This window comes from Gavia stellata, chromosome 21 (assembly GCF_030936135.1).
Source record: "Gavia stellata isolate bGavSte3 chromosome 21, bGavSte3.hap2, whole genome shotgun sequence".
Lineage (NCBI taxonomy): Eukaryota > Metazoa > Chordata > Aves > Gaviiformes > Gaviidae > Gavia > Gavia stellata.
The window spans coordinates 10,242,464-10,527,226 of NC_082614.1; the positions used below are offsets into that span (position 1 = coordinate 10,242,464).

The 284,763-nt window shown below is 38.6% G+C and overlaps 3 protein-coding genes across 6 annotated transcripts; 1 reads left to right on the forward strand and 2 right to left on the reverse strand.

Moving 5' to 3' along the window:
* Positions 1-79,155: 79,155 nt before the first annotated feature.
* Positions 79,156-239,293, reverse strand: ADGRD1 (adhesion G protein-coupled receptor D1). 2 transcript variants are annotated; one of them, XM_059827752.1, is made up of 26 exons: positions 239,210-239,293; positions 239,077-239,113; positions 234,944-235,027; positions 231,573-231,668; positions 228,509-228,631; positions 223,187-223,366; positions 221,725-221,979; positions 218,131-218,195; positions 217,187-217,342; positions 214,314-214,373; positions 212,937-213,054; positions 211,906-212,016; positions 210,073-210,148; positions 206,518-206,659; positions 151,966-152,039; positions 149,915-150,038; positions 134,325-134,428; positions 129,939-130,050; positions 122,967-123,120; positions 115,799-115,865; positions 114,712-114,778; positions 106,291-106,382; positions 84,047-84,173; positions 82,770-82,811; positions 79,947-80,039; positions 79,156-79,257 (listed from the first exon to the last, which is right to left on the reverse strand). In XM_059827752.1, the coding sequence occupies exons 1-26, from the start codon at positions 239,276-239,278 to the stop codon at positions 79,162-79,164; spliced, it is 2,724 nt and encodes a 907-aa protein (XP_059683735.1). In that variant the 5' UTR covers positions 239,279-239,293; the 3' UTR covers positions 79,156-79,161. The 2 variants fall into 2 exon arrangements, with proteins under 2 accessions (XP_059683735.1, XP_059683736.1); XM_059827753.1 differs by lacking the exon at positions 231,573-231,668.
* A 17,771-nt stretch (positions 239,294-257,064) lies between these two features.
* RAN (RAN, member RAS oncogene family) lies at positions 257,065-261,821 on the reverse strand. 2 transcript variants are annotated; one of them, XM_059827616.1, is made up of 7 exons: positions 261,707-261,821; positions 260,697-260,739; positions 259,734-259,818; positions 259,515-259,640; positions 258,398-258,585; positions 257,647-257,817; positions 257,065-257,538 (listed from the first exon to the last, which is right to left on the reverse strand). In XM_059827616.1, exons 2-7 carry the CDS (start codon positions 260,730-260,732, stop codon positions 257,494-257,496), a joined length of 651 nt encoding a protein of 216 aa, XP_059683599.1. In that variant the 5' UTR covers positions 260,733-260,739; positions 261,707-261,821; the 3' UTR covers positions 257,065-257,493. The 2 variants fall into 2 exon arrangements, with proteins under 2 accessions (XP_059683599.1, XP_059683600.1); XM_059827617.1 differs by lacking the exon at positions 261,707-261,821 and adding an exon at positions 261,636-261,653.
* Positions 261,822-265,775: 3,954 nt separating this feature from the next.
* On the forward strand, positions 265,776-284,430 carry STX2 (syntaxin 2). Of its 2 annotated transcripts, XM_059827604.1 has the most exons (11): positions 265,776-265,854; positions 272,289-272,360; positions 272,855-272,954; positions 274,454-274,528; positions 275,485-275,558; positions 275,759-275,867; positions 277,579-277,652; positions 277,763-277,900; positions 279,302-279,412; positions 280,776-280,824; positions 282,330-284,430. In XM_059827604.1, exons 1-11 carry the CDS (start codon positions 265,825-265,827, stop codon positions 282,461-282,463), a joined length of 966 nt encoding a protein of 321 aa, XP_059683587.1. In that variant the 5' UTR covers positions 265,776-265,824; the 3' UTR covers positions 282,464-284,430. The 2 variants fall into 2 exon arrangements, with proteins under 2 accessions (XP_059683587.1, XP_059683588.1); XM_059827605.1 differs by lacking the exon at positions 280,776-280,824 and having other exon boundaries at positions 282,330-282,447.
* The last annotated feature ends 333 nt before the right edge of the window (positions 284,431-284,763 follow it).

Genomic DNA, 284,763 nt, shown 5'->3' on the forward strand with positions numbered 1-284,763 from the left:
ATTTTGCATTTACAAAAAAAGTCACTAGCAGCATTGAATTGGAATTATATATATTTCAGTTTTGACTTGATCATTCTCCTTTGGCACAGTCTAATTAAAATTTAGTAGAAAAGTAATATTTCATTTAATTCATTTAAGTCTTATTGCTTCAAAACTTAATTTCAAAGGTTCTGTAGCAATAATATGACTACTTTTTGTATACTCCATGTCAGAATTATCTGTGCATTAGATAGTAATTCTAAACATGTCCAACATTTTAACCTTTCCTTTTTATTTACAAACTGGAGAGAGAAATTTCTGAGCTGTAGAAAAAGATGATACATACATCAAAGGAGCATGCTTAATTGAAAACTTTTTCAGTGTCTTTGTTGTCTGAGATGATACCTGATATGCAGCACAAGCTGTGTGTTATACATTAGGGAATGACAACTTTTGAAAAGATGCCATGAAAACAATTTCTGAAAAATATTCTGGGTGTTTCCACTTAAAATTCTTAGCCTGTTTAATATTAGATGTTCTTCCAGTTCTACTAGAAAACAATATTTCACATTGAATCTGAAGTGTATGGTTGTTGCTGTGATTTTTATATTCTGTGATTTTATTTTTACTAGTCATTTTGTTATTACATATTGCAGTAAAATTTAAGCTATATTTGCTAATATTGCTGCTTTTGTCAGGGGTGTGAAGATACAAAATTTCTAATGTCAGAACAAAACACTGGGCTAGTTGCTTAGGTAAACCAAGAAATCTGCAATCAGAATAATTGAATTTATACTGTGTCATAGAAAGCACACGCTATATGGAAATTTAAGCCCAGTACGTTCATTTATGACTTGCCAGATTTATTTAGTTATTTAATTGCAGTAGAGAAACTATTAGCAAGCCTTTCAGTAAGGGGTAATCCCAGTTCTCAACCTAAGAGAAGAAAGAAATTATTTTCCTCCTTATAGACAAAGAACCACCAGTATAGACTGGTGTTCTTGGACTCCCAAGAAGCCTGTAGTAGAAGTGGGGAAAGCATTTAACCACAATTTAATACTTGAACCACAGGGCAACCACTTCAAGAATAGGAGTACACAGTACATGTTGCTAGTGGACCAGTCTGATCTTGGCTAGCCATCTCCAGAGCACCTCCTTGGTCTAGTCCTGCCTCCACAGATGTCTAGAAGATAAATACTTCTATACAAAGTTTAGATTGGTAGCCAGAACCATCTGTGGAAGAAAACTGGATATATTAAAATATGCCGGAGTACGGTACCGTCAGATGGGTAAATGATATCTCTGAACCATAGTAAGCTCCAAGTGATTGTTCATTTAACCAGTAAAATTGCATCTACACTAGAAAGATTTCACAGCTTTAATTATGTTTTTGGATTAATTAAAGCAGTAAAGCTTTCTAATGTAGATGAGCCCTTGTTCATCTCATTACTTTGCTTCCAGCACGCAGTCTATCGGATTTGCAGTGGAATTGACGCCCTTATTTTGTCATTTTGCATACAGCTCAGTAGGGCTCTGAACGACTTCACCCAGTCTTACGTTAACTTTTGCCTTGCCATTTTCACTTCATGACTGCACACTCGTCATAAATCAGCTCACACTACAGCTCTTCTTGGAAGCACATTTTCTTAGGCTCTGTGGCTTTCAGGCATGGGGGGGTTTTATTAGCGGATTTTGTACAGTACAATCAGCATTACACTTGAAATGGTCTTATTTATCCTCTGATTATGACCCCTAAATGTCTGGTATGAAAACAGGTGCTCAGATACCTCTTCTGTTCTAACAGAATTTGCATTCTGTCCACACCAGCAATTTTACTGAGGCAATGAATATGATTCATGGTCCTATGGTGTCAGCATCCTAGGGCCAGTGGTGTCAACATATTTATAATGGCTTCTTTTTTTCAGTCTTTTTTTCCCCTCTTTTTCAAAACCTCCATATGTGGGCCAAATGGTAACAAGGATCAGGTGGGTAGGTAAAAGATGAGAGTGCAAGATAGATAGAAAAGGACAGTAATACATACTATACATATGAGGAGGTACTAGAAGAGGGAGATAAAGTGGTAATGTATTGTGTATTTGCTCACCTTCAGTGAGCTGCTCTTTTCCATGCTTGCCATCATACTTAAAGGCCCTGTCCAGTTAGGAGCATGTGAAATAACATTTTCGTTGCACCCTGTTGTATCAGCTGAGTAGCATAAAATAATTTTTCAGGTCATGGCTTGGTGCTGAAGCAGTCTCTGTGCCTCTCTGGAAAGGCTTCCAATTTCCATAAAAGATAGGCATTGGAGTAGGAATGGCAACCCCAAGAGTTCTAGGTTTATGATTAAGGTCTACAAATCATAAAACTGATTTAGAATCAGAAAATTTTAAAATGAATAATTCTTTTTCTTGGACCTTTGGGACATATATTTTGATAATTTTAAATATATTCGCTACCATCAGGAAATCTTTCATCTTTCCTTTCACCTCTTTTAAAAAGTAAAATTAATATTTTCACAAAATACTCTGGAGACTTAATGAATTACAACAGGCTTCCTCTTAAGTCACAAAACTGTGCAAAAATATTGAAGTATTAAAACAGTCCTAAAAATTTTTAACAGTAGAACTTGTACTATGAAGTAATACCAATAAAAATAAGTATTTCTGCAATTTAATGGTACAAAAAGAGCTAGTTTGAAACCTGGAATTATTGGCCTAACTATACTGTTGCTTTTGTGCTGTGTGACAATGGAGGAGTCAAACAGAACTCTGCCCTCTGGTATTGTGCTGCTGCTGCAAACCTGTGGAATTCTTCGTAATGAGTTATAAAGTTTATGCATGTGCTGGTTTATGGTATAGTTCCTAAGGCTATACTGGGTCACTGAAGTGTTTAATGTATGCATGTGTTTGTCTGATTTAATAACAATCTGCTGAGAAATAAATAAGAAAGTGAGACCCTGGATGGTTATAGACCTTCACAGGGAAGTACTGTCGGATTAACAATTTACTGTTCTTAGTTTAGTCGCAGTTGCTCATTGTGTGATTGTCACTCAGTGAAAATGCAAGGGAAAATATCATTTAAATCACGTATTGATTATTGGAAAAAACCCCACCAACAAAAACCAACAAAGCAAAACCAAACAAAAACGTCAACAAAAAACCCCACTCCCTGGTAAATATATTTGGATTTAAAAGACAATGCGTTAATTATTCATCCATCTATGCTTTACCAGACCCAGGAGAATTATAACTGATTTGCAGGATACAGCAAGTCAGGCCTTTTGCCTCCTTGGGGAGCACCACAGATTTCTCCCTGGGAAAGATGCAATTCCAGAAAGCACTCAGAGGCAAAGTTAATCCTGTAGCAGGCGAGTGAACCCATATCATATTCAGGTTTTCTTTACAAACAGTTTCTCTCAGTTAGAAACATGTGGCTGATGTTGCTGGCAGGAGTTAAAGGTATTACAATTTTGCAATTTCAGCCAGCAAAAATGAAGAGCGGCTCCAGCCAAGTCACTTCCACAAGATCTGCAAAAATGTGCAATAGCTAGTTTTTATTTTTTAATATCAGAGTCCCTGATATTGATGATACACAGGATTAAAATATGGGAGATCTTTCTGATGACAAGAAGGTGGACAGTCTTCTATCAGCATTAAATGGATTTTAGAGGCAATGAGTACTATTGTTAGGCTTGAGTTCACAAACAGAATGGGACAAAAGGTCAGTCTGTCACATATGGCTTGTTTACTGCTAAGCCGTACAAAGAACCTTGTAATAGCTGGATTTTATAATAACTGAAAAACCAATGGATAAGTGGGTCCAGAGAATTAACTTCATAATCCGAGTGTTGCATTTGAATGTTATTGAAAACAATTATAATTATTTGAAACTAAACTATATTTACATGTTTTGAGTTTTCCTTTTGGGATAGTTCTCTGTTTTTCTATCACACATCACTGGCTAGTAGATATCAGGCTGCAGTTAATAGTTTTGCATTACATGGCAATATTTCAAGTACCTGAATGCAGCAGCGGCAAAACACATCATGGGTTGTAGCTGTGGTCAAATCAATAGATTCACACAATATGAGGAGAAAATTAATGTTGTGCTGTGAATAGCTCTAGTTAGAAAAATGTCTCTTGTAAGAAGGAGCAGACTTAATAGTCTGCAGCTAAAACCACAGAAGTAAAGAACGTCGTCATACTGTAAGGAACATAAGGGAGCTTTGGTATGCTATCAAAATTCCCTGTATCCCTCTAAGGAGAAACAGGATTTACTCCATGATATTCTATTTCCTTAAGAAGAGCATAACACCTATAAATAGATAAACATCTAGGGGAGAACCATCCAAGCAATAAAATCTGTGTTGGAGTCAACCTTTTTGTAACTATCTCTCTGCCTCCTGGATGGGAGCTAAGCCTGACGGTGAAAAGCAAGAAGGGAGGCAAGATGCCTGCAGTTGAAGGCAGTGACTCTCTCTGCAGGGAGCTTGCTAAAGGCTGGTGAAGCTCTGAGTTTCTGTGGAGAGGACAACTCATGGCCAATTCCTTTAAGCACAAGTGATATTTGTGATTTATGGACTCGTTTCTCCAGGTGGATGGGATGTAGCAAGCTGCAAGACAGACAGAGGGATCAGTGAGGACAGGAGAAGCTATTTGTGCAGCAGACTGAGAGGTGACCTGCATGAAAAGCTTGGGAAGTGGCTGCTGATAGAGGGGAGACCCTTCAGGTCTTGTGCAAAGTGAACTCTTCTTCACTTGCAGATGGAGGCTCTGGGAGTGTAAGACTGCAAAACAAAAAGCCAATAGGAAGATGAACTGGACACCACTGCTTCCCTTAACAGATTCAACCCAAGAAATAGAAACACTACCTGAAATACTCGGAGCTAACAGTAACACTTAAATATCAAAACCAGCATGAACTGAAAAATGAAATGCTGTGCAGCAGTGCTTGCTGTGAGGGCACAAACCGCTACAAGTATCTTCATTTGTGGCTTGCCTTTCTTTTGCTGACATGTGTGACCATAATGTCTTTTGACATATACTTTTTTGTTTGATATCTTTAATTTAAGTTTCATGCAGTTTTTTCATCACTGGGAACAGAATTTCTTGCTGCGAACAGAAAGAAGGCTATGTTGGACTCAGGTGTCATAACAGGCTGCTCTTTCTGACAGGTCAAAATCTTGAGCATCTTTTTCTAACTGCTTTAGCAAGGACTTTGCAGGGCACCTTGCAGCTGTAGTAGGAAACATCATTTGTTTCCTCAATACTGTGATGGATGGCTATCAACAGTGGACACCTGTTAGCTAAGAAAACAGTTCTTCCTCATAACGCAATCATCAGAGCACTCCAAGGCAGGACTCTGCTGCCTTAATTTAGACATCCACGGTACAGACATCTCCAGCTGAGCTGGGCATACAGAGTACTTTTATAGTCCATGGAGAGAAATAGGGAATGATTTGTCTTATTTTACAGTAAATGTCTAAAGTGCCATATAAGTCATGCTTTAGAAATGCCTATGTCTCTCCAAGGACTATTAAGATGTTGTAGATAACTAGTTGAAGACTTCTGAATTTACCCATCTATAGGTAGGTGAGATGAGACTCTTTCCCTGACCCTCAAGTGACACAGCAAGACAAGTGCTGCCAGGCACTGGCGCTGCAGGCAGCATCTAAGCCACGTGTGCACGGCTGCTGCCTTCTCAACACTGCTCTTTCCTGCAAGGTCCTTTCCTGCGTCTTCGTTCCAACTTCCCTGCAGGTCACTACTGCTGGGCCCGCTGCCCCTCATGTAGCATGTGGCACAGCTTTTGGTCCCCCTGAGAGAGCCTGTATGTAGGGAAATCGTTTGCTATCCCTTCGGGGTCCCTGTTTACCTGCTTTAACCCAATGATTTGCACCCCATATCCACAGACCATGCATAAGGGAGCGTTCATAGGATGTGGTCCAATTTTCAGGATTTGACTGTGCTCAGTATACTTTTATCTACCAGGCTTTTAATAAATTCAGATAACTGCACAGTATTTAGCTCAAATCCAAACCTAGCAGAAAAAGACATCTTCCTTCTCATGGCCTAGCCTTAGGCTACTCTGTTTCCATCTCAGTCCCAAGGTGTTTCTCTCAAGTTTATGTATAGAGGAGACAAGTGCTGAGCTTGGTTTTCTGTTTCCTTGCACCACACAGTCATTTACACTAATGAGAACAGGATTCCAACTGCTCCACAGTCAAAATGAGGACTCAAGACAGAAATTATGGGCCAGATTAAGCTCTAATTTGCATTTAATTCTGGATGAAGTGCCCCTCCTTCTCTTTTCACTCGTACTAGCTCTGTTTCAGTGTTGCTTTAGGGTTTCCTCTGTCCTGCTTTTGTGTTGTGGATTTGTTCCTTGATTGCAATGTGATTTCAATAATATCCGTAATTGCTCAAGTTTCAGTAGCTAACTATGTTAATTGAGGAGCTGGACAGATGGCTCAAGCATCTGATATTAAGCTTACTGTGCTGAAATTATGTAGCCATCAGGGTTTGAAGTGTTACCATGGGAATGCACTTCCAAAGGCTATTGAGTGCTAGAAGCATTACACAGTGACACTCCTGCCAGGGCTATAGTGACACTAGCTTTTAAGAGATCAAAAGAGGCAAGAAAGGGTCAGCTTAAAAAATCCCTGGAGAAATACTGTGATGTGTTGGTATCCTCCAATTTGCTCTATAGTCAACCAAAGGTTCTTTGCACATGCATTCTGCTAAGAGCATCAAAGCTACGATAAGTTTTTGTTTCTGGAATAAAGTAGAACTATCATTTATAACTTTTATTGTAGATTTCAAATTGAAATAAAATCTTTCTTGTCTTCTGAATCCTCTGTTCATCTCTCTGGAAAGCCTGTTCAGTGGCCTTCAGAATAGGAGGATGGTTTGGTAGCTAAGAATTGAGATGTCATTTCAGTAAGATCCTCAATTGTTCAGGTTTCTGTAGGTAACTATGTGAACTGAGAAGTTGGACAGATGGCTCAATCGTCTTACATGAAGCTTACAGTGTTGAAATGATGTAGACATTGGCCTCAGAGCAGCATATAGGTCCTCCTACTTTCTATGATATTGGGGCAAGTCCTTTTATTTCTTCATGGCAGAATAATTGAAATTTAAGGCAATATATTTTACCTTACGGTTTGAGTAGGCTGAAGACATGTTAGCTACCATGCTGACCGAAGGAATTCCTTACTTGGTTACATTCAACAGCATATCCAGACAAGGGAGCAGAGAGTAAATGCAGGCCCGAAGCTCCTTCCACCCCATATCCCATGTAGCCCTGCCCATTATGCTGCACTGCCATAGCATCTTCCATAGGGAAAACAAAGGATTTATGCATATTGTTGAGTGGCATGTTTCAGAAGAGGAGATCACTGAAGCTTGTTCCCTGCATGCTCTGCCAGCCTTTTCCTTCTGCTTCTCATTTGAAGGACAGTTTCTGGTCAGGATGCACTGAGCTGGGTCCCCCCTAATCCCATGCTGTATAGGCGTAGTGAAGGTGGCAGCTGCGACTTTAGGAAAGGCACCTCAAGGCACTGAGGATGTCCATTATCAAGATCTGCAATTATCTATTCATACAGATATCTCAAAGGAGTTTCATCCACTCTCTTAATTCTCTGCCTTTGTTCGTTTTTTTCCCCTGTATAGGTTTTCTGTGTCTTCATGGGGCTCTGTTGAAAGTTATCCAAGATTAATGGATGTTTTCCTTTTGGTTACAGTGAGCTTTTGAGCCAGTCTGTAACTAATGTCTAAACCGCCCCCCTTCTTTCCCTTAGATAATGTTATCATGTGCGCACGTTGCCATTTAATCTTTCATACAATCCGTTCTGCAGAGGAAAAAATAATAAACATGGACCTAACACTGCAGATCAACTGGAAAACCTGCCAATGGCTTCAGTAGAAGGTTTTCTTGAGCAGAGAAATTATCTAATCTGATTCATGCCCGTCACCATGGTAACTGAGCACTGTGTAGAAAATTACCTATATCTGTAAAAGTGTTTGCACACACGCTGGATTCTTTCCTCCTTTTTTTTTTTCCTTTATTTATATGATCTAAGAAATTCAGTGGTTTTTTTCTCTTTGTGAGTGTTACCTGAAATGGAGACTAGGGCCCGTGTTTGCTTTGCTATGTAGAGTAATTCCCTAGGGTAAATATATTTACCATTTATCATCTGTTCATATACATAATGCATATGCGTAGCTGAATTGGCTAGCAGATAAAAAGGTTTTTCTTTTTTTCTTTTTAACCTTTCAGCTGAAAAGATGCATAAATATAAATCCCATCTGCAGATATTACAACCTGAGTGCTGCGTATTTCCAAACCCCTCCAGCAGCTGGGCTTTATATTCCAGGTCACATGGAATTATTTTCTGTTGCTGAATTACTATGATGTATCACAAGAGTTCCTGGGTGCGATGCCCCATGTGAAATCAGCATGGCTGGAAATTCCAGCCAGCTCATGAGAAGTGGACATGACGCAACGTAATTTCCAAATATTGGTGGGGTTTTTTTTACCAGAAACTTCGAAGTTGCTGGTTTTCTGAAACCAAATACACTGTTGAAAGGCTAGATTGCATAGTATAAAGTGTTCTCTTGATCCCTCCATTTCTGGCATTATTTTTCAACAACAAAATTCTTTTGTTGCTGTCCATGAAGGTCACTCAAAAACAGACCTGTGTCTATTTGACTGCCACACTTCAACAATTAAAACACAAGTAACAGGAAGGGAAAAAGAGAAAAAGAAGAATAGTTTGACTATTCCATTTTCTCCTAAAATGTGTTTTTATTGTAGTGCTTTATCTTGTATTTCATATTTTTCCATCACTGGGCACTTTTTTAGAATCTGTATATTTATTTTGGAATTTAGAGGGGAGCTGAGATCTCCAGAAGATCTCTCTCTAGAGTATAAACTTCACAGTAATTGTCTGGTTATAGAAAAAGCCATGGAGAGGAAAAGCTCTGTCTGCCTGCCTGGGGCCTTGCTGCATCTCTACTTAGCCAATGCAATCCGTGGTGTTGTGATTTCAAAGAAATGTTGTGACTGAGTGGCTTTAGACAAGATGACCAGCTGCGCTTGCCATTTTTTATTCTTTCTAAGTAGCAGTCCCTTTGCAGGACTTGTAGCTGGAAGGAAATGTTAAAATTGTAAAATGGATCACACTTGAGTAGAAAAGAAATATGCGCCAGCACTGCTCGAGACAGGGGCCGAAATATATGAGCTTCATTTTCACAGTGAAAAAAGTCCTTTGGTGGCTAAAGGCATTTGTGAATCAGGGTTGTAGACAAATCCTAGCCCTGCTTAAATAAGATAGTAGTGATTTCTAACTTGTGAAATATGAACTGATGGCATGATGTTGTATTGTTTTCATTGCAGTTTTGTACTGCTTATAAAGTACTGCCCCTCCTTCTGAACCATGAAAATTAGCAACAAAAATACTCCTGCTGAAATGAACTAAAAGCTCATCACTGGCTGTTCTGTTCTTAGGCCATTTAGAGCACCACATTGTTTTATTCATTTTCTTTGAGAGCTTTGTGTGTTGCTGATGGAAATTTTTGGTTTTTCAGAAGCCTCCTTCAATGCCACACATACACACAAAAGGTCTAGAAGTGCCCATCCTTCAGTTCTTATGCCTTGACTGAAGAGCAGTTTCAGTCAAAAAGTAATTATACATAAATGACAAGCATCTTTTCAACAGAACAGCTCGTTGGTAAACTTTGAAGCGCATCTGCTTATTTTGCCTAACAGGCAAAATGTGTGCTTTTTTTCCTCTGCTGTCATCGAAAAAGAACCAATATAGGACATGTGCATTCCCCTCTACCTTGTCCGTCATCATCAGAACTATCAGTGATGTTTTGACTATAGAATATTCTTAGGCAAAAAGTAGATAGCTTGTTTTTGCATGCTCCAGGTCACTCTTGCAAAAGGGCTGTCTTTCTTCGTAACGTTGTGCATTAAGTACTTGTTTCACTCAGTATCTCTTCCGACCTCCAAAATGTACTAGGTTTTATGCTTGATTTGTCCACATTTCTAGGATTGCTAATCTTTTTTTAGTTTTCTTTATCTTAAAACATAATCATTAAAAAAGGCTACAGGTGCTAATGTTAAAGTAGCAACACTTATTTTTCTCGTAAGAAGTATTTTGGTAAAGATTTTTGCCCTACTATCCACGGGTCAAGAGGGAATTGGTGAGGGAGTTGTGGCATAACCTAAAGAGAATGAGGACAAACCTGTCAAAAAAACACTTTCAAAAGCGGAAGAGAGGGCAGAGATGCTAAAGGTAGCATCATCTCAGGCTGCTGTGTCCTCATGGTACATGCATCACCTGTTTGAGATACCGGCTGTCCCAAATTATTACTGGAAGTCAACATGGTGCTGTGCCTAAACTAGTAATTGCTTCTTCTCGATTTATCACTTTAGGCACAGTGCTGAGCAAAGACAGCTAATCTGCTGTGTCACTACCAGAGCTGGCAGCTTGTCTAGTGACTTGGTGTCTCTTCACTCCACTTCATTGCTCCAAAGGCTTTTTGAGGGTCAGGGTCCGTTTTTGAAAGGAGAGTTTTGCACTTCTGACCCAAACTTAATTGAGAGTCAAAGGGACATAGGTTGTTATAGGATAGTTATCAAAGATCTTTAGGAGTTTAGACTCCACATGTCAAGTTTCTGTTAGGCTTTAAAAATGTTTACGTGTTGACTTCCTATTGATTTCAATGCCTACATTTGAAAGTCCCGTCAGATGCCATCAGTATCTCTTAGTTGCAAGGGAAAATGCCTAGATGCTTTTGAAAGTTAGATGTTTATATCAAGACATATCTGCCATACACTGCCATCTTCACCCCTGTAAAACAACAACGCTCCATTGAAATTACCAGACTTGTACATGGTTAAAATGCAGTCTGAATTTAGCTCCTTTATAAAGTAGGCCATTTTTGTCATATAGTTGTATTTAAAACATTTGAGCAGCCACACTGGGATTATTTGCCACAATAGAATGAAATAATAACAGGCAGTAGTTTTGTATTGTACGACAGCATAAGTTCTATCTAGACCCCACTGACCTTTGGTCAGAGCTCTGCATTTCTTGAAGTCTCTTTCCTAGAAAATAGGTATTGCATACATGAGAGGAGATGAGGCATAGAAATGAGTCAGGTGCTGGCTTCACCATCTCAGTGAGGTAGCTACTACCCCTGACTCATCAGATAGATGTTAAGCAGCACAGGTCAGCCATGCCAACAAAGAAAGAAGTGAGCAATAGGAAAACTGGGACTGAGAACTGGGACTCTGGAAGCTGTGTCATTGAATCACAGGGCTTTGGAAACTATTTTTGGCATAACAAAACTTGTGTCACATTTTGCTCAAGGCTGTAGGTAAAGCTAAACTGTTGTCTCAAATTCCATGGTAAAATCACACAGTGGTCTTTACTAAAGTATAGAAAGACTGTTTAATTGTCTCTGCAAGATGCCTAGTGAAAATGCTGTTCCAGGATGCAGAAAGCCAAGTTCTTTGGTTTTCTCAATATTACAGTGATGGAAATGATAAAGCAGCTGGATCATTAACTTCAACAATGTCAGCATGTTCTCACCATTGCATTTACATTAATTAGTCTACATATTATTATTTAACAGCACACTTCTCTTAGATGAATTCACTAATGTACTTTTTGGCTCCTGCTATGTAGAGTACCTCTGCTTCAAAAGTAAGCTATTAAATACTAGAAAAGGTAGGAAGATTTGTGGAAAGACACACCAATGATTTCATATTTGAATAGGAGCACATAAAAACATTGAATGATAACTTTCCTGCAGAAACCTCTTGCTGCATGCTATGCAAAAGTCTTTGTTTCTACCTCCTGTGCAGGCAGGAAAGAAAACAAAAAGCAGAATATCAAATCCAGAGGAGGAGTGGATGTTTATGGACCTGAGAAGTGAGATAAATGAATGGTTCCAGCCAGATTGTTTTAGCATAAATTAAGACACCTTTCAGAGTCCAGAAAAGGAACAGGAAAATATGCTGAGTACGGATCCTTACAGCTGCTCCCTAGGTATTAAGCACTCAGGTTATGAGTAACACTGTTCATTGCTTTCTTCTACTGCATCTCTTCACAGCCAAACTTAGTCATTGCACTTGAACTACATGTTTGGATTAAAATGCAGTATCTGTGGGGTTTTTATTTTAAATGCGTCTTCATAACCATCTGAGTTGAGAAAAGCCTCTTGGTCAGGAGTTCAAATGTGGAATATGATACTTTATGTTTTGCCTTATCTCTATGCTGTCTTTAGCTGCAGAACTCAGCCTGGTCCTGTGGGCTGGAATAGGGACATCTGACTCCATCTTGCTCTCAGTAGCTATGAACTTGGTGTTGCAAATAACTTAGAATGCAACTAGAATGGAAAAACTGAAATGTGTAATCAGCAGATAACTGAAGAATTTGGGGGCTTTCCAAGAAGTATATTGGCTTTGAGTTGTGGGGTTCCCTTTTCTTCCCCCCCCCTCCAACTTTCTTTTGAAAAGGAACAAAGTCATCCTATATTGTACATTGTGTGATGTAAATCTAACTGTAAAAAGGGGAAAATGCACTATAAATATAGAAGGAGAGCCCAAGGCAAAGAAATCAGAGAGCCCACATATCAAACTTATGGGGTAAGAAAAAGACAAACTTCTTAACGAAGTAATTGTTTGTTGATTGATGAATATTTCTGTTCGTCAAATCTCTTGGCAGGTGAGCAGCATTAGCGTGGGGACAACTAGCCTGTTCTGAAGGCTGATGCAGTTTGACCAAACATAGGATGAAATATAAAGGTTACATCTTTACATCAGCAGGGTCATCTTTTAAATATGAATCTAGAGCCTTACTCTTTTAATACCCTTTTAAAATAACTTGCTGACAAGAGGCAACTGCCTACAATGGATGAGATAGTGAAAGCCAAGCTTAAATATGAGAGCCCAGATTTAATGTATGTTACTGGCAATGAGATTAGGCAAATTTGACTAGAATTCCATTTAGGGCTGAACATGAAACCTCCTGATGTCATTTGTATGATGTCATTCAACAGGTTGGAATCGCACTTTAGATAGAAGAACTGCTAAGACCTCTTTTCTGGGTGTGTTTAGAAATCAGAGTTGCAAATAAATGATGCTTTTGAATACAAGAGGCATGTACAAATTAATCTTATTCTTTGCCAAATGGCCAAAAGTTCAGTCATGAATTAATATCCACAAAATATGGTGACTTCAGGTAATAAGAGTGAATGAAGCAAGAACTTAAGGCTTCCCCAACCCATGAAATTGAATGTTTATTCAGTAAGAATCAAATTAAAACTGTTGTATTGATTCAGTTAGTCCTGTAGAATGTAATCTTTTGATATTGATATTTTTAAACTGTAGTTATATTAGCAAATGCAGGCTGAGGACTGGGCGAATTGCATGGGTGCCAATACAATGAAAATGTTCATTGCATACCTGTGGTGCCAACCATGAATAATTCATGAACAAGACTTTATCAAGCCATTAAGTACTCCAGATATTACACACATGCCCAAAGTCTTGATGGTACTTCGGGGGAAAAAAAAAAATTATGTTGTAGCACTAGTGAGAAAACAACTGTCTAAATATTTCATTGTCTTTGATTTCATTCAAGGCTTGAGAGGTGCAGGGATGACAGTATCTTTTCTAACCCAAATAAGTCTGTTCTTGGTCTTGGATTGTTATATACTTCCCTAGGACAAAAAGTGCAGAATGTTACCCACTAGTCATGGTACCAGGTGCAAAATTAATTGACTCATTAACCTTAATCAGCTTGGTTTAACTGTGAAGGTCTCATGCTCTGAAGATGATTGTACCTTTAGCTTACAGTCATAAATAAGCATTTACCACCCACTGCTGCAGGGCAAACTTGCCTTTAGTAACACTGAAAATCTATTTAGAGGAAGCTTTTGTGGTCTATTTGAAGAAAAGAATACATGCAACCTTCTAGACACACAGGTGGTGTTAAAGAGGTAACTCCCCTGTTCCGCGATATCTGCACACTGTAAACTGGAATTTGCTTTAATTAACCTGGAGAATATTGGTTTGCCATTATTGCCCAAGTGTGACACTTATTAGCATTATCTCACTAGACTATATATAGGGAACTGTTTTTTCTAAGTAGTATTATTATTACATTATCAACAAATTTGAGAAATATTTTGAATCATTCATTCTTATCTCAGTACTGCAATATTGAGTATTCTTAAATTATAAACATTCTTTGAGAGTTCAGCTTTCAGCTTCCATTAGTAACATGTTCTGTAATGTACACCTTTTTTTAGGTTGACATATCTGTAATTTCGTTCTCCTTGGCAAGGAAAAAACACTAACATCAGAATATTCTGTAGTATATGAAATGAGAATAGATGAGATTTTCACGCAACCTTAGCTTATATGTTTTTTTGGTAAGTGACAGGGAAAGAGATTATCCAAAAATACATTTGCTCATCAGTTAAAGGTCTGACTTAAGCTTATGTAGACATATCTTAGCCAGCTTTTCCCCATCTAGGCTGGGGACTGATTAAAAACTGTGCAAGCTAACCCCTCCAAAACTTACCCACTTTCTCAAACTTGTAGCCTGCTATGAGATCTTGTGCTTGGTGTTGTGTGCACTTAAAATAATTTGTTTTGTTAGCTCTAGTTCATCTACGTAAGGAACAATTGCAGACTGATTGCTGTATAACATGGGGTTATTTACGTAATTGTGATTGCATGGGGTCTAATAAAACGTGGCAGTTGGTTGCCTGTTTTGTTTTCTGCTGTGATGCCCAGAAATGCTGTTGTAGGGATTTGTATGCATTGCTTGATTGCTACCATTCATCTTGGAACTCTTTATACTATTCCTAAGCAAAACAGACCTAAACCTGCAGCAATTAACAGGACCCATCGCAATTCCCACAAAACAGGAATGAGGTAGACGTGGCATATGCCCTCCAGTGCTCTGCCACCTTCGGAGTGCTTGGTGAGTGTAGCACAGGGACAGGAGGAAACTAAGAGAAGGAAAGACTCTGAGTTGCAGAACATCTCCTAGGTGGCTGGAAGAGGCAACTGTAGGACAGAAAGACTCTCAAGCTGAACCAATATTTGAGAGGCACAATAAACACGCAAAGATTTCTTATTTTTTCTTTTCCTTCTCTTCCTTAGGCAGTGCCTTTTTATGCTTCAGATCTTGAGATGCACAGCACGTCATCTGGTGTGTGGGAGGCAGCGACTCCGTGGTTGAGCTGCCGATTTAAGTTATATATTGTCCATAAATTGTTATTTTCTGGGGCTTATCGTTTTCATTAAAAATCACTTTGAGCTGAACATTTTTATTATTTTATCAGCTCGAAGCTGGCTGTTTATGCCTCTAAAAAAAATCCACTTTACGCTTTCTGAGTTTTTAAGCTTTTATCGAACCCTTTCAAAAGGAATCCCCTTTCAAATCTTTTAAAAGAAGAAACCACAAACAACATTTTTAAGAGTTCCTCTTTTTTTAAGTATTCTGGATCAAATCATGAGTGGTACTGTGGAAATCAACAACTTTTTAAAATTACCCAAATCCAGAGTTAGCTGAGATTTCCTATAAAACCACACATTGTGTAATGATGGCCATAAAACAGCAATTATACCCTTTCGTTCTGAGCTTTAATTATGTAATTGCAATGACTATGTTGATTGAATTCTTAGAATGTTTAATAGTGTTAAAGAAAATATTATGACATTTTAGCCCATGTTCTTCAGAAGCACTTTTAAATTACACCAGAATTCACTTGCTTCCTCTCCCCTTCCTTGTATGTTTTATTTTTCATTAGTGGGGGAGTTTCTTTTGAGAGAAGCAGAGTTAAAGTGAGAACATAGTGCACATTGGATCCAATTTCCACATCTGGATCCTCCTGCAAGTAGTAATTTCCACCTTGCTGCTTTAAAAGGAGCTTGGTACTTTGCAGCATCGTGCAGATCATGCAGAATAAGTACATTAAAACTTAATATGTAACAGAGACAAATTCCTGATAAAGAGGGGAAGTTTTAAGGCACTGAACAAAGTGTTGACATGGCCTCCCTTGGCATATCTTTGCAATTCTATTCATTTATGTTCAAGAAAGATGAGCTAAAATCAGGAAAGGAGCAAAAGAAGGTTACTAATGTAACTAGGAGAGTGGAAAGTTGATCGTACAGGAGGAAAGTAGAGGCTGTCTCATTCATTCTCGTAGAACGAAGTCTGAATAGGGTCATCATTTCTATACATAAATAAAAATGGAGGGAGAGAGAAGGATAATGCTGATACAAGAACAAATTGATATAGACAAGATATTAATACTTTCAGACTGGCCATTTAGAAGCAGGTTCCCATCCACCAGAGCACTGAGGTGCAGCAGAAGCTGTTCCATCAGAATAAGGGAAAAAAAGCCCAACTTTTCTTAAAATTGACCTCAGTACCCTGATGGAGAGGTCTCATGGCCATGGTGCTTGTGACAGAAGAGAATTTGACCTTTTGATGCAGAATTATCCCTTCTGCCTTGTGTTTTACTTTTTCCCCAAGATAGCAAAGCATTTAAGCAAGTTCTAAAGTCCTGCTGAAGTGAGGACTCTCCTGTGCTGAACTGAGGTTGCTGCCATGATTTCCTGTCTACTCCAATCCATTTAATCCCCATGCTCTCATAAACAACTTTGGGAGCCAGTGATTCTCTGAGCTTTCAAAGAGGTGGGGAGGATATGCTGAGGCTGAAGAGTCTTTGTGTAGGTCCCTGAAAAGCCTGAGACCTGAGGCTGGCATCGCTGCTCATTCCACAAAGGGACGAAGTACTTTCCCCATACCCGCAGACTTGGAAAGGATACAGTCCATGCATCTTCTGCAGGGGATTCTGCAGGTTTTGGTACTCTTTTTCTTTTTTTTTTTCTTTTTGGGGTTGGGGTGGGGAGGTGGACATGACACATCTGTCCCCATTAACCCCCCAGTGGGGACACATCTATCACCGTTGACAGTGGTGAGACTTTTGTTGGCCCCAGTGGAAAAGACAAACACTAAGCCCTCTTCAAAACCTCACTGATAAGATTCAACATCATCTAAAGTATTTGCCAGTTCATTTTTTAATTGTTCTCTTTGTGACTCCAAGTGACAGGGTAATGGGGCATTTATATCATAACACACGGCTCAGCTACTCCCTTTTTTTTAGCCATTTTAATTCTTTAGTTAAGATTCTATGTCACCTAATTCAGTCCAATTGCTTTCAATTAGATTTCAATGAAGCTTGCACTGGACTATGCAAGTCCACTTGAAGGACCCCATGGATACTGGCTTTTTCTGAGTGCTCCTACTAGGAAATAAGGTTTTCAGCCCCAATGAGTTTATTTAAACAAACTTTACTCCATTTGCTTTTTGTCTGAAAATATGATAGGTCATCTGAAATTACTTTTAGTGATACACCATGAATATCCATAGTTCGCAAATGCATTCAGTAGAGAATATATAACTAAACACTTGCTAGCACAGAATTTCATTCCTTGGAGATCAATGCATAGGTCTTGGCTGCATTAAGGGCAAATTTCATGACTAATGTAGTTACTGCATCTTCTAAATCAGGTAATATTAAAATGCTTATCTCTTTGGGACAGGAGCTGTAGCTTGCTATATTATTGGACAATGCCTATCATGCTGGGGTTGTAACTTGATTGACATTTCTAGGTGTTACTATGAGATCTGAATGTAAAATTATAATCAGAAAAGCTTGGTGGCATTTATCCCCTCATAATTTATCAAATTGCTCAATACATTTTTCTCTAGCATTTCAGCCTTTTCCATTTGGCAAATATTGAAGGTTTTTCCAGAGCTTTAATGGAGGTAAAAGTGTCACAGGGAAAAAAAAAATAATAATTGCATGCATTTCCATAGCAGTTACAAGCCAGAAAGCTTTTACTTTGTTCCAGAATAAGAACTCAGATTAACATACAGTCTAAGCTCCTTCTCAGCTTTTTAAAGTCTTCTACTCTGAGTCAATCATAGCTTCTCTAAACTGTAGTAACATGCAGTACCTTTATAAAAAGTGCTTGACTGTTGCCTGTCCTAAGCAATAAGACTTGCAACTGTTCATTAGTGTCAGAAAACATTTCACACAGATATCACTAAGAAAACTTACAGGACCAATGGTAACGGTCTTTAGCTATGCTAAAAATTATAATACCTAACTCCAAAGTAGCCTTGATGCTGTAATTGTTACTCAGGCAAAACTTTAAATAGTAAGCAAAAGCTTTTTTATTTTTTGTTCTCATAATCTATGAACAAGTTCAAAATTTGTAATGGTAACATTATACAAATCCAGTATAAGCAATATCAACACTATATAAAAATGTATCAAATTAATTTTGATACAGCACTGATTTTTTTCTTTGGAATGAGGAGGCATAGAGTAAACTGGAAGGAGGGGAAGGAAAAAAAAAGCAAGCCCATGGTAGACAAGCTCATAGTGAGTGGCTAAGCAATATCCCCATCTACCTGTCTCCGAGTTAATTACGCATCTATACAGGTATCTGTCAATTGAAGAGTCAACTAAAGCAATTTTTAAAGCAGCAGCTGAAAATGGATAAAGGCAGCAGTACTTAGTAGTACATCTGGCAGCTTTAAGAGCACTTGACCTTATGTCAAGCCAAGCTGGGAGTTCCCAAGCACAAGCTATCAAGTCTCCGGTTCACTTCAGGTGTATGCAGTTTCCCTTAGAGCAACAACTTCTCTAAAGCAAAGCAAGGAGTGGGAGAAGGACGTTCATAGAGATTGACTGATAATGCTGTCACATGGCTTGTAACACTGGGGAAAATGCACGACTTGTTAGTTCATTTAGAGGTGCGCTGTTTCTCTCATCGTGCTGATTATGCTGTTGTGCATCATGATGAATTTTGGAGACTTCTGTTTCGCCCTTTTGACAGCACATATGCAGAGACATTACATTATTCACTCTCTGTGTATGATACCTCTTGTGGTTTTAAGTGTAAAAAATACTTGTAATTAGATAACTCACAGGCATCCTAAGCTGTAAGATGCAGTTTTTACACGGACATTTTCAGCAGTTTATTGTATTGTAGCCACATGCCATCTTTATGGAAGAATAGAGTACTTCTATGCATGAGAACATTCCAAGTCCATAAAATTTCAAGCTTATTCCAGAAGATAATGCTATTATTAGTCAGTAAGGCTGGCCTGAGCAGAACACTAAATAAGGAGTCATGAAAACTGGATTCAGTCCCCAGACCTGCCCTTGGTCTTCTAGGTCATGGTTGGCAAATCAGTCAGAAGTCTCAATCCCCATTTTTAAATGGACGTTATGTATTTGACTTTGCTTTAAATTGATCTAAAATTTGCAGATGTAAAGGACTGCATTAGAAGTAGATGGCATATTATTGGCCTTGGAATTCCCATTAAAACTTGTCAGTTTTAACGAGGAGTTGCAAAATGATCTTAGTGAAATTGCTAAAGAACAGGTGCTTTAAAATAATTGAAAGCAGAAAAGAATTGTTAATTGATGACCCCTTTTGGAAACATGACCACTAGTCTTTCTATGCTGTATCTTTTCATTCTTTTAAAAAGATAAAACTCCTTTCCTTCTGCTTTTTGTGTTCAGATTCCAAGGTAATCATCAGAGTGACTCTTTACCCTGTGTTGCTAAAGCACTTAGCGTAAAGACACCCCCTACCTGGAAAAACAGTTTTGTAGAAGTCATATTCTTAGCTCAAATAAAATGAGTCATTTCATTTGTGGGGCAGGTGGGAAAGGGTTGAGGTGCATGCTGCTCTTAAGGAACACAAAGGACCATTTCCTTTCTCCAAAGAACCTGCTGTCTGAGTTGGTATTTTAAAAATCCTCAGTGTGAATTTGACCACGTTATCTAATATAGGAGTAACTACAGATAGATATCCACTCGCCTTTCTAGTCTACTGATTTCAATCTAATAGTCCCACTTATACTATGCCCTGTGCCTTTGAAAACATTATATAACACTTTCTAAAATGGTGCGAAGAATACGTAAGAGCTCAAAGACACATTCCTGCGGATTTGATTCTACCAGTAAAACATTCCTGTCATGGAGGGCAGCAGTGTTTAAAACCCCAGAAAACTCTGCCCTTGCCCAAAACAACCTGTATTGTGAACCACAGCTTGCCCCAGGACAAGGTGATAGTATCGCTATCCCTCCCGATGACTGCTGGGAGTAAAGCAATGTGCAAGCTGTAAAGTATTTCTAATGATGATGTGTTATTTGACAAGGAGTTACTGAAATTCCTTCAATATTAGCATTGGAAGCATGTTCACACCAGAGTCCTAAGTTTCTACAACCGTAAGGTAATCAGTGACATCTACCAATGCGGGGTGGGGGGGCGGACACATGACCCAGGAAATTAATGTAATAAATCAGTGATTATAACAGAGTTGACAAACCTGTTATAAAGTAAACCACATCTTGTTCTTCCAGTTCTGCTGGCTAACAAGGGGTCTGTCTCTTCATATTCCAGATTTTCTTCTACTCTTGTTTGTGTGTCTGGTTTTGTTTTCTGCTGATGGATTTATATTTTTTGGCCATGTTGGAATGACGAGACAGTGACACCTGGTGACCAGTTTTGTGTATTCATTTTTTTTGATACTCTGCCATAAAGCAGTTACCCCAAATTCTGATAATTACTGTGGAAAAAAATCTATCAATAGATCAATTATTTTCAAAGAAAGACTTCAGCAGGTCCCATAAAGTGAATATGAATATTACAATTTTAGCCTAGTCTGCTGGAGAACTAAATATGAAGCGGTTGCTTATCCTTGTAGCCATCTGTCTGCCCATTGCCACCAAGATGTTTATGGTGAGGTCCTACATTGTCCCCATGGGCAGGAACCTGTGCCATTTACATCTGCTGGGCGTTTTTCCTGGGCTGTTGGCTGACTACAGATGTATAGGGTTGTGTGTTATTTTTAGACTTGGAGGAAGCAATTGTTGAAATAAGTTGCTGACTTCTTTATATACTTCTTCAAAAAAACAAAGCAAAAAACCCGAACTCCTCAACCTAATCTGCTATCACAGTTTTGGTTTTGGTTTTTTTTTCCTAAGTGGGCTGCCAGCAGGCCTCCTGCTAATAGCCTGATGTCTCAGCATGCTAGGCTTTTTGGACCTATTAATTTCTTAAACAGAAACATCAGTGCTTCTCCCTTCAGGTTTTAAAGGGCATGTCTATACTCTGTCTCTATCAGCTGTGGCTGCTAAAGCTTATCTCCACTACATCACGCGACTGCTTTAGCTCTCAAATGTTCCTGGGGTTGTTCTGATGGTACTGGAAAGTAGGTTGAATTTATCCAGAGATTCATGAATAAGAAAGAAATCAAGAGCAATAAAGCACAGAGCTGCCTTTTTAACCAAATGAGCTTCCTGCATTGTCCTGTAAGGAGTTGAGGATAAATGGCACTGCGTTATGCCATTACCCCCTCCTTGGCACTGCTACCAGTGCTCTCCGTTAGGATAAACAAAGCTGTTGTTCTGGGAAGTGATATGATCCAATGTTTTAGTATCTTCCCCCCTGTTTCCTTGTCTGGTTGCAGCCTGCCTGGGGAGGGAGAGGGGAGGCACTGAATGCATCCCCTCTGCCTGTCCCAGGGCAAGGGCAGAGCAGAAGGCTTGTGGCTTCCTCTTCCTCAGGAAAAAGAACAAAACACCTTGTGGTTTTTTTCTCCAGATCATCACCAAAGCTGCCCTGGGGCAGTGCTGCTTCTCAGGGCAAACGTGTTTTGCTGCAGCTTCCCTCCTGAGAAGCGAGGATTTGCTTTCACAGGAAAACACTTAAAATCTTAATCTCACTTGCTGATGGTCTTTTATACTCTAGTAATGCTTTCAAAAATGAGACTTTTCTATTGAAATCCAATACTTTTCTAATTTTGAGTAGAGGAGGGGAAATACTGCTTTTCGAGAGAGACATTTTCAGAGTCAGATGAGAATTTAGGAGTACAAGTACAAGAAAAGGGAAATTAATTTCATAATCAGATTATAAACAAAGACTATGTGATTCTCCTGTGCTATTAGAGCTTGCAGAAAGAAGCAGTGTGTGCTCTGGGGAACTGACAAATGAGGTATCTTTCTCATTTTTTTTCTTTTCTTTTTTTTTTAACCAACGAAGCAAAAAAACAACCTTATCATTTGGGTGTGTACACTAACAAAATCAAGTTAAAACAAAGGTCGTGTCCTGAATCACTGGTTGATACCAGAATCCAGGGATGCCAAAGCACTACCATACAAAGTAGGTAACTCAGGTATTTAAGGAAACAGACTTTGCATCATTGTCCCTTAGCTCGCTCAATAATAGAGCCATTTTCTTTACTTTTTCATAAAAATATTTCTCAGAAAAAGCTGTTGGAACAGGGAGGAAAGGGTGGCTAGATAACTCAGTGAGACCTGTGGCATCATACTGCATGGAGAAGCTTTGATGGATGTGGCTCCATGGCCACAGTTGCGCTGAGCTCGAGTCAGTGTGTGCACGTCTGGGCTTAAACCGTACGAATCCTGCCATGAAGAGGAGCACAGCCACAGCCCTCCGGCTCCTGCTTGAGCCTCCGGAGGTTTCTGCCTACAGCAGCACGGTGGCCCTGGGGACCCACTGGGACGCTGGCAGGACAGACCCCAGACTCCTCCAGTCCAGGGCCACCTGTTTAGCACACACACGAATAAACCAACAGCTTCTTTGTCTGCTCTCAGAGCCCAGCCAGGCAGGTAGCACAGATCACAAGCTTTTCCTTCATGCTATGCCTGCCCTCCTCTGCCATGTCATCATATTGTCCAGAAATAAATTTAAATTATCATAATTACTAATCTGTGCTATTAGTATTTCCACTGAGGTGAATAAAGGACTACCAATTTTATTAAGTGTAATTTCTTTGCATATTGGTTCTTTCCATATTCCCGGCTCCTGCAGGGTTTAGTAGCTATGCAAATTATGTTTGATCCATTTTTGAAAGTAAGATTTAATTATTAATATTGTAATAAAACAATTAGAATGATTTTTGGAGTTGTTAAAGGTATTTTAAGTTGATGTCATTTTCCTAACTGTACTGCTGGGTATAAATAAAAATGGTTGTTGCAATCTCCTGACCTAATGGGAGTATCCTGGCAAGTACTATCGTTCCAAAGATTCTTTCAATCTTTCTTTTTTTGCCATCATCTGAGCAAAGATAGATTTTTCCATAATATCATTATAAAACATTCATAAACAATAATGTTTTCCTTATTGTAAGTGATATGTTTTAAATTACGTTTAAAGCATCTGAAAGTAATTTATCCCAGGGCTGCATGGTGTCACTTGAGAAAAGAAAATCAAAATTGCTTTTGAATTTGCTATGACTTCAGTACTACTTGTAATGGCAGCTGAAGTTGCTGTTTAGAAAAATTGAGTCCCTAAGCATCTTGAGGTACAATACTTGTGTCTCTGTGTGTGTATGTATGTACATGTAATTTCTTCAACCTCCTGAGTACTTTAAACCTTCACTTTCTCATTCAGGTGTCTCTGCTTCCCTTGACCTTGTGAGCATTCTAATGTTGTACTTTCCAAAAATTACTATTGCAGCTGCAATTGAACATTTTCATTTGTTTTGAGTGGTATTTTGCAGTGGCCTACACTATAAAGCCAAATTAGACACATTGCAATGCATGTTCATAGAAATTAATTATTTCTAATGATTTCTTGCCCCAATACGTATTCCTTTCTATGAATGAAATAGAAAGCTGGTTCTTTACTCTGGGAAAATGTCCATATGTTTACACAGATCTTAACTTACAATCTTATTATAGTTCTGAATTATACAAAAATGTATTTCTATTACAACTTTGCAGGTTCTGGGTTTTTTTTCTTCTTGACCCTTGTACTCTCCTGCAGCCTGTGGGTGTGGAGGCACTTGCTGACCACCTACCCAACAGAACTGAAATGAGCTGTTTGAAATTTCATCTGTTTTACTGTTCTGATCAAGGTTGCTTTGACACTGTAGGAAATTATCTGGTTTGCTTTGTGGCCATAAGGAATCTGTTGGTTGTCTGCAATAGAACAAAGAGTTTCTAACCTTAAGTCTCCACTGTGCGTAACACACGTATCTGCAACTCCAGGTAGATGTTACATTTCAGCTCATGAAGTGCTGCAAATGCTGGGCAGCTAGGGATCTCAAGTACAAAAGACAACTTCTATATCAGGAGACTGTAAAATATTATGAGTATGGATCTGTTAAAATAAAGATCCTGTCATTCATATAGTGATGATATTTTTCTGGCAATATAAGGCATTCACTCCACATTCTGATAATTACTGAAATCACCATCCAAGCCTGCACCACTTCCTCAGTGTTCATTTGTTTAAAGAAATGGGGTTTGTTGTGGGTTTTTTTTAATGTAGTGAATATTCTTCATATTACATTTACTCTAGCTTTTCTTTATTTAAGAGTACAGTTCAGTAATTAATGGGCTATTGAGCCAACCTCATCCAAACATCTCTAATGTCATCTCACATCCAAGGAATGAGAAACAGCACACCTTAGATCTATGAGGTGCCACACTAGCAAAGTCATTGGTTCTTCCTAGACAAGGTACTATCAGTAGAGAAGCAGGCACTGCCAGCTTTGAACTGTCTTTGTGAGTCAGAACCACCCTATCTCCCATTTCAGCTCTTCTCCAAGTATCAGAAGGCACAGCTGAACATGCTTTAGAGAAAAGCAGAAGGATGGCTCAGGGTCTTTTCAGTATTTTTACACTTTATCTATTTCTTTGCATTTTGTACATACAGGAAAAAGACTGTTTTTATTAGACAACTAGTCATTTATTTGTCCAGGTCAGGTTTAAGTGAATTAATATTGTTTCCGTGTCTTACAGAAGATAATGCTGTTAAAACTAAAATAAGGCACTTATCCATGGGTCATGGCCTCCTTAAGTAGCCTTGAAGGAGCTCAGGTTTCACTCATGGTCTTATTATTAAAATATGTATATTTTGGTATATTAAGATAAGAAGGCAATCTGGCCTCTATCTTAGGGCAAGTCACTTTGCTCCTCTGTACTGTAGGTGTCTCTTCATGAGGAGAGACTATTAACATCCTTTCTTAAGTGCTTTGAGATCCCTGGTTGAAAAACATTACACAACAGCTTAGAGTCCTGATTTCTTCCAGTAAGAGGTCTTGATTTTAGGAAATATTTTCTGATGTACCACTTGAATTTTTTCTGCTGATTTTCTTCTCCATTATAAATAGTTCTGTAAACTCCACAGAAAAAAATCTCATATTTTGAAGATATTTATTAATCACTGGTTATTGTTTTTATATTATTTCCTGTTATGTTATATTGTCAGAGATAAAGAACTTGGTCAAGCTTAATCACAAGTTCTTTCTCAATATAGCATTGTAAGAGATATGGATAGAAATTGCAGGGCATTTTTACAGCTGCTTAAGGAGGCATGAACTGTTTTACTGCATGGTTTGGGGACAACAAAGAATTTTGAATCTCAAAATAATTAGGCTGGTTTTTGTGAATCAAGATATTCAAATAAAGAGGAACTAAAATCTATCATAGTGTACTTTCATTTAGAAGAACAACAACTTTTATATATTGGTGGCTTTGCTGTCAAACAAGTGACAGAAGATCTCAAATGAAGAATAGTGAGGGATGGAAGGGATCATCTAGAGAAAGGTACCTGAGGATAGTTAAGAGGAAAAAAATTATTGTACAAAGATGAAAGGTGTTAATAAAACCTGCCCAGCAATCAATAACTAAAGGTGTCAGTAAGTCAGGAAGTTTAGTATCTAAGATATTATTTAATACCAGTTTGATGAAGTAGGGATACACAGTGGCAGCACTGCTACCTCCTCTGCAGAGAGTGTTTTTCTACAAAACAGTAGTTAAAAAACCCTATCTTCTTGGTTGGATAGTCTTTTATTAGATCTTGTGTTATACAAATGTGAGACCAAATCACTGAGTACGGAAAATCTTAGAAAATAAAGGCTGGAAAAGGCAGAGGAGCAATAGCAATAAACTTTGTGTCTTTCTCTCAATTATACAGAGACTTTGACAGCAGAGTGTGTGCTTCCCCACAAAGAGGGAACACAACTCACTTGGATGGCCTTTCCTTGCGGTGCTCAATCTCACTTGCAACCCAGGGGAAATGTAAAGGGAGGGACTCAGCAAAACCAAAGGGTTCATTAATGTGAATTCCCAGCAAGAGGAAATATATGTCCTTGGAAAAAAAAGCGGTGGAGGATGTGCTGCAGTGGTAACTGATGCAGAGAAACAACAAGATCAGCTCTGATTTCACGCTGGGAAAGATGCTGATCTCATGCACTTTGAGGAGGGCTGGCAAGTTCTGAAAAACTTGCTGGGATCACAGAATGAGGCCTCTGCAAAGTGTTTGGTTGTCACAGACACCATCATCCCTAATGACAGAGCAATCTTGTTTAACCTAGTTTAACCCTTCTATCATCTAACAACCTCATTCCATTCTTGTTAGCTAACACAGTCAGTGATGTGTTGCCAAGGGGTATGATTTGTTTTTTCAGAAGTTGGCAGAAAGCTGATGACATAAAAAATTAAGCCTTTAAGTGTTTCCCAGTCTACTGTATTTTTATTTCTCTCAGTTCTCAACTGTAGCAGGGGATATGGTAAGTACTTCAAAAAAGCAAATGTCCAAGCAAAGATGACAATGAACATTTAGAATAATTATGAATGGACAGATGGTGAAACCTAGTAGAAACATCTCTACACATTTGTAAACAAAGGCAGTACACTTTAATGATGTTATGGGAATGATCACCAATCCTTTTGAGAAGATTTTTCTTAGCAAAGAAAAAGGACAACCTTTTGTTGAGGCCTCAGTTCAGCGAAACAATTACAGGATATCTTAACTGCAGGGTTAATGTAGGTTTGTATGCAAATCTTAATGCCCAAATCTTTTCCATTTATAAACAAATTTTCCTATCTGACTTGAATGGTGCTTTAAACCTAGACTAACAGGGGGAGAGGCTACCACAAGTCTTAATTTCACTGGGAATAGCAGCCTGCCCAGTCTTTCATGAGGAGGCAAAATTAATCATTCAGGTGTAGGTAGTGACTTGTGTCTTCCCCCTTACGAGGAGATAACTACTTTTCCTACAACAGACTGGGAAACAACTATTGCCTGAAGCATGTTGCTTCTCTCCATGAGGCACAGCAATATCTACAAAAATGAATGAAGCAGGCAGAGAGGAAATGTTGACTTGTGTGTCATTACAATGTAGCTGCTTACCAACACACTACTGGACAGGGCAAGACCTTCATGCTGACCATGCTAACACTTCATTGAACATAATCTTGTGTTTGTATAAGGACTCTGCTGAAAATGAGGCTCTCAGATCCAAATCGGGATTCAGGCTGACTCAGGATGGATTATTTCCATTAGTCCCAATTCCAAACTGTGCAGAAATATCTCTGATGTATACCTCTGTCCCTCTAACTCAATATATTATAAGACTTTGCAGTATGAAGGTGTGAAAACATTCAAAGACTTCATGTCTTTTCTTCCCATTCTTGTTGTGAATCGAAAAAAAGTTACTCAGGTTACTCACAAAGTTGGAGGATTTGTCGTAAGGTCGTTCATCTCTTAGTAGTACAATCTCAAGATCCTGTACAAAGAAGTAGACACAAAATATTTTATGTTCTTTGAAGTCACCCATCTGACCTCCTGCTTCACAGAAATGGGATGGGTATTTGAGAAACAACATGTTGACAGTGCCAGCCCAAAGCATAAATTTTCTAAGAGATTTCTCAGGACCCCTGACTTCTGGCAGAAGCAGTCCTAGCCTAAACTACAAGCTATATTTTTTTATAAGCTTATGTAATTTCAGAATGAAGTCTTCCGTTTTTTGAATTACATAAGCCAGACTGAACTCTAAACATTTATAAGCATATTGGTGACTCTTTCCTTCTTCTCAGCTGTGTCCAACCAGGCTTATTGATAATTAATGTCATTTTTTTTAGTGCATTCAGTGTTCACCCCAAAGGCCTGAAAACAAGCATTGCAACTGGAAAGAGCTGGTAATATTGTGTGACTGGTACTGACTGGAACGGATGTCTGAGGAGACAGAGCCTGACTGCAGCCGCATAGAACCTGCTGCTTGGGCACTGCAAATGCTGCAGCATTTCCTTCTCTGTCCATCACTGCTCCCTGGGGAGAGGCTATTTTCCTTGCTGTTGTTTAAAACCGCATATTATTGCTAGCCAAATGGATGATCTGGAAATGTCAAATAGGAACTAATTTAAAAACAGAAAAACAGCAGACTGCAAAAAGTTCTGGGCTAAAAAAAAAAAAGTGGCATCAGCTAAATTTAGAAGGTAGAGGAAAACCACTTAATAGAAATGTATTTGAAAGAATATACAAAATGAGGCATAAAAACTGATATAACAGATTTTGTTTTGGCAAGAAAAGTAGAACAGAATATGGAAAGAATGATGGAAGTGGATAATAATGGTTTGAATGTTTTAAACAGGTTAGGGTTTGTAATACTTTCCACCTGAAGTGAATGCAGACTTCATGTGTTGTTATTCAAAGGCTTGGAAGTCCTTTTTCTTTAACCAGGAAAGACAGTAATAGATGTAGGTCAACCTGCCGGATAGTTGGTTGAACAACCAAAATGAATCCAGTGGGACAGTAAAATATGTTGGGTGTGGGGTTTTTTGTTTTTTGGTTTTTTTTTTACTTCCCCCTCTCTCTCTGCAGTGCTACATTGCAGTTTGGAGATGTTGATGGTTACAGTATTTCCCTCCCAATTTTACTTCCACCCAGAAAGTGCCATTCCTCTAGTTCCATTAATAGTGATTGCAACCCTTTTCTAGTACAATAAGATATAGTGATTTATGGAATTATAACAAAGATCATTTTTCATGCTCAAACTAGTAGTTATCAGCAAATTTGATGATGCGTTGGAATCTACCTAGCTATAAAAGGCTTTTTCCAGTTAAATAAGTGTTGAAGCTAAGTTGAGGCATTGCTATTGCAAAAATCACTTTATTAGACTGTTCCATAGCTATTATATTCCAGTATAAATCCACTTGACTTTGCTAGAGAAAACTGTCGTCCTCAACAATTTTAAGTCATTGATGTGGCCGTAACTTGCCCTCTAATGTCAATCCAGAAAGATAGTACTTAGTCATCTCTTAATTATCTTTTCTAAAGGGATGCTTATGAGCATGGGTGTACAATGCAGCCTGCTAATGTGGATTGCATGTCTCCATGTCCTCGTTCTGTGAAAACTATCATAATGATGTAAAATGTTGGCCAAGAGAGCTATAATAGGTGATTATATTTTGGTATCCAGGTGCTCTATCCAACTATCTATGTAATTCAGTACAGTGCAGTGTTTTTATCACTGTTCAGCATAGTTTTAACCTGACTTGCTCTTGGTGAAAGGCCAGATCCAGTGCAATCAATGTGGCAACCCTGGGAAAAATTGAAAGCTAATAAAAAGTCTAAAATAAGTAAAGAATCAATCTAGAATGAAACAAACTCAACTCCTTTTGCTTTATAAATTACATGGAATTAATTCATATTGTCAAAATGAAATGGCCTTCTCCTAGCTTTAGCATGAGTCAAAGGATGTACTGTGCAGAGTATGAAACATCTCCGCATACATTGCAGTGAGCAGGTCAGCTCCTGGCGGCAGTACCACCAAAGGACTCTCTGTGGGACAGGTAACGTATTGCTTTACTCTGGGAATCTCTTGCTGACAGTCTCCAGCTCTGTATCACTGCACCTATTCAGAAATGGACTTTGAAAAGCCGTGCAGTAGTACATTTTTTTTGTCTGTATATGCACCCCAAAAAAATTTCTTGATTGTTAATCAATAATATACAGGCTACCTCCAAGAATATGTTAATACTAATGTCAACATGATAGAAAGCACCCAATGAAACAGAATATATGCTTGTGCCATTACTGCCCTTGCATTTTTGGGCATTGCACTGTAATGTTTATGAGTATAAGCTCTGTTCTATATCCTTACAGCAACATGTGCCATCACAATTCATTATTTACTACCCACACAAATACTCTTTGCTAGAAATTATTCTTTTTTTTTCATACATAGTTAGAGATACAAAGCAAGGAAGAGATGGAGAAGTAGTCAAGCATAGTAGTCAAGCAAAATGCAGCTTTTTTGACTCCTACTTGAAGCTTTTTTTGGCAGCTTTCTTTTTTTTCTTTGTTCTTTATTTTTCTTTTTTCTTTTTTTCTTTCTTTTTTTCATTTTTTTCTTCTTTTTTCCTTTGTGGTTTTTTTTTGTCAGCAGCTCTTGCTGCATAGGTGCAATACCCTTCACTGTATTATTCCTTATTTAAGAAAACATTCTAGATACTAATCCCTGCAGAAGACAGTGCAATCCTGACACTGCTTCATGATAACTGGTGATTACTCTTAATTTCAGGAGATTTTCCAAGATACTGTCATTGTGTTGTGAGAATAAGATCAGGCCCAGGATCTCCTCTTTGTCCTTCAACCTCATTTCTTGCTATGATTTGCTCCCTTTCATTCTTAGTCCAATGTTTGAAAAAAGGTCCTGCCCAACTAGGACTACCCACAACAACCAGCATCATTATATTGTCATCTTTCTGATCCCACTCGATGTGTTATTATCTGTCTTGCAGACTGATCTCAAAATCTGGTTTTTGCATCCACTGAAATCCTGTCTATCCAACCTGCTTGTCTGCCTGTTTCTCTATCTAAGAGATTGTCGCAAATCTGATTGATTGTTATAGATAGCTCTCCTCACACTCAGTTGCCCCAACACCACTTAGCTTGAGGCCATCTGGCAGTATGAAGAGAGATTTTTGAGGCTCCTTCCTCATCCCAGTGCTGTGAAAAAGCAACAGAAAAGGGTCAGGTAAAAATATTTCATTAGGCTGAAGCAGATGAAGTCCAGTGACAAGTTAGACAATTAGTCAGCTTAGAAAATACCATCTAGGTATGGTCATGTGTTTTGGACTGTGTAAGTGCATATTGATCTGGATTAGCCCATTCTGCATGGCCCGCCAGCAGAACAGAGCCTGGGCAAATAGCGTCCTCCAACTGAACTGCATCCTCCAACTGTCCTTTGTGGACAAAAATGGATTTTGAAACCCCTCAGACTAGACCAGAGACTGAAACCAAGGCCTATCTGTGAGTCAAACAGTGACAAAAGTAACACTGCATGGATACCACAACCATCTGTGTTCAAGTAACCGCAGGTGGAAGACCAGCAAGTTCTCTACTTCCAGGCTCTCTCCCCCAAAGTCCATCATGCATGCAGTACAGGAGGTTTCCCGTCTTTGTTCACTTGTCTCCCATTCTTCCCTCCCATTTGTATATGAAGTTTTCCTTTCCTTTCCTCCCCTTTTTTATTCTCTGTCTTCCCCTGTGTGATTCAAGCGACTAAGCAGTTGATGAATTCTGTCATTGAATTGGTAGGGGAAAGGGAAAGATTCAGACCCTGTGTGTAATACCTAGAGCTAAAGAAAATATGCCATAGGATATGAGAATCCAGGTGAAAATAAGTAATATTTTTCTTTTTTTTCTGTCTATGGTGTTGCACATAATTGCTATTCTGCTGTTGCTATGGTAATGTCAGCATTTCTCTGTCTCTATATTGTCCTCTTTTCTATCACTTAGTTCTACATCCTACATGGGCCCACAGCTACCTAACAGATGAATTGCCCTTCTAGAGGAGTGGGCCTCTTTTTTTTTTCTTTTTTTTTTTTTTCATCCTGCTTTCCAGCCTTATGCAAGAGACTTACTTTAAGTCTACACAGAACTTAAAACCAGATATATCCTTAAAGGCTTTGCTGGACTGGTACCAGTGCAGTATATCTCACATGATCAAGGAGCTATAAAAGCAATGGGAGCTCTCTCACTTGTCCCATAGTATTTAAAAGACCTCTTAAATTAAGGCCAACATTGTCTCTTGAACTGCTTTAGAAAACTGGCATGAGAAAGACTGAAATTAATTCTACACTATTTTAGCAACTATAGACCTTTGTCATCTTGTGTGATCTTACATTTAGAACTTGACTGAAATTGAAAGGCTGCAAGAGAACAGAGTGGGAGATGGCTGCTGAGCATTACTCATTATTTACAGTGCATACCAGAGCATAGCGTATGATTAGGACACAGGCATTTTTCTTAGTTTGGAAGGCTTTTTCCAATAGAGTTTCACAATCCAAATGAAAGAGTCCACTAACAGTGGGCAGACAATTATAATAATAACATAACATCCCATAGTAGAAGCGTCATCATTTCTCAGGCATAATGGACACTTCATTTTCATCTTTTAGAAAATCAGAGCTATTGACTCTGCTGAAAAAAAAGAGGATATTGAGGGGCAAATTTTTAAGATAAGCAAGTTTTATGACAAACAGTGTTTGTTACTGATTAGCCAGATTAACCCTACTCTGACTGGGTTTGTCCATAGTAGTTCCATGCAGTAGCATAAAAAGAGTAATCTGGCAGTGTCGTTTATAGCCAAAAAAATGGTGCAAATGCTACATGAGGGAGAAAATGAATCCAATATTTCCTGGACAACAGAATCCATACTGGGTGAGTTTGTCCCAGTCCAAATTGTGGCATTTGAAATTATGCTGGTTTGGCTGCCATGTCAGTACAGAGTGAATGACATCCTGGTTAAACTCTCTTTGTGGGTCCTGCTCTGAATATGTTCTCCAGGATCCTTCTATCACTTAGCAGAGCATCTGTTATTTTTTCCATAGACAAAGATAACTTTGAATTAGAACTCTGACCCTCTCAGGATCAAAGTATCTGTGTTCCAAAACTGGCCTCTGCTTCTGCAGGATGTGTAGGAAAAAGCCCACAATGGACAGATGGTAAGACACTCTTCTTTCCAGTATTATCTTGTCTCAGCCTCTCATTGTCTTAACATTTGCAGCAGATTTTATATTTTCTTGGAGAAAAACAAATGCATGAAAACATGAGAAAATGCAAATATTATGATAGGATAGACTGATCTAACAAAACAAATAATGTTATTTTCTTCCAATTTTCAGATAAACATTAATCTTGTCTTATCCCATTCATCTGAAAAATTCAGCTATTGCTATTGCCAGTTGTTCAGTGACAAGCTCCAACTTGTCTAGAGTCCAGCTTCCATCAGACTGGCCACTGTAGACAGTGACTGTAATTTCTTTCCTGCTAGTTTTGGTGGGTTTTTTTAACTGCTTTCCCATGACATCCACTCAGTTTTTTAAGCTTGAGCTATATACAGCACCATACCCCTGCAGAAGTCACTGGCCATGGAAATTGCACCCAGGGCCTCAACATTTAAAGGCATGTGCTGGCCAAGTTGATACTGATGGGAGCATCTTGTCTCCTGTGTGTGGACCAGTCTTCTCAAGGAGAGCAAAACATTGTATGGTTTGAGTTTACGCTACATATAAAATATCTTTTTACGGTAGTAAGCAATTGTAACTCATCCACAAATTCATGTGGAGGTAGAAACTAGGCACACCACATACTTTATAGTTTTATAAATGTAAAAAGAATCCCAGTTAGCTGCTAAAACTGCATATAAAGCTATGGAGAAATGCTAATGCAGTTTTGGCTCTTTTCTACTTTTGTGTTATACATCGTAATGGCATTTATGTATATACTACCATTTGGGTTCCGCTCAGTACGTGGAGGATTGGACCTCAAATCAAAGCAGATGCAAATTTTACACTGGCAAAGACCAGAAACTGGTTGAAGAATCAAGTTTTTAAGTAAGTCGTTGATTCAGTTGAGCAGCTGATCTTTGGGAGGATGAGAAGGTGAGAGTTTTTAATGGTTTAACTGGGATGTCACTCTCTGAACTGACTGGTTTTTTTAACACTGATTTTTTTATTCATATTACAAGGATGATTATCAAGTCATATAGTTCTTTTAAGCTCTGACTCAAAGTCCGTAATGTAAATCTGGCTATTCTTGCATTTGCCTTTTGGTCAAATTCATAATGACATTTTAAACTTAGATCTCAAACTGTATTTCAAAGGAAGCTAGACTTTTATCCACATTTAAAGACAAAAAATTAGCAATGAAGACTGACATGAACAAATTAGTGTGGTTCATCCACACACTTGCATAAAAATCCAGCTCTGCAGATCATAGCAGAATTATTTAATTCAGCCTGCTGTGGTCCATACTACAGCAGCAACAGGAAAACATTAGTTACTCTCGACAAGTAACAGACTGTCTTAAGATCCTGCTGAGGCCCTCTTTCGCTGAATAGTCATACTCATACCAACTCTCATATCAACTGATAATGTTTTATTTTACTTCAGATCTTTCACATAGTAAAGGTGTGAATTGATTTGAATTTTTATTTTTCATTGTAATGAAAAGTAATTAACAGTACACAACAACTGGTTAAACAGAAAATATACAAATTTCAATAAGTATAATGTATTAGGGATACAAAGTAGTTTGATTTTTTAAAAATATGCCATCTTTTGGGACATTTGTACATTCTGCTAAAGTATCCTTATTTTCCCTGAATATTAGAGTGTCTAATTCAGCTGCTTTGTACTCAGTGTTGTTGGTATATTTATTTTTGCAGCGAAAGATGGGCTAACATTGAGTAATCTATTGAGTGATCTATTTTCACATCCCCGATATGAAACTTGATTTATAAAGAACTTCATGCTTAGAGAATTCATAAAGTCCATGTCAAAGTTGGAGCTAGAGCTACAGGCTCTTGTAATGTGTAAGAATTAAATAAAATTATTTGGTAAATCCAGAGAGGACAAGAAATAGAAGTGTCATTTAAAACAAGAACAACAGTAAAAAGCCCCCTTTGCCTGAAGAGGTATGTTTTTGTTGATGTTATTTTTGTTTTGAGATTATATGATTAACTAGAGTAAAATGTAGATCCCAACTCCACAGAGAATTCTGCATATGCTGAATCGTATGGGATTACAAATGTGATTAAATATAGGCCTCTGTGTGTGCTTGAAGGGACCAGGGACACTGTGTGACTGCCCTGAAGCCTCTGATTCCTTGGGAGACCAACAGAACTATTAGTCTTCTGGTGAAAGGATATGGCAAATGTGCAAAGAAATTAATTTGGAGATTTCACTTGAGAATGTGAGCTACCTATTGGGACGAGACCCTAACACACTTTACGCTAGATGATATTTTCAATAATATGATTTTTCTGAACAGGAGGAAATGGATTCTGACTCATAATTGTATAGAGCAATGTGCTCAGCTGATCAAAATTATTTTCCCCTGGATTTCAAGTAATGTGCATTCATTAAATACTGACTCCAGACGTTACATACTCCAAAATCACCAGTATTTTTTTTCCTTTGACTCTCATCTCATTCCTTCAGCCTTCACCTTTGAGAAATATTTTCTTTGGTATGTTTTCAGAGAAGGCTACTACTGATTTTTTTTTTTAATGAAACTTTATACAGTGTTAATTATACTTTATTTTAATGCAAATAAGACTTCAGTTTGTGGTGTTTCTAGTAAAATATTAACAAGTATCCATGTAAGTCAATATTACCACAGCTTTTTATTCTCATCTTCTGATGGCAGAGGGAAGAATTTTGTCTGTGGAAGCATCCCCCATTAATGATCTTCAGGCTTTCAGCTGATCCAGCTAAAGCAATGCAAACCAGATACTTTACTGGACTTCAGCTGTATTGCACACTGATTAAAATATCCATTTTTAACAATCACCATTAATACAGGTATAATGGTTCCTTGTTCTGGGGATCAGCTTTTAGTGTTTAGACTTAATGACTCAGTGAATGTAATAGAGATTTCTAGGGACCAAGCTCATACATGTTTTCACTTGTCTTATGGCAAAAAGACTTATCAGCTACAATAGCTATAATGTTATTTTCTCCTCATTGTTTCCAAAGGATTGTTGTGTGATGTTATTATTTATTATTTTGTGATGGCAAAGATTTTTTCAAAGGCTGAGGCCAGCTCTGCTAGGAACTGTATATGCGGATCACCATCCCAAAGCATTTACTGTTCTTATGTAAGAAGCAAAAAATAGCTGGGAAAAAGAAGGCTTGTTACCACCCTTCCTGTGCCACAGCAAAGTGAGATACAGAACAGTTTAATTCCTAGCACAGATCAGTATGTAGGAGAGTGGGGAACTGATCTCAGGTCCCCTGTAGTGCTAAGATATAGGCCTATCCTTCTTGTTCAATTTAATTTAGAATAAGTATCCATTTTTAACCGTGCTTCTGTATAAATCATTCAGTAATAATCCATCCTCTTGAAACCAAAGCTATAACAATCAGCTGGATATGAATAATTGCTACTAAAAGATAGGTAAAAGTGTCTCTTTCCCTATAAAAATGTCTTCCTTTCTGAATCAATTCAGCATTTTCTCTCTTCTAGAGAGGGAAGGATATTCAAGCTGTGAAAGGATGGAAGAAGAGTTTTGTTTTCATTAAAAATTCTTTTTCTAAAGATCAATAAGAAAAGCCCCATCTCTTCATTACGTTGAGCATAAGAAGAAATGGGTTCCTCCAGCAATTCACAAAACATCTGTAGCATGTTGTCAAATGGCCCGGGGCGATTACAGGGCAGGCAGATTTGGATTCATTAGTATTACTAGCTTGAATACTTCTAATAATTAGCCAAGTCCCTCTGGTGAAGAGTAGATAGTCTTTATAACTGTAAAGCCATGTCTCAATTACATAAAAGAAAGGGAGTTGCTATTCGTGTCAGGTACAATAGGTGGTTTGGAAATCTGTTTTCTCTAGATGATTAACAAACTGGATGTATCAAAGAGCTTTATACTTTCTTTTATCTCATCTTTTTGCACAAAAAGTTGATTTTAGTTATCAATGCTTTAAGTTAGTGACCCATTGAATCAAATTTATAACTGGAAGACATGGAAGCATTTACTGATTTCTCTTTTTTTAATGGAGAGGGGTTGTTGGTTTTTCTCCTTTTTGTCTCTTTTTTCCCCCCCTCTTTTCTCGTTTTTCTCTCTCTCGTTTTTCTCTCTCTCGTTTTTCTCTCTCTCGTTTTTCTCTCTCTCGTTTTTCTCTCTCTCGTTTTTCTCTCTCTCGTTTTTCTCTCTCTCGTTTTTCTCTCTCTCGTTTTTCTCTCTTTTTTTTTTCCTTATTTTTTCTCCCCCCACCCAACCCCACCCCCCCATCCCTTGCCATCCAGGAAGCAATGCATTTATTTCATCTTCTGTGTCATTTTAGGGAGGGACACGTTCATAAACCATTAAGAACACTTTGTGGAGAACTTAAATTCAATGAGAATTGGCGGTCAGAAGGCCTATTTTCAAGTTCTGTAAACACATCTTAAACTAACCACCAATAAAGCCAAGAGTCCTTAGAGAAATGGTCATAATACTGTATGCTGGGATGACAGGTCTCTGTAGGTGTGTGCTGGAGCTTTCTCTTCTTATGCAGCTTCAAGTCTCATCCCATATGGCAAAAAAAATGGTAGGCCACAAAGGACTTACGTTCATGATGAGTTTAATCCTGTTGGAATCAAGGAGAATCTTGCTAGGAACTTCAATGGGGCTGAGATTTCACCTTTGGCTTTTGGAAGAGATGTTGGCTGCTTCCCAGTTTAATGTGATTTATTCTTCACTTCTTCTTAAGCTTATCCTCTGATTAGCTTTAAATCCATGTTAGAGCTTTTGTCCTTCTTCTTCCAGAGGGCAGCAGTGACAGCTGTGGGCTGTGGCAGGGAGAGTGGAAAATAGCTGCTTGCAAAGAGGGGCAAGGGTAAGGCTCTGGTTTCCAGTCTGAACACTGGTTTCTAGACTAAACACCACCACCAGCAGCCTGGATAAGCAATGACATGCAATCACAGCATTTCATTTAAAGTCATTCAAATCAAAGTGCCATTGGAAGGGTCCAGAAACCTTTGAAAACATTTGCAATTTAAAGATGGTTTCTAAGACTTTTCTTTCATCTTTAAATGTTTCTTAAGCCACTGAGGCCAGTGAAGCATTTAAGATGTGAGCCTTTCATTGCCTGCAATGTGGACTAGTGTGATTAAAGCCATGTGTGTGCTGCAGGTGTCCCACTGAAATGGGGTCTGGGGTAGCACAGGGCCAGGGGGTGTCACAGAGGCCCTTTTCTTTGATTGAACTCTTCAGAGAATTCCTACAAGGGGCAAAAATAACTTCCATTAGGTTAAGGAAGGCAGAAGCTGAGGAAAGCTTCAACTCCAGAGACAACCTCTATGATACTAAATTGAATGGTTTCTTGTAAGTTAGTGTTGTGTGGTGTCTTGCTTAGAAGAGAGAGCAAAGTGGGGATTAGAGAAGCCAAAAAAGCCAGGCACACAAGGCTGTTTATTAATGCTCTCTGTTATTAAGTTTATTCTTGCATGTGGCACTCCTACAAAAGGTAAAGATGTACAAATACCTGACAAGGAGACTAATCAGAAGGATGAATAGGTCTGAGATGGATTATTTTGCTGTTAAAAAAAGGTATAAGAGGAATTTAGTACTTCAAAGAAATATTAAAATTGTATGTCATGGAAGTGGAGCTGAAAAGCCTAGATAGGTTAACAATATCTGTGCCGTTCATTACTGCAGACATGCGAGCTGATACGGAGTTTGGCAAGTAGAAAGCACAAGATTTTTGCTGGAACCGAGTAGCTGCTGTAAAATTCAGATCCAAGGCCTATACATTCATTTTTAAGCAGATGTGTAAGGCCATTGATTAAGGCCCTAGTAATGCACCGTGCTCTAAGATACAGGCTCATTATCTGCATCCTGTCATTGGCTCTTTGCCCTTGTGTACACGTTCAGTATCAAAACTTGAAATAAAGAAATGCTGTACTTAAATGAAGTTCTACAAAAAATCATCCATGTGCATAATAGCATTGCTAATTGTCTGTCATCTTGACAGATATAATAATTTATTGTTGATACATGTGATAGTATGGGGCCTGAATCCTGGCTTCTCCTTATTAGCTACTGACAGTTAGCTAGTCACAACCTTCACTGTTGTTATTTTTACCTATATTTATACAATATAACAAGAAAAAAAGCAGTGTAATTGGTAGCAATTTGAAAGTTTTGTTTCATGTTTGTATTTAAATGTGTGATTAACACCTGGTGGCATTGTAAATCATAGCACTGACTAACTGCTTACATGATCTATGTATCTACATTTGTCTACTGCACTAAAAATAACAAAGGAGCAATCAGTCTTTGGTATCACAGATGCTTCAAGCCTAAAACAAAATCAGAAGGACTTGTTTCTTTCCTCTCTCCAGTAAGTACTGTCACTGCCACATCCAACCACGCCCCAATGAGTTCTCTTGACATTTACTTCTGGCTGCAGAGCAATCATATCACAATTTTTTTCTCTAAATATAGTAGCTGAGAAAAATGCCTATTAGGCATTGCTGTAGGCATCATTGTTTTTTGCAGGTACACCATAAAGTCTTTTGAAAAAAGTTTCACCCTGTTCTTTTCTCAGATGGGCAAGGGTTACCTATAATTTTTAATTTTTTTCCTTCTCCCTATTGCTTAGCAGCCTTTAGCAGTTGGTTGATACATCAGTTGATACATATACACAGACCATGGTGCAATCACGAGAGTTGGAAGTTCGAATTTCCATCACATAATTTTTACTTATATTTTATACAAACCTCTAACGAGCTTCAAATGTAATTTGACACATTTGTTCTCATGGAATTTCTCGTCCCGCTGTCAACAAGCTGTGTACTGTTATTCGGAAACCCACTTCAGATGGCCATTAATTATGCCTAGTTAGTGTCAAAATAGTTAATTCCTTTTCTTCATTTTTTTTAGACTTAATAGCATGCTATCATCTGGCAGCTTAATCTTTGCTTTAATGAACAGTAGCAACACATTAAAATGATGTGAAAATTACTACATTAACTTTACAGAAAAAATATCATTAGTACAAGAAGCACATTAAATTCCTCAAGGATATCTCAAGTGCATGGATTTTGAAGTTGATTAGAAGTACATCTGCAGAAATTGTTATTTTAGAATGTTTGTTACCCTTTTTCCCCAATTTGCTATACATTACCACTGTATGTCATAGATAGATTTATCTATTCTGTACAGATATAATAGAATCTTAATGCATATAAGGATATCTCTGAGGTTATAGTTTACTATACAAATAATCACAGTTTTTAATGATTTTGGCTGGAGGTCTAGCTAGGAACTATCACAACATACCTGTATTTAAACAGATTTATGTGGAATATTAACAGTATATGTATATGTATAAATGGACAGATGCTCTTTTTTGTTGCACCGATGTCACTGCTAGCTGTTTTTCCACCAAGACTTCACTTGTCTGTTGCAAAAGCATATGTGCTGTTCTAGATGTTGAATTGCTTTGTCTATATTACTGAAAACCTTTCAGGGGCATCATACTACTCACTTCACCACCGTGAGATTTATAAAATGAATCATATTTAGCACCTGCATTGCTGGACTATTTCAGGCTACTACTGCTACACAGAGCAGTTGTACATCTGGTGTAGCTCAAAATGATGTAAAGCATCCAAACCTGTGGGTGAAATTCAAACAGTGTAATATAAGGTTGTAGGATATAGTATTTTTGGCTTTCCTTTCCTGCTGGCTCCTCACTGGCTTTAGTAGCCATTAGTTGTCAGGGGTCAGATTTGCAGAGTATTAAGCACCTGAAGGCTCAGATAGGGACTTGCTGACATTTGCCAAGTGCCAAAGCGTGTTAGCAGATGTCTGCCTCCTCATTGACATTCTGTCTACCTGACTTGCTTAGGAGCTTCTGCAAACCCAGCTAGACATGTATGTTCACCTTTAGGTGCCCAGAGGTTTGCAAATTTGGCCCTAATCCCATGAAGTGATCCACCTGATTACAGCAAGAATGTTCATTCAAAAATTGTCTTGCAAAAATTGGAAACTCATAAAAAAAAAAATCAGAAATCTTTCTCTCCCACTGTTTCTCATTTGTACATCAGCCATTCTTGATTCTGTCTAAGACAAATGAACTGTCTTTAGAGACCTTTCTGACCCATCTAATATAATTACATAAAAAGCCCATGGCAGGTTGATCTTTCTCTGTTGTCTCTTCTTACGATTTCCAACTTCTCTTCCCATTTTACTTCTTTCCTGCATAAGATCATGAAGTAACATGTTCCCAGCATCAGTTCTCATGGCTAAAACCCTGTCTTATGAGTCTTTCTCTGCCATTACCACATTTGTGCTGAACTTGTTATTCCCTTATAGATTTTTAGGCCTGAAAGGAGCCTGCTATCATGTGGCCTGAGACACTGCTAAATCAGGCTATAGGATTTAACTCTATTACTTTTTTATTGAGCCCAGTATCTTGAGTTAGATTAAGTCAGATCTTTCCTGAAGTTAGCACTCTGAATCAGAAGGCTTTAAGACATGGAGGCCCACTGCCTTTCTTGGTCACTTATCCCTCATTTCCTCTTGTCTCTCTCCGAACGTGACGGCTGGATGAAGCCACCATTCCTTCTTGTGGCATCCGACTTCTTGCAGTGTCCCATAGTTGTCTACACTGCAGCACCTTGGCTTGTGGCAAAAAAGACTTTGCCCACACTGAGCAAATGCCTCAGTCATCCCAGTTCCCACCAGAATGCCAGAGAGGAGCACTCATCACATGAGTCTACACTGGGTGGGTGCTGTCGCGTTGCAGCATCACATCAACTAGCATATTTAAAAGGGTCTGTCCCAGATAGGTGTTAGCAAATCTGTCATATCATGTACCATACTGCTTTCTGATCTAATTATAATCATAGCTTTAGAAAAGTGATTGTCTGACACATTGTTCATCCTCTCTTTTCTATAGATGGAAGCAATTTCCCTTGATATTTCACCATCTGGGAATCCTTCTCTTCTCTGAATTTAAATGTTCTGCAGCCTTAGAAGGGCAGCTGTGTTCTCTTAGTTACTGGTTATTCTCATTACGTTGATTCATTTTCTTATGGATCGGGTATCTTTTCTTATTTTCTTCAACACACAAAGTGCCCTGGAACCAGAGCCATGAGATGGAAGCCTGAGATGCTGGAAGTCTGGACCTGGATTTGGTTTTGGAATTTACTGAAATCCCCTGACTCCCTGGTGGGTTAAGTCAGGATCTTCTGGCTACACCTCCTGCAATTTGCAGAACATATACGTCACACTTGTATCTGCATCTAGTTTCAATTAGCCATTAACATTGCTTTCCCTCCCCTGGCACTGTCACGTAGCCTGTAGCATGTACAAATTAATATTCCCCAATAGTCTCTTCTTTTTACCTACACGTTTTTTGCCTAGTTAATGTGATTTCTTTAGCCTGTATTTCTCAGGTGTCCTTTCTAGTTTTGAAGATGACTTTCTCTCTGGTCTCTGGAGGAATCTGACCTACAGTGTAATGCAGTATATTGCTTCAAAGCACCCAGAATGCTATGACCCTGCATTCCATGCTTTAATCTTAATTTCTAAAACTGTGTGAAACGAAGCCTGCATATAGATATATTTTCCATTTCTTTTTTGTATTTTCACCTCTCTGCCGGTCCATGTTTTCACACACTGAGTTATTATTTTTTATTTTCAGACCCCCTTTATCTGAAAATAAAGAGGTCTGTTTTGTATCCTTTGTCTATCATTTAGCATCAATTTTTATACTGATAACACCAGCAGATTGCCAGATGTACTTTTAACTTCTCTGCTTTGGAGATAAGCTTGATATTAATCCCATCTTTTTCAGTAATCTACTGAAGTATTTACCTGTCTGGAATCATCTTCTTTATTTATTTTTGGATTCTAAATTCTACTTTTTTTTTCAACCTCCCTTCTAAATGCTTTTCATTTCAAGTTGCTGTAGATGACTCATTACTAGTCTCAGGTAGGGAATGCATTTTCCATGCCAGCCACTGAATAACAACTTTAGATGGTTTCTTTTCCATAGATGATTTTTATGACTATTATTTTTAATCTTAGCTATGTCCTCTTTCATGATGTGCTGCTGGGTACTAGCAATAGATCTGACTGTAGTTTGCACTGAAACTCTTTTCTGGCCATTTAAAGGAGCATTAAACTGGGAGTAAATTATTTGTTGCTTTTTTCGGATCCTCTTAAACTGCCAACATAGTGAGAAAGGGATTTTCTGTAAAAGACAGCTATATTCAAAATGTCTCTAAAGAAGTAATAAAGAGTTTAGTCCCAAATAGATAAAAGTGAGAAATTTGCCTGTATTTTTTGAAATAAAATATTATATGCTAGAAGACCTCATTTAGAAAGGAATTATTTGAGTAATTCTCCCATTCTCCCTAAGATTATTTTAGGAGAGGCCAGTTCCAACCCATTACAGAAAGATGATCCTTGTCCCAGGCATTTTCTCTGTCTTGCAGTCATGTAAACCACAATATGCATTAACATTTTTTGTATTTTCATCAGAGGATGGTTTTATGCTACTGCAGGTGCAAGGATGTACCTCAAAACTCCCAGAGTGTCGTGGGAATATAAATAATGCAAAACTGGGAACAGATCTTGCACGAGGGCAATCCTTTCTCTAATTTTTCCCAGATCTCAGGGCTCGTCTGCCTTTAGCATTTTTCATTGAGAGACAACTGTTCCTGAATAATTTTGTTTACAGGCTGCCTGGTAGGCTTCATGTCACTTAATTATAAATGTGTGACAATGCACGTGTTTGTATCTGAACTAGTCATCTAAGTGGTCAATGGCAAGAGAGAGGCATTCCTAGTGAGTGATTCCGCTGGCAGAGGTCCTTGTGAGGCTGAGATAACAAATGCTGGTTTCTTTCCCTTGTCTATAAGAGGAATCTCAGCCACAAATTCAGATTCTAATTTCTGCATGGCAAGTATTTAAATTCAGATATGTGCTTCCACGCCCTGATTCAGAAGTGGACTCAGCTCAAGCAGAATAAAGTGGTCATCATCCCAAACAGGAGTATTGTCATGGGCTTGTACAGGGATCCCTTTTGCAGTTTAAATTCCTACTCCATCATAATTCAAATATATTATTAGATAAATTCTTGAAAAAAAAGAGATATGAAAATGCAATACTCTGTGGCTAAACACTCTATGTTTTCTCAGCTAAGTCTACACTCTGCTTGCTAAATACTGAGCTATCGTAAGAAAGGTGTCTTGAATGTACAAGGACAGAATACATTTATCAATTTATCTTACTTGCATTTGCAATTACCTAGGCTTTTCCCCTCCTTTTTCCTATGCTGAAGATATTACATATGATGGCATTGTGACAGTCATACACCAGTAACTGCAACAACAAAATTTCAACTGTCTTCCCTGTATGAAATTTTTATGACAATGTAGTAAGATGTGTCCACAAGAGCATAAAGCTTCAAAGTAGCCAGGCTCATAATGGATAAAACTGGACTTTGGCACTTTAAAAAAAGTTTAAGATATGTTCAAAAGGCTGGAAAGAGTGGAAAGTACTATTTAAACTGATTAAACAACAGTCAAAATTAAATGCCTATAAAGCTGAATCAAAAACTGAAAAGATGAGAAATGAAACTTAAGGAAACTTCCCATCCATTTCTTTCTACTGGAACATACGAAATGCAGTTTCCTGGCTGTTTCTAATGTAAGTACATTTTAGCAATAAAACTGGGAGCCCACCAGGTTAATGTGGGCTGCAAATAATTTTGAAACCAAAATGAAACATTCCTCAAAATAAGAGAAAATTGCATGTAAGTCTTAGAATTTTCTTTCCCCAAGGCAAGAGCTAGAGGATAGCTGAAATTATATTTTAAATGTTTTTTTTTCTTTATAATGCATACCAATTACTCCTACAGTAAGTAGATCTGTTTTCCTCTGCCTGTTTTGAGAAGACATTACTTACATTATAGATAAGGGCACAATTCTATGTCCAGCAGTGCATTAGCAAAGAAACAATTCCTTGCACCTGAGGGCTCTGCCTGCCATCTGTATAGTTCAGTGTGCCAAATTCGGACATCTGTCTTGGAGACGTCCATCAGCAAAAACTCCCATTCAAAAACATCTTCAGGTTTCCTCAGGGTTTCCCCCTTAGTTTTCATGAGCAATACTTCTCACCCACGCACTCAAAGATTATTTACCACCTGCTATGTTCAGAGTCTGGGACTGCCAGAATTACCATCCTATAGCTTAAAAGCCCGGGTTTCTTTTGCTAGTGAAGTCAGGAGAATTGCAATAGATCCAAATGGAAACAACTAAGGAAAAGAAGAGGAAAACTAGTTACAGAGGTGGTTCGGAGAATGAATCTCCACAACATACATTAAAAATAAGTAGACAAAGCTGTTGTTAAAATGCAAATGACACATAACCTTTATCACTCATTCTGAATCTGCTCTCAAACCAGCTGGTAGACTTTGAAGCACTTGTTGATGAAGTGAGTTAGGATTTATGACTGCTAAAGCATCAACTTCCTTTTGTCTTTAAGTTAGTACATGATAAGAACAAAAACCAGTATGGAATAAGTAACAGTTTGCTTTCTGTTTTTAATTAAGTTTGGCAAAATAAGGTCAGGAGTATTTGAAGTTGCCTTGGGGATTTTTACAGACTTTTTCAGTCAAACTGCTGCTAATATTATAAAGAAAAACATGAGATACAGATGGAGCATCATTGTCATGACTATAATTGCTTTAGAATCAGCCTGGTACTCTCTAAAAGAAATGTGAAAAATTTCTGTTGACATGTTTGGAAAATGGATTGACCCAGTGTTTACTCAGTAAAATAATTTGATGTAATCGTGATCCGTAGCTGGTTTCTAGCATTAGCTGAAGCCAAGACTGAAGAGGAAAAAAGAAGCAAGTAAATGTTGAATGCTGGCACTGACGTGTTAAGGACATTAAATACTTATGTCAAATAATAGGTTTTGCATTTTGTCTCTCCAAATTAACTTAGACGTTGTGTATTGGTTACGTGTTTTATTTGTTCTTCTAAACTTTACAAGTCTAGGAGCTTTCTAAACTGTTTGACACAGACATGTTAGAGGCCATGCATTAAGCTATTAATCTTGCCAGGTTCCTGCAAAGAATAGGCTCAGAGGAGTGGGAATTTGTGGAGAACATTCATAAGGAAAAAGTCCAGTGAAACCCCAGCTGAGAAATACTTGCAGAGCATTAACCAGTTCTGTGCATCATCCAGTCTCCATTCTTTTCCCACAGCGTCTTCATTATGTTCAGCATCTTAGCAGTGGTCCTTTCCAGTCTAATCCAGCAAAGCATCAGCCTCAGTGAAAATTAACCATGTCCTAAATGGCTGTTCTGGTTTCAGGTGAGCTGAAATGTGCTAAAAGCTAAGCATTAGTTTAAATGCTTCATAAAATCAGAATCACCATCAGTGGTCATAAAACACTTTGGAGGCCAAGTAGATGAAAAGCACTTTTGAAAGATACACGAAAATAATTTATGATCATTATATTTGTGTTAAAGCAATGACATATGCAACTCTTTAGGGTTTAGTCCTTATGTATTTCACTAAGATTAATGTTACCAAGTTTATTTCCAGCAAGACATGACTTTTCCACCCTTAGAAACTTAGTACACATAAGAGGGCTAACAGCTGCATCTTGCCTACACCAGGCAGTGAAGCTGCAACACTGAAAGCGATGCACAGAGAATTTAGTCCACGAAGCTGAAATGCTCTGACAGAGAGCAGGTAGAGATGGATACACAAAGAGCAAAGGCTTTCTTCCCCATGTACCTCCTTACACTTTGTTTTGGGGATGGAAAACAGCTCAAGCAAAGAGTTTGCTTTGAGGTTCACTAAGTCTTATAACACAGGGTTGCATGACACTATGCTGTTTGCACACCATTTACACTGCAAAAGAGCTGTGTTAAAGGCATACAGTCCTAATCACTTTGTGCATAATGGGTTATAATATTTTGCCATTTTTAAGTATATTGATTTGATTAACTACATTTTGATGACCCTCTCTCTTTTAAAGAAATGCCATTGATACAGACTGGCATTACAGATTAATTAGGTACCACTTCTAGTTAGTCTGGCTTATTGCCAAGCATCATGATGGGAAAGAGTTTAAAATCTCTGGTTCTAAACCTTAGCAAAGAACAATTTTGCTTCTTCTCTTTTAAATCTGCACTACTATAATTATGAAAAGCAACTCATTTTTACCATCACCTACGGGCAGAAGCTATAAGCTGCCATTTCTTTTCCTGTACAGCTGTCTGGTTCAGTAAATACGTCTTTGGGGACTCATTTGCATTAGTTACCAAGAGATGATGTGCAGCAGTGAATGGTGGTTTGGGCTTTATAATGGGCTTCCTCAGCCCTCACTTTCTAATACAATTATGAGCTCTTCTGTCCTTAAGGGAGGAGCGCAGATTCAGCACTGTGCAGGAGACCTGAAGGTTAAGACTGAGTAGGCAGGAGGGACATCATCTGGCGTTCCCCATAGTATCTTGTAGCAGCCTGATGCCAGACTTTCAGCCAAGGTCCAGCAAGGTTTCCCATTTAAGACCTGACAACTGTTTTTCGGAGTTGCATTAGAGTTTGGTATTATACTCTAGGAACTTACGAGAGAGAGTAAAGTGCAACATATTAATATTTGTAGTTGTCAAAGAAGTAGAACAGGAAAGCCAAAGGGGTCTGCATTTAGATTATTTCAAAATATTTAATGTATGGCTGCATTATTTGCAAAATAAGATCAATAAAACCCCAGGACATAAGGCATTTTGCTTTTAGTGGAAAAAGAAAGAAGAGATGCTAACTTTTTCATTGAGCAGAGGAGCTTTGTCCCCAAAAGGAATGTGCTGGCAGACACGTCCCTGCGTGTAGGTGAATGTGGGGAAGGGGGAGGAGAGGCATGTTGTTTCTCAGCCAGTCTAACCACTTGTCTCAAAATTAAAGAGTTCAGAGGAACATTTTGGAATATACTAGAAGATCTGGAGAGAACACGTCCCACTGCATTTCAAAAACACATTGTGCTCATTTCTTTGGATAATGTGCACAGTTGTCATTTCAGGTGTCTTTGGTTTTCAGTAATACACCCGAGTTCATTTTATTGTAAGCTCCTATCATGAAGTGTTTCTCCTGGCTGGTCTACAAAAAGACGTGGTGGCATGAATTTGCAGTAACAAGTAAACTCATTAGCTTCTAGTAGGGGCTCTCTTACTGTGCACTTTACGTATTTTTGTGTTCAGACAGGAAGGACTGTGGAGTAACTGCTTTGCTTATTGTGTACTGATTTCCCAAGTAAAAAAAGATTACATTTTCACTGAATAACATATTTTTCAGGTTGATGTATGTTTTGTTGTGATGTAAGTTATTCAGAGTTTCCTCTGGCGCAAATCAAATTCAGTGTGAACTAAGGGCTTTGTCTTGCAAATTTTTAACTTAATGGAAATAATATTAGAGTGTGATAAAATTATATAGAATTTATCAGTGAACATAAATGATGTATCTCCTTGGATAACACAAGTTCCAGATATCTTTTATTGTACTTTGGACTGAAGGAAAGGGAAGAATAGGGAAAAGGTACTGAATTGTAAATATAATTCTAAAATATGATTTGAAGTGGCCTTAATAAACACGAATGCCTGTGGTCCAAGTTAAGGGACAAGTTTTAAAAAAACATCTGAGTAATATGCATGATTTTTTTTTTTAATCTTCAGCGCTGTTCTCTCCAAAATTGTTCAAAATCATATTGATAAAGAAAAGCCACCCAGTCCTTTGGGATCAGCTATCTATAGTTGTTTTAGCCCATCATTACAGCAGTCTTTCAGCTTTATCAGTTAGTGTCCACTCTACTCTTACAATTTCTCATTATGCACCTTTGTTTCATATATAATGATTATACCCATCAAAGCCCATTTTAATGAATAGGTTCAACACTTTATTCATAACCATTAAACCTTTTTTTTCCCCAGATAATTTATCAGCTATATCTGTCAAAAATACTTCTTGCTTACAGCAAATATTATGTTGAAGTCATACTCCAAATGTGAAAAGGACAATCTATTTGCTACCAGCTAGAACTGTTCTGTGGTTTATCAAAAATGAGGGGGTTGTTGTGAAATGGTAGTATTGGGATAGATGATTGATGTCACTAATTGGAGCCTGTGCTTTTAGGCTAGGTAGACATATCAAAGACTAAATGGGCATGAAAGCTGAATTCACCTCTCACCCTTACAAATGAGCTATCTCAGCTGGGCTTAGAGCATGTTGTTTAATCAGTGAGGAGCAGCCTCTGCTGATACTCCCGATGTTGTTCCTATTTGTCATTAAACGGAGGTCATCAGTCTCCGTGACTCTCCCTTCAACCTTAGTATTAAATTTGCTGTAAAGAAAACAAAAGCACTGATTAGTGAGGCCTGGAGGTGTTTGTCAGGGCTACAGGTGCCTTTCTCGACTGGAGACCGAATATAAAAATAAATCTTTGTAAAATCAAAAGTTTCCATTTATCTTCAAGGGTGGGGGGAGGATTACAGATAATTGAAGGTGGGAGAACAAAATTGCTAGATCTGAAACATAGACACATTGTCTTTTTGTCCTTCAGAAAACTGGGTTTAGTTGCTTTTTTTCCCCAGCTGATTTGTCTTGGACAAAGATCATATTTTAGAGATAACAAACTTAATTTTTCCATGTCAGACAACTTGTAGAAATAGAATTTTGCTGCTTAAATTATAATGCAATGCTGAGTGTTTAGAGAATCAGGTTTGCAGCCAAATATATGTCCACAGTTCTAGTAAGTCCCTTCCTTCCTTTGTGCAACGACCAGCTATACATCTTCCCTGTCCTGTGCATACCTCTATAACCTTTGCCTCTCCTCCATCAAAATGCAATCACTAACATCTGATCAGAAAATGTCATTTAGATGCACCTTTTATCACGTCTTCATGGGGAAGCCAAGTATGAACCAATGATGGTGTCCAGTGGGGTATCATGAGGTTTTCTTTCTTTTTTCTTTCATGTGAGAATCTGTAAGGAAGAAATACTGTTGATTGCATCAGGTGCCTGAAACATGATCAGAAACAATTCTGCTCTTTAGATTTACATATGAAAGTCATAAGCCAGAGTTAAACGGCTTCTTTGTACATGTCGATATGATAGCCTATGCCAAGTGTTCTCCTTGAACAGGTAGAGCCAACTGCCTCTATCAGGAATGCAGGCTGGGCCTCAAGTCGGTTCAATTCTCTATACTGTGACAGTATTATGCACCAGACTTTCAGACAACCTGCAGTGATGGTTACGTATTGTGCGAGCTTTTTATCCTACTGACTTTTTCAGGGCTTTTGTGGGTAAGTCCTGCTCTTACCTGTTTGCTAACCCTTCCCTGACATGCCTGGAAATGTGATGACTTCCTGATTATTTAGGCTAAAATGTGCATTTTGTTGCATAGCTACTACACATGCAAGCAGGTTAGTTATGTTTTTAATTAAGAAGTACATAGATTTAGCTTATCATAAAATCAGAGACACAAAATGAATGGGTTTGATGCTTTGCATTTGGGAATAATACAGCTGGGAATAACATTCCTTCCTGTTTTGCAGTACATAGAAAAGTGTGTTTCTTGATATTGATCAAATAAAATACATTTTATTACACCATAACTGCAGATGGAGAGACAGAGGGGAATGCTTGTAACTGTGAGAATTAGATTTGGAAGAAAAAGAGCTTTAGGACTGATAACTAAAAGAATATGGCTTAGATAACACGATAATGTTCTTTGTAGAAAGCTCTGAACAGATCAGACTGGAACTTACTGAATAACTCGGTATGTGATTATAGCCCTTGGTGAATTGTCTGAAAGTATACTTTGAATTGTGTATAGATTTATTTGCTAATCATAGTAGTTTAAGCAATTTACATGATCTAGCACATTGCAAGCCTTCATCTACCATCAGATTTTATTTCTTGCTCAGATCGTTCTGCCTTATGTGACTTGAATAAAAATTTTCATAAAACCTCTGGATTTCTCTTTAGGGAATGCATGTTCACCTGTGGGTAAGTCCACAAGCAGGAGAGACAAGTTCATTGAAGAGTTAACATGGCTGTAACTTCTGTGTATGTTCCTGACTGTTATCTAAAAGCTGGTGAGAAAGTTGCACTGGAGCAGCTTTGGTGTGCATTCAGATGGGCAGAGTTCAGACAGTTCAAAGGGTTTGTTAGCCACTTAGTTCCCTGTGAAGAGGCAACCTCTGGGTTTGCTTACACTCAATAGAAAGAGGGTTAATATTCAAAATTATCCAGTTACACCAGTACTAGCCTATCCATACAGCTTTTAGCACCACTTTAGATACATTGGGTTAAACTTTAGAGATAATCCACAAAACACTGCTTTCCTTGTGAACAAGTTTAGTTCGCTGGCTCACTGGGGTGGGAAGAAGCAAAAAATAGAAGAAAGTAATTAAATAAATGACTTGTAATAAACATACTGGCTTGCAAGGACAGCTGCTGGGATCAGTCATGGCACCAGCAGATCTCTTCTAGGTGAATATGCTATAATTGAAGCTGAGGAGTACCAATGTTACATGAAGGACATGGGGCTTGAAAGATGATGCTGAGCTGCTCCAACCTTAAAGGATCACAACAGTCAACACATCAGACCCTCACCTTGAATGCCTAAAAATTCCCCTTAGAAAATCTATACAAAAGCACAACATGAGCCCCCCAACACCATTCTGTAAAATGGATGCCTTAGCAGGTGATCTGCAGCAGTTCTCACTTTTGATGACATTGCAGAGATTACCAGCAGCCAGCTAATAATCAGATCAGTACCCTGCCAGTTCCCTCCTATCTGCATACCCTCACTGTGTATTTATCCCGTGTTGTGTGCGATTACAAAGTAACTGAGCAGCCAGAATTGTTATGCTGATTCCAGAACAGACTTTTTTAAAGTTTATGATGTAAGAGCATATACCTTAGATATGAAAATTGATCCGTTCTGTAAGATAAGAAATATTTGGGCAGCAGCGTAGAATCCCATGCAATGTATATCTACTCTGAACAGAGGGTGCAGCAGATTGTCTGTGCCACAGTTAAATCAAATTCAAAACTTCACCAAGTTTAAGTGGGTTTTAACTTGGACATAAGTGTTGTTCTGGCCTTCTGCAAAGATCTGAAATTTTGCCAGAATTTATACCAGAAATGGGCTTCTTACAATAATTGAAATTAAGACAAGATAACATTTTGTACTTGCAGATGGCACAGAGGAACAATAGGGGCTGATCTTATAGCAAAGAAATTAAAATGTCAGTTAAATTAGTTAACTACATAGCCTGAGCCAATATGAGATGCTTCAGTGCAGCTTAAGACCTTGAGTTATAAGGTAAAAGCAGACCCAGCGTCCACAGCAGCCAGTTTGTCTGCAGCCCTTTGCTCTCAGCAGCAGGTAGGATATGGCATCATTCTTTGCATTTGATCATTCTGTTTTCTGCTATGCATATTCACCAGTATTTATTATTATTTTGATTAGACTTATAACCAGAGATACTCATTAAAATAACAAGCAATTGTACACATTTTCCTCTTCCCTCCTGCTCTGCTTCCTGAATTTAGCTATGACTCTGAATTTAGGTACAATTGTGAAGCTGAGTATGTGTGAAATATGGACTGGGTGCTATACATGTCCACAAAGTAATTTCTCTTGCTTCCTGAAAGGAAGCTGAAAGCTGAAAGGCAAAAGGTTTGTTCAGGGCCGGGTAATAACAGAGAAGCAATGTGTCCCTCCTGACCACGCAGCCCTCCGGTTATAGCTCCTACTCAGAATTGCAGATAGACATTGATGGTTTTTTTATATATATACACACACATATATATTATATATATATTTTATATATATATATATATATATTTTTTGGAAGGATCCTTATTTCTTTGAGCTAATGAAACCATGAAGTGAATGCACATGTAAGCATTGAAATAAAAAGTTGAAGCAGGAGATTTCCAGAAGTCCATGACATTCGTTGGTGATCTCACGAGAGTCTGGGAACCATGCTAGAGGTTAACCGAGGTAACCTGTTTTGGAAGCGTGGATGTGTTGCTGTTCATAGTAGGCTACAGATAATAACAGATCCAGGGGTTCAACTCCTGCTTTACTCCCAGTTAGTATGAAATGTATTTCTGTGAGTAGGCTCAACTTTCGGTTGTATTTGAGAACCTTTCTGTGTGACACCATACTATTTTTTGCATTATTCTCAACGTATAGCCATTTGGGAGCTTTATTTTAAGTGAAAATGGACCTCGTTGCCTTGAACATAACCAAGACTATTTTTTTCCCACATTTCTAACGTCTTTTGAGTTTCCAGTTTGTGATGAATCTTAAATACAAGTCAGTTTTGACTGGGCTATAGTCTGGTTCCCAAGACTTGTACACTCTCTCAGTTTTACATGTATCATTTAACCTTTCTTTAATTTCTCTGGTCTGAGCTCTCATCAGTTCCTGGGGGAATTGGTTTTATCATGTTTCCAACTCTTCACTTTCACACATCTAACGCACTATTCTTCTGTTCTGAAAACCCAGCATCTGGTTATGTTCATATTGAGCAAAATGAAATAATAGAGGCAATGGCATACCAGTTAGATCACTAAAGAAATCACAGTCGGTTGCCATTTCCAGGAACATGCAGTACTTCTGCAAGACAATACTATTATTACCTTGCATTTGGAAGTAGTGCAAACTCTTTCAACAACTTTCATGGATGTTTGCCTCAGAACTGAATGACTCCAGTTTAATTTAAATGTAAATGAAAAGTACATAGTGTTTAAATGTTTAACAGACCCACAGAGGATTTTGCACAGAGCAGAATTATTCATTTACTATGTTCTGTAGTGGTTATTATTAATTTATTGCCACATCTAAATTCCTTAATCAGATCCAGATGATATTCTGCAGATTCCCTCCCTCCCTCCTCCATGTAGATGGCCTTCAGGAAGACTTCCCAAGAGCTATGCCAGCGTGGCTTCTGCAGGATGCTGCTGGTTTCCTAAATCCTGGCTGGTAAATAGCTTCCATGATTGCAGAGCATAACTAATGCCTTCTAATACATGCTTCTCGATGAGTAGCAAAATCAAAGCAAATAGCAGGCCTTAGTTCCTGCAGCAATTCTGGATTCTGGCAGACTCTTCTCAGGAGTTCCTGACCTCTTTTTACTGGAATAAACTGCATGTTTGAAAAGAAGGATGACAAGGAGTCTCTGTAACTTAAAGCTTGCAGAGGTTTTAGAGGGACTGCTCTCAGCTCTTGAAAATCACTGCTACAGTCTTAGAGCTAAGAATAAGAAGGCTTGTCCGTATCCTCAAAGCTTCTAGTATGTTATATTTTGTACAGTGTTTTATTCATAGATGTTCACTATACTTGTAAAGTCCTTATTACTGGTAATTTACATATTATTCTGGAGAGTCCATTTAGTGTCATCATGGGTTTTGGTGTACTTTATGTCTATATAGTCTCCAGGCTGTTCTTTTGTAATTAGAAAATGTTATTTTTTTAACAAAAGAGCAAGATAGGATCAGGTCAATAGTCCTGTTACACATACCTATAGTACAACCATGCCCTTCTCCAGGATATATCCCCTGGGCCTGAGGACATCCAGGTGGGTAAGCAATAATAGTATAGCTATTTCAACCTCCTTCAGCAATGACAGTGATTTGAACACGTTCAAGTTTCTGATATGATTTTCTTTTCTATGAAATAGCCACAAAATTGGGATTGCAAAAAAAGGGTCATCTTGGCTGTCTGAATTGTTGCAAATTCCTGTTACAGGTTCTTGTTACAGTCTCTCTATTTAATTCAGCTCCCAAAAAAAAACATTCCATTTTTCATCACCTTCAACCTTTGCCAGTCTGGAGTTTTCCTTATTTCTTATATCTGCTCAAATTAATAAGTGTAGAAATTGGTTTTAGTGCCGTAACATTAAAAATACATATATTGAATCCTGCTGAACTTCACATTATTTTTGATACTCTGACTTGCACGGAGATCCCTAGCCTGAGAACTTGTGAATAGTACAGACAATTCATTCTTCATGCTGTTCAAGAGCTATGAATTTAATCCTCTATATGGCAAGTTGTCAGATTAACAGACTCTTCAATTTTGTTCTGGCTGCTGCTGGTGGCAAGTAAATAGAGATAGAAAATCCACCCATCTCAGTAGGAACTGACTCCAACCTTGGACGAGGTGTTGCAACCACAAAAGCAGGTGATGGTGACTGCTACAGTGAAAGCTGTAAACCAGTTTTTGTTGTATACAAAATTTCTTGGGGGGACACTGCATGATGTTGGACCTCAGCTCTCCCACGAATGCAAACTGAACAGGAGCGCTCGGGCTGACTGCAACAGACCGTAGCCCAGTGATGCTGGAACCAGTATGGTAGTAGTAATTCGGAGTTTGCGAAGATTTTCTGACTGACAGATGAATCCAAGTCACTTTCTGACGTCTCAAATTAAAGCTTAATTTTCTTTCTAATTTAAAGTGAAACCTATCTCTACTGGTTTGCAATGTACTGAATGCCAACAGCTTTAGATACGTATCTGTTCTGCCTAGTTCATGCAAAGAGGAGATTAATTAATATTAACAGGGGCCGGTTGGTAACTAACTTTCACTCAAAATATTTTGCTGAACATAGAATACAATATACCATAGTGCATTATATAACTACAGAAGCTCCCCAAGTAAATGTACCCTCATACACTATATTTTAGCAAAAAATAATTATTGAATTTACTCTGCAGATCATCTGTGTGATAAATAATTTCAATCCTTTAGTTACTGACTGTAAAGAAGCTACATAAGTAATTACTGATTTACTGACAGCAATTAAGTTGACTTAAGAACCCCGGATTAATAATGTACTTACTCTGCGCGTTCTCTGGAATAATAACTTAGATGCCATTTCTAAACAGCATATATCTTTATCTTGGATTCTGATAACTGTCAGCTCATCCTGACCAAAGGTGCTATGAAAGTGTAGCTAAAATGGATATTTCTTTCATCTCAGTAAATCTCTTTCCCTTAGTGCCTCTTTTTGCAATGGTCAGGATTCTAGTGAGGCAATCTTAATTTATTAGTTTAATCTGGGAAATTAGTTGCTGTAGGTTTTGGTTATACAGATCAATGGACAATAAAAACCATTTTGACTTGAATGAGATTTCTTTTCCTTCTGCAAGGAGGAAATGAGAATACTGAAAACAATTTGACTATTATTGTTTGAGAGACTAAAATTCAAATACAAAAGCATACAAAAGAAATATTGCACCGAAATCTCTGATAAAGGGAAGTTTGTTGCTACCTAGCTATAGCTATATGCAACCATGTAAAGACATAATACATTAAAAGTTTAAATAAGTAGCACCTGTTATGTTAGAAACACCCCCCTCCAATATTATTATAAATTGCATCGTACAGAAAGGAAAAAGGAAACATTTTTGAAAGCTTCTAGCTGATTTAGGAATCTAAGTCACATCATTAAGTGACATGGTGCCAAAACCACATAGCTGTATCTTCAAAAACATCTTTTGAAAATAGAAGTTGGACTATAGTTGCTTTTTGAACATTTTGCTAGGTACCCATTTGCATTTGAGGAGTTAAGTATCTTTTAACGCCTGTGCCTATGTGATTTAGACTTTAAGGCCTGTTCAATGCCTTTTACTACTTGGGCTTCCAGCTGCCTAGTCGCTTATGAAAGCAGGATTTAGCTGTTCCAATCCTATAGACCTTGTGATGCTTAGTGCAACGGCATGAAAAAATTGAACCTGGCTGCCTAAAGATACAGCTAAGTATTCAGCAGCATATTATAAAATGCCTACACAGGTTAGGCTTGAACTCAATTTAAGCAAAAATCACAAAAGTGCCCATGCTGTTTATTGAATAGGGTCTAATTAGTATGTGGAGATAGTGATCAAGTGCCTTTTATCCTTATGTAAATGAGGAATGATTCTCTGCTTGTATATTGTGCTGAAATGTGTATATAATTGCAGGAAAGTACCTGCGGAAAAATTAATCAGGCTGAAAAGATAATGGTCTGCCTTGTGCTATGTGACAGCTCCTGTGCTCCTGAGACTGTCCAGTGCCACCACCTGATAATGCCACCCATTCATGTCTCTCGTAAAAGGCGTAAAGAGACTAGCTCTTAATGCTCTTTTTAAGTACAACATTGAGCAGCTTGCAGTGCTTGAGAGCAGATCACACTGTATCCTACACATTGTGCTCCACCCCTAACTGCCCTGCTTTTAGCAGTTAAAAGAGTCAAAGCCAGCAAGCAGTCCAGCTCTTGTTGTTGATAATAGTCTTGGTTGCTCATGCCTGCCTGGGAGAAGGGTCTCAAGCCAAAATGTCAGGAAGCGTGGGAGCTGCTTGCTCTTTGCCCCAGTAATAAATAGATTTTAGATTGTTCTGTTAACATTTGGCTGTTTGCAAAGTTCTGCTTTTATTCTAAAGGATTTTGTAGGATTGAAAGGGACCTTCACTTGACTTTTTAACTCCAGGTTGCATCTCAATATACTTGTGTTTTGGAGCGTAACATACAGTCTTTAGTGCTTTCCCCCCTTTTGTTTAGAATAGAAATGAAAAGAAGGGACCTGTTTGAACTTCTACTGTGATACTTGCTTCCCATGCACTGCTCAGGCCTTTTGGGGGGGCTTGGAAGAAAGAGAATAGCCATGATGTATTCCATTTGTGACTTTGAGCCACCTGGCTAGTTGGAGATGTAGGTCATAGTCACCTGTTAAAATTTGAGAATGACACTCTTAATTTAAAGCTGAAGGGAGTTTGATCAGTTTTTAATGATAGAGGATTGATCAGTGATCAATGTTCCATGATTGCATTGAGTTTATTCTAGTCTTTCTCCAAGTTTGACGCTGTTCGGATAAGGGTAAGGTCTCTCTCTCTCTGCTTGAGTCAGATTTTTTAAATGTTGACGATAATCCTGAAGTTTTATATAAATTGAAATCTAGCCTGAGTGGGTAAATAGATGCCTTCCTTTACAGTGTCTGTCAACTAATACAAGCTGTCAACAATTCTGTCTCCTTTTAATAAAACATCTGAAATTTAACTTCTCTGGCACTATCAAAAATTTAACTGAAACCCATCCATTCCTTGGAGCCTATTAGGAGCTTAAGTAGCTGAAGTAACCTAAATGTGTTCATGCAGCTACTTTATGCTTTCTAGATCTTTTGATAATCATGGGTGCCATAACCTTCAGAAACACCAGTATTGTCAGAGGGAAGATCCTCAAGAGTGGTGAGGAAGGGAAAGGTAAACCATTAGCTGTCATTTGTGACCATAGAGAAATCTTTTCCAAGTACCTATTACCTTTGTTTTTTCCTAAAAAGAACACACCACTACTTTCAAGGTTTTTCCACATCTAAATTCCCTGTGTTTGGAAATGTTCACATCCACTTCAGCGGCCAAAGCCTGCCTGCGTGCCTTGGCAGCATGTTCCTGGCTGTAGCAAGGGTGGCAGTGCAGATGGGCAGGCGCCCAGTTCTTGCTTAGCTGGACTTATCACACAGAACAAGGGTAGTGTGGAGTGAAGGGCTTCTTCCTGGAAAGCAGAAGACCTGCCTTTCTTGAGACCTGGGCTCAAATCTCAGCTCTACTATTGTAAGTGTGTGACCCTGAGTAAGCTGGATTTTCCAAGTTCCTCAGCTGTTAGATGAGACTGCTTTTTACAAGACTGTTATGAGGATGAATCTCATAAATTTGACTCAAATATGTAAGTTAGTATAAAGTTTTTGCTCTTTCTTCTGTTTCCTACATGACCTGCAGTGGTGATTTTAGGGGAAATTAAGGGATCTATTGAACTGTGGACGAACTACCAACAACAGTATTATTTCTAGAGATATGTTCTTACTGTCCTTTTGTAATTACTCTGATATTATTATTACAGCTGTCTTTACTATTGTATTACAATAGCACCACAAGACACTAAGCAGAAATCAGGATTTGGAGTACTATCAGCACTAAGTACATATATGGAGTAAACATTTCATGCTCTAGCAAAAAAATGCACACTTGTATTTTAAAACTAGGTGCTAGAGAGCGATAAAATGAATAAATGTAAGAGAAGGAGACCAATGGTAATGGAAGAACAGTAAGTAGCAGACATCATTAAACGTGGCAGTTTTGTTCAATTCCTACTTTTTTTTTAATTGTTTTTGCACGCTTGTATTTTATGAGAGATGAAATGTGATCTGTGGATGAATAGCCCTCACTGGGATCACAAGACTTGCAGTTGTGAGAGTGCAGAAGGGAAATTATTTTCCATGAGGCATTTCAGTTTAGATTTTGTAACAACATTAGGTACCTACTTTTCCAACGTTTTTACAGCTCTCAGCTGTAAGGTCTTTGCTTTTTGCTTCAAAACATCCTGGACTGGGCAAGTCACCAGTGGATTTGTTTCGTAACTTCTTGCTTGGATAATATGACCAAGGTGGGTTTTTTTCCAACTTGCCCTGGAAATAAAAAAGACTTATACTGTTTGACAAGTTCTGATTAGAGAAACACTGATATACGAAGGAAATTCTTGTACTATGACAGTATGAGGTAGGGAGGGCTAGATTCCTTTGTTACTAGCAAAAGACACTGAGGCATGAACTTACTTCACTACCCTGTTTTGCAAGACAGAGGAAAGACTCTTATGAGAATGATCTTGTGGAGATATAATCCAGAGTCAATGATGTTCCTAGTGCGGTCAGTGATAAAGTCATTGTTTTATCATGCTTTGAAATGATCTTGTGAGAGACAGAAAAGTATGATTGTTCTTGTTGTGGCAGTTTCCTTTATTCATAAGCCAGGACAGCTCAGAAGTAGAGAAAAATGAAGGGATCATGCTTTAAAAAATCATAAGGGTAGACAAGTCCTGCCACAGAACATTTTTTAGATAAATAGATGTGGCAGAAGATGCTATCAGTAGCATCATCTTCAATAGCCTTTTAATGATTTTTTCATCCATTCAGGATGAAACCAGCCCAAATACCCCTTCTGCTCTCTGAGGATAACTACCACTGAGCGTTTGCTCACTGTGATGTCTATGTGTACTTTCTTGGACCACGCACATCTGAAATAAGTCAAGGCACTCTAACTTTGATAGAAAACATCTTTTGAATTTGAAAAAGATAGACAAAATGAAGGGTTTTACATCTGAATTTAACCAAATAAGGAATGGTACAGTTCATTGACAGAAAATCATCTTTATACCAGATTGATGTTACTTGTGCAGTTCACTTTGTTCCACTCTGAGCCTAGTGAGAACAGAGGGGCAGGAGAGACCTTCTTAACACCTTTCAGTCCTGCCTTTAAGCCATACCCTTCACATTTCTATTGGAAGCATTTCATTTAAATAGTTCTCAGGACAGATTCATCAGAGTAGGGTAAATGGTTTAAGCCTCATGGACTGCTGTGTAACTCAGTTGTTTTTTTTTTTTAAAGTTAAGGCCTTGTTCCTGAAGCATAATTTTCTTCATGATAAAATGCAGTGTGAGGAAGAGGTTACGTTTCAGAGGATATATCCCTTGCTGCAAAACATTAGTTTTTCTCATCTCAGTATTTCCAGATTGCCTGGTAATGTCCTAAATGTATTCATTAGAGAGTGGATGGATCAGCGTGGCAGAGAACCAGAATAAGATTCACACCAGGAGATGTGAAAACACAATACTGAGATAGAGAAAGGAATTCTTTTCATGTATGGAATAGAAATACTCTGAAGATACAGTATCTGTGCTTGCTTTCTGCAAATATTTTTCTTCCTCTTCTTACATTTCCATTTGGAAATTGCATTTCTGTATAAAGGCCTTGTATTTTTTTGTTTTTTGAAGTGAAATAGCTTGTACTGTAAAATGATGTCTTAAACAATGATGACTTGCTCTGGGCTCCTTGCTGGTGACTGGTGAACCGTGAATATATACTGAGGTGAACAATGGGAACAAAAGATTATCACATTATTTACTTGAATTCAGCAGCAAACTTTGATTGAAAGGTGTCTGTTGGTATGCTGGTTTCCCAAGAACATTCGAGTGTTTGACCTAAACACAAAACAGAGTCGTGGAAGTGTGGGGATGGTTTACTCCAACGTTGGAATTTTTACCAGAAGCAAAGGTTGATACACATCTTTCTAGTTCATTGCATGTTTTATCAAATGAGGAAACAGACCCAATAAGTGACCAAATGTTTTCTAGCTGGCACAATGTGTATTCTATTGTAACATTCCATTTTTTGTAAGCATTCAGTATTTTTGCAATTAGTCACTTCCAACTGATTCATACAACTAAAAATGTCATGTGAATGGCAAACTGTGAACATTTTTGACAAGATTTTAGCAAACAGTCTGAAGAATGGTAGTTACTGTGAAGTACTTAATAAATGTCAATGTCTCATCCAGTTCCAGAATAAGACATGACATAAATCCTACCAAAATGGTTGGAAGTCTTTCAACAGTTGACTCCATTAGGCTTCAAATTGGAGGGCTCATCAACTAAAATGGGATGGTATTCAGCTATTTGTATTAATTGTAGCATATTATTAATAATTTTTTTATCTTTGAATAATGTCACAGATTATATTTATTCAAAATGTCTGTAGTCTTTCTATGAGCAAAATCTTTCAATCCCAAAATTTCTCATCCTGTAAACTGCCAGTCAAATTATGACAGTTTTATGGCAACCTAGTTTTTTCTGCTTTACCTTCCTCTGTTAAACCGGAAGATAAGAGATACAAGGAAGTTAAAAATAATGCAAATGCAAAGTAAGAATTCTGGTCAAGTTTGAGGACGATTTTTTTTTTTTTTTTAAGGCTTGGAGCATTTCTCAAATAAGATACAATAACCTCAGCAAGCTCGTGAGAATATTATAATCAGAATTTCCATGCTATAGACCATCCAGAAAGATGAGTCTTTCTTCAGAGGAAGAAACATGGCAGATTTCAGGTACCCTAGATGTAGCCATTATTTATCACTCTCAGGCATCTGATTCCAATGTTGTATAAATGCTCATATAAAAATAATTATTTTTAAATCTGTGCTGCTATACAAGAATAGCATTGGACCCTTCTTGCATTCCTCTGGCTATTAAAACTGACTTATAATGGAACAGCTTCTGTCATTCCATTGTAGCTTTCTAACTGACTACATAATTTTTGGTGTTAGCCCTAAAAAGCCTGTCTTGGTTTTTCTTTCTTTTTTTTCCCCCCACAAAAGATTCTGTTCACCTTCTGTGATGATCGTAAATGATTACACCAGGCATATGCTGCTAATGCAGAAATGATGTGCAAGCAAACAAGGGCTACGTCTTTCTACATTCCAGTTCCTGAAAATGAATGGAATGGGAGGGTGTGTTGAAAGACATTTCTCAGCAGCCAAATTATTCCTCACTCACATTTCAGATGCTCTTTCCTGAATACTTAATTGGCCAGTAAACTTCCTAATTAGAACACAAAAACTAGGTAGAGAATGTTTCTGGCTAAGCAGGATGAGATGACTACTGTAAGAGTACTGAATAGGCTTAGGTCAATATAGGACTGAGATACATTAGCGCTGTAAGAGTAAACAGAGTAAATTTTCAGATAAAACACTGGCTTTTCACCTCTGGGTTAAATGCCCAGTTTCTGTCCATATTCCTACTAAATGTGAAATTAGCTTTATAATATCTCTGCCAGGTTCCTCTGAATAACATTTGGCATCTCAGAAGCTTTGTTGTCACTCAGCACAGTTTGGGCCACCTGCCCTTTCTACTGAAGGACTGACCTGTCTGAAAGGCGTGGTATCGGCTACCCACAGAGGGAGGGACCTTCCTGGGAGTGTGTTGGCATGTGTTCCCATCTAAGTCACTTTAACTGATGCCTTTGATGCCTACATTGCATGCCCAATCCATAAATTTCCTAGGCTGGGTTCTTTCCACTGCTTTAAAGCAGATGTTACGTGGGCAGCATCTGTGTGCTGAATGCACCAGGACAGCCCTTGCATCTCCAGAGGCAAAAGAGCAGCACTGCTGGTATCTCATGCAAGGATATAATCAAGTGTAGCAACCTGAATTATCTCACTGAAACAGGTATTCCCTCTCAGGTGTTGGATTCATTCATAAAAAAAGGGTAGTTCTGGCATCGCCTGAATTGGTGCTCATTCTGGTACGAATACTGCCCTGGCTGCCCTGCTGTGGTGTGCTGGTTAATGTTGTTTCTCTTCAGTTATTGATCCTCCTAAGACTCATTTATTTGAAAAAGTCACAAATGTCCAAATACTGGCAGCTTCACAGGCATCCTGACATTTCATAGCCAGGACTGATCTTCTGGATTTGCAGTTTGCAGCAAGGTTGCAGATAAAAAATTCTGATATTAGGGCCAAAATAGCTCAGATTTTTGAATCTACAAGTTTAAAGGTAAGTATACATATTGATATATACCTATGTGCATACAGAGTTCTCTAAGAATAGCAGACTTGCATCTGACAATTTGACTTATAGTTGGGAAACAGGAGTTCAGCTGAAATAGACAACTGAGGTTATATTAACGAAATAAAAAATGTAGGGTCTAACTCAAAAAATCCAACATCTTTTAATAGAAGTCAAGTGATTTTCTCATTTGTCTGGCCAGCTTCTATCAAGTTCATTACTCTTTCTTGATTAAATCTTTTCTAATGATTTCTGCCTGAATGAGAAGCAGAGAAAGGGTAGTCACAAATCACTCCTTAGACAGACTCTGACAGCGATGTATATGACTCATTTATGTTCAGCTGGATGTAAGTCTTTAATTCTTCTTAACTTTAAGGAAAAGGGTATCATCAGCAACAAATATCCTAAGGGTCTAAATTCTAAGAAGGGAAATTTCTACCCTGTTACAGCTGGCAGTAAGTAGAAAATTAGAAAAAATGTTGCAAGTTTGTCAGGAATAAATATAATAGTGAAAAAAGGGAACCAGTGTAATAATACTAAACATTTAAGTTATTAAAGTCCATTTATCACATAGAATTTATGTATCTGGAGGAGAACAAAAAGGCAACTTTTGCCTCTTTGGTGTGCTTCTATAATTGGGGTCTATAAACAGTTTGGTCTGTGAGCTGGATCGCTTGAAAATGAGTAATAGGTGCCTTTTGGCCTGAGTAGAGTGACTTGCATAGAAAGGGTATCCTAGTAAAGACCAATAGCTACACAAGCTTTTTGATGCAATCAAATCTTCCAGTGAAAGATATAGGTAAGTTTTTGTTTTATCCAAAGGATACTATTTTTACATTCTAGCCTCAATACTGTCATAGTGCTCATGCGTGTACCTAACATTAAGCACTTTGCTTAGCTTTACATGTTCAGGTGCTACCAGATAGGGGTGTAAGAAACTTCTTGCAGTGGGAACCAAAACCATTTCTTATTCTGGAATAGGCAGGTCTTTATTTTGCATTTTGTTAACATCTTAACTTCATTTGGATTTAAACGTGTGTTAGAAAATAGAGGTGGATGCTACTCTAGTCTGGATGGTGGAGTTGGGTTGCATGTATCTGTTGCAGCATCACAGTATTCAAAGGATGCACGCTTCATCAGGCAGCCATAGTTGGGAGAGAGAGAAGAGCTAAAGCCTCCTTAGCTCCTCTAGTAAACCAGTGCTTACATAAAATTAAACATGTGCTAGGTGCAGAACAGCAGCTTCCCTCAGTTTGGCCTTCCAGATAGAAGGGAAGGAAAAATATTCTTTTCCCCCTCAACCACCTTTTGTCTATTATTTTTTCTCTTTTATCTACTTCTCCTCATAAGGCTGATTGTAAATGTCACCTTTTCTGACAGAGAACGGGGCTGCTCTGAGCAAGATAACAAACACGTACTTTTTCTTTCACTTTCCTTATATAAAATAACATTTCTTATTCTATTTGCTTTGTTGTCAGCTCTTATCTGTAATTTGGATCATAAACCAGGACTGTCTTTTTCCAGGAATACTGAATAATATAACGGCTGGTAAATTGTGAGGATATTTTTCTTTTTTTTTTTTTCTTTTTACTTTTGTTCTGAATTTTTTGATGTTTCAAAATAGATTTGGGAACTATTCATGCTCGATAGAACTAACTGCTATGTCTGGTTGTTTTAACATGTCTTTCCCTTCTTTACTAAAAATTAGAGAGGGCTTTTTTCAGTGATACTAGTTGAGTCAAGGCCTGATCCAAAGCTTGCTGCTGTCAGTATCAAAAATTTCTGTCATCTTCTGCTGGTGCTGAGTACATCTGGGAATCTTACTGTACAGATCCTTGGGTAGGATTCCTGGCTTAAGGCGCTACTTAAGAACGGCCTGCAAAAGAAGATGCTCAAATATTCCTTCAAGACTGATAGTAGCAGGTTCTGAAACAGACTGCACTGAGAGCTGCTCTCTGCAAACGGAGCCGAGAAAAGGCAGCCCCAAATATTAATCAGGAAAACCAGACTTTAAGATGGGTATCTATCTATTAAATATCTGTCCTCTACTTTTTGGAGAACTGAACCTCCACTTTGGTCTCCAGAGCAACAGTTTCTTCTTTGCCTTCCACTTTCCCTGTTTTCGCTTCCACAACTCTCTACAGGAGTGTCTGTCAAGAAACTAGACTTGGGGATAGAACTAGATCCAGGGCCAGGAGATTTAACTTCAGTATGGACATCCTTCACATGTTACCAATTCCCTGGTAATTCCATTCCTGAATTAAAGGTTTAATAGTAGATTTTCAGTCCTGTTAGGAGAGAAACATAACTAAGATATTTTAATTGTGTAGTTGTTTTCATAGTTGCCTTGTAATTACACAAACTGAAATGTTACATGGAGTCAGTCTTCTTGGTCCTGTTTTGACAAGGGGTTACTAGGTAGTAGGTTTATTTAGTTCCTTTAAAATGTTCTAGTAAATTATTATTTCTCCCCTTCCCCCCTAAAATTGTCTTTCTTTCAAACAATATCATTAACATGCTGGATAAAGAAAGGTCTTTCTGCTATTGCTCTGGATTCCTATCACCTTTTCCAGCTTTTACTTTCCCCAGGGAATGGGCTCAGAAAGCACATAGAAGTCATAATTACACTATAGACTACATTCTTTTTTGGAAAATTACTCCAAAAGTTTAAGAGTACATAGGGCCACAAATACCATGGGTTTCTGGGTTTGATTCTGGCTTTTAGACTCCTCCATTATATAAATAGTTGTGATTAATAGAAACAGGTTATAGAGATACTTCCAGAAACTCCTCTTACTAATGACAGTGCCAGCACAAAGACCAGCAAGTGAACTCAGGGGGAGCTGTATCGCAGAAGGCGGCTTTTACTGTTTATTGTTCACTGAGTTTGTGTGCTGCCCTTCCACATCCATCCCTCTTACCAGTGAGGAGACTGGCTATTAGTTTTTGTTTATGCAGCCTTGTTTCTTGCTAGCCCCTAAGAACTAATGCCATCAACAGTATTATTTGTATTTATAATAATAATAATGAACAGCAAGTAAGCACTGTGAATACTACACACAAACCTGCTCAAGAGAACACTTTTCACAGATTTAGGGCACAGTTTACTGTTCTGTCATTAAATCTCCTGATATCGCCTCAATTGCTAAAGAGAAGTGAATGAATTTTTGATTGAGATGCAATGGGTTTTACTGCATTAGTCATCCACTAGATCCATCAAGGCATTTCTGTCATGCTTATTATTATGGTACCTTGTCTCCTCGAACAGTGAAAATTAATTCCTTATTGACTGGAGCCCATGGAGGACTAACGTGAGACCAGGAAAGTCGCAGTCTTTGGCAGCAGTTGGAGGCAATTGAGTCCAGCCAGTGGTAGGAGGTGGAGTATTGCTGGCCTGGGGCAAGTTGCTAATTAAAAGATGCTTTTCTGGTAGCTTATGTCAGAGAAGCCCTGACATAATGTTCAGTAAGTGGCCTCCTTATTTCTCTTGAATGCCAATGAATTTATTAATAAGAAGATCAATTTTAAGTGCTGCTCCCAGTTTGAGTTGCCATGGAGACTGCTGACCTGCCCTTAGAGCAGGGCAGACTTGGGGAGCAGCCCCCGTGTTCTCGCTGGTGTCTGAGCATGTTCTGTGACTTGGATGAAAATGCAGCAAATTACATCTGTGCATAGCTGAGGTGGGTTAAATCCAGATGTCATGAATCTCAGGATCAATGGTTTTCTGCTTCAAATAAATCCTTTTTTGCTGCACCCTTGCAGACTATGAGATAGCAGTGAGAGAAATTAAGTTGGAGAGCAGTGGCAAGAAGCAGCCAAGCAGAGCCTTCCTCAAGTCAGGGATGTAAAACAGGGCCTGGATTAGGCCACCTTCCCACAGTACTCTGCTGGTTTTTAAATGATAAAGGGGGAAATAACCTTCATTATGGGAGTCTGTTCATCTTCCCTTGCCTGTGCCCATTGCATGGTGCTGAAGTTAGCAGAGAACTGGACCCAGTGATTGGGCTTTCTGTGCTCCTGCTTACAAAGGACTTCAGAAACTTCTGGGGCAAAGCATAATTTTTGCAATATTAATTATTGTTAGAGAACCAGTTTTAATAAATTCAAACCAGCTACTTACAAGTTTGTGCCCTTGATCTACCTGTATGGGAAAAATACCTTCCATAGAAACTGGTATCTTCAGAGCCCCAACAGCCATCCTATGCCAAATTCAAAACATAAAAGCAAGTAAGTAGGGCACTGGGAGGTGGTGTTCAGCCAGCAGCTGCCTATCAAAACACCAAGCCAGCCCAGAAGGGAGCAGGGGGGCCAGAACCACCCTGATCCAGAAAGCAGAGGCAGGAGGTAAGGACCTGAATCCAAGCCCTGAGCAGGGCTGCAGGGCAGTTACTAGGTGCTGGAGAAGTCAGCCGAGACAGACTCTCAGGTGGCACAAGTTGCAGTAACTTAATTGACACCAGTTCACAGCACTTCAGGATCTACTTCACAGAGCCATCTGGCCTCATGGAGAGGATGTTTTCAGAAAGCTCTCGGCCAAGTATGGCTTTCTGTAAATGAGTGTTTACAAATAAGCCACTTACCACCTGGGCTTTATACATAGCCACAAATTTCTCCTTATCACATAACCTCAGGCTCCCCAGCCAGGCGGAGTACTGTCAGATGCAAAAGTTAAAGGGAAAAAGTAAAATGTGGGCATTGCAGAAATGAACATTTACAGTATCTGATGTAAGTGCTGGCAAGACCAAGATAGACATGCCTGAGGAGTTCAATAAACTGAAGAGGTGTCTATGGGAAGGGAAGTTACCAGCATGAAAGAATGAAGAAGGAAACTGTGAAAGTATTTGATTACCATAAGCAGAGCCCAGCTGCCTCACACATCCTAGACAAATACAGTTCGACTTGTAATTAATTTCATTGTATAAACCCCACCATCTGTACAAAAAAATAGCAGAAGGTAGAAATGGAGGAAGCATAATCTCTTCCCTATGCCAGTCCCAAAATTAATACTTTAAAAGCAGCAGTACCTGTAGACCATGTAGGAAATAAATGCCTATAGTTTATGACATCTGGTCTGGCTTCACTTGAATAGGTAATGCCAGATAAGTGAAACAGAAGAGTTTGGGGAGTGACTACACAAGTGATTAAAAAAAGAATTGTTCTTAAAGCATTGTGGGAGGTGTCTAGCAGTAGTGATTGATACACTTTAAAAAGAATGTTAATTGCCAAATAGATGAGATAACTGGAATTCAGGAGTTTTAAATATGTTTATTTTCAAATGTCATGAACTAAAAATATAATTCAAACTGAAAATTAAAAAACATGTTTGCAACTAATAGTCAGATTAGAAATTTAGGTTTCAAATTGCTCAAAATCAGAATGCTGTCCATTTGTGCAATTAAAACAAGGGGCCATAGCTCTGGTCCAGCCCTCATGCTCTGCAGAGAAATCATACAGTCCTAAGCACAGTAATTAATGTAGCTATGAGGAACATTGAAGTAACATGAAACATACATACCCTTTCAGCTTTTCTTTCTACAATTGAGCTACTAGGTCTTTAACAACACTCACTCTTGAAGGCTGCTTGAACAAGGGTAGTTTAACATGGATTGCAACTTTATGGGCACAAAGAGACACAGTTTACAAATTTTTTTATACTTTTCATCTCAATCAAAGGCAGCAATAGGCAAGAGCTCTCAATTTGACTGAAACTGTATCAATGGTAGAAATAAAATAGCTTTAGAAACAGTTATAGCACGGTTGATAGAGTGCTTGCATCTTATTCAGACAGAAGCAGAGACGTCCTGGTTATACAGCCAATGTGTTATTATGCTTTAGTATCACTGTTCTGTAGGAGAATTTTATTGTTTTCTGTCAGGAATAACTTGAAGGAGTAACAGTGGTTTTGGCCATGACAGTGGATGACCAACTCTACTGTGGTGTATGGGAATTTCTTATTTAGCAGAAGATTAAATATTGCTCTTTTGGGGGCTTCCCGTCAGCCCTGCCCCACCCAAGGCAGGTAGCTCCAGTCCTCTGAAGATGGGGGTTGATGTGCACTCGGACACATCAGCAGATCCTCTGTGTCCCGCCATTACTGCAGGGATATTTCTTGACTGAAATCAGATATTTTTGGCCAGGCTCCTAAGGTGCTGGCAACCAGGGAGTGTTTGAAGATGTGTATATGCAGTATGTACTTTGTACATCACTTCCATAGCACAAAGTGAGGCGCTGTCTATGGCCCTTGGCCCAAACAAATAATAAGGCTGTAGCCTGCCTTTGTATTACTCATTTTACATGGCAGTTTTCTGGGGGTTTTTTTGTTTTTTTTTTTTCCCTCCTTAAACTGCATCTCTAAGTTCTTACTTTCTCATCTTGGAATGTACAATGCTTCACAAATTATAGTGCACAGAAGAAAACTAGAGTGTAGTTGTTTTGAGCTTCCCAATAAGCATTTCTTGTAGTGCCATTACTGAGGCTCTTATCTGAAAAATAGCTCTATTAAATGAAGATCTACTTTGATATGTAGGAAGAAAATTATCTGATATTTCTTTCCATGTTAAATTATTGTACTGATGCACATCCAGGAGGGACTGTATTTTTCTTGCAGAAAGAACAGTTAGATGTTCATAGGACCAAACATTTTCTTAACAAGAAGCTGTTATTAAAAGTTGCTCTACAAAATGTTTCGTTGTTTGTCATTACGAGTTACGGCTAATGTAACAGTTACAGGGGAAAGACAGACTGTTATTCCACAACATTTGCACTGTGCACATGCATGAGCTCTGCAAAAGGATTTCGGTGGTTGAAGGAAAAGGACAGCGGGGCGGGATGCAGGGTACAGTTGAGTGAGTGATGCTCCAGCACTTGTGCTGCTGCAGGAGAGCAGGCACCCGGCGCCGTGTCAGGGCTGGGGAGCCCGTTCGAGGTAGGGAGCCTTGCTTCAGCCTTCATGCAAGACTGCTGTGCTTGCAGGAACCAGCACTAAGGATGTTTTCCTTGCCTCACACTTTCTTCTGCTTGCCTGAGGCAAGTCCCTCTTGGTGTGCCAGCTTTTGTGGGGACTCCTGTTAGCCGCCTGTGTGTTGCTGTCATCTGAATCTGAGCCCCAGAGCAGAGCTGTAATTGCACAAGGCAGTGAGTGCTGGACTTCAGGCTCTTCAGTGGCTGGTTTTGTAGTGCCTGCTCCTTTCATGGTCCAGTCTGTTGATAGACTAGAAAATAAGGCTTATTTCAGAAGTTCCTTTGATTTCAACTGCCATGGATTCAAAGAGAAATTACTTATAGAAGTGACTTTCTTGAAGTCATGGTGCAAACATTACTCTTTACTGTCCACTGAAATCCTCCTAAGAAGTGGCTACTCTGATCCAAATAAGTGCTGCTCTTAAGATGGCAGAGCACAGCGTGAGTTATTTTATTTTGCGGCACAAATATATCCTGTATTGAGTGTCTGAGGCAGGCAATTCAGTAAGTGTAAATAATAACTGATTTTGACAGAAATGCCTTGTACACTGGAGACCCTTCAGACAAGCAGAGAACATCTTTCTTACATTTTTTCCAGCTACATTGTAAAACAGAATGCAGAAATCGAGATTTGTGACACTCCGGGTGATTCCTGCTCCCCTACTGGAAAAAAAGAAAAGACCACACTGCTTCACTGGTGTGGCTTTTTGTCTGTGACAAATGCATTGACATGACTTTTTCTGTGATTATTCATTTTCCTTAATGGGTTTGAAAGGGAGGAAGTTTCTTGACAGTATTGTGTAAAGAAACAGGAACTACACTGTGGCAGAGAGGAGGTGTAAGACATGTAATATATCCTGGCTCTGCAGCTATGCTGTAGAATGAAATGCTGTGTTCTCCCCTGCAAAACGTAAGTGATGCAAATTCCATCTACTGTGGGGCAATCTCTGTTTATAACTGGGGGAGGATTCCTCCTGAAGATGATATAAGCAGTGAAAGAAAAAAGGACAATACAGGAAATATAATACTTACCATGCACGTACAGTGAATAAACCCACAGCTCTGCAATGAGGAGTGCACGTTTGAGGTAATGATGAAGCATTTACTGATACAAATGTGGGGGTTGACCATCTGACCTCACCTGTCTTGCCCTGTGTCTCTGTGTGTGCACGCCTGGCAATGCAGCACGCTGCAGAAACCCACTTCGGGTGCTGCTGAACCCCATCCAGGACCGGCAGCGGCAAAGTCTCATGGGGTTGTGCTGACCTTAAAGCAGCTGTAATGCTCAGGGGCTCTCAGTGAGAAACACTGTGTGGTACTGTGCTGTGCCACACGCTTGCTGGCTCGGGGCACGTGGGAGGTCGGTGGGAACATCTGCGCTTAGGCGGGATCTGCTGCTGATGTGTGGACAGTTGGTGCGTCAGGGGGAGGTTGGTGAAAGTGGCTGTGGGAAGGCATTGCTGGGAACCGCATCCACCATCAGAGCCTCCCCAGCCAGTTGGAGCAAGTTAAAGCAGCAAAATGCTTTCTACAGTGCTTTCTACAGCAGACTTTGCTGCAAAGACCCACAGAAGCTAATGAGTGTATGTATTCAAAACTTCATTCTGTTCAGTAGAAGTTCATGCGTGTGTGTATAACCACTATAGTCAAAAGATGAATAATCCAAGGAGATTTGACTGTCAGTATTACCAGAGCATCGATCAACTCATTCTGGATGTGAGATCTTCAGATATGGCTCTTTCACACCAGCGTGATTTAGTCTATTGACTGCTGGTGTTACCAACATTTTACTCAAACTATTTTCCTCTTCACACAATGGACATCATCTGCATGGTGATACTTCTCTGTGTACTGTTTGCCTTACACAGAAGTTTTGACATCTTTAATTAACTTTTCTTTTTCAGACTATGATTGAACACTCTTCCTAACAATTGATTAGCAGTAAAGGCTTAGGCAAGCTGCTTAGAGAGTTCCCAACATTAAACTAATCTTTTGCCAGGTGATAATCAGGCACTAGTTTTGATATCCCTTTAGTTTGAAGGTGTAAGAAATTATTTATAACATCACCAAATAATGGATAGTCTGGCTTTTAAGAACTGATGCTGGGAGACCTTTTTTGTGCTGTGTGTTGACTTGCTGTTATTAGCAGGCATTACTGAGCAGTCTTTTAAGCATATAAAAAACATAAGAGTTTAAAATATCCCTACATCATGGGGTTGATAGGTAAACTTGCAATGTGTTCTATTGACCACACTTCTGAGATTTTAATGCATAATATACAATCTAAATGCACAATATTTAGCTACCAATTGTGAAACATTGTCCACAGACTTTTTTAATTATATAATTATGGTTTTTGCTGTTGCTCCTACTGCAGAAAGCTGTGCAAATATTCACAGAGGCTAAGCCTCAGATCCTGAAGCCTCCCACGTAGTCATCAACAGAGAGTATGAAAGTCCCATGGGTCAATATGAGGACTTAGCTTTGCCCTTTTTTCCTCTATGAATACATGCCCATATATGTGTGTCGTCCCCCCCCCTTTTTTTATTTTTTTCTTTTGGGGATGTAAAATATGACAAATTAGTGATACATGACTGGCTAAGTGAGAAGACATGCTCACATTTAGTTGACCTGTGCAGAATCTGAAACAAAAATGCCAGAAGGAAACATGCTACAGTCAACATAATATGAATTTTAAGTTGTCAAAATCCTAGTATATAAGGCCCAGATTTTTCAAGGAGCATTTGCTCTTTGGTGCTTAACTTGAGACTCTTTGGGAGGGTAAAAATTTCATTTTGTTTTGCTGTGCATTTTCCTCCAGAATATTATCAGCACAAACTAAACTTAAGGCTTTTGCAGCGACAGAGTTGCTCATTGTGCTTCGGGTTTTTTTGGCTTGAACTGTTTTAGGCATTATTCTGTGTTCACAAGTAGAAATAAGCAAATGCTTAGCTTGGAGCATGCTTAAAGGACACATGCAATGCCCAATCAAGCCTACTTTTGTACAGTAACTGCAGAAAATAACATAGGGAGAGAAAATTTCAGTTGCCTTTGGTATAGGTAAATTAGACAGCCTGAAACTGCTCTATTGGGAATTACCCTTCGCAAATTAACAACTGGTCAAGGAAGCTGGCTGGTAAAGGTGCACTGAACAATGCCTAAAAGCCACCCTTATGACTCGATGTTTCTGTCATGTGTCAGCACTTGGTGAATATGCTGTCAGTGGTACATTTAGTATTGTAATCACCCTTGACAAGATGAAATATGGCCTCCGAATTCCAAGAACATATGGGATTATTGAGAAAGAAAATTGTGTGAACAAGGGCAATTATAACAGTAACTATCCATGACATACTACACTGAGTCATCCAAGCATAACATAGATATAATGAAAATATTTTTAAAGGCAAACATGATGTAAACCAGTGCCAAAATTATCTAATTTATTATTCTGTCATGAATGACAAATGTTAAAAATACCCTCTGCATTTCACATAATAGCAAGAAAGCATTCTATTATGTATGCCTTGCTACATGATTTGGAGGGATACAAAGGGAGGAAGGTTTCTTTGTAATGGGTATTGAAAGATGATGAAACACCTTTCTCATCTAAATTCCAATCTTTAATTTTTCAGGATATAATTACTCTAGTTATTCTTCATCACATAACTCCCCTCCTATTTAACTTCTCATCATTACCCCACCACATCTACACAGCTATGCAACACAGAGGATGCAGTTGGCAACCTATTAATCATAATAGAACTAGCTTTAACCTTGAAAATATGTCATCTACAGGATTGCACCCCTATGATGATAAGCTTTTGGAGCTGTTTGTTCTTTGAGATGTAACATGTCTGGATTTACATTATCATTTTCAGATAAAACTGTAGTAGTAATAAAGTTTGAATACAATATGCTTTAGTTAGTTAGAAAAAAAATCACAATTTTTGTAGTGCATTTCCTTATGACCCATTGCCCTGCTATAGAGTGAAACTAGTTTCAGTCTCTAAGCCACTGAAGTGAGGCCTGAACCTTGCGCTGGTTTTCTGCACTGGCTGTATCAAACCCCAGAAGATCTCTTTCTGCTAGAAGACCACAAGTTGGCTCTCCTGAAGGGACAGAGGACTCCCACCCATTTGATGCAACTCTGGGCATCATCAAAGTCATTCCCTGCCTTCACTCTGATGCAGCATAGGTGGTAGGTGGACCTGCTAGCCCTATTTCACATGCAAGGATGCTCCCATGCGTATGTTAGACTCTGCAGCCACAATAAGAAGTCCATCTCTGCAGCTGTTAGAAAAAAGTAAAGTGGAGAAATCTCTGTCCTAATGCTGTAGCAATTAGCAGATGCTTTCCATTGTAACAGGACACTGCGGAGCATAAATATGCAGTGGCTGGGGGGGGACAGGGTGAAGGTTAGTGGCCATACCGTACAATGCTTTTGTCCTCAGCACTGGAGCCAGCAATAGGTGAAAGAACCGAAATTATGGTGTAGCATTAGTATTTGATAATAAATGCTCTGTTTGTAAACCGTAAGTTTCAAAGCACATAACAAAGAGGACAGTATCATTATCTTCATTTCACTAATGGGATAAACACAGAGTCAGGAAAAGTTACTTGCTGAAGGTCATGCAGCAGGATAACAGCAGAGCAATGACAAAACGCCTGGCATTTCTAAAACACCATCCTTTCTGACCATGCCTGTGCTCCCAGGCATCCAAAACATGGACAGTGGGTGGCATAAGATAGTTGCTACGGTTACCTGGCTGCAGGAGAATGGAAAATGCCATGGGAAGTTATTGGTTGCATGTGCACCCCTCTTCTATCCAGCAAATTCTCTGTCCCCAACCACGGCAAATAGCGGAGAAGAAGATGCAGGTGTGGTGATGGGAAAAGACTCTTGAAAGATGTGTATATTTTTTTTCTAATATATATAATTATATATGTAAAATGTGTGTATGTGTATGTATGTAAATATAAGCGTGTGTGTATGTCACAGGGTTCTGGTAGAATGAGTTTCCCCTCTAAGTCTGAAACAGAATCTGTTTGTCATATCCATAAATGTCAATTTTTCACCTAGGAACTGACCTTGACCAGGTTACTGGAATAGTTGGGTTAGAAGAAATGATCTTCAGGGGCTGCTTCATAAAATAGGCTGCTTTCTTGAAGTGGGGGGAATTACTTTCCTCAGTATATTCTGTGGGTATAAACTCTAATACAGAAACATTGTCTGCACACTACCTAGACACACCTGATGCATATAGTAGGACTTCTCACGAGGGTAAAGCTCTGCTTGTTTAATCACAATAGTACTCACAGGGAGCCATAATAGCTATGCTGTTGTTTATAACCCATGTCAAAAGAATAATTTGAACAAATACAAAGTTCTTTTAGGAAATTAAGATTTCTTATTTATTTTGGGGGGAAAAAAACAACAAAACTAAATTATTTTACTGCTTACTGGCAAAGTAATTCTTGCTACATTACCTATTTTAAAACTCACATCTCATTCAATTAAGATTTCATACCATTGACAAAATGATGCTGTTCTGAAAAAAAAAAAATTGCAATAGCTGTTATATAGAAGCCCATAAATAAACCGCAAGATTTTCAGGCTTCAAAAGAATGAGGACAGGAAGAGATTGTTTAAAGATTCATTTGCGCATTTCTTATTCAGTACATTTGCTGCATTCAGTAACAACAAAAATACATTGAATCAAACAAAAAGAATGGACTTAGATGGCAATGGAACACATTTGTACTTTGTGGTTTTTTTACCAGTTTATCAAAACCAGAAGAAACCCCATCACCAATCTAGTATTATAAATACAGTGTTCTAGCTCCTAACCTCATGTGACATAAACAAGAAGATAAACTGCTTCATCACTAGTAAGGTTCAAAAGCTATAGCATGGGATGCAGGTTATCCACAGTGGACCTCAGTATCACAGGATAATAAATGCCTCCTCAATATATAATACATCTATGTCACATTCTAAAGTAGAAAACCAAAAACATTTTCATGCTTTTCTTATTTTGGTGAACAATTTTAAAATATGGTATACCTGGATGAAAAACAGATTTAGCCCTTTATCCTACTGTCATTTGGTACTGTCAATTGTATGATGTCGCATTTTTTTTTCAAATGGACCTTGGGTAGTGACATAGGTGACCAATATGCATCAGCACAGGATGAAATGCAGGCAATGAAAATTGTGTAGAGGGGAATACTCTTAAAAATTAAGGCTTTTCTTTAAAAAAAGCTTTTATATGTCCTCTGTTTCATTCACAGAACTGTTTGTGCTATAATACAATGATTAGAAGAGAAATAATCAAGGAGGGTTTCAATCTATATCCATGGTCACAGTGTAAAAAAACAACAAACAAAACCACAACAAAAAACCACATGCTCCAGTATAAAAAAATAGGCTTAAATATGTTGTCTGCACACAATACAAACACTGATCTCTGTTATCACAGTACTGTTCTGTTACAGTCTCCTCCATACATTCCAAGGGCTCCTTCTACTGTGTCTTTTGGGGAAAAAAAAAATCATTCTCAGGCCAAGAAAAGCCCATATATTTGCACAGCTGTAAGACAGTCCAATGTAGAAAAGGCTAGGAAAAAGCCATACACAAAAGCCAAAATAAAGAAATAGCCATTTAGATATTTAGCTTTTACTGACTTGCCTTTTAGAGTTAGCTGTCAACAACTTCAGTTATTTAGCAATAGGAAACACAAGATTAGAAGCCTATATATTTCATGCATGTATATGTGTGATATGCAGTATGCCACATTTTGTGCTGTTCCAGCTGCATAAATCCAGCATATATCTAGTGAAACTAAGATAATTTCTGTGGCATGTTTTAATTCATAGCCACAGACAAAGTTGCATGGACTGTGGGGTTTCAATTTGGTGACCATACCAAGAAGTCTTGACCAGGAAGGGGAGAAGGCACAGGAGGTGGAAAAGATTGGTCCAAACACAAACAGATCATTTTTCCTTAGTGCAGGAAGAAAACATGGAGAAAACTTGTTTTGGATCAATCAAAAATTAAATGCATAGATGTTTTCTAAACTTTCAAATCCATTTCTTTTGGATTAAACACTTCACTAAATTCAGTCCTAATTGATGAATGTTTCCTGTTCTCTACAGATCAAGTTACTTTTATTTTCTTTTTCAAAAATTTACTATCCAATAAACAATTTCCACTCTGCACATTAGGGTGCAAATACCTTTTCTCTTGGAAATCAACAGCAGATATCTTGCTAGATTCACTAGTACCAGAAATGGTCTGAGCTGCTGAAGATACAAACCTTTAATTAAGGAAAAAAAACAAACACAATATCTCTTAGCAAAAAATTAGGTTGAAGATTTGCATATTTCCCTCCTTTTGTAGTATTTTGCTAGCCCAGTGTATTAGGAAAGCTAATTACCTTGGTAATTCCTGCAAACCAGTATACCTGGTGTGTTAGGGAGACAGCTTCCACAAACGAGGAAGAGCTGGGGATAGAAAGACATGGCTGTGATGCCATTCTGCGAAGGGGGCCTCGTCTTTGGAAATAGCTCTGGAGATCCTGGCTGCTGAGTAAATCCTAGAGCAAGACATGTACTGAGGGGCTCTGACCACCTCTGGGGTTTATAGTCTGCTTTACCCCCAGCTGGAAAGGTGCACCTTTGCCGCAGCCAAGATTGCTCCAAACATCGCTTCTGAGAACCTACAAAACACCGGTCAAGAGAAAAATTACAGTGGTTTTTTTCTCCTTAAAGATACTTCATAGCAGTACTAAAGCAGAAGCTGTTAAGTGCTGAGCAGAGTTTAAAACCACAAAGACTCTGCGGAGACCTATTTAAAAGATGTCTGTAGGTAACAATACATAGACTTATTTGTAGTCTGGTTGTCTTCACAGTATATCATTGTGTTACATTTTTGTGGTTGGAATTCAGTGTCTCCATTTGACCAGTAAAAGGAGAAAGATAAGTCACAGTGCCAGGTTTTGATTTCCAAAAGCTACAGTGCATTTGCAAAATGCACTTGATGGACAGTTGTTGATTGCATCCAAAAGCTTCAGGCAAAGCAATACAAATACTTTGTATTGCGGTATGTCAGCAGACACAAATCAGCGATAGAAATGCTGTGGACTGCTATAGGACAACCTTAGCCATTTCTGCCTTTTATAGATACGATGTAAACAGGAATAGCTGAAATACTAAGAGGCCACGTATAGAAGTATTACATGTTACATATGCTGTTTATGAGCATAGAGAGACGTGTGTATACCAGCTTTGCTAATTCCATGCCCATGATGGGAGCTGAGTAGCTGGAACCTGCTTCTCCCTCAAGTCCTGGCTTCCTTGTAGCATTTAAATTAATCACCACACTATGTATTTTGAATAAGCTTCACTTCGATAATTGGATTCTGTAAGGTAATAAATGTAAACAGAGAGTGCACAGCAAGACCAGAATAGCCCCATTACAACAGCACAATGGGAAGCATTTCATTTTAGAGTGTAAAAATCCATCTTTCCAGAGGTATGTTGCCTTTCCTCAGTTCTGGGAGCTGAAATGATTCAGATAGCAATAAGCCCTTTTTGCATACCTAGTGTTTTCATCATTGCGACAAAACCATCCAGTGTACATTTGTGCTAGTTATTTTTACAGATATTGCTAATAGCCAAGTGGTAGAATGTGTTACAGTTTTGAAGGCAAGCAGATGAGGGCTATTTACTCAGCAAAACAATATGGCAATTCCCAATTTATTAGGCAGTGATTAAAAAAGCAGTTTTCTACTGGTATTAACAGTGAGAAAAAACTGGTGGACACTGTGTCAGAGGTCCTGAATGTATGGCTTGATTTTCACTGAGGAGCTGGTATTACTGTCAGACTGCTGATAAATCAATGCGGTTGGCTGAATTGGTGCTTTTATCCCAGGTGTTCAGCTTCGTGGGGGTTGTGCCTGGCCTGTTCCCAGTCATCTGGAAAACAAAATAATATTGAAAATAGATTTATTTATTTTGCTAAACCACTCTTGTCTGGATGAAATAAAAGCTCAAAAGCATCTATTTACATTACAGTGTTGTCACAGTGTCTTGAGAGCATATGCTGTAAAGGATTTTTACACAGTTATTGCCAGGATCTAAGCTGATTGGCAGCGATCACTTAATAATACCTATCACTTCAGAAGTCTGGTTCGTTATAAAAACAAATGTCTTTTGCCTCAAGACAATTTAAGGAGAGCTAGAAAAGCATATTCACGTATTGATTTATTTAAGATTTTATTCCTCAGGCTTAAATGTAAAAGTGCCCTATCAAAAAGCCATCATCATCAGACAAATACATTGCCAAAATGCTGCTTGAATGCATAATATGAAGTCCATTACAATTGGTGGGAATAGTCTCACTGAACTATACTCCAGAGCTCATAAACCTTTGTTTACTTTTATTTGATAGTTTACCAAAAAGTAGAATTTTGTCCTTTGCTTTGAAAACAGATATTGTAGCTGCAACTTAATACTTGCTGATTCCACCTACATACACCATGCATTAGGTTAGGTACTAAAAATACCCACGTGCCTTCTTGTGTCCTGTTCTTTCTAACAGAATTTAATGTGGAACACTTTCAAGTACAACAGGAAAAAAAAAAAAAGAAAGGAGGAATACTCACAATGTCTGAATTGAAGGGTTTCACATTGATGTTGCGAGTCGAACTACTGGTAAGGGACCAGACCTTGGTTTTGTGTTTAAAGGCAGCTCTAACCTTTGGGAAAAAAAATTAAACCAGATAGAAGATTTCTTTTGAAAAAGTTGTGTTTATTTTCACAGGTGCAGCCTACAATCATTTCCCCATTATTCTTCCTCCATATTAATGTCACTGCACTAAAAAGCAACAAACAATCCACCCCCAATATTTATGGTCTTATTTTAAAATTTAGCTTTACTTTTCAAGTACCCATACTTTAAATACAAAGCATTGTATAACCTCACTTATGTCTCATTTCATTGGCAACATTTTCATGTTATCTGGGTTACCCCATCCTCCTAGATGCCCAAGGTATGACTGTATTACCATTCATCTTGTTAAAACTAAAAAATAATAAAAGCAAAAAACCAAAACTGCCGGCCATATAAGTTTACATCCCCAGTGTTTGCAGTCCTGGTTTGAAAGATTTCCTAAGGTGCCATTGTACTGATTTTCAGTAGCTCACTAGGACACTTTTCACCTTTTCTAACTAAATATACAGCCCCAGGCTGGACCACAAGCTCCCCTGTTCTGGCAGGCTCTCCCTGGAGCTCATGAAGCCCTGACGGTACCCAGATGCCATGAGGACATAAGCCAGCTGCCAACCTTTTGAAAACTGAAATTACTTAAAGATGCTGGATGAAATTCTCTATAGATGTAGGCAGATTCTGCATCAAGGTGAAAATAATCAGCTGCATAAAGAAAAGATGGTGAGACAATCATTCTTTAGGCAAGTAGATGAGATTTATCAAGGATTACTGGCTGGAAGTGATTGACCAGTATTATGATGTTGTGATAAAGAACACCTTGTCGGGAGGAGCATGGTCTGCAAAACACTCAAAGTAATCTTTCCTCCTCATTCTACACTGGCACGGCCTCAGCTACAGTATTGTGTCCAGCATCCCAGGAAAAACAGGGACCAGCTGGAGACAGCGCTGAAGAGAGCAGTGAGGATGATCACAGGTCAAGCAAACATGTTACAAGAAGCTCAGGTTGTTTAATCAAAAGAGGAGATTGGAGGAAGATAGGATAAGTCTTACAGTCTTCCCTTTCCTGCAGAGAGGAAGGGAATTATCTGCTCTTTATACACATAGTAGCTAAACCAGGAAATAAGAAGCTCAAACTGCAGTAAGAAAGATGAAAACTACAATTTAGGAGTGGCAGTAGTGAGGCTAGTGAGGCACAGGGCCAAATTGCTGAGGGAGGTCGAGGGGCTTCGATGACTGAGCTGTCAGGGGTGACACTGGCACGTTGGACGTGTGCTGTGGGAGAGGCTGCTCAGGTCCCTGTCAAACACATTCTCCTGTGCTTCTTTATAATGTGTGTGCATTTCTAGTCCAGGCGCACTGGGAATAAAGCTCTCTTTTTTACCCAACCACTGGAAGTATCTGCAGATTTTGCTTTACAGTACCTGAGTTTTACTTCTATGGTAAGAATGAAATTCTCAAGAAGAACTCTCACAGTCTAGCTGAAGAAGTATTTTAGATATGCACAGCATACGACGGAACCAATAAGACCTGCTCTCCAAAAATGACAGTTCACATTAGCTATATATGAACTGTTTTTTGAGGATACAAATTCTGAAAAGTTTCTGAATTTAATTTCTCATGAAGTTCCTGGAACAATGGCAGCAATCCAAATATTTGTATTTGATGTAAGGCATTTGAAGCTTGACAGCGGGAAGAAAGCTTTCTGAGCCTGGGGGACAATAAAGAAATGTTTTTCCTCCTTACCTTTAACCTGCCTGCTTAACTTTAGTTGATTTCAATAAAGATCAAGAATTTCATAGTCAGCCCTGACTCTCCAAACTGATTGTAGCAAAGATCATATCAATGCTCTAAGACTGAACAGGTTGGCAAATATTAATAAATAATAACATCTCCACAGAAGAGCTGGAGTGCTATTGTTGCACAGGAAGAAGCAGTAGGCTATGGGGCAGAGCTACTTAGCAGCATCCAGAAGAGCGAGCTATGGGAGAACTGAAGCTGTGTGGATATTCACTGAGCAACACCCTCCGTCAGCCTGTTGGGAATGTTTTTCATAAGAAACTTTTGTTATGAGTAATACATGTTGCTGAACATTTTCTGCTATCTGCCATGGGAGGAGAGGATGTTGCAAGCTTCAGGCCCAGCAGAGATGGTCTTGGTGAGCCCCATCACATCAGCCTTGCCTCAGCTCTACCCCAGTTGCTCTGAGACAGCCTTAATGCAAAAAGATGCCTCTTGATCCACTATGAAAAGCTGAACTTCCTGCCAAGAAAAATACCTGGAATATGTTCTACTCTGTTTGGTTTCCCATTAAGGATTGCATGAGCAACTTCCAAAAGTATGTTTTGCTGAGAATAATATTTATTTTCCTCTCTGGATCTGCAGATGTAACAAAGCCAGAGGCCCCCCAACGGGGACTGCCAGAGTGAGCCCTGCTCCCACTACGTAAGCATCCTCCCTTATCAGTACAGCCCATGCCCTGCTCAGCCCCTCCAGCCCTAAGGAGGGCATCTTCCCTTCGTCTTGAGCTGCCTTCTCTTAACTTTTTTTTTAAACCTTTCTTATGTTAAATAAAATAACTGTCAAGCATGGGTCAAAATGCCGCAAATCACGAAGTCACTAACAGTTATGTATTAATTGAAAGAAAAAAGAAACCAGTGGCAAAGCAGGCAACAATAATGGAGAAAGTATTTTCTTGTTTTATACTGGTGTTACTTGAATTTGGTAACACCAAATTTGTTAACACCATTTGGTTACATACCTCTGAATTCAGAAGACAGTGAAACAGGAACATGAAAAATCCCTGAAAACAGATAAAGGGGAGAAGGGTGAAGACTGTGTGAAGAATGAAATACAATACTGTATTTCTCGCAGTATTGTATAAAGGTATTGAGTAGCTGGAGATCTATAACTATTAAAGGGTAGGCCAAATTGTGCCCCATGTTAAACTGGAGAAACCTGCAGCATTAGGTTCCTCTGAGGCTTGTCTGGACCTTTTCCTGTAAAACAGCACCTCCTAAACTTTGGGGTGCTAAAGGAGAAATCTGGCTGAAAGGAAGCAGGAATTCTGTTTTTGTGACAAGAGAGCTTTTTGTCTTTGCTTGCAAAGATAAAGGCAGAGGGAAATGATCTTTGGGAAACACCAGATCAATATTTTTCACATATAGAAAACCGAGGTATTAGCATTAGGAAAACTCTCACGGAAGAATTTTGCTCTCTTTGGACTTTTTGTCCAATGGAAAGTGAAAAAGTCCCATTCCCTTTCCCTAACCAAAATAATTTTATTTTCTTTTGGGGAGTATTCAGCCAAACTCATGTTTTTTATTTTGGATGAAAATTGTAACTTTTCTTATCAGCTTATGGGGAGAACTCTGTTGAACTCTTTGTGACCATAGTGGTATTTGTTCCTGAGACCAAAAAGGATTTACAGGAGTTCATTTTTTCTTGCCCTTTGTAACCATTATTCAGGCAAGAATTATAACACACCTATAGATTTACGACTGTACTGAAATGTCTGCTTAAAGCTAAGCAGATGCTTACATTCCTGCTTGGACAGAGCTATTTTTCTGGAGAGGTGTGTTAAGATGAGGGCCTAGTTACCTGCACGCAAGAGTCATGGGCAGCAGGCAGAATAGCTCCACGTTTCTCCTTATGCCACACCTGTCCCACAAACTTCTGTTTGCTTTCATTTAGTCTCAGTAATGAGGCCTCAAACTGACACTAAAAAATTGTTCTGGCATATCTGTTGAAGAATCTTGCCTGTGGTACATGGTGCTGGAAGAATTAATTCCATTTCTCAAGCTTACTGCCTCATTTATTTAATTATTGCTACTGGAAACACTAAGGAGTGGGATAAAAGTTCTGTTCATAGAGCCTAAACAATTGCCAGCACTGTACAGTCAGCACAGACTTAAAAGACAAAGAAAGGAGCATAGAAAGAATCCAATAAACACAAGCATGTGAAAACATTACTAATGATCCATTTATTGGATCCCAGCAGCAGTTTGGTGGCCATAAACTTTCCCACCAGGTACTTACTTGTAGTGAATTGAAAACAGCAAATATATACTGAAATACTAATGCATGGGCATTGACAGCCAAAATCCCAAAGATCCACGAGCTCCCCAAGATTGGTAAGAGAACAGCGACGGCTTTAGCTGTTAGTCTGAAAGAAAATGAAAATAGGAAATGTGATGAGACAGTTGAACAAATGTCAGCCCACACACCAGGGAGTTTATCAGTTATGTCCTGGCAGCAAGGCAGTGTCTGTATGACTCTCTCTGCCATAAAATTCTTTTAATGGGCAAGTCTCTCAATTACTCATTCCTCATCTATGAAAATGGGGATAACAGAACTTCGGTACCACATGGGATAAATACAGATTGAGAGTCAGTAACTGAGGGTGCAGGGGGAGAGATGGTTCTATAACTACAGCAGCCATATCTTCAGTTTACAGTGAGGTCTCATCATTTTGTCAGTGAGGAGTCAAGTGTAAGAGTCAAAAACAGAGGGCAGAAACTGAGAATAAAGGCAGCATCACATAGAAAAACTAAAACTGTGTACAGTATTTCCAAAATACATTTCCTCAGCACTATAGTTGAGTCAAGACAACACAATATTTCTCTTGCAGAAAGTGACTTGGGATTTTTAATCACCACAGATGGGAAGAAACACAATGTACCTCTGCAAAACGCAAATCCTCTAACACTGTGGTATTATTCTGCTACCACCCTGCTTTGTTTAGAGTTGGTTCAGAGAAACGTATTCCAAGTATTGAAATAGCTTGTGTTTCTTGGAGGCCCCTACTGATATACGTTCACTCTGCTTAGCTTGGAGGACTTGACAGAATTTCAATAAAAGGTGATATGACAACTGAAAAGCTAATAACACTGAGAAAATAAGAGGGATTTTTGGTTTTGCCTTAATGAGCTATGTACAGTATGTATGTTATAGTGGTAGATGAAAAGAAATTATGGTATACCAGCGAATTAAATGATCACAGAAAGTTTTCTGCAGCAGCTGAATTCTGTGGACCAAATTTTATATAAAGAGTCAACAAAGGGAACCACAGAGAAACTAAAGGTGTTGTGTTTGGAATTGTAAGATCACAGTTACATCTCTTCAGTGTATTCATAGCCTTCTACATTAAAACCAAAGAACTATGCGCTTTCTACAAGGAGCTCATTTCCTTCATCTGCAACAGGAATTAAGGGCAGCCAAACCTCACAGAGCACTCAGGACCCTGTAGAAGAGGTACTGGCAATTCTTGCATCCGTTTTCTGCTTTGACATAAACATTGCTAATATCTCTCTCTGCAACTGAATACCACTCAGCCACTTCCAAGAAAGACAGGCACAAATGATGAAATTTAACTCACAGATTATTGCTTATCCCACACAATTGTCTTCTCCTTATGAAACCCTCAGAGCATCATCTCTGATTCATGCTAATGAACTCCTCTAAAGAATTGTACTTTTGTGTCTGCGTATACCCTGTAATATTGACTTCAAGAGTGTCGTAGTAATAGCCCTACAGAGTGTTTCTAGTGTAATCACAGAAAAAGTAGGAAGGCAACTGGATTACTCTATGGAAGTCCTTGCCACAGGATGCTATGGACATCTAAAAAGGATCCTATAAATCCACGGAAGATAGTACTGTTGTGGATTGTTAAATGTGACAATTCAGAGGCAGGCGCTTGTGCAGGCAGTCCCTAAACTTTTGTGTGCTGAAAGGTGGGAGTACGTATTTGGAGAAGAATCGCTCTGCTTGACCTTTATAGTGGGGATACAGGGTTGGATGGACCCCCAGTCCTTCTGTTCCTAGGCTAACCCATCTGGCTTTTTGGTTAAAACAATAAATGCCTCCACAGTTCGTTTTCACATCAGTTTGACCCTGTAAAGGCAGGTGTAAAATAGAGCAAGGCCAGGTGACCAATAATGGAGTTCACAAGCCATCACTCACCTTTTCCCAGTAAGTGCTATACATCTAGTTCACAGCACTGGGCAACCCGAAGGCATTCATGTCTTTCCCCTCTGTAATCACTCAAAACTCCCATGAATCCCACAGGGCAAAACATTCTTGCTGTCAAGACACTACGAACTAGACAGCCCAAGTGCAATTTTGCCTGTCCAGGATGAACAGGTGTCAAACCTTTGCACACCCAGGCACCACATGTTCAGTGACACCTATCAAAGGACAAACTCTTCCTCCTGGGCAGCCGAGTACAATTTTGGTGGTACAAGACAGAAAGCACAAAGAAGGGAACTGTTCCCATTTGAAACATCCTGAACCAACAAGGCAGATAGATCTAATCCCTACTTACCACAGCACTTCTAAACACTTACTTAACTCCTGTTGTAGCCCACAGGATTTAAGCACATGCTTACAATTAAATATGTGTTTAAAATACTTCAGTGAATTTAGTCTATGGTCAATTATAGATAAAGAAGCCAAGAGGGCAGTAAAGAGAACAGGGGTAGTGAGAAACTAAAAGTCAGTCCATGTTCGCTAAAGCTACATTTTTTAGAAATCAGCAAATTTCTATGTAGCTGGAAACCTATGCAAAAGAGAAAGTTGTTTTAGGGAGATTTAATATCCTGCTTGTGCCTTTTACCCCCTTGTACAGATTGAAGTAGAGGAGAGAAGTGCATAGAGCTGCATGACAAGAGGCCGCTTGTAATTACAACAAACGTAAAACAAATGAGAATTCTGTACAACACAATTCAATGAAGAAATCTTTTAATTAAACTTAGAGACAAGACATCTTGTTCATTTCAGTGACGTGAGCACAGACTTCGTTATATCCTTGATTAGAAGTGTATGTTGAAGTACTGCATAGGCTTCAGGTTTATAGAGAAATCTGGGATGGGGAAGAATCTGGAACCTTTTTATTTTTCTGTATTGATACCTATCTTTATGTCCTTGGCCATTAATATTTCTGCACAATTCAATTTAACTCTGCAAAGAGTTTGTTCAGCCAGAAAATGAAGGAATACCTTAAAGCTTGAGATCTCCTATTTAATTAAAAAATGGATTTTAAAAGATAGAATTTTAAAACAACTGGAACAAGTTTGTTTTCATGAATCAACGATGTTTGGGGTTTTCTTCTCTGTTAAGATTCAAGTTCATCACCTCAACTCTAGCACAAGACGTGCTCCACTGGGGAGCTGCCAGCAGACCACCTCTTGCAATCAACTTTGTGCAGAAAGACCTGTATAATCCTACAGAGCCCTAGTGCCTTCAGGAAAATGCATCTGTGCAGGACTCCGGGCAGACAGAGTGGGGAGGGTACCGAACACCTGGAAGGTGGGTTAGGTACATTCAGATTTCGTGATGGTTTAGACATCCTCTCTAACCTGATGCAGCAGGTGATAAGTATGCCCAACGCAGCTACACTTGTAAAACTGTCTTCATTATGAACCACCCTTTTTTCTTTTTCTCTTTTGTTCTCACACTCTCAATTTTTATAAAATTTGTAGTTTGGAATATAATTTTCCCCAGCTGGTTTGTTGCCAAAAATAAGTTTTCATTATTTCTTTTTGAGTCAGAACATAAAAAGCTTCATCTGTAATTTGCAGTTGGGGGCAGAATGGAGTTAAGTACTCAATTTCAATGTTTTCAAAATCATTCTTACAGTTTGGATTTTCAGGAGCCTTTAACATCACAAATGCCTTATATATTTTTTAAAATAATGTATTAATAAAGACTGCTCACTATTAAGCACAGGGTTCAGCACATGTGCAGCAGAAATACATAGCTAAAAATGAAAATAAAATACAGACATGTGCAATTTTTCATGCAAATGTATTAATGTTTCATGCACATCCATTTAGAAGAGCAGCTATGTGTGGGTGAAATTAATTTAAGACTATCTAAGGGTCAGCTCTGAATATATATCACTTAAATATCATTAAGTCTTTTTTTTTTTCCCTAATTATTGCATCGCTTTCTATGTTTGCGTGCACTCAATTTCATCCTATGTGTGAAATTATTAGTTCAAGGTGTTTATGAGCTTTACTCACCAAGCAAAGGACTCAGCTGTATCGTTTCTGGTCCTCTTTTATTTTCTTCCACTTAGCCCTCCCCTTCCCATCCTTATTTCATTTTCTCTTTGAACTTTAAGAAAAAAAAATACTAAATGTAAAATGCTGTGTCAGAACACCATTAAGGTGGCGAGGTTAAAAAATCTTAGAAACACAAAAGTTAATGTTCCACTAGGCACATTAATTCCGACACACTGCACATACTTTATTTTTTTTATTCCCATTTTTCTTTGCTACATGAATATTTTAGTAGATTAGTTCTAGTACACTAAGATATAGAGCACAATCAAATATACTGGAGAAGGAATACTGCATGACTTAAACTGTGCAACCTTAAAAAAAAAGTCACTACCATCGCTTCAGCTTTATATTGTCTGAAATTGGTGACATGAAGAAGCAATACTTTGGAGCAGGTCTTACTTTGCAGATATTGAGGTCCAGCCCCACCAGGACTTCACAAACCTTGTTAAAATCTTTCTTTGTTCTTGTGCTCTAATGTGTCAGAAAACAGAATAGCCATTGTCTTATAAAGGAGTCTCTAAATTTCTCCTGTGTGCCCCCTCTCATGGCCTTTGAAATTAGAAGCAACCTAACAGCCTGGTTTTTACATACACTTTTAAAAGCTCAGATATTTTAACTCTTCTGCAGTCTAACAACATGATGTTTTGTGAGTTTTTTACCTCTCTGCATCTGTATACACTGAGTGATCAGTCCTGGAATTAATTAGTTAGGAACAAAGCAAAACCAGCACAAAAGATTTCTTTTCTCCTTTCTATTGTTTCCTTTTGCCAATATATTTTTTTAAACTATGTACCTGTTAGTACTTTGTAATATAGACAACTTCTTGAAAATACAAAAATATCTTGAGTCTGATTAAATTTTTATATCCAGTGTGTATGGAATAGCCTTTGGGATATTACTAGCTGTACATAGCCTATCTATCAATTCAGTCTACGGTTAGGGTTGTTGCTCACTCTGCCCCAACACTAACAACCTTTTCAGCTGGGCCGCAGAGACTTGTGAAGCACTGCTCACGAAGAACCACTTTGGCATGACTTGATTTCATTCAGCTGGCATGCTTGGTTACTGCAAAAGCAAGCAGCAATGAATTAGTACTGGACAGTGCCACATCCTCTGCCCTCAGATCTGCAGAGGCTGCTCTGCAGACATTGCTGGTCCTTATAAGCTCATACATAGTCCCACTCACCCGAACACTTGTGTATGAATCCCATTGTCAGGGGGGCAGGGTGGAGTCCTTTGAAAATCCTTAGAAAATTTTTCTGATACACTTCTTGCAAGAACAGTGTTAACTTTATTCATTAATTGTTACTCAAGCTGTCCATTTAACATGTACTCATCCTTTAAATCTCCTGTTGAAAAAAAGTATTTTTCTTCCCTTTTCCTGTTCCTACAGTTTAATTCTAATTCCTAAGAAGTAAACCTTGCCCACCAGAGATCTTCCACTCCAAATTTCTTCAATTGTCTTTGGTTGCGCTTTTTTTAACATTCACTTCAGTGCAGGTTTTTGATATTTTCTGTATATCTTGCTCTGTCAGAGACGGACTGTTAGCCAGTGTTTTACACCAGCTGAGATCCTGAAGTGTGCACTGATCAATCAAAAGAGGGAGGGAAGTTTTCTGAGTTGGATAATTATCATAGCCGTATTGAAGTCCTGGAGTGCAAGAAATACAGGTTTCAGCACCTCTGAGACGTATTTTCATTCCCAACATCATATAAAATCATTGCACTGTTACTGAAGTTACTAGGAACATTTTTCCAACAGCAGGGTTGGGCCTTATAGTTTTATTGTATTTGCAATTGGTTTGGAACAGCTCTACTCAATTGAGATTGCTCCCTTCCCCTTATTTAATCTCTGCCCTTTTCTGCTATTGCCCTGAGCACACTGTCAACCGATGCAGAACGACTACACTGACAGCTACAAGAAAGAAATATCACTGCTTGCAGAAAAAAACTTTATTACTTCTGTGAAGGAGACCCCTAATTCACAAATCAATTTTATTGGTTATATATGGAGCACTAATCCTTTTAAGACTTCTAACATCCACTTTTCAGTCGTGATGCCTGCTGAAGTAAGAAATAAATTCAGACCCATAAGCCAAGATCATATAATAATTGGAGGAAACGCTGCCTAAAAAAAGCAAAAATCCTTCACAACAATTCACCAAAACTGTTACCCTGACAAATAGGCCTTTTAACTGAAATTTCTCTCTTGTTTCTTAAACTTTTCACTAGCCACTGTCAGCAATATCCTTTGTACTTTATATAAAAATAAATAATCCAAAAAGCTGTAGCTAACATTTCAGACTAATGCTGGAAAAAATTGAATTTAGCTTCAGTTTCCTATTTGTTACAAGTGGTGTTCACTACCCTCTAAGCTGGAAGCTGGAAAGCTGCTGGGAAACCACATGCAGCAGTTCTGACTACGAATGAAAATCTTTTTTCATTCAAGTTCAGCAGCGCTTCCAACACACACCTCGTCTACTCCATCTGAGCAGCCCTCAGGCTTTCACTCCTGCTGACGTCTGAGGAACAGCAGTTCTTCTGACCGTGGCATTCAGGAGTGTCGTGTGCTGCTGCTCACTTTGTTACCTGATTCTCCAAGGAGCAAAACCAATACTAAACAATTTAGGTGTTGAGTTGCCACTAACATCAAACAGACAAATGGAAGAATACTGATAACAACTCATCTTTTTTAGTGAACTAGGCAGTGAACAGCAATGAAAATATACACAACAGTCTTCGGGGCTGATCCAAAGCCAGTGATATCATTTGGAGTCTACAGGATTAAGCTCCCTTTCACTCCTCAATAAAACCCAACCAAGTCTCCATAGAGTAATGCACTGCAGGTGGTATAAGCAGCTCAGAAGAGTAGCCAAAGCACAGGCTTGAGAGTCAAATCCCTCAGGACCCCTTCTAACTTAGCAACCAATTCACTCCATAGATTGCAAGCAAGTGATATTGAGAGTAGGTGTTTGCGTATTTTCTCAAAATGAAATTAATCTCTGAACTCTGCTAGTCATCTTCAGCTAACGAGTACAGCTCTTGTCTCAGAAAGGACAGATGTGGATTTTAATTCTGCTCCTGCCACTGAACAGTAGCTCATGAACTCCTGCAAATATACATGCACCTTTTTCTCCTCCTATACTTCGTCTTGGCTATATAGACAATAAGGCTGATGGCACAAGGAATGTCTTTTAATTAGCACATACACAGTTCCTAGCCTAATCTTGGGTGATTTCTAGGCACAACTATAATAAATTAGAAAAAAAAAAAAAAAAAAAGACAAAACCACCAGCAACTGCAGATGCCATTTCCCATTTTCCCAAATGTTATTTACCCTTTCAAAATGATGTTGTGAAACTGAGTAAGAAATATTTACAGACACTTCAGATCATTGCTTTCTGGTGGGTGCCATTTATAATCCAGGGAAGATGCTGCTAGTCAAAAGTATTGTAGCTATGAAAAAAAAATCTAGGTTGCAACAGCAACTAAATTCAGATTGATTTGAGTGGGAAGGGGAGTGGCATTACTCCTTTTCTGTTAGGCTCGGTGTAATATACCCAGCGCTCCCACCACAGCCCCTCACAAGAAGGCAGGTGCTGCCAAAGCAGTGCCACTTCTCATAAGTCTTCCTAAAAGCTAAAGCTGCCTTTAGTAGATACAGCATTTGCCCAGAATATAGGAGGTCTGGGCTCAAATCACTCTTCTGCCTAAAGCATTGCAGTTCCCTTTTTACCAAAAGAGCATTTTGACTCCGTCTGATGCTCATTCTCACCTACTGAACCTGTTCCACTTACATTAAATAATTAAATATTCACTGGGTCAGACAGAAAAGGTGTACTCCACAGATCAGTCATGAGACACTCCCCTGAGAGAGAAGAGTCCTACCTAATCCTTGCTTTATTAATATTTCTTATTTTATATTAAATATTCAGTGGAACAGGGACTGAAATCCAAGTCTCCTTTCAAACCCCCGTCAAGCCCGACAAAATAATGGCCATGACCAGAAACGGAGGTACTTTAAGAATTTTAATGCTGAGAAGGCAATTCCAGGAGCTAGCAGCATTGACTTTTGACTTCAATGCCAGGGATTTACGAATCTATGCCTTGCTAAGGCCTCCCACAGATCATGTCCCATGTCACCTCCATCACTTCCTGATCCTAAAACTACAAAAGGAAAAAAATACTTCCCAAAGAAAATAATAAGTACTTAACTAAAACATGTCCTTCTCCTTGTCTTTAATGCAAGGTATTAAAAGAATATAAAGAATTAAAACGTAATGTCCTTGCAAGCTGAATTTTCAGTGGTTATGATTTTCCCAGGGGAACTGCATTTGCAGTGGGATTTTTCCATTCTCTTTGCAAAATTCCTTTCTTCAACATTTTTTGATGCTAATTCTCTCATTGCACTGCTGCTGAGACAGCATTCTCTGCTTCTCGATCCCCAAGCCCAAGGTTAGAGCTAATTTTCCACTGAACTTTGCCATTGAGTCATCAAAGAAAATAATAAGAGCTTATTCTCACAGTAGAAGAATGTTCCACATCCAACCAAGGACTATTAATAGTTGGGTTTGGATGAGGAGATACAGCACCTGCACTGAGAGGCTTTGTATCACAGGATACCCGGTTGTACGTGTATTCATTCCCAAGACACACCCAAAAGCTTCTCTGTTCTTAGTGAAGTCGTCCTTTTTAAAAGGTGACTGGGAGCTTTTGCTAGTGAATCAGCTTGTTGCATATTTGTGCTTTAATCATCAAAACATTGTGTCTCTCTGTGCTTCTTCTCATGCTCTGCTTCTATTGAAGCATCACTTGAACATCAAGAATAGCCCCAGTGTAACAGAATATGTTTTTTCTTTTCCCATAGCAGCCTCTAAAAGAACACGCAGTATAAATATTTCCAGCTAGATGATCACTTAAGATCTGCTGAGTACCATCATAGGCGAGCAATGATACAATCCTTTTGCATACAATCATTTATAATAAATGCACAATCAATGGTGCATTTCTTTAAAATCCAGGTAGACTAAAGGGTTGACTGTTTGTTGCAGTCACATGTTAAATTTTTTGGCAATCCGAAAAATGTGGCTGCTGAAAAAGTTTTTTGGGAGACTCCGGTAATGGGTGACAGAAAAAATTTCACAGCAGTTGGTATTGACAACCACGGCCAGGAGCCAAAATAATCACATTCTCAGAAAACCATGTGGAAAATGAAAGCAACTTAAAAAAAAAAAAGGAAAAGAACAAGCCCTGATCCTTACAATAGTGAAGATTTATGGATTTCTTGAACACAAACCATTCACTTCCCTATTTCTTACAGTGTTTGGTTCTTCCTTAAAAGCTGATTCTGGAGTTACTTTAAAGGAAGTAAGAGGGGGGGAAAAAGGCAAGAAAATATTACCCACTTCCACTTCAGGGGTTTTTAATAGTCTCACAAAAGCAGATAAACTGGGAAGTCCGGAGGGATTAATTTGTTGTTTTAAAAAGAAAATAAATTGCAATGTTCTAATGGGTCAGGTCTTTTTTATATAGCATGCTATTATTAAGCACCTTTTTGTTTCCAAAGGTGGAACAGTCCTCTTGCTTTTTCAGTTTGCACCTTACAGAGCAAGCACCCAAAAAAGAGCAGCATCTTTTTCTCACAACCAGACAACAAAAACTGTGCAGGGGGATTTGGTTTTATCGAGTCCTGGGCTGAAAAAGGTTATGGTATTATTTCTGTTTCTCGACCGAACAAAGATATCAAATATTTAATTGCCAAATATGACCATAAAGTTAGTTATAAGAGCAACATATTAATAGGATAATCTAACCTTGGCTGATCTGGATGCTCTGCAAATGTGAAAACAGATGTGCCTTCAGACTCCCTCCTTCTTCTAACAGGGACCTAGTGCCTAGCTCTGTGTTGGACTCAGCCCAGGAGAAGGAATTTGTTACGACAGCTTATTCCCAGAAAACTCATTACCTGTCTCTTCCAAGGACAAGGCAATGGAAATGTCCCAAAGGGCTAGATCCTGCCTGTGGGTGCCAGATGGACCAGGCTAGATGTCGTCTACTTCTTTTCTCCAACATTTGCACCTAATTATTTCTTCCACTACAGACTCCATTGTTTTATCCATTTTCAAAGCTCCCAATGCAGGACTTCTTCCATCTCATGACAGCTTTCTGTATAGACTATCCCTAGGTATACTCCCAGTGTGAGGCATGAATCTACATTAGCCCAACACTTACTATTTTTAATTGGCTAAATCTCTGCAAGTCATCTTGAAACAATATACTGAAAATTAGTCTTATTGTGCTATTTACAGCCATCTGAATCTTTTTTATAGTTATTATATCATGCAGTGAAAATCTTTGTTTTCCCGGCAGTAAACCAAGATGACAGACCCAGTGCTAATAAAGAGGGATTGTCAAATTACAGAAGTTATGAAAAGGATCTCATAGTGTTCACTTTTCCTTACATAACAGGAGATTTGAGGAAAGAATTCACATGACTGGAATACTGATATGAAAGGGCACAGCTTGTTCAGAAAGGACACACAGGGAAAAAGAAAGGGTATATCAAAAATGTAGACCTGCTCAGAAAGCCAGAAATTATAGGCAGATAGACCTTTCAAAAATCTCCATGTAAAAATAAAGGCAAAGGAAACAGGAACAGTATGGCAGCATATGTCTGTTTTGGCTTGCCAAACCAGGAGGCTAATGTGGATGGGGCCTTTTTTCCCCTAAACATCTCAAGAGTTGTCCAAAGCCCAGGATTAGGTGTTAACACAGAGCTAGCTTCATTTAATTAATGATAGTGTCAATGAAACACAGTTTATAAAACTGTTTTTTTAAAGACTTATAGAACTGCAGTCAGTGATGAAGCCCCATTACAATTTTTTTTTCTTCCTTACGCTGGGATGTCAACCCAGGAACATCATACATTAAAAATATGAAGTAGCCCCTACTTTGCGCTCAGTGCTGGTGATGCCTGAGCTGGAGCATCATGTTGGGTTTGAGTATCAGATTTCAAGAAAAGTGTGGTCCTTTGGAAAGACTCTGGAGGCAAGCGACAAAAATTATTGGTAATCTAGAACACGTGGCATGTCAAAAATGGGGCAGGTTCTGAATATAAAAGTTTGCAGGGAAAGAAAGAAACTGTTGTCGATGTCCACTGGAGAAGAATAGGCTCCCATTTCTCCTTTCTTAAACTGCCCTCATAGAAATGTCAAGCTTTTTAAGTGAAGCCATTAGGAAAAAAACTTCTGAGCTAGTTACACCCTGGAGAGACTCAAATTTCCATCACCAGAGGCTTTTACCAGTATAAGTGATTGTTTTACACACAATTCAAAATGGTCAGGAGCAATTACACAGCCAGTTACCACGGTTCAGCTTACAAGTGGCAACAAACTTCATAGCTTGGTAGCTCTGTATGCCTGGGAACACCTAGAAAAAGCAGCCTCACAGAGATGGGATTTATTGGAAATCTGTAGGTTTGGCAAATATTTCTGCCTCTTACCTTGAAGTCAGTGGGGCTCATAGACTGATTTAGGATGACAAAGTAGCAATCACATCAGCCCATACACAAAATTTCTGAGGAATAACATTCACCCCCTTGAGGAGCTGAACTCTAAAAATGATCTCTTGACCTAAACAGTCTCAGTGACCCTTAATTATGCAATGATATCAACAGAAAATCGTTCTCCCATTTCCATGGCAACGGTACCAGCGAAGAGCAAAGCTATCAAGGTCAGGCATATAAACTGAGAAAGAAAAGTAATTTTCTGTGTAATGGTTCATATGAGCTTTAACTGCAGTAGTGGCAAATAAATAGCCGTACACTTGCTTGATTGCCTGTCTCAAATGTATATAAGGGAAAAAAAAGAATTGCTGAAGTACAACTACAATCACGCTGCCTTGCTGTCTGGTTTCTAAAAACCGCTAGTGACTGCTGCTTCGGAGGATAACACAAATGGCAGAAAAGCATTCAGCTATGCACTGCTGTAATGTGAGAAACTTGATTTCTTATTAAGCTGTCATTAAAGAAGTCCGGCAACATACGGCTTTTATCGTGTTTATCAAAGTTAATGTCACAGCTGATGCTGTATTACTTGCAGAAAAGCCCAATCAGAAAAGTTCCAAAACAATACCTTCTAATTTGTCAAAATCAAAATGTTTTACTAAATGCTTTGATTCCCACCTTCTCCCAAGGACCTGTTTGCAAGTGGAAAATATGGAAAAATCTGCGTACTACCCTACTAACCTCCTTACAGCACCCAGGCTCTGTCGTGCCAGGCTCTGGGCCCCTTCTCTTTTCTCCCTCACCCCTTTGCGATATCTGTGAGGTCTCCAGGAGCAGGAGGTTTGCAGGCTGCCAGCCAGCTGTCTCATGGGGTGCGGACTGGCTGCGGAGGCCGACGGCTGCTGGGGAGCTGCCACCAATGCCAGCGCCTGTATCCGAGGCTCTTTTGGCTTTTTGGAACTCTCTCAAGCCCTTTGCCTTAGTAACATGCTGCAGTATTGGGTATGGTTGTGGTTCCACATACATTATGAAAATGAAAAATAGACTCTGTGGTCATTTATTTTTTTAATTTCTGAGCTGAGGATTTGCTGATTCTCTTGTTCTGTACAGTGGGCTGAGGCAATAGCTCATGACAAGGTCCTTTATGTGGCTCCATACATATTTATGCCTGTCTTATTGCTGCTTACTTTTTTGAACAAGTAATCTGAATCATTACGATCTCTACTTACATGAGAACACCCACAGCTTCTTTGTTCTGTTACTGTATCCTGATGTTCCCTAATTTTTTAATATCGTTATCAAAATAAGGCAAGTAACTTGGGATGGTGGCTGGAGAAGCTACGTGAGACACACTGGATAATAAACACAATAGAGGTAAAGAACATGGCTTTTCATGGGGTGATTACAGCATCTCACTTCGAAAATCTCACTATTCCTGACATTCTCATGTTTTCAATTATCATCTGACTTAACTGCCTTTTTGATTATTTCTAATATTGTTCCAAAAGAAAAGTGCTTTTTATTCAGTTTCTTTCACTAAAATACATGTTTCTGCCTCACATCTTTTTCAATTGAAAAGAATTGGGCATAATTTCCGATTTCTATTTCCAAACCAACTGTAACACATCTATAGTTGATAGAATTTTATTACTTACCTGAAGATAGTATCTAAAAGTTTAAAAGGACTTTTGATTCTAAAATAGGACCTTTTCTTTATTGTAATTACCATATTTTTCATTTATTTAATTTTATTTTGAGAGAGCATTGTCAGGAAAATATGTAAATCACACTTAGCTAAGACCTGTGTCAGACTGGGTAGTGATTTACAAGGTTGCCTAGAGCTCTGCACAAGGTGCATGTTTAAATAAGCATTTACTTTATGCGATGGCATAACTATAATATTTGTCTTATTATTCTGCATAAAGCTGACATAGAGTTCTAGGATTATAAATTGGACCAAGGATGTAAATGCAGCAGTTCAAGCAAACTCTTGAAGTTATTGCTGTTCACAGTGAATTGTACCATTTCATGATGAATGACCAGCATTTAATTGTTACTCTGGTACCAGGCATAAAGCTATGACTCATAACACTGTCCTCCTCCTCCCGATATTTTCATGGCTTAAAATCAGATATTAAAAGATTGAAACCTAAAAACAATTAGGAAATTTTTTTAAAAAAGAATGTGAACTTCAAGGCTCTTTTTCACTGCAGGTTTTCAAAAGCTGAAACTTTCTGTTGTTATAATTCTAAAGTAAAGAAGACATGCTATTCTTCAGACAACTTTGGGGGTGGGGGGTGACACCACACCTACGTTTTTCCCATATGTCACAATATCATATCGCTAACAACATCTTTGACCTGACTCCTCTGTATGCTGGCGCCTTGTGCACTGTGAAAGATTCATCAGGAATGATCTAACCTTAGGCATGTGGCCAGCAGAGAGTTTTGTTCTCATTAAATGCTGTATAAATCCTGATTTGACTTAAGGAGACCCCGTCTCATTGTAGTACACCCTCAAGCTCCTGCAGAAAACAGCTTTCACCTACAGCGACTGCTCTTAGTGTCTATCAGGGACTGATAGGTTGGAATCAAGAAATTGATTCAACCATAGATCAATAAGCACAACATAGGTTTCTAGACGTTGAAGATGAGAAATAGCTGAAGGATGGCTTGGTATGGTCCCTTCTCTCATACCCTTCCCTTCCGTTACTAATTCCATTGTGCTTAGAGCAAGGTTTCATCATAGAGATTTAATAACCAAGTTTTACTAAACTTCATTCTATCCTGGTATTCAGATATGAAAACAAACATGCCTAAGCATCTCTAATGAAAAGTATTACATCCTTATACTCAGAAAATCCAGCACCTCTTAAATATCAAGTTTTCCTAGTACATTTTGTACTATATCATAGAATCATAGAATCATAGAATAGTTTGGGTTGGAAGGGACCTTTACAGGTCATCTAGTCCAACCCCTACAATGAGCACAGACATCTTCAGCTAGAAGTCTTACTGCCCTTCCTAATACAAGGAAGAAACAGGCACACAAGTATCAGAGCTGCTTGTTCCTTTGGAGCCCACAATCAACAGGCCCTGATCACCCTGGAGCAGTAAATCCTGTTTAAGGAGAAATGACAGACGGAAAACAATTCCCACAAAGGACAATTTTGGCTCAGAAGGAGACAACCAATTAAAAAATAAGCTGTGGAAGGACTCACAATGTCATCTTGTCCAGCTCAGCCACAAGACAGGATCAGTTGTCGCTCCCGGCACCAGAATTAGCCCTGACAGACATTTGCGCAACCACTTCTGAAAGCCGTTCAAAGACAGAAGCTCAGCAGCTCCAGGTGATCAACTCCATTGCTTTGCAACTCCCCTCCCACTATTGGAAGCTTAACGTTATTTGATTTTTTCATCAGTTTAAGCCTATTACTACTTGTCCCTTTTCCTGTGGTCTCGCAGAGTAGCCTCCTCTCTGCAGCTCTGTTTTACATACTTTTAACTTTTATTACGCTTCCCAAAATGTGCCTGAAATGAGCCTGCACAATCACAACATGACCTGGAGCCTTTCTCCAGTGCTATGACTCTTAGCATCTGTGGTAAAGAAAGTACTACCATTACTGTCATTATGGTTCCTAAAAGATTAGCACTTCCTCATTAATACTCTCATTGGCAACACTCAAACCCATGTATTTTTAGTCTAAAACTCTAATAGGAGATACCCAAACTGCATTTGTATTTGTCTTATTCAATGAGCCAAAAATTTAATTAGGTTGAAGACATTATCATTGGCAGTAGCACTTCAGCTCACTAATTGTCATTGCTTAATACTTTCATTTTAATTATTCCTTTATTGCCAGTCACTCTCCTCCTTCCAAGAGTTTCCATGAGGTACATCACTCATGCTGTATGAAGCTATGTTCAATGAACATGATTCCTTACTCACAATTAGAAATTGTCACGGAAAGGAATTGCTGAAAGCAGATTTGACTTGCCAACTGCTCTAACTGATGGCTCTCCTTCAGCAAATGGGAAAACCTCTTCTCTTTTTTCAACAGGACACAGTGACTCTGAGGGTTGCAGCTGCAGCATCTGCCACCCAGCAAGGCAGAGAAAGGATTTTCTAGTGCTTTGAATCTTGAATCCCTGTGGACTTTCAGAAGCATTTGACTGCAGATTGTAACTTGCTCCTCACCCCTCTTGGAAGGTGGGGTGGGGGGGGGGAAGAAAAATAAACTCTCTAATGGTATCACAAAGGGTGGAATTTAGTTATGGAGGGAGATTACAGTATCTTCTTTGGCAGGAGAGCTCTCACAAGAGCTTCAAGCAAGTGCCGTGACTGACAAATACGTTCTGTGAAAATGAACAGCTGCAAACAATCCTTAGAAAGAGAAGTATTTGGATGTCAAATGACATGAAACAGAAATGGAATCACAAGAACAAAATGCAACAAATACACAGTATCTTGCAGAATGATGCCTGATGTTAAAAGTACCAAAGCTATCAGCACTAACTCGGACGACTTGTATCCAAGGCAAAAGGTGACTGGGCTGAAAGGCAGGCGGTACGTTTATAAACAAAGTAAAATACTGATGCAGAGTCATGGCATGGAACGGATCATTGATTAAACGGATGAGCAATTTGCCACAGTGCATTCAGTGTGCTGCAGGGATATAATAGATGGTTTTGCAAAGTGCTTTGGAATGGTAAATTATACGGTTAAACTATACAGATGTCTGCAGCATCATGAGCTGTTGGAGGACAACCCTCTTGTATTTGTATCTGTCAAAGGGAAAATCTTTCTGTACAGGTCGGGTTTTTTTCCAAATAACCAAAGTAAGGAATGGATTTGCATTAAACCTACACACCCTGTTTTCAGTTTAATCCAAAGTGGTTTATGCTATATTAAAAAATGCGGAACGAACTAACACAACAGCTTACATGACTTGCTTGCCCTGCTGAGCTTTCCTTGAAGCCCTGTTTTGCTCCCATGCACTGCAGCTACTGCCATTCATTCCAATTTTCAGTCATTAATTTAAATAAACAGAAAAAATGTTTTTTCTCCACTCAATAGAGAACTAAAAGGCTGTTTTATTATTTTACTGAGTGAAGATTGAGCTTTGAGGGATGGAGGAAATGAGTAAAATGAAAGAAATAATGGGGTAAAAAGCTAAGAAATATTTCTAATTTTGTCATAATTGCTTTCTCCGTGGATGATTATGATAGCTATCACTTCTGGTTCACTGGCTTCTGAAGTGTACACTTTATAAAAAAGATCGAGATTTTTCCAACTCATTGGACCATTTCAGAGCAAGCAGTGAGAAAGTATTCAATATGAGTTGGACTTGGCAATTTATTAAAGAAAAGTTAATGAAACTGTCTCTTCTGGACAATACAATGCAAAAGTGAATTAGCTGGGAAAGCACAGTGGTATGGCTAAGCACTGTATCTTTGTTTCTAGACTAAAACTACTATTCCTGCAACAGAGATATGCTTTGCATTTCTTCCTCTATTACGCTTAATACTAGTCTCAGTGCAAAACTAAGATCTTTAAAAATTGTATTATAGTTTAACCCTTGTAATCCAGGAGCCAGGTAACTCATGTAATCAAACAACTACCTGTGATAGACTTAATCAGGGAAGAGTTCTCCCCACAGGTAATGAAATGTGCACATTTCTAAAACACTGTCACATTAGATCTCCTTTCTCACTGTAACAGAGAAGTAACTTTGCAAGTAAACACAGCAATGAGACTTTGAAGGGGTAGAGCAGCAAGAAAAAAAGCTATTCAGGTCCTAATAAGAGTTAATGAGTGGACTGAGTGGAATTAAGAATTTACATGCAGCAGAAATAAGTAAGAAAGAGAGTTCAAATGGCCCATAACTCAGAAATGTAATCATGTGCCTTTTCAAGCACGTGAGCAATTCCATTAAACTAATCTGCTTTAATTGCATTAAGCTTAGAGAGACTACTCATATGCTTAAACTCAAACATATGATTAATAATTCCCTAAAAGAAGGCCCATTCAAGAATAATGGATAATGCAAACGAATGTTGTATGTATGCATTTAAATGTTTCAAGGTATTTGATTCAGCATTCTATAAACTAAAACATTCAAATAAGCTTTTCGGTGGAAAATTTGTTCCCTGGATGCAAAACATTCTCAGAAAGCAGCATCTGAATTATTACACAGAATTATTTTGCTGAGAGTCAATAGCTAATCATCTAATGAAAGTTTCAAATATAATCAATCACAACTAAGTGAAACAGCTCATATTCTATGTGTTCAATATCCATCAAAAAACAATACAAAAGGCATGTTCTTAAGTAAATTCAAGTAATAAATAAGAGCTGATAATAATTTTTTGCTCAGCTCTTACCAGTAAACTGCTCTCGTAGAATTAAAGTTTCAGATGTTAAAAAAGTTACTATTTTCACACACATACAAAAATTCCTAAAATGACCAAATACTTACTGTTCAGACTGTCACGGGAGCCTATTATGCATTAATTAGCATATCTGATCATATACTGATTAATTAATTACATACATTTTGCCTTAAATTATTGGGTATTTTGCAGTTTATGTATCATATAAACTTACTCTTTTACGCTGCTTCTTCAATTTATCCTGTATTTTATTTTGGGGGTGCTATTATTATTTACTTTAAATAAACGGACATGTCCACACCAGTATCTCTGAAACTAGAACAAAATGTTCAGCAAGATGCTGTCTGATATCTCCATCGTGACAAGCAACATCTGAACCTGAATCAGCCCATAATGTACTGCACTTTATTCTGAGCGACATGTGAATGGGGAAGAAGAAGAAGAAATTAATTTTATGATAAAAAAGGAATTTTGTTCACAACTTCCTTTTCTATTTTGGCTTTTAAACCTGAAGCTCGACAGACGCTGCCTTCAGAGCAGAGCACTGGCTCACTCTGATGCATATTCTGTACTCGCATTTGAGTCAGCACTTGAGAGGACCTGTTGCCATATGGAAAATCAGGAACAATTACTCTAAATAGTTACATCAGTTTATTGTTGTCTGTTGCCAAGAGAAACAAGCCTTGTTGGTAATATCCACTTGCGTTGCCAAGTAACTTAATCTTTAGGGAAACTAAATACTCTCCAGTACCAGCACTTCCCTAACAATAAATATCCTTTCTAACCGATACCATCATGGCTCATAACCGCATCTTTGTTCTGACAATTTCCTAAGGTAATCTCTGCTCAGCTATGGGTTAATGGCCTCAGAGGTGTGAGTTATCACACCCGGCTTGAGACGTGCACAGAGATGGTATCTGAGTATGAGGTGGGCAGTCGAGGCTTCCCTCACAGTCACTGGAGAGAAATCAGAACTTCTAAGGCAAGTGAGATGAACACTTAACAGACAAGACCAACTGCATGGTAGAAGCACCCATTCTCCACCGATCAGGAGTCCAGGTGGAGGTGTCAGCTTTGCTCAGCTCTGAAGTTAGGGGAGGTGAACCTAGGTCGGGCGCTCTCCCATCCGGGCTGCCAGCGGAAACGGGAGCCAGTCCTTGTCAGCGTGGTTAAACTTTTCCTTTGGCAGCAAAGCCTGGCAGAGGCGAGCCTGGTGCTGAGCCTGTTCTGTCAAACCTGTAGGCTGGGATTTTCAGACTACAATGGCTGTTCATATTTGAACTCAACAACAGCTGGGAGTGTGAGGCCTCTTAGTCAGGTGCTTAAAGGCAGATAGAAATATTGGCCTGAGTTACCGAGGAAAGGCAAGCTGGCGCTGGCACCTCCCTCACGCTTCTGCCACAGGCACTTCCGTCGTTCTCCAGCCAGTTTTGCTATGCCTTTCAGTCCATTATCACTTGTAAACTTCGAAACCCTGCTGTTTAAGTGCTACCCTCCAAATGGTTGCAGGCAGCAACTTACTGTTTCTCATTGTGCTTTCCACTTAAATTTCATTCCAGCTTGAAAAGACAGCACTGAAATCCCTCTTTTTTTCCCCTCTCAAGTTTATTGGATTGAGCAGGCTTCCCCTCCATGGCTCCTTGCACTGCAGTTCTCATTTTCTTTTGTCTTTGGCTTTCTGAAACCATGAACACAGGCCTAAAAAAACCACTTCTGCCTTACTTCACTGCAGCAAACAACTGCAACACGGTGACAAAGTGCTTTCTTGTCTTACCAAAATCACGTTGTGCTGTTTGAATTCAGCTGTGTTTCTAAGAAGCGCTTGATAAATTCTTTCTAACATATTGCAGCTTCCCCCATAGCTAATATCAAATGAACTGCACTACTCAGATGGATGCCTGACAGGCCCTTTATTTAAGGCTCATACTACACAAAGCATTTTGCAGTCTTCAGTGATTCCTCCCTAAGCCAATTGAACTTGTTAATTCAAAAACCACCTTGTAGTCCTTGCTGACAGTGACTTGACAGAAACTACAGAGCTTATTGTGTTTTTCTGATTTCTCTGTGCTCTCTGTCACTGATTCTTTTTGCTGTACTTCTCCATTCTCACATATTAATAACCTCTAATCAACACCTAGGATCCTTTAGTGGTTGGAGGCATGTTTTTGTTCGCTATGAAAAACATTTCCTGAGCAGCTGTCAGAACAGAACCCTCTTTTGTTCTCTTTTTTTTTTTTGGAAAATGGTACCATGGACAGAATGATTTCACACTAGACATATAACTTTCTCACCTGTATAAGGAATACTGATCACAAGAAAATGAAATCCAGTGTTACAAAGGCCTTATATTTCTCTTTTTTCCAATAGACCAGTTACTTTCTCCATGACATCCTCTGTACATGAAACTCTAATTCATCATGCCTCACGCTATGTTGAATCAGGGTATAAATACTCTCTAAGATCTGATTTGGACAGCTATTTATGTCCTTCCCATTTCGAATTTCTTCTGAGGACCCATTTCTGTATCTACAGAAAAAGAGCTATTCTGTATGTTCTGTTTACCTTCAATTATATTTTATTGAATTAATTTAGTTCGATGAGGAAAGCTGTTCTATCAGGGCATATTGCTGTTTAACCAATAATTCAATGATTGAATGCTTCCAGATATATCTTCACATTGATTATAATTTTTTTCCATCACCATCACTTTTGTTAGGTCAAATCCTAAAACTGTATTTTAAAAATTACTTGGCACAAGGAGCATCTCTTAGCCAGGGTGTCTAGAGAAGTCACATTTTCAGCACAGAGCTCCACCATTCCAAATCTACAGCTGATAATATTTGAACTAAGAACATATACTCCTGATTAAATGGCATTCTTCTTATTCCTAGACCAACCATTCATAAGTTGCTTTACTTATGTACACACACAGAGTTTTCTTTTAAAAATTAATATATATTAGTGTGCAGGGTACAGTGTGTATTGAATCAATTCTTTGTAATACAAGTAAGAAAATATCTAACTACATAGAGCAATCTGTGTAGCTCCTCTTCTATTTATGGAGGTTGCTCCTTTGTCTTCATAATTCTAATAGTTTATACAAATTAGCATTGACAATATACAGTTATTTGCTTCCTAAGGTTCTATATTTCCTTTGTATTTCTGAAGGTCACAGGGACTCAGCAAAACCTGAAACAGTCATTTTAATTCCCAGTCTTTTCATTTCACTACAATGTAATTATCTTATAGATTTTTGTGTAGACTTATTTACTGTTTTTCTTTTCCTGTTGGATAAGTATACAATAACTAAACTAACTTCAATTAGGTAACTGTCACCAATATTTAAAACTTAATGGCATTTTTAAAATTACATAAGTAATCCAAGCATAAAAATAATTCTTTATGATACCATTTCAGAGCAGTGGCACCAAATCCTTATCATACAATAGCCTGTGACTCAGAAACATTAAACACAAACTATCACCACATTTTTCTTCTACCTAAGTTACATATTCCTTGAGTTATATACGTTGTCCTTTTTACATTTGGACTAAAGCATCTTTAGGAGATACAAAATGGAATATTCAGCATCTACTTTAAACTCAGTATATTAAATGATCTTCTTAGCTACCTGTATGCAATCCTATAGATTTTAGAAATCAGAATTTGCCCTTGTGTATTCAGACGTAGCGATGTATCTACTTCACATATCCCCTCTAGCCTTGCTAGTGCAGTGTTTTAAAGATGATACACTCTCAGAGAGGCCACCGTCCCAGGAGCCTCAAGGCACCTGGATATAAAGACACGCTTTAATTTAAGCGCACATTTAAATCCAGTATAACTCTGTGTGCTTTGCAGTATCAAGAGAGTCTTAAAGATAAGCATATGCCTAAATATTATGCTGAACTGGTGCTAGAAACAAGGGTAATCCTCTGAAGGAGCAGAATAGTTGCAATACCCCAGTACAGGTTAATGATGCTCTGTGAGATTTATCTTCGAATATAGCAGGAAGAGGAAAGTCTCCATTAATAAAAGGCAAAATCATGAATCAGCAAATGCTGGAGACTGTAATAAGCAGAAAAACACTTTAGCTCATGCTGAACCGCAGGATTCATCCGGTGCAGCACTCGGCTTTCAGAAAATATAGGTTAACTGGCTGCATTCAAGAGAATGATATGCTACCTTTAACATTATTCACTTTTTACTAAAGAAGAATCACATCAGTGTTCTGGGAGAAGTCCATGATACATGTCTGTATGATATAACATTGCTAGTGGGAGATTATTCACTTATTATGATATAATTTGAATGAGAAAAACTTACTTGAAGGCATTGGCATCTCCGTGAACCTTATAGTTGTCTGCACTGATTCTTGAGATAACTCTTGTAACAGCAATGAGAATACCAATGTTGACCTGAAGAAGAAGAAGGAACAAGACAGTCAGGAAAGTAAGTACTGACTGTGTCAGAGGTGCAAACTGCCCTAGGAGTGTATTGTACAAATACCACAGAAAGTAGGAACTTTGCATGTTGTACTTATTTGGCAAAAGAGGTTTCCAGTTTTGGACTGGTAGAGTCTGACCCTTGTCAATGGATTTCCCTCTCCCCGCAGTGGGTCGTTCTTGCTTGTGCTTTCTTTCCTTCAGAACAGTCCTTGTCTGTTTAGGATAAGGCTGGATTGATACATTGCTTCACAGCTAGAGAAGTGCTCAGGATCCCTACTGTACAAATAAATGCCCTAATAATCTACTACCAGCTGACAAATTAGACAGGAACTTCAGTGAACAGGGGCATGTTTCTGCATGCTCTTTGTTTTTGTGCTTGCAAGTGCACAGACTTCAGAAACACCTTTCTTGCTAGACTTCACAGTGTACAATTCCTGTTTCTTACCAAAGTCTGCTTGCAATTTAAGCACAAGATTATTTTAAAACAGCAATGAGGAAAATATGTTAAGCCTGAACTCTGGTCTTCAAAAGCCCTGCTCTTTTTGATGTCAGGCCTAGCAGAAACATCAATAAAATGAAAAGAACTCCCACCAGAAAAGTAGGAAATCTTGACAAGACTAACACTGAAAATGTCTAACAAAAGAGAGTTTGCTCTGGAGTCACAGGTGAAGAAAGAAGGAAATCTTTATCACTTAAAGGAAATGTGGCAAAGACTGCCTTGCTGTGCAAAGACCTTGGGTTTAAAGAAAAAAAAAAAAAAGAGAGGAGAGAATGTGAAGGTGAAAGACATATTTCCCCCTTCCTGTCCAAAGTTACACATCAGCTACAAAGCTGATATTTAGCATTGAGTTAAGAATAAGGGTAGAACAAAACTAGAAAGAGAAGACTTCAAAATAGTGCTGTTGCTCAGTTAAAACTCAACAAACATACTCTATTTTGACATAAATATTCTAATTCTGAGCATGAGAGGGTGAACTAAAAAACGTTTACATTTGATGAGAATGATTTCCTTGGTATTTTTCAAATCTTCTGACCACTCTTTTAATTTTAGATTTCTAAGGGCAGATTACCATCTGGGGTAAAGCAGGAGTACAGCCGTGATAGTTCATTTCTGCCATGGCTTTTTAGCCTGTCCGAAGAATATCCTGTGGAACCTGACAGCTTTGCAATTAAAACTGTACTTGTTCAATCAGCTTTACAGAGATGAATAAGAGGTGAAATTCAACAGTCTTGGGATCATTTTCCCTATTCCCACCGAATCATATTTTGAAAATATCTTTTATAAATTCTTTGGGGTGGTAACAAGCATTTTTCAGAAACCCACTTATATGCTAAATATGCAAGTCGAATGAAGCAGCAAATGATGAACAGAATCACAGAATCACTAAGGCTGGAAAAGACCTGTAAGATCATCAAGTCCAACCATCAACCAACAAACACCACCATGCCCATTAAACCATGTCCCACAATGCCTCGTCCACACGCTCCTTGAACACCTCCAGGGATGGTGACTCCACCACTTCCCTGGGCAGCTTATTCCAGTGTCTCACCACTCTCTCAGCAAAGAAATTTTTCCTAATATCCAGTCTGAACTTCCCCTGGCGCACTTGAGGCCATTTCCTCTTGTCCTGTCACTAGTCACTTGGGAGAAGAGACCAACACCCACCTCTCCGCAACCCCCTTTCAGGTAATTGTAGAGAGTGATGAGGTCTCCCCTCAGCCTCCTCTTCTCCAGACTGAACAACCCCAGCTCCCTCAGCTGCTCCTCATCAGACTTGTGCTCCAGACCCCTCACCAGCTCCGTCGCCCTTCTCTGGACACGCTCCAGCATCTCAATGTCTTTCTTGTAGTGAGGGGCCCAAAACTGAACACAGCATTCGAGGTGCGGCCTCACCAGTGCTGAGTACAGGGGCACGATCACTTCCCTGGTCCTGCTGGCCACACTGTTTCTGATACAGGCCAGGATGCTGTTGGCCTTCTTGGCCACCTGGGCAAGTTACACTTTCTCTTCCTTTCTTCTCTTTCTCCTGCAAGCTCTCCAGTTTTCTGCTGCATGTCCACCAACTGATCATACCTCCAGCTTTTCATGGGAATTGCACAGAAAATGCCTCTCTGTACCCTTAACTTCTTTCCTGACACATTATCTTTCAGCAGCCTTTTTTAGTCTTTTATCCAAAATACCAGTCTCCCCTTTTGACACTTCCTTGTGGATGTCTCACTGACAGTTCAAGTTCATCCTGGCACAGTTGCTCCATGATCCCTTTCTTGATGACTGTGGACAACAGCACACTCCTGCCAGCCTCACAAGTTCTTAACTCTCATGCTTTCTTCCATTCCTAATTCTTTTTAGACACCTAGATTTTGCTTTCTGCATAGCATTTTTAAAAACATGCAGATTATGCCTAAACAATATTCAAATACTCCCCAAAAAATCCAATGAAGAAAAAAAAAAAAAAAAGAAAGAAACCTCATTCTTCAAATTCTGAATTTCCTACATATTACAAAAGTCAATGAAAGTTATGAACGATAAGCACCAAGAAATGAATACTCAGAATCTTGCAAACACTCACTCAAACCATACATGAATCCTAAGTTCTGGTCACGAAAAGAGCACAAGCAAGATAGGCTCAAAGAGACAAATTAGATGGCTTTCTAAAGCACAAAGTGTTCAGCATTTCTAGCTGAATTTTAATTTCTTTATATAAAAGAAATTAAATTGGAAATTAATTTCTTAGGTATTTTGGATCGTCTAAAGTGGAAATTTAAAAAGGCCTTGAGCTTTTCCTCTGTGCAGTCAGTGTGAGTATATCCTTTCCAGGGTTCATTAGTAATATGTTTAAAAGATGTGATCTCACTGCTGATAAAAATCAAGGTACTTGTAAAATTAGCTATGAACCATTACACTCAAGTCCCAAGGTTCTATATTTAAATTTCCTGAACAACTTGAAAATTTTTGTTTAGGTATTTCGAGAAATTAGAGTAATCTCATCCAGCCTAAATAAACAGATTAGCCACAAATGTCTTCCTTTGCTAATATTTCAGTAAGTAAAGCATGGAGGTATTTCCACTGCCCTTATAATGGGAAACCAAAATACAGCCACTGAATTGTTCCTCCAGTGATTTTTTTGGCATCTGATGTAAGTACTTTGCCAATGATTTGAACAGGAGAATGCTTAGTTGATGAAACACTCATTATGCTTTAACCTATATCAGAATGTTTAAACCAGGAGAATAAACATTTAGATAAGGGAACTGTATATAGTTCCCATTTTTTAGTTTTCTGACAGGCCAGATTACCTGACAGTTGCAGTTATTTTGCCTTAAAATTACTCAGGAACTTAGAATATTTATGCTTGCAGGTACTGGCCACACTCTACTTTTCAAAAAAATACGGCTAATAACATTAGCGCTTGTTTCCTAACTCACATGACTCCTTTCAAGGCAGCTTGTCCAACCCCAGGCACTCGCAAGTCTCTGTGAAATCAGCAGGAGCTGCCAGTTCCCATTATTGTAGGCTTGATCCAAAGCCCACCGGAGCCTATGGAAAGATCCCAATGACATCAGGGAGCTCTGGCTCACTCGAATGACAACTTCATCTGACTAAAAACTGTCAGATCAGGAAGAGAGTTAAATGAGTAAAAAGGACCTCTTTCAATATCTTTTCTCATCAAAAATTTGTCAGACCAGATACAGTGAGACAAATTCTTTCCCTCACTCAGTTTTTTTTGCAGGGGTTTCACCTAGATTTCCTCCAAGTCTCATGAGATTTTTGTTTCTTCTTTAATGCAGTGCAGAAATCCTATGTGTAAACCCCTCTGATGTGGTGTGTTGCACCCTAGCCAAGAAAAGGCTTGGCAGCACAGAGGAACTAAAAAAAAGAAAAAAAAAGGATAAAACATATTGCCTTAATTAAATCCATTGACCAGCTTTCCTCTAAAACCACAAACTATTTTAGGCTCCGCTTCAGTTTCGCGCAGTGGTACAGGGAGTTATAACTGACTCTTGCAATCTGAGGTTTAACATACTCTTTCATGGTGTGAGCTAATTTGATCCTTATCATGACATCATTAGTAGCACACCAACGCTGCAAGTTGTTGCAGTTGCAGCCCATTGCTAGGTCACATCAGAAATCATTACTGAATATTACGCATTTCCAAACACAGCTAGTCAGTTAAATTAGATTGATGTTGAAATCTGGGAAAATTATTTTGAAAAGCCTGATTCCACTCTCAGCTATCCCAGAGCAACTACAGGTGGAATAGACTAAATTGAGTTATGTTAGACTTCTGTGGACATGACTTCATATCAATGAATGTAGTAACACACCAGTCAGAGCTGAATATCAGAGCAAAACTTTGAAGTTAGGAAATACACAACAAAAGAAATAATAAATAAAAGGTGTAACAGATCCCTGACTTCTCTTTCACAATATTAATCCTTAATTTTTAATTTCTTACAATCTGTCCCCTTGTTCGAAAAAATGTTGCATGCTTTCATGTTGGTTAAGTAAGAAGGAATTTAATTTTAAAATAATGAAGGAATTTAATTTTAAAATAGTAAAAGTGCTCATAACTGAGTGTTAATAAGAAAAAATGAGCTGCTTAGCAGCTGTGGTCTGTTCATTTGCACTCTAATCCACCACAGCACATAAGTGTGTACTTGATTTCAATGACTCTGAGGAATCCTACTGTTTCAGGGCCTTTCAACACCATGGGTCCAATTCTGTCACCTTTTCCCATGATGAATCATGTCTAATAAGGGACACAATTTGTCACTTTTCAATCAGTGGGCCAACCTGCAGAGTAAGATACTATTCAACATACAAAAATTATCCTAATTCTGCTCTGGTACATAAAGGTATGAATAAATACCACGAGGCAACAGAACTAAATCATATATCACCAGCAGGTATAAGGGACAGAATATTTTTTTTATATATAGAATATTCATAAGCAAGTACCAACTGAAGACAGCGATGGCAATCTCAGCCTGGGACCCAAGTTCCATGGAGTCCCACCTGAAGACACTAGTTACAAAGCTGATGTCCCCACAGCACAGAACTGTTAGCAATATGCTAATGAAAATCATTTAGCTCCATAAGAATGCTGTTTATCAGAAAGGACTTGCCACTATAGCCCAATATCCCCCCCCCCAATGGATTGTTCACTGTCTGCAGCATGCCCACTGCTCTGTGTACACAGATGCTTTCTGCAGAATTTCCTTAATTCTGCCATATCTATGGAAACACACCAAGGCAGCAGATGGTTGATAACAAACAAAGCCTTCTGCCAGAAGTTTTAATGTCTTGTTCCAAAAATTCAGGTGCATTGTCAAGGTTTTTTTTGCCTTTGAAGACATGTCCCAGGCCCACTTTGGCTGAGATTAGTTTGGTTTTTAAATTATTTGCAACAATTTTTTTGCAAAGTTGCCTTAAGAGGATGCTATAGAGGCTTGAGTGTTGTGGTTTGGGGAGGTGGGGGAGAGTGATCTTTAAGCCTTAAGATGCAGGTAGAAGCCAAAAGACCTACACAGAGAAGGAACTATTTCTTTCATCACATCCCTTGACTCAAAGCCCAAGGAAAGAGCACTTTAGGTATGGGAATCCATATAGGGCTGGGAGGTTCTGTGAATTACTCCCTAGAAAAGTATGTGTGAGTATTTTTTCCCAGTCACACTCCCACCACATCATTCTGGTTTAAGGCTCCGTGATGTCTATATTGCCTGTGAGGCTGTGGCAGGACAAAAGTAGACTGTGTCTGCCTAGTCTCTAGGGAGTGGGAGTTGAAAAGAGCAGTCCCCTTGTTTTCTTCGCAGCATAATCCTTTTTCTTGGCAGAGAGAAACTGTGGATGGAAGTAGTCAAAAACTGCTTTTTGAGACGTATTTTCAGAGCTAAACACTAGTTCGTGCAGCTAGTGGCTAATTTGTTATTTAAAGAGCACAGGCACACACGCACACACAAAATAGTGTTTAGCCTTGTTATTTCCCTATAGGCACCAACACATTTTTCAGCTAGCATATTCAATGCCCAGAGAGAATAATTTGTCAGCTAGCTTGCTGCTATTTTGGGCAGAGCTGGGTTTAGACTATTTAACAAATTGCTCTACGTGGATCAACCTTGTGAGCTCATTTTTTCTCTTTCTCAAAATATTTGTATCCCTACAAGAATATAACTTGAGCTGCACAAATATTATATATCATACGCAAGAGCCAGACAGTTAAACCCTTACTTTCACTGGCAAGCAGCTACACATGCAAATTGCTGAAGGCTGTGCTCACTCAGGTGAGTAAGCGCTTCGCTATCTGGCATGTTTTGATTAATATCATCTTTGGACAGCAGCTGGGAAAGATTTGATTTTACTTGTTGCATCTCATTTCCTCCTTTGCTGCCGAACAATGGCCAGAAAGCAAGTGCTAAATTGAGGAGACATTTAAATATTAGATTATTTTAATTGCTTTCCAATCATCAATATCCACATGTCTTTGAATAAAAACTCACATACAGAAGGTCTAAGGTACAGGCCAACAAGAAACTAAGTTTGTTAGAACAATGTCCAGAGCTGTTTAGCCAGCTCTAATCCAGTGATCAACATTTCTTGTTTACATGTATATGCTTTCGCTTAGGTAAAAAAAATTCTGCCCTTCCTGCACAGGGACTTTCCAGTGTTGTCATTAATAATTTGATTAAAATGCTAACATGAGGCAATTTCTGCCACATCAATATAGCAACTATTTTCATTGTTTTCTTAATATATGTTGCTATAGCCTAGTTTTTCAGAGGCTCTATCTTGGGTGGAAGATGCTGGATTAGGCTGGGCTGGGCTGCCTGTAAGAGGTGCTGATTTCACTGTCTCCCAGGCAAATGTTAGGATGTCCACTCAGCTGCAGGGTAAAATTGCCTGTGATGGAAAAGGTCAGCCAAGGAGCCAACTTCTGCTTGCCAAATAGTTATAGACATATGCAATGGTAAACACGAGTTCTATAGGTATAGCTCTCCTTCCTTCCTTTGGCTTGTGAGTAGGATTTGTGAGGTTTTTGTGTGTGATGAAATTTGGGGAAGTTTCTTTGTGCTTTCCATGGAAATCCTAACTTTCTTAGGGAAGTACAAGGTACAGTCAGTGGCTCCTTTTGATGCTCCTCCATGTAAGTAGTCAGGATCTTATTTTACCTGACCCTCCTTAAACACCACAGTAGGCAGACTCTGGTCTAGATTTGGGCTCATGACTTTAAAATCTAAGTAAAGCTTTAAAGACAACGTGATTTCACTAATCAGTGAGCCTCTTCCATGTTCATACTGTCACTCTGACATTATAACCTGCAGCAAAAATTGTAGATAACCTGATCAATTAAAGTATTGGAAACAGTGCTGAAGAGGAATAAACTCCCACTTAATCCCTGCAAACACCCCTGACTCCTTAAGTAATCACAGTGATTAAGCTACAACTCACTGTAATTTAATGTGTGGGCATAATTAAACTGCTGCAGGGCATTCATGTATCAGCCTCGGAGGCATGAACCTGCACTCTGCCCTGGAAAGGTGATGTTCATTACAGCTGGCAGAGGTGTCTGCAGCAGCCACCTGAACCCCAGCAAACTCTCCTGAACAGCCCTGCCTCGATCGGCGGGACAAACTGCCATACCTGACATCAGATTCCAAAAGCAGAGGAATAGCACAAATTCCTTATCACTGTAAGAAGGCAGGTGCAGCTTGTGACCTTCCCCAGAACTCCCCCAAAGGCGGACAGCTCATGCCGCTGTTTTAACCCATTCCTGCTAGCTGCTGACTGCTTGCAAACTCCGCCAATGACGATCTTCACTGAGGGCACTCAGCTTTACCGGGAAAATGAGCTCTCTACAAGCAAAAGCTTCAAATACCAGTGGGGTCGAATCAGCCTTTCAACTTCTACGGGTGTATATGAAACACAAACCACAGAGTTTGTTCTTTTGGGGGATCTTTCTGAGAATTATTAAAATTCCCAAGATTACTCGACTGAACACAGTTACTAATGGCCCCAATATGGCTGTTTCAGGAGAGGGCTCTCCCAGTATTTTAGGTTGTATTTTTGTCTTGGAATAGTGAAATGAATGGTGTGAGAATGAATATGCATAAACTAATACACAGCTGTGTAAAACACAAAAATCAGAGGAGGAAAAAGATTATTCTGGACCATTCATCTCTTGTTATTCACTTAGTTTCACTGGCCTGGCACAAGGACTGACATCAGACCTTCAGCTAGTTCTGCTGTGTGGCTGACACAGACGTGCAACAAGAAAACAGCAGCAGCCGTGAGTTTACCTACCAGAATTACAAACAATGCCGGTGCCACAAAAGCCCAGATTGCTCCATTCTCTAGTGAAAGCCAGCAGCTGCAGAGAAAAATCAGAACGATTTTAGATTAAACACACGGTCATTTAATTAGCAATGTTCTTAATTAAAAAAGAGACTAGAAGTGCAAAAAGACTGATGAATTTTAAAAGCAAGAGACAAGCTAGAGCATCAGTAAGGAGCTCGTTTTCCCCTCACACTTGGGGAATCCGAGGCAGGACCTCATTTTGATGTGTATCTTGCAGAGAGTCAGTGACAGCTATCTGCCCCAGCACCCCTTCAAATAGCATTAGGGGTGGAAAGATGGGAAGAAAGGAAAGGTTTTATATGCTATTTGATGTTCTTGTATCCTGTATCACAGGCGTTCATTTCAGTGCTGTGAGCACTGACATTGTAGCAAGAGACAAATTGAAGCCCTCCCTGCCTGGCCTGGCTGGTGGCGAGGAAGAGGCTGGGAAACACGCTGTCAGCCTCGCACGCCTTTCTTACGGTAGTGACGATGTAAGCTAGTTTACCGCACGCAAAAAATAACCCTTGCTCCAAATCTTTTGCTTACGTTATGGTAGGATTGAATCCTATGGTGTTTTCTCAGCTAAATTTGCTTTTCTTTTTCCAAATTAGAAAGGAACTTAATTTTCAAATTTTTTAACAATATCCACTCTAGATCATCAGATGTTTAACTGCAGTTTTCTTCAAAAGATTAAATATCTGTAATCAAAGATTATTCTCATCTCGTTAGAAATGTTTCAGCCCGCGCCTTACTCTGTGCGTAAGTAAGCAGGGAGCTCACTGCAGGAGGCCCTGTGCGTCTGCAGCAAAAGGGAAAAACAGGCAAAACATCTCAGGAGCTTTTTGCACATCATCTCAGCAGTGATAAGCAAACCTGAGGCATCTAGGTCTAAGAATATGCCCATACAACAGTCGTGCTTTTGCAAGCTATCTCCCCGACCCCTCAGCAGGATCTTACATAACTACATCCGTGCTAACAGACCTAGGAGTTTTTCTCCCCATCAGATGTTTCATCCTTATTGCACCGGGGGTGACGACATTTTCATACTCACTTGCCACTTTCTCCATAGCTGTCTAGGGACGACGTCGTAGAAATTACACAAATCACCAGCGGGCAGCCTGCAAAAAGGCAAAGTTGGTGGCAATATTAGTTACAAAAGTACGTCTTTCAGTAAACCCTGCAAGTTCAGCTAAATTTCATATGGACAACAGAACAGCTCAGCGTAATTTTAGAATTAAGTCTGACTTGACGTCCTCCTGCAGCTGTGTAATACAACATGTTTTAATCAATTAATGTCAGACAAACAAAATGACTTTTCAACAAAACACTAGTTTAACAGTTAAACTGAATTAGTGCTAATTTCATTGAGAATCATAGTCCTTTTTCAGCCCAGTTTTTGTTTATGCAATTTCTGTCTCTTGCTATTCAAGCAGCGATATCCTGTGGAGTGACATCAGGCTTATTTTAACCACTTTCCCCCAAGTAAGTGCACCTTGTTCAAGAATTCAAAACAATCTAGAAAACAAAGTTGAGTTTCCCACAGGGGTGCATGAGTAGCAGGCGAGAGGTCAGAAATGGCAACATTTCATTTTCGAGAGCATCACGCACGGCAGCGAGAGCCAGTTATGAACAGACACAAGCAAACTCAGATCCCATTCAGATGCCCAACGAAAACTTACTTTAATCTAAGTATGTAATAGCTCTACAAGATTTCTATGTTTAAAGTAGACTGTGTTTCCAGATGGGTTTTGACAGTTCCAGTGTGCTGCAGCCTGGGAGGTGGAGGAGTGCTTTACAGGAATTATCGAGAGGCAGACAATTGCAGTCCCACTGTCAGGGGGAGCTGCGTGTCCCCGGCCCTCAGCGCTGCGGTAGCTTGTTGTGCCACTTTAGCACAGCTTTCCAGACCAGGAGCTGGCGAAGAAGCGAGGTTTCTCTTGCCAACAGTTCTGAATATAGTAAAAACTCATCCCTTTAAATATTAAATGATTGTCTGTTAATTCCTGTATACTTTAATAAAATGTGAAGGTTTGTGTTTTTATATTCTCATGGAATTTAATAACCACGTCCCAGACAGATCATTATACATGATAGCTTAAAGTTTCAATTTTCTTTTAAATTCTTCAGGTTTTCTGCATGAGGCTTTACAAAATTCTCTGCTTAATCTTAGTAATATCACACACATAAAATTCTAAAATCTTCATGTAATGACAGAACTATGATTTCTGGAAGAAGTATTTTTGTTCTGTAATGATTGTGGCTAGAAGCACCTTGTATTTATAAATAAGAAAGATACTCAGTAGTTAAGAACCAGCACCTACAGGGATTGTTTAGGTCTTAGACTTTGAAACCCATTCTGCAGGATGGAGTTTAATATCCCATGAACTTGATTCTGCTCTCCCATGCTTGTCCAAATCAGGAATAACCCCCTAGAAGTAGTATTTGTGTAAGACCTAAGCAAAGGCAAGATTTCAGTTTACTATCACATTTTTCTATTTAAGAAAGGAAAATTCTACACACATTTGAACAAAATCAAGAATAGTTATATTCAACAGAGCAATTAAGCACAGACATGAGCCCATCTGCCATGGGTATGTGAGCTACCTGGACTATAGGTCTCACAGGTATGTCTACACATTCCCAATCACATCTTTAATTGCTGAGTAGACATAACATTCTTGATTGGCACTGTTTGTCTTCTGACATAAGTTGTCTTCCCACAGCAGGACTTTGTCACAGAAGCAAAAATACCTGTGCCCAAGTAACTCTGCTTTATACTTCTAGTCTGCCTTTTTTTCCCAAGTCAAATGCTGGATATTCAAAGGATTTAGCATGACTATCAATTTTAAATGGCAGTGAAGAAGAAAATTAAATACAGAGTTCCTGTGGAAGATAATAAAACTTATGCAGATGAAACATAGAGCAGTCATCTGCATAAAAAGAGCTGTTAAGTCAGTGAGAGTAAAACGGTCTGCAGCTTATAGTGCAGTGTTTGCCTTTTCTTTCCATTAACAAGATATTAAGTGGATGACGGCAATGGAGGCAGAATCAAGGTTTTGTTACAGTGAAATTGGAGTATTTTTCCTTTAAGAAACAACCATTCAACAAATTCCATATAGGCTGAAAAAAACCATATTTAGCCTAAGGGGATCATAAGATTTTATCTGGACTGAAGAATTCATATGGATTATATATTATACACAAAAGTAAGTGTGTTTGCTTAATCTTTTGTCAGTAATAATTACATAAGAGCTGTGAAGTTTAGTCTACGCCCATAATAGGTAATGTTAATGTGCTGGCACCAGTTATCATCCATGAAAGAATTATGGTTATGGTTTTTTACTGTATCTGAATGTTTTCTCAGTTAGCAGATGCTACAAATATGCTCACCAACTCTACTCCAAATTGCCAAATTTATGATGCAATAGACTGTGCCTTCCAGAGCACAGTATCAGATGAAAATGTTCCAGCACACCTTTCTGGCAGCTGATCTATGGCACTGGTGTCCTCTGTGTCTCTGTAGTCCTAGAGCAATACAGCACCACATTCAAATGGAGTAAATCAACCCACATGGAGCCATGGGCTGCTGCAGCTCGAGTTCTCCAGGTCCCCAAGCCAGCTAATTTAAAGCTACCTCCCAAACTCAGCATCAAAAGACAGCCTGCAGAGTAGGCATAAACTCTTAATACCTGGCACAGGAAGCCCAATAACACAATCCTTGCTCAGACAAAATTCTCCCAGGATTCAGCCCAAATAGTCACACAAGGGTGAAGTCTAAAATGAAGGTCAGCTAGGTCCTCTTCAGCATTAAACTTCACATCTAAACCATTTGCTTTATGTTTCTGAGGCACTAATGATAAATAAAATGGAAAATGCCTGTAAATCTGTATGCTGTATTTTGAAAGCTTCTGTGTCTTCTGTACATAGCAAAAAACCAGAAAGGCTATAGAAACTCTGTGGCAGACAATGTGAAGCAATTTTAGGACTTTAATTCTAAAAGGCTAAATACATTATTTATTGAGAAAGATGAAGCAATAGACACAAATGAAAGTGTATTTCCCTCCAATACTGAAAATATCTACTTTGCTTGATGGGGAAAGGTATATTGTCCCATTTTTTTTGTAGAAGTTAATTTTCTATGATTTTTTTTTTCTTCTGCTGCATTACACCATATCTATGCAGAAGTCTGGGACTACATAAGCAACAGCAAATAAAGAAATTTAGGTCTTTTGACAGCTCAGAACAAAATCTTCATTCTAAGGCAGTCTCTAAAGGAAAGGAAATTGTCTGAAATAGGAAAACACATTAAGACCAAAGTGCCACAGCAAAATCTCCAGTATCACAAAGTCTATCATCAGCGTCCTACAAATGGGTGGGTGGGAAAAGTTTTGCTACATTGATCTCTGTGTGTTATGCTGAATCACCAAGGCAACAAAGTATTTTTTTTTTCCCCAATCAATCTCAAGGTAGTTTTAAAGGTAGGATATTACCACCTTCCTCAAATTGCTCTTCTTTTGAATTCCTGACAACTGCAGTCTTTGAGGTAATTTTAGCACCCTTGGGACTAAAGATAATACACAGGAACTTCAATCAACTTGGCACATTTGGTATCCTGTCTCTCTGATTACTGTTGAGTTCATCTTGCAGGAGTAATATCCCTCAGAAATCTCAATAGATGTTAGGCAATCAGTGATACTCAGTGTGGAGTTCCTTGTCTCTATCTCCTCTCATTGCCTCAAGTTTCAATTTGTCATTAATATAGACTTTGCAAACTTTTACACATGTACCTAGCCCAGCGCTTCTGCTTAAATAAGAATGATGGGTCTGGGTTTCTAAATTCAGCAGTGGTGTTTGTCATCATTCCAGGAACTACGAGTTTGCAAAAGTCAAATGCATCCACACTTCAATTAAAAGCAAAGACCAAAGCAATGAACTATCTGTTTTGAATAACATGAGAGGAGACATCCTTGTCTTCAACTTCTTTCAACCATCTTTGGTCAGCATAATAATTAGCTAAGCCAAAGTGTAAAAAACCAGCCATTTTTATTAGATACGGGAAGATGTATATCTATTATGGTCTCAGGATGGCACAAGAAGCACAGCTTTCCAGGCCAGGAGCTGGCGAGGAAGCGAGGTTTCTCTTGCCAACAGTTCTGAATGTAGTAAAACCTCATCCCTTTAAATATTAAATGATCGCCTGTTAATTCCTGTATGATTTAATAAAATGTGAAGTTTAGTGTTTTTATCATCTTACGGAATTTAATAACCATGTCCCATACAGAGTATTATACATGATAGGAGGAAGCTCAACTTCTTTTTGACAGTTGCATTCAATGCAAACTTACCCTCATTTTAAGAGCCAAACAAAATAATTTTAGGACAAAACCTTTTTAGCCTCTTTCCCCAGCCTTGCAAGACTTCTTTTTAGATGTGGGAATTCTGTGGAATATATACAACCTCTCTCTATTGTACTTTCACCAAGTTCATGAAGGAACAACCCAAACTCTACCCCGTAGAACATGACCACACACTGCTGCAGTACTGACGGCAGTCCTGACTCTTGATCGCTAATTAAACATTTCTATTCATATTCAGTGCTATTATGCTAACAAAAGAGAAAGTTGGGAACTGACAAACCTGGGTGTCCTTTTAGCATTTAAGTAGTGAACACTGGATTGTGGATTTTCTCTCTAAAAACATCATTATTCAGCAACATCTATTATCAACTGAATGAGCATGAGAGTTACATACCAGACAGTGAGTTGCGATGCTGTTGACTGAATGAAGGTTGCCCTGATACTTATCAAGAGATAAACAATTTGGAATGCAGTTGCCAGTTAAATTACTTCAGGGATGTTTAGACACACTTGCAGCAATGACGTTATGTCAGATATGATTAAGGAAATTCAACATTTAATTCAAATGTAAGTACTTTGAGCTATATGGGAAAAAAATAAAGCAATAGAAACTACTTTAACGGCATTAGATTTCAGAAAACACAGTTTCTTCCAAGTCGTTGTAGGAATAATAATTGGAACGTGCTTTCCAAAATTAAAATATTTGTCAAAAAAGGGCTTTTGAAAGGTTTACACAGAGAAATGCATTACTGTTATATGAATGATGTGTCCCACCGTCTGCCTCCAACAGTACCTTTGCGACATTTAAGTAACAGAGCTTGCCACTGGTTTCTCACACAATCCTTGCCAAGAAGAGCATTGATAGAAGAACTGATAAAGAAACTTCTACTGCTGGTGCCTCCTATATTTTGCTACGTACATCTATTTTGATGACAAATACCTACTGTTGGGCCTGAGGGATTTATCCTCCAAAGCATTACTCAAATACCACTGAAGAGACTTTTTAGTAAGTACATTTAACATCCCATTGGGTTATGTACCAATAAGCTATGTACTCATTGTGCGAATTACTACTAATTGAATGGTAGCAATCATATTGCAATAAAATGAGGCAAAAAGCAACATTTAGTACCAGTCATATCGCAGTCAGATGCCATGTTTATCCTTGTGTCTTCTAAATCACTTTGTATATCACTGCTATTTTACAGTAAATAAACCTTACACAAAATGCCAGAAAAAAAGGGTAAAGGTGCATTGTGACACACAGAAATCATTAATTTATTTTCATAAGGTAATTAATGATTGATTGTAAATTGAGTTAATCAAAGCATCTGCTATAAGCAAATACCCAAGTGAATTAAATGCCAGTTCTTATTATTTTATTAACTGTTGTGGCTTTTTACATAATATTGCTAAAGGACAAAGAGTTCTCAGGGACTTATGAGAACATTTTCTTTGGTTTGATCCACTTGGTTTTGTATTCCATGAGCTCTGGATCAAATAAATCCACAAGAAACCTCTCTAACATCAGCAGGTTTCTCTACATTTAGCACTGAATCCAGAAGAATCTACAAATCTCCAGTGTATTGAACCCTCAGACTGTGTAGGTTCTCTTACTTTTGGGTCTATGCACATCAGAAAGATTAATTACTCCGCTTAGCCTGTTTTGAGTAGTGGTTTGGGGAAAAAAAGGCGGGGGGAAATATTTTACACAACTCTACTAAAAACTCAGCAAAACAACTTTCAAATGTCTTTAGCAACATTTTTGGCCATTCCTTAAGAGAAAAAAAAAAACTATCTTAAAGCAACCAGGATAAGGACTCTTGAACCTGTCACAGAGAAACAATAAGGACAAAGAAAAGAACTTCTAACTAACCAAACTGCAGTTTGTGCCCTCGATATAGCAGATATCGTGTTCACCAGAGGACTGTATCAAATGGCCCTTTGACAGAACTGCTAAAAGGAGATTTTAAAACAAAAGAGGAATGATACACAGAATAAAAAGGCCATATTAAAAAAAGGGCAAGTAAGCAGCTGTTGAAATATATATATATATAAGTGAACAGCATTACTATCACCCAGATCTGCATGGTGTCAATAGGTATTAAATATTCCAAATATGACTACAATAGGTCTATATTATCGGTATAATTGGTTTTCATTCAGCTTCCAGATGAATTTGTGGGGGGAAAGATAATGTATGTTTTAACATATTTCGAAATTATCTGTAATGACATAGATACTCCTTTGCTATCTTTTTACATCTCTGTTTTTGACTCAATGTATGAGGTTTTCTTCTTCTTCTAAATGTGGCGGTTTGTCAAGCGTCATCGCTGTACTTCCAGGACAGTGAAAGCAAGCTAGCTTTCATCTGCTGTGAAGAGTCTGGAACAAAATATTTGGTTTCAAGTCCTCAATACACACACAGATTATGCTTCTGTTACTGCATTTAAAAAGCTGTAAATTATCTGTGAGATTCCTGTGACATAGGACTACTTTTTTATTCTTAATAATAATATTGAGGATCTGTGCAGCCTTTTTCACCTAAGGATTTTAAGGCACAAAACATCAACTAATGAAGTCTTGTGATACTCTTGAGACCTCCCCCCCACACTCCTGCTATTGATTTCGTAATTAAGGATCTGAGCTGTCCTAGTGAGGTCATGGAATTCAGTGCAGTGGGATTAGGTTTAGGGATTATACATTTTAAAGTCTGATTACAGTCCAAAAAATTTCTTATCCAACAGACTTGCGCTCAGCAAGGCAAACGATGATCATAAGATGACAATTTTACATATACTTCTGAATATAATCTTGTCCTACAATGAGGAGACTTAAAGCAAGCGGCTACTAAATGCTTACCCCATCCAATTCCATAATAATATAAGTGCTTGCTCTCTTCTGACCCAAATACTTTGATCACCATACTGTAAAGATGAAATCCCTCCACCAGCATCCATGCAAAAGCACTCAGGAAGAAAAAATGAAGGAGAATGGCCAAGATCTTGCAAGGCACCTAAATTAAGAAAACAAATGAATACATTACTTCTTTGTGATGCAGTCATATTGGTTTTCCTTTTTTTTTTTTTTATTTCTGTATACATTTACACACTAAATGCTTAATCACTGGAGTAAAACATTCTTACAGGAAAAAGCACTAGAGAAACTTGTTTTTCTACAGCATTTTCAGATGGCTTCAGAGTAATAAATCCTCCTACCTTTTAACACAAATAAAAAAACATTGCCAAACACAATGTAGAAATCTAAACTGATTATTTATTTACGCATAAGAATTCAAAACTGAAGGGTTGACATCCTGTTGCTGAGCCTGTAGTAAATATAGGAGAGTCAAAGAAGTGGAGGTACAGGCACTGTCCTGTATCCTGCTCCCTGTTCTGTGATGGTAGAAAAACCAGTATGGTTCATGCCTCATTTTCTACAAAGAGCTAGTAGAAAGTCAGTGGATCCATTAAGCTTGAGCAAAATATTAAAATTTTAAAATACGGTGCCATTTTGAACCTGCTCTTTGGTTACACTTCGCCATGTGGCTTTCCTACTTTGCTGTTCTTCATTTTAAAAATAGGATAACACACAAATTAAATCACATTATATTCCAGCGTCTGTCTGTCCTAGTTAGAAATTCTGTGAAAGTCCCATATGCTCTTCCATCAGCAACACTAATATACACATTTCAAAAAACTAGCACAAGCTATCATTGGCTTTTGAGTCCTAATTGCTCTATGGTGGGCATCTGGTTTGCCCACCTGTTTGAAATCTCAATTTCCCATAGTCTGAAGTATGTACCAGCTGTATATGAAGTCATTAGACAAGAGCACATCTACTGTTTAAGGCAAAGAACTGAAAGTCTTTTCTGAGGGTGTTTACAGACAGTCTGAATCCTCCCTGATAGTCCTTTATTCACTATATGCTATCAAGATTCTGGAAATAGGAGCTAATACAAAAGTTTAAGCAAGAGAAAAATATCATCTAGAAAGTGAGCCCACCTGGTATAAACTGGACTATCTGTTTCAATTTAGACTATAACATGAAGTGAAATAAATGCTGCCCCAAAAGAGAGAGAAATGCCATGACAAAATCAATGCAGCGAGAAGTAAGAACATCCTCTTGAGTCCTGTTCACGCCCACCTCAGTGCTTATGGCCCACTCTGGGCTACAGGAAATGCAGTCTGGGCTTAAGACCTGGCTTTTGCTTAAGAGCTGTCATAGCAGCTCCCGCAAGTTGCTCCTTAAAAAGATCTTTACATTTCTCTCTGAAGTCTCCTATCAGCCTACCTTATGAAAACAGGAAAACCTAATCCTTTCTTCTTCCCCACTCCTCACGTATTCGCACAGCACATTCTCCTTCCCCCACTAATTGCTTTTCGAGGATGTTTCACCACAAGTGGTTTCGCTCATCATACAGTAATTGAACAGATGTGACTGCCAATGATCTTACCACAAGATAACCTTGTTTGGTTTGCTTTCAGTTAAGGCACATTTTAAACACAGTCTTGGAATGAGTCCCAGCTATATCTCAGTTTTGCATCTTGTAGCATACTGATGATGGTCATTCTGCTCTGTGGTTGTAACAACCCTCCTGTGACACCTACAGAATTTCAGAGGCATTGCTTGCATGCAGCCCATGTAAATGGGAAGACTGGTTTGTTTTTTTTCCTTCAAGGTTTCCCTTCCTCACTTGCACAAGCCACAGTAAGGGATCAAGGCAGGAGGAGTCTGTGTGCTGAGGAAGTATTACCAGTAGGAACCAGTTTGCTGCCACAGTGGTCTTCAGATGTTAATCATTAGTTCCCTTTGTTGCATTAGCTCTGCTGCCCTGTGCCGGCATTTTATTCTTTTTGTTGATGGTTCAGGATTTTGTAGACTAATGAAAATTACAATGTTGGGACTTGATAGTATAATGAAAACTAAAGCTTTCCTGTACCTTCTCACTTGTACGCAGTTGGCTCTGTGCTAGTGGAAGGACATTCTAATACAAATCCACTGTGACTACATGTATTAAAAAGCAATAACTTTGGGTTTAATTCATGTAAGTGAGATCTGTAAGTGTTTTAGTATTTTGCAATGTTTGGTGACATATAACTAAACCAGATTTGCTTATTGACAAAAACTGTAAAAACCTTTCCAGTTAATTTTATCATAAGGCTCTGAAATCCATTTTACTGCCTTTTGATTTCTACTAGAAGATTAGTCCACAAAAATATAAATGCAACATAAAGCTGACTTACAAGCTAGTTCTGTCACTGGATACTTTCCAATTTTTGAGTAGCCAAACAATATGAATCACAAAACAGCAGAAAAGTAAAACGTAGTGAAGTAGCAGGAGGCTGGTCTGTAGATAATTTTGTATAATACCGAGTTGCAGATTTTTACATAAAATCCATAGCAAAGTTGCTACTCATCCTGTATTTGTGCCTTAGTCATTACTTTGAAGATACTCTTAAATGACAGAACTGCCTTCTTGAAAAAGGCATTGAAAAGCTGAGACTTTACATATTAAAAACAAGCAGGTGTCCCTTGCTGTATCATATGATGCACACTACTTTTGGTAGAATATCTGTAAAAAGACAGATCTCATTACTGTTACTCTTACAGTTGACTACTTGTGAGTCTGTGGAAATAGAAAAATCAGTCCAGCCAGTAGCAAGGCCTATCATGTTATAGTTGTAAAGCAGACTCTCAGAAAGGCCTCTCAGAAAATAATAGTAATTTCTTTACTGAGGACAGTCTTGAAACAGATAGGTAAATTTGCATACATTTTCTAAATTCAACTTATAATAGTGTTTTCAATTTAAATGGCAATCTTACTGCATTATACAGAATCTTCTGAAAATGTCCTTCCCTGCAATCTATATGCTGCTTTGATACACAGTCTTGAATTTCTGCAGATACGTATACCATAAACAAAAGTAGCTCATTTCACCTCTCTATTTGGAAGTGTTTTAAGCAATACCATGCAGGAGTACTGAGTGAGAAACAGCTCAATACACTGATGTAGAACTGCAAATAGTAGACACATTAAATTTTCCAGTTGTGCTGGAAAAACACAGTGTTGCCTAACACACTATACTTTAATTTTAATTTTCCTATGTCTAAATAATACTTTGCTTTCTCTGACAAACATGCTCAGGTCTTTGGAAGGCTTCAGTAGCCTGAAGAACTATTGATGGTTAATTATTTTTAAATGCACACTGCTGTTTGTGATTTTGTTAAAAAAATGGGTCTCTCTAGTCTATAGCAGAGAGTAACTAACTAAGCAAACCTCTCTGAAGAAATAAATCCATCTACTGCTGAAAGTCTAAAGAAAGTCATCAGACTGCCATACAGATAGCAAAGATATCTTAGGGACTTGGCAGTATAGGAAGAAAATGCTGTGTGCGAAGATATTTGCTTTCTCTAGAAGAAAGATATCCTGGTTTCAGGAATAACTGCCTTCCTGGAATATGCCATGATCATTTAGGACTACTGTTTTAGCACTGCTGATGTAAGGTGTCAAGGACCAGCAAAAGAAAAATTAAAAATATGTTCTTGGATGTATTAGGAAGATCAAGGTCCTATTAGTGGAAATAGAGTTTTGTGGTTAAAAATTACTCCTACTCTACAAAAGGAAGATTGCTGTAGTATAAATTGTAAATGATTAAATAATACTTCTGAAATTACCAGGTGAATACCATATGCTATATCTGAAATCAAAACCTAAATATCCCTAGAGATGGAGATGGGAAAAGGATGGAGAGTCTAAAGGCAGTCATGCAAGAAAGCGATGCCAGCTCAGGGCCTGTTTCTACGATGCCATTCCCTGTTGCACTGTATTTCCTCAAGCAAACTGGTACCACTTGTCCTCTCAAGCAAGGGCACTTATAAACTGTTTAGCACTAGATACACCCGTCTTTGGCAGAAGCAGATTAAGAAATTTACACCTTCTAGTGTAAACACTGCTTCCCTCTTTTTGTAAACTCCCATTTAGCAGTCCAATATGAGCAGCAATTAAAGGTATTAAAACCGATGTCAGAACTAGTGCATGCAGAAAGTAAGGACGTGAGACTAATAAAAGCATGAATTGCAACACCCCTGAGCCAAAGAGGTTAAAACAATAAAAATAAGTGTGGCAGACAGCATGCACATCATGCTTTTCAACTTTAAGGTCTTCACAGTATTGTGCCCTACAATTACTGCTGTTACAGAGCAGATGGGGCTGAAATATCCATGGATTCTGTGAAGTGTTTCACTTTGGAAAGCCTGTGGCATAAAACAGGTCTTGCTTCCCGTGTGCTACTTTTTCAATTTAACTGAAGTAAGTTTTGAACAGGTTTAAGAGAAACGAAAATATGCACCTATTAAACTGCAGCTTAAGTCTACATGAGCATTTCACAAGCTTAGCTACATCTGCTTAGCTAAACAAGCAAGACGTCTGTGTGTGGACAAGGCACATTATAAATGTAGGCGGACACAGGTAGAGACACAGGTCTCTGGAGAACACGGGCTCTACCTACATCCAACTAAAAAGAAAATGCAACTAGTATTTCATAGTATTTTGAAAGACTGGAGGTGATGCTGGCCTTGATAAGGTGTAAGGAGGCCTCTACACATTATCTGAAGTGACTCAGTTAGATTGTCTGAAAATCTGGATTAGATGAAAAAGGAAAAACTGTGAGAATAAGACACCCTGTTATGCTGAGTGAACATTTTATTGCCCTCAAGCCTATGTCCTTTCAGCAGAGTTTTAGCTCTATACTTACTCAGAGAGGATTATTTTAATGCCTGGTTTCCATTGTCTTCAGTTTCAAGCTGTATCTTTTGCTGCTCTCCACTGTCTCCGTTTCGTTTTCCTTCTAAACCATTCCCTACCATTTTCTCCCTTGCACATTATCTTACTCATTCAGGACCTACCTGAATGTTAAACAGCAAAAGAGTATGAACTTAGTTTTACAAAGTGCTTTTAGATCATAGAATCATTTAGGTTGGAAAAGACCGTTAAGATCAAGTCCAACCATAAACCTAACAATACCAAGTCCACCACTGAACCATGTCCCTCAGCACCTCATCCACACGTCTTTTAAATACCTCCAGGGATGGTGACTCAACCACTTCCCTGGGCAGCCTGTTCCAATGCTTGACAACCCTTTCGGTGAAGAAGTTTTTCCTAATATCCAATCTAAACCTCCCCTGGCACAACTTGTGGCCATTTCATCTTGTCATTTGGGAGAAGAGACCAGCACCCACCTCTCTACAACCTCCTTTCAGGTAGTTGTAGAGGGCAATGAGGTCTCCATCCCATAAGATCCTCAGGTAATAACAGCCTGTGTAAAAACAGACATTATTGTTATTTATAAACTTAACAGAAGTTCCAGGGATCCCATTTGAGCTGAATACAAATCTAAGTAGCTGTTGTACTGGCAAAATGAAGAGTGTGCAAACCTCATATTTACGTGTACTTAGAATAAAAAGAATAAAAGATTAATAGAAAGTGCTCGCTGCTTGTCAAAAGTAATGTGGAGCACCAGCTGGTCATGGAAGAAGCCAAGTTTTGACCATTACAAAAACAGAGCACACTGGAAGATTATTTTAAAACCTGGTTTTGTTTCTACTTTTTGCAGGTGGGACTTTCCATCAACAGATCTTACGTTACTTTAAATAGCATTTTTTAAACACAACAGTGGAAACAAATTGGTTTTACTGGTATGTAATACTGTTAACTTGGCATATTTATCTTAATCTAACCCAGCTGTTTTAGATGCCAGTTTTAATGGTTTAGATCCTGTTACTCTGCATAAGGAATCAATCTGTAATTTCTGTAATTTCTGTAATTTCTGTAATTTCAAGTCTTGATCTACATGATCAAGCAGAAAGACCCTATACATGCATAGAACTTAAGTACCACGTGAGGAGTATGAAGGTGTTTGTCATTTGCTTAAGTGGTTGCTGTAGATATCCAGAGAAGTATATACATGTTTTACAGTTCTGAGGATCTCAGACTGAACTCTTACACACCAACACTTAGAGGTAATGCTTTCTGCCACCCCTGGCTAACTAAGCAATAGTTGCTATACCTTTCTCACTGATTGTTACTCAGGTCAAATAAATATAAGTGATACTTAAAAATACTTCTAAATTTCCAGGGTAGAGATCATGATTAATAAATCTGCTGTTCAGAAAAACAGTGTATTGTACCACACAAATAAAACTTTATGAGCAGAAAACAAAGACCTTCTGTTTTGCTCTCCAAGAAAGCAGAAGAAATTGCTACAACTCCATCAGGAAGCTCATTAACTTCCAACAAGAATAAGATGACTTTTTAGTGTGGGAAAAAAAAAAGGCAAACTCTACCATAGCAGAGAACAGACAATTAAAAAAAAACCCCAAATACACCCCACCCCCAAAAAAACCCAGCCCAAAGCCTAAGAGAAATACAAATATCTTACCTAAATACAAAATTCATACAATTTTCTCCAATACAGAATTCCTACATTTTTTAATACAGAGAATGGACAAGAGAAAGCATAAGCTATGTCAGGCAGAAGTCAGCCATGTCATTTGAACACACAACTGAAATGTACTCCATTAGTATGGTGATTTTTCCATTTGATAGGTGCATACGTCTTTCAGTTTTGCAAACATCCAGACATGGCTGGATAGTATGATAACAGTATTTGGATGCACAGAAGGCTTTATCCAGTGTTGTAGGATGTCATTTTTGGCTAAGGCATGTTAAAAATAGGAGACCTCACATGCAAGACACTTTCTTGCATGTGGCACGTGGCATTCATTCCATGGAGGTGCCCCACAAAAAACACAATCACTCTTCTTAGCACTTACCGTTCCAGGGCTGAACTGAAAGCTGGTGAGAAGCAGGATCTGAGCCACCAAGACAGCAAAGGACAGATTGGCATGGATATGATAGCGCTGGTTGCGGATGGTGCTGACAGACCTGCCAGAAGATAGAAAGACACATGAATAAAACAGTATTCCAAGAAGCTGAGGCGGGTTGACCCTGGCTAGATGCCAGGTGCCCACCACAGTCCTTTTTGGTGCCCAATGTGGGGCATGAGGAATTCGAGATAAGGACAGTAATTGGGAGAGGTAATGCGCAAAACACAGACTGAACAATGTTCGAGAGTGGAACGATGGTGGGGTATTTCTGTTGTTGTGATTGTGGTGAAAGGACAAGGGGTGGATTGTGTGTAAATTGTCTGCTTCTATTCAGTGTTGTGATGATGTTATTTTGATTTTAGTGTGGGGAATTCTTTTTCTGGCTGTGAGAGAAGTTTGTGAAGATTGTGTGATGAATGTGGATTTTAATGATAATTCTTAAATATGTGAGTCACAGAGGCGAGGGGTGGAATGTATTGGGTTTGCATGGCAAGGTTTTAGTAGCGGTGGGGCTACATGGGTGGCTTCTGTGAGAAACTGCTAGAAGCTTCCCCTACGTCCAATAGAGCCAATGCCACTGGCTACAAGATGACCCACCGCTGGCCAAGGCTGAACCCATCAGTGACGGTGGTAGCACCTCTGGGGTAACATATTTAAGAAAGGGGAAAACCAACTGCACAACGGCAGATGGAGAAGAGAGGAGTGAGAATACATGAGAGAAACAACTCTGCAGACACCAAGGTTGGTGAAGGAGGCGGAGGAGGAGGTACTCCAGGTGCCGGAGCAGAGATTCCCCTGCAGCCCGTGGTGAAGGCAATGGTGAGGCAGGCTGTCTCCCTGCAGCCCATGGAGGTCCACGGTGGAGAAGATACCCACCCGCAGCCCATGGAGGACCCCACGCTGGAGCAGGTGGATGCCCAAAGGGGGCTGTGACCCCGTGGGAAGGCCGCGCTGGAGCAGGCTCCTGGCAGGACCTGTGGCCCCGTGGAGAGAGGAGCCCACGCTGGAGCAGGTTTGCTGGCAGGACTTGTGACCCCACGGGGGACCCACGCTGGAGCAGTCTGTTCCTGAAGGACTGCACCCCGTGGAAAGGACCCATGCTGGAGCAGTTTGTGAAGAACCGCAGCCCGTGGGAAGGACCCACATTGGAGAAGTTTGTGGAGAACTGTGTCCCGTGGGAGGGACCCCACGCTGGAGCAGGGGAAGAGTGTGAGGAGGAAGGAGCGGCAGAAACAACGTATGATGAACTGACCGCAACCCCCATTCCCTGTCCCCCTGCGCTGCTGGGGGGCAGGAGGTAGAGAAAATGGGGAGTGAAGTTGAAGAAGGGAGGGGTGGTGAGGAGGTGTTTTTAAGATTTGATTTTATTTCTCATTATCCTTGATAATAAATTAAACTAATTTCCCGAAGTCAAGTCTGTTTTGCCCGTGATGGTAACGGTGAGGGATCTCCCTGTCCTTATCTCGACCCATGAGTCTTTCGTTATATTTTCTCTCCCCTTTCCTGCTGAGGAGGGGAGTGACAGAGCAGCTTTGAGCACCGGGCATCCAGCCAGGGTCAACCCACCACAGAAGCACAAACGTATTTATGATTTATCAGCAAGCATTTTGATTGGCTTTTGGTCATTCGTTTTGGTGGGGTTATCATGATGTCTTTTGAGTACTCTTTCCAGCAGGATGAAGTGGTACCTAACTGGCTTCTTGCATATTCTGCTGCTGTCCTGAATGCAGCAGAAAGACTGATTTGCACATTAACTAGCTCTGCTAATGACTTGTGATAGAATATTAACAAAGGGATTGATCCTGAATGGTGCTGAGCTGTCAAGGAAGTCAGATCTACACCTCACAGAAAGCATACTGCACGTTGCACCATCTAGCTCACACTATGCCAGAGTTTCTGGTTTTATTTTGTTGGTATTTGCCTGTATTAGAAATAAGTGAACGTGAAAAAACTCTGGTTACAATTTTGACTTTACTATTATCAGCTTTTAAGCACAGGTACTATAGCTACTTACACGGATGGGCAGTGCCTATCTTGACAGAGACCTGACCTTGATTACAACATCATTTGAACCTATGTCTCTTGTCTTTGCCAAAAAAAACAGCTGGAAATCTGACAAAAACATACTTTCCTGTGAGTCTTCTGACCTTGTGTTTCTGTTCTCATCCAGATATAGGAGGTAGAAAACAAACAAAAAACATTTACCTGAACATTTCAGGCCTTTCGCATAATTTTATTCTTCTCTTTTAAAAAAGAACAGTACTAGTGATAACAAGTTTTCTATTTCAATCCATACCGCCTGCCAGCCCCTACTGTCAGCTTTAATCACGCCAGGAGACCTGGACCGTTTGGCTATGTGAATGGCAGTACTTCCTCCACACAACAGCACGCACTCCCATCTTTTTGTTGTATCGTGCTGGATGGTGATGACTTTTGCAAGTGCTGGTGACACATCGTGCGTGCCCCCTGCAGCAGGGTGACACAGACTGGGCAATGCAGACGATGGCTTGCTGTCAGCCCTGCCCTTCCAGCACTGCTGTAGCCAGTGCTCCATTAGGAGGGAGTGAAGAGGGAGACGACAAGTATCGATGTCCTAAAAGTAATTCGAAGAGACAGGTTGCACTGCCTGGTGCCAATGGCTTTCTAATAAGGAACTTCATGTAGTTGCAAACTGGAACATCGTTACCCAGAAGGCAATCAGGACTGCCCTCCTGGGAAGCAGCCGTCATTGCCAGTATGCAGAGTAGCAAAGAACTTGCCAGATTCCTCTCCACTTACCTCATGGTCATCTAACACTACATTGCAAAATTTCACTTCAGCTGTTTAATGAGGCCCTGCTCTCCAGTGAAAACCTAATCAAATTATTTTTAATTGGCAGTTTGAATGATCCTGTATGTAGGTGGGGTGCTTAACCCTGTGACAGTCAGCTGGGTCCAAGCTTTCTTTCCAAGTCTTCTGTTTAGCTTCAGTTTCTCAAGGAGTTTGCAGCCCAGCAGCAGCAATACCAGCTCGTTTTGCTCCTTTTTTCTTTCTAAACAGTATAACATCCAATTTTGCACTCAGAAAAAAATGGAGCAGATCATCCCCCTTAGCCTAAACATGCCAACAGCACAATGCCAGATAGGCAGACGTTGGACTTATTTAGAGCAGATTTTGCCACACATTACACAATTAATTCAAGTATGACCAACACAGATCCTGACACTTGGAAATAATATGGGATTTGGAACAAACAAACATTGCAATCGGTTTACTGGGTTTCAGCAAGTCCATTTTCCTAGAAACTGGCCTCTTAACAGGATGTCCAAAAGACATGCTTAGGCACAGAAATAAAAAATTGAGTAGGAAGAACATGGTTTAGTGTGCAAAAGGAGAAAAGCATCCCATTCCTCACTGTGCTCCCAATCTGCTGGGCAACCTTGGACAAGTAACTTCACCCTTTGTCAGGTCTTCTATTTTTCATTTAGACAGAAACCTCTATGAAAGCTGTTTCAGAAATGTTTGTATCAAGCCTAGCTGGGCCTCAAACTCGGTTGTCACTACTGGAATATAAACAGGCATAAAGACCCTAAGTGCCCCATGGTAGAAACCTTCCCAGTGCAGAGCCCTCGAAGGGGCTGCCGTGTTACAGGCAGGAGGCTGCAGAGATCCGGAGGATTTAGACATAAGCCATGGAGTGAATTTCACACTGCCTGTAGTGTCCTTCATCCTACTGAAGCAACACATTAGAAAACTAGCCTAACAGAGAACAGCAAGATACTTGAAAATAAATGTGGGTTATATAATGTAATTGCATACAAGCTGTATGAAACTGAAGTGAGGCAGCTAATGTCGACCGAGCCTTCCTTTCTGGGCATACCTTCATAAACACACTGCCTAACAGACAAGGCAGTTGAAAAGCAGAAAGAAGTACTGATGGCACACTCCAAGCAATCCAAAGATGTATCTGGGGGGGAGAGAGGGGGTGAGCCTGCAGTCCTTGCTCGTATTATACTTGCCTTGAGCTCCAGACCAAGCCCTCCTACAGACTCCTTGCAAGATTCCTGAACTATAGCAAAACATGGAGAGTTTAAAAAAAATCCAAAAATCCCTCACAGGATGGAAATAGCTTGCTATATAAAGACCACCCCATTTCAGGAAATGAAAGTAATTTAGAAATAACCAACCAACTGTTACAAATACATGTGCAGAATCTAATTAAGGAAGGTTGTAGAATTAATAGCCTTTGTTTTATCCTGAGTACCCGAAGGAATCCTAACCAGTGGCCTGAAATGCACTGCTTGGCTTTCTGCATGATAGTTGCTCAGCAGGTATTAAGTTAAAATTACTCACGACAATATAGCAAATGTGACCAGCGTGATCGTCAAGCAGAAGATGGACAGAGCACAGCCAATGTAAGTGATGGAGGAGAGGGCCACCTGGTGATCTCTTGTTAGCTGTACACAAAGAAAAAATGAAATAAAAACTATTAATTGACTTATTGCTCTACAAAACCACAGGTCAAGCCCCCTGCACATATGTTTCCTCCTCCATCTGCCCATATATAAGCTGGTGTTCACAATCATTCGCTGCTGTTTCTAACACGGGAAATGATGAGCCAACTCCAAACTCAGTCACACAGCCAGGGCATCCACATGCCCATGACATTTTGGTTCCCTCTTTCATTTCATAAGTCAGTATTTCCTCAGAATAAGTTAGTTTCTCTGCTGCTGCGATGTCATCAAGCCTGAGATTAGAGCAGTTTATTGGGCTGCACAAACAATGTCAGCAATGGGATCTTTCACAGCTCGCAGGGCACTTTGCTAATGCTCTCACGCTGCAATAATTTACATCATTGTGCAAATACCAGAAGTGCTTCACAGCAGTGAGAACTGACAAACCAAGATAACCCATAAATCATGGGCCATTTATAGCCCACTTGTTTTGTTTAAAGTATCATGTTTTCAGTGCCCATTGAAGGACCTGGACTGACATCTACAGAACAGAAGACCACAGAAAAGACCCAGCATGAGCAGTCAGAGTGTAAGCCTCTTGTCTCAGCTTCTGTTTTAACCTAGAAGTGCCTGTTGTAGAAATAATTCCATTTTCATGAACATTTAATCTGTAACTCCATAGTGCCCGCCACTAGGATCTATGTTAAAATCTGGCTAGATTCAATGGGGGAGGGACAGTGTGTTTTGACCATTCATCCTAAATTAACGAGAAAGTGTGCTTTAATTTTCCATGCAAGTTCTCATAAAAGAATGACAAAAAAGCCACACCCAACAAAGGGAGCCAGGCAGTATTAACATATAATAAGTAGAACAGAACTAGGCAGGAAAAAGTTTTCTCATCTCAGAAAAATTTTCAAACATTTTTCCTGACTTGAATTTGGACAGAGTTGACGCTTTCATAAACTGAGCTTTTGAAAAAAAAAAAAAAGTGGTCAATCAAAAAGCTTTAATTTTGATGTTTGAAATACTATGTTTTTATTTCAACAACTATTCACTATAAATTAAATTCTTAGCTGTAAACTCATTCAAAATATTTATTTATTCTGAAAAATACTGAACGGAACAACATATTTTCCAATTTTTTTACAGTAGCTCTGCCTAATAAAAATAATCCTTTCTCACAGTTTGGGATTTTCTGTTATTTTCCCCAAACACAATAAAAATTCACCCCCAAACAAAGTATTTCATCAGAGATTATCAAACCCAAACAATTCTACCAATAAACTTCCCATTAAAATTCCTTTTAAAGGAGAGAAATAACATGCCACGCGGTTATGAGAAAATCAATCTTTTTAAATACAGACAAAAATGTTGTGTTGTATATGTACATTTTCCTTGTCATTATCTGCCAACAGTATCAGCTCACATGCTGTAAGTTTTACAGCAGAATAGTCTGTGGCTCACGCAGCAATCTGAGAACTATTAAGTGATGCAGCAGCAGCATTGAAAGACAACTGTTGCTATGGTGTTACAGTTCCTAGGAAATATGATGCAGCTCTTTAGTATTTTTCTCTTTCAGCCAAAGACACATTTCTTTTCCCTGACTTGGATAGCATCAATTACAGAAACAAAAGGGTTCTGTGTGCTGGACCAGCTTAAAAGGTCCATATAATTTCTACAAAAGAGCTGCTATCATCCCTCTTTCCCCAGAGAAGCCATGTATAGCCATGCTTCACAGATTATTCCTGAAACAGGAATAACTTCTGTGGTAAATCGGGCAGTTTAGAAGTGATTTCCTCATCAGGGATATTCATGTCCAAAATGCACAGACCTTATTTCCTGATTGCTCCAACACACATCCCTTTCTCTTGCTACAGGTGGCTTGCAGTTCTACAGAGGGAGGAGGGGAGGAGAGGGAGCTTTTCCAGCTTCAAGTCACTCTGAAATCAGTATTTCTCAGCAGTTCAAGGCTTTCCTTCACTCCTTTCACTCCCAACACCTGCAGCCAGAAAATCTTCCCTACCGAGGTCAAAGCTGCTCAGTGTTCATTTAGATTTACAGTGCTCTATCACAGTGTTTGCATTGGCAAAGGCAGATAAGATCTGCAAGGGAAAGGTAATGTCTTACTATCGCATACAAGTACAGAAGATACAGGGGATCCATCTAGTGGAAATAGGCAAAAATCTAAGCCTTTGCGTTTTTCTGTAATACATCCAAGAGAAGATAACGATCACACAAACGTCTTTTCCTAACTAATTTCTCTCATAACCAACATGCCTCTAAGAAAGTCTTTCTCTGCGTTGTAGCTCAGTCTTCCTCCAGAAACCTCTGCAGGGCAAGACAAAACATGAATCAAGTTCTCCCAAGCGGAGCCTGTATTACTTAGAAACGAAAAAGGCAAAAAACATCTCTTATCAACAAAGTGTAGAAGATTCATTCAAACCTAAAATAACCTACTTGGGCCCCCATATCTATGAACTGGAAATTGCTCTTGTAAACGCAACCAAAATCTGATGATGCTTCAAGAATGATGCTCTTAAATCAACACCCACATCAGCCTAGTAACAACTATTTCAAAAGCAACATCACCATAGTTCACATTCCTGTCATGCCCGGTGTGAGGGACAGAAAGCCTGTAGGCAGTTTTGAACGATTTTTTGTTTATTAAAGAAAAGGTGGAGCCTGCGATAGCCGTTCTCAAACTGAACTGGTGGGTTGGAGGGGTGCAAGAGAGCGGTCCCTGTTCGCAGCCACTGCAGCCAGTGAAACCAGCTCCTTTCTGTGGGTGATATGAATTGCGGGGGAAAGGATACAGCATGAAAAGAAGGCCTGGAATGATGTCCAGGGTGTGGAGCCTCATTTCTAAATACAGGTATATGGTGCGGGAGAGAAGAGAATCTGTATTTAAAATATCAGGTCTCTACTAACTTCTCACAACCCAGCTATTACAGCACAGCTGGATGTTGTGTGTCTATGTTCACATCCTAAGGGATAACAAGCACGCAGTTTTTCAGAAATACCTGGATTGTCAAAGCATTGTGCATCATCAATTAAGAAACAATTTCCTATAAATTACAATAGTCTGGTACGAGCTGATTTCATCTTACCTCAGCTTGTCTTTTTGACAATTTTCAGACTTCATGCATGACGTGGAATATAAGACAGTAATTTGGGATGATCTCATAGTCAGCACAAAAATGCTAATCAGGCTGTAATGCTATTACTAAAGAAAATAGCATTAAAAAGTACCAAATAAAACATTGAGCAATCTGTGAAGTAGTCCCAGGAGCCTGATTCTCGCGCTTGTCCCAATCTACTTTAAACTATTCTTTTCTTCTGAACAGTTTTGCTTCTTTGAGTTTAAAAGGTCGTTCTCTTACTCTGCAGCAAGCTGAAAAGCTAGGAAAAGAGCTCATGCAGTCATGAGTGTTAGTAATCCTGAACACTAAGAGACAGATGTTTCTTAGTTTCAGATTTGACAAACGGTCAAATCAAAAATTCTTACTCCATATAAAACTCCCACCCTTTTAGTTTAGGCTGTAACACCCTCCACCTTGCAAGTGTTGCTAATAGCACGGACAAAGATCTGATGGTTTCAGTAGTTACACCCATCTGCAACATTATAGTCTATTGTCTTATCCTTGCTCTCCCTCATAAAAGAAGTTAGTACATTGCTCAACACTTTTATTTTGGAAACTCTCAGGCAACCGGATGGCCTGAGACGTGATCCTGGAAAATACCGGTTCAGACTCCAAATATATATTTTTCCTTTATGATGTTTTTAATTACAAGAAAATGAGTGACATCTAACTCCTCTGTTTAAAAATAACTGCACAGGAAGCTGAAAATATATTATTATAATGGGATGGTACTTTTCATCTCTGGAGTATCTGAAAAAGGTCAGTTGACGCTGAAAGACTTGTTCAGTAGGCTATACATGAAAAATTGTTTGATCTGTATCTAGAACAGAAAACATACTTACTCCTGTAATATTAATAAGCAACTGTATATACAACACAGCACAACAACCCATCAAAAAGGTAGATGGACTACAGGAACACACAATAGCAACTGGTCAGATCAAAGCATCTCTCTGGGCAACACAGGGCTCGCTCTGCTCAGTGTCCCCTTCCAGGTGTCCCTTTCTTTCATGTGAAATTTGCTCTCCTGTCCCTTTTTCTCATTACTCATCTCTCAGGCAGTTGACTGCATATTTTCTGCTTTGCAAAGGGGGTACTTTTGGCTTTCTCCAGAGGAAAGGACATTTTGGGCAAGTACTAATCTAAAATTTTCTTTAATATCCCTCTCTGTTTGTCTTTAGAGGCAACACATCAGACAAAGGGCTGAGTTCAATTACTTAAAACAAGGTTTGTCATAGCTGATCGTGAAAGGGTTTGTCCGTATACCAAATTGCAGCTTCACAATTCAGCCACCAAAAGCAGTAATTTCATTATTGAAACTGCTTTTGAAATCTCTTTTCTGAAAAGCAATTAATCTTCTTCCAAAAAAAGGCAATTTCTCGAATCAAAATTGTTTTACAGCCTTAAAAAATGAGCCCTGCAATCTGAGGACTGTATCATACCTATCATTTGTATTTTAGTGTTACTTACCGGTAGAAACACAGAATACGATATTTTTGCACGTGCTTACATAGTGTATACATTTTATGAAACCGAAGTTATTTGTTGACTGGTGGAAATGTAAAATGTAAAAATTGTATTTTTCCCTAAGTCCAAACATAAGAGCAAGTTATATTTTAATGCCCCTTTTGGTCAGCTTCCCATCTCAAAGAAGCATTCCTACCATGAATTTACTTACAATGACGTATGGTTTTTACTCTGTTTATCGAACCGACTGAGATGTGCCACGAGACGATCGGCCCCTGGCCTGGGCTGAAATCCACTCTTAAACCCTTCTGCAAAGGCTTGAAACAATATCTTATGAGACATTTCTTGGGGGTGGGAAGGGAGGAGAGGTAGGGGTGAAAAATTAAGGCTCAGCCAACCCTATTGAAGCTGCACCTTTAAAATGCAATCTGAATCCAATTAAGAAAAGGATGAATAATTAACTTTGGCAGCATGAGTGTTTCAGAGACATTAAAATGCTGGCCTTGGCTGATGAAGCTAATGGTTTTAATTGCCTCCAGAAAGGCTGCTGAAATTCAATTTCAGTCCAATGAGGCCTTTATTTATGTATTAAATAATAATAACAATACAAATCTCTGTTTTCCTTCAGCTTGCCAAGCACTTTGTTAGGTACAAAACATCATGGTTTTTTTCAGATTAACATCTGTGTTTAGTTCAGGAGGCTCAGTCTACTCACTGAGACCACAAGAACGATTTTGGTGGGGCTGCACCTAATGGCACAGCACAATCACTACTCACAGAAAAAAAAAAGTCTAACTTGATTCAGAGACTTCTTTTCTCAAGCCACAATTTATCAGATACCGCAGGTTTAGAGAAAAAAAGGCCTCCGAGAGTCATGCTTTGCAGCGCAATCATCTTTATCAGCCATTTCCAGCAGAACTGCTTTTGAATTCCCATTCTCTATTAACTCCACAACTCCTAGTGATCCGCAATAAAGTGCCAGGAAGGGGGCTTTTCAGGATTAAAGGAACGTTGTCCTACAGCCAGCCCAGCCTGGTGGCTGCTTATTTAAAACTTTTCACTGTGACATGAAAAATTTAGAATTTTCCAAATATCTCTGCCAAGGCATTAATTAGTATTTTTAAAAGCCCATGTCGTCTTTTAAAGTAGTTCTGGGCAAGATGTCATCAAACAGTAGGTAATCTGCTCATTACAGATCTCACCCAGCACGGTTTCAGTTCAAATGAAGCCTGAAGGAAGCGTGGCAGGGAGGAAGGACTCAAGTTGAGAACTGGTACCAAATTATAAGAAAGTTTGGGGATCTGAAAAGCAGATACTTGCAAGTTCTTCCTCACATCTCTGTGTAACACAAAGCAGCGTGTTTTTTCTGCCTTCATTTCAGGCCTAAGACTTGCAGTGTTTCTCAAGAAAAGCTAAATGCTATATTTACAGCAGATTGTCCTCTGTGAAACTGAAGGAGCTACTTTTGCCCATACACCTAAGATTTGTACATCTGTTCTCTACTTTCTGTTCCAGCAAGAGCAGACTCATCCTGTTCTCCAATTAACAGCCAAACCAAAGTCTGTCAGAGAGGGCTACGAGAAGAGCAAGACCCAGCGTGGGTCCAGCAGGCTCTCGCAGGCAGAGAAACGATGGTCTCTTGCCAAACTCTGAGTCTGAGATTTTTCAGAGCAGTTGAGGATAATTAAATACTCAGCTCCCTGTAAAATTCAATGAAAATTAGTATGTCTACCTCCCTTATCCCAAGCTTGGGCTTTGATTCAGAAACGTCCATTTCGATTCAGGACTGCGGCTAGCTGTGGCTTGCACCGCAGCCAAGAGTCTCCAGGTACCCAGCCCTGAATTTCCCCTACACCACGCTTTGGGGAGAAAGGGCATAAAAAGGCCGATACAGGAGACAGACTGAACTCAAGAGTACAGAATGACTAATTTTAAAGATATTCAACATCAAACAGTGATGGATAAAGGTGCAGTACCATAACATTTTTATACTGTATGGGGAAATCCTTTAGTCAGCAAGAAGACCTAGCTGCCAAATGGTTCAGTGCTTTCATTTTCACCATAGAAAGGAAGTCTATGTTATCCTGTTAAGTATTCTGATTAAAATAGAGTCCTGTTTCATGCTCCTCAAACAAAAGAGTTCTTCTGACCATTATAGCACTCTTAAATATTTGTGCTTTTCCAAAATAAAAAGTCATTTTTTGTTCTCCTCTGCTGAGTGAAATTTAGTAACTGCCAAACAATTCTCTAAGGAATTTGAGGAGTTTAGTATCCTTCAGCACTACTCCAACTCTTTCCATGTAATTCTATGGGATTAAGGACAGGACCAGAAAGTCTCCTATTTCCTCCCATCACAATCAACAGAGCTGTGCTGGCACAGGAATGGAATAGCAAAAGAATGAACAATGGCTCTGAGATAAAAATCAAGATTAGTGTTCAATTTTCAGGAAAGATGAGCATAGTAAGGACAAAAGAAATAGGATGCACAATCATACTGTGAACACATCAGCGAGATGTGCTCCTCCATGGGGACAATATTCACTGCAATAAAATGGAGGGGGAAGTGGAGACAGTGCGAAAGAGCAAAGAAAGTTTACAAAGAAATGCTAGAATAAAAACATAGGCTGATTTATCTTTGTTCATCTGATGGGTAAGGGCTGTCTAAACTGTCTGTAGAGATCTCTTCAGTTGAATAAACTGTCAATGGTAATAAACAAGGACCAAAAAAATTGCAATGCCTATCCAATTTTTAAATATGCAACACAAAAGAAAAATTACTGGACTGAGGCATTATTCTTTTTATGTTCCCAGCAATGAAAAGCATGCTGAGAAAAGTAATTATATTAAAATTACAAAACAGCAGAAATCGGAGAATGCCACATTATTTCCATTTCATTGTCCTATTAGAGTATATAATCTGAACCTCAGCTGGCTGAAAAATTTAAGAAAAAAGGTTATCATTTCAGGCTGCTATTTTAATGCCCATGAGTGCAATTTTTGATTAATAACTGCACTATTAGATTTAGGAAAACAATGCTCCAAACTTATAAATTACACACCTACCCCCATATCTTTAAAGCATTTCACAATATTAGGACATTTTCAAAACAGCCTTTCTAAACACGAATAGATGCACTTTGTTTTCAGTCAGCCATACATTGTCAAAACTTGCTGTCAAACTCAGCTATAACAATGAAAAATAAAATAAAACCACACATATTGCCCCAAAGAAGACATTTGGGATGTCTTTCCTTTTGTAAATAGAACCTCACAGCCAAATCCCCAAGCCTTTTCAAAATCCTGGGCTCCCTGAAGATGCTATGGGTTGTCTCTATAGCTCCAGCTGCAGGATCAGATGTTTTTAAATATTTTCCGCTTTATAAACGCTTCTCTGCTTTCAAGCCCATTCGTGGGCAGCTTGAACTATATTGATTGATCCTCCCTTCTGAATTATGGAACAAGAGCTACAAACGGGATGAAAACCAAAGTAATTTCTAGCTTTAGAAATGCAGAAAATGTGTTTAAAAACCTGAACAATTTCGATCACAGATTATACGACACTATTACTCTGCTGGAAATGTCCGTCCACATGTGAACTTTATAGTAGTCATTTTTATACCGTCACAGTTGGAAAAGACAGGAAGAGGAAAAAACAGGGGGAAAAAACAATTTAAGAGAATGGCCTTGGAGACATAAATGTTACAGTTGTGTCCTGCGTTGGTCACTTGGGGGAGGGGGACCCAAACCTCAGACTCCATTTTGCTGTGGGAGACAATGATTTCCCCTTTAAAAGGATTTTTGAACTCTGGGTCCCCAGGTGTCCACCATCCTTTTGCTGAAATGACATTTATGTGGCAGATGGTACAAATAGCCTGGCATGCTTTGTAGATGTTGGATCGCTATAAAAATAAAAACTGCCAGATGGCTGGCATGTTTCCTGGCAGGAGCATAGGGCCCCACTGACTGATGAGAGGAAGTAAAGCTGCCCAAAATAAAATAATAGCGGCTGAATTTTCTTTGTAGTGCTTTTGAAATGTGGCTTACTCCATGTTGGGTTTGATTCCTGCTGTCTAGGAAGCACCTTGTGACATCCCTCCGTCTGACCATGCTCACATCTCTCCTCCCCATTTCATCTGTCCCTCCCACCCCAGGATCGGGACCTCTCCACCAGCCGCTTCCCCTCCAGCGAGAGGTACCACGGGGCGCTGGGTGCAGGAGGTGGCGTTGCCGGGTGAGATCTCCCCAGGCTCTGTGCCAGCAGAAGATGCCTACTTGAGGCAACATCTCATCTCCCATCCTCTGCTGTTCCTTACCCAGGTTCAAGCCTGCAGCACAGCGGAGGACTCTTGTACTACAGTAGTACAAGAAAACCACCACAGGGAGCATATCACCCTGGGTGCCCTCTGCTTGGACTTTCTCCAGAAGAAGCAAACAAACCAGTGTAAACATGTCAAACTAAATGGATTATTTATTTTTCCTACCACAGCCATAGTAATGCACCATTGTCTTCCTAACGATAACATTGCAGGGCAGCTGGCAGTACAGGTTTGTTCTGACTGCAGCGAGCACCGCATGAGGCAAACCTGGAGCACAGTTCTGTGGATCAAGGAAGGAGAAAGACAGACACGAGCCCCCGAGAGTGCAGCTTTAGCGATGATTTGCTATGAGGGACTCTTTTACTCTACCTCAGTTTCCCCCATCAGAACGAGAAGCTTGATCAGAGCAGTGAGCTCCCAGAGGAGGGGCACGCAAGTTAGTTAATAGCTGCACAACTACTCTGAGCATCCCACTGACACATTTTGTTGGGGAGATGCAGCTGTAAAATTCTCAATCTTACTGACTTGATCAGAGTTGTGAAAAGCCATCTCAACTGAGTTACCAAATTCTGATTGCGTGCTGACCTTAATTACATCCATGCAACCTCGCGAATGCAATCGAGGGCTGAACATGTCCCTTCAGGAACATTCTGCTCATCTTCTGTTACATTTTACCTTCAATTAACTTATTTATTCATTTAAACTAGTAGATCATCACTAACCTCCAAAACTCCAAACAAATGCTATCATTTCTCAAGTTAAAACCAACATGATAAATGAATCTCAGCAAGCAAGCATGAATTTGGGCCAGCCGTGATACAGACATAACAGCAGAGTGATAGAAACACAAATAATTTTGGCATTCCACGTGGGCCAATTCATCAGCAGGCTAACAGGTTGGTGCCAGGCTGACATCTGAGCACCACATGGTTGTAAGTTTTTCCAAGATGGTTATTTCATTCTTGAAATAAACTTGTTACAACTGCTAATCCCCTGCATCGCTGAAAGCAGCTAAACTGCATACATGTATCTCAAGCTAATTAGCAGTATTGTTCGTACCGTTCTTTCACAATCACTGCGACTTTAGTGCATTCAACCTCTTGCTGAAACTCATATAAAATCTGGAGTAGCGTTCAACTACACTTGTAATCCAAGCCTGGTTTTAGCTAATTCACAGCATTCAAAGTTACTTTTCTTCACACACTGCTGTATAGCGCACAGATATCAGAGCGGAGGTTCATTTTGTCACATTTAAGTTAAAATTCCAGAATTAAAAATTTTTCTTTGTGACCCTTCTCTTTCAATTTCTTTCTTTGAAATGCTGGTATAAAAATGCTTTTTCATCTCAGCAGATGTCTCTGAGATTGTCTCATTTCAGTCCCTGGAGATTACTTCCAGCTGGCATACAGTAGAATAGTGAATGAATTAATCTAACCTGTTTTGAGTAAAGATCAAGAAGGAAAATCAAGAACTCACAGCTTGCTCCTAAGACTCCTAAGAACTTTCTTGCATTTCTATGCTCCCTGGAAATTAGACCCACCTGACAGTCTGCTCCATAAACATCTAACAATTTGTGAGCGTTCCTCCTCTCACAATACTTCAAGTATTCAAGAGAAACACCATCATATGCAAGATATCCTACAATTTTGTTCCTATGAATGTCTCACTGAAACAAAATTAAATCCATGTGAGACACTGTAATTCCTCCCCAAGCCAGGTGCATAAATTATTAACATAATTCTGTACCTTATTATAATATTGCAATGATAAAGAATCTTGAGAATATATAAAGGCATCTATGCCCACAAGAAATACACAAACCGTGTAAATATATAGAGAGATACATGGGATACTGGTGAAGGTGTGAAAATGAGCTGTACCAGTACTAGCAGGAAGGGAGGCACTGGGGCAGGTTCACAGCGCATCAGAGCTGACAAGGTCTGGATCACGCTATTGATCAAGCTACACTTAACCATGTGAAGAAACAAAGAGAGGGAGTTAAGTGAGGACGTTCTTGCTCGAATTTAGCATAACTCAGAAGAAAAAGTCACCGTCCTTGACGAATAGTTATCATACAAGCTCAGCTCTCTGGACATTAGAAATGTTCACCACAAGTGTTTATGTGGCAGGTTACTTCTAAGGAAGGTCACTTATTTTCAGCATTTGTTGCTTAGAGACACCTTGGCTTTGTCTGAACTCAGAGAGTATGCCGTACTCTCCAGTTGTGAACAGCAAACTCTTTAAGAAACTGCAATGTCTCATTCATGGAAAGCTTATGCTTTTTTTTTTTTTATAAGCAAAAAGAAAATCAGTCTTGTGAAAAGGAGCTGAGAGAGTCAGAATACTTATCGCACTGAACCAGTCTCAAGAGTTCATGGATTTCCACATCAACAGTGTTCTCCCTAGGGATGTTCTCCCAGGTCTGAAGCTGCTGCATACATACTGGTCTCTATTACATCTCTTTAGAATTGTTGCTATCCCCCTCTTTTTTTTTTACTGTTTTCTGTGCATCTGCCTGCCTTTCTGCAAGGGGTTGTAGAACCATTCATACCCGGTTTTACTGTTCTGCTGACTGGCGCATCAAGTTAAATGCTGTTATGGTGCCCTTGGCGAGGACGTCTGCCTGTTTCTGCTACCCTGAGAGATGCATTTATCCATACGATGGAGAGAAAGGGAAATTATACTTTCCATAGGAGAATGGAAGTATAAAGCATCCAAAGTACAATTCCCATGAAGAATGAAGTCACCTTTTTGTACCAAAATACAGCTTTTGATGAAAACCTCTCAAGTTTTCAGGCAATCCATTTCCAATAATTTACATATTTCATGAAAAGCAGACCCCTTTTTGTAAGAAACAGAATCTAGACAAAAAATAAACGTTCTGTCAAAAATAGTGTTCATGTGGAAAATTTCATCCAGTTCTATTTATACGGCCACGGATATATAATAGCTATATAAATAGAACTGTTCAAATGTGGGCAATTGCATACTCCCACCCTCTCTTTTTCTTGTCTCATATTATCTGTGAACTCCATTTATGAAAAGAAAAATAAAATATACAAAAGTTCAAGATCTAATATAACATCATTGCAACAATTTCTTACAGCATTGACAATCTAGTATTCCAATGGGTGATTTATATGGGCCCTTTGAACCTTGGCTCATGAATTTCAGAACATGGTGAATAAACATGTATATGTGTTTAAAATCCACAGCATTTTAACATTTACTTAACAGGGTTCCAAGGACGCCTGGGAGAAGTTTCCAGCTGTCTATTTGATTCAGTAGGCTCTATTGCTTAGACATGTGAAGCAAATACTTAGCAAATGTTTTAGGAATTTGTAACTGAGCATAGTCTGCTTGTACAGCCCAAAAGCCAGGCAGCTTGTCTTTGCTCGAATCTTAACTTCATGCCAATTACACAATGAAGATACCGATTTTTTTCACTGGTTAAAAAAATTACTACCACAAGATAATCCTAAACAGTCAATTTAAAGGGTATATCTTGCTCAAAGATTTGGGATGAGATTTTTTGATGAACTCTGAGAGAGGGACTACATAATAGCCAAATGTGAGGAACTGGAGCTAAAGCACATGGAAGGGATGGCAGCCTTCATTGCCTTGTTAGTGGCAATATTACCTGAGACCCCACATGGGCCCACTCTCATTGCCACCTCGCTGTGACACCGAGCTTGTGCAGGTGATGGGAGGGCAGGGCAAAGCAGCCGTGTCGAGGCATAGTTCAGGTTCAGTGCTCTGCAGACCAGTGAAACCGAATTTCTCCATGCTATGAAGCATTTATAAATTCTGCCAATTGAGGTGCATGCAAAAATTGGTTTTAGGTGAACTTCAAGAGGTTAGAAATGAATGCATTTTTTCTACCTAGCCTGCACAATCTTCCACTGAAAGCTTCAACAAACATTTTGAATTCTCATGGATTTGCACTAGGAACATACGGACTCTATACTGGAAATACTTCTATCACCTTTCAGCACTTAATTTCCTGCCACAACAAATTCCCTTTGTTTTTCTGTTCAGAAATGGGATTTTAGGTGGAAGGGGTCAAAATACAACAGAAAATTATGGGAATTAAGTTTCTTTTAAAAAAACCCCATTTTATACAGACTTTTACAGCACTCTGTCACATAGGGAATGTTTTTATGCATCAGAGTGACTATGTCTGTGCATCTCATGCATCCACGTAACATCTCAGCAGCACTTTCCTTTTGTTTTCTAAATTATCAAAAGAAAAAAAAGCAATTGAAGAACATTCCACGCAAACTTTGGCAGATGCAAATGCATTAGACCAAAAAGTTAAGAAGGGAGAAAATATTGAAAATAGAACTATTAAACAACTGTCAGGAACATGTCCAGCCTTTCCTAGTTATACATTTCAGATCTCTTTAGGAAAGCTTGATTCCAAAGATTTTGATAAAAGATCTTTGATCTCCAATTACTAATATTGCATAATATTAGAACTTACTGCAGCATCTCATTTATCATGACAATCTCAAGTCTGTTTATTTGAAAGTTAGACCTTTCAGAACTATTCCCAGTGGAAAATTAACTAATCTTTCACCGTCGTTTAATTGGTGGACACCCTGTTTAATGCCGGCTAAATCCCTGTATACTGCTCTTTGAAACAGGGTTAATAAAAGCGCATTTCTCCCATTCTACTTTTGTGTCACTATATGGGAAGCTCTTCAGGCAAAGCTGCATTTTATTATGAGTACGAAGAGTTCCTAGAAAAATAATACTTGGAAACCAGCTGGGGTCATTAGGTGCTTTACAAGCAATAGAGATGATAATAATGGTTGGATAAAAACTGGTGACCTGAACAAGATACCCCCATCTTCAGATGGTTAGACTAATACAAAGGGCTGTGGGTATTAATTAAGCTCTTTGGACAGCAGACAATCTTGTTTTAAACTGTGACCCTGACTTCGATGGCATTACACCATCTAACCAGGATTACCGTGTGAGTTGCTGTGCTAACAGTGTTACTGAATCAGTAACTCCTAAAAGCAGTCTGGTATGATTCATTCCTTGAAAAGACTTCAGAGCTGCTCAGTGGTATAACCCTGATTAGAGTTCCCTTACGCTGCAAGCTCACTTTTGTATCTATCTGCAGGAACCTCTGTGCCGCCCATGCTGCAGCAGTCGCTGTCTCAGCAAAGCTACTGTCTAAAAGAAGAGCAAACCCATCATTCAAACCAATTAACAGGAGCCTGAGACATGGCCATATAGTCAATGCATCCACGCCAACGAGCTGACAAAACCCCTCTAGCTGTACCACGGAGGACACCACGCTTGTTAGCAGCACACAGTGATAAATGTGACAGCAGGACTCCTACTGTCCTGCTGAAGCTCTTCATCAGTCTGTTAATTTATATTATTAGGATGGTGCCTGTAGAAAGCTGAGGATGTGCCAGAGAGTATAAATTTGACAGACAATTAGTATGCATTTCTTTAAATGTATGGTTTGTAAATTATTTCTATTATACATTCATTATTTATTAACCGAGGGTTGTCCAAGCAGGGCTTCATCACTACCTCCATTGGATCCTCCCTGACAGCAGCACATCCACATAAAGCAGTAAAAACATATTTCTCATGCTCATGGCAGTGCTGTCTGTTTGTCTGCTAAGATCCAGGATGGGGCTGACCTTGCCTGATGCTGAGCTTTGTAGAGGGAGCCCTTCAGCAGGCACAAACCAGCACTTCACCTGCAAGGAGCAGACACTCTGCTCCATCTCTGAGGAAATATCAAGGCATCGTAAGGTATTGTGAAGAGAAGAACATGTCTAGTGAGGAGAGCAACGCATTTGCCGCCAAAGCTTCATCTGAAACCAGTGATGAGTGTGAATAGCAAGCATAAGGTCCTGGGTAAACAGGGAAATTGTCACATTCCAGCTGAAAAGAGGCTTGCTTGATAACACTTTAGACAAAGGAACTGAGCATAGAGAAAACTATACATAAGGGGTTCACTCTCAACTCTAAAGCATCATTTTCTTTCTCATGCTCCCTCTATTCAAACCCCTGCTTGGCAACGCGGTGAACAAAGAGCAGGAGGGAGGCACTTGGAAAGCTGGCAGAGACAACGGTAGGGGCCAGCTGGCAGCAGAACTCCCTTCGCATGGGGTTCAAGCTTGACTGTTCATATTCCACAAGTCTAGTTACTAAAACCCTTAAACAGCCACATCTCAGTTGCCTCTGTCTTGAAAACAAATCGTAAAAGCCAGGGTCATCTGTACAATGTCCTCTAGTGCTTTTCCTACCTAGTACTTGAAGAAATCATGCCAAAAGGGTGAAAATAAAGTAAAGAGAATTCCCACCCACCACAGAGGTGTTTCATTTCATGCTCCATTTGAGTTCCCAAAAGTTTTTAAAAATAAATATAGTCAAGAAGTATTAAAATATCATCCCAGAAAGCAAGATGTGGAGTAAGTCTGAGTTGCGAAAAAACGACCCCAGTTCCAATCACCTACGGATGTGGTGTGAGAATGCAACTGATGTATTTATGCTTCATTTTTAACAGACAGATTTGCTCCTTTGCTTAATCTCACCTTCAGAGGCACCACTTGCATCAGAATGGCGAAGTTAGTGAGGTGGTTACAAAGACACACTGAGTAGTTGAGGTCCCCACTCTCACGCACGCATCCTTCATTAGACCAAACACCAGTTCCATTGCTGCAAAGCACACAAAAATGGAACATAATCTCTATTAAAATGCATCTTATCAGGTTAATTTGATATGCATTGTCCTATACAGGAGATAAAAATGTTTGAAAGCCATCTCAGGCTGGAGCATCCACAAACACTGCTAGTGTCTTCTCAATTCCATCATGAAAATAGTTAAGGAAAATATTGACCGGAATGCAGCCCAGATCCGACCCCTACATGAATGACTCTAGAGATTTCTTCCCAGCTTTATAACCAATGAATGATAACTACGTTTTTTCTTTACATTGTACAACCCATTTATGGCATTTCACCTAGACCCAAATTTCTATATGATGAGAACTATAATACCAGACAAGCCAATAATCTTGCAAAAGTCAGTGTATCATATCTGCTGCCCCTACTTTATCCACTGTCCCACTCATCCTGCGGAAGTAAGTAATTCAGACTGACTGAGCATGATTTCTTGTGACACATCCATGTCAATTGGTTTTCGTCACTTCATCCTCAGGGGTAGCAACAGCAGCTCCGGCTCCACTGAGGATACGGCTGCACTGGCTGTGTGGCCTGGTCCCAGGGCTGTGCAGGAAAGTGATCCTCATGAGTTTGCTTCTTCCTGGAGCCAGGGAAGCCCAGAAACCCCTGTGCTATCACAGCCCTGCAGTGGAGTGGGGACACAGAAGCCACAGCCACACATCTCGGGGGGCACCATGGGCTGAGGCACCATGGGGCACCGATCCAAACTGCCTGCTTCTTAACCACTTACTACTTTTGATATTAGTCTAGGTCCTGAAGCTAGACTGAGTGATCTGTATTTTTCTTGGTGCTTATTTTAGAGATAGGTATTACCTCACCCTTCGTCTGTCCTTTGGGACCTCCTTGAGCTCCCAAAGAGAGTCTGTCATAGGTCAGAAACCAATTGCTTATTCTTTAACTACCATGCACTAGGGAGTAAGACCATCTTGACACAAATAAAACTCATTTGGAAGGACAGATTTCATATTTCAGTTTCCACCCTGAGGCAAAGCCTCAAGGGCCCAAGCCCCAATGGAAAACAGTACAGGAACAATGCCCCAACCATATTAATTCACTTCAGTAAAATCTGTTTCTAATTTATCGTAATTTGTGAGTAACCATAACAACGAGTAACTGCCAACAGCTGGGACAGTTCAACATACTTGAAACAAAACTTCAATAAAATAATTACAGTGACCTTCTCACGTGCATGCCAGATAGGAGGGATCACAGCATTGCAGGCCATTGCTACATCAATTAGGCTTATACTGTTACGGCTCAAAAACTGTTAATCCCCATGAAATTCAAAATTCACTATTTGTATTCTTTCTCAATTGATTCAGTAAGAACAGCATGTTTGGAAATCAAAAACAGATGAAATATATTCAGAGCTAAAAAAAAAATAGCTACTGCTTTTCCATAGTTCCTATTTCCTGAGTGAAATTTAAGGTGATATTTATGCCCCTTTTATTCTAATTTTCATTCAGGGGCATAATATTTCTCCATTCTATGCATTGGCCAAAATTCACAGCTCTGAAATACTGATCCCACATGGTATTGTGACACAGGCACAGATCCAGTGAAAACAATGGCTCCGCTGGAGGTTTGCCATCTTAAAACATCCAAGCATCTGCCCAAGTGGACATACTCATAAACCAAGATAAGCATGATTTGCATCAGTCTGCAGTTTTGATTCCAAAATTTTTCAGTCTCTCAATTACCTAACACAGGGTCTGTGTATAACAAGTGTCCTATTTATGGTAAGAAGCCACTATGAGATTGTGTTTTTTGTAAACCAGTGACTCCATTTCTTTAACTATTTCCATGAATGAAAGACAACAAGAAGAACATAGGTAATATATAGCATCACAAACTAAGTATAATTAAACCAAGTTAAGGAATTTTAAATTACATAACATACCTATAGTCCAGAAATGCACAGTAAAGATGAACTCTGTTACTCTTATTTAGTGCTTGGCTGTATTGTCTGGGAGTCTGCAAGAAAGAAAATATAAACCCTGAAGGAATGTTTAAAAAGGACTAAATTCTGCTATTCAACTACTTTCAATTCTCATTGTTGCAACAACTGCAATAGACTTACTCTAGATTAACACACCATAACTGAAAGCAAATTTTATCAGTCTTTGTGGCTTTAACGCAAACTCCAAACATACGAAGGCTGGTATTCAGTCTTAATTTTACACACTGAGATTGAACTCATGTCACTTTGAGTGAGAAATATGTGTCCCATTTAAGTAAATAGCAAACCAGGATTATTTATTGTATATAAGCACAAATATATGTGTTAATTTTTGCAGGATTGTGGCATTATCCTTCAGTGTATATTTGGCTTTGTTGGGTTTTGTTCTCATTGGCTAATAAGAATCTCACATTTTAGGATTAATAACACTGAAATATGTGCATTACAATGACCAACTCACAGACATTTTCTTTCCACAATAGTGATTATTTTAAAACACACAATCAAACTGAAAGAGCAATGCTATAATTCAAGAATTTATTTTAACACACCTTAGCATTATAATGATATAATTTCTACCTTCCACAAACAGATTTAGCCACTAACTCAATCTCCTCTATTCAGGAAGCTTTGAGAGCCTATTCTCCAGTCTGTTACACCAGTTTCATGACAAAATAATTCAAATTATATTGGAGAGAAGTAATAGCTTGTTATAGACAAAATATGCAAGCTAGAGGATTTCCAGGATCTGTTCAACCATTTCTAATACATAAATCCCCAAAGTCCACATTGTGTTAGGTCCTACCTTAAGGCAATTTTTTAATTACAAGAGTCTTCAAGATAAACAAATCACTGGTGAATTAACAGCCCTTGGATTATTGCAACACAATTCTGCTGTCAAGCCAAAAGATAACCCAAGTATTGCTTTCCTTGTTTTAGAGAAAGAAGAAAAAAAAAACCCACTGCCTCATCATGCTGAAAGTCAACCAAGTACAAGAAGTCCCTGATGCAATTTTCCTTCTGCTCTCCCACAAGTCCAGCAACGAGTGTCAGGCACAAGGTAGCACAGTTCCCTCCTTACTAGCGATAATAAAGCATTTCTGCCTAACCCAGGACATTCACACATTCATACTGGATTTCCACACACTTCAAGTAGCTATGCTGTAGATAAGGCCATTTACTTCTCTTTAACTCACATCTCTGGATAACATAAATGGAATTTTCTTATCTGCTTGAGCAACATCCCTGGACAAAATTTCTAGTTCCTTGACTCACCCTGTTTTCCCTAAGCCTTCATCAGAGAAAGAGCTGAGACTGCAGGTCAGGTACTCACAGAAGCAGAGCTTGTGAAGAGGAAAGACTGCCACTTATCTGCTGAGGGTCTCTGTTTTCCCCTTTGACTCTGGTGACGTCCTGTAGCCTTTTTCCACGAGGGGAGCAAAGCAAATGGTAAAACCTCACACTCTCACAAGTGTACCACAATGGGACAAGATTCACGTCCCCATCACCAGGAAATATCTCACTGATATAACCCCCAATCTGCTCATGCCACTTTCTTTCCAGGTGTGGTGAGAGAGAGGTAGTAAAACCAAGTATATGACGTTAATTAATACAGAGGAGTGCTTCCTCATCTGTGAAAGCCCTTCTCCATAGCTGGCTGCCCTGTGAACACCCTGTGCAAGGTTTCAGGATCAAACTGGTATGTTCCCTGCTAGATCCATCAATTCTGAACTACTCACTCCTTTCAGAAAGTGCCCCACCACAAGCCCCACCTTTAACAATGACAGGGGTCTGCACACCTTCCAAATCACAAACCACCTATGAAATATGGAGTGTCTTTCAGAAACTGCTTCCTTCCCTTAATCCCACCTCTTGATGCTCAGAGTATTCTTGAAGAGCACTAGTTCAGAAACTGCAGAAGACTAATGATCCATGACCCACGGCTGGAAAACTGCCTTCTGCAACTTCAGTTAATTTAAAGTTTTGTTGGCAGAGTTCATTCTGTTTTACCAGCAGCAAGGGCATGTAGCATAATGTTTGCCCATTATGCTGTATAATGTTATGTCCATCAAGTCTATAGCTTTCCTGAAGTAAGCAACTGAAAGAATCCATAGTCAGTTTCTATTACAAATTACTTCACTTGTATGACAGACAAACAGTGGCTAAAAAAAGAATAAGAGAGAGAGAGAAAGATCTGCTGTAATAACAGCTAAGATCATACAATAACTGCCGTTTCTGATTTGTAAGATATCTCTAGGTAAAGCTTGATCCTTAACACACCAAACGGAAAGAGCACCACAGGGTCAGGTTGGAAGAAGACATTACTTCAGTTGTGTATCTTTTTACACAAATAAATCCCAGATGTGTGTTTTACCCTTAATTAAGTATCTCTGGCAAAAAACAAATTACTGTTTTTCTCCACCTTTAACTCTAAACACAGATGTCACTCATTAGACAAAGAACTACACCGAGTGAGGCTATACAGTCTCTGAGCTGTCCAGAATTGTATGCATACCCACATGGAAAAAGAATAGATAAATAACGGGTATACAAGAAAGGTCCATACCAATTTGCCTATTTACTTCTCTTAAAGAATACGTCCGATGTTTTAACACACACGATGTAGGCCTCACTAGGCTTTTCAGTGCCACTTATGATAACTGCATAAAACACTCATCCTCTCAGACTTCATTGAAGTTCTGCCACAAAACCGTCATTAGAATAGAAAGCCCCCCAACATATAAGAAACTGGCTACAATGAGGAATAAACCCTCTCTGATCTTCAACAGCTCTACTTCAAAGTACTCTCTAATCTATGAAAAATGAACTGCCTGTACCTCAGTACTGCATTTCTTAAGTTAAACTGTGTGTGACAGCTTATATGTGACTTGGATCCTGTATCACTGAGGATATTGATTTAATGACATCGATAACAGAAAGCTTAATATACAAGTAGGCTTTTACACTAAAAGATTAGTGTTTATAAAAGCCTGTGAAAGGACAGTTTATGCAGCTTTCAGTAGTGTGGAGGGGGAAAGTACCAGCACACTAAGTAATCCAGGATCTGTGCATCAGTTCTCCCTGATCTAGGTTCTTTATATTAGTCCTTCTGCATGGAGAGGGGTACGTGCAGCTTCTTCAAAAAAGAGTAACATTAAAAGAGGAAAGCAAACTCTTGTCACTGAGAAACAGTGCACACTCTATGTCTGTCTGATGCAGCAGGTATCTTGAGGATGGACTGTCTCTGTTTATATCATGGCTGTTCAGCATCCCTTACACTAACCACTGACTCTCCGTAAATTAGTCAGACTTAGAAGCGAACCGCAGAAACTCATTCTATGTGTTGAGACCATACAGAGGATATGCATGGATGTGTGATGGGGATACAGTACTTACACTGCTGGGAACTAGGCACAAGGCCATGGTTAGTGGGTGAAGAGGCCAAAAAAGGGGGGTAGGGGGCTGAAAGGACTGCTGGAAACCTTCAGGAAACCCTAGTTGCAGGAAATGTCATGAACACAACTGCAGAAGAAAAACAGTCAGCCAGCTGCTGCTGGGAAGGCTTGCCAAGGAAGAGAAGCCAAGCAGAGGGTGGGGTGAACCTTTATGAGATTAGCTTGTTTCTCCTCCCCTGAATTTAAAAAGCAAATATTTAGCTACATAATAGTGGCCACCAAGGGAGGAGGGTGTGCACCTTCTAATTCAACATGTATTTTTCTCCAGTGTGAAGAACAAATCTGTGGGTCACATCTGCCACTGCTCTAAACTCTGTACCTCCAAGTCCCATGCGTTGAGTGTTGGACTTCCTCTCATCCAAAGCCGATGATAATACACCCTATTAAGTTCAATTTGGAGTTCGCTTGTCTCTGTTTACAAAATACAGCATTTTGTCTAATTCAGAGATTTTGAAGCCTTGTCTTCTCAACCTCCAAGAATATAATGGATTATTTTGAAGGTGGCAAGAAAAGGCACTAAGACAAACAACCCTCTTGTCAGTACGGTTGTGTCTTTTGTGCAGTTCACAGCCCCACTGAAATATTCTTACAGGTGTATGAATCAAAAGCACTTTTCATTCTGGTCTATGGATTAAATTAGAGACTAAAATGATGCTTCTAATATATGGATTTCCCATCCTCACAGCAACATCCTGCCTGTTAGCGGGACCTATCCAGGACCGCATGGTTTATCAAGTTTCCTTTCCACCTTATACAGTCTATTTCTCCTAATTACCTAGAAAATTAAAACTTTAAGGTACACTCATCTACTCAGTTCCCTGGGAAAAGACAGAAAGAAAGAGAAAGAAAGAATAATCACCTATTTCTATAGTGGCTATATTGGCTGTTATCTTCCAAGTTGTGAGAAAACTGCATTGCAACAGACCTTGGGCTTAGATCACCCAATTATTTTTATTTAGAGTCTGTTTGACTGATTCACCCTAAGATGTAAGTAGCATATGTAATGAAAAAAAGTTACAAATTGTACAAAAATGAATTTAGCTTATCAATAAGGACTTATAAAGTGTTATGCATAAATGCCAGACCTTTAGTTGTTCCATTGTTGTCAACAGAGCTATGCCAACACACACTGAAGCAACGAGCAAAATACTATAGGCTCCCAGGATCAACATGAAAGCTTGCTGAATGTATTTCTTAATGGTACAATCATACAGTTAAAAAAAAAAATCCCATGATATCACTAAGGGTGGAAGAATGCGGCAGACAACAATATAAAGGAAAAAACCAGTGTAATATCAGAGGTTATAAAGGCATCTGAAATTAGAAAAGGTTGCCATATGTAATTGAATATGGATTGGGTTTGATCCTTCCTTTGCCTGAGGATAAAAATAGTTGATGTATCAATTTTCTGCAAAAATATTGTTAATCAAATGCTACACCAATAGCCTTCCCCAGTTCTCCATTTAACAGCTGCTGTATTGGGCAAGCAGTGTGAGAACAAAAAAAGTAATGAAAAAAAACATGAGCAACAGACTGTAAAATATCTTGGCTGCTCTACTAGATAGCATTTTTATAAAGAGAGAAAGAAAAGGAGGAGGGAATGAATGAGGAAATTGTCCTGGTACTTTTTTTTTTAATTATTGTGCATAGCAAAAAAAAATTGATTACTTCTGAATATGTACAGCATCAGAAGATCTTGCTATTTTTCTCAGACTAGCAAGTCCACATCCCTTTAAATAAAAATGCCATCCTCTTAACAGGACCCCATCTTTCTTACGGCACCAAAAAAGGGGCTTCATCCCACAGCTGTCAAGACAACATCTGACCACTTGCAGATCTCAGTGTGGGCTGTCAGGCACTGTGCATCTGTAAAGCAGTTGCTTATGATCTACAGAAACTGAAACTATTACTTGGTGTTCATCTTTCTTCAGCTTGTCTCTTTGATCCACTTCAAGTTACCTGCCTACAGCACAGGTAGGCTTCATGGCACCTAGAAAAGCTGGGACAGTGATTGCTGAATGTACTCTAGGTGCAATGTCGTGACAGTGTTAAAAGAGTAATAGCTCTTCTCTCTGGTTTTGGGTGCTAAATAACATAAAAGTCTTTTTTTTCCGAACTGCTCGAGGAAAGCTCAATTTTGGCAATGGAAACTGACTGCAACCTTTGAGTTAAAATTATAATCTCCCTAAATGCACATGCACAGCTCCCAAATGGCTTTTCTTTAATTTTACACCTAAAAAATTCCCACCCTCACATGGAAGTTACATTGACGTAGATCCCTCAGGCAGTTAACACAGCACAGCATCGGTGGGGCAGCGCTGAGGCCTGGACTCAGGGACTTCTGAGCACAAAGTACCTTGCTCAGCCTCACTAAGCCACGTATCCTCTGTGGACTATGCTTTCATACATTCCTCAATCTCAAAGATCTCAAATATGTAACAATATATTTCGTCCCTTTTTCTTTCTCTTTGGCCTGGGTGCATATGGCATGATGAGTGTTTGTATGTATTTGTTAACGCTGGGCAGAGACAAGTAGTTGCATGCCAAATTCTTTCAGCTTGGAAGCCAAAACAATTTAAGATGCAGTACTGCAGTGTAAAACCATGCCAAACTCCCATTGACTGCAATCTGGATTAATAATACTCACAATATTGTTGTAAATCATGGTAATAAATGGAAAGCACAGAAAGGCTGAAAAATAGCCACAGAGAGAAGGTTCATTTTCATTAGAGATGCATGGAGCTGACTTCAATGGAAGGCATGCACAAATAGAAACTGCAGGATAAGGACCTTTGAAATTCAATTTGGGCAGCTACCAAGTTACATCAGTAAATATTTGATGTTTAAAAATATTAAATGCCAGTCAGTGAGAAACCGAGCTCAGCATGGCAGCCTTTCCTTATGTGAGCACCAATAAACACAGGATTGAACTGATGATCTGTATGAAAAGCTGCCTTAATGCTTAAGCGAAAAAATGATTTCTCATGTCCCTTAAAGCACAGTTCTGTTCCAAAGAATAATAAAGTGAAAATACTAATATTCTCTTTCTAGAAATAGTCTCATTTAAGTAATTAGCAGTCAGATGGTTTTGATATGTCCTTACAGTTAAACAGTTTTATCCATATGTAAGAAAAAAATGTATATGTACACAGCCCTCTAAACCTGCATGATTGAGACATCTAAGGAGGACTAAGGCGTGCAAAATTAAGTCACTGATACCAAAACACTTGGGACATGTTTTCTCAGTTCTTCAAGTTTTAGCAATTCAATTCAAATGAGAAAGCAAGTGAAAGCTAGTTTCTTTCCTGCGTGTTATTGATAGAATTGTTTACGCAGAGCCAGTGTCATCAAACTTGTCGGGACACTCGGCATTGCCTCCAACTGACGCAGGGCATAACCTCCAACTAGATATTACCTCTCCAAAATTAATGAATGCAGTCTGGCTCCAAAGAGATCTAATTTAAATCAGGTAATTTAAAATGCAAGTTATTTCATTCAAGGTGCCCGTGCTGAAGCAGTTACTCGTGGCTGAAAAGACCTTATTTTGTTTTAATGTAATGCAAAGCCCTGCAGAGCAGCTTTTCTGCTCTTCCCATCTCCCCTCCCATCCGGCACACACTCAGAGCTACCAGAACTTCACACTGGACAGAAGAAGAAACCCAGCTTGATTGTCAGGGCTCAAGAAGAGTTTGTTGGAGTAGCAAATAAATCATCGTTTTAATTGGTAAACCTCCCTGAAGCGGAGACTGCTGAGAGGCTGTTCTCCCCTAACCAAGATCTTGTTTATGTCTTTTATGCTCTGATCTGTTTTAGCACATCTGAGTTAGATGGGCCAGGATGAAAGTAATCTTTGAGCATGGATGAAGCAAAGCTAAAAATACAAAACTATCCCCAAACCTGGGCATTTGGCCTGGTTCTTCCAGGAAGTAATTCTGTGAGATACTAGTCGCCAAGGCTGGCTATTAACGCAACTGTTCGTGTTCATTCCTCTGGTCCAAGGCTGTGTTGCTTTACGCTGCTTCTGCACTCCTAGGCTCCTTGAAAACACTATTCTTAATGCAAATGAAGTCAAATACTTACAAAGTTGTCTGTGCAAACCATCCACCAGCCTTACAAAATTCTAGTCACATACACTGCTAGAAGTTTACAGGCCTTTTTGGATAGATGAATGAAATGTCATTTCAGCTTTTCCCCACCCTCCTTATAATCAGCATAATAAAGTAGACTTTGTGGTCATGCTGATACAAGTTCATGACAACTTTCCAAAACTCCTTAGTGAAATAGAGGACGGTGTCTTTTGTTAAGGTTTTTTGTTTCCTTTTGCTGTGCCTTTTTCTGCTACTCCGCATCATTATATTAAAAATGTATTGCTTTTCTAAAACGAGAAGCAGATGTTCTTCCTGTACGCCCTTTCTTAATCTCCTCTATTTTTCTTAACTCATGTGAAAGTACTGCTAAAGGAAAACAACTGGTCTGGTTGATGTTGAAAAGGCTATTTAAAAATGGACATGTTTTCGAATTCAAGAGAACCACAATGAAAGAGGTAAACAAATCTTTTTTTTTCTGCCGTTCACCTGTAGTATTTTGACATAGGCAGAAATAGTTCCCTTTGCCATGCAGCTGTCCAGGCCTAATGCAGAGCTCTGTGACAGGAAACAACGTCTAGGCAATGACAAGAGCTGTGACAGGGACCAGAAGGCAGGCATAAAGCATAATCCCTTAAAGGGATGCACAGAGTAGAATCAGTTTTAAGAATACTTTTCCTATTAGGTAATATTTCCACAATTCTTAGTTTCCAAAACAGTGCTTGGACTTTTCCTCCTGATGTCCTTTTTTTTTTTTTTTTTAAAGAAGAGAAACATTTGCATCAGATGCGAACTATTCAAGACACTCAGATTTAACATTTAAACTGCAGTTGTGATTTGCAATCCCGCTGTTACTGGGCCAGAGATAATTTAAATCAGAAAGAAGAAACGGGGACAACTCAGCACTAGCCGGATAGGAGTTGGGCGGTTGCCTGTTGTGCCGCGCTGCCCACGGAGGACAGCAGGACAGACAGGCAGTCGGTGCCTGTGTCTGTGTATTGGAGTTTATTTTCCCCACAGCAGCCCTCATAGTGCTGTGCTGTGTATTGGTAGCTAGAATTGTGTTGATAATACTCCAGCATTTTGGCTACTGCTGAGCAGTGCTCCACAGCACCAGGGCTGTCTCTCCAACACTCCCCCTCACCAGTGGGCTGGGGGTGGGCAAGGTCTTGGGAGGGGGCATAGCCAGGACAGCTGACCCAAAGGGATATTCCAATCCATATGACATCTGCTCAGCAATAAAAGCTAAGAGAAGAAGTTAGTTACAACGTTTGCCTTCCGGAGCAACCACTACGCATACTGAAGCCCTGCTTCCCGGGAAGTGGCTGGACATTGCCCACTGACGGGTAGTAGAGAATAAATCTTTTGTTTTCCTTTGCTTCCACGCACAGCCTTTGCTTTTGCTGTATTAAACTGCCTTTATCTTGACCCACGAGCTTTTTTTCTTATTTTCTACCCCCGTGTCCGGCTGAGGAGGGGAGTGATAGAGCGGCTTGGTGGCACCTGGCGTCCAGCCAGGGTCAACCCACCACAGAGTGTTTGCTCTGATTTCCACGGTACAGTCACCCCCATTCCAAACAAGGCATGCCTGGATTTTTGATAACCAGATTTTACAAAGCTCAGCTGAAACTGAAAACCCTTAAAACAGAGGCTCAGTCCCAACAAATAACAAGCACCGGCAACAGCAAGAAGTTGCACCAAATTCAAAAACAACACGAAGCTACAAACCCCAACAGCAATAGCAAGTCTAACCGGCACTTTTTGGTTTCAGTTTTACATAATTCTTTACCAACACACAAATGAAGTCTGAATTAGCAAACATCTCTTTTTCCTGCAAGACTGAAAATCATAATGATAAGAAGAATCAATCAATATTCACTCATATTTATTATGGCAGAGGCTTGAGAGACTATTTAGGCAATTTTTCACACAAGGAGCACACAGTAGTTAGCCCAAGATGGATTTCCAAGTGAAGAATCAATATGTATTGCCTTTTCTAAGTAGGCAAAAAGCAAAAGCACAAAGACCAAACAGAATTTGCGTCCTTATTTTTGAAGAGCTCAAGGACTTTGACATCCTGGAGCAGTTAAACATTAAAATTTCATGTACTCTGTATGATAATAACAGGAATAATAGACTGTTTATGGAATAGTTGGGAATAATGCCTTTATCTTCTTTGTAAAGATTTCAGTGCCCTGCACTTCACATCCAAGGACAAAATTAGCTTCTGGGAATGGGTGACTTTTAGAGTCTGGGAATGCAAGAGGTCTGATATGGCCAAAACCCGCCCATGAAGCAGGATAAAGAAAGAGGGCACCATGAGAATAGGAATATGGCAAGGGGGCCAGGGCCGCTGGGCCTGGGGAAGGTTCCCTGAGCCCCTTTGGGAGCCCAACTAAGCCAGTGAGGCTTTGCCCAGGGCTCCAGCTGGAGCACAATCTTGTCTCCCATGTACACTCCTCCATAAGCAAGGGCTTAGCAACCCTCAGTGAGGAGGAACAGAGGTGACAGCAAAGCAGCAAGAGCGAAGCAACACTCAAGGTGCGAGATCTTCAAGGCACAGGCACAAAAATCCTTTTGTATTGTGTGTGCACAGCACGTAACTTAATGGGACTCTGATTTATGACATAAATACGCTAATATGAATAAAATTGTACTCCTGAAAAAAAATACCAGCTTCTTCAGATGTCAGAAGCCCCTTCGTCAGCTTCAGTGAGAGTTTGATCAGCTCTGCATTGCACACTTTGAGTAAAAACAAGATTTTGTAAGATATTCAGTTGGTTCATCATTACACATTTGCAAAGTCACCTTTGCTAACATTTATTTCCAAACAAAGGACCATATTTTAAAGGGTGTTTTGAAGACGTGATTTCATGAAAGCTTTAGGAGGAGTTTTAATAGTTCGCGTCAGAAACAGAGGACAAGGCTTAATGGTAAAAATATTTACCGCTCAGTACGTTTGTTGCTAATATTTTTTTTCTAGGACTGGATTTATATATTAGCATTTTCCATTCTCATTAAAATCCTGGCTATGCGAGTGTTGCCTCTGAAAAGCAATGCCTCACATTCTTTGTGAATTATATGTGGCAGCCTTTGTTTTCTATTGACCCTTTCAGCTCTTACATCCCTCGACCAGCTGATAATCATCATTTATCCTTTCCCTGACTCTGCTAATCTCCAGGGCCAGGCGGGACAGGCAGTCAATGGAAGCAATGGAGTATAAATAATGAGAGAGTACAATAAACATTCCAGTTGCAATGCCACATCTCATGACAAAGACTTTCAGAAAGACACAGCGCACCGTACTTCTACCATAAGACTGTTATAACCAGACTGGGAAATATTACAAAAAACTTATGCTTGCTTAAGGCCAAGATATTCAGGCCCACTAGGTGAGATAAGGGAATGTTTATTCTGTGTAATCAAAAAATCACTTTGACACTTGGTTTTATCCCCAAATTTATTTTCCCCATGTGACTTTTCTCAGGTTCTTTCCTGTCTCTATGTGTTTCATTTCACATTCATTATCCCACCTATTTAGTCTGTAATGTCTCAGACTAATATATGATTCCTGTATCTTGTTACGCTTTGCACGGTGGGAATCCAGCTAAAGTCTGCAGAGCCTGGTGTAGAAGAAGCCTATGTTCACACACAGCCTAATACTGTGGCATTTTCTGATAAGCAGCCTTGAGTCATCTGAATACCTCCTTAAGTACCCGGTGAACCCGCGGGCTTTCTTCCCCTGACTTCTCTCTCCCCAAAATCCAGGCAGGTACATGCTCACTGCTTCACTTGTTCCAGTTCTAGCAAACCTACAGCCACAGAGTGAAAATGATCTGAAAAAAAGTAGATTAACCCCAAGAAAAAATGCACGCTTTCTATCACATTAATAAGCTACAGCTGCTCTCTTAAGCGGTACAATGAATAAATGAGACAAGGAACCCATGGCAAGGGAGACAAGGACAGGAGTAGGATTGCTCTGTTCAGATACAACCCAGATCTGCACCAGATTGGGTCTAGCAGTAATCCTCATCTTGAGACAAAAATACTCTCCTGTAATGCTTCTTGAGCAGGAGAGTGATGTAACACCCCCGCTTGCAAGACTCTGCATTTCTTAGACCTTAACATCCCATTAAGATATTATACTCTCCTGACTAGATCTTTCTGGGATTAAGCTCATGGGTTTGCATTGCTTTTTTTTGTCTTTTCATTGTGGGGAAAAAACCTCTCAAGAGCGTTTACATTTTTCTTCTCCTGATTGGAATCTTTTCTCCCATTCCTGCACATTTGCCAAATATGAGTTGCCTTTTAGTCTGTTGCATGAACGGGGACGAAATTCACACAACTATTTAGTTTAGTGTCATTTTTCATTCAGAGGAAGTGTCAGAGTGCCAGAACTATTTGATTTGTGCATCAGCCACATCCAACAAATTGAGAACCACTCTGGAATTAGGTCTGGTCCATTAACTCCAGCTACAAAGTTGAGTAATATGAGACTAAGCCATTGAGTTCGTTTTTCAGAAGTGAAAATAGAAGTTAGTGGAGCTTTGTGCATGTCTCTAGACATAACGCAGCTAGAGATATTGCTGCTGATACAGCAGCGACAGAAAAACAGCCAACCGTAATTTAAGGCAGGGCCCTTAAGGGGTACATTCAAACTATGACTATTGTGCTGCACAAGGACGTGTCAAGAGGCTGCGGCGCTGCCACGGCCAGCCGCCCTCCGCCAGCGCTCCGTGGAGCACGGGGCAGCCTGGGCTGGAAAGCGCGGGGCGCCCGGCTGTGCCAGCCAGCCAGGGAGCCCCTGGCACTGCAGAAACCACCCAAAGGCAACTTCAAGGCTGTGTTTTCAGAAGCGCGGCAAGTAGCGTTTTATTTTCAGGATAACCAGGGTGAAAAAGTTTTAAAGTAGGGGTACATTCAAACTTTCAGTCTTTCACCACTTTGCAAATAACACCAGCTTTTCCTCTTTTTCCTCAGCTAAAGGTTTACACGAACGTTCCACCAAAATAGTTGTATGCAGCTGTACAAAGGAGGGGGTGCAAAGCAAACCCAAAGCACACCGCAGCAAGCTCAGGAAGAGAAAGAAGCAGCCCGATAAGGTATTACTGCCTGCCGGCTGATTCATCTGGGCATACCGTAAAGTGCCACATAAAGGCACCTTCTGCATAAATTTGAATACCTCCATAATTACTCAGCTCCCAGTTTGTGCTGTTTGTCTGGAGCTTATTTTTTCCATGTGATTCCTGAAATCAGCAATGGGTCCCTCTGGAAACTGATCTAATGATTTGAGGAATGCAGCTATGGCCATTAGAGCTTTGCAAAATCGCCAAACTCGCTTGTCAATTACTTAGTACAACAATTTAAAATGGGCAAAGAATGAGAAATCTTACATTCTCCCTTCAATGGAAAAGCTGCCACACCCCTTCCTTTTCTCTTTCTTGCCCTTCAGTGAAATGTCACTGTGTGGTAACCTGGATTTTCAAGCATCTTGACAAGATGCAGTGGCCAGTAGTTGAGCAACATATCAGTGTCACATTCCAGTAGGCTCCTGTGACTCGGGCACCCTGTAAATCAACTGGCATCTTTTCTTGTTTTTTCTTTAAGTAAAATATATTACACAAATAGGGGAAATGCTTTTAGATCTAATAAAACTGTAATCATATGCAAACAGAAATGGCTGACTGCACAATTTAATTTACTAGGATAATTCTACAGAACTTCAGGAAAATCACAAACCAAAAAGCAAAAGCCTTCAGCAAACTGCTGCATGACAGTAGCTTTCCAGGGCTCAGAGGCACCCGTCCTGTTCCCACTGAACTTAGCAAGGAAACTCCCAGTGACTTCAGGAGGTACAAGGCGCAATATTCCTGTTCCGCTGTGACTGAGAGTTATTAAAAAGAAAGACAGTCCAGTTTTAGGAACACAGTGTCTCAGAACATTACAACAACTATTTCACTGTCATCTGTGTGCTAGTTCAGGATGCTTTATGGCATGGAGCATGGACATTTCTTTCTTTCGCTAAACACATTATTTTTGGAAACGTTCCTGCTAGTGTTCATGAGAATATTTCCAATGGGGCAACACTTCCAATTAAGACCTCCTTTTTATAGTTTATAAATACTTTAATAGTGGCTAACAGCCTTAAAAATAAATGCATTTTTTAATAAACAGATGATGGCTAACCTGTCACAGAGTGAAATACAGTCCAAATAAGTCAAGAGATTCATTCCAACCATTACTTATAACTTAATAACTTTTAATATCCTCATAACCAAAAATGACACTTGCTATGAATATCTATCCCACATCCATATCATCTACTGCTTATTTAGGAATACTTAAAGAGTGGTTCATTAAAAAAATGCAAAGTCATTTCTTACATAGATGAGAGGCTCTTTCACAAACTCTCGTGGTAAGTAATTCAACATCAAGTATTTCTAAAAATGGAGAATAGGAGAAAGAGGAAAAACAACCTTCCCTGGAGATGTATTTAGATTCTTTTCAGCACAGTAAGTTATCAGGGGCATCAGTGCTACCACTGGAATTCTTGGAGTGCCCTGCACACAAAAGGCTTTGCTGCAGTTAATGGGAACATCACACAAGCACTCTCATAAAACTGTACCACAAGGCTGCAATTTACCTAGTGGGGACCATGAACACTGTAGGGGAGAGCCCAGGTTGTGCCCGCTAATAAATCAGAAGTTTAAAGCACCAGAATGGAACAGCCTTGAGCCTGAACACAAAGAAAAAGCATATAATTTGAATGCAATCTTCTAGTTTATGGCCAGCCTTTCATTAGAGTTCCCTCATGCTACACAAAATCAAAAAGCAGAAGAGAATGGGGAAAGGGACGGAAAGATGGGAAGAGGGAAGGGAAAACACACCTCTTTCATCCTCTTGGACTCAGCCATGTGTACAATGAGTTTGTAATCTGAGAGTACTTCACGTTAAAGGAATAAAGAAAATACAACTTTCAAAAGGAACAAAACCCCATCTGAAACATTATTTACCAACAGGATTATCACTGATCACAGAATCACAGAATCACTACGGTTGGAAAAGACCTGTAAGATCATCAAGTCCAACCTGGAAAAAACAAAACAAAACAAAAAAAAAACAACAAAAAAACCCCCCCACAAACAACCCACGCAAGCCAACCACCACACAACAACAACAAGGCACAACACACCAAAAACCAACCCACCCAACACCACACAGCACCATGTCCATCAAGCTACATCCCACAATGCCACATCCACACGCTCCTTGAATACCTCCAGAGAGGGTGACTCTACCACCTCCCTGGGCAGCCTATTCCAATGTTTCACTACTCTCTCGGTAAAGAACTTTTTCCTAATATCCAGCCTGAACCTCCCCTGGCGCAACTTGAGGCCATTTCCTCTAGTCCTGTCACTTGTCACTTGGGAGAAGAGACCAACACCCACCTCTCTGCAACCTCCTTTCAGGTAGTTGTAGAGAGCAATAAGGTCTCCCCTCAGCCTCCTCTTCTCCAGGCTGAACAACCCCAGTTCCCTCAGCCGCTCCTCATCAGACTTGTGCTCCAGACCCCTCACCAGCTCCGTCGCCCTTCTCTGGACACGCTCCAGCACCTCAATGTCTTTCTTGTAGTGAGGGGCCCAAAACTGAACACAGGATTCGAGGTGCGGCCTCACCAGCGCCGAGTACAGAGGCATGATCACCTCCCTGCTCCTGCTGGCCACACCATTTCTGATACAGGCCAGGATGCCGTTGGCCTTCTTGGGCCACTGCTGGCTCATATTCAGCCGATTCACTGATGCCTCTTCAAACCGTGTTTCACAACAGTCAGCTACCTCTGGTGCTGCCCAGTACATGTTAGGTACGTTTTAAGTAAGATGCACCCAGTGCACACAGTGGAGGGCAAAGAGTAGCTCAGGGAATCTTCTAAGCACTTGCAGCAGGACATCAGTAACACAGCCAGGACTCTTATTTCTTTTTTACACAGTAGTGATTCATTTCTGCTTTTTTCCCACCAGCAAAATATTGATCCAACTAGACTTTTTTGTGAGTTTTGTTCCTACTTCTCATTGTTTGCCTTGGCAAACTCTCCTAGTTCTTTCCACATTCAACCGCAGGAGAACAGGAAGAGCAACAAAATCAAAAGGCCACATCCCGTGCCTCAGGTGAGTCAGTATGCTTCAGGAGTGTCTAACCTTTAACGTCTGCTACCTGTAAAAGCAGCTTTTAACAATCTGGTCGTTAAGGATGTTCAGTATGACTTTTTAATGCAAGTAGTTCTAATGCAATTTTATAAACAAACATGTCTTCATCACGCTTAATCTCTTTACATTGCGCTGGACCTATAAGGACCTTCAAGGTGAGCAGTGTAACTCAGCTGTAACTGAGACTGAGGTGTAACATAAGTTAACAAGTTTCTGTATGTCCAACCCAATCAGCCTACGAAGTAAGCATCGTTACAGAATTCATGGCTTGATCCCAAACCCATGTAAGCCAGTTCCAGCCTTTCTTTGGATTTAAAGGAGTTTTGGATCATTGTCTCTATTATAGGGCCAGCAAAAATCCTCATTAAGACCCTCAGAGACTTCAGATTCCACCAGATTTCATTAGTGGAAAGTGCTGCCAGCCCAACAAGAGCTTTCCAGCACCAGAGCCCTTTACAGCACAAAGGTGGAGCCCGATTCGAGGGTACATTTTACCTTTTTTTGTTTCTCCAGGTTGCACTGTTTTCTAGTGTTTTGGTTTTGATTGACTCAGATACAGGTTGCCCTAATGCTTACGAATGTGAGCTGTTGTATTCAAAGGAGCAATTTGTGTAAGGGAATGTTCAGGACAGAAAAGCAATTGCTGTATGCAATGGCCCTTCCCACTCCTTAATCTCTTCCATGGGTTCCAGCTGTATCCTCTTCCCAAAAGTACAATCTGCTTCTCTCTGAAGAGGAATTTGCAGTCTTGCTGCAGAACGTTTAAACCATCTGCACTGAGCTTAGGCATTCCACGTTACAGAAGAGAAACCTGGGGACTGATCCTGCATCACATAAAGACAAGAGTATCATTCCTACTTGAGTCTCCCAAAGAAAGGAAGAGGCTACTCAGGCATCAAAATTATGCACATCCTTTGGTCTGCACCACTGTAAGGATGATCTTGTCTGCTGTTAGTAGAGATGCTTAGGGGATGCAACATAACTATCACAAGAACTCGCATGACAAGACAAAAAGATAAAATACACGCAAAGACATCTGAAGGCAAAATGTAAACATTCAGGTGTACTGAGTAGCTATTTGACGCAGTATTGAGGGCTATTAGATGTAATCTGTATTGCAGATGCATGTCTTATGCTTGAAGAATCAAGGCTATTAAAGTACTGTTTCTCCCTAAATCCACATGCCACTTATACTGCTTTTAGCTCCTCTTTCTTCCCTGCCCTCAAGGACTGAAATCATAACAACAATCGCATTATTTTTTAATTTAATAGAAGGAACAGTGAAACTAATTCCAGCCTTGGGCAGTCCAGACAACAGTAATCTACTCTCATCCTTGACGTATTGTATATAAATGAGACTGCAGCTAGATTGCATCTTTTTATCAACCACACGCTGAAGAACTGGAAGGCGGGGCTCCTCTCTGTTCTTTTTACTGGGTGCCTCACAATCCCTCTGCCTCAGTGGGAACGTGGTAAAATATTGAAAAATCTAAACATAAATTAAAGCATACATAGTAACATACCCCATGTAACAGAATTACTGTAGATAGCTATAGATGTTGTGCAAATTGCAGCATACAACTATGTGGTCCATGGATATTATAGGTTATAGCACTCACTAGACTTGGATTCGTCGACTTCAGCTGACAAAAATTGTGATTCCAAGTACCTACTTTCACCTCCTTCTTCCTAGTAATTAACACAAGCAGCCTTTAATGTATGTTACACCAGGGGACTGCTATCCAGCCGTTAATGCTGCACGCAGGCCAACGAACATAGCAATCATGAGACTCTGACATGGCAGGCTCCAGTTCCCCAGCATCAATTACTAACACAGCTTCTCTGACACAAGCTATATAAAGCAGTTTGCTGGCACGCTGAGGGCTGAGGCAAGGTTTAAAACATCCTCAGAAAACTAACGTGTGCAGATTTCCCACAATTAAAAGCATTGCTTTTTCTATTCAGTTTGATGATAACATTTACAATTTTCTTTCCTTTAAAAAAAAGCTTATTTTATCTTGTTGGTCATTTGGTTATGGCTTTAAACATACTTTTCTTAGAGGGCCATTTGATGAAAGCAAACAAAAAAATTATTGTTTCCCCACACTCCTTGAGGTGACAAAAATTTCTGTGAGAGAATACTTCCATGTTAGGCTGAAACGGGGTAGGTATTATTCAAACAGAACTACTAGCATCTAATTTTAACTTCATGTATCTATAGTGTTGCTTTTTACTATGTTCTCAATCTGAAACACATAATGTATTTGGGCACAGCACAAAACTGCAAACTAAAATATATTCTCCGGACAATGCCAGCAGTATTTTGACTGTGGTTGGAAATTACACAAACACGTGGATGAACACAGGAGGGAGAGAGTCTCAGAAAATACATTCTGTTCATGGAACAAACTCTCCGATTAGATTAAATTAGACTCCAGTTTATCTGATAGTAAAAACGATCATATCCAAAAAATAGCCACAGCTACAAATGTTGAGTGCATAAACAGTCTGTGCTCAGCCTAGTCAGAAGCCTGATGAAATATAAAATTACCTGTTGGGGAGATTTGGATAGCTTTCTGATACACAAACAGCAAAGAAGAAGAAAATCACATGTATGCCTCTCCATGAAATTGTTTCTGTGGTGTGAAATCACCCATTTCTGAGTTCATCCATCAGACAGAAAACTGAAAAATTCATGAAGAATTGTTTCTTATTTTTCCTGAAATTTTACAGGAAAAAAAATATTCCTCCCTACATTTTGTTTGGATGTGGAGGGAGTTGTTTAAATTTTGCTTGGCTTTTCCATTTTTGCTTTAATGTGGGACTGAGAAAATTAAAATGTCATTAAATTCTAAAAACTAAAATATTGAAAACTCCTCATTTTCCATACGATTTTCCCCCCCAAAATCATTGACTGATAAAAAATTGTCCCCTAATTTTGAATAAAAATACTATGACATTTTCAAAACATTTTGATCTTTCTCTCCTGGGTCACATTCTCTTGGTTTTCAGCCTATATGTAATACAGCAAATTATTAAATTCCATCACATTAAATCTCTGCCCAGAAAACCTATCTTGGTATCTCAGAGGTATACATTATTACAGTCCAGACTTTGACAACGTATCTGCTCAGCATGTTTCCCCAAAGCACACAAGCTAAAAAGCCTGCAGGCATTTTTATCACCTATATTGCTAAGGACACACGTGTCATTTTTCTTTTTGTGCATTTCCCCTAACTGTTATCCCACTGCTTTACCCAAGCTGCTTTTTGTTTTTCCAGTGTTGGGAGTTCATTCACTGATTTTGGTGGCAAGAGTATCAGACCCACCAAATGCATGTGAACTACAAGATCAGTCCCCCCTGGGGTGATGACTTTCAGAGATTTTCATTAAAATATAAGAGAAATGGTGCTTTTGGGGTTTGTTTGTTGGTTCGTTGTGTGTGAGGGGGGTGGTTGTTGTTTTTGTTTTTTTTTCTTTTAGAGCATGATAAAGCCTGAAGCCAACAGTGTTATTTCTCTATCTGAGTCTTTGTGATGTAAAGGTTTCTAAAAAGCTTGTTTTCATTTTATGAGGAAAGGGAAGAGGAGGGGAACAACTTCGCTTTGACCTTGTTTCTAGCATTTCAACTTTTAGCTTAGAGGACAACTTCAAGGCCAAAATGTAGACACCTAAAATACAGGGTTTCTAAAGAAAATGCTGACAGCCTACGAACTATAAAAGTTATGGAGAACCCTGTAATAGTAATAATAATATCCTTCATTTATATATAGTGCTTTTTCTCCCAAAAACATGTCTTAAACTGTGGCAGTAAAAAGGACTAAAATAACAAGTATTGTAAACTTCTGGATTGGAGAAAGGTTCCACCCCTGGTTCAGCTGCTGGCCAGGATTTTATTTCCAGTAAAATTGAGTTAAACTAAACAAATTAATTTGGGCAGCTCACCTGGTCACCAATGCCTTCCCCGTGAACTGTTCTGAGTGTCAAGAATGAGAGCAGGCACGCAGTAAGATCAGATGTCCAGAAACTCACGTGGTGAAGAAAAAAGATTTCCCGTAGGGCTTGGATCCGAGCAGCCTGAGAGTCACAGACCGCAGGGCACGGGCTGGTAACTCTGAAACTCCAGTGCTAGAGATTTCCCTCCAGAGAGCTCAGGAAGGAACAGGTCACCTCTATAAAAATATACAGGCTCTTTATCTGGGTAAATAATGGTTGGGAAAGAGAAACAGAGGAGAAATTCTTCCAGCAGAAACTAGTAGGAGGAGTGCAATGGCTTTTCCAGTTTCAGTTAAATATTTCTGTTGAGATGGTGACTTCAACAGAAGAATAAATTTTCTCCTGAAGTTTCTTCAAGAGACCAAAGTTACAATAAATAATAATAGTAAAGTAAAACATATGTGAATCCTATATGAATCACAGCAACTAAGCACATAGCCACTTGAGGAAAATTGAGGCTTCTTCTTTGATGTATGCTATTTCCAATCGCATTACATGGTATACAAGAGGTCTAGCTAAAAACATGAAATCATTAAGAAAATAATTTTAGACAGAACTTAGTGATTTTTTTGCATAACAGTTTCTTCTCCAAAGATCCTACTAGTAAGCTGAATAATAAATGTCTGATTCAAATTTATGATGAGAAATGGACACAAACCAAATAGTAAAATATTTGTGGCATATGGGAACCAGCAACTGTGTGAGCTGCCCAAGTTGTTTTCAGTTAGCTTCGCTTGCTTTTATTGAAAAAATAATATCTATACATAAGCAGCCAACAGCCTGGCCTGGTCTCTTTGAAGTCAGTGGGAACTTCGCCATTGACTTTAGGAGGGCCAGAATGTGGCTTCCTTGGATCATATTTGGAAGGTGGGGGTGGGAAGTTGTTTGATTTTTGTTAAATACATGTATTGGGACAGGAAGACTTCTCAACAACAGTATCATACATTATCTTCTAATTAATTTCTACCAGTGATGCAGCAGCAATATATCCTAAAATCTCTGTTCCGAGTCTTTATTTGTGTTAAGTGCCAACATGCCAAGCACTGTGCGCACACACACAGTTTCAGCTCTGAAGAGCCAAATATCTAAATAGAAAAGAATGGTTAAGAACAAAAAAATCATTGTGCCCATCTGTGTGCAGATGGGAAAACTGAGGCACTGAATTAGTATGGAGTATTTTCCTTCTTGAGATAATTCATCATACATCCTCTTATTTCTTCTGAGTGAACCAACTACATTTGAATAGTTTGCTCAAAGTTATGGAGGCAGATTATGCCAGATCCAGAAATTTATTTTAGGTATCATATACTTGGTCAGTGTAAAACTATCTTTTCACTCTCCTTTTGTAATTACACTCATTCACTTTATACAACTGCAGTTCACTAGCGTAATGATCAAGGGTATCACAGCAGCCCTAACTGAGGGACCGTGTATAAGGATTTTAAAGGCAGTAAAAGGATGGAGTAAATATATGAAAATAAGCTTCTTATGCAAATAGAGTCATCTTAATATTTATCCTTACAGAAAGCAGATTTACATATTCATGACTGCAATTATAAACAAAAGCAATTTATACATTAATTCATCAACAATCTAGAAAATTGTGGGTAACATGACAAAAAACAAGTGAATACCGAATAAGCTTGACAGAAGGTCATCAATGCTTTTATTTCTAAGAGTTAAAACAAACCAAAGAGACTGTAAAAAGCTATATGCTTAGTTGGAAAGATACCAAGCATCTAGATTTCCCTCCCAGAACCAGAACTTCCAGGTGTCAGGTTTGTATCGCAGACAGACCCCTAACGCCTGCTTAGGATGAAGACAGATTTTCTGATGGCTCAGCTTGGTCCAACTATATCACAAGGTCTATTTAAAATTGGAGTGGGCATATCATAGGAAAGGGATAATAATGAACAGCGGTGCATTGGCAGAAAGATGAACTCTACCAAAACCAGATAATTTCCAGTCTTTTTTCTTATTTTAACTTTAGAAAGCTCAGAAATCTGGGACACTGCTCCAAAACTGCATGGTTTACTTATAGCATATCTGAAACTTGGCCCACAAACTGCATCTTTTTCAATTTCATGGGAATGACAGTTGCATGAGATTCCCCGTAGAGCCTGGTTAGTCACGAACCAGAAATGCCACATGAAAAGCTATTTTCATAGCATTTACATCCAGTTCAAACACAAATCAAGAAATACATAGTCTTACACTGTATTTTTAAGTTAACAATATCTTTTTTTAAATCTAATTAAAACTTAGTTACTGTTTGGTTGAGGGTTTGAGCAAAAGTTTACATAGTTTTCATTTTCATTAATTTTATTCAAATTTCCTATGTTCTTATAGTCAGTCCTTAAGGACTGAAGAAGTTGCCTTATTCTGCAAAACCTTCAAGGTTTTCTGGAACAGCTGGGTTTAAACTTTACCCTTGTAATTTAACTTGCTGGCCAAATCTTTTGTTCGCTTTACGTTTTTCTCTACTATCTTTTTTGTACCTTTCCTAGCTTTTTATAAGACAGCCATTTGCATGTCAGCTTTTTTCCTGCTCTCAGTGTTCTGGATCACCACAATATGATGATTTTCTCCAATTAGATACTTTGATTTAAACAGATATCTATTGAAGAGAGGTCTTGTGTAATATCAAGATTTAATAAAAATCAGGATTAAACAGAAATTTAAAGGGCAGATTAAAAAAAAAATTAGGATATTTACAGGACTAAGAATGAACCCAATCTTGCAAAGGCACAAAACCCAGAGCCTTGTCTAGCCATTTTCATATGTGCAAGGCCAGCCTCAAATGCTACCGAACAGGAATGGAATTGCTTCAGTGCTCACTGTACATACCTACGCAAAGCGCAAGGCAATAGAAAATAAGGTCTATGTAAGAAAGTCAAGTTCTTCTGAATTCAGCATATTTTATAGCAGTTTACGCTCATTGAGAACCTTGAGCCCAGGGCAATTCATCTTGTAAAATACTGCAGACCCTTCTTGCTTCGGGATTTTACCCAGATGCTTCTATCAATTACCAGTCATCAGAGTGGGAATAAGGGGATTTGGTTAAGGGAATTTATTGCTACCAGTAAATGAAGAAGGCAGCCTGGTGTGGACTAGGCTAGGTTTCTGGGTACAATAATTCAATATAGTTTGAAATAGTCAAAGACAAGACAAATCTCATTGTAAATAAGGCCACAGAGACTATGATTAACTTACACATATGCACTTCTAACACCCACTGGTATAAGCTTAAAGCTATGTGCCAAATCCTTTTATTTTTGTCAGAAGCTATTTCAGATTAGCTGAATGACATTTCATAATAATTATTTTAAAAAATGTGGAATGTGAAATGAGCATCTATTATTTTCTAAAATAAAAGGAGCTCCATTTCTTAAATCAATCTATATCATTCAATCTACTTGAAAGGGCAAATTACAGCTTGATTGTAGGCCAGTTATTCTGGTGGAGATCACTTGAATGACTATAAATGTATTCTTTCACAGGCAGTATTTGTTATTTGAACACCAATGTTATTTAATTAAAGGATAAAAAAAATCTCAGGTACTTCAGCTCAAAGACTCATTGAAATGAGTGTAGTTCTACATATAAGCTGTTGTACTTTTCTGGAATGGGTCTTTCAGCCTTTGAGGTCTGAGCCCCAGGCCTCAAAAATAGTTTTGCTGATGTTCACGGAGATACACGCAGGGAAAAGCACAGAGCCAAGCCCATGGCTGATTTTCTTTCACTATGTCAGGATACCAGTGCAGCAGCTTGTAACAGCAAGCCCACAGCTACACAGAAAGGTGATCTCCTTTGGAAAGAGCAACCAAGGGGTCTGCAGGTTGAAGCAATTCAGTAGAGCACAAGTAATTCCTCGATGCACTCATCCGCGTGGGTTATATTTCACTCATACTGAATGGCTCTCAGAAAAGACTTAGTCACAAACTTTCTGAGTTGGCCCCCACTGCTTGGTGTATCAATCACTCCGCTATTATAGCCTGGATTGCAATAAAAAAATACGAGCATAGAGTTTATATTCTGAACAATAAATTCTCTCTCTCCAGAAATGTTATATCTAAGGAACAGTAATGCAGAACTCATTACCAAGAGCTGATTATGAAGACTGTGAACCATGTTCTGGGTTATTATAATCTGATTAGTATAATAATCTATTTTATCCAGCTCCATTTAAGTTTGGTACAGATTATCTGGAATACTTCAGCGGGTTGTGCTAACCCACCGAGAAGTTCTTCCAATTGCACTGGCTAGCACTAACTTAAAATGAAAATGTTTACTGTGTTAAAAATAACCCTTTCAGCATTTAGGAAAAAAAAAAAAATCCCTTTATTTGTATTTATCTTCTCATTCTTCACATTTTGAGTCATGTCTCAAGATCAACTAAAGAAGGCCTTATTGTGGTTCCAGTGATATAAATCCTTGGAGTTCATGCCAATACTTTTGTCCTATTTATTAGAACTGACATTTTTCTGGACTCTGTTCACACTATGACTTACGAGCTTAATTGAGTTTCATTTGTTTTGCTGTTTAAAATAAATTAAGACCAGGGTGTGGGGGATTTAGTTTCCCTCATGATCTTTATTTTCTAATATTGTGCAACGTGAAGTCAACATTCTAGTTGCTATTGAATTATGCAGTCTTATTAGGAAAGACCTTACCTAGGTATTTAAAAGATCCTCTTCACTTCAGAACTACTATTTCATTTAATCCCTGTAACACAAACCAGGAATCTCATCTAGTTATACTCATGCTAGGGACGTGGAGCTGAAGCAGGAAGACTAAGACTAAATTAGCAGCTGTGCCCTATATGAGCTAGATGTGCAAGGGACTGAAGTTCAGTCTCCCAAATGCAGTCTTAGGATGGGTCTTATGTGCTCTTAAAATAAGCAGTAACTGGGGAACAACCGGGCAAGCTAAGGCTTAGAGCATCTTGGACAGTCTTAAAGAAAAGAAGAAACACAGTAACAATATGTGATACATTATGCATTGTTTTTTCTTTGGAATCAAGATTCATCCATCTCTGTTGCACTGCAAACACCTCTGAAGCCAAATCCAGTCTATATCATAAGGTATTATATTAAATAAAAAGAAAATAAGGGGATACAAAATCTTTATGTTGTTACAGTTAATTCCTGCACTACTTTCTCATATCAATAAATTGAATAGTTTTGCCTGACTGAAGCCCAGAAGATTTGTCCTATATAAGATTTTATGCAAAACTCACTGATGTCCAACTGAGTTCTTGCATCAGGGAGAACACTGTCTCCAAGGAGTGAGCCACTGCACCAGAAATGAAGGCACACTTAGAGCGTGTGTATTTAAGATAGAAAGAAAAGAAAGACTTGCCTAATCTGAAATGCTGAGAGCAGAAAAGCCTTTTATTCTTGATTCCCAAGGCTCTTCACTGATTCTTGGAGCACTGTTTGGGTGGTTCTTTGAGGTCAGAACATTTCAGAATCACATTGTGTAGGGTTTTCAAAACACCCTAACAAGGGCCACTGCCTAGTTCTCATCAAACTTGCTCGGTGGAGTCAGGAGTCAGCATAACAGCAAAGCACAACACTCAATTCTCTTGCAGTAAAATACAGACCCAAGGATCTCTTGCAGGGTATGCAACAATTCCCCCCCAAGAAAGCCCCAGCCTAACAACAAAAAACTGCAAAAGGCCCTCAAAACCTGAATATTGTAAGCATAAGTAATACAATTACTGAATATTGTAATGCTTTTGCTGTGTTTAGGTCTGAAAATTGTTCACTGATAAACCAGATGTTTGGGATTTTGGGGGGGGGGGGTCACTGAAAGATATCTGATGACCCTTGGGGAACTCAGCGGTTATAAAGCAGAAAACCTGCTTGACAACCACAGGTACATTATAATTATACAACTGCCCATGCACAATTTGTGCTGAAGTCTTGGACAAGGTGGAGAGGAGTGAAAGAGGATGATAATTAAAAGGGTTAGTTTGGCTGTCTCCTTTATGTGGATGAGTAAGGCTGATGATCATCCAGACGGAGAGAACACCACCTCAATTAAATGAACAACTATTAACAACAACAATTATTAAGGGATAGTAGTGATAGCTGGTGCTCTGTTAACAATCCTCAGGTCAGACACTTACTCCTTCTAGATAAGGATTAAAGTCTGAAAGAGGGAACTGAATCAAAGTTAAAACTCTTGATGATTGCCGCAAAATAACAGTTGATGTGACTAGTTTCTGATGAAACAAGCATTGATGACAATAAGGAAATGCTGTTTAAAAATAATACTATGCTATGCCATTGAAGCAAAGTTGGCTATTAATTGAAGTATTCATAAGAGGAGATGCAAAGCAATTCTGCTGGAGGAATAGCAGGGCACCTCAGGGACAGATGATGCAGACAGAAAAGGAAAAGGTTGATGGGCCCCAGAATATTCTCAGTAACTATTCTTTGCTCTTCTTTTAAATCATGTTTCAAAGCAGTTTATGAATCCATCTCCAATAATCTACAGAGGCTCAGACAAAACCAACCCCAGTATAATACTTCAAAAGAAACTGGATTTATCCCTAGGAAGAAACTGGCCCACTATATCTTTTACATAAGATTTCTCACCAGCTCTTCATTTCTAAAATAGCCTTCTAAGGGTATGCTCCACACACCTTTACATGATCTAGTGGGTCACCTTCTACAATAGCCTGCTGCTCTGTACACCTTATATAGTGACTAGTTTCTTCCCAGCTTTCAACATGCCCGGTTCATCACATCTGCCAGCTCTGACTGCCAGTTCTTTTCATAAAGTCCTAAATTATTTTACTCCTCAAATAACCACTTAATCTTCACCCTTTTCTTTACACATTTGGTAAACAGCAAATTTTTAAACACCTTAGACATGCTTGTCGATTCTGGGATGACACATTAAATAACCTATTTGCCTCTAAAGGCAGGCATACATACAGGCTTCAGCCTGTTTAAGACGGTACAGAAAGGTGAATACATTTGAAGTTGCCAACACCTGCAAACTCCAGACAGATACACGAGCACTGATCAGTGGAAATATATTCAACTGCTGGCCTCCACATACGTTTCTCTTTATTATGGCCTTGTACAGTTGCTGCACCTTACTTGGTTTTATTTTCCATTCTATTATTCCTTCAGTACTATCCATCTTGTAATTTTATACAGATGGCATTGAATAGGTTGATCCATCTTGTAGTTAATCAATCTAGTCCTTTCTTGACAGCAGGAATTGATTACAATACCCACCCCCTGCCCTGTTTCTCCTGAATTATCTTGCTTACTTAAATGTTCCCAAAGAATTCTCCCACAATGGAATTGCCCCTTTATTCCCCTGAGTCTTTAACAGTCTGCTACGTCCAATGAGGACTGTAAGACAATAACTGCTCACTTCATTTAGTTTGCATTCCAAGTGTGGAATCTCTTCTTGTTTAGTATGAAATCAGGTGTCAAACCATGTCAGACAAAAGAGGGTTAGTATTGTTCTAGGCAAATGTTCTAGTAAGATAAACAACTCAAACTGTAGATTTGGTGTATATCCTACACAGAGTTATGAACAGACTTTCAGTATTTATCTTCTCATTATTTACCTATATAGATACTGTTTCTATGTTCTGCCTTCTAATTCAAGAATCAAGTTATGTTATACATTTGCCATTGTTGATACAGACTAGATCCTGGTATGCAGTACAGAAATTGAAGTCTGATTTTCAGAGACCTGTTAAGAAAGTCAGACATCACTGAGTTTATATATAGAACAGCAAGAAAGAGAATACAAATAGACTAATTTTGTCTTTTCAAACACATACACCAAACTTCATGAACATGCTGTTTCAGGGTTGACGAGAAGAATTGGAGGTGAATAAAAATGCTATGGAAACACTTTACTAAACTGTTTGTTTCAGTATAGCTTTCAGTTAAATCCATTGTAATTCCCAGAAAATGGAAGAAAAAACAGATCCAAAATGTCAGAGACCCACAAAGATTACTCAAAGGTAATCTAAACAGATGCCTACTAAATTTCATCTTTATGAAGTTGGATATCACAATACAAAACACAGCCTGAAAACTTTGCCCTTCAGGGAGGTTTGTCTGCATTTGGTTTCTAAAGGCAGCAAGCACTATCTGGTTGCTGCTCATGGAACAAGAAACAGAAAAGTAGCAGAAATTTCTGAAGACCAGTAGAAGGTAGCTCAGGCAATGAACAGACTGTAGCGAAGAGCTGAGGAGTCTGGTTATAGTGACCAAAGGGGCAAACAGGGCGGGGATTTGTAGTAAGATATTCTGGATTGTCAAAAAAAATAATCCATTTTCTTCTTTGATACAATGACCCCCCACAGGCATCTAACAAAACATTTAATCTTGTTTCATTTTTGAAACAGAAAACATTCTGAAAACATTCAGATTCCATATGTCACGTTAAAGCATATATATACACACGTCATGTTTAAATACTGAAATAAAACGTTCCCATTTTTAAAAGAATACACAGGTTTATAAATACTTAGCCAGAGCTATTCAATACTTTCAGCACAAATGACACATAATTCAGCCCACTGAAAGTTAGAGTTCTAGTGAATGAAAGAGTTGTTAAGGAAAATGTTTCCTCAGCACATAGCACAGTTAATTCTGCATCACCCTCTGACTGCCTCAGGAACCCTGGGCATTTTGTTTCAAGCATACTGACACCAATGAGCTCTGCGCTGCTTTACCAACCCTGGTCCTGCTGCTTTGCCTGGGGCAGGGAGCTCCCCTCCCCTCCTGTGCGAGGTAGCACAGGACAATGCAGCACCACCTGCCTCCAAAACTCCCCTCTCAGCTCATGAACACCAGCGCTGTTATTAAAGAGAGGGTAAAGTAACAAAGATCTTTGGAGCCTGTTAAAACAGCACAGCTGCAAGTCCACTATTCCTCTTTTTAAAAGTAGGAAAAAAAAAAAAAAGCAGCTCCTTCCAGCATAATCTTTCTTTTAAGCTGAGCAACCTGAGTAAGGGATCTTAGTTCAGCCTCAACAGAAACAGAGAAACATCATTCTGGGAGATTTTGTAAATTGTTTTGTGAAGTACTTCACCCCCTGGGCTTTAGGGCATGCAGAGCAGTGCAGTAAACACAAATCTGGGATGACAACTTCATTCACACTGAAAAGGTTTTGCCAACACACTGACACCAGAAAAATTTCCTAGTAGATAGGGATGTCATTTATACCAGCAAAAAGTGTTTGTCAGTCAAGCAAACTCAGGTCCCTGAATGACATAGACTGTTTTTGCATCAACACAGGCAGACTTGCCTGCACAAACATTATTGTTTGGGGTAAAGAGCAAACCGTGGTAGTGTGGTGCTGGCCCAAACATTTCTGAGAACCAAGTATATCTTTTCCTGTGCTCTAGAATTTATTGGAAATGGTCTGATTCAGCTAATTTCACACTTTAGTCAGAGCTGGACTTTGACCAGGATCACTAACATTTTTGGATAATCGTTAGGGAAGCATTAAAGCACAATCCAATTTCTTAGAAAAGAATCAGTCTACATGAATTAATGCTGCACATTCATTTTGCTGACTTGCTATACAGTTTGTACTATAAATTGTGGACTCAGAGTCGAGTAAATATAAGGGAACACACCTCTCTCCCCTATAATAATTCTGCATGCTAACTCTACGTTAACTTTCCTGAGGGTAAGGAGGCACAGAGACAGAAGAACCAGTTACCTGGACTATACCATGTCCCAGTGACCGTCTCAGCTTACTTTTTCCAAAGGGAGAAATGGAAGAAGAAATCTCACATCGTCTGGGGCAGAGACATGGTCTGAATTCTCTACCTTGCACTATATTTGTCAGCACAGGCCAAATACTAAGAAAAGTCAGACCAATACAGAACATTTCTGAAAAATCTTACTCTACATGCCGTTGTATACATCTGTAAAAAATGACGGGGCATTTGCACAACTCAGGGTACTATGTTTTACATCCCTTCTTTGCAAATGTAAATGACTCCTGCAGGCAGTAGTGAATTGGGTATTACGGACTTCTTTTGTTCTTGTTTATCACTATGTCCACATATGACAACATGGAAAATAAAAGTAACAAATAGCTAGGTTGTTAGTACACTGAGGTAAAAGTCATGAAAGACAAAATATATCATCAATCTCCTTCAAAATTGTGATGCAAAGGTTTTTATGGAAACAGCTACTTTCAACAGCATATACGTATTCCAGACAGCAAATTACTTTAGCATGAGCAAACAACCCATTTGTCTGAAGAAGTGTTCCTACGAAATACCCTGAAATAATTTATAGAACGTAATGACAGCAACCACCCCCCCCTCAAAACGTTTTAGTGCATGGAAAGATGTAAAGAAGCAAATATACTTTGTACATGACAGGCTATTGCACTTCTGAGTAATTTCTTGTCTTTTTTTTCGAAGTGTATTTGCCGTTGTGCTCTAAACAGCAGGTGCAAATGTGATTGAAAGTGGTTGGTTGTGTCAAATGAGAAAGATTTCATGAGAAACCTTAAAGAGCTAACCTAAACCCTACTTGGGAGAGCTGAATTCACTGATCTGCAAGAGGAAAGTCGCAGGCTGACTGCAAAACAAGAGCGCCCATTTGGCCTTCCTCCACCCCTCCTGATGAAATCATGCTATCCGGGGGCCAGTATAGCTCCGCAGATGTGCTCTGCCTTATAAACAAATGAGTGGGGTGCCTTGGGAACAGGCACTTTAATGTACGAAACAGATTGCATTCTGTTCTGCCACAAGCAAATAGATGACTGAGTGAACAACTGACATCTTTATTTGCAAATATTTCCAATTTTTCCTTGCACCGGGCCCCTAACACCTTCATCATAAAACTGGTTTCTCCAGTTCCTGGAGCTTGGTCCCACAGCCTCCGTGACGGCACGTTTCAGGAGATGCACACAGGCTCTCCTCGCTTAACTACCCCTTCTTACCTAAGTGGAAACTGGGACTGATATTTTGTGAATTTCTGCCACAGCTAGTTAGATTTAAGGGTTTTGGCCTGAAGTAAGAGGAAGGATGATGGATGTCCTCCCATCTGCAGGTGAACCAGAGTGATGTGGATATATCCGTATATTACACAAAACTGCTAGTTCTTTGGCACCTGGATAAAAACCCCAAGCAATAAAAGAAGAGCTTGGAGCAGGGCCAGTGACAATTTTGGAAAAAGGTGAAGTGCAGGCCTGAGTGTTAGACATCAAAGTTACTGCCAGTCAGGGTGCCTTTTTGTGACATCCCATAGTCATACTTCTTAGGGTTTCCTTCTCAAAGAAAGTTGAGAAGTCTCTCTCATTGCAAGGGTTAGAAAAGGCAGAACTTGGCCAGACTGAAAACTGGCTGAGAAAAGTTGCCCTCATTGTTTTTCTTTCTGACCTGAAGGATGAACAATACAGATGATAAACAAGGAAGCAACAGATGTTTCAGTGCCCATTTGGAAACTCAAGAGATTCATATACCCTAAGAGACTAAATAAGAACTGCAGTACTTATGACTAATGTTTCCACACCATAATCCAGGCTGCATGCTCCCTCTGATTTTCCCTGCTTTGTATTTAAGTACTCGCCTCCCCTGTCCTTCCTAAACCAATAAAAAAACCTTACAATTTTTGTTGCCATCCCACATTGAACCAAGAGCCTTCTGAGACTGAGCATCCTGGAAACACCCTGCAATATCTGAACCACTGGAAATATTAAAATCCTTTGTACCTTTGAGATGATCTCTCATCACAGTTCAAAGGGGTGGAAAAACAAAGAACAATATGGAATGGGTAATTATTTCAAATTCAGTAATTACCCTGGGGCCTTTTCTTTTTTCCAGATGTTTTAGCCCAATCTGTCTGCAGTTCCAATACACCATCTAAGAATCTAACACACTAGCCAGTGGGTGGTCCAAAAAACCTGTAAAAAAGGGACGATTATATCACAGTGAAAAGTGCTTTGTTTTACAGATTCATCCCAAGCAACCTAGCTCTCTTAGCAGAACTAATTGGGAAGACATCAGTCTCGTGCAACCCCTCCACTGCCAAAGTCCATATCAGGTCATGCCAATGGGAAACATAAAAAGCTTTCACCAGCCTGCTTCAGGTCACAATAAATTTTGGGAAATACTTATTCACGTTAGAATTGTAATATGTCCATGTAAGGTGAGGCACAACCATTAATGGGTATCCCTTCAGAAAACAATGTCTGAACTGATCTTCTCTCTAAACTCTGTAAATACTCCCATTTTCAGAGCAGCTAAAAGAAGAAAAGAGTGGGAGCTGACCTCGGTCTCCTACTATACTGTAGCAAAAGTGGCAAATCCCAAACAATAGCTGAGGAATTTCCTAAGTGGCACCAGGACATGGCTGCCTGCCTCCACCTGTAGCTGGAGGGAGCACAGATTCAGACCATCAGATTCAGGGCTGACTCACCAGTCCATGTTTACACCTCCTGCTCCAAGAACGTATTTTGACAGCATACAGCGTATGCTACCAGCCGCCACAAAGACAGAACATTCCTGGAAGGGAGTTTCTCTCTTTCTTTTGCAACTGATATAACTTTAAAGGTATTTTTCTGTTTTAGCATCTGCATTTCATTTTTTTTCTAAGACAGACTTTACAAAGCTCTTGTTTCTTCACGAGCAACAGCTGTCAGGTTTGATGAGAAGCTCTGGATTTTACAGAACATGGCTACAGAACAAAGACCTTAGGCCAGTGTTTTGGCCACACACAACCAGAGAAAGTCTTCCTCTACCTTACACAAAAATTTATATGATTAATATCCATTGGGTCTCTTATGCAGTTCTGCTGTTACCATGGAGCCTGGTTCACAGTGAAATGGTCTCTTTACATGGTTGTTCTAAAGTTGGGCTGAAAATATTGTCCCATCCAAATTTTCAGTCCAATTTCCACTTCTGCTGTATTTTCCATCCACAAATGCTAAATACAGTACCCCCAACTTCAGGAAATTTTTGACATGTTTAAGTATATTCCTATGTCATTCCTTCTTGGATATTCATTGCTTTTTTAAAAGCATCTTGTTTCTGTTCATGTTGTATTTTAGGCAAGGCACTTCTTTCAGAATATCTGGTTTTAATTTACATTTGAGTGACTGCCATTGCACAATGGCCATTCATGATGAACACGTCCAACAAACTTAACAACCTTATGATGAGCTGTTTCCTGAGATTAGTTCCATTCTATAGCATCTGTGGAAAAAGACATTAATGTTTTTAATTTGCATGTGTTGTCTAAAACAAATTTAATGCCAGTAGTACTGGAATATGAAGACTTATTCACAAATCAAGCTTTTGTCTCCTTTGTCAAGTTTTTCATTGCTTAGAGATTCTGATATAATAGCTTGCTAGGAATATTATATCTATGAATGAAAACAAAGCCAGTCCAGAGCTGTACTCCTCAATCTATTTCTGTCCTTAAGTAAGCATGCTAACTGGTATCTGATAGTAGTTTTGTTATGCAGACATTTTGTCTGAAAAAAATCCAACAAACTACCATCTTAGATCTTGATCCCATAAAGAATTATGTACATGTATCTTTAAACAGATTATGCTAAACTTACGCTCTTTCTATTTCAAATTAAGCTTATTCATCATGATTTTTAGGAGATAAAGGTTACTCAAAGTTTAAGTAAAACCAAATCACAACATATTACAAGATTTTTCACAAGGACACTCTGCTTTTTCAAGTGCCATCAACAGAGAGGAGCCATTATACTACTAAGGACATCTGCATAATCTGTAATTACATTAACTATGAAGAATTCATATGTTTAGTAACAAAACAGGAATACTAGCTGCATCATTTGAGTATTGGTCTACTCAAATGACACTGCAAAAGCCCTTTCTTAATTCCATAATCTTTAATCTATTTTATATAGAGAGGACAATTCTCTTTCATGGATCTTATTTTTATTAGTTTCAAAAACTCTGTATCAATAACAGCTTAAATCAAATCCTCTGAAGTCCAGCCCAGTCACCATCTTTGAACCAATCCAGTAGATTTATTTTTCAGGTGGAAAAGACAGGAAATTGCTTAGCAGATTGTTAGAAAAAAGCTTACAAACACCTTAGAAGAATTATAAAAATGAGAGCATAAGAGCAAATTTCAAAGCAGTGACTGACCGCAGACTCTTACGAGCGGGCAGACTCCTGTGCCTCTACAATGTCCATAGAGGAAACCTAGAGTTCTCACAAATAGGTTTTGCTCTGTTACACTAGGAAACAAAAAGGATTTCAAGAGACACTTTCTGTTCATAAAGAAAACAGAAAAAAACCCAGGGTACTAAAGGGTTAGCTGTGCCAGTATCTTTTCCTGAAGGCAATTATTATTAGCTGATCCACCCTGAATTGGAACAGTTAAGCAGATGTGATATTTGAGCTGTGTTTGGTTTATTCGACACACATCTCCAATGATAACATTTTCAGGAGAAAAAAATCATCTCCATTGCCCAGTGCTCTCCATCAAGCGCATTCTTTCCCCAGCCTGGCCTGGCACCACCAGGCACAGCGGTGTTGGAAGGCGCTGCCTCATTGCTAACATTTTCTTAAAGTCTGGAGTTCTTGTAGCTGGCATGAGCAGGACAGAATGAACCCTGGAAAATACTTACACTGATTATAACAAAGGAATGTAGGGCAAGGATTAAATTATAAACCAAAGTGACTTCAAACGAAATAACACAGCAGGTTGTGATGACCATTTGATATGGTCATTTAGTACCTGACTTTCAAGGTACGACAGAGGAGTAGGTGGTAGATGTGAGAAAGAGGAGGGCACTCCTGGCTTGGCTGAAGGTTTGTATGATATCCCAGGTGGGGTCTACATTCCTCCTCCTTCCATCTCACCAAACTACTTCTCCGTGACTTGGTGCCTAGAAAATCTGGTCACCTCAATATATAGTTGGCAGCGTATCAATGTAAAAGTCCACACTGACATCTGAAAGTGATCATTTTACTGCCCACACTGGAGGAATGTTTCCCCACAGGAATAAGGAATTTTATAAGTGTTATAAAAAGTTACTGGCACTATAACGTATTATCACTGTGGTATAAATTACTGATCTGCATGTCAGCTACGGGCCAGCTAGGATGGCAGCCAGAACCATCTCTCTGCTCTGAAAAAGCTGCATGGGCAACTGCCTCCCTTTGCAGCCTTCATTCTCAGTGTCGCCTGGTGTATTCCTCCTCAACAGGGATGGATCCAAACCAGAAGGCAGAGAGGAGCAAAGCAGAAAGCTCTTGCATCACATATTGATCATAATACAACTGCAGCAGCAGACTGTGTTTTGATCGCATTTGTGTTGCTGCCAATAAGAGAAAAAAATCTAACATAATTTTTCACTGATAGATACTAAAGCTTGGAGTAAATTAAATAGAGTACACTTATATATACTTAAGTATATTTAGTTCTTAAAAATAGAAGATATGTAGATTCCCATCAAGCCGTATATTTCAGCTGCACGTTTTCTTTTTTTTCAAGTGCTCTGAAATTTACCTTTATTTTTAGCCAATGTTCTCCTGAAGTTGGCAGACATTCTGTGACAGAAGGAGATATTGTGTACAAAACACAAAATATTGATATCTATACTGTCCCCTGTATTCCTAAACCGACCATGCTTAAGCCGTCTCCCAAGCAAGCTGTTACACACCAGCAGTAGCAGTGCCGGGAGGTGGCACCTCGCACGGGGCAGTTCCCTCTGCCTTTACAGGGAGCTGAGGGGTGCGGGCAGGCGCATACGCAAATGTAATCTGTGCCAACCCTCGCTCGCCCAGTGCAAAAGAGGAATCCAGCTGAGAGTGTAGGCACAGTCTGGTTCCTACCTGGTCTTCTACTTTGGGGAAAAAACCCAACATCCAAGCCCTGATTCATTCACCAGGAGTTATGTAACTGGAATAATAGCAAATTTTGAATCCTGTAACTTAGCGCAAACTGCAGCTAGATGATACGTCTTTATCTCCTGTTCAGAAACCCAGTGCTATAAGGCAACATCGTATAAAGAATACTGTCAGACAAACGAGAAAGACTGCAGCTCAGACTGAAACAATTAATCTATATGCAGGAGTTGTCATCATTTCCCATTAGTTTGGAAGCTCCAGCCTTGTCAGTGATCCATCAGCGGTTCCAAGACACATTTTTATTTTCAGGGCTCTATAGCTCTGGGCTGAAATGTCACGTTTGTGGTGTCATCAAAACACATAAAATGTGGTTCAGTCATGCAAGAAAGAATACGAGGAAAAACAAAGGACTTTTATAGTCTCAGTACCTTTCCTTTTTAATTTTTTTTCTCTATCTTTCCAAATGCATTCATTAGGCTTAAATATTGCACACTACACAAAATCCAAAACGGGGCAAGTTTTTCTCAGCAAGTAATCCAAACTTCAATCATTACAAATATAAATCTCCATATCTCATCTGTACAGTCTTTACTAAGCACAAATGGTACCTCTAATTCCTTAACATATCTCTGTCCCCCCTCACCATATTGCCCACAGCAGGGAACTTCCCTGTGGGTGCTGATCTGCTTAACTTTGTGGTGAAGTAAGGCACGTAGAGTGGGTTTTAGCTGAGCAAATCTAGACGTTTATCACTCCAGGTTCCCTTCATATCAGTGGAGACAAATAGGAGTAATTCAGCCAACACATTTTAAACAAACACTTTGCATGAGATGGATCATATCCTGGAAGTACTAACATCTCTTCTTGACTGCAAAGATAGTCTGTGCTGGTGAGCAAACATGGAGATGTCAATTATATAGGATGTTAAAATACTCAAACACAGCCTGACCCAGGTCTTCAAATGCAAACAGGGTGCAAGCTTAATTCAAATAGAGGGTAACTGGACATCCACATACTCTTACAGATCCAGCCCTAAGCATTTTCTGAACTGCTATATGGACCCGCTGGAATAGCAGTCAGTGAACAGTCATTGGATTGTTCTTCCTATCTCTTTACCCTTGGAAGGTCCAGTAAGAGTTTCGTCTGCTCTTCATCTAGTGTGAAGGGCAGCAAATACACCTCTAACATTTTGGCTTAATAGTCTACAATTCAGAAGCTAACTCTTTGCTAGCATTAAGATGCAAGCTGCAAAGGTCAATCCCAAAAAGCTGTGCCACTAAAGTACAATTCCCTAATGATCTGAAAGAAGATACAATGAGGAAGACACAGAAGCTTAGATATCAAGTAATAAAATTATGTTCTACAGGACTTGCACACCAGCAAAGACAGGGATGAAATGTGTGCAGCAAAAAAGCATAAGCGAAAAGCAGCTCTTTTAGAAGTAGCACTGGTACAGAGTCATTGTATTGATTAATTGCCTTTATACAACTGATCATATTTAATCCAGTGAATCTGTGGGGGTTTTGACATGTCATTAGTGAAGACGGAGTCAGGCAAATATGTATAAAACATCACGAAATAGTAGATACCTAGGAATAAATGTCACAGCTTGAAAAAATACAAAATTCAGCATTTCTGCTTACTCTGTAACATGAAGATGTTAGATCTAGTTTAGATAAATGCGGCTATTGCCTTTCTGTAATACATTGCACCTCTGCTTTAGAAAATACTTATGCATTGGTTAAGATTGTTCCTATATAAATAGTCTCTTTCTAAGACCAAAGAGGAAAATCTTGTTAGGTCTTCTCAGATAGGATAAGGAGTCTCCATGGTCTCTGTTCCCACTAAGATAGGAGATGGCAGGCTGGCAGCGTAAGGTCCAAACAGCATGAGAGAATGGTGGCTTGGTCAGCCACCACCTTTGATCTTAAGGCATAATAAGAGAACCAGTTTGGGATGTTTCATAGGCTTTCAAAGAAGTAATGAGCAAGTTACCCAGTAACTCTTTCTTTTTATATTCAGGATTTGGCTGAGTTTTCTGGGTTTTTTTACTGTATGGATTTTAGACTATACATCTGTTCTGAGCATTTCAACAACATGTAAAATTCAAGACACCAGTACCTTTGATGATCCCCAAAGTCATGGATTATTCTTTCTTTCTTCACTGAAGCAGCACAATTTTAAGTCAAGAGCCACAGTTAAAAATTTGGCTTTTTGGAGTCTGCCTTCCAGGAACAGTCTTGAGCAACCACTTAAAATTTGCTGCTCTGCTAAATATTCCTGCCAGTATATTTATTTTCTGCTGGCTAGTTGATAGTTTCAGGAAGCAAACTTTAGATTATTTTTTTTTCTTAAGTAAAAGAATATTTATGCTTTTTTTTTTAAAAAATAATATTTACTGAGCTCTAACTTTCCTCAAGAGAAAGCCAAAGAATGAGTTAAAATAGGTAAATCCAGTTCTGGGATATAAAAAATATTCAAGTTGAGGGAAGTAAAAGCTAATCAACAGCCTGCAGACTATGCCAGAAGAATGGGAATATACAATAAAGAAATATACTATATACTGAAGTTGTGCTTTTGTTCCCTTGGGTACAGACTTAACCACAAAAAGCACTAAGTCTCTGCAATTCTTTTTATAAATTTTACTGGAAATAATTCTATCATTCCATCAGGTTTGATGTTCACAGGATATACCTGGGTTTGATGTTTGTGTGGTTAGCTGAGAAACACATGATTCAAAGTGACATCACGTACTCCAAGGTGGTTAGATGAGTGTGAGGTTACACACTTCTGAACATAAATAATTAGGCTTAATAATACATTTACAAGGAGCTTGTTCCCGCCGTGGGATCAATCCCCCCTGCCTTCAAGGACAGGACTTTTATACTGAATGATTTGTACAGAGCATCCCATTTTGCCCTTCCCAACTGGTCATTCCCATGCTGCTTTTTCATTCCTGAACATTTTAATGCTAAAGAGAAATCTACAAGAGAAAATAAGGCAGAAAATTCCATTAGACAAATTACATACCTCTAGTTAGGATTTAAGGGCGGGAATTTCGTTGTCAGACACAGACCTGTGCTTGGTGCTGCAGCAGTGCACGCTTGCTGCGATGACTCCAAGCAAAAACATGCACGTGCCAAGTAGATGGCTGCATTGAGAAGCATCCTCTCACTGCTGTGCACAAATGCAGCTTGTATGGGTACACACCTTCATTACTCCTGCCAGTTTGGCTATGAATTCAGTACTAAATGGGCCTTGAGCATCTAACTGAACCTCACTTAGTAAAAGCTTTGACCCAAAAGATTGAAAGTCAACCTAACCTTATCACATGCCAAGCTCTGAAGTGAATGAGTTGGCAGCACTTGGCCATTTTGCAACAAACCTCAGACCCCCAGAGGATGCTGAATTTATGCCTGTTGGTCTCACACTGGCAACTGTTCGCAAGAGCAAAGCAATGCTTCTCTGAAACAGAAATGGTGTTCGTGCTATATTTTTTTCTGCTATATTAAATTATTCCCTGGATTATTTTCTTCCTTCATCCACACCTCTTTTACCCCACTAACACTTTGTCTAACTCTTGGCAGATTTTCAATGTAAATATTTCTACTCCTTGAAGGAATTTACGTAAAGCCCAACTGCTTTGCAAAGGAGAAATGTGTGAAGCTGTCACAGCTCCTTAGTGACAGTTTAGGAGGACTCAACACTGCATTCACAGGACCAAGAAAGGGAACATTTTGACCTCTTCTTTAAGTGTGCTCCACCATTCCTCAAACAACTTCAGTTTAAGAGTTAGTTTTAAGCTTCAAAGCTTTTATACAGCAGTCTGAAATAACGGTCTAAAACACATTTTTGCTGGTACTGTTCAACAGGTTTGCAGTAGTCACATTTTTTGCAAATTTTAGCAGTTTTTGGAAGTACGATGGCTGCAAAATAACACTCTGGGGGCCACTGTGGCTGAGTCTAAGAATGTCTTTCCTGGAGGAGGTGCCCTCACTTAGTACAAACTGGCATCATTTTATTAACTTCTGTGAACTCCTGCTGACTGGCTCCATACAAGAACCTGGTCCCAATAAATGTTTAGCCAGTTTCTATAATCATGTTTTCACCCCAGTTTGAGCAAGAACAAACAAGACCGTTGGACTAGAAAACAGATCATCACAACAGTTTCATGTATTGAAATCAATGGAAATCAGGACTTCAACACTGACGTAAATCTAGGGGAAAAGTTTTGTATGAATCACAACCATTACATAGAAAGTGAAACTGAGAAATCAGAGATTAGAATAAAAATTCAATACTGTTCTAGACTTTTAATTACTTGGAGTGCATAATTAATGGCATTACATTGCAAGGCTGACTTTCTTGACAAAGAAAAATCGATCCAGTTCTGAGGGCCTTTAAGTAAGACTCCTAAAAGAAGAATTATCATTTGTCTGCCATATGCAAAAAATCAAGAAAATTTATTTTTAGGTTGGGGGGGGAACCCACCAAAAAAAAAAGCTTACTCCCAAATCTGAAATTCCACAACTTGTTGAGGGTAGAATAATTACAAACATCGCTTGGGAAATCCAAATTCCCTGGTATGTCAGGTGTTTTCTCCAAATGTATTCTTTTGCTGTCTATTCAAGCTGTATTTTATATCAGTTATCACCACAGACAGAAACAAGGAATGAAAAATACAGACAGCAATGCTCCTGAAATTATCATTATTGAAATAATTTAAAACATTTTTAGGCTAATAAAAAGTCTATTGTAAAAATTGTTGCCAAAGAGCAGGATAATTCATACACAGTCTAACATGGACCAATCCATTTCTTAAGTGCCACAGGATATTTTTCCCCTTGTAACTTTATTAATCAGAAATCTCCTTGAGCATTCAGTTCATACATTCTCTACCTTATAGCCACAGAGAGACTATGAAAACGTCCACTCTGCATGGATACATTGCAAAAACGTTAGATCTCATGAAGGCTTTCCGTACCAACCTATAATGCATGTCATAATAATCTCTCCAATGCATGGAGAAAAGGCACTCTGATGCTTTACACAACCTCTCCCCTTCCTCCTATTTATACAGAGCAGGAGTCCTGAGGTAGCTCACAATAGCATCTCCGAACTTACTACATCATTACACTGAACAAAGAGATTTAGTCATACTATGCAGGATAAATTTATTTCACAGCTCTTTGGTTAGCATGAATGCAAAATAATGAAGATAATGACTTACATTGGAGTAAAAGCTAGTGACTAAACATTTTTCATTAGATGATAAACTGTGCATCTAGGGATTAATTCCACCCTAAATCCTTACATGATCTGTCAAAGTACGTTTCATCAGCCTAACCCTGTATGTTCTTCCTACAGTGCATCATATGTAATATAAATACAAGGAGTGGTTTAATTCTAGGATGGAAGCACTATATCTTCCTTCTGCCATAGTACTCAGGCTTAGTTAAAACCCCACATTATCTGGCACAGCACTCCAGCTCCTGCCCATTTTTCAGCAGTATGGAGTTTAATATTAAACATGCATATAAATATATAAATAGCAGGCCATAAGATGACTAAATTAGGATAGATATAGATACATAGGTACAGATATGGCAAGCAAAAAAAAAACCTACCAGTTGACCAGATTAGGCTTGCTCTAGCTAAACCTGAGAATTTATTTTAACCAGTATTGGAAATATTTATCTGTTTCTTTCTCTGAAATCAACCAATAGCTTTTTTACTAAAAATATCTGTGCCTGAGACATTACTTTCTACACTTATCTTCACAAGGATTTCCAAACTGATCTTTATATAAAGCATATTCTATAGCCCCCTGCATTAGTTATATGGATGAAAGATCTCTGGGCTCAACCCTAAAAGAACAAACACAAGCAAACCATCAAAATGCAATAATCTAAGGAAAATAATTCTCAAAGAAAAAAACACTTAGACAATGAAAAACCTGAGAAAAAGAAAGAAATTAAAAGGAAAATGTAAGGAGCTGGGGTTTTTTAAAAGAACAAGTTAATATTTTGATTTAAAATATTAAACTTATCCAACCTTCATTTACTGCAAATCAATTAAATTTCATTCTATTTCATTTGATTTGTTCATGGGATTTGTCTATTTACGATTTTCACATCTTCTATCTCTCCTTGTTTAGCACTATCCAATACCCAATTTCAGCAAAGCACTTAGCAATGTACTTGATTCAAATCACATGAGTAATCCCTGTAAAACATGTTGCTACATTCTTTGCTCTCTCTCCTAAATCATGATGCTCTGGTTGTCATACTGGAAGTGTTACCATACAAGCCATGCCTTTGTCTAGAGTGCACTTTCCCCTTCAAAGCATATGTTAGTCATTAAATGATCGCTTGAACAGATCAGGATTACTGAAAGTTATTGCGAGTCACTGCAGAGGAGGAAGGTATGCAGAGCTAACTTCAGGGTGAGTCACTGAAACACAGTTCCTCTTGGCTGGCCCTGTCCTGATAGGAATCTTGCTGCTGACCCAGCTTGTATTAGCCTCCTAAATTGGGAACGACTCTACTTTTTTTTAACCAAAAAAAAAAAAAGGGAAAATCCCTCCTTAGCAGCTACACGTTTCCTGCCAGAAAAACAACTCCAAGTTTCTATTACTAGCTGTTAATACCATTATCTACCAGCTTTGTTGCAAAGCAGAGGGAGTCGAGTTGAAAAGTCTAGTGTACCAAGCAGTGGGGAGGGAAGCAAGCAAAACCAGAAATTTACCATCCACAGATTTCTCTAAAGTATGACTCCTCTGCCATTTCTGAGCTAAAATTAACACTGTTTTCTAAGCCAAACTTTTTATTTATATTGTGTAAACTAAATACAAGGATTGTTTTAGATTGTTACTGTAACAGGGCCTATACTTAGCCATACTGCTGCCCTGTAATAAGCACAGTCACAACCGCACTGCGGTATCGGGTGACTTCTAGTTTGCTCTAGAAGAAATGCCACTGTGGAAAGGCAAAGGCAGATTACACTCACCACTGCTGAGCAGGTGCCTTGTTTTTCCATTGATGGTTAAATACAACAGCTCAGGAACATAATAAAAAGGGTAGAATTAATTTCAAAATCTGTGCAATTATTTCTGTACTAATGTTGCTAATCAGCAGCAGCAGAGCAATAATCTTCGCCTCTATTAGACTGTATGACTGGTATCTGTCCCTCAACCTTGCCCACTTTTCTGTTATGGTTGTGAGGACTCCACTCTGGATGTGGATCAGATTCTAGTTTTCCCATTCAGTGGTCCAAGGCAATATCCACAGCATTTTCCTCTGCAGAAATTGTGACTATTTAAGGGGGGGGGGAGGGGGGGGGGGCGGGGAGAGGAATCGATTTGCATTAAGTGGACTTCTAGAGTTTTCAAATCCTCCTCTTCCTAATTATAAATTCATTCCATTTGGAAACTGCTCATTACTTCATCACCAGAACAGCAAAGTTGAAGACAACTTTTCAACCCTCTTTATCACAAACCAAGCTTTTTCAGTTCCACAAAGCCATATTGAACTCGCTTGCATTCATTGTTAATGTCTGATGTGTGTAACGTGCCAATATGCAACTTTCAGAAATTCCTAGTCAGATCCCTATTAACTGCAAGCCAACATAGAGGAGCTTCATGTTCAAAAACCTTAAATATTCTATGACTTAGAAGTATACTGACATGAATAAATTTCCTGTTACCAACCATATCCTTCTAGATCTTGTGCTCTTTTGGATATCCACCCCCCCCCCCCCAAAAAAAAAAGTGATTCAAGGGATTAAAAAATACTGTATGGCCTTTCCACAACAATGTTCTAAACCAGAGTATGTGCAGAAGACCCTATTCTTTTCAAAACATGTTCCATCTTCACAACAGTTAGCCTTTCACTACCATACCATTTTCAGTATATTTTTGCATATGTTTCCAAGGCAGCAGAACATAAATCAGGAAGACAAAAATAGATCTAGTATATTTACCATTTTCTGAGTGAAGCATCACATTTGTTTATATGCATTTAAATATTGGTCATTCATGCCATATAAATCTTTCCTGCAAGATTAAGAGGTTTCACAGAGACATGGGCAGACATGCCAGAAGTCTAGGAACTTGACTACAAGCATGTAATAATGTTTTGGATTGGCAAGCAAGAAATGTAAACCCACAATCTAATAGGCAAAAAAGCACGAGCAAAGAGTTCAAACTACGCACAGTTAATGGAAGTACCCTAGCTCACTCACTACTTAGTGCTAACGTTTTGAAGTCACCACTGGTGCAAAAAAACTAGCAACCGTTACACCAAAGTATCTCAACGAGAATGTACAACATGTTATTCAGATCCCTTACTACTGAAAGCAATAAAAAATAAATTAAATATAGAATTGCAGATGGCACCTCAGCTGAAATAACTAGTGAGAAATTTTGTAGTGAAATTTCTACTTGTTATTTACTTAATATATGAGCTGACAGAACTTTGCATTTTCAGAAATTATTTGTGCAGAGGGCCTTTGCTGTACTCCTTATAAATACAGGCCTATTTAACTGCTAGGACTTATCCTGTGCAACAAATGGTATCACGGCAATTCTGCCTCTCACAGATATGCATAAGATGTTAGAAACAGAAAACTGGCTTAAGAGCAATTAGCAGCACTTACATACACAGTCCACTCTGATTTAATTCCTGCCATATGTGAGAATATAGTAAAAAATAATATGATGATAAGATCTAGGTTTTCCCAAGCTACTTAAAAGCTTGCCAGTGTGCATAAGACTTCCAGTATGAACCCAGACAATGTACACTGTGACACAGCTGAAATGTGAAGGATCAAGCTGTAACAAACCGAGGAAAACAGACAAGAACATCTTTATTAAACCTCCCTCCACCACAGTAACTTATCTGGAGCCTAATCACATTGATCTGGAAGACAAACTGAGTTGAACCTGCCTAGAATTAAGTCAATGAGTCAAGAGCCCAAATATCCTTTCTCTTTTTGCTTTTAGATAGATTTTTCAAGATGTAATGGAGAGACAGCAGTGCATTAGCATTACATTTCTACCACTAAAAAACACTGGCTGGCAGTACAATCAACAAACTACCTGAAACAAATCTTCATTTTTAGTCTTTGGACTTGATTGTGTTCTCTCTTCAAATTGTTATGAATAAAGAAGAATGGAGTTGTACCAGTCTGAAAGCAACATCAGATCTCCATTAGAGTGAGGACTGAAAGTCTGGCCCCATGGGAGTCAGCAGTTCTACCATGGATTGTAATTAAGTCAGAATTTTACCCTTTCTATTTAATATATCTCTTTACAAAACAGTTTTGAAAACACTCTCTCCAAGTGTCTGACTCTAATGAACTTGAAATTCTCAATCAGCAAACTATTTCTGACCTTTTTTAACAAAAAATAATAATAATTTGGGTATTTTGAATCTAAATCCAGCTTTTTGTGATTTCAAGTGCCACAGTTTACTTCTGCCACTTCAAAACATCTTGACCTCATCAAGAGAGATTTTACAGGATTCATGGTCACAGTGGGGATTAGGGACTAGTGGTATGTTATTCTTACTTTTCTGCTTAAAATTTAAAACATCAAAATTATTAACATCAGAATTTTGGCTACTTCACCTCTGCAGTAACTTTTTTTCCATAACATTTAAATATGTATATATCTATATTAACATTGTGCAAAGAAATACAATGTTTTATAGCAGAAATCCTGACAGTTCACTAAATGTAGCACAACTAGCTGGAACTCCTGCAGTAAGCCATCACCACATGCAAGGATGCTTTGAGGATGTAGTCACTGATAAGGAACTTAAACAAGAGGAAGTAAATTGAATTTAAAAATTGTGTTCACAGCTGGGACAGAACTCTACATCACTGGACCAGATTTGATCATGCCAAATCTAAACCCCGTAATTTTCTCTTCTCCTCCTGTGGCAAATGTTCAATCAAAGGCAGAGTGTGAAGTAGCACAAGATGCCACAGTTCTGTAAAATAGGATAACTGTGGAATTCAGTTCTGGGTTCATAAGTCAGCAAGATTTTTCAAAGCTTATTTCTTGGTATTGACTGACCTCCAACTGCTGATGCACTGTCCCTTGCAAGCAGAAATTTGAAAGAGAAAAAGCAGATGCTTTTTGCTGTAGATTGATAACACTTGGTTTCAGTCACCAGTGGTTATTTGCTTTGGGCAAGAGGTAATTTTATAGATACCAAGTGAAAGCTGGCATATAAAATCACCCATATATCCAAAGAATAAAAGTCAGCAACTAAACTTAAAATTGAAAGCAAACTTTACTTCTACACTTCCAAAAACATTCAACCACTTCATGATACCTTCAGTCCTGTTCCAATATCCACCTCAAAGGCAAAGGACTCATTTACAAAGAAATACTGAGGACGTGTTTCATGACAAGTGAGTGATGACACATGGATAGTATTGTGCCTCCAAAGGCTTAAGTCTGTTCTGACGTGGAAATGAAACCTTCTATGAATTACAGCTTATTACAGTGCAATCCTGATTCTTCCAACAGGCAAATCTTCAATGTGCTTAATGAAAATCTATATATTTTTTTGTTACTGTGCCTTTCTAGGCTTTTAGAATGGATTCCTATGAGAAAATAATTCCTGGGATGTTTCTGTTAATAACATTAACAATACAGAGCTATTGCTGTATTTTTAAGAGATGCTGTATATCATCATAATGACTATTGGTATTTTAAGGTTGCCCAGGAGCAAGAAATTAGCTGCAACTATGTTCATTTCTCATTTTAATTCAATGGATTTTCTGTATTCTTTATAGCAAGGATTTAACTTGCGTTACAAAGTGCCGAACTTCACATTGATTTTTAAATTACAAGCTTTATTATTATTTTTTCTTTTTGCTTAATTGTGGTACACTCTGTAAGAGTCACAGTTTTAATTGTATTTTATTCAAGTTTTTCTGGCAAAGTCCATCCAGTGAAAAATTATACCTTTGTTCTGCAGATGTGGGCAAAAGCCATTGTTTTTCCTCGATCAATATATAAATTAGCCAACACTTAACTTGCCATAAAAATAAATTGGCTTCACATTGATTTGTCTCTCTCATGGTAGCACTAATATTTGTGTACAAATGGGAATTGGTTCTTCTCTCATTTTATTTTCCTATCAGTAATGCTGTTAAACAAACCTTGGGATATGGCACACTGCTGGCCAGGCAAAAGGCAAGAGAAAAGGATGATGTTCAGGTAACTTTTAGAGGCAGAAGTCCCATTGCCTCATTAAAAGCTCAATGAAAGTGTTCCTTAACCTTATCTCTATCTTCCTGAACTGCAAGAGGACCACCAGCACTTTTTTATAATGGGAGCACAGTTAAGAGAAGAGGAGGTCTATCTTTTCCCTTCGCTTTACCGTCTCCAAAGTAGTACCCCAAGAGAGCACTTCACAGACATGCAGGCTGCACTTACAATAATGAATGCTGACGCTCTCATACGACTCCTGGTTCTGGAGGTTTAAGAAAGTCACATAACAGAATGTGAGATGGCATTAACAGGAAAAGCTGATAAAGCTTCATTGACAAAGCGCTCTAGCGAGGAGCTTAGAGGAAGCGGTTCACTGTGGGGTTCTGATGGGAAGCATTCATTGCAGAAAGTAAAAGGGCAGAAGCAGAGAAATGATTGAGAGAGGAATTGGTCAAAAAATGAGGAGAGAAGCAGCTGTTTGAATGATTCAGTGTAATAAATGGTAGGAAAGATTAACACTTCACGGTAAGGCAGACAACTCCCCAAGCACTATGTTAAAGTGAACCACATGGAGCAAAGGAATGAGATAGAACAATGCTAAATCAGTCCTAACTTGATAGTATCTTAGTAAAGCACATTTTTTTCCCCAGAATCAAACAAAACTTTAAAATGGCATTTGCATTAAATATATTTGAGGAAAACCAGCTATATTAAGAATTCCCAATTTGTATCTAATCTTCATGTGAGGCCCTCTCACAGAGGGTGTAACAGTCAGGAGTTTATAACTGTCCAAAACTGCAGCTGCTCATGTCCCCCTTCTGCAAAGAGGAAAGGGAAAATAAAGCCCTGGAGAAAACTAGAGAAGACTCAAAGTGGTTGAAACTAGTGCACAAAAGGTTTTTTCCTAGCCATAAGGCAGTTTTCTCTATGTGCCAGTTGACAGTAAGGGATCAAGGATCAACAGAGCATCATCCAAGGTATGAATGGTCCCCTTTTGTCTCATCAACTTAGTCAGTCCTTTACCCTCTCTGCACCACATACGCCTGGATTTACACCAAGCTGGTATTTTTACCTGCTGAAAGATGGTCAGCTGTCTTGTCAGGAAGGACAAGAATTTATAGCTACTTCGTCCCTAAGACAGGGCTAAAAGTGACTTCAATGTTGTTAAAGATCAAGGTCTATGCTGCATAGCCATATGGATTTTACAAAATATTGGTGAAGTTTTACACCATTTCTCCCTCTGTTGCCTCTTCTGACACTTGCCAGAGCATGTTGCGTATGCATTTCAGCCTTCTAAATTTCTACCCTGTGCTGTAATTTCTTGGATCATATAAGTGAAATGTTAGTTCTTCTCCAGTTGCTTCCGCTCTGAAAAACATCTTGCCAGCAACAGAAAATTTTTGAGGATAATAATTTTTAAAAATGTACTGTTGCTTCATTACAAAACATCTGGACAGGTCGAGATCAAGCCTTCTTCAGCTGTAAACTACCATCAGTCTTCACATCATCCCACGCACACTGAAGGTGTTAGTTGATTTCTGTTATCTTTTTTGCTGGAGACAGTAGTTCATCCAAGTTGCTGAAGAGCAGAGCATCATCATTTTTAAAATCAGTCAAAAAATACCTGTCTTTCACTGAAATGTTCCTGAGTAACAAATGACTATTTTAACTTATTGTATCAACTTTTGTCTCTTGGAGGGCTTAGTTTAAACAACGTTTTGCTGATAAAGAGAAATGCTTATATGAGAATAAATACTGCAACCTATTGTAAAGAAATAATTTTAAAAATGCATCTTTAATGTAACTTGACATCTTTACAGTTATGAAGAATAATCTCTGTCTGAAGACATTGTATGCCCAACACCTGAAGTTTTGTCAGCCTTCTTTGACCAAGATGTTAGGGGTGTAAGCTAAAGCTTTTCCACAGAAATCCTACACATTTTGTGAAGTTTAACACCTTAATATGAGCCTATATTCAAATTCTTTATGTCCATTCAATACTAAAGCCAAACTGATATGCCTCAGGGTAGTTCCACTAAGGAGCATGGATCTAGCTTAACTGTATTGTTACTGTTTTGGTCTTTGGACTTGCTATTAAAATGACCAATGCATGCACCAAGGTGTAACAGTGCGTTTGATGTGAGTAGCTATCCAGTAGGAACATAGCCTATTCTTTTGGTTCAAGTTCATCAAGTTCATCATCCCATAAGTACCAGGCAGTCACATTTTCAGCCATAATACACATTGGCTAGTGATGAGCAACGGTTACCGCTGTTGATCCTCTTACTATTTCCCTTATTCTCACTCCGATCCTCCTTGATGGGTTGGAGGTGTTCCAGTCTCTAGAAAAACAGAGACTACCACATACTACAACCTGACCCAATCAGCAGCTATATCAAGGGAGCTGGTAAGTTTAGAGGAAAACCTGTGTTCACACTGAATATGCTGCAATTACAGGCAATACTATCTGTCAATGAACATAATTTTCTTGCAGCCTTTGCCTGATAGTTTTTCAGGTAAGGTATAGAAAGCAATATGTATACATAGAGCAAACTCTTCTCATTCTTTGCGCAGGTGTATGTTGACTGGCAAGACTGTATTAAGACACATATTGAATCAACAGTATAAAATATTTAATGAGATTTAAAACCCCACTATTAATAAAACAGCTTAACAGCGTGACAACAATAGATCGGAGTCTACAGTGTCACTAAGTACTACTGGTTCTCTCTCACCTTCATCTTGTACCCCAAGCAGTGGGAAGGAAAGGACAGTCATTGAAAAGATCCATTAATGTAATTCTTCAATATGTAAGAAATCGCAAGCAAAAAGGCCCTCAATGATCCCCAATATCACAGGAAAAGCTATCTTATATCTACAGAGAAGGAAAATGAGAATTGCTTTTCACCCCTAGATATGTCATTGTTATAAATGTGGACAGGGTGGATAGAGCGGATAAGCATTCCTCAGAATGGCAGAAAGAATAAAACACTTAATCACTTTATGTTCTTATGCAAAGAAGTTCATTTTAAAATCCTTGATGAAGTCGTCTTACAAAAGAGTCCTTCTAAAGCTGTTAATATTTTCATGAGACAAAAGAAAAGAGTAACAGAAAAACCGGTTTCAGGGTTGTGTAACAAAAGAAACTGTTGCTAGAATAGTGACAATTAAAACAAAAATAACACTATAAGTAAAACATACATGTCTATCCTATCCACAGGGAGTATTTACTTTTTAAGAATTAAACAAGTAATTTTTTCTATCCTGTGAAAAAATTGGGATGATATATTCATCCTGATTCATGTGAATTTCTATTTTAAGTCAGAAAATTATTTTCCACTAATAGAAGCTTGACCAGAAAATTTTCTGCCTGCTCTGTTGGTAGAAAGATTGTCGACCAGCAATATTGGTCCCATGAGAATCCAGCTGCAAGCCTGAACATCAAGGCCTAATGGCTGTAATTACTAATGTCCTCTCCGACAGAGAGGTGGTGACTCTGTAGTCTAATCTCCCCAGCCTTTGCACTCATGAAATTAACAGTGTACGTATCAACTATGAGGTGACTTCTCAGCTCCAGTGTTCCACAGCACCAGTTTAGCCTCCAGCCTGTCCCCCAGGCTGGGCACCCATTTCTTTTGTGCACTCAGTGCTTACTGCCCAATGCTGCTCTTGAGAAAAGGAAGCGTTAACGTGTCATTTACAAATATTCCCCGCATTCTTACCTAATTGATTAGATATTTGTATCAGTTTGTATTGCCTCATGTCTCAAAAAGAAAGAAAAATTTAGTCATCTCAAGCTCCTAGAAGCTACATAAAAAAATGCAGACAATTTCAGAGAAGCCCAGAGAATCCTTGCCTAAGAGAATATTTAACTAACAGTGAGTTAGGCTCTGGAATGATAAATGCTCTGTGAAGTTTTGATTCAAGAGGTGATACCCAGTTCACAGACATTCTCTTTGTAACTATTTCCTAAAATAGACATGTTTTATTTTACTCCCTTTTGTTTTCTGTTGCTCAGTGATTGGCATTTTTTCTATACACACTAGAAGAAAAAGAATTAAAGTTTTATTAAGCTGTGCCAAGCATCACTACAATCAGTACAAGAAACCATATTATCCTTTCACTTCTCTCATTTTTCTACTTGTGCAATCCAGTAGACTCTATTGGAGTAGCTATAACTAAATCAGATCAACTGAAAAAAGTCAGACTCAGACTTTAATTTTAATAGAGAAAAACTGTTTGGACTTGTTATTTTTTACTTTGTTTTTCTTATTACACTTTCATCTCTGTTAAACTGAGAACATTATGTGGAACAAACAGGCAACTATAAGAATGAGATTGGTATTCCCTTCAAATGTTTCTCCCATTATTATAAGCAAGTAGTATTATAATGGATGAAACAGGTCTCTAAGCCAGATTTTATGGTCTTAGTTTAATCATTATATTAAATCATGAACTTACATAAATAGCTTGACTGTTACACTTGAAAATAAAGTACATACTTTATCAGAGTGATCTTGCAGCCAGAATCTCTTTAACATTTTAAATTCTACTTCTATTTCATGAGCGATCATACTCAACCGAATGACAGAGAGTGAAATAATATGGAGTATGATAGAAAGGACGTGTGCTGCTATCATATGAGAGGTTTCAGAGACATGTCATTTCCCAATCCACTTAAGTAAGTTCATTTAAATTTACTTGCGTAAATTTGCTTAAGTAACTTACTTAAGTAAATTCACAATTGTCTAAATTTATATTGTTTAAAATTATTCCATGGAATTCATTGGAGCTTTTTAAAATCTACAGCAGTGTAAAAGGGAACAGATTTGGCCCACTGTTGCCTTATTTATGCATAACTGGAAGGTATGATCTATCCGTCTTTTCCTTTAATATTAAACATACCTGCTAATTAAAAGCCAGAAGAGAAATTATATTCCCAAAGACATAGGTGTCAGAGGCAAGCAATCTCCCTATCCAATTCAACGTATATACCACTTCAGCAGAGCTGCACACATTCTACTCAACTCCTTACTACGCATCTTCCCCGCAGACAAATATTCTGTGTATTTCTGTCTACACTGTACCTTTGTTTCTAAAGATTACTCACAGAATTTGGAATCCATGTATAAGATACCCAGAGGCATTTGGATTGGTTCTGTTGCTCACTGGTTAATAGGTCTTTCTAGCAAATTCACACCAACAGCAAAAATTACAAGAAAGGTAGAGCAGATAACTAAATGTATTCCCATTGCCCAGATCTCAAACTATTGCTTTATTAATTCTCTTTACAAACTTCTATGCCTAGTTCCCCTTTTAAACACCTATTCTGACTCTAGATTACACTCTTCCACTGGGAAAACAATATAAATGAAATATGGCAAACAAATTTAAATAAAATATTGTATGATGTCAAAACAGATTTTCAACACATTTGATGATTTCAGAATGTTTTTGTATTTGAAAGTTTTTAGCATTTGGAATTTTAACAGGAATTTTAGAAACCAAGCTAGGAGATATACAAAGTGCTTCACCATCAGATAATACTGAAGTTAGGTTCTGGAACAAGCACAGAAAATATCTCACACAGTTGCATTTAGTTTTGATTTGAAAAACACTGGATGATCCAGCATGGGATCAGTTTCTAATTCAAACCCACAAATTGTTCAGGGGTAAAAACACAATGAGATTTGTGTTTTCTAACTGTACTTGTGGAGCAAAACTTCATTGTATCTCTTAAACTTCTCAAAGTAACAGGATGGTACCACCTAATAAGATGTAAAAAGCAGCCACAGATTGTTACTGGAGGGAGTAAGTAAGCGGTGAAAAGTTCCCTGTCTTTCAGAGAGGTGTGCCTTCTGTGCTTTATCCATCTCCTCTCAGGGTTGTATGCCTAAGAGCAAGATCTAGCACATTTATTACCCCAGTACAGTTTATTGAACAGAGTTTAAGATCATGAGCTACTTTTTCAATGCTGTTAACACAGTGGGATAAGCTTCCCCATTTCCTGTGAGGATTTTAAAAAAATAAAATTAAAAAAACCAGACATGCAAAAAACCCCACCAAACACCAAAGCCACATCACACCTGAACAGGTGTTAGCAGGATTAGTAAGACCTGAACATTCCCCAAAATGGAAGTAGCTGTAGATGTATTATGGTAGATAATAGATGGCTGCCTGTGAATGCATTGCCAATTAGCAGTAAGAGCTCTGGAAGAGAAAACAGCCACTCCCCTAATGCACAATATAAAGCACACGCTGCTCTAGGTAGAGTCTGAAACTCCCCATCGACCTGTATCTGTTATACAGAGGATATATGTTAGACAGACACATTCATACTACATTCTCATGGATTCTGCTGACTGAAACAGAGAAAGAGACAGATGATAACGATAAAATTTCTATCTGTATACCAAAAGCCCAGCGATCTTCACAGTGAGAGTCAACAGGCATAAAGAAAAAAACCCACAGGTTTGTTTAACAGCCTGCTAGTAAATCATCATACTAAAGCATGAGGAGGTACCTAAATAAATAAAGCAAAGTACATTTTATAAGCAATCTACACAAAATACAGAGTCTTCACTTCGCAAATGCCCACCTTTAACAGGCCACTAGGGACGTTCAGGAGAGTCCTTAGTTTGAAAAACTGTCAGCAAAACAACAATTCATTTCTATGCCTTAGGGTTTTTTCCTATATTGGTTTTCTCTAGCCTACTCCATCTTTATCAGAAGCCCAACAGGAAGAAGATAAACTGGCTTGAAAACAGCCACCATTGAAAGAAAAATATGATAAAATATTTGGGAGAATATCTAAGAGATGTTTTCTAGGAAACACTTAAGAATTGAAATCTTTCTTTTCCATTTCCATTCAATGCTGTAAGCAGGTCATAGATGCTGCAGCCCTCATGCCAGCACCTCAGAGTTTGAACTCAACTATTTTCCATTCCACTGATAAGACAAAAAGAGATGCCTTTTTCTCCAAGAGCAAACAAAACCCGCTATTTTTCCAGTTTCTTGCTGGAATATGCTAATTTGGTGAAACTAAAATGTCTTACTAAAATTGATCAGTTTGAGAAAACTTGGAGACAAGTTTTATTCACATTCTCATATTTCTTGTCTCTTGTTTCTCAGATTCAGAATGCTCTGCTCTCTAGAAAGGGCAGTTCACACTAGAACAGGGATTTGAACCTGCTCCACTCTTACCCCAGGTGATGCTCTGCCCATCATGTATTTGCCCTTGAAGGAGTTCCTTCTCTGGGTTTATTCATGAGAACACTCAAAACACCTCAGTTAACTCGGTGTGGATTAAGACCAAAAGCAAAAACCATAAGCAAATTCTTGGTTTTGACAGCTCTAACAAGAAAGCAGTAACTCATACCATACCACAGATTGCACAAAGACATCCATAGAACAATACAGAAAGGCCTAAAGCTATACTTGTCACTTCACCTTCTTTTTCAACATGTGCACTAATCAGCCTTTTGCAGGGATGGAAACAGAAGTCATTGAAGCATAATGGTTGGGAAAACATATTATTGTAGTCACAAATGCCATCTGAATTGCTAGTAAAAATGCCCACAAAAATTGCAAGAGAAATACAAAGAAGTCATGACAGACACCAAAGTTTTGAACAGCCCTGACGACAGCCTAAACCGGTAGTTTCCATTTCACTTACCAATTTGTGGGTGAGCTGGATGGTAATAAGAGGAGATCCTGACAGGTTGTGGGACAACTTGGGTAGAGGTTCCACTTTGATAGAGATAAGATAACTGGTTGCTGAAATCATATAACCTCTGTAGGCAGCAGCTTCAGCAATTCTTGGAAAGAAACAAATATATTAAGGAAGTAGAAGAAATTTTTTTAGTTCATCCACAACAGGAACACAAGACCTCCTTTTTCCATTCAAGTCAATGAATTTCTATAGGGGAGCAAGATCTGGCCCCAAAAGATCCTACAGGACTAGCAGCAACAGCTACAAAGTACATGGAACAGCTTTAGACATTAGGAGACTTGATGTCAGAAGTATTCCTTCATTCTGCTCCTCTTTTGCAGAGGTTCACAAGCCTTGCTGAAAGTGCTTTAGATAATTAGAATTCTACTAAGTAAGAGATCTAAAAATAACCTAAGCAAAGCAATCTAAGAGAGAAGAAAACTCGTGGGGGTTTCAGGGTGTCTAACTAAACATACTATTAGTGTGTAAGACACATCTGCTTGTATTATATGTTATGCATATAAACATATACATAATATATTTACAAGTAATTTATAGCTTTACTTTGAAAAATTTATTATGTCCAGTTAGGTTTGTTAGAGAGTAAGTCAGGTCACAATACAAACAGCTGAACCCAACTGATTCTGATTTGTCCAGGTAACACTTTTTTTTCTAGGCTGAAGTAATTTTGCAGTACATAGAATCTTTTATTTCTGCTTTCAGCTAAAACTTATGACTTTGTCATTTTCGCACACTCAGGAGTAACTAAGATCCATTTAGCTGTAGGGTAAAATTTTTTTACACTATCAGTAACAAACTGTGCAGGAGTAAAATGGTCTCTCTCATCCACCTCTTCAGAACATGAATGAATGGTATTTACTATGAGAAATACGAGCCATGGCGAATTAACCATCAGTGTGGGTTTCCAAACATAGCACAGCACTGGAAAGAGCCAGTTTAGAAAGCACATTTGGAAACATCTTATTTACACCTGCCACCTGTTTGCAATGGTTCCTTGGTTTTCTTACAGAAAAAAAAAGTCAGACAGTAAAATAACTGCATTCAGTTCCTCAGCAAGGTCAAACAAACCAGAACTCATTTAGCACAACCCCAAGCACCACCCCTTTGTTCTGACCACAAAAAAGCATCAGTACCAGAGATTAATTCTGGTCCCAGTAACCAGCATTAAATTGAATCTGTTCATCTAAGCACAGACTTTGCTACTCTGATACGAAAAGTTTAAATTTAGAGAAAGACTCAGGATGTTAAGACCACTGTCTGACATTTTGAGATTTCTCCTACACAGATGAATAGGATGGACATTTTTTTTCCCCACACTCATCATATGCCGTTTTAACTTTAGAGAGCTAAATGAATTTTGAAGCATGGAAAAGCTTCAGCACAAGCAAGAAACAGTGTTTCAGCGTTGCGTGCTTGCATATGCAAGCCTTTCTTCACCACGCCCCTGGATGTTAGAGGCAGTGAGTCTGTCATCCAATTACCTTCAGTAATATACACAAATGGTATATGAGCGGGAGCAGAACCGAGCTTAAAAACTTTTTTTGTTTTGATTTTTTTTTTAAAGAATCAAAACTGACTCCCCTTAGAAACTGCTATTTATCTAGTCTGAAAATAGAAGTCATCTGTCTGTACAGCACAAAAGCTCCAAGAGTTTTGGTTTTAGCTTTCCACCACAAAAAGAAAAAAAAATTGCCCTTAAGAAGAAAAGGGACAGGCTTCAAGTTACAGGTGCTAAAGTAGCTCAGCACTAGAAGGAGCACAAAAGAACGTCTTTAAAACAAACTACTCCGGGAAAACGTTGTTATTCTAGTGAAACAGAAGCAAAAAAGTTATAAAAGTACAGCACAAAAAAGAAAACCAAGCAGGAGAGAACTGCATGCTTATTTTTAAAACAATTTTTGAATATCTGGGGTTTGATCCCACAGAGGAAAAATCGCTAAGTTGGCATTCCCTGTATTACTAGGTTTTTAGGTGCTGTTTTGGACAGATCTGCATCTAAAATTTTATAGATGTAATTCTGTAGTGCCTTACATACTGCAAACAGTTCAAGCAGTTTGGATTAGTTACAGAAATCTAAGAGATGTTTCTTCTCCAGTGTCTTTGTGTTTCTCCTTAACATTGCAGCAGGGACAGATCCTTCCTTCTCAAAAATGAGTGATAAAAATACATACAACTCAGTGGAACAGAAATGGGTCTCCAGGTTGTCCTGTTCCACAGAATTCAGTGGATGTTCACAAAGATGACATAACTGTTTTATTTTGCTATATCAGAGGCCCAGGAGCTGCAGACTCTAATGGCAATGCATTAGAATACAGTGTTTTGACATGCAGCATCTTTAATCATATTGTGTTTGCTAAACTTTGACTTAAGTCAAGACCATATTAATTCTCTTTCTCTCTTTGAGAAGTTGAGATTGTTGCTTATTATCTTCATAAATTGTACTGATCCTCCTGTTTGAAAAACATAAGCTGTCATAAATGATTGCCTCTATTTCTTCACGTCAGTAAGAAATATTGCATATTAATGACAAGGTTCCTTTACAGCCACCTGCTAAGTGCCCTTTTATTGAGAGAGCAGGGTGAACAACAGTACAACTTGCTACTTGATTTAAAAATGCTATTCAGTAATAGCTGTGTGATTATCTCAGTGTGATCAATCTGGTCATAAGCCAGGATTTTTGACCCTGAAGTTCACAAATGTGTTCCTGCGATCGTGACCTTCCGTGTAGCTGTACGTGAAGAAAGAGAGGCAATCCCTGACATTCGTGACAGCTGAGATGCTGCATCTTTCCTGCCGCTGCCATAAACAGTGCACCAAAAAGTCACAGATTGGAAAAGACCAAGAGAAAGTGTAAACTAATCTATGTACCCCAGAGCTGATCAAATAAAAACATAAAGTCATACTAGCTTAAAAGGAAAGTGTAATGATTTACATGAATGGCCTTGCAAAATTCCCTGGGGAACTGTATTGCCAAGAGGTATACAGCTCTGCATTTACTTTATCTTATCTGCTACTGATTTCATTGATGCAGCATATAAAACAAAAGGTCTTTTACGCATTGCCTGGTCTCCTGTTGTAAAATTATCTTACAGGTTTCTAGGATTAGGATTCAGATTTTATCTAAAGAGGGATGTTATGTTTTCTTACTTGTTTCATTTAAGTGCAAGCTTTATCTTTGTATGTGTCAGGAGAAAAGATGTAATTTCCTTTTATGAGACAGATTAAAATTATGAAATTCTAATACCAGATATGATGAATGGAAGGAGAAGACAAAGAAAGACAAACATGTTGCTACGGGAATCTATTTTACAACAACATAAGTAAAACTTCTAATGTAAGCTTTAATCTCTTTCTAGTTAATGACTACATATCCTCAATATTGCAGAATCAGGATTATGGCTCAATTTCTTTTCAGTTGATAATGACATGACTGTTATAAAAGTATATCACTAAGGTAATAAACAAGCTGTTACAGCATGAGAGGTCTGAGATACTTACTTGGTATCCATAGGGTTGATATTATGAAAGAAATAGTGCATGTTATGGTAAAGCAGGCCAACAATGGTAATCCAAGCTGTGAAAAGGGAACAGGGGTTATTCCTCAGAGCAACAGTTGTAAGCAAGAGACACTTCTGTCCTAGGCCTGAAACTCCGTGTTAATTAAGAGCCTTGACGTCTGTAGACTTTCATATCTTTGCTTTAGCAGAGTTCTGATTATTCTTTTAAGTGAAAAAAGGATGGACATCTTGCAGTACAGCACAGGAGACAGATACCAAAAGTAAAATAGAAGGATGCCTGCCCTGCATGTCTGTACTTCCAAAATAACTTGTTAAAGTAATCAATTGTCAATTATAAATCCCCGACATAGCACTAGGAAGGGTTGCATGACGTACCAGACTCAATGTCTCAATGGTAGCTACAGTAATCTCAAGGCTACTTCACCACCACCTACATTAACCGTCGGTTTGTGAAACTCAAACAAGGGCAACCAGTTTCCACTTTGGTTGTCTGTTTGCTGCCTGCATTCCAGGTATTTATGGGTTTTCCAGCATCTGAGTGAAGAGACAGATGCGTGTTTTCTAAGTGTCAGCCACACAGATGTCTTTCACTATCCCTTTTTCTGGGTTCCAAATACTTCTAGTGTCAACTGTTTAAGATGGAATAATAAATTTTTTAGGTTAGCTCATTCGGGCAGTGTAGAAGTGTGGCCTGAGGGCTGAAATTACTCAGAAGTGAGCTTTAGCTGGGAAAAAAAAAAAGAGCGTTAAACATTTAATGGGCTGGATCATTTCAGGATACCAAGCATGGTAATGTTCTGAAGAAAAAAAAAGAAAAGATCTGCATGGTGAGAGACTTTATAAGTGGGGAAGGAAAAAGGTCTTCTCACACGCTATTTTTGGCATTCCAAGTTGGTTTGCAATTATAGTTATTCAAGCCTCAGAGCACTCGCAGTGAGGTCTCCAGCCAGACCCCCTGCCAGTGCAAAGAAACAAAGCTGTCATCACAAATCAGGTAGACAGTTCAGTAATTATTAGAGTATTTCTCACTGCAGGTTATCTGCAGCTAACTTTGCACTTTATGAATAGGGACCAACCTTCCTTCAACAGAGGTGACTGTGAAAAGGTCTCTGGGTGTGTAAATTCCGTGGGTTGCAATTTTGGGCATATAAGTCAGATTTTCAAAGATTTGAGGATGCAGGTAGATGTTTTTGTATATAGGCTCCTTCAATCCCCGATTAACACATAGATAATTAACTTCAAACATTGTTATTTTAGTCTTGACTAAAGCTTCAGATTTTTGCCATATCTTGCTTTTTAGATTATTAAAATTTTAGCCTTGGTATGGATTTCTGAGTTCTGCCTTTTTGCCTTGAGTGTAGTTTACATCTCCATTCTGTTTCTGTAGCTGCTGTTGCTTAAACCTGTCATTTTATAGTTTAATTTCACACAACATTTTAAGAGTTATTTGGGATGAAGGGATATGTAATACCTGATCTGACATCCTGGAATTTCTTAAAAAACAGTTCAGATGATTAAAAATAATTTATGAAATTATGGCTTCTCTGATGTAAAAATATGTCAAAATTAAATGGCTTCAGTCTCTGTGGCCCAGCTGTATTATTCAAGATGAATTCAAGTATTATGAAAATTCTACCACATTAATCATTCATTAGTGTGACAGGACAACTGCTGCTTCTTTAGAGCCAATATGATCAGTGGTGATCAAATCAGTTACTTGGAAAAATAAAGCAAACCAAAACCTGTTTTCAAGCAAAATCATTTTTGGATACCCTGTTTACATGACTGCTCCTCCCTTTAAATTTTTTCTTACCTTTTTCATGAAAAGCTTCACTAGGAATGGAAATATAACTCTGTCCTCGAGATGGAAATCGATAGTGGGACAAATTCAGAGTCTGAGGATGCATTTTGACCAAGGTGTAGTCTGTGTGATAACCCAAACAAAGATATGATAAAATCAATAGCCTCTACAACCTACTTGACTAGTTCAATAGACTTCCCTAATAGCTATTGCAAGTCTTGAATTTAAAACCCCAGTTGTTTGGAGAAAATATAGTAAATTCCCTGAGAATAAAATTGCCTTTTATATCTGACTCCTTTAAGATGGAGAAGGTGGTATGCGCACTGTTCATATACCACGGATCACTTCACTGATGCTCAAATACTGAGCTTACCAGGGCAAGCAAAACAGATTGATAACACACTCTTCCACGGACATTTGAAGGCATTATTTCAGACCTCCACTTGAAAACACCAGTGTCCAAGAGAGTACGTGCAGTGACTAACGGTACTGGTGACTGCTCAGGTTATCTGCCCCCTCACACAGGTCTCAACAAGGCAGAGCAGAATGCCAGAACAGATAAATTACCTTTGCTACCTGTAGCATCCAAAGACACAGATGAAATTAGGGTGCTAGGATGCTAAACAGCAGTAAAATAAAATTCTCCTAAAAGGTCAAAATTATTCCTGTTATATGCAATCTCTTGCAAAAAAACTTGCAAAAGTAAGGTTTTGTAGCATCCAGACACCTGCAACTTCGAAGTGCTGCATAAGACCTCTAGGCCCTTTAACTGCCTATTGGTATAGTATAGTATTACTAGATTCATTACATAGAATTCATCTTCTAAACCCCTTCCCAAATAATCTCAAGGAAGTTCAAGTACAGTCAGAGCTGATTACCTCTGGACTAACTGCACAGTCATCTTCCTACAACTGAAACTGTATTCAAAAGAGAAAATTATCTGATTTGATTTCCTCCTTCATGTTGGTAAAGGAGGGGCAGCGATCACAGAAGCGTTTACGACACCCAAACAGTCCAGAGAGAACATTTCTGTTAAATCCTACCTGCCACAGATGATGTGCCCTCAACAGTTAAAGGTAACGAGTTTTCATCCAGATTGTGCGTCATATGAGCCATCACGTTGTCAATAGTTTGAATTAAACTACCAAATATGTGAGCGATCTGGGGGAAGAAGAAAGAGAAGACTCTACAACAAAAGAAGTTGCCATTCATAGCACAAAATGCCAAGGTGCCACGTTAAATTCCTGTGTGACTCATTAGTCAGCCATCCAAAGTCAAATGTGACTTTCTCCACAACCTTTTCCACATACAGTGGATAAAATGTTACACAAATTGATGCCACCCAGAGCCTGACCTTATAAAGTACTATGTTTTATAGAATGTCTCCAAACTACTCTCTGCTCCCACCAGCATTTGACAGTCAATTATACTCAGGATTCAGCAAAATGAGGCCAAGAACTGAGCAGATTATTTTGACAATGTATAAAGACTGGTATCAGATCTTTATTGGAACATAAGCAGAGACACTACAGCTTGACATTTCTTTCATCTTTATTAAAATGGTTCCCCGTATAAAGTGACTTTCAAAGTGTTTATGCATCCCCTGGAGAACAACCCTCCAGGTTGAAATTTGATCCATAAAATCTCATAGTGAATGCATCTTCAATGAAAAAGAGATCTATTCTATCTGAAAACTATTTACATCAGAGATGATCAATGATTTTAGGCTAAGAACTTAAATCAATTAGACATCTTTTTGTCTTAAAAGCATATTAGGCTTCAGTGAAACCTTAATCTACTTTAGCCTCTCCTTCTCCCAGTTTAAAAGCTCTCTGTTCTGAAACTCGTGCTTTCTAAAGATTCAAACCAAAATTCTCAGGAAATTCCTGGGTTCCTCCTGCAAGTATTTCTCTGGCCACTAAAAGGTAGACTAGAAGAGGAAGAACATTGATACAAGTTACTTTTCCCTATATTAGGTTTAACCTCTCTCAAGGCTTCAGTTCACTAAACAGGCAAGCACTATCGCATATTTTATGTGCATTAAAACCCATCAATCTACAAAACAAATATAAACTTTATCAAAGTTCAGTGCTAAAAAATGAGTGATTAAACACTTAGTCTAGTGACAATATCTGTTATTTTATAAATACAATTTTGTTTCATTCATCCTGACATGTGGAAATAGCAGCAGATAAAGTTCCCTTATTTCAACTCTCAAAAACACATTGTAAAAGAAAATTACATAATTGTTTTGTCTGCTGATCTTTACTGCAAACATTAAAGTGACATATGAGAAAATAAATAAGTCATACTGTCAAAAAGTCCTAACAAGAAGAATAATAGAGGCAACCACTTTCATTTCTATCCATGTGAAATTATGCAACCGAAGTAACCTACAAATCTAAGCCCATTTGTCTTACCTCTGGTACATCAATCCAGTTGGGCAATAATAGAAAGTCTTCAATAGCTTTCAAAAATGCCTAAAACATAAACAAAACTATATTATTTGATTATTTATTAAGCAGCTACATCTCCTGGTAACGATACAAGGCAGATCTCTGCTAGGATTTTCTTAGGTTTATTTTAAGATGACAAGCCCATTTTCATTCAAGTCACAGATTCATCTCTACCTGCCAGCACTCTCATCATGTTCTGTACGGTGACATTTTAAAGTAATAGTTTATATATTAAAAGTAACACCACTGTGAAACTCCCAAAGTGCAATCATTATACTACAGCTGAGGTGACAACACTGGAACTAAGACTAAAGTGAACTTATTCTCCCATTTTATCTTAACTCATGTGACATTAATGCCTCTTTTAGTCTTAAATTACTAGATATTTCAACAGATAAATATCTGGGCCCCATCACTTGTACAATTTATTATCTGCTTAACTTTTGCACTTAAAGGTTGTTTTTTAGGTCAAGATCTGTCACGGTGGGCACTGTCCAAGTGCTCAGCACGATACAGTCCCTGTCCTAAGGAGTCTTGCTGATGAAGACAAATAGAAGGAAGAGAAAAGGGAGCACAGAAAATTATCCAGAAAATTAAAAGAAAAAAACCCCACACCTCCTGCTTAAATTTCTCTGTTAAAGTGTCTTAAAAGCACCAACTGAATATATAAAAATTCCTCCGAGAAATGCGGAAGAAAGCTGCGAGACTTTTCTGAGCATAATTTTACAAGCCATAATACACAGGGCAGTACCAGAGCTTTGCTATATGAGCTTACTTTTGGGCAGCACAAACCTGGCAGCCCATCTCAAACATTCAGTGTGGAATTCTACCTGGCGTGCACAGGAGTTATCCTAAACCCAGGACCCAGCCCAAATTGCCTAGAGAATTCAATGAGTATCTCTTTTCAGGTCACAGCCTCACTCCAGAATTACTCGAAAAGGGCTGTGTTAGACCACTGGAAAGGGAGGGAAAGCAGGCGTGCCAGAGCTACTGAGCAGAGCAGCATTATAACAGAAAACACAAGTCAGATTTGTCAGAAGCAATGCATTATAAATGTGTGTCAGTACTCAAAGTTTATTGCATATCACTTATATCAAATTTTCTTGTTCTGTGAGGCATATGACAATCAGGACAAAGATAACTTTACAGAAAATAGCATGCATGCTCAGTGCCTGTCTTTCAGGGAATTAGCTGCAGACAATACAAAGCCTAACCATCAATCAGACGAATGACAGAGTCTGTATGTATGATCAGGACTCTCTTGTGTTTACCTCCCAAAATAGCTTTGCTAAAGATAATCATGTCCCACATTTCTGTCTGCAAATCACTTTCATGGCACACAAAAAAGCATCAGATAGCATGAATGAACAACCAAATGGCAACTGAAATGATGTGGGAAACAGGTACAATATCTGACAGGATGATGTTCCATTTTCAATTTAGAGCCCACACAAAATTTTCAGCAAAACAAAGGGAACGATGTATTAGAACTTTTTAGAAGGGTTTTTGCTACATATTAAACTATGATCCATTAAATCCAAGCTTTACAGTTTGCAAATGCTAAGCTTTTAACACAAACTATCAATTGCTGTCCATGTAGTTTTCAGAAGCATTTATTTATATTGTTTGCCTGAGTAAATAATCCTTGTCACCCTGGTATTACCCACAGGCTTAAAGACACAATCACTAGTGAGGCCAGAGCTGATTACTGTAATAATAGCTTTCTAGCTTGCTGCAATCAGAGAATTAGATGCCCACCATTTTACAGAAGGTTAACTTTATGTTAGCAGAACATGACCCCTTGTCCTCAGCTCAGGCTGAAGAAAACGTCTTTTTTTTTCCCCCTTTGTGGATTAGCTTAAACAGGAATAAAATACTCAGTTAAGCTTTGGACCTGATCTTTCCATGAACCAGTTTGAGTGGAAATTTGTGATACGTCTACACAAGAGCCCTGGCTGTGATTGGAACCCAGTGCAAGACAAAGCTGTTAACTCACAAAAGCTAAGGATACCACCACCACAAACAGGCCCTCTCCCACAGCTTTCCACCCCCAATGCAGAGCTGGCGGAGCGGGGTGTGTGCCTCTGCCATTGCAGGGTCCAGCAAGAACAATGCACGACTTAGCAAAAGAGAAACCAGAGGAGAGGCACAACTTGCCCTCTGCTTGCTACAGGAGCAGTAAGTGCTAACAAAAGGTTGGGCAGACAGCAGTAGTTGATAACTTGTTAACTCTCTAGTGCAGGTGTGAATCTCAAAGATAGTAAGTTACAAGCTTATACTTGGGCAGTTCCTCAGGACCAGACTGATACAGCCACACCTAGAGTGCTCCTTGCATCCAAGTTAGTTTGCTGTGAGCTCATGCATGCCTCCATTTTGCTGCTGTCACTACTCTGATTACAGTGTCTTTATGTCCTGCACCTGACAGTACTGTCAAACTCTATCCTGTTTTGGATCAGCTGGGCCATGCAGACAAATGCTGAGTTTTTTTCCAGAATTATATATTCTTCATTGGATACATTTGCAGCTGGGGAAAAAAATAACAGATTATTTTCTCCTCCTCTGTTTTCTGCTCAACTAAATAATTATTCTTGATGTGTGGTCATGGTTGTAGGTATTTATAATTTATGCATTAACTAATATCCCCAAGAACAACTGAGATTTTTAAACTGTTTTCTCTGGTTGAAGCTCACCTTCTGCTACTCCCTGAAATAGCTACTGCTTTTTTCGTAAGTATTTTCTGCAATCAGCAAAAACTTTCAAAGCTGCATTCAACATTCCAGCTGCTGGAGAAATTTCAGGGTCATCTGGCTCCACACACAGATGTGAGAGACACTTACCTCTGTCAGGCTTAGAGCTGTATTTTCTGACAAGGATTTGTTGGGCAAGCTGCAGGACACGTTCTCCAGGTAGCCCAGCATGGTGTCAGGGGAGCGGAAGGTCCCTCTCTCCTCGGTCAGATTAGTTATGATGGGATGATAGGCGTTTGTAGAGAGCTACAGAAGAGATACACAACTCATCAGAAATTATTCCATACAGCAGTCATTATTTATTGGTTTAGCCCAAAAGGGAGGTTTGAGGCACAGCAGACTGCCACGGTTACACACAGGAGGCTACATAAGCCAAGGGAAAAGGAAAGCACACAGATAGATAGATAAACAATATACACACACAGCCTCATCTTTTCATTAGCAATTCAGGTCCTATCTTCCACCATTTCCTGAAAGCCTCTGCAAACAAGAAGAAAACTGATAGAACTTTGACACTGCAAATAGCAAGAAAGTGAAAATACGCTGTAACAGATAATTGCACATAGGCTGATTGTAGCTAATTGTATGTATTCTGCATGTGAAAAATTAATTTTAATATTTTTCATTACACATTTACTAAACAGATTAAAACTAATTTTGTTATTGTGGTGGGAAATTTTTTCAAATTTTAAAGGAAACAAGAGTAAAAATTAGCAAAATGTTTTTGCATGTCCTATATCTTCAAAGTTCATTGAAATATTTCAGAAGTTTCTACATTTTGTTCCTCTTTTTTAATATAGGAAGTAATTTTATTTAGCAATGAATTCCCTTTATCTGTCCTACATTAAGAGTTCTGTAGTACTCCCATCTTCCCACAGTGGCTAAAAATTCTCCCTATGCATATCTGAAAGTGTTTATAAAATTGGGGTACTAAAATAAGTGCCATTAATGAAAATTGTAAAGTGAGGAGGGTCTGTAAGTCTGTAATACACACATTCTGACAGTATAGAAAAGAGTTATGAGGACTGTCCTACCACTGGTTTTGTAGTGGTTGTCATCACAGACCATGGAAGCGTTGAAGAAAGCAGAACTTGCACACCTGGGGAAAATATATGTACACGAATGAGAGTGTTAACAAACCTGATGTTCCCACTGCAGGTTGAATCAGTTCTAACTGAAAGTAACATCTTTGCTGTTCTGTGCATTTTACTTACTTTGCAGTACTGTAGCTACACAAGCTTGTTTAAAGCATTTCATTTACTGATTCTCTCATCAATTTTATTTCATTATCTTTATACAGATGAGCCTTGCAATTTAGTCTAAGTCTTAAGCACTTAAAATTAAACCTTTGTTTACAAACAGGAAATTTCAAGAGTTATATCCCAAAAAAAAAGAAGACAACTGTACAATTGAAACATTGGCATCCAACTTCCTTCTCTAGCTCCTCCCCCAATATTTCTGCAAAGTATTTAGGGAAAATTTAAAAAAACCTACATCTTATCAGAAATAAATAATAATCTGTAGGCACTTCTGACAATTTCATATACAACCTTGCTGTACTTCTGTGTATGCAATAAACTGGGCCTGGGAATATACAGACACTGGAAAAAAAATGAGACTCAGGTCTCAGCTATGATCTCCAAATGCTAATGTTTACTTATATCTTGAGTCTAAATTGCTTGAGTGCCAAATAAAAATCACACCCATGAAGGCAAGCTCAGAAAGACTTTTCCACATTAAAAAAAACTCTAAGAAATATTCAAAGCCAATGGAAATAAAAGAACATGGGTAGAAATGGTGGTATATGAAAGCTTTTGGGCATGTCAGTTTTGCATAAAACAACAGAGGTCAAGGAGTCAAAGCACAACCTTCAGTAGTAGTTTCAGCATATTATAGACAATGTCTCTATTATGTGTTTGTAAGTTGATTTCAAGCAATGGTGATGTTACTATTAATCAGACAGGCTTTACTAGTAAGTCTCACCCACTAGCAATATATACATTGAAAATTACCATATGGAGTATGTCATAAATGATTTGTCGAGACAGAAAGAATAAACTTGATTTTGGATGGTTTCCAGTTGCTCCATTTTAAAAATATTGATTCCTTTCTGTGCAAAGGAATTTATTGGTCATTTGTGATAAAGAAATAAAATTTTCTTCTAATCTACGTCTTACCAAGAATTTATATTTGCCAGGAGTGTGGTATTTCAGCACAATCAAACAGTAGTTGCATATATAGGACACATTTTTCTCACTGATCCAAAAGGAACATGATTATTCATTCTATTGAAAAAACAGACTGTCCTATTAAGTTTCTTATGTCAAACCACATTTGCCCAGCTTCAACTCTGCTTTAAGTCCTCCAAAGTCAATAAATAGATACCAAGAATAACTTTGTTTACTATGTTGATTAGCATTGTGATATCCATTGCTTCCTCTAAGAATGTTCTAACTTCATCCATCAAATTACAAATTTTATAAAAATCTGATCAGTCCACTACTTTGAAGGAAAAAGCAAAAAAAATTCAATACTCCACATTTCTCAAGTGCTCCATATCACCTGAGCATGTTAAAATAATGTTGGATTGAAACTCTTCACACTTACAAAAAAATACATATATATATCTGGCATCCCTTTAACATTAATTCCTAAGTCCCTAGAAAATACACATCAAGCTTCACTTTCGAGAGGCTAGAAATTTATTTTTCACAGAAAATTGATAGTTCCAGATGACCCTGAAAATCTGTGAACTAGAGGTTTAAGACAAAAAACACCTAATGTCATGCAAATTTCAGTAAACTCACAAAAGCTCACAGCATGAACATCTCAATGTATAAATCAGGGAGTTTGCTATACAGCCTTCTAAAAATCAGCAGGGATTGAAAGGTAGGATACAGGCAAAATTCTTCACAACTCTTTACAAATTTAGACTTTAGCAGAATCTGAGGGCCCAACTCTTTCTGCTGTGTTTCAAAAGCTAGCTATAAGCATTAATGTCCAGCAACCAGGTATTTTGAGCCCCAGTAAGGCTCTTTCCAAACTGAAGTACACTGGAAAGAAGTAGAAACTTAAGTCCTGAACAGGATTTGCATTTGTGGAAAGAGCTTTCTGTGATGCCTTGATTATTTGTTAGAACGAAGATGGGAGGGTGGAGGGCTTCAGAGGATGGTTGCTGTGAGTTCACAAGAATTCAAAGGGTTAAAAAAAAAAAAAGAGAGTTCTCTGTGTTTATCTAAGTCATACTTCTCTGACAGTGAAACAGGGCACACATATAGATTGATCAGGTCAATTTGAAAAATCTGCTGCTCTCGAGTTCAGCAACATAACATTCTTCTTGAGTTACACTAAATCAAAGAATGTGATTTATGGTAGCTTTGAGTTGCATGGTGTTATAGTAACCCTAGATTGTTGTGAAAGATACAACAACCAAATACAAAAGCATTTTTTCCAACATGACCAGAACATTATAAAGTTAATAAAACTTTTTAAGATTTTAAAACTATTTCCTGTATCAAATGAATACTCTCCCAATCAGAATTTTTGAAGACTTTCATAGGAATCACTTTTTAAAACAAAAAGGTTTTAAAAATAAAAAACTTGAGCGCAATTGCTATTGTGTGGCAAAGCAAACAGATTTCTTCATTATGTACCAGATGGAGGGTTTTCTTTTTCAGTGACTTCAATTCTACATAAGCTAGTATATCTTTTCTTTTTCATAAAATATATTTTGTATGTATTTGATGGCTATAATCAAACCTGGAAGTCAAACACATACATTCTCATTTCCAGGCACGCATCAGAAGTTCTGTGTTATTCAAAGAGTTTCCATTGTGAAAATGGTTCCCATGGGTTTAAAAGCAGAAAATTTATGGGTGTAACTGCTTTAGCTCTCAGTAACCTGGTAAGAATAAATGAAAGCAGGGAAACTGCCAGCAAAGCCAAATGTTCCAGGTGCCCCATAGCTTTATTCCCGAGATGGTTGTTTTCTAATTGCTATTCACACACAAGCACTTAATAGCAACAGCCCTTCCTGTAGTGAAAAGTTTATTATAAAGACCCATAGAACAACTGTCGGGTTTACTGGCCGGTCTTCCAAGTCTTTGTACTAATCCTGATTCTTTGCCTTTTATATTACATTTCAGCTGATACCTTTCTTTTTAGTTCACAGGTATACATGAGTTAATAAGTCTTTATTGTTCCAGGAACTGGAGAGATAACCATTATTATCTACATCTGCTGGAATGCACTAAGTGACTTGGCTCTAAGTTACACAACAACCAGAGTGCAAGTTAGAAATCCGGAGTTAGTCTTTCCTAATACTGTTCTGCCTCAAGTCTAATTAGTGCTCCTCTTCTCTTGATCCTAGGGGATCTAAAAATAGCTGGATACTTCAGGTCTTGGTAATTTTTTAATGACATTTTTAAGTAGATAGAACCCAGGATGAAAAGACTCCACATCCAAAGACAGCTGAGCATTTCTGTGATATTCATACCTGACTTCTTCTGCCATTAAAAATTATGTTCAATAGCTGAAAGATATAAAATGAACACAAATCCTACACACTAAAGATTTTTAAGTCAGCATCTTTACAGAAGATGAATTATGACAACAGTGCATGTACTCACCAATAGCAGCTGTAAAGTACTGCTCAATTTCATTGGGGGTTAGTGCCCTTTCCCATATAATGAATTCGTCAAATGCCCCATTCACATAGCGCTTAGTTTGATCCCCCTCTGTCCCAGTCAGCAGATTCGCACTGGGGTCTCCGTAATCATAGAAAGCTTTCCCATCTGGATCAGTTGTGTTTAGAGTTCCATTGACGTAGACTTTCAGTCCTTCTCTTGATTTCCAAGTAAAGAGAATATGAGTCCAATAAGGACCTGCAAAACATTAAAAGTCACAGTAAAGTCCATTAATCAATTCCATTTAGAGTCCTTCCTGTTCAGTAAGTTTTTGCTGACTTATGCAATGCTATAGAGCTATATAGGAAGTGCTAAGAGTGAATTATGGAATGCTGATGTCATGTATATTAATCTTTATACCCACGGGGAATCCCATACTTTGGCAGAATGCCTGTTAGCTTTTGTCTGAACTCTTACTTGGGCTCACTGCAGTTTCATAAATTACACTTGCTAAGTATTATTGGCCAAGATTTGAAGTCTCTTCAATACTGTTGCAAAACTCAGTTCAGCAAGAACTGCATAAATACTGCAAGAACTGGAGAACAAGCAAATAGACTAATTAAAAGTTGCCACAGTTTCTTTGTTATACTTCAGAGGCTGAAAACATAATACTAATTTTCACGTGGATTGGATAATCCACAGATGTGTGAATTATTCTTATCATTCAGCAGCTTTTCTCTTAAAATAAGATTTCTAAACGGATTTGTTAAGCTTTAGAGAACTCTGCTACTACAAGGTGAGAAAGTCCTATTTTTCCAATGTACATGTAGTCAATTAAGGCAAGAAAAGATTTAGTGACTGTCATTGGCATTACTAGAAGACCAGAAATTTTTCCAGTCACTAGGTAATACTGCTCCCCAACAATACACAGTTTAGATAGAAGCAGTAAGATATGTGATATACCAAAATGTTTATTAATACTATGCCATGGCATACAAAACTTGACATTCAACAGATAACGAAATGACCAAAGCACTAAACACCCAGTTAGATAGTTACCAAATAAAGTCTTAATTTAGGAGGCAGTAGAGGACAGCACACGTATCCAGTTTTAGAATATACTAAGAACTGTCAGGGATTAACCTGCATTCTTCACTCATGTTTCCATCTAAGCACTCATTAATCTGTTAATGTCAATAAGAATTCCACTTCAGAAACAACTGGAAGTTGGGTCCGAGGACTGTTACTGAATGGCAAGTGTTCTATAATACAATATCACTGTTTTTTCAGTTCGTACTTTATCTGTCTCTCCACACATCAAAAGAATTCTTAAGCACAGAGCTCTGTAGCTATTTTTATATACCCACTTCTCTTTCTTGAAGCTGTACTCTTACCACTACATCACTCTGCAAGAATAAAGTAAAACATAACAAAGAAATTAATAAAAATAAATTATAAACTTCACCTGGAGGACTAAAGCTTGCTTTCCACTTCATCATTGCATTCCCACGGGTGTAAAATTCCACTGAGCCTTCACCTTCATTTGAACAGATTTTGAAACCACTAGAAATTACTTGTCCACCAGAGGCAGGAAGAAACTTAGCCTGCTGGTCTTGAGTCTTCCAGAAAAAGGAAAACGTTACTCCTGATAAAAGCAAGTGAGAGGAGATTTTAATGAAAAAAACAAGTGCAGTTAAAAAATTTCCAATACTGTAGAATACAGAGAGTGGGAATGCTTTTGAGGACAAATCATCTGCTTGATAAACAAGGACAGCATGTTTAAAATCAACAATGCTCTAACAGCTTAAACCAAATAAACATCTCTTCCTTGGTTTCACACCACATGCGCATACTGGGGATGTAACAGTAATCATTGCTTCCTGAGTAGCTTCTGTCAGTTAAAACTAAACTGGGGGTGCTGGTTGACAGCCAGCTGAATATGAGCCAGCAGTGTGCCCAGGTGGCCAATAAGGCCAACGGCATCCTGGCCTGTATCAGAAATAGTGTGGCCAGCAGGAGTAAAGAAGTGATCGTGCCCCTGTACTCGGCGCTGGTGAGGCCACACCTCGAATACTGTGTTCAGTTTTGAGCCCCTCACTACAAGAAGGACATTGAGGTGCTGGAGCGTGTCCAGAGAAGGGCGACGGAGCTGGTGAGGGGTCTGGAGCACAAGTCTGATGAGGAGCGGATGAGGGAGCTGGGGTTGTTTAGCCTGGAGAAGAGGAGGCTCAGGGAAGATCTTATTGCTCTCTACAGCTACTTGAAAGGAGGTTGCAGAGAGGTGGGTGTCAGTCTCTTCTCCCAAGTGACTAGCAACAGGACAAGAGGAAATGGCCTCAAGTTGTGCCAGGGGAGGTTCAGACTGGATATTAGGAAAAATTTCTTTACTGAGAGAGTGGTGAGACACTGGAACAGGCTGCCCAGGGAGGTGGTGGAGTCACCATCACTGGAGGTGTTCAAGGAACGTGTAGATGTGGCATTGTGGGACATGGCTTAATGGGCATGGTGGTGTTTGTTGGTTGATGGTTGGACTTGATGACCTTACAGGTCTTTTCCAGCCTTAGTGATTCTGTGTAAAGTTCTTTGAGCACCAAAAGTAATGAAGTCCTTTTTTCTTACAGATTTATGCTTCCATTCCCTTTGCCTTATCTCTTCAGTCTCCTTACCCTTCTCACCCTCCTGTGATGATCCCCTTTTCCTCCTGTGATCTTCACTTATTTCAAAACACAAGTTGCTTTCATATCTTCATATCCCCCCACCAGCATCCGCATCTTTTTTTGATGTTCACCAAATGCCAGCAGAGCCAAAAATAGTACATTGACTGCTTGCAAGCCACTGATGAGCTAACTGGCTACCAGCATGCCCATGCTTATTGAGTAGCATCCATTGCTAATTACACTCTAATTCTGTGAAGCATGTTATTACCTGTGTTTTCACACTTCAGTGCTCCAATAATTGCTGAAAGCAAAGAATCAATGTAAAAGAAAGGGATAGCAACATATGCAGAGCCACAGTCAAAATTCTGAGGTCCCCCACCTACACAAAAATCAAAGAATTCTTCCCAAAATGCAAGTGCAACCCTGCAAGTGCATGTGTGATTAACTTTGTCCACAAATAATTCACAGTAAATTTTACTATTAAACCTCCCTCACACTTCAGAAGCTCATAGTGGCTCTGCTGTAGAGGTTCTGCAGTCAAAGGCAATTACAAAGAAAATGGCTCAACTAAACAGCTCCTAAAAATGTTCATCTCAGAATTTATACTACAAAGTGCTAGCAATAAAATCTGAGTTCAGAACAGGTTGAGAAAAAGTTTATGAAGTACAGAAGTGGAAGAGGTTTTGCCACAAAGGATCATAATGAATTAAGTTGGCAATGACCCTGAAGATCACCTAGTCTAAACTGCCTGCTCAAGCAGGGCCAATTTCAGAGCTAGATCTGGTTACTCAGAGCTCAGATGAAATTTTAATGTCACCACAGATGCAGATTGCACAGCCCCTCTGTGCAAACCATCCCGATGCATGGCCACTCACATTGCAAAGAAACTTTTTTCCTTAGATCTAATCAGCATTTCCTGTGCTACAATGTACCTGTGTTGCCTGTCACATTTTCATTGTGCACCTCCAAGATTGTTTAGCTCCATCTGCTTCTATAACGACCCATCAGGTAGTTGAAGATGGCCCTTAGTATTCACTTTTCCTCATGGTGTAAGGAAAAGCTTCAGCCTCCCCTCCCATGTCATATAGTCCAGCCCCTTAAGTCATCTGCTGGACTCACTCTGGCTTGTCAGCACCTCTTGTACCATGGGCTAAAAATGGGACATAGTACTTCAATCGCGTTCTCATGAGCGCTGAACAGAGGGGAATAATCACTTCCCTTAACCTGCTGACTATACTTTTTTGACCTGTAGTCAAAATATGTGTCTGGATGATTTTATAGTTAGCAGTTCTGCAGGCTGCCCAGGCAGTATGAACTTTGCAAATTTGCTACCAGATAGCCCAGGACAGGTTAATGAAGCTCTCAAACTATTATGTACATTTCTTGTTAAAACCATAGATTTTTTTTTTTAATATGTTTCATAATTTTATGATTAAAGATGGAAAAGCCTCAGACAGCTCACTACAGTCACCAGAAATATTCACCACCACCACTCTCTGGAACATAATTTTATTATAATTCACATATTCTTTTTGTCATATTAACTTCACAGAAAAGTTGAAAATTATATTATTGTAGAATAAATAATTTATGTAGTATCTTCCTGTTTAACTGATCTTTCTGTTTATCCTCATGACAGCACCCATCAATTTACATGATCTATACACTATTCCCTATATGCTTTATACATGATAAAATAACCACCATGGAAATGCTAATCAATTATCATTGGCCTCCTAGAAATCAATCAGTATATGAACATCGTCAATCTCAGTTTGCTAGATCTTGATGGATGTGGGTTTAAAGCTACAAATGCTGTGAATTCCCAACTGAAGAATTTGAGGTCTGTTGTAAGCAAGTTGCAATACCTTCATCAACAGCTAAGCCTGAGTTCATATTTCAGCTTCTTTAGCCACCAGTAAGAGGCTGAAACACTGATCCAACACTCCCTCCAGGAAGCCATGCATTTCCCTTGTATCTGCACACCATTCCTCACCACCCTGCTGAAAGGACCACCAAGGCTGACCATGTTAATCTATTCCTGCTATTAATGAGATTCCTCTGTGAAAGTGTCTCAATCTTTTTCCAGCGCTTCACCACACTTCTGGAAGTTATGGCTGTTATTCCTTCTTTACAGACTGAGAGGTGAAGTTTAAATGATGTAGACATGGAGACTAAGTTATACAGCATGTCTGCAGCGGAGCTGGTTTTCCCCATCTTTGACTGTCTATCCAATTGGACTACCCTTTAGCTACCGATCATCCTGTAGCCACAAGAAAACTGTGCAAATTGGCTCATGAAATGCCAAAACTAAAAATAGAAAATAAAGGCAGGCACACCATAAACACAGAGCTTTATGAAATGTTATGTTGTGCATAGGGTTGCTTTTTAATTTTTTTTTATTTCAACTTCACATGTTGACTAAATCCAACTTCTCCTACTGTGTTCAAACTAATGATTAAGAGAACATTCTCTTGCATTTTTCACAAGTGTTTCTTTTGACTGAAAATGACACTTTAACGAGCCCAAAACTGCCTACAGAAAACCATTGTTTAAAAATTACTTGATTAAGGAGGGGGGCAGGGAAGAATGTTTCAACATTTAAAATACAAGAAGAATTTGTTTTCTCAAGCTAAAATAACAGTTCTGAAGTGTTATTAAATTTAGGCTAGGAAAAAACACTAAGATTTTTGTTTCATAGGTTGTAATATTTCATCTGAGAAGATCCCAAGATCATTTCAGAAAGCATTCCCTGCTTAAGTGTACTTAACACCAGTTTCACACAAATGCAACCAACAAACATCAAGGGATGTTTAAGCAATAGTAAGCTTGAATGAAATTGCATCTTATCATTGCCACAGGTTTTATTTGATTTGGAGAAAAACAAAGACACTCTCTTTAGACAGAGCAGTGTTGGCTTTTTTCCCTTTTTTTATATCTGCTGCAGTGTTTTAGTATTTATTGTTTATATGATATCTTCTCTTCACATTTATCTGCTGAAGATTTCAGTGTTTTATGTTTTTAATGTTCTTGTTTGTGAGATACTGGGAGTGCTGTGGTACTATAAAAATAATTTATTCTGATTATTATGTTATACTATAGATGTAGAAATAATAGGACTTACTGATGATTTCTATTTCCCAGTGGTATGACAAAAGTATGAAAAGATATAGCATGTATCAGAAAATATGCCTACAGTAGGATACTGAATTACTTTTTCTAATACTCTCAGGCAATAACCATGTGCCATCTGCTCTCTGAGTTTCTCCTACTTAAAAAGTTAATACACAGCTTTTGCTATAGCAGCTCAAAAAAAATTCTATTTCAAGTAATGTTACCCATTTGAAGAATGGCCTAAATCAATAAAAGCAAGAAAATTCAATGTTAACAATACTGCTTAAGCTTAGGAACTGCTGGAGTTTATGTATAGAAAGACACCATTTTCCATTGATCCTTCCACTTCTATGGAATTCTAAATCTGTAGAGAATATTTTATGCTAGTAACTAGTTGTATGTTTGGTTTGACAGTCTCATACATTTTTAATCATCTTCTGTAAACACACTGTCAAACCTGTGTCTCCCCCTATTCCACCTGTCATTTTGTGACCCTAGCCCAAGAAGAAGAAAGTGAAGAGAAACAGAATAAAGAGATTAAAGCACCTACGAGGACAAACAGATTCCAAGACACCAGACTTAAAAATTTTGTTATCAAAAAAAAAACCAAAACACACCATTCCTGCTAAGAGGCCACACTGAAAAACTGTCTCCGAAATTTGAAACCTGTAGGACAGCTTCTTTGTTTGTCAGACTGCCATTCTTATAAGAATTAATCTTGGTTCCACAGGCAAGATTTTGGGCACTGTAAGATTATTTCTGTTTTCATTTGAATTAATTATACTGTAGATCATTGATCTGAGCAGCTGGTGATTAGTTCTAATTTAAATTGCAGTTAGAAAAGACTAAGTTTTCAGCAATCAACACTCAATTGTTTTAAAAGTCAATAAAGAAAAGTGTCAAGCTAGAATTAGAATTTTAAGGAGTTCATTCCAACGAGGAAAGAAACAATGATTATTGAATTACATAATTTGACAGCAAAAGAAAAGCAAATAATAATTAATGAATTTACTAACCTTCAGGTCCACAAACTTCTGGATTACTAATGCAAGAATTTTGATAGCTTCCAAAGAAGAGAAACGTAACTCCTTTCTTTTCAGTGACGTAAATTCCTTTGTTCACCATTCCTTCTACAATATCTAAAGGAAAAGCAAAATATAGTTTAACATTTATATAACTCAAAACTTCCTGGAAACACGATTTTAACAGCCTCACACACCTCATATGTTTTTCTTGTCCCAACTATAGGTTTGCTTTTGTTGGGGTTTTTTTTTTTTGCCATTTTTCTTTCTGGTTTTTGTTTGACTTTGGTGGGGATTTGTTGGTGGTTTGGTGTTTTGTTGCATTTTTTTGTGGGTGTTTTTTTTTTTAAGAACCATACAGATAACTCTTTCATTTCAAGTTTGTAAAAAATTATACTCGTATCACTCAGATTCTTGATTAACTAAGACTGCTTGACAGAACCCATACACCCAAAAATTACTGTTTCAAAGTAATCTGAATAAACCTTATACTTTCCAGAGATCTGAATACCAGACACATCATAGAGGTATTTCTGTCTTACTGTTAGGCTGAGTTAGTGAAGACATTCTTTCATCAATCAAAAATATAACAATAGTTTTTTTCATTTTTTGAAAGGGAAATTTTGTTATTAAAAGCCACTTTTCATTTAAAAAAAATTCAATTAAATATATTTGACAAGCTGTATTGAAAAGGCAGAAATATATATCCTTCTGAGACATCCTTTGGTATGGCAGCATTGCCACTTGGTATGGCAACATTGCCACTTGGAAACTCTGTTTCTTTGTCTAACATGCATAATGACTAATTGTCTTGTGATTTGATTGTGATTTTCTTGCGTTCCCTCCTAAATAAAAGTAGGAGTCATCTCCTACTAGCTAAACCACGAGCCTTCTTAATACTAAAAAACCATGACAGTTGTTAACTATATATAAGAAACCTCACGAAGGTCTGAGAATCAAGCTGATAGATGATTATAAGTTCATCTCATTTGTCCCAAGATAAAAAGAGGAACTAATTTTAGCAATGAAGTCAATAGGAAATCACAATCAAAAAATTCCGCTATGTTAAAAATCTGCATTCCACAGAACACAGAATATTAGATCATCTATTTCTGAGCAGACAGAATCTAATTGTTCCATTTGGAATTTCATGTTAATACCATTGTTTGTGATGGCATTTCTGTAAGGATTGTGAAGATTCAGGACCTTGGTTTTAAGACCCTTCTCCAAAATTTCTTCTGAAAAAGTGTTAGAGAAGAATTGCTCCAAGGGAAACACCATCAGTGAGAAGACAGTCTTTTCCAGCTTTGAGGTGCAGAAATTGGCAGCTAGGTGCTGCTTGATATTTGAACATCTAACAAGATCATAAGGGAAATGAGGAAGGCACACAAATGGTCTAAAAACACCTGAAGGGTGGGATGTAAGGGACTTCTCTCTGTATCTATCACTGTATATCTACCTGACTTAACAGAAGCCTTTTGCACAGCAGAGCACAGCACAAATCATGCCAAAGATGCACAGTCAGTACTAGGGACAGACCATCTACCTAGACGGATAATCACAAATACTGTTGTCACTGCTTCAAGATGATTCAACCCTTTATGCAATGGGGCATGGGCAAAAGGGCATCTCATTCCCAAACTGTAGACAACCATCAGGCATGAGGACAGCAGTCACAGCGCTGGCCCATCTGTAGGATAACACCACTCAAGGAAACAGCAACAGCATGGCGTAACCCTCAGTGAATGTATGTCCAAATGTTTTTTTTTTTTTTAATTCATGCCAAATCTCAACACAAATATCACAGTTTGCAGGTATGTTCCCCTTCCTTTGAGGAAAAAAGCCATCAAGTTCTGCCTCTAATTGACAGATAAAATTTAGTTTCCTTTAAAAATTTGAGTGTATATTATGGAGTGAAGCAAACATTTCTAAGTTCTTCTTGAGTCACTTGAATTCTAAGTTAATCTAGCCAGAATAAATCCCATAAGGTAATGCATTTCTGTTTCCATAGCATTTCCTTTGCCATTGATGTCACTCGTTTTTAATGTTCATATTGAATATATCTTATTATGTGAGAACTATGCAAATGGTCTATAAAGCAGATAAGTGAGGACTGAAAGGAATTAGGGTCATTTGAAGTTCATTATTAATAGAGTTCACATTTTCCAGCATACTTTTACTGTTAGAGAGTAAAAAAATAGTGGTTTTACTATTCTAATATAAACCTCCTAGTATCTGAGCAGCCCAAATGACAGTTCTACCATTTCCAGCCTTCTCGTTAGGTCAGATTTTCCAACAACTGCATCTGAGTTAATACCTAGTTGTAAAGTGGACAAGAGATCATATTTCAATTGCACCTACACAAGTATAAATCCTAGTGACTTAAATTAAATTACTTTAAGCTTATGCTGGTGTAGATGTAACTAGTTTCCAAACTGTCAGGTTTCTGCCTGGAGAGTTGTCATTTTCTGTTCTTCCTTTTATCTCCTGGTGTGTTGATGCACAAAAAAAAAATCATTAAAAGGACATATATTTGCAGACTTTTCAGACTTTTGCCTGCCTTTTTTTTAAAAAACCCAACCTGTTAATCAAAGTTGTCATGACTGACAAGATCTTACTTCCAGGCTTTGCAAATTTGCTTGCATTTGTCTGTCTTAATGTGTCCTTTAAAAATTACTATGAAATGGTGAAAAACAGCTGGCTTCTTTTTCCTTTTAACCTTGAAAAAGAAGAAAAAAGTCACCCTATTTGTTCTTATATGTTCCTCTGAAATGTTGTCTCTGTTTCTTAAGCTTAATAAAAATATTTTAGGTTTTGGAGGACTGCCGTGGCCCATCCTCCCATGAGCTTCTTAGCATGGGCATGCCTCTCCCAGTAGTTCAGAATAATTCAGGTAACGTTGCAGGAGTGCTTTTTCAATAATATATGCCAACGTAAGCATAAATAGACCTTTACCACATGACCACTTGAACCAAAACTCAGTGTTAAATTTGAATCCAATGTTACAAGAACCATCCAAGCTTGACAAATGCAGAACAAAAAAAATGTAAATCCTCACCTACAGTTGCAGAGAAGTTAGAGTAGGCAGAGTCATTGGTATATACAAAGGTAGAGTTATGGGAAGGAAGCACAGTGAAGTTGTGGATTCTTAGAGCTGGGTGGAACAACAAAAGAAAATAAGCAAAACAATGAATAAACACAATCAGTAATGAATTGACCAGTTCATATCTCTCAACATAGCACAAGTCACAGATGTTGGTCAGTGGCCTTTACAATTATCATACAACCACTTCTCCCAAGGACTTGTATGCACATGAATGTTGCATTCTTTAATTATACAAGTAAATACAGTATCACTAAAACAATCATTTTTTCCTTACAGTAACTGAGGAGAAAAAAAGCTATAAAAAATACAACTGCAAATGAAGGGCTCTGAAATCATGCTGGTAAGGAACTCTGCAATTATAATAAAAAACATTATACTGGTGCAAAAGCTATGGGCAATTCAAGTCCCACATCCAGTTTTGGGCTCCCCAGTACAAGAAAGACATGGACATACTGAAGCAAGTCCAGTGAAAGACTGAGAATGCTGGGACTGCTCAGCCTGGAGAAGAGAGGGCTCAGGGATCTTATCAATGTGTATAAACACCTGACAGGAGGTGTAAAAATAGTGCCAAACTCTCCTCAGTTGCCTCTTATCTGTTCACTGTATACAAATTAAGATATTTAATTATAAAAATTAGAAATTCCAAAATGAGAATTGGAACTCTAAATCGAAAAGTAGAAATCCCATCTAAACATAATAAAATTTTATTCTTTAACTTTTTTTTCTTATTTTGATAATTTACAAGTATCTTGCACACTGTAATTATTTACCCTGGGCAGGCAAATAGAGCTTGATGGAAAGCCCATGAAAGTAAATAGACACATCGATTAGGGATTTAGACCAACTGAGCTCACAGAAGGGAAAGGCAAATGCTCTTAAAAAAAAACCCACCACACACAAAAACCTCAAGAGAAAAATTCATGGAAAACAAGGGGTCAGACGAAAAACCTGAACACGGCCACATCTTTTTTTATTTGCTATATTTTAAGTTGATTGTTTCTCTTCAATTGCTTCTACTGCTGAGATAACAAAAAAATTAATTTGCTGACACTCTCTCTCACTACACAAACGCATTGAGAGATATAAATCTGGCTTCACACACAATGACTTCAACAAATAAAATGGATTAACATGACGGACAGATTATGATGCTTCAAGGATTTAAGAGGAGAAACACGGAATGAAAATAATTGCATGATACGATGAGTGGAAAAACAAGAAAGACTCTGGCAATAAACAGAAGAGTTGTGTAATCAGAATGGTATCAAAAACAAGCATAATGTCACCTGCATTACAACAACAAAGAAAACCTTTTTTCTATATCAAAGTCAAATATCAGACAGATACATAAAACTTCTGCTGGAGGCAGTTGAAATAATATCAGTATAAGACACAATGTAAGCAACTGAGAAGAATTTGAACTATCCACTACAACATTAAGGAAAGAATTCCACATTGTCAGAATTGCACTGCAGAGAAAGACTTTTGGCTACTGGCATCCTTTGCAAATAATAGTTAGATGAAGTCCTCCAAACTTTTTTCAGCAAAGTCATGCAGCTGGCTCATTTATAAAGTTATTTAACAATGTCATAATAGGAATCAAAGGAGATTGCTCATGTGAGCTAGTCCTATTCCTGTAAGTAAAGGTTTGTAGAATTAGGAACTTTAAATATTCTTCTTTATCTCATCCAAGATACTACTGAAAAGATTTATGAATTTTGCTGAAATAGTGTAATTTAGCATAATTTGAAAAACAATCTAACATCAATTGTCATTTTTCCAAGAGCTATATTGTATATATCACTTTCAAAACAACATCTTTGTAACATGAGTGCCAAAAAAGTGCTAGATATGGAGTGCTTTACTCTTCTTGAAACTATGTGAAGTCCAGTGTCAGAAAATTACTTTAACACAGTGTTAGAGAACTCATATGGTAACTTGTTGTAAGCCAAATTATGATTCTATTGAAGTCAATGGGAATGCTGCCATCAGCCTCTAATGGGAGCAGAATATTGCCCAGATTTATTTCTGGTGAGCCCATTTCATTCCTTTGAGAAACTTTGTGGAAAGACGGGTCAAAGTTTACACTTAAAATACATGAACACCTCTGGAATAAAAAGGTTTTAGATACTTATGGATCTTTTTCCCCACTTAGAAATTGATGTTGCCATTTTTGTGTAATAAATAGCAATAACTTTGCACTTCTGTAACATTTTTCATGTAATGTTGTAAAGGTCTCTAACTCCTGATTTAATCTTCTGCAATAATCTTTCTGGGTAAAGATATTACAGTCACCAGTAGTAAGTAACACAGCAGCTACCCCTTGCACTAGTACAAAACAGTTGAGCTCAACTGCCAAGGTGGTCAGCCATAGTATGAGAAATACTAGGGAATATACATCAGCCCAACTTGGAAATGGCCAAAATGTCAGAAGAGGAAAAAAAACAGTTCATGTGAAAATTACTAAGGGACCTTTGAGCCTCAGAAGGAGGCAGAGCATAGCTGAAAATTTCATCTGAAAGGAATGGCCCTGCAAGCCCATAATGCTGCAATGGGATACAGTGGTTTGGTCAAAGCTCCATTAATTACATCACCCGCATACCCACGGGAAGCCCCCACCACCCATTTTGCTCCTGATGTGAAACCAGAAAACTGCTGAATCCAACCAGACTGCCTTTTAATATCATTCCTTCTGGGATCCTGCAGGCCTGAGAACTGGCTCTTTCATGTTAGTGAGAGTTTTGTCTTACCAAACCTCTCCTGGTTTTGCCCATTGGAAAAAATGTTTGAACTAATGCTGCAATACTGCTTTTCAGGAAATATCCAAAAGCAGATAAAAATGAGTAAAAAGCAATCAGATAAGAGCTTACACTTCTCTTTCTATGGATGCTATATGCAATTTTGAGAAGTGCCTGAAGAATCTGGGCATTTAACTCCTTCCAAAAAGAAAAAAAGAAGCAGGCATCTTCACTGCTGGCATAGCCAAAGATCTCAGTCACTGAACATATTAGTTCATGTTATGCACGTACCAAACCAGCTAATAACAATGTTATTTCAATGACTCTTTGGATCATAAACCTTTTCTCTTTATAACCTTAACAATGCATAGACAGCCCATAAAACGTCTGAGAATACTCTATAAAAATCAGTTCACAAATACAATATCATTTGGACATCGGAGCACTGCAAAAACATTAGCTGAAAAAAAATCTCAACTGCTGTTGTACAAAAGCTATCCCCTTTCATTTCTCCTGCTCCCTTTCTACTTACAGACTGCCACAAATACTTATGTTATTGCCATTGTCAACGAATCCTTTGTCTACCTCCATTCGTATCCCGAAACTCATGAATTCCATCCACGTCTTCCAATGGCCAGTAATGGGAAGCTGATGCAAGAACTTTGAAGCCTTTCAAGAAACACATATGAAAAGTTTATTAAAGTAAGGACCAACAAGGAGTGTAACAAGTCTCCACAGAAGAGAACAATAAAGGAGTTTAATGGGTTAAGTAAAACAAGATATTTTATGTAAATCAAGTACAGCACATAAGCAAGATCATAAATCAAAATGGCAGAGTAGATTAAAACCATATATCTGATTGACCACTGCAGAAAACCTGTTTTTAAAACTCAACTGATTTTTATTGTAATTGCACTTAAAATGTGTGACAATCTCTGACTAAATCTCTGCAAGTGTATCAGACAGCATTCATTAAAGTAACAGCTGAGGAGTCATTCAAGAGTAATTTCAAGATTCTACCGAGATTTTAAACACATGGTGGATGTAGAAGGCACCAAGAAGGGAATGCACGGGGGAATGTTTAATGTCTATAGAATACTACTTCCGGACCTGCCTCCTCCATAGGTAACTCAGCTCTCTGCAGTTTAATGGAGTAGGAGAAGATGCTAGAGAGTTCTCAGGAATCTTATCCTCTCTCCAAAACCCTCTGGAAAACCAGTGCAACACCTTCAGGTTATATTAATCCAAGCATTTTTTCACCTTTGGTCTTCTATGGAAAGACACTAGTCAGACATAGTAAGGAGCAGTACTCATTTGTGGAGGAGCTGCAATGTGGATGAGAGCATAGGTGCCTGCACAGTTGTTACTGCAGAGCCAAGCCTTCCTGATGTCTTCAGATAACTCTCAACAGAGTCATACAGCAGAACTTACTTTAACAGAAGGAATTTGGTGTTCCAGAATGTTAATGGAAGGGAGTTCACTCCACAGCATTAGCTATTCCTTCAGAACCTTCTCCACTACACCAAAACCAGAACAACTTGTGGCTGATGAGAATGTTGTTTTCTTAAACGTCCTCCTTAGCAACAGGTGGACAAGCTGGCAAAAGCAAAACATCTGCTGGTTTCCATTGGCAGATTTATCTGCACAGTCTAATTGATAAGTTTGAACAGATTTTAGATGTGATTACTCCAACCTGACCAGAAGCAGGCTGCCCAAAACAATTAAATTTTGTGTTAAGATAACAATTCTATTTTAAGGGTAGAGCATTAATAATGTAGGAAAACATGAACTGTAATTTCTTACTATCTTGTTAGCTGCAAGAAACCCTTTATTCTCAAAATAATTGATTTAACCATCTGTGCTGAAGTAAATTTATCATCTCCTATATCTAAGAACTTTTTAGAAGGTTGGTACAGATAGACAGAAATTTTACTGTGAATGCAAATGGAATTGTGTTTTGGTCACCACCATGGCATATCATCCTATTACAGTTAATCTTTTCTTTGGGGGGCGGGGAGGGGAACAACACAACAGACGACAGGTACAGGGAGAGCAAGTATTTATATTACACCGTATCTGTAGTTTGCCCTAGAATAATTTTTTGTTCCCAAGAAGTCTTTCAAGAGGTGCGAAGTTGATAGAGCTAAGTTTCTTAAAAAACACTTCAACTGTCATACACCATATAAAAGCTCCCCACACCTAGTGTGCAAATTGAAACAAATCACAAGCAGTGTCCTTAGACTTTTACAGTCTGTCCCACACCATTCTTCACTCTTGAGATCAAAACAGCTTGCCTATTTGATAATTATTCTATCATTTTAACATCCTGGATACAAACAGGATTTCTTTATCATGGATATGAAGGTGCAAAAATTTTATTTGCATCCTTAAACTGCCTAGCCCACACAGTGGAGATCGGGTTTGATGTCCTCCATCCTCATGGTATAGTTTCAGAGCTGTGACACAGAGAAGATCCTAAGATTTTTTTTTAATAAGAGTGCAAAGCTGATAAAATTGCTAAACGTCACAACAAGCGATTGTAGATCTGAGAGCACAGAACTAAAAGAAGGTCTGCATCTTGTGAGGATACACGAACTACACAGACTTGCTTCCAAACTCAGCTATACCAAAGATATTTAACAAATTATTTATAATTGATCAGGATCTGTTATTGGCTTACCTAACTAGAAATGTTCGCAGTTGTCATACAGGTTTTCCCACAGAGAGGAAGCATAAGTATAAATAGATAAGACAGTGATGCCTTTAGAGAAATGGATGAGATTCTATGGCTATATGTTTCCTTTCAATATTTGGAAGATACTGAGGAAGGCACAATTGCTAACAAAAGGAGAAGTACTGCCAACATAAGAAAGTAACGACCCAGAATAAGCACGTACAAAACCCAATCCGAAAACTCCAGGCAACCCAAACTCAACTAAGCTGAGCGTGGCAAAGCACACTGAGGAAACGGGATATAGGAACAAGGTTTTTGCATTTACATAAATTAAATCTGGGTATGTGCTTAGCTCTATCTTCAAAGAACATATTCTGGATGCTACAAAAGAAATGAAAGCTACGAATTTCTATGGTATTAAGAGCATCCACATATGCAACCTGTGCTTATGTACCTCCATCCGACTTTCATCAAACTACCAGTTCCATTTTGCAGAGCACAGAACATGCCTGCTGTTTCACAGTGCGCTTATACGCAAATATCTCTTGCTCCCATTAACATCTCCTTTTTGAATCAGGGAAGAAAAACTATTGAATTAAGAGGTGGTAGAAAAACAAAATACAGAAAAATAGAGGAAAATAGGAAAGAAAAATCCCAGGAGAAAAGTATTTGATGCCAAAAAACTGTGTCACAACATGGCACAAGTATTTTAGTAAAAGTAGTAGTAGCAGTGGTAGCAGCATCACGACAAAGGCATTGCCATGTTTGGCAAACAAAACAAACTCATAAGGAGAAGCTATATTCTAATGGGCTTGCATTTAAAAACTGGGGAAAAAAAAACAGGGGAAAAAAATGGGAAGGGAAATAGATACACAGCAAAGTGATTGCCTAGAGCCATGCTGCATGTTGGTGGCTTTCCCAGCTCCCAGTTCTGAACTATATAAAGCCATGCTGTTACCCCAGTCTATCAGCCCTGAGAAGACCTCTGAAAACAAGTATCTGTTGCCTTGAATTCAGTGTATACTTGCAATATCCTTTCAATAGGTAACTACTCTGTGTTTAGAATAAAAATCACAGGACTTGTTTACAGCCTAGTTCAAATCCAGAAAGCATCGCTTGCAATTACGCTTTCACACATGCACTGTACTACAAAATAAATGTTGTGTAACTTGCCCCCTTATTGCGGGAGGCTTTTTTTCCCCCTATTGTTCCATCAGCTAGAAGCCAGAGATCCTCATCTATAGCAAATGAGACTATTTCTTTGTTTCTGAGTGAAGATAGAACAAAAGAAACTAATCGAGCTGAAGCTACTGCAATAGCTGACAACATGGCTTTTCCACATCGCTCTGTATTTTATTTTGAAAATAATTACATATGGTTAAATCTTAAAAGCAATACATGAATTGGTAAAGCAGTAAAATTGTACTTGTACACCACCATGAGGCTTGAGGTTAAACTATTTATATAAAACAGAAGAATTCTGCAGTTACACACACAGACCCCAATTAAGCTTTGAGTAAGTTTTTTCTACATTGAAAACAGATGAGAGATCCTTAATATGCTCTATAACTGGTTTAAACATAAGCATGAAAGCTGGGAGGAGGGTAGATGACTTGAAGCCATGCCAAAGTACGGCAAAGCATACAAGCTGGCATATCTAACTGTAAATCAATGAATTGAAAATGCTTAGCACTAAGACAGTGAGGAAAAAAGAAAACAGTCTGTGTAGAGGTCTGATTCAGAAACTGATGTTCAAAAAAAGTAATAAACAAACACTGTATATAGGATTTCTCTGTGTATCAAATTCAATTCTTTTTTCTCCAAATACATTTCAATGCAGAATATTTAGTAGGTAGGTTCCCGAATTTAAAAATATTGGGACAGTCTGATACTTTAGACTTTATTACATTTTTGATACAGAGCTGACATTCAAATTCAGGATCACAGTTTCTGTGGAGCTACTAAGAAAATGAAAAATACAAACCAAAAAAGCAAATAAACATTTAAGCACATTGTCATAAAATGTAAATAGAACATTCCTTACCTGGGTGTTTGGGTAGCTGAGAATAGTTTCCATACACCTGCACAGAAAACATTACATAATGAGACATAGCGAAGCAAAACTTGCTAAGAGGAATCCAAATGTATCTCAATACTGACCATATTCAGAATATTACCTGATATTTGTACTGAAATAAAATCAGCAAAGAATAATGACAACAGAGCAGAGATAACAAATTCTCCATGGTCTATTTAAGCTTAAAAGTACTACTGAAATCAAATTCCTGTAAGTTTTCAATCATAAGTTTCCCTTGCTACTTTTTGTATTAAAAGGGACATTTTCCATGCAGGTTCAAAAAGTCCATTCCTTCAGTGATGGCAAAATATCCTTCCAGACCCTTTGAGTAGTATTTGCTTGCTTCACACTTTGATCTCTTCATTTAACTATAAATAAATTACCGTGACTGGAGGAAAATTAAAAGAAATATGCATCAGATCCGAAAGTTGTACCGTTCCATGGAAAGAAGTCAAATATTTCTGTTACAGTCTGTGCCAAAAAGAAAAGATCTCGTTTTCAACTTTCTTCCTATGGTTGTCTTTTCCTTTCAATTACTTTCACGTTGTCAGAGATCTGAAGCCAGTTTTAGTTTTGCTAGCAAGAAAATGTACTTCCTTATAGCACATAGGGTGTATAACTCTCACTATCTCCTCAGAAACTGATCTGAAAAGAGTTGCTAACTCCTCGCTTGTCCAGCTCACGTTTGCACCTCCATCCCAGATCTTTTTGGGTGGAGAGCAAGTCTGAGTGATGTCATGCTTTCTTCTCAAACTTTGTCCCATTCTGGTACTCTATTTATATCACGTTGCTGCTGTCTCTTTTCTGGGTCCTAACACCAGCCAGCTAGGAACAAGTGGAAACAAGTCAATGTGCTTCAGCAAACAGATAAAGGAGATTACTGCTGGTAGCAATCTGCACACTTAAACGAGAATCAAAGCCAGAACAAGTGTTCATAATTCAAACGCTGAAGCAAATAAAATAGGTTTTGGACAGAAATTTTTGAAGGAAAGCTAAGATCTATTTACTAAAATAACAGATTGTATTTCTGTCTAAAGAAGCTGACCTTCAAAAAATACTGGATTTAGATCACATGGCACTCTGAGGGATTAATTTTACTATGTCTGCATCAAGAAGGGGAAACTGAGGCATTAGCCATTTCACTGATTTGCTCAAAGTTGCATAACAAAACCAGTAAAAGAACTAGGAAAATACTTTTATAGTTGCCACTTTAATTTCTTTTTAATAAAAAATAATTATATTTAAGTATCTTTATAAGAGCCTCCCAATTACGCTCTGAACTATATCACAAATATTAACCATCATTTCATAGGTAAAAGAAAAATAGCAGCTAGAACTAGTTGATATTCTTCATTTACTCTGCTCTTCTATGGTAAAATTTTATTTTCAGTTCCCTCCAAATTATTTTTTATTTTCAGTGAAATAAACTGAAAGAATAATATCTTAAACAAAATTTGATAAGCTTTCCATAGCTGTTCATCTCTCCTCTGCATTTCCAGATCAACCCTTTTATCCTCACATGAGCCATTTAAAGGGGATCAGAAACCAAAAATCTGAATCAGACCATGTTAACATCTCAGCAAAATTTGAATTATTTTATTTACCTTTTCTCTTGCCAAGAATTATGTCAATAGATTAGATCTTATTTTCATCCCCAGATGCTTACTCAGGCAGCAAAACATTCTCTGCCTATAATCAATGGACACACAAGATACTGATCTATAGAAAAGTGATCACGTGCTCCTGTTTCCATGTGTGCCACTGTCTGTCTATGACTTACCTTCTAACCTTTAGTTACCCTTCCCTCCCCACCCATCCATTTTGCGACTTTTGGCTCCATCTTTTCAGATGCCTGTATCAGCCTATATTTGCCCAGTTCCTTTTCTTAGCTCTATTCCTTCCAGCATATTAGCTCTCTCACTTGTCTACTTCTTAATCACAACTTCTGCACCAAACTCTTCGCTAAAGTCAACTTTTAGGATGACACAGTTTTCCACTGACACTTTATATAGAGATTATACAGCAGGAAGCCCAGCCTGTTCAGTAGTAGCTGTGGCCCTGATTTCCCCAGCTGGCTCCCCGGACATATACTGCACTTCCAAAGCTTCTGGTGGTAACTAGCTCCCTGCCGACGACTGGTGCGTAGGTGGGACTCCAGGGTCCAAGGACTGAAGAGATCAAAATGAATTTTGGAAACCTTAAGATGTTCATGCTGCATGAATGCTTCAATGTTACTAAAGTTTAATATTACAAAATTTCAGTATTGAAATAAAATGTGTATTTAGTTTGTAACCGTGATTTTGGGCCTACAACAAAATAATTTTGAATGTTTTAAATCTCAGTTCCTACAAAAATGTAGCTTCCCACTTAGTTATAACCAGTCTGACCTTTGCTTATTTCCTTCTAGGTTTTTTTAGATTCCTTCCCTCATTACTGTTAGCCACTAACTCCTCTATATCCTGAAGGAAGAGGAGGAATTCTGTGTAAACCCTAGGAATTCTGCATCACATGCTAACAAGTAGAGCCACCCTTAGAAATAATAGAGAGCTGCAGCTAAAAATCCTGAGTAAAGCTGAAATGTAAAAAGAGAAAGACAGGAATTTTAAATATTTGCCAAAAGGGGCCTGTCAAGGGAAAGAATATGCTTACCAAAACAATTGTGAGAATCCAAGCAAACATGTTCACTGCCAAAAATTTTTGTGGAAACAGCAAATTGCAAGCAGACATCGGAGATTATTTGCAGAAACAAATTCTGAATTTATTCCTGTGATCCTCTGGAAACCTGATCTGAAAAATCACACTACTCCCACTGCAGACCAGAGGCAGCACCGGGCATCTTGCATGCAAACTAGAGTAACTGATCCAATGCTCGGAAAATAATCAATCACAGTGGATTGCTCTTGAAGAACCTGTGGATGAAATTATGTTCATTTAAAGTACCTGCATGTCAATAAAAGCACAAAGGTCTGCATATGCTGGATAACTGGGCAGCCCCTGCTAAGCCCACTGGAAAGGTTTCTCCCCAGTGCAGCTCTCCCACCCTGCTGCCCTGCTAGGAGAGCAAGGAAGGAGAAAGGTGTGACCCCCACATTACAGTACTAAAGAGGGCTATGAAAGGCCTCTAAATTTTCTGTCCCACTTAAGAGAGCAGGGAAAAGACCAGGGAGGAGCTGCTCTGGAGCTCTGACATTTGCTGACAGGTAGAATGAGTTGCCCAAACAGAACAGAGCAGAAAGCCCCATGAACTGCAGCAACAACCAGGGGCTTGCAAACAGCACTGGGAAATTATATGCCCCAGGTTTCTCTTCCCCCTCCCTTTTTTTTCAGGGGGTGGGTGTAGACTTTCAGAGACAAAGGTTTAACAAAAAAGAAAGACAAATCATTGATATATGTTGGTGATATCTGTTCCAACACTGTCACAGCAATGTGAGTGTAACCTATCATGCAATAATTAACTTTCAGTTTCAGCTTTCCTTGGTCACCTCGTGTTCATTCAGGATGATTGAAACAGAAATTGAAATATTGAAACAGAAAACTAGCAAATGCTGTAGCTGACATTTACCATGAAATGAAAAATAACCTGAAGTTAAAAATCTTTATTGCTAACTATGTAAATATAAGCAGAGAAAATAATCCTTTACACTGGAGAAGACAATCTGTAATAGTTTTCTTCCTTTGTTTTCATTGGAATCATTAGCTTCGCACAACAGAGCTGGTGCATAACTGGGGTTGAAATGTTTTAACAAACATCTTAGAAAGGAGTATTTTAAGAATAAATTTAACAGCTAGATTTTGTAAAACTTCTCTAATACCACAGTCTCTACTAATACACCAGTAAACATTCTGGATTAAAATGACTCCTTGGTCAAACTATTTCTCTGCCAGTAATAAACTATTTACAAGGTGGTTACAGCTGATACATCACCACCCATCTGCTTAAATTTGTAATTTTAGTGCTAACTTTTCTGGCTTGTCATGGACATCCAAGGTAAGTAGTTGTAGAACTGATTTTATTTAACTTCACTTACACAAAAAAACACCCCAGTTTTGTAAACTAATTCAGCTGTCCTTTGCTACTGGGAACATCCAGGGCAACTCTACCAGCTCTGTTGGAACTATTCAAATGTACATAGGTGCAATTTTATTAGATTTGCACATCTGCAAGGAACCAGAAAAAGATCTTGTGCAAAATTTACCACCTTCTCAATACACACCTTTGTACCAGCAGTTATTTTTGTAATGAGTATAAAACTATTTACTCACAGAACTCTAAAGCAGAAGCAGTTTCACAGATAAAGAGGTCACCTCTAACAGAGTTTATTACCTTTTCTTTATACAATCTTATTCCAATGTAGAATTGTGAGCCCATAACAAATAAGAGTTTTGGGTTTTTTATTTAATCATCACTTTTGTGATTAAAAAGTCATTCCTAAATCTATGAAGTTGGCCTTGCACAGGGTTGTAGCAACAGGAAGGTCTAGCTCTCAGACCAAGTTTAATATATTCATTACCAAAGCATCATGTTGTTGCTCTATTTAGAAACTCTTGCAGTGCTCACACTCAATGGGAAGGCCAGACCTGGTGAATGAAGTCCTCTCCCTCTAGTTACTGTACAAGGATGAAATACAATGAGGGACAGGGTTAAGCAGCTGTCCCTGCTGATAACTGCACTCCCAATATTTGATGAAGAAGCAATCTGTGTCATTCACCTGGTCCTTCTTTGACTTGTGCATCCCTGTCCCACAACTTCTGTCTGGATTCTGCAGTCACCTTCCTAAACCAGGGACTGCACCCTCAGCTGCTCCATTAGCCTTTTTCCCCCTATTCTAAGGTTTAGCTGGCTGCAACCAAAGCCACTTTACCATAGTTCAAACATAAACACCCAGGACCAACAGTTACATTGGCAGTACAGTTTACAGGCAAGAAAGAGAGTTCAAAACTCATTTCTTTCTACTAGCTACATCTCATATATTCAAAGGCTGTGGGTATCAGTATCTGCAATGCAGATTCAAAGCTATCTCTTCCGTTGTGTGGCTCATTTCAGCCTCTCAAAGGAACCATGGCTCTGTCTACACCAGCTCTATCCAATTCACTGAGACTATGACAACAACTTAGATTTTTCAAGGAAGCTATCGCCATATTGTAACAGACAGATCCATCTTGCATTTGGCAGCACTTAAAAGTGCTGTAGTTTGAAGAGTTGGTTTGTTTCTCTTTTTTCCCCCCTCCTAGTTTTCCAGCCTCTCATTTCTTCTTTGAGCAAAGGAACTGAAAAGGATCATTAGAGTGAATTGGCTGAAAATATTTCTCTCCAAGTCTTTTGTATGTAGGCAATGCCCTTTAGCACCTAGTTAACTAGCTCTCATTTTTATCTCTCTACTGTAAGTGAAAGTTTAAAATGGAGGCAAAAAATATGCAATTTGAAGAGAATTGTTCATCCAGGTGAACTGGTTATCTAGAATAAAATACTGCATATTAGTTAACATTTTGAGTAGCAGTTCCAGCACATTTGTTGTATTCTCACAAGTTTTGCTTATTTGATACAACTACTGCTACTGAAGCAGCTTCTTTCAATTTCAGCAAATAAATCCTCTTCCTCAAAATTACAGTTTTCTCCAGGTAGGATTTTACACCATTTAAAAGATAACCATTGTTCCAGGCTGCCCAAACCAAATTCTTAATAACATCTTTATACAGAAAAAAAATTAAAAAATCATTTGCCAGCTGCACCACCTTCAAAGAGGTTGAAGAATATGTTTCTTTCCCTGTGTTCTTCCTTGGTGTATTACAATAAAATCATGATGATAGGCAATACTAACTGGCAAAGTAACTATGAAAGATTCACTTTAAAAATATAACACCATGCCCCGCTGGTTCTAGAGAAAAGCAGAAGAATACGAGTCTCGCTCAAAGATAGAAGACTGTTGCTTATGCCAACTGTTGCTTTAAAAGGCAACAATTTGTTATTTTAACTAGTATCATCATTGTATTAATATCTATTGATACATTGGACAGGGATGAGGCAGAAAAGGCTGAGTCCCGATTTCCTGAGGTTTCCAGCACACAAATTTTCTCTTTTCCTCATGGGATGGAGTGCACATACAGCTGTGGTAACATACTATAGCACTTTTCTTGTGTGCTGGAAGAACTACATGGTGTCTGTCATCAGGCTTTTAACAACTACACACCCCTTTTCATTGTTATCCCTTACATAATGCACATCAGGGCTATATTTAACTACCAGTGAAAATCTAGTCTATGATAAGTTTTATTTAAACTGAAAACATGCATAACCTCCTGTGCTTTCATAACTCAAGACTCTGCTATTCTAAGCAAAACCAAAAATATACAACTGAGGGGTTTTTTCATTCTTATTTTGAAAACTGTTTGTTAGTGTTTATTCTTGCAGAGATGTCATCACCTCATGTTACTGCACTAAGCTCTCCATAGACAGTGTTTGCTACAATCCCTGTAACGTTCTTTTAAATTGTTAACATCCACTGAACTGTGGATGCCTATGAGTGAACAACAGTTTGAAGTACCTTGTACCCATTTTCTCAGAACATTAAAACAAACATTTGGTCCGTTTTCTTTTAGAATTTTCCCAACCAAACAGCTAGCAAATACAACAGAAGGGGTTTTTTTTCTGTTTGTAAGTTCTCTAGGACTGCAAAAATTGGCCAGCAGCATTAGTTGCTTCTCTTTACGTTGAAACTTTGAATAAGTGCATTTTTATTAGAAAGTGGGTTGTATAGTAGACATTGCTGTTATGAAAACATATCCTTAAAAGTGTGAGTGTAGCGCTTATAGTCACAGAAACAAAAATATTGTGCATGGCACAGGCCAGCAAACACAATCTATTACATCCGAGGATCTAATCAGTTTTGGTTGCTACGCTATTCTGAAGCTTGCTACAGCTTTGGTTCTATTGCTCTTTGTGCAATACTCAATATATTGAGCTACAAAACTCAAATACTTATTTTTGCATTTAGAACTAATACAAAACTCAGTTTAATTTCATATCTACCTTTAAGTCATCTAGTAGAAAGATGTTGGGTTGGGGGTTTTTTTGTTTTTCCCGGGGGGGGGGGGGGTGGGGGGGTGGGGGGCAGGGTTAAATCAGAAATTAGCTCATAGCCCTGAAATTCCCTGGAAAGAGCCATCATTTCTAAGGTTCATACACTGCCTGGACCAATAACAGTCTCTTCTGGGTCTCAAACTTAGGTATGACAACTGTCAAAATAATAAAAACATAAATGGATGTGTTTTCTGTATTCATACACAAATAAGTCACTACATAAATGCAGGATAAGAAACAGATGGCTAAGCAGGCCGTTCTTGAGGAAAAAGAAAAATTGGTGTGCTTAGGAGGGGTCACCAGCAGAACAGGAGTCAAGACCAACAAGGCAGGAAGTACAAAGGGATTTGGTCATGTGAAAAGATTCAAATCTGTTTTTCACACGCATTGCAGAGGAGTAAGAAGTAGCAAGGCTTGATATTAGTGTAGAACACTGCAGGAGTGAAGGACAGAAAGAGCTGTGCAATCTCCATTATTGGATGTCTTGAAGGACAGGCTAGTCAAACACTTGTCAGAGGTACTACGAAAACAGTCAGTCTTACCTTGCAGCATGAGGATGAGCTAAATTAGTTCTTTTGGTCCATTCCAACTCTTTTGCCATGATTTGTGACTTCTGAAGTCATTAATGTATTTGTATATTCTCCTTTTTCATTTTTTCCTCATAGTCAAATAATATTAACCTTGGCTAGTACCAACACTAATATTTTTCAGTGCAAATCCTGAAATACAATAAATTTGAATTTCCAATACGTAGCAAAAAATCCATACAAAAACCCTTGAGGCATTATAAAGAAAAGTTTTAATAAAAAAGAATAAAAGCAAGACTTTCTAGACCTTATGGGAAAGGATTATGCATAAAGATTTTGTACAGGCTACACAAGCTAGTACTGTCTTTGAAAGAATGCATGGTATGGGAGGGACATATGACTGTTTCTCACACTAGTAAAACTTCAAAATACATACAGATTTTATTAGCATCTGTATTACTGTGATTAACAGTAGGATGATTCTTGACAAAGTGCAGCTTCTCAGAGTTGCGACCTTCAATAGCACAAACAATGCTGAATGAGCAGCTATCAGATGCTATGTAACAAGCTACTTCATGAGCTCTTAACTGGGCCCATGACTCTGGTAGGAATCCACCTGCACAAAGAAAGCTGCTGATAAGTGACTCGGATGCTTCTCAGATCAGCAAAGAACCACAAAAGCTATGAAAAAAGCTTCAGTAGACTAATTTCAGCCATTACAGTTCTTATTTGCATAACATCACATAAAAGACAATCAAAGGGTGGCAGTGGCCATTGCATGTCTCTGGTCCCTAGAACACATCAAGTAGTAAAAGATAATTTGGCAAAATTGGTCAGAAAGTAGACCACACTCATGAAAATATTGCATGAAATTGTTTCAGTTGATTACCCTGAAAAGGACAAACTGAACACTTCAGATTGAAGAAAAAGCAAACAAACAAAAATCCTGGAGCTAATTCAACACGGCTAACACTATCATGGAAAAATATTTTTCTAATTAAGAAAATGAGAAGTTGCTGGTAGATGCCAGAAAACAAAGTACAGCTTTTTGGGAATAAAATTTAGGCCTAATCAGATGAAAATAGTTTTATGATGCTACATATGTAATGTTAAGCTGATTTAGTTTATATATTCTTTCTGAAAACATTAAGAGCCTGATAATTCAAAGACCAAGTAAGCAGATGAGTAACATCCTACAATAAATTACACATTTAACTTTTCTTTGGATGAGGTCCCACTTACTAATTAATAGTGATTGGATGACTCTTTATTGTCCATTTACTGAATTATCCTGTTCATTAGACTTTTTTGTATTGTGATAGTGCCTTGAACATCTTACTCTATACACTGAAGAAAATATTTTATTTTTGCAAAATAGTTTAGGCTTTTGTGTAAATCCCAAAGATATAATTTAATCAAATCTTTGATTATCTGAGCCTAAATGTCAAGCTTACATAAAACTGGATAATTGTGTAACATTATACAAATTCTTTATGTGATTAAGCCAAATCTTATTTGCCAAAAAGCCACTACTTGTAACTGCATATTTTTTTGTATCATTCAGGAGGTCAGATTTTTCTTAATTACAGAATTATTTCACCATGATAAAGTCTTGCCTTTGGAATTTGTGCCTATTTTTCTCTTACAGTCTTACCTAATTCTCTTGCTTTTCTAGGTAAAAGCAAGTCCATGAAAGTTTCATTTAACTGCTTTGTGAAACAAGTTTACTAGCACAAATGGAGAATACACCCAGAAGCCAATCGGCAAATTACTTCTCAGTAAGAACATCTGAGCCTATTATAGATGTACATATTAAAGACTTTTCATTCTATGGGGAATAACACAGTTCCTGTCTTTTGTAGTTTCTTACTTTAGATCTAAGTGACAAAAGCAATGAGAGGGCAGGGACAGAAATCAGAGCACTAGCTAAAATGTTGGCAGTAGCTTCTAAATCTGCACTCTTAAGATCTGAAGAGTCATCAAATCTGAAATGAAACCCATTAATTAATTTAAAAGAATAAAAACTGAATTCCAGAATTAAGATCCAGACTAAGCCCTGCAATTTCAGGTACCGAGTCTTGGAGTTTTAGCTCTCCATTGATAGAAGAGGGTCAATACATAAACGAAACCCTAGCATAAATTCTCTTCCATGCACTCTCTTGACCACTGTGACTCCTGTTGGTTTGTTCTTCACGCTGCTGTAATGCTTAATAATCTGACTAGAGAAATCACTTACATCTGTTGGCTGCGACAGCCATCCCAAAGATCCTAAAAATCACAAGACACACCCTGGAATCATGGAACTGGCTAAAAACACATTTCCAAAACAATAAACAAAAAAAAATCCCATTTGTATCTGCCACTGTTCTTAATGCATACTGCAGAAAAGCAAACTAAAATAAAACCAACCATTCAAAATGTGATGTTGACTACGAAAATGGATATGATATGGAGATCAAAAAAATCTTCCCTTTTCTTTTTCTAGAGGATTTGTCAATCTCGGTGATTTTCACAGGCTCCTGAAATAACTGTCATTTTCAGATGTCACTTGCAGCTAAAGATGACTGATGTGACCTTCTTCAGATCCTTTTTAATTAGTTAGAAACACTGATTTTTCAAAAGATAAGCATTTCCCCTTCTTTCTCTCGGGCTCTAAGCCTTTTTTAGCACATGCAAAGTCACCTGGGGGGAAGAGCAGGAGATAGAATCATCAAGGAATACCTACCACATCAACATTCACATCTGTAGAATTAAATAAGAAAGAAACAGTTCTGTAGTCAAACCAGTACCTGTGAAAATGGCACTATAAAACTTAACATGTCAGATTTTAAATAGCCAGTGATATACACCATGTATTTAGAAGTAGGATTTATCCATTGCTCAGAGGGGATAAAAGCATTAGTCCTCTGCTAGCAGTAAACCACTAGTAGCAAGTATCCGCTCAATAGAGGTCAACAGCAACTGAAATACATATAAATTTTGAAAGCGTAATTAACCCAAACAGACAGCACTATTTTCTTTTATCAGTTTTAAAAAAGCAGAAGAGAAGGTTTTATACTTATATGTTTTCATTTGCATTTATTCCACAAGGCCAATATATAATATTTATATGAAAAATAAAAGTATTGTTTCACATGTGTTGTACTGAAGTTCCCAGGTCAGGACATGGTCTTGGTTGTACAAGGCACTGTATACACACATATCAAAAAGAGAGCACCTACCCGTTTAAAAGCCTATAACCAAAGCAGTTGAAGAGGACTTGCAAAAGTAGTCAACTGAAATAACCGAAAGGAGTAATAAAACAGGTAATAGAAAAATGCTTGCCCCAGGGTATAAGCCTTTCAAACTGCAACACAGAATGTTACATGCCTAAATAATATTTATCCTTTACTTATTACTAAAGGTCCCTGCTGTTTACTGAAGTAACAGCTGATCTGGAAAAATCCAAGTTATTCACCTACAAGAAAGTGGCAAAACACTCTACCTGACAAGAAATCTTCAAGTTGCAGGGTGTTAGCATAGATTTTCTCAGGCAGCTTCCATCTAAATCACACAAGTTCTAGCAAAGTCAACTGACCTGTGCACAACAAGGATTAGTGATGGAACAAAGTCAGTTATTTTCTGTTAGGTCCATTTCTTCTCTTTAAAGCTTTTTGCTATGGTATCTTGTCACAAATACCTGAAGTGTTTTCCAACAAAGTACAGGTGCATGATCAGCCTCTCTCATGTATGGGTACAGGGAGTTCTTGCAATTTGTTGGATACCAAGCTGGTCTTATTTTAAATTTCCTGTAGTGGAGAACCATCTAGTGAAGTTCTCAGTTGCCAGGAGAGTTTTGACATTTCCCCTCCCTCTCCAATCTGCATCTTTCTTTCCTCCTACTGCTTTCTTCTATTTGGTTTGATATCTAATAGCAGACTTCCATTAAGTATAATTGCTACTAGTTAGGCTTTGGAATGTTGCACTTACCATTATCACATTATTAGCACATGAGCATTTTGTTCTCTAGTCATAATTTATGTCTATCTTCATCCATTCTCCATACCTTTTCTGGTGGCCCAACCTGTATGCATGCTTTCTTCTTCCTGCTTTTGAGTTCCCTCATATTCCTTCCCATGGGTCCAGCCCTTTACAACAGATGTGTCGTCTCACTGCCTAATGCATCATTTTGCTTCTTGCCTTAACTTATCAACGGTCTAGGCTATGCTTCCAAAGATGCCACATTGGTTTTGTGCCACACTGCCCAGGCTTCTCACGTGAATTCCATGAGAATTCCACGAACACTACGTCAGCTAGGAATTTGCCTGTGTAAAGCATCAGTTAATTGCTTATTCCACGCTCTGAACCAGGGAGCTCAGCTGCACAGCATGGGTACAGTTTATCACCTACAAAACATACAGAGCACATTTGAGGAACTTTTTAAAGATAGCCTTCTCCAACATAACTACAGAGAACTGCCATAGAGCAGTTCTTCCAGCCATCCTAATTTCAGATCTGAAGGTTTGAGTGGAAGAACATCTTTCTCCCTTATTTACAAACCCTTTACAGCAAAACAGGAACTATAACACTCAGGACACCAATCCTTCAAGCTTTCTGTTCATTTCGCTATTCATACTGTAACTTGACTACAAAATCAAACCATGAATTACATGACACAGTACTGTGCTGGACTTGACTACTGCATATTCATCACCAGATTTTTGTTTTGCATTAAGGTTAGGCGATCAGCTCTTAATGCACAGATATTTTTTTTTTCCAGGAAAAGTTATACTTTAATTCAATGTCAATTATCAAGATGCCAACTGGTTTTATGTAGTAAGCTCCGATTTTTTTAATCTGAATTTGCTGAAGAGTAGGAAAAAGTGAGAAAGTATATGAACAGCAGTGCCTAAGCTTTGCTATGCTAACAGCATTAGGATGACAAAAATCCTCCTGTAATTCACTGTCTTGGCCTATTTCACACTCTTAGTGGATTTAACACGAAGGAAAAAAATAACCCTATTCAAAGTCCAATTATATTTCTTATTTTGCAACAAATAGAAATACTGTACAAAAAATAATCCTTACCTGCTCTGTTTTAAATTTTTGTCAACTAGCATCTGCTACTGCACACACATTATAGCCGTTTGCTACTGTTAATAAACCTAAAAGCATCCACATTTGCTTCCTTCTTGAATACACGACACTTGTGCAGCCCCAACAGGTATATTTCAATTTAACACCCTCTCACTGGAGCTACGCAGGCGGTGTGCCCCACCGCGTGGCTGAAATTGGTACGTACCACAACAGCAGTCCTCATTGTTTTATCTCCCATCAGGGAAGAGTTTCAAACTTGGAATTACCTCGTCTTCTCAGATGCTACGCGGTCTACTTGCATACAGCTAGCAAGAGAAAAGAATTACGCAGTAACCACTTGACCACTGTAACAAACATGTTTTTAAGCTCTATCACACTTGTTCAGCTAGTGAGCTAAGAACTACTCTCTTTCATTGGGTTTAAGCCTCATGTAACCGGCAACAATTTCTGCACTTCTGACTGGCAGATGATGTGCCTCAAACAGCTTTTATACATAATCTTTGAAGAATTACTGTACTCATCTGCTACAATTTGAAATAGGTTTTATAACTACACATCAGTTTAGGTATTCCAGTAAAACAAAACATCCAAACCCAAATAAGAAATAAAAAGTACTAGATCCAGAATCAAAAAGCAACAAATAATGCCAAAAAATGCAGGCAGGGGTTTCTTGTTTATTATGACCCACCTTTTTACTTATAAATGGAACAAACCTCTCCAGATTGAGCTCTTTCTCTAAATACTTGCATTGCAAACCCAACCCAAGATCTAGAAATTTTAACCTTTTTATGATGTAATCCATTGAAAAAGCCTGACAGGAAAGTTAACTTTCTTTTATGTTCTCAGTATAAGCAAAACACACATCACTTCCCTCCAACACCATTTTCAAAAGTCACCAAAATGCAAAAAAGTCACCAGCAAGTTACCACTGTTTTTGTGTTGTCAAAAGCATATAAAGTAGCAGCAACAGGAGTTACTATTAGAACTGGGAAATCAGAGCGTGGTACCAGCTCATGCAAGCTAACTCTTAACCTGAAAAAGAAGTTCAAAGCAAACAAGAACCATTTGTATTAGTCACTTAATTTGCTATCTTTAGCTTAACGCTTTGTGCGGAGACTTAAACAGCTATGTCAAGAAAGATTCTGATGCTTCATAGTATAATCGGCAATTTTGTCACTTAGACAATCAAACAGGGAAGACACTGGTTAAAGTTTTCTTCTTAGATGTTATTGATCACAACATTTACAGCTTCCTGTTTATGACTCTCTGCTTCACACTTACAGTTTTCATTTTAGCTGCCCTTTTCAGTTTTTATTAATAAAGTGTCAACATGGAAATAAGCAACTGTGAGTAAACAGAGCTCACTGCCTCCTAGTAACCTGAACTATACTGATGGAATTCGATTTTGAATGCTTGCATTAAAACTATGACTTCAGAGATAGTGGATCAAACATTAAAACTTTTGCTAATGTTATATAAAATACTAAATTCTGTTTATAACCTTATTTGGGGAAACTTGTCCTCATTTTTCAATTTTTTTTTCTCCTCAAGCAAGTAGTAGAAATATGGCATTCTGATTCTTTTAATCACAGAATTCCAGGACCACAGCAAGACAAACATAAACTACGACTACCCAAAATAAAATAACAACTTATTTCTACACTGAACTAGTGCCCCAATATGAACATCAGCCCATTTCAGTAATGCAGCTTGTAGAACACTGGAATTCTGGGGAAGTGTCATTCACTCATTGACCAACCTGTTAACTTCGTGAACTAGAATAGTTCACACAATCCAAATAAAAGCATTTGCCTTGTACCCTCAAATCCGTAACCTAAGATGATTTAGGCTCTGTGCTAGAGCCTTAGTATAAATAACATGCCTTATGTTTCAACATTCCTACAATTATCCAATAACTAGATATATAAAGCGGCTATGATTTGGCTTATCAGCAAGTCACACTAAGTCTGTTAAACAGGTTATCGTATTAAGCCTTCCTCTCACACATAAAATTCTTCCAAGTTTAACTTCACATTATTTGTCAGGCAGCCAAGTGAGCTCTAAACCAGAAAGAGGAATCAGTCTTTTTTTGCTCTCTTTGCTGGAAAGGCAACAGCTCCCACCACAAGGTCAGTTACAAACAAGCCAGAGGGCAATGAAGATTCAGAATCACTACAGCTGTTTCCAGTGTTATGGCCTGGGTGTTGTCAGGAAAAGCTACTGGCCTAGGACAGGGTAGTCATTCACATTCTCCCAATGTGCATACCCAGCTGAAAATGTTTCCCCATTTTGGCCACCTCCAAAGATGATCCGAAGTGTTACAGGACACACACAAGGAAGAACTCCTTCATAGGATACTCATTAGCAGCTTGTGCTAGGAAAAAGCAGATTCTTAAAGGCAAACTTTTCAGCTCAGCACAAAAATACATACACACACAAAACCAGCCTATAAATTAATGCACCCATGCAAAAAAAAAAAAAATCAAAGCAGAAGACTTAGCTTTTCAGTTACCTGTAAGCTATTGCTATCAATCCCACTTTAAGAGGGCCCAATCAACTATCACCAAAACTCAGGTGAGAGAAAGTGACTAGTACTACCAATCCAGTCAGGAAAGCAACTAGCTCAAATCAAACCATGTATTTCTGGTTTAGGAAAGTAAAGGCAGAACAATTTGTCTCAGCACTGTTTTCTCCACTAGCTTAGACTGACTGTATTAGCAACACAGAACCATCTCCAAAGGAAAGAAAGACATTTTGTTGTACTGTAACTTGCAGGCATAAGAGGGGCAGAGTTCAACCTTCTTGGCATACAGATTTCCAGTTGTTGTAAAGGAACGTTCTCCAATGTTTCCAAAAAAGATTCTCTGTTGATACCCTGAGAGATCCAAGAGCAACCCTAGCTTTCCCAAGGAGGCCTTTAACACTCCTTCATTTAAAGGTTCAGAGAGAAGTAGCAAAACATTTCCTCTGACAATTTCTTGAACTAATGCTTTTGCCTTACCTATTTTGCACATACACTAGTTCTCCAAGCACTCTTCTAATACAACCCTCTGGGCTTGGACACTTAAAAACTCACAGCTTTATCATGGAACTAGTAACAGTACATGGCCCAGCACATCATCCTGCCCTTGAAAGTTAAAGCTGAGTATGGTCTGTAACAAGTTAGTAAAAACCAACCTGAAACCAGATTTTAGTGTGGGAAAACTCACCAAATGTTGTGTAGGGAACACAAGAACTCCTACAATTAATCAGTCAAGCAAGTAGAACAAAGTAGGTATTGCAAAGAAGGACTTCAGTCTTGTCAATTCAGTCCCAATAATTGTAGAGCTCCAATACAGACTGATGCGACTATTTAGTACAGAGGTTCTTAGAACACAAGTTTTATTTCCCTCATCACTTGACTAAATGGGTAAAATAAAATTTTACCTAACTACTGAAAAAACTTCTAAGAAGTGTTCTAGTTAAGGAACTTCAACTGAGGAATCAGCACATGCATATTAAGGCTACCTGCATTATTTATAATCAACAATTAACAGGGACTAAATGTGACAAACCAAGTATAATGCTGCAACAAGTGGACTTAATTCCACTCCCAAAACATTTCAAGTCGAAGAGATTACTTTACAGCAGGACTAGTATTACTGCCTACTTCAGAGATGAGTTTTTGTGGAAGTAACACCCAGGTTACTTGTCTTTAAACATCTATGAGCTTTGCTTTGTATAACTGCTATTTCACTTTTCATAGATCTTTTCAGCTGTTTTATAGGAATTCATACTAAGGCTAGCACTTGTGTGCAGCAGCTGAGTTGTAAAGATGACACATACACACACCATGAAACAAAATGAACTTCAGTGCTGCTGGTTTTTCTTCTTAAGGCATATCAGTACTGCACAACTACTGAAGTTTCTAAATCAATTTATGTTTTGGTTTTTTTAAGCAATGTGTTTTCAGAAGTGAGACAGCTTGAAGACAAAAAAGCTACCACACCTAATAAAGCAGCAGCAGATAGTCAAGCTAGCAGTATTAACCAAGATATGCACAGGTAAATTAGTAAACGCTACAAGCAAGACCCTACAATATGAAGTTAAGGCAAGATGATGCATCAAGAAGATTCAATGGAATATTAAGTGGGAGTTTGTCCTTTTACAAACTAAGTGTATGACATTCCCTATTTTCACTAATGAGTTTCAGGTCCTAAATACTACAACTCAGCTTCTCTTTGACTAGCTATAAAAAAACAAACCAAAACCTACAGAACTCCAATTTGCACTACTTAAAAATCATTCCAACAGTATTGCAGCAGTAATAATCATAGTCCACATTTTTTGCTACCATGTACCAGAATAGTTGAACAGTTAAATATTCAAGTAGGAGTTATGTACACAAACATCCAAGTTAAAAGGAATAAATGAAATGCTCCACTTTATTAAGAAACCAAAAATACAAAACTGAAGAGTTCAAGGCTTCATGTACTCAAACACTACTGAAAAATGGTATCTTATAGTTTTGTTTACCAGCGGTACTAATATTGACCAAGATTAATCTCTACAAGATAGTGTTAAAAGTTGACCTTCTCCACCATTTGTGCTGTAATAAGCTAGAGTTTCAAATTAAGAACTTGGTGCAGTTACAGTAAAGTCTAGATATTTATATAAATGTGGTTTTAGTTAATATGCTGTTTTGTAGCCAAGAGCTTTTTAGCTCAAACTACAGCTGTTTTCTAGTTAGTGAATTTTAAGATGCTTAGAGTTTGTTTTATCAGCTATAGCTCTACTGAATGATGTTCCATGCAAAGATACAGGTTTTAAGTCACCTAACAGACCTCGATGCCATTTTTTTCTGGCTACTAAAAATACAGAGCTCTGTGAAGGCATATTGTAGAACATACTAAAAATTAGAGTTGAGAGACTGTATCTAATGGTAGCATATGCAGGCTGAACTACACACTTTTCTCTCAAGACACCCTGCAGACCAAACACTCCCATTTGCATGGGAATGTTGATCCAATCACACTTACCAGTCAAGTGTTCCCTGCTTTCATTTTACCTGGCAGTTAGTTCAGCTTTCCTCAGGTGCTTTAATTATATGCTTCAGGAAATCAAGGGAAGGTTAAGCGTTAGCTCTGATTTAGCAAGAGGAGCATAACATGAGAAGCAGGAGGGAAAAGGAGAACAGAGAATGAGAAATGCAGTAAACAACCAAGTATTAGCATCAATGGAAGAACAGAAGACACTTTCAAGAGTTTTCTTAACAATGCATGAAGGTTCACTTGCTTAGAGATACTTGAAATACAACTTTATTATCTAAACAAAAAAGAATGGGAATGACAGAAACAAGATTTACCACTTAACACTCTGATGTGACTGCAGCAGTCTTATATTTGAAACTCAAAAGGGGAAGTAATTGCAGTCCAAAAAACAGCTAAATATGCAGGTCCAAAATATGAAGTTTTTTGTTTTATTTTTTCTTTCCGTTTTGTTTTTTTTTTGTTTTTTTTCCTTTCCGTTTTGTTTGTTTTTTGGTTTGTTTTTTTTAAACTGCCACATTCACTCCGAAGCCCATTCATCTCTTTCAGCATCCCAAAGATTAAGCACATGTTCTGCTCAGCTAGATAATAAAGTGGCAAACACGCTGCACCACTGACATCACAGGACAGTTGCCTATAAAACTAGACTTCTGACGCTGGGCTCCAGCTTCATCCCTCACAGGTCGTCATCTTCATCTGGCAGTGCAGTGGTTTGAGCAATCTGGAACAGAGAAGTTACACTTAAGAACTGCTCTTCAGTTATTTGCCCCAGCAGTCCAAACACTAGTTACCAGGCAATCATTTGACCTTTGTGCCCTTTCTCACTCACCTGTAAGTCTTGCTCATACTGTGCTGCCAGTGCTGGGTCCATAACAACTTCAGGTGGTGCAAGAGCAGGCATGGCAACAAACTCCAAGTTAGGATCTCCAATTAGCTTTCTAGCAAGCCAGAGGAAAGGCTTCTCAAAGTTGTAGTTACTCTTAGCTGAAATGTCATAATACTGCAAAAAAGTACAAATTATACATTATTTTTTTAAAAAAAGACACGCCTAACTGATATTTAGGGCATACCAAGATTAACACGCACATAATCAGCTCTACTTTTACCTTAGTATTCTTTTTGACCACATGACTTCTGTTTATGCTCTCAGAAACAGTTATGATCTAGAGTGTCTAGAAACATACAGTTTCAGGCAGATATGCAGAAATTGATAATTGAAAAGGTATCCAATCTGATCAAAGATGGAACTTTCAGGAGGCAACAGTGCATCTATCTTTTTCCTGTGACTTGATTTACTTTAGTCTCACATCTGTGTCATCTGATGATATTTGAGCAGTAAAAGCCAAACGCACACAAGCTCTTTAAGAACTTATCATGGCTTCTGCTCAAGACCTGTGATGATCATCTTTAACATCATCACTTCCCCCTTCCCTGAAGTTAGGTTCAAGCAGCCAACAGGATGCGAAGTTGAAATATTATAGCCTGTAGTGACAAAGCCAGAACACTCCATTACTGCATAGAACCCAACTGCAGTCAGCAGACCCAACAAATTTGATTCCTACAAACTCATGCCAACATACCTGGAGATTCTTCTTCCTGTGGAAGACAATGGATTTTGCCTTGACTTTTCTGTCCTTAATATCCACTTTGTTGCCACACAACACTATGGGGATGTTTTCACATACTCGTACCAGATCTCTGTGCCAATTAGGTACATTCTTGTAAGTAACTCTTGATGTTACATCGAACATTATGATGGCACACTGAGCTGCAAGAAAAGCATTGTCAAGAGTTATCAGGAGAGTGAGCACTTGCTTATACGATGGGAGAGAGAAGAGATACACATAGAAATCCCACGTGAGGGTTAAGCGTCTGCATTAACTTCTCCCTCTCGGCTTCCCAGTTCTGAAAGCCCACATTTTGTTAACAAGTTCAATGTACAAGTCCACAGAACTGGGTCCACAACCACATAATCTCACATCTTTAGCACCCAATCTTAAATACCAGCTAGTTTTATCAATGCAACTGTCCCACTGAGTAGCATGGTGTTGCATGGCATGAAAATATACAAGGATTAATTACAAAAGTCAACTTTGATTTACACAAGTACTTGAGAGAAATTAGTTAACAACTATTTAACTAATCTCAGACCTCCTATTGAGGCTTTCAGGTAGGTTGAGTGCTTGTAGCCCACGTCTCAGGATGCCCCTGCCCAGAACAGTTTGGCCAAGCTGAAGTACAGGACGCTATCAGTACTTCTTTAGAAAGACAACTAGACTCTGGTATGGAGATGCACAACTTCATCATCGCATCTGAAATTTTACAGTTTGTGCGTTCCAAGTCCTTGCCTCAGCACAGTATGTTAATACAAATATAAATTTGTACTAACTGAAGCACATACTTTCACCTCTTAACCACTGGATTTCAACAGCAGTTATCTTGTCATTTAAGGTGCACCATTACTCTTCATTAACATTGAAGCCTGCAATACCATACTGAAACATGATCTTAGAATATTCCTACATCAGCGCAAGTTGCCTAACAAATGAAATTATATCTACATGAAGAGTTTGAAGACCCAGAAACAAGCTCATCACTGAAAACCACACTGATAGCTTTCAGAGGGGCCAACATGAATAGAACAAAAGACTGCACCGTAAGAGCTACAGAACACTCCCACATATACACACATCTTACCTTGGATGTAATAACCATCTCGCAGACCACCAAATTTCTCTTGGCCAGCTGTGTCCCATACATTAAATTTAATAGGGCCTCTGTTAGTATGGAACACCAGGGGATGAACTTCAACACCCAGCGTTGCTATAGAAATAAGAAAAAGCAGTGCATTTAGCAGGTCATGAACTGCACTTCTAATTGTAACATATTAGGTATCAAATGTTTCTTCAGACATACCTACATACTTCTTTTCAAATTCACCAGTCAAATGACGTTTTACAAATGTTGTTTTACCAGTGCCACCATCACCAACCAGGACAAGCTGTTGACAGATAAAGGCAAAAAAGTCAGAGCAATACACTTCTAGAGACATTTATTGACTGTTTTAGTGTAAATACTAGTTATTAGTACAAAGACCTGAGTCCTGCAAGATGCTGTAAACAAAAAGGCAGAATTTGCCATGAAGTACTCACTGTACTGGGACCCAATTTGTTAAGCGACTTACCTAGTTCCTGTAGCTGAAAACTATTAATGTACTGTGAATATGGTTCTACTAAACTACAAGTGACTGAATTAAGAATATTAGGGGTTTTCAACCTGAATGTGACCGTATTTAGAGAGGAACCCATTTAAGCACCCAAATTGGGGAAAACCACCATAATCTTACAACTGAACACACACACACCCCCCAAAAAACCCCACAAAACAAAAAATCTCAAACAACTCCACTACTAACAACTGGAATATTCAAGTCAAGTATTGTACTAAACTCAAGTAACAACCTTTCATGAAGCAGATAATAAAAAACCCACCCACACAAAACACCAGAAAATTCTGTTCTGAAACATTTTAAGTTTTCTTCCCTAAACAATTAATACACAGCAGAAAACAGACTATTCTAACTCAGTCTAAGCACATTTTGCTGTGAACATCACTTCTGAAATTTAAAAATCCTTCTATAGGAAAAGCATCACTAAAATTTATTACACTAAACTACAAGTAGCATCATCTTGACTCAGTGCAACAGGATCTTTTTGTACAAGTTATATGCTATACTACAGTAAACTAACTGCACTGTTAAGGAAAAAACAGCACTTCCAAACCAAACCTACCATCCACGCTGGCACTCGAGAGTCGCTTGTGCTACTTTTCTGCTGAAGAAGGAAAAAAGAAAAAAGAACGACCAAACCACTCCCTTACCTTAAACTGCACTTGGGGCTCTCCTTGGGCGGCCATGCTGGGTCTGCAGGGGAAATGGAAGCATGTGAGCTCACAACAGGCGAGCTGATTCAAGGCCCAGCCGGAAGGGGCCGGGCGCCGTTTTCAGTTCCCAAATCGCCTCCGAAGGCGCGTGCTCTGCGCGCCAGTCAGCACCGCCGGCGAAGCGGCCGAGGCTCAGCCCACGCCGCCGCTCCCCCCTCTCCGGCATTACGGCGCGCGTGGTCCCGGGCCCATTCATGGGGCAGGAAGCGCCTCCACGTCTCCCCACATGCGGCGGGAGTGCGCGCGGTAATGGCGGCGGCACCTCCCCGCCCACCCCTGAAGCTCCGTAACGGTAGGCTGCCGCCGCACCCCTTTGGCTTTCGGGCTCGAAAAAGGAGGGACTGAGCCGCGGCCTCCGAAGGAGACCTCAGCGAAAGCCGACCGCAGCCTCGCTCCACAGAAAGTCCTCTCCCGCCCGCCCAGAATCAGTATCCCACCCCTCACGGGAATCTACCTTCCGACCGGGAGAGCCCAGAGCGAGTCCTCCGGGGCTCCTGAGCGGAGTCTTCCCCTGGTCGGGCCTCAGCCTCCCCTCAGCCCCCACCAACGGCCTAACGCGCTCTCCCCGCCATGAGCCACCATGACTGAGCAGCTCGCGCCACCTCCCCTCCCCCCCCGCGACTCGGGCCGTTGGAGGCCCCACTTCATTTCTCCTCCTAGATTTTGCCCGCCCTTTATCCGGGACGGAGCAGAGCGCAGCTCCTACCCTTCCACCTCTCCCATTCTGAGGGATGGGGGGAGAAGGGACGCCACACAAGTCAGGTACCACAGCTGCAACACTCACTCAGGCCCAACCTCGCCTCACTGCAACCCAACCCATCTCCTATCCCCGCTCCTAGGCGGTAGCTAACGGTGACCGCCATCCCCACCACTCACGCTCTTTAAAGCGGCCACGCTTCCTCCCAGCCGCTCCCAGAAGGAAAATGAGGACGTCCCGACCCCGTTACCTTTCCCGAGGGTTCTCTCCGCGTCGCTCCCTTCAGTGACTGGGCGCTGGGAAGATGGCGGAAGCGCGGTTCAAATACCCGGAGAGCGACGCCGCGCGGCCACAGGGAGGGGGAGGGGCCGGCCCTCACGTGGTAAAGGGCGGGCGGGAGGGAGCCGCGCGCGCGGCTGTTGGGAGGTCGTGCGGCCGCGGGCGCCGGCCCTGAGGGGGCCGGTCCTCCGAGCCCTGGACGGGGCGGGCAGCGCGGTCCTGCCCCTCCACGGGTGGCAGCGGCCTGGCGAGATTTACCCCGTTTGATAAAAGCGAGTGGGGGAGCGGTGCGGCTGTGGTGTGGGCAGGAGGGCGCGCACGCACGCACGGACCGGTCCCGGCAGGTTTCCAGCCCGCTGAAGTGCCTTCCGCCCGGCACCAGCCCGCTGTGTCCTGCGGCTGTTAGAGAGGGGCCTGAACCGGGGTTCTAAGCAGCACCTTCTGCTGTAATGCCCGAAGTTTGGTGGTGAGGGTTGAGGCAGAGGCTCCACGCCAGCCTGAGCTGCTCGGGGAACTCGGCAGTCGCCCTGTTTGAGCACTAAAATCCCATCAGAAAGTCTTCTGGGGCGTGGGAGGAACCAGAGAGCTGACGATACTCTCCCTGCGGACAAAGTTTTTAAATTGCGTGTAGTTACTTAGAAAACCTATTAAACTGCCTCCAGAACGGTTTAATAAAGTGGTCTTTAAAAACAGGGGAGAATTTAATTGAACAGCTTTCAGGTAAAAACGGCTGCGTTCAAAAGGACTTTCCTTAAATGTACTTTACGACTGTTATTTTCAGCCCTTCATATGAACTGATCTGCATTTGCTAGAGAGGGAGTTAATGAAAATAAAAGTTGTTTTGTAAGCCCTGGGTTTAGAATAGTTCTCTAAGCTCCCAAGTCCAAACTTCAGTGGAAGAAAGTTGTTAAAAAACTGACTTTCAAAGAACATAAGTGTTTTACATAGGTCTGTAAATATCAAGCTCATGGGTTCCCACTGATTTTTAAGGTCTGTGTTTTTTTTACTCTAGTATACTTAAACAACTTTTATGTGGTCTGCATCATGTTTCTTGGTGCACCCCATAATCTAGAATAAGTAAATGATTTTTTAAGTATCTCTGGATTGAGTTAACATAGAAAATATTTAATGGCAGGTGATATATACAAACATAGCTTATTTCTTGTTCATTTCCTACAGAGATGGAGGCAATGTATACAGGAAGTCTTACAAGAGTGGTTGCACTCTGCTGTAATTTTTGCTTATTTGATAGTCTAATGCCAATCCAAATGTTGCATAAGGTTTTCTTTGTTGGAAAAATCACTGGCTTGTTGAACTTGCTTTCCCTTTCTTGAACGAGTTGGGTTTGTGGGTTATTTAGCATTTTTGCTGATCGCCTCTAGGTGTCAGGCAGGATATTTTTCAGAATACATAACTCATCTTAATTTTTTTCTCGGGACAATGCTATCTTTATAAAACCCTTGTGAATTCCACCTCTCTTCTTGACAAATAGGCATGCGTTTATAAATTAGAACCCATAAAGCCACAGTAGTGGAGTTTGGCTGTTTTTAAGAATATGAACACTTCCAGGAAAAACACAATCTGTAACTATGTAAAGAACACTCAATGTGCTTTAGAAACTTCTCAATATAGTTACAAATTTGTTAGTAAACTATTTTTTTTCCTGCGAGCAAAATGGTAATACTGTCTGATACTTTAATTTGGAATAATGAAAACAGATTTCTAATTAAAAAGTCCCCTATCATAGCATTTGAGCTCCTGGAAAATACTTATTTCGTTGTTACGAAGATAAATTACTATGTGGAATCTAGTTTTTATCTTTTGTTTTATCATCATGTATAAGTAAGTGTTCAGTTCAGAGGATCCAGAAAACATCTGCTCCAGATAACCCCATTCAGCAGAGGCAACAAAACACTTCCAAGCACTCATCAGCAGTGTTAGATCTCTATCTAAAAGATTAGAGTCCATAAGATATCACTAGGTAATCAGCAGAATAATTACTTTCAAAAAATCTTTACATTTCCTATATCTTGACTCAGGTCATCTGGGAACAAACTTTGCAACTCACTGAAGCAGATAAAAGCACTAAGTAAAAGGCAGCCCTTCCTAAGTAAGGGTCTAAAGATGCAAATGAGGAATGGTACAAAAGGTGGTACTGGAGATAAACAGAGTCACAGGGCTAAACAGCATGTTTGAATACAACTGCTACGTTAGTAGGAAGCAAAATCATTTTGTAAACTGTAAAAGAAGGCAACAAGATATGCAGGCAAGCAATGAAAAGGAACATAATTGTACTTCCCAGTTAAAGCAGTGATTGTGGAAATGTCTCTGGAATGTGAGCTCAGGCAGAAATGGAAGTCTGCAGGCTGGTGTTCAAGGCGACAGGAAATTACACTAAAAGGGTTGAAGAGGAAATTAGTCACTTTCAGCATGGATAGGTAAAACAGATCATAGAGTAGTAAAATTCAATCAAAATATGTATTCAAAAGACAAACTAATCATTTTTTCACCAAGTAAAACACGCCTGACTAGGTTTTGTTAAGAGACTGCGCTCTTGGAAGATAAGCATTTACAAGGTCAATGATGAAGGGCAGATGTAGATACAAATTTTTTCAGGAAAACAAAAATTCATCAATTTACTGTCATTAAAGCGGCTTACATTGCTAATTCAGGATCCTTAAATTCCTGATCCAGCACTGGAATAAAATTCTTTAAATACATGAGGAAAATTATGCATCGGATTGTTATGTTCAGTATCCAGAACTAACATTTTTAGAATTTACAGTTGCTGAACATGTAGTCTAGAAGATAAAGTCTATATGTGATAGAACTGAGATACTAATAATTACAGGTAATTGACTATAGTCTGAAGTAGTACTTTTTAAGCAGGCATGTAAGAACACAATACCAGTGAGGATTTTCTGCCTTCCACAGTATGCGCATGCTCTATTTCCTAGAAACTCCCAAGCCTTTAAGACATTCCTGGAATTGTACAGATTTAGGACTTTGGCAAAGTTTTGGTGTTTTACTAGAGCCCTAAGCATCACTAACAGGCAACGTGTGTCAACACATTTTAGTTGAAGAGCAAGTTGATGGGTCACCTTCTGCTCCATGGAATGGGAGTGTGCAGCTTTCTCTTAATCTGCAGTCATGACAGGGATCACTCTTAGCTCTTCTGTGGGTGAACAGCGGACTGCAAACCATAGCTTAATACGATGAAAGGGCAAAGGCAGGCATCTGTGGCCTGCCATGAGCGAAGTGTCAGCAAAGCCAGGACGCAGCCTGTACGCTTTTTGGACTCAACATGAATTACCTGAAGTCCGACTGCAGCCTACCCACATCACGTACCAGAAGAGAATGAAATAAAGTTCAGCTGAATTTACAACTCTTTCTCTCGTGACAGCCTCCCAAAACCGTGTGTATTGTAACCTCCTGTTGGGGCATGCCTAGCAGCACCGCTTCCTTGGGACGGGTACCTGAGGAACCGTTCAGACCCCTCAGCACACGGAGCACTTCTCTCTTTGGAAGCGCCCCTCTTAAACATTTAGGTGGCAACACTCTGCTCTCTCATACCTGCCTGACGGCTCTGCATGCTGCTTCGCAAATCTTAGCGCGGCTGCCTGCTCTTTCACGGCGCCTCCTCCGCCACCGCCGCCGGTAAGCGGGGAAGCTCGGGCGCAGCCGAGGAGTTACCTCAGAACCGCGGCACAGCTGCGCCGCCCGAGCAGCCGGCCTCGCCGTGACGTCAGCAGCGCGAGGCGGGCTCCCCAAGGGGATGGTTGCCGCGCCCGCCCGCTCCGCGCGGGGACGCGTACCCGTCCCCGCCCCTTTCTCCGCATGCGCAGCGCGGCCTGAGGGTGCCTTGACATTGGGCGGGGGGTGTGGGCGTGGCCGCTGCCCCTCGCAGCGCGGAGGGAGAGTGGGGAGGTGGCGCGGCCCGGCCCGTCTGCAGTGCCCGGCCGAGCGGGGCGGGAGGGAGCGAGCGAGGGGGAGGAGGCCCCGCCGACGGCGGGCCGCGCGCGGGCGGCCCGCAGCAGCGATCGAGGAGCAGCCGGGGAAGCCTCGGGGAGGCGCTGAGCCGCTGCGGGGATGAAGGACCGGCTGGCCGACCTGGCAGAGGTGAGGGCTCGGGCTTGGGGCAGGTCGGGAGCGGCGTGGCCGGCGGGGCGAGCGCGGAGAGCGGGGAGGCTCCCGGGGAAGGGCGGCGGCGGTGGGCTGAGGCGAAGAGCGGGGCGGGAGGGAGGGGACAAAGGCGGTGGAGTGCGGGGGGGCGAGGGCCGCGCGGGCCGTTATCGCCGCCTGAGGTAACGGTCAGCGGCGGGAAGGTTGGTGTTCCGCTGCGGGATCTGCGGAGCCGACGCCTCGGCCGCCTCCCTGCGGGCGGGGAGGTCTCCGGCTGCCGCACGCTGTTTCCCAGCTCCCTTCTCGGGCAGGGGGGCGGCTTCCTCCCGAGGGCCCGGGAGGCGCGTCGGAGCCTGGGGATCTGGCAGCAAAGTTCAAGCTTCTCCGGTTTTTATAGATCACCTTCCCTCGCTTCCTCCTGACCTCTGGCGCGTTTCAAACGTTAACGTTTTGAATGACAGATAAACTGGAGAATAATTTTGTTTTCGACCTGCCTGTGGTGTAGTGGGGTAGATTTCTCTGCTTGGGAACGGTTTAACCCGTAATGCGTCAAGAAAGCTATCTGCAGATTTTGTTTTCGGCTTGTTTACAAAATGGTAGCTGGTTATGTTTATACACTCTTTCTCTTTCCCTTATTTGTGCTTTGAAAACAGTATCCTAAAAAAGAAAGGGGAGTTGGAGGGAGGTACCATCATGTCTGCCTTCAACAGGATATGGCTTGGTTAAAATATTGGACTTTTTTTTCCTGAAAAGAAATGGAAATGGAGAACACAGAGGAGTTCCTGTGATAGTTCTAGGACTCCACATACATGTAGAAGTTGGGCTGTGTTGAGCTGCATGCACGTTTGGGGCTCGTTCATCTTAAAATTAAGTTCATATCTTCTGGATCACAAAATATGTTTTGGAAGCTCCATCTCTAGGCGATGGAATTACTAGTCTAGCTTCCTCTCTGAAAGGATGAATTGGCATCTGAAAAGTTTTCACATGATTAGATTACAGAACCTTTACCAGGAGAGATGTTTTGGAGTCATGCCAAAGAAATGTGTAATTTCTTTCAGGAATACTTCTTCCCTTGTCCTATTTCTAAACATGTTCGGGTTGTAGGAATATGTGCCAAATTTCAGTGATGGTGCACGCTTCCCAGAAAGAGGAAGCAGGAAACGGTGATCTGAATTTGCTTTTTAATTTATACTCTTAAAACACATAGACTTCATTCTGACTTGAGGGGAAGCAGCAGTGGTCTGTTGTATGGTTTTTCTAATTAAAAAAAAAAAAACCTAACTCCCCTCTTAGATATTGTTAGAAGTTTTTCAAGCAACTGTATATGGGGGGTTTTAAGCCAACTTTAGTATTTGACATCTGAAAACATTACTGTAGTGCAGCAAGCTACTAATTTAAACACGATGGTCAGTATTGCTGAAGTGCTTCACGTGTTCATCAACATAATTTTCACTGCCTGTGCAATTAACAAATAGCTTAGAGACTTAAAATTGAAGTTTTCTTCCAACTAGAAGAAAATGTTTAAGCATCAAATGAAGGTAGAAGTTATTGAAGATCCAGTCTACATTTTATCACTTAAAAGCGTGTAGTTGACGTGAAGTTTTGAAAAGTTGCGTACCCGAGGGAGATAGCTTTTGTAAAACTTGATTTCCACGGGGAACTTATGGAAGCAGCAACTTCCATCTTACATCTTTATCTGAAATATCAAAAAAGATCGTGTTTTTGTGAAGTGATTTTCCCTTACTAGTATAAATGCTTTGAACAGTGATCCTAGATCACATATAGATAAGATTGCTTTGAAAAAGAATAAATAATCTGAAGAAATAATGTATTAACATTTATTTGCCTATTTTCCAAACTGGTTTCAGTTTGATTAGTGTAGTTCCATTGTATTTTATTTGGCTAAATTATTAAGTGAAGGGTAGAGCATATACACTGTGGTTTTTAAACAGGCCTGGGCTTGCAGAATCTTCAGGTATAACACTGCCTTGCCTCTTTCCCTTCGTATAAGAATGTCATCGTGTATTTCTTTGGTTGTACCTTACATGGAAGTTCCATCCACTCCATTTCCCCCAAAGACCCAGTGTGATACACAAGTACTTTAAGAGATCTTAGTACTTCAGTCAATCTACACTGACCTGTTTTAACTAAATAAGGTATTGCCTTTAGCAGAAATGTAAATTTAAGTTTACATATCCTCATTTCTGTGTTCCTGGATTTTCTTTGACAGCAAGCAAACTATTTTGTCATTAAAAGTTGTAACGTTTTCCTAGATTTCCCCTTATAAAGAAGAGGGAGAAATGTTAGTTATCAATGTTTGTGGGCCAGTAACATAAAATTATCATAACTTCTTGATACTTCTGTTGATACACTGTATTAAGGCAGTTAAACAGTGCTAAAATAGTTGCTGGAGAAATTGTTGAAGACATGCAGATTATATAGCCTTCAGATAATGTTGCTTCTTCTTATGTTCTAGCTAGAAAAAGTCTTGTAAAGTACATGCTTTTTCAGAAGATAACAACCATAATTGTATTTGTCCACTTCTAGGGGATTATTTTAATGTCATTTCTAAATTATTCCAAGCAGGCCAAAATGAACTTCTTTTAGCTGTTTGAATTGTCCTTTAATACAATTAGTTGGACAATTGATCAATTTCCAGACTGGTTGTAGTTATTTTGAGCGCAAATGAGTATAAGATTAAAAGAAGAATAAAAGGTTCTCTCTAATCTAATACACTGTTTTCAGCAGTGGTTGATAGTAGATATTTAGGGAAGAAAAAAATCCAGGGCAAGTACATAGCAATGATTGTGTAAAATATTCTCCCAGCCTTCAGTGGTTTACTGTTCACAGATACAAGTCCATCTTAAAATGAGTTAAAAAGAGCTGTAGGATCTGTGTTCAGACACTCAGTTCAGCACATTCAGCCAGTGTCAGATACTAAAAACAGATGTCCTTTTAAAGGTCTGTTAATAAAACCCATTCAGACCTTTTTGTTATTGTTGTTAAACCATTTAAGAAAGAGATAACATGTAAACCTTCTCTGCTTAAGTGTGATATTTTAGATCTGAAGTTTGGGGTGCATTGTTCATATGGCTCAAAAATTACCATCTTGTTATATGCAGAGTTATCTATTGAAATCCTTTTTTCTTGCTTGATTGGTGAATCATTTTAAATACATGCTTTTTATATTTCTTTACTCTTGAGTGTAACTGAGGATATCTTAGGCACAACCTTTGAAAAATACATTTATATTTGATTGTAGCTTTTTTTTTTAAAACAAGGATCTGTAACTAGAACAGACTGCACTGATTTTTTTGTAAACTTTCTTGGGCATTCACTTAGCGCCCCCAAAACTGTTTAGGAATGAGTGAATAACCACAAAGTTACAAAAGTTAAAAGTGGTAGAATTGGGTGGTATGGAAAAAGGATTCTTTTCGGAAGGAGGAAAACATTACTGACTTCTTTTTTTTCCCCGAGTTAAACTCTTACATTAATCTTTTCAAAAAATTCCATGTTTCAACAGATGAGCTGTGTGTTTTCATGTCATAACAGCGTAAAGTAATTTCTTGTAGATGGTTACCATATGAGGTTTCTCTGGTTGTACAATAATGCTACTAAATGCATGTTAATGATTGACCTGCCAAAGTTGCCTGACAGATCTCCTTGGCTACTCTGATATAAAATAATTTCTTGAAACACTGATGTTATAAGGAGCAACTCTAGCACTCTATAAGCCACTTTTTGGGTCTGATTCATTGGGATGATGGTGGTCAGTCCTTGCAGCCTGTCAGATGAATACACGTGATCTGGACTGAGAAAAAACTAACCTTGATTGGAATTTCAAGGGCAAGTAATAGTCATGGTTTTAGGTCAAAAGCTGTTTTCAATTTCTAAGTTCAGTAATTAATTTGGTAAGATCTCTCAAACTTGCCTTATTTCTGCAATTCTATAAGGTATGGGAAGTGTCAGAAATTTCATAAACCATCAGGATAGCTGAGAAATGATACTGTTTGAAGAGCTGGATTCTGTCATATAAACCAACTTTTGTGGGAACTTGATACATTTTATAAGTTTATGAATGTTTATGGAGTTGTATGGCCCAGACTTTCAGTCCCAAGGTATGAGCTGCAAACAGACTTCATTAGGTTGCTCTTGGCATTGACATGAAACTTTTTACCAGTTTTTTGTGATACTGCTTATACTGACGAGGTAAGGTCTAGGAGAAACAATATGTTTCTGCTAAACTTGATGACAAAAGTGAGTTCTTGGTTGAATTGTCTGCTTGTCAAAAGAAGGGGTATCACTTAAGTTGAAGAGAGTTAGCAAATAAGCTGGTTTTTAGGTAAGTGGTGGTTTAAGTATGTAGAGAATAGAGGTTGACAAGTCATCAGGTGTCTTTCAAGTGCTGATGTTCAAGGTAGGCTGTCCATAAATCCTTCAGCAAATTGTAGACAGCTAATGGATCCGTCATTGGTGTCATTGCAACCAAATGTGAAAGTGAAATGAACGTGGAACTGACTGCAGAGTGGGTAATTGTGATTGCTTCCTTCCAGTCTAGCACCCACAAACAGGACTTCTGAGTAGGATTTTTTTATCTTTCATTTGTTTAAGATTCACTCAGGTGTTTAATGTTTTACTAAGATCTTCTGACCAAACTAAAAGCTGGCATGCTGAATCCCTTAGCTGATACTATTTTCATTATTTTTAGTTCAATTAACTAAACACAGGATGTGGTTATAAACAATTAGAAAGATTTTTCTTTACTCAGTAAATGTAAGCAGAAGGTGTTCTTTTACATAGATAATGAAATTAAATGTCTTTAAAGTGTAGCTCATTCTTAAATATTAACTTATAATTGGTAGCTTTGTAGCACTACAGTCTCTGGTGTGTGTACAGACTTACTTGTTTATTTGTATTAAGCAAGACTGTTAATTGATTATAATCCCTAAGGACAGATCTTTAATATTGAGTTCTAGCAATCATCTTCCCAAAATAACTACAAAAAGTCTTTAATGATACATAGCATTATGAGTGATTGGAGGGTGGTCCAGGAGAGCAATAATATCTAAATTCCTTTATTTCGGTTCAGGCATTATGGTTTCCCTGAGCATAAAAACCAGACGATTTCTGATAAACGTGTTGTCATAGGGCTTTATGAACTCCCTGAATTTGCAGGAAAGGAACTGTCAAAGTATAAGTAATAACTTTCCTTGAAGATTTGGGGCAGTCTTAGTAGGTTTCGATGCGTAGATCACATTGAGTATAACCTTCATTATTAGATAAAGAAGGGGTTTGACATTGGATTAAATTGCAGAATTGTCATGCAAATAATATACATCTCGCCTAATTTCATAAAACCAGAAACAAAGGGCTTATTGAGCAATAGGATCAGGGTTTAGGAACAGGAAGTGGGTGTTAAAAGGTCAAAGGCAGAGGGGCTTGTAAGAAAAAAGGAGTTTTGAACATGTAAATCCCTTGATGTTACTTGCCATCTAGGTTTTTTCTGGCAGATAACCCATTGACTTCATGGTAGAATAATACTTTGTTCTAATTTTGATTTGATGCAGTTCAAACAGTGTGCTCTACAGAGGGAACTAGAGAACATGGAAGCTGGAAGTCTTTGCCTTTATATGATGCATGTTAATTCTCTCTTCCTCTGAGCAAATTTGAATCTCGGTTATTGTCAAGATCCATATATTCTGCTGGGCTGGCTCAAGGGTTAGGGAAGCGTGACTCAGGGAACGCGTTGGGCTGTGTGCCCTGGAGATCTGTGAGAGCCTGTCAACTTGAGCTTCTGCCTCCTTGGCTGCTATTCTAAGGGTTTATTAATTATGTAATGCATGTATAGTTTAATGTAGCATCATTATGTCTAAATTAGTGTGGAATGGCAACACTGAAAACACCCATGGGCAAAACTAGTAAGCAGATGTTGATAACTTTTTGTTCTAGCTTTCACTAGATATTTAGCTTATTACATCACAAGTCAGTCATCAGCACCCCTCTTAGTATTTCTTTGAGAGGGTTTTATTTACTGTGTCAGTAAACCAAATATTATTTTCAGTTCATGTGGGACTCATTGTGGATGTATCTTTATGCTGTGAGAGAACATTTATATGCCAAATTGTATTTTAATAATTTTTATGACAGATAATGAAAACTGTGACATCACTTACAGACTGTTCTGTCCTGAAGTTGTTTATGGAGGAGTACATGCCTTAGCATTCACAACTTCGTGGTAGTCAGGTGACTTTCTTTGACCTCTCTGCTTATTTGTTCTTAGATGACAGTACTCAGAAGAGGAAAACTTACTTTTTGACTTTGCAGACTATTGACAAAAATGTGTATGCAGTAGCAATGTGGAAGAAGTTGTAGTTGTTTCCAAACAGTATCCTGAGTTTTATTTCATAGATTTGTTTTGTTACCTTTTACAGTGTAAAGGAAACGAAGATGGCGAGACAGTTATTGTTGAAAAAGACCATTTTATGGATGACTTTTTCCAACAGGTAAAGTTACAGTTTGCACCATGCATTAAAGACTTACAGTTTTCTTTCTGTGCCTTATAATTTCTGTAATTAGGTTTAACAATTCATCTACACACACATCCCAATATGCTTTGCAATGGTATGCTAAACCAAATGTTGGTAACACTTTTTGCTTGTTTATTTCAGGGTATTTTCTGTCTTTACTGCATAGAAGTGTTTTTAACTCCCTGTCAACAAGGAATTTGCTTATAGAATTTTAAAAACTTTTTAAATTAAGAATAGTAGCACTTAAGTTGTTGGCCATACAGAATGTATTTGCTATTATGAATACCATTTTTTCGTTAAAAAAAGTGCAAGCTGTTTAAATGTCAACATTTCTGCTGGGATTTCTGTCAGATACTTACAAATATTGCAATGAAATACTTTACGATTTTTAGTACCAAAGGTTTTTTTAAAAAAAAATCTTTGCTCTGAATTATTCTAATGTTTTCATGGCCATATTTCTCTTCCTCTAGGTTGAGGAACTTAGAAATAATATAGCAAAAATAGCACAAAATGTGGAAGAAGTGAAGAAGCAGCACAGCATTATCCTGTCAGCACCAAATCCTGAAGGAAGTGAGTATCACTTTTTTAGATTTCAGATATGTGTGGCTAGATATCCTGAAATAATTTTTTGTTTATTTAGCTATCTATAGAAATAGAACTTCAGGTGTTCAGAGTGCAAAATGTAACACAACTTATTAAAATATTTCCATATTTAATATTGAATTAATATTTTCATTTGCTTATTTTTACCTTTTTTCAGTCTCATTTGAATAAATACATTTTCAGAATATTTGTTGCATCATCAAAACCTTTGCTAGACCAAAACTCAGTTTAATATGGTATCTTGAAACTGAATTGTATCTTCAAAAACTTAGAGGCTACTTGCATTTCTTTTAATTTGTGAAAATGTTGAAGTTGTCAACTGAAGCTCACACAGTAGAGCCATCATCTTCTCTTTATTCTTCAGTAGGGGCAAGATCCTGTCTAACATGACAGCCAGCTGCTTCAGTGGTAGTAAGAGTTCCATGCTGGAGCCCTATTTTTAGAGGCTGTAACCCCAAAGCTGAAAGTGAAGATGTGCTTTCTGAAAAGAGAAGTCTAAAGTTTAGGGAACTTACCCAGAAACATGGAACCTTCTCTGTTCTCAACACTTCTCAATTTAAGGCATGCCTGGGTTTGTGGGCAGGATTTAAAGAAAAGGGAAGAAAAGATGCTGAGATATTCTTGAGGAATGTTGCAACGCTAACTTAACATTTATATTCTTGTTGATGAAAACTGAACTTTGGATGTTAGTTTTTCTTTTCTCCCTATTTTCTTTGTTTATTGATGGGCATATGTTTGTATCCTTACAAATGATTTTGCAGACTGTTTTTTGTCTTAACAATCGTATACAGTCAATGAGTCTCGGGTTTAATAGGGGTTCATCTGAATAAAATCTGTGGTCTCATCTCATTTATCAGCTTGTGTTTGTGCTAAGAATTGTGCTCGTTAATGCATCTGAACTGTGTAGGAACATGACGTTGCTTGTAAGTAATGTATGCGCTTGTGAATCTAATGTCTTCAGTAAGCCCAATAACAGAGATCTAGCTAAGTTCTTCATGAATACTCTGTATAGTAGCCTTCAAAAAATATAGGTAGTGCATGGTACAGTTATGTTAATAAGGTTAAAAGCAATGAGTCCGTGATAAACAACAGAACTAAAAAAATGTGAGGTAAATCTGTATTTTTCACTTGATAGACCTCAGCAAATGTTCACTTTGAACAGCAAATTAATATTGCCCTCAAAGTGTTACATTAAGAAAAAATGTGGAATACTTTATCACCTGGTTTAGTTGGTGATTTGGTAATAACATTTCCCAAGTGTAAGGGCCTGTCATAAGAAGCAGGAATCTGATAGTATGCTGTTATAAAAATCATATTTAAAGTATTTAGGAGTATAATAAACTACTTCTCTGCATGGTTGTAGTGAATACAATTATGAGATTGCAAGGTAGAGTTGTAGATGGTTGCTGGCTTACTATTACCAATCATTAACAGTTCTAAAAAAAAATAAATTTTTTTTTTTAAAGGAACAAAGGAAGAACTTGAAGAATTAAACGAGGAAATAAAGAAGATTGCTAATAAAATCCGAGCCAGGTTAAAGGGTAAGTTGTGAGGAGAAATAAAACTACTGTAGGTTGTGATGATTCAGGATGGTAGCAGTATTACAAATGTAATGCATTGCAGCTGAACTTCTAAACTTTTAAAAGCTGTGTTATGCATGCATAAATTGTATTGTACAGCTCTTTAAAAAGAAAAAAAAAAAGAGAACCACCTCCCTCCCAACTAATGTACAGCCCGTGTCAGTAACAGTATCGTCCCTTACTGTTATTCCTCTTTGGCAAGCTGCACCGCTGATAAATACCAGGTCTTAGCACAGCCTAGTTTGTGGAACAGGACAAAGAGTTTACTTGCTTTCAGAAATAACCTAGAAAATTACAATGCCAAGTAATTTCTCTGTATAGAAATGTATTCTGCAACTGAAGTGCTGTTTTTTGATCATGATGTTTTGGAACAAGATTAACTGCAAAAAGCCAGTCTCCATGGCATAAATGTCTATGTAGGGAATTGCTCTAGAGCACTGACTGTATTTTAAATTCAGACTAGCTAATTTTGCTGCGGCTTTCCCCTATGAATACGTCTTAATTGTTTAGCATAGGTTTTGAAATATATTGGGTGTTTTAATGTTACTATGTTACAATTACTATATGCTTTTGTCCTTCCATAAACACTAGGGTATGGTGTTTATTTTTTACACTGTAAGAGCAGCCCATTTTGTTGTACCTTTTGAAATTTTTCTGGAGTAGTAGACAGTAGTGTGACTGTTAAGTGTATTGAAGTAGTTACTGTGTTTTAAGATCTGTACCAATTATTGAAATTATTTCAAATTTTTATATATATATCACTGCCACCCCGCTCCTGCCCCTGAAATGTTAAACATGTCTGTGGGGAGCTTGTCCATGAAAAAAGGAATAATTAATAGTATTTACAAAGTAACTGAGCTACACTATTAAATAATTATACTGAACGTTGACTCATAATATTCTTGTATTGTTCTTAGCTATTGAACAAAGTTTTGATCAGGGCGAAAATGCTAATCGAACATCAGTGGACCTCAGGATAAGAAAAACACAGGTATGATCGCTTAATAAGTTTAAAGAAAATAAAAGGATTCTAGTAAATTGGAGAATGTGTTTCACTTTTCTGAAACAGTTTCAGAACTTCATGTTCTGTTTTGTTGGAATGTGAATACCACTTTCAGTTGTTGTCCGGTAGTATTTGCTGTATTAAAAATAAACGTTTTTGTTCCACATTTTTAAATCCTCAAAAAACAGCACTCTGTATTAGCTCACAAGTTTGTGGAGGTCATGACGGAATACAACGAGACCCAAACTCTTTTTCGAGAACGCAGCAAAGGTCGGATACAGAGACAATTAGAGATAAGTAAGTGACCTGACTACACTTTTTAAAAAAAGATTAATTGTGTTGTTAGTACCTCCCTTGTTTGTTATTACTTAAAGATGGTACAAAGCATGATACATCTTGGATATCATCTTGAAGCATGTGAGGGAAAAGAAACAGTTTTATCATATGGCATAAACTCTTTGATACTACTCTTCAGAACAACTGTAAAGAAAATAGAGAAAACTCACTAAATAATTTCTTTTATGTTCAAAATTATTAAAGAAAATATTTTTCCTTTGTTTCACCTATTTCCGATAAATGTTGGAACATTCATTCCAGCAAGTGTTATTAAAAGCCATGCCAAAATTAACATGCTAAACAGGACAACATCTTTTTGTGCTGTGCTATTTTTGTCAATAAGAACATTTGTTAAATTCAGTTGACAAATCAGTGCTGACATTATATGTACTCTAATCATTTGTTGACTGAATCACATTTGACTTATTTCATCATTAAATATTACAAGAAGTATTCAGAAAGGTACCTGACTACTCTGAACTACAGCATCTACCTCAGAATGTGTCCAAAAAAATCCATAACACCTTGCACCTAAAATTAGCCTTTTTGAATATCTCCTGTAAAAGCAAATATATTGCGGAAATATGAAATGCAAACAGAAAAGTTGGCAAGTTATAAGAAGATACTGCTTTTCATGTGCTTCTCAAATTTGTCATTAGCCTCTCATGCTAATGGTTCAATTCAGCATTTCAGTAAAGTTTATTGGGCAAGTTAAATTCTTCTTTACCTATATGTTTGAGGGGAGGAACCCTAATACCTCAGGACATGATTCTTTTAAGTTAATGTTGTTATGACTCAATTAGAGCCTTCAGCCTTTCCTCAGCACTAAAAATTTTAAAGCGGGTTTTGCAGCGTTCTTGGGTATTAACATCAGAAAGTAATAATCAAACTGTAACTTTCATCTGATAGGACAGAATTATATAAGTTATTACAGATATTCAACTTATTTTGCATCTGAAGAACAAGGATTTGATATGTAACTTTTAAAACTGTGCTATACAAATCACTTGAATGTGTTGTGTAACTTAACACTTGCATTTGTCATACCAGTGTGATCAATAGGATTCAGTTTGCTTAAACATGCAATAATAAACTACATCAATTGTTAGATGTATTATGAAAAGTAGAAATGAAGATATGCTGTAGGTAGCCATCTTCTCTATGTGGAATATGAATGTAATCCTGTGTTGGTAAAATCAAATTTACATAAAGGTTTTATTGCCCACACAGTGGTGGGGAGCGAGTAAATTAGATGCCAATGTGACATGATTGAATAGGTAAATATTGAATGTTATATAAATACTCTGTATCTCAAGTTCTTCCTTCTGAAGAACACTCCACTTTACAATGTATATATGGACCTTGCTAATGGTTCTGATCAAACTGAAATTTGACCAAACAAAAAACCCAAAACAAACAACAGAAAAACCCCCACCAACCAGGAATTCTTCATCGTTGCTTTGAATCTACATTTGGTTTCTGACTGTTAACTTGATGTTTTCTGTTTTTTTCATATGCAAAATCGCACTTGGTAATGGCTAAACACTACATTGTTTTATCCTGAAAAATGCTTAATACAAGAATTTTCTTTGTCATCCTTCTGGTATGGTAAAATTTTATGTTCAATAAGGAATAAGTGATGATATGTGAAGTACTGTTGTTTTTATCCTAGCTGGAAAGACCACCACTGATGAGGAGCTGGAAGAAATGTTAGAGAGTGGTAATCCTTCCATTTTCACTTCTGATGTATGTATTTCCGGTCCAGTTATGTGTCTCTTCTATTCTGCTGCTTCTGCTATTTAGAAGTGCGTCAGCACATATTTATTTATGTCCATATGTTTTTTGTTCTCCCAAAGATTATATCAGACTCTCAAATAACTAGGCAAGCTCTGAATGAAATTGAGTCAAGACACAAGGATATTATGAAACTGGAATCTAGTATACGAGAACTACATGAAATGTTTATGGATATGGCAATGTTTGTTGAGACTCAGGTAAATGAATCAATTCAAACACATTTACGTAAGGGGGATTTTTCTTCCTCAGTCTTCCTCTTTGAAATATGCAGAAACAATTGCTTATATTCAGATAATACAGACTTACAATGGGTTTTGACTGTGATTAGAATATATGAAAGCTAATCACTAAAGGTTTTTTCTTTTGTTTTAGACAAAAGTACAATCTAGACATACTTGTAATATATGCTATGAATAACTAAGCATAGACTTTCTTTTCAGTTGGTATACTGGATATTTTCTTCAACATGCTTGTATTGCAGTATGCTTGAATATTTTGTGCATGTTTAAGTAAGAACAACTCTATCCTGGAATGTTGCTAATATCTTGGAAATTTGGGATTCTCACAGACATGGTAAAGGACTACTGTGGTAGAATAAAATGTGCATTAGCAAGGATGTATGCAACTTGCACATAATACAAACTGTTATAACTAACATGAATGTAAAGGGATTGACAAGTCATTCGAGTTGTCTCATTCATAAGCTTTGTCTTGACATGTAAGTAAATTTGTTCTATTTGTAGTCCACATACCAATTACCTAACAAAAATGTTTTTAACTTCTGTTCTTAGAATTCTTTGAATTATGCAGGAAAGTGAAAAGAATAATGTTCAGGAGAGAAACTTTCCTGAAAAGGATTTTTTTTTTATTGAGTTTTGTTCTAGAAGTCTGTATTGCTTTAATATTAAATATATATCCAAGACAAATTGGTAGCAGTTTTCTTTTGAACTAGAAATGAGCAACAATTGCTTGTGCATCATTCTTTAATGCTTTGCTGTTTACTGCTGCTGATTATTTCTTCTGATGGACAGAAACACAGGTAATAGACTTACTGTAATTTTTCACCAATCCTCCATTTCATTACCAAATTTCATTCATCATAATTAATTTGAATTTGTTATGTATTGACATTCTAAACCCTCAGTTCTGAGGAACTTTTGAAGTTGCTATTGTATGTCTGCATTTTCTTAGATAACTGTTGAATCTTGTGTCAAAATAGTCAATATCCTTTCCCACTCCCAGGTATGTCAGGGATTTCTGATCTCTTTAGTATGTCAGTTTTAGTTTTGGCTGTTAAAACATACCTCATGTTCAAAGGTATGTTTTCAAGTGTTCAGTGTTTGTTCCTGCAAAAGGGAGAAACATGCCTGCCCTGCCCATGAATGTTCCTTGTTTGGTTAGAACTTTGAGCCCTTGCTTCTCATTCCCTTCTTCCTTTACACATCAAGGCAGAAAAAATGTCAGCCACTAATATGTACATTATTCACTTGTTTAAAATAATTGTTGATGTTCTATAGCCTTTCTTCTCTTAGGTTCATTAAACAAGGATCTGTGGATTCCAATAATAAAATTTTTTTTCTTCAAAATTTCATTTTAAGGGTGAAATGATCAACAACATAGAAAAGAACGTGATGAATGCATCAGATTATGTGGAACATGCAAAAGAAGAGACAAAAAAGGCAGTTAAATATCAAAGTAAAGCACGAAGGGTATGCTATCTTTCTGTAATTGTGCTAGTCAGTATATTAACTTAACACAGCGTGAAGTGACCTTCAGTTTTAGTTGAATTTTTGTTGTTGTTGTATTCAGTCCTTCAAGGTAGAATATATGCATTTTACTTTTTTGTAGTTGTGATATTTAAAATTTAGATTAGAAAACATTGTTATAAATGAGTATATAGCAGAGGAAGATTTACCAAAGGATTTTACAAACAAACAAAAAAACCCCATAATCTGGAAGAGATCAGAACATTTCCAATATGAATTAATTTGTTATAATTAATATTAAAAACTGGTATTACCAGTAGGGGACAGAAACTTCTTGTACTACACAAACAGATAAGCAATTCATGCACAGCTAAGGCTATGTTCACAATTTTCCGCTTAAAAAGCTGTCATTACAGAGTGTAAAAACCCCAAAAGAAGAATTAATATATTATGCTAGTAGATAAATTCACAGGTTCTTCTTATCACCTACCATGATACTTTAAATTATTCAGACTTTAAATAAGCTTAAAGGTTTTTGTATCTTTATCACTGGTAAACTTACCTGGATTTATAGCTATAAAATCACCATGTTAGCAGGAAAAATAAAATTACTGGTTTTGCTGAAGCAGGCTTACTTTTTTAGAATGCCATCTATAAATATTGTTTTTACAGATAACTACTTTGTACTCTAGGAAAAGTACTAGATTAGGGGGACCTTCCCTCTGGAAAGGGTGTGACGGTAAACCACGACACTCAATTTTGTGGAGGAATTGAGTTCAAAGTAATGTTCAGGCATTTTCCATTGGCATGGAAACTTGTTTTGTGTTTCAGTATCTTTCTTCCCATCAGAAAGCCAAATAACATATTCTGAAATCAAACTACTAGTAACTTAGATTTTTGTCCCTGTATGATTGCAAAGTGAGTTAAGTGTTCCTCTGACATTATTATTTCCCCTTTCAAGTTGCTGTGCAATTTTGTGAGGCTTTTTATGGTGAGTTGGATTTGAAGGAATAATATATCTTTATATAGATAGACAGATATCTACATATAGATAACATGCCTGTTACATTTAAAAAAAATTACTTAAGAAGTTTCAAAAGAGCCCACTTAATGTATTTGTAAATGGTAGTTTTATCATCTTTGATAACTATATAGGTATTAATCACACTAGTTTACCTGTAAACACTGTTTAAAAATGTTTATTCTTATGCATGCAAGAGTATACAGGTAAATCTATCTCAATTTGAGAATATTGCAGGCTTTAAAAATGAGTATGGATCTAAAAACTGACTATTTGAAAAATTGAAAATAAATGCAAGCCTTAATGTGCTTAATATTAATATAATAATACCTTGTTTTTTGACAGAAAATGTGGATAATTATCATTGTGTCATTGGTGTTGATTGCCATAATTGGTCTAATTATTGGTTTGTCTGTTGGTGTTCGGTGATGCTTGGATAACATCAGCATGCATGACTTCCTGCCAGTGTGGCAGTAAGTAACTAATCGACTAATTTTGCTTCTGTTTTGCTCTGGTAACTTGTATTGTTCTACTAATGCTTAATATCTGTACAGTTAGTATTGGGGGGGGTGCTTGAGATGCACCGGAGGATCTCTCTCTCTGCATGCTATAAAAGTGCTATGCATGTGAATATTGAAAACTGACATCTAGTGGTAAGCTGCTAAATTGACAGAATGCAGTCACTGCATCAGACTCGTAAACACAGAAGGAAATGAGACCAAAAAATCCAATTATTGTCTCACAGTCCTTTGATAATTTTTTAATTTTTTTTAATACTGAAATTTCACATCAGCAAATGATCTGCACTAAGATATGGAATACTAGTTACACTTGGAACTTTATCAAATGGTGTTTTCTATGGGTTTAAGTAGAGCTTCTGTAAAAGTAGTTGTCTGCAACCATGAAGTTGGCTATTACAGCTTACAGAACATGATGAAATTTCTTATTTCAAAGCTCTTTATTAATACTAGACTAAATGAAACAGTGGGAAATAACAATGTATTTGTAAAAGGAGGTCTGCAAAGATTCCAACTGGAATTTTAGGACATAAATTTGAGAATTCTTTCAATCTTCAGATTTTTGCTGTACTAATCTACCATTTCTTGTCAAGATAACACCTAGCCAGACTAAGTAGAAAATAGCAGTTAACTCTTCTGAGTCCAGTAGAAACTCAACTTTTTCCATGTAGTATCTTCAAACTATACATGAAGCACTATGAGCAGGATGTCATTTCAGACAGCTAATCAGGAATTCGGTTTTCTCTAACAACACTCTTTTAATATTGAAGGTTTTAGTTTTGATGTTAACAGTTTCTTCTCAGCTTTGGTTTATAGGCAGATAACAGGATTTACTGTATCATTGCTTGTAGTCAGAAATACCTGACCTAATGTCAGACTTTGATGCATTTGTATAGACCCACCTCTTTCCCCCGGCCCCTTCCTTGCAGCTCCTCTGAGCTATTACCTCTACACCATGTTTTTACTGACGTTTTATTGAATTCCAGTAAGTGTGCAACTGTAAAGGTTTGAGCAGGCTACAAATATTTATCCAAGGAGGGTGGCAGTAAGCAATGTTACTGTATTTAGACTTGACCTTGATAAGTGAAAGTTCACTATTGCATCTGGTTCTATATGTAATGATATTTATGGTAGTTGGGTATGAGTAATAACAATTATTCTGTGAAGCAAAATACAGAAATGTTAACACAGATAGTTCTATCTTGTAACTATGGTTACATGTATGTTAGAAAAGAAAGACTAACAATAGGAAATCATAGAAAGAAAATCCAAACACTCAATTAGGTATCAGTATTATTAATTTTCTGTGGCTATGCATGTATTTAAACAGTTCTGTATCTGACAAGGTATTTAAATCTCAACTGTTCTCTCTTTTTTGCAGAAATTGATGTTCATAATTATATGTGTAACTGTATTGCTTCTGATACTTGGAATTATCCTAGCAACAACACTATCATAGCAAGCACATTCCAAGAGATACGAACCTTCAGAAACTTCAAAATACATCTTCAGTAAAACCAAACCTTTGTTTAATAAATGATGCCTTACACTGTTCCATGATGATGACCTATCACTAATGGTTAAAAGTGAAAACAAAATCACTCTTAAAGTTTACTCATAAATGAAGATCAGAATGTATTAGGATATGTATGGATTTTCATCATAAACTATACATTTGTATGACTGAAACTTACTTCAGTTAAAAAAAATTAAGAGCAACTAAAGGTTTTTTTCATATGTCAGTGTTACAAACAGTTTAAATAGGGAGTTGAGAGACTATGTTTGGACTGTTTGGCTTTTTTTCCTATTGCTAATATAATTCTAATCACTAATTTTAGTACCTTACCAGTGCTGCTTTTTTTAGCACTCTTGTGAACATTTTTTTGAGATGTAGCCTTGTCTTTAAGTGTATTAATATTTAGTCACTTTAACCTATCTGAGCTTTATACTTAAAAATTTATCTCAAACAAGTGCTAAAATATTTTATCCTGAAAAGACTACTTATTTAATTGTCTGCCTATTGCATTACACTTGAGAAGGAAAAAAAAAGCTTTTTTACACTTTCCAGGTTTGTTTTTTTCTTTCAATGTGACTGAGGTTAATTGCTTTAAATGCTTTCTTGCCTTTATAATAAAAAGTTAATTGCAGCATTTCTGGTAAAAGAATGCAGCAATGAAGCACACCGTATTTGAACTTGAGCAGATAATTTTACAAATAATCCTTGTGCGAAGGAAGCTGATGGATCAGTTTAGACTTATTGTTCATATGAATATGACAAAAATCACACTCTTTCTCTGTAAAGCCAAGTCAAGATTTCTTATTCAGAAGCTTGCTAATGAATACAGCACATAGGGATAGACTCCCTCAGAAAAGTCTGAAACATAATACAAACTAAGACACTGATTTGTTGTGAAATTTGTCTTATATAACATATATGAAGTGTTTTAGTATATACATATCTGTTGTAGTGCTAGCTTGCAAGACTTGAAGGCTTGAAAGACTCCAAATGTAACCAAACAACTACATTTAATGTTACAGGTTATTTTTGTATTTTGTGTGTAAAATATTTGTAACTTGAATTTCTGACTTCTTATTGTTTAAGGATATCCATGTAGATATGTAGATATATTTACACTGTAAGAGAATTAGAGGGAAGTATAATGTGTGCCTTTTTAAACACAGTCTAAAACTACATTTGTCAATATTTCCACAATATTCAGCTATAATGTTAATTGCAGTAACTCAGTCCTAAAAGGTTAGAATCCTTAAACTTATGTTTTGTTGAAAGTGTCTGAGATCAAAGTTAGTCAGTAAACTATAATTCAGTCTGTTGACTTAATGAAATTCAGCAAAGTTTACAATTTATATTGTATGTATGAATATTCCTGCTTTGCTGTCCAAATATGCTGTGAATGTGCTGGAGCTATTCAGATGTCAAACATGTTTAAAAAAGAAAAAATATTATTATTGGTCTTTTTGCAAGTCGGCCATAAAGAAGTCACTTGAAAAATTTCAGCTTTGTTAATGAACAAATTTCTTTACCTCTAAGTCCAGAACACTCACCGATGTTTGTGAGGAAGTTTACATGCAAAGTAAGGAAAGATTGGTCGCCTTCGTACTTGTTCTAGGTAAAATATGTTTTTATTCTATAGTTTTCTAGATTTTTATCAGTAAATATTATTTATACAGATACACATATCAGATTGGGGGGAAAAAAAAAGTTCTGCTGTTTAACAGCTGGTTACCTAAAATGACCCCCAAAATCCTGTCATTTGAGTTTTTTATTTATAATGCAATAATTTTCCCATCAAGACCAGAAATTTGAATAGGCCACTCCATACTTTTTACTTGTTATACAGCTGCTTCAATGAGCTTGTTTTAAAACAAAACAAAACTTGTTTTTCACATGAACCTCTTTGTTATGTTGATGTTGGAGGGGAGTAAATCTCTAACCTATACACTAATAAATTTATCTAAGCAAGTATCTTGTGGCTATTTTATATTCATGATGTTATTGTGACCTTTGTGAATATGTCCAGTAAGTGTTTGAATAAGGCTGGTGTGTTTTTGCAATGACATATGTCAAATAAGGTCTTAGAGTAAAGGTAGTGTATTTCCTGAAACTTTTTACCAAAAAAGGTGTAGAGATAATTATGGAGATGTTAATGGGATTTATTAATTTCAACTATGCCCATGGAATTTTGCTTTAATATTAAACTTGAAAAATATGGGAATTATTTATTTGAATAAAGCTATTCATGTATTCTCAAAAATTCCTCATAAAAGTGCATCTTTCACAGTGCAAAATTGAAATA

Excerpts from the sequence above, each read along its gene's own strand:
- RAN (XM_059827616.1), bottom strand. The coding sequence starts at position 260,732 with ATGGCCGCCCAAGGAGAGCCCCAAGTGCAGTTTAAG. Across the intron at positions 258,586-259,514 it reads AGATGGTTATTACATCCAAG|CTCAGTGTGCCATCATAATG; the intron begins GTAAGATGTGTG and ends CTTTTCTTGCAG. Across the intron at positions 257,818-258,397 it reads ACAGGAAGAAGAATCTCCAG|TATTATGACATTTCAGCTAA; the intron begins GTATGTTGGCAT and ends ACTTTTTTGCAG.
- STX2 (XM_059827604.1), top strand. The coding sequence starts at position 265,825 with ATGAAGGACCGGCTGGCCGACCTGGCAGAG. Across the intron at positions 272,955-274,453 it reads AGCACCAAATCCTGAAGGAA|GAACAAAGGAAGAACTTGAA; the intron begins GTGAGTATCACT and ends TTTTTTTTAAAG. Across the intron at positions 280,825-282,329 it reads GGTGTTGATTGCCATAATTG|AAATTGATGTTCATAATTAT; the intron begins GTCTAATTATTG and ends TCTTTTTTGCAG.
- ADGRD1 (XM_059827752.1), bottom strand. The coding sequence starts at position 239,278 with ATGGAGAATTTGTTATCTCTGCTCTGTTGTCATTATTCTTTGCTGATT. Across the intron at positions 235,028-239,076 it reads TCAGCTACCCAAACACCCAG|GCTTCAAAGTTCTTGCATCA; the intron begins GTAAGGAATGTT and ends GTTTCTTGAAAG. Across the intron at positions 217,343-218,130 it reads CAACCACTACAAAACCAGTG|CTCTCTACAAACGCCTATCA; the intron begins GTAGGACAGTCC and ends TCTCTTCTGTAG.